This window comes from Eublepharis macularius, chromosome 4 (assembly GCF_028583425.1).
Source record: "Eublepharis macularius isolate TG4126 chromosome 4, MPM_Emac_v1.0, whole genome shotgun sequence".
In the NCBI taxonomy this organism is placed as follows: domain Eukaryota; kingdom Metazoa; phylum Chordata; class Lepidosauria; order Squamata; family Eublepharidae; genus Eublepharis; species Eublepharis macularius.
The window spans coordinates 111544292-111832649 of record NC_072793.1 but is presented as its reverse complement, the minus strand read 5'-3'; the positions used below and the strand labels follow the sequence as shown (position 1 = coordinate 111832649).

Below are 288358 nucleotides of genomic sequence, written 5' to 3'. Positions count from 1 at the left end.
GTAATAAAATAGGGCCGCTTTATTAAATAAACAACAAGCAAACTTCAACTACGGCAAGGGCCTAACTAGCGGTACAGGTCAGGCCCTGGGGTCACTCCGTACCCCGCCCTGACCTGTCTGGGCGAGACACCCGCTGCCCCAGGTGCGAGCCATCATAAAGTGGCTGGGACCCGGCCTGGCCAGGCGAAGTGGTTCACCCCTGCAAAGCTCCCCCACCCGGCCGTACGGCAGCGGGGGGAGACTGGCTTGTACATGGGTTCCCCACCCAGGGCGTCAAACCACGCAACTGGGCCGTACGGCAGCCAGCCACTTCTGGCAGACCCCAATTCCCCACCAATGGGGAGGTGCCAAGGGTGCTCACCGGCCTGCTACAGATTGTTCCCTAACTAACATCCTGCCACCGCAGAGGCCAAGCCTCTGCTTAGGCCTCCACGCCCCACAAATGGCTTAAGGCCAAACGCAGCCCTTGCCGCAGGTCATTCAAGAAAATATTATTACCTCTGCTAGAGAGGTGAACACCATCCCCTCTGTAGAGGTCTGCAGACTCGGCCCGGATCTGCGGATGGGGCAAATAGATCCCCAACCCTCCTGACATAATTTTAAAGAGGGCTCTATTGGCCATCCGCCTAGCCCTTTCGATAGCACTGTGGTCCAATGCTTCCCGCCACACCCGGTGTGGAAGCATCGCCGACCAAAATATCAGGACACCGGGCCATCTCTTCTGAATCTCCAAGAAGTCGTCCCGTGCCTGCCAAGAAAGGGCGACACCCTTCATAAGACCCAAATCGTTGCCACCTAAATGGACAACCAGGATGTGAGGGGAAGGGGAGCTCCTTCCCTCGAACAACAGAGGCAGTAAACCAGCCCAACGCAGGCCTCTTCTGCCCTGCCACTCCACCGTGGCCCAACGGCTGTGTCCAAGCTGGGACCCCATCTGCGTCCTCTTCGCTTGGTGTGCCGCCCAAAAGACCATGCTATGGCCACATATCAGGATGCGCACCCTCTCACGCCACGCCACGGCACCTGAAAGAAAGACAGTATCAGCATGATTGGCCTCCAATCAGAGGCCTCACATAAGACTTATAAGCGGCAGAACGCCAACGCCCCACCCTTTGGATCTCAGCTCCAGAGTAACCCATAGCAGCGGCCGTAGAAGCCGCACCTATGCGAAAAGAGTGGGTTCCAAATTTGACCCCGTCCAGCCCCAACTTTGAGAGGGCCCTACCCATGATGGTCCAAAACTGATACTTCGTCAGCGGAGAACTGTTGTCATGGCAAAACAATGTCCCGGGCGCAGTTCCCCGCACCCCGAGATACTTCCTCAAGGCCGTGACCGGGCACAAATCGTTAACTACACATTGACCAATCGTCAAATCTACCCCTTTTTGACGCTGATCGGTTTTAGAACACCTGATGTGAATCACCACATGATCCCCCTGCAGCTTAACATCAGCCGCCGAAATAGCACGACCGGAATCGTCCTTAAGGGACTGGGGGATGAGCTCACTAATTCTGAGAGCTCCGAAAAACGTGATCAAGGAGGCAGCGTGGAATAAAAGCTCCTCGAAAGGTGAACTACAAACCAAGGGCCACATGGCCCTCAAGCCCTGGAGGATATTGGGGGAAATAGGCTGCCTGAGGTCCTTCGCGACGGCAGCCTCCCTGGACCAACCCTCCAACATCTTCCTTATGCGGAAGTCCCCAGTGGGGTCGACCAGGCCGCGTGCCTTTGAAGCAAAACCCAAGGCTGCCAGCTGGCTATGAATATATTTAACCCTGTGCCCCTTACCTTTCTGAGCGACGCAAAAACGAGCAACATGCTCGACTGGGATTGGCCAAAACTGAGGTAGACCCACCTCTTGCCTGAAACCCCCAAAATGGAGCTAACTGGATAGCTCTGAAGGCCTCGGATTCCCAATCCTCCATAGCTCCAGAGGAACCTGGGTGGGCAGCAAATCCGCCTCTGGGGCAAGCTGACGAAACCGGTCCATCTGCAGACGAGACAAAGCGTCTGCCACCTCATTATTTCCTCCAGGTACATGTCTGGCTAAAAACAAAATATTAAGGTGAAGACACCTCAACGTGAAGGCTCGAACCAGATTCATTACCTTGGGAGATCTGGAAGAAAGGGAATTCACGACCTGCACCACCGCCATATTATCGCACCAAAAGTGCACCAAGTGGTTGGCCATTTCATCTCCCCATAGATAAACAGCCACTAATATTGGGAAGAATTCAAGAAATGTTAAGTCCCTACACAGGCCCACTTCCATCCAGTCAGCGGGCCACCGCACGGCACACCAGTGCCCCCTAAAATAAATCCCTAAACCAATAGAGCCAGCTGTGTCGGAGGAGACCTGTAGGTCACCTTCCAACAACAGCTCCTGCCTCCAAAAAGAAACCCCATTGAAGCAGCTCAAGAACTGGCTCCAGACTTCCAGGTCCTGTCTCATCCCTAAAGAAATCCGTATCCTGTGATGAGGGAGCCTGAGCGTCCCCATCGCCCCGCAGAGGAGCCTCAAAAAGGCTCTACCGGGCGCCACCACTTTGCAAGCAAAGTTAAGGTGGCCGACAACCTGCTGGAGCTCCAAAAGCGAAACCTTCCTCTTACTTAAGATGGTCAGTAATCGCTCCCTCAAATCTTGGAGCTTTGTGAGGGGCAACCTAGAAGTTTGTTGCTCTGTATCCAGCTCAATACCAAGGAAGGTCAGTACAGTAGTAGGACCCTCCGTCTTTTCATGTGCTAGGGGGACGCCTAACTCTTCAGCTAAAGCTATAAACCCACTTAACAGCCGGGCACAGTGACCAGAGCCCGGGGGCCCAACCAGAATAAAATCATCCAAATAGTGGGTGGAGTCACGGCAGCACAGCCTCTGACGAAGGGCCCACTCCAAGAACGTACTAAAACGTTCAAACACAGCACAGGAGACGGAGCAACCCATCGGGAGTGCTATGTCCATGTAATAGTTGCCCTCAAAGGCAAACCCCAGGAGTTCAAAGTCCTCCTGGTGGACAGGGAGGAGGCGAAAGGCCGACTTAATGTCGCATTTTGCCATCTCCGCGCCACGCCCACAACGGCGCCCAACTTTGACCGCTTGGTCAAAGGACGTATAGCGTACCGAGCATAAATGCTCAGGTATTGCATCATTGACTGAACCGCCCCTGGGGTAGGATAGATGGTGAATCAAGCGGAATTCACCAGCTGCCTTTTTAGGTACTACTCCAAGAGGAGAGACCCTCAAACAAGGAACGGGAGGGGAGGGGAAAGGGCCTAAAACCCTGCCCTCTGCACATTCCTTCTGAATTTTTGCCCTCACAACATCCTCCATACCAACCACAGATCGCAAATTCGGAGACCTGACAGGTGTCCTGGGACCCTGAAAAGGTATCCTAAAGCCAAACAAAAAACCTTGTAACAAAAACTGGGCATCAGCCCTGTTAGGGTAATTGGCCAGCATGGCCTCAAGTACCCTCACTTTTATTGGGCTGGGGCCCTTTACCAGGCCCCTGTTGCCCAGGGGGGGCACCCCCTTTTTTCCCGAATGGCCGCTGTCTTTTACAGGCATTAAGGGCATGTGGACCCCTACAGGTTGGGCATTCATGGCCGAAGCGGCAGTTTTTACGGCTGCAAACCCCTTTTGAGGTGAACTCAAAACAAAGCAGTCGGGGCTGAACCAACTGCCCCGCAGAGGCGCGGGAGCCGTAAGTACCCTGCGGGGACACCCAGGAAGCCGGCGACGAACGCTGTACGATGTGACCGCTATCCGATCTGTCACCAACTGAGGACTTTGCCGGGGTCATCAGCTGCAGCCATAAATGCTGATGAACCTGATCCCAGGGTAAAGAAGGATTAAGTGCAGCCCGCATGTGGAACTCTTCATCATATTGCATCCAGGCCGCTCCGGCAAATTCAGTATGTGCCCTATAAATAATGTCGATGTATTGGAAGAGCGGGGCCGCCCTCCAGGGCTGAGCGCATGCTATGACCCCTGCATATATGAGAAAGCCCGGCAGCCAATTAGCCCAGGTTCTGTCAATCTTACGGCGCTTAAGGCGCTCCTTGTCTCTGTCTTCCAGGTCCTCCTTATCCTTCTTCTCCAGATCCCTGAAGAGAAGGGTAAAGATATTGACATAATCCCCGCGCAAAATCTTTTCCCTCGTAGCCGGGGTAAGGTGGTCACCTAATGGCATAGCCGTGTCGCCTACTGGAAGAGCCCTATAAGGCACAGAACCATAATTGGACCAGGGAACTCCATAATAAGACCCCCACGGTGAAACAAGGCCCATGCCATGTACCTGTGCCGGGGGGGGGGGGTCGCCCAACCAGCGGTACCGGGCAGCTGCCCCGGGATAGACGGCTGGCTCCAACTGCCCCAATCAGGAAACGAACCGGTACCAGGTGGACCGCCCGAGGAACTAGAATGTGTACCTGTAGTAAGTGGTGCGTTTGGATGTGCCTGACCCCAGGGCCAAGTGTACGGCTGGTGGGGCCAAGAACACTTACCCTCTGCCTCGGGCGGTTGCACCACCAGCGCCACTTGCCCAGCATCCTGGGTCCAATTCCCCTCTATCTCTGTTGCTGCCGACTCCACCACCTCGTCCTCGACGACCTGACTGGCAGCAGAAGTAGATGGAACCGAGGTACCTCCAGAAGATGTCCCTTCTAAAGCCGCTAAACGAGAGAGAATTTTGTTAAGTGATGCAGTCTTAGAAGCAATCCTCACGGGTCTCTTACTTGCTGGTTCCGCTGGCTGAGAGGCAGATGCCCGTGCCTGCTCTAAAGCAGCAATCCTAGCTAAAATATCACGTCGTGCGGGAACATCATCCTCATCATCAGATGATAAAGCAGCAGCAGCGCACTTAGGTGGGCGCTTGGCAGGCTGTTTGCCCTTTGAAGTACCCATACCCTTCTTGGGCCCCATCCTGAATAAATCTCCAAGTAAAGGAGTGGTGGGCAATGCCGGGGGGGGGAGATCCCCCAACAACGCAAGAGGGCAACCACAGCCACCGACCCAGGCAAGGGATTACTGCCCCACTGTACAGCCAGAGAGCGGGAGCTGAGAGGGGAGGCTGAGCAAGCCACCACTAGGCTACAGGGCAGTAGTGGGATTTGAACCAGAAAAGTACTGATTCGCCACCAAACCACTTAACCACTATGCCAAAGCAGGTCTAGCAATACCCAAACCCTGCAAATTCCGCCCCCTTAAAGATACCACTCCCGGACCACCTAGCACCTGCGGAGCGGAAGATGACTGACCAAATGACTACCCCCAAAATGGCCGTCCAAAAAGTCAGTATCAAAATGGCCGCTGCAACAGCCAGGGGAAATTCAGAGCCAGTTAGGCTAGGCAAGGGGCAGGCAGCCTACAGCCCAAATGAACGCCCGCCTCGCGCTAGGGTCGATGCGGGGGGGGGGCGCCAGACCGCATGCAGGCTCGACCGCCGGACAAGGAGCTGCAGCAGGCGGGAGGAATAAGTCCACCCGCCGCACCCAACCCCCGCGCCGCACGAAGCCAACGAAGGCGGCGGCGGGGAATGAAGCAGCCGTCCCCCCAGGGGCAACCCAGGCAGCGAGCCGAGCGCCTTAAAGCAACACCCGGCCTGAGTGCAGCCGCAGCGGCAACGAAAGGCGGACGAAGCCGCCCTTCCCAGGCTCCCCCACCCCACTTAGCCGCAGTGGAGGAAAAAGCGGCACGCAGGCTCGCCCGCCGCCCGAGAGCAACAGCAGCGGCGGGAAGAAATACACCCGCTGCGCCCGCCCCCGCACCGCCCGAGACAAAGGCAGCGGCAGGGAGCAAAAAATGGCCAACGCTCCCCCGCCCTGCTCGGCAGCAGCCGGAGCAACGGTGGGAAAAAAGTGGCCGGACTCCAAGGAGAGGAGCAAGCAGTCGGCAGATCAAGCTGAGCTGGATCCAACGACGATCCTGCGCCCAGAAGGCCTCGTGCCGGGGAGCAATGCGAAGGTGTTGCCTCCTCCGAGCACAAGGCGCAACTGCGGCCAACAGGGGCGGAGGAGCCAGCAAACGCTGTAAGACTCCTCCCCTGAGGCTAAAACCCCATATAAGGGAAGGACTCTGCCTCCCTCCCTTTAGTGGGGCAAAGAGCTGCCACCTGCCTTAAGGGGGGAGAGCCCCGGGCACGGTTGGCAGTATTCTTTTCTTATTCATTCTAATATACTACTAAAATAGATATTATATGTTAAACTATAAAAAACCTAATATCAAATTAACATTTACAACATGTTTCTAACTTATCTCTTCTCCTCTTATAATGATTGCCCTTTCTTCCCTTCTGCCAAATTAATAGTTATCTAGCACCCACATTTCTCCCTTTACGTCCCACTTCTTTTCCAAATACAGTTTTAGTTTCCCCCAATCATTAAAGAATTCCTCTGGACTCTGTTCTCTCAGCTTTCTTGTCATTTTGTCCATTTCTGCCATGTACAGCAATTTTTGTATCCAATTTTCAATAGATGGTACTTCTCTTGTGTCTTCCACTTCTGGGCATATAACATTCTCGCCGCCGTTGTCATGTTAAATAGTAATGTTCTATATTGCCTGGGAATCCCCTCCATATTCAAATTCAGCAACAGCAGTTCTGGGTTCTTATTTATTTGAATTTTTAAAATTGCAGTCATAGCTTCTATAATATCTCCCCAGAACTGCTTTGCTACTTCACAGGTCCACCAAATATGATATAGTGAACCTTCATGGTTTTTACATTTCCAGCACTTATCTGACATTTTGTTATTCCTATATGCTATTTTCTTCGGCGTTAAGTACCATCTATATATCATCTTGGAAACATTTTCTTTAATATTAGTACAAGTCGATATCTTCAATGTACGCCTTGGTCATTCAAGGGCCCCACTGCCTCCCTAGCTGGTTTCCTACTTCTAATATATTTAAAGAATTGTTTATTGTTTTTCTTTATGTTCTTTGCAATATGCTCCTCATATTCCCTTTTTGCCTGTCTGATCACAGACTTGCACTTTTTTTGCCACAGCTTATGCTCCTTTTTATCAACCTCACTCCGACTAGTTTTCCACTGCCTAAAAGACTTGGAATTGGGATTAAGCAGTGAAGTGGCTAAATTTGCAGATGACACGAAATTGTTCAGGGTGGTGAAAGCCAGAGAGGATTGTGAGGCACTCCAAAGGGATCTGTTGAGGCTAGAAGAGTGGGCATCCATGTGGCAAATGAGGTTCAATGTAGCCAAGTGCAAAGTAATGCACATTGGAACCAAAAATCCAAAATATAAATACAAGTTGATGGGGTCTGAACTGGCGGAGACTGACCAAGAGAGAGATCTTGGAGTCATGATAGATAACTCACTAAAAACGTCAGCACAGTGTGCGACTGCCATAAAAAAAGCTAATGCTATGCTAGGGGTTATTAGGAAAGGGATTGAAAACAAATCAGCCGGTATCATAATGCCTCTGTATAAATCGATGGTGAGGCCTCATTTGGAGTACTGTGTACAGTTCTGGTCGCCACACCTTAAAAAAGATATCATAGCACTGGAAAAAGTACAGAGAAGGGCAACTAAAATGATTAAAGGGTTGGAACACTTTCCCTATGAGGAAAGATTGAGGCGCTTGGGGCTCTTTAGCCTGGAGAAAAGACGACTGAGGGGAGACATGATAGAGGTTTACAAGATAATGCACGGGTTAGAGAAGGTAGAGAAAGATGTGTTTTTCTCCCTTTCTCACAATACAAGAACTCGTGGGCACTCTATGAAATTATTGAGCAGTCGGGTTAGAACAGATAGAAGAAAATACTACTTTACACAAAGGGTGATAAACACATGGAATTCGTTGCCACAGGAGGTGGTGGCAGCTACCAGCATTGCCAGCTTCAAGAGGGGACTGGACAAATATATGGAGCAGAGGTCCATCAGTGGCTATTAGCCACAGGAGATAGATGGTATTCTCTTTGTGGGGAGGTGGTGCTCTGTTGTCTTGGTGCTGGAAGGAAGGCAGTGGGAGGGCATCTGGTGTCCTGGCCTCACTGACAGTCCTTTAGATGGCACTGGATTTCTAGCCACTGTGTGTGACAGAATGTTGGACTGGATGGGCCACTGGCCTGATCCAACATGGCTTTGCTTATGTTCTTATGTTCTTATTTTTCCATAAGTATTCCCATGCCTCCATTGTTATATCTCTATTGCAGTTTATAGTCCACTTCACCATCTGGACTTTAACAGTTTCGTCTTCTGTATACCATTTTAACAAGATCTTATAAACTTTAGAAATCTTTCTTGCCTTCTTGTAGTATACAGTCTTCCAATTCTGAGTTTTTCCATTTAAATCCCGATTGTATACGATCCGAATCATATAAGTCTTTAATCTGCCTATATTGGAACCATCCGTAATGTGTTACCTCACAGTTGGTAATTTCTGTTAATTCTTGTTGTCTTTGTTTCACCATATTCTTACATAATATCTTAGATTTTCTTTTGTTAACATAAAATCCAGCCAAAACACCAAATTCTTTTATCTTATCCAACAATCTTGGCATATTTTGGATTGGATCCTCTACAATAACCATCACATCATCCGCAAAAGCTCTGACTTTGTATGTAAATCCCTTAATCTTCAAACCTCTTATGGAGTCATCTTCTTGTATCTGAATCAGTAAAATTTCCAATACCAAGACAAACAACAGTGGAGACAATGGGCAACCTTGCCTTGTACCCTTCCGTATTTCCAGTCTCTTAGTTAATTCGTCATTTACTACGATTGCTGCACACTGGTCTTTATATATAGTTCTTACCGCTTGGATGAACTCTTTTCCCATCTGTAACTTCTCCATTGTGGTGAACATAAAATTCCAATTTAAATTGTCAAAAGCCTTCTCTGCACCCACAAAAAAGAAACCAACTTCCTTTTCACAGTGTCTGTCATAGTATTCTATTGCATTTATTACAGTCCTTAGATTGTCTTTAATCTGTCTGTTTGGTAAAAATCCTGCTTGCTCTTCTGCAATAAATTCAGCCAGCCATTCCTTCAGCCTTTCCGCCAATATTTTCGCAAAAATCTTGTAATCATTATTTAACAGTGATATAGGTCGATAATTTTTTACATTACACAGGTCCTGTTCTTCTTTTGGAATCAGTGATATATTAGCCTCATTCCAGGTTTCCGGAATCTTTTGTCCCTTCCCATTCATCACTTTTTTCAGGAAAGGCACCACCTCTTTTGCCATTACTTTATAAAATTTAGCCGTTATTCCATCAGGTCCTGGTGCCTTCCCCAATTTAGTCGACTGTATTGTATCCATAATTTCTGTTTCTGTTCTTTCAGCATTTAATTTTCGCTTCCACTTCTCAGATAGCTTTGGCAAGTCAATTTTGCTCAAATATTGATCAATACTATCCTCCTTTACCACTTGATTCTGATATAATTTGGCATAAAATTTATAAAATGCTCTACTTATTGCTGATTGATCCATTAACGTCTTATCTTCTTCTACAATCTTAGTTATCACTCTTTTCCCCCTCCTCTTCTTTAATTGCCAAGCTAAATATTTCCCCGGCTTGTTGGCACCTTCAAATGTTTTTTGTTTTAGTTTCTTCAATTCCCATTCCAATTCTTTGTTGTCCATTGCTTTTAATTGTTCTTGCAGAATCTTTATCTCCAGGTGTAGTTTCTTTTTCCCCGGTCTTTTCTTTAATTGAGTCTCTTTGATTTTTATCTTTTCCTGAATTTCTTTCCTTTTTTCGTCTTTTCTTTTTTTGTCTCTCGCATTTAAGTCCATTAAGACACCTCTCATTACAGCTTTGTACATATCCCATACTTTATATGTTGGTACAGATTTATCCAAATTATATTGTATAAAAAATCTGGTTTCTTTCTGTAACAAATCTAGATTGCCCTCCTGTTGCAGTAAATCTTCGTTAATTCTCCATCTAAATTTTTTAATACATTTCCCAAATCTCCACATAACTGGATTGTGATCTGAGCTTACTTTGGGCATAATTTCAACCTCTTTAGTCCATATTGCCAATTCCTTAGAGGCCCAGATCATATCAATTCTCGATAGCGACGACTGCCTTGCCGAATAATAGGTAAATTGCTTGGCTTTGGAGTTATTTCTTCTCCACACATCCTCCAAATTTTCTTGTTTTTGTATTTCAAAAAAAGATTTTGGCAATAATCCCCGTTTCTTTTGAGTCCCCTTTGTTTTCTTGTCTTCCTGTAAGTTTACCACTCCATTAAAATCCCCTGCCAGGATTATTTGTGAATAAGTCACTCCGTCTAGTTGCTTTTGTAATTCTTTAAAAAAATTGTCTTTAGCTCCATTTGGTGCATAAATCCCTACTATTAGTGTCTTTTGGGAGTTCCAAATAATTTCCACCGCAAGATATCTGGCTTCAGAGTCACTAAATATCATTTTAGGTTGCAGCTCCTCCTTGATATATAACACAACTCCCCTTTTTTTCTGTTTTGCTGCGGCGACAAATTCTTTTCCTAATTTGTAATTTTTTAAGTACTTTTGATCTTGTTTTTTAACATGGGTCTCTTGTAAACAAATTATATTACATCTTTGTTTGGCCAGCCAATGAAAAATAGTTTTACGCTTGGAAGGTGAGTTAAGTCCGTTTACATTCCATGATATTACTTTACACTCCATAATCAAATTTTGGGTCTTTTAGGTAAGTCTTTATCATTGTCCAACAAGAACATCTCCATCTCATGCCGAATGAGGTTCCAGAATCTGTTGCCGTGTGTATGTTGTTGCTCCCCTTGGCTATTGGCCTATTAGGCATCTGATAGTTCTCCTAATTGCTTGAAATTCAAAACTCAGACCCTCTGGAATCTCCCATCTATATCTTATATTCAACTCTTTCAAAATCTGAGTCAGATCTCTATATTTTTTCCTCTCTATTAGGATTTTTTTAGGTAACTCCTTCATTATTCTCACCTTTTTTCCTTCCATTACCAGTGGGTTTTGAAATTGCTTGCTCACAATGTCTTCTTTCATTTTTTTGGTAGTAAACTGCACAAACATATCTCTAGGCAGATTTTTTTGAGCTGCATATCTTGAATTAATTCTGTACGCCACGTCCACATGTCTTACGATCTCTTCCATGGTTTTATTCAAGAATTCTGCTAATATTTCCGATATCTGTTCTTGGGCTACCTTCCCCTCCTTCTCCGGAATGCCATGAAATCTAAGTTGTCTCTCCATATATTTACATTCCATCACCGCCACTCTTTCATTCAAGCCTGTGGTTTCTGCTTTAAATGTAGTGGTTAGCTTCTCCGTCTTTTCTTCCACCTCGTTAACTTTTTGCTGCGTTGTCTGTAGTTCCTTCTTGACCTCGTCGATACTCTTTGTTAACTCAGCCACTTCAGATTTCATTGTCTCCTTGAGATCCTTCATCATCTCTTGTATTACATCTTTTAGTTCTTTGTTGCCTTCAGCCACTTCCTTATCCAAATTATCAAATGCCTACTGCCAGTCCTTTTTCGACATCATGGGGCTCGATTTGCTCCGCTCCCACGAGTCTGCTCTCTTTCGCAATTCTGTGGCTTAAATATTTAAGTTCCCAAATTAAATTTCTTATTTTACTAGTATTTTGTCCAAAAGTTAGTGCTTTAACTGTCCAAAATGGCGGGCGTCTTTTCTCTATGGTTTTAAATCGAAGCTTTGCCCTTAGCCTTCTCCAAGATGGCCCACTTCTGGTTGCAATGAGGGCTTGCCCTTGCCCTATTTCAAAACGATGCACTTCTGCTTCCGCATTTCCTTCACAGCCGCTCTAGCCTTGCATCTCAATGTTTATGACGCACTTCCTGTTCCTTCCCCGTCGTCGCACCGCTACTTTCTCTCATGATGTTTCTCCATTCCCACAATTCACTATCTCTTTAAACCACAGGTATGTAAATAATAATCCTTTCTTCGCCTCTAATTCTTTTCTAAAAGCTTCTTTTCATATAATTCTTTTACCGGGGTGAACTTAATTAGTCCTTTTAAACTTTCTACTTCAGCTTTCTTCTTGAATTTAAATCCTCTAGTCCAATTTCAAACTCATAGAAGAGATAGCAATCTTTACCTTGCCGGGTCTTTTCTGGGTTGTAATCACTGTTTCAGATGTTCAGATTAGTCCAAATTAGTTACTGAAGCTTCGGTACGGCAATCCTATGCCAACTCAATGACTCCAAAGCTGCTGCAGAGATTTCTGCCATCCTTCTTAGAGTGGGACCTCAAGGCTGGGAGGGAATCCTTTGTGCAGAACCCCCCCTCAGCTGAGATCTACACGCCCTTGGGGTCTCAAGCGTTCTTGCCTGCTCTCCGCCTGAGAGCAGGGGGCCATGGGTGATCTAGTACCCCACCAGCCCTGACAAACAGCAACTTGGACAGCTCAGCTCCCCGAACTGCGTCAGACCACCATGATTCCCAAGCCGGAAGTTCTTCCCAGTCTTCTTTTCTATAGATTAATCTTTAGAACACTGTCATATTCCAGAACAAAGGTTCCCTCTTTCCCACAATCAAAATAAAGTTTGTCAATTACACTGGAGTTTAAAAATAACTGTACAATATCAATCCTTTGAGAGCTGATGAAATTTAAAATAATATACAGGGAACTGATCAAGTCGAGGAAATGGATAGCCCTTAGTGAGGAATAGGGATTTCTGATCTCAGCTATTAACAGCAATGATAAGGCCTTTTGGTCTATTGTCAATACCACCATAAATCCAGTTTCTAAAATCCCATGCTGTATAGCCCCTCTGACATGGCAAAGTTATTTTAAGGGAATATTATCTGATGCTAATGTGCCCATTATATCTTCTATTATTCCTCTTGATGCAACAACACCCTGGCCTGAGGTATCAACCAAGGATGTCACTTATCTTATCAAAGGATTAAAACTAGGAAAAGCACCAGGCTCTGATCTAATTCCTAGCAAGCTATTTAAGACTGATTGTAATGATTTTAAGTAAATGAGTGTATGTGTCTTTAAATGCTTGGTGTGGTATAGATGAAGAGTGGTGGTGAAAGAGAGGGTTGAGTGAGTGATATGATTGGTTGATGATTGAGAATGTGGGCAGAGTGAATGCAGTTTTAGACTGAGAGTGGAGAGAAAAAGATTCAGTCAGGGAAAGAGAGACAAGCTGTGTGCAGCCTGAGCTTGTTTATGTTGTCTGAGAGAAATATAACCTGGGTGGCCTGAACCGTGTGTTTGTGAAAGAACATTCAGTCAGGAGAAAGCAGACAAACTGTGTGTGCGTCTGAGAAAAGGTTTTACTTGTAATTGAGAGAGAAATTAATATCAAAAGCATGCAAACTGTGTGTGAAGCCTGAGAGAAGATCTGTGTGACTGGGTTTAAATAAAGTAACTTTAAGAATTGAGAACTACTCTTTTGAAACCATCACGTTTTAGAAATAATATGAAACCGATATGCTTCTTATAAAAACAAAGTTTTTTTTTTTTTTTAATCCCAGAGTCATTCCTATATCCCATTCCTATCCTCAGGCCCACATAGTACAATGAGAAAGCCTGACCCTTGGGGACATTACTAAAAGGAGAAAAGTTATTCTGAAATTTAATTCCTAGTGGCAGCAATCTACCAAGAGGGGGCAAGAGTAAAAGGCTTAAAGACCAAATTTACCCAAGAGAACGAAAGGGGTCATAACACTGATCCACAATAGTGGGCCACAGTTTTTACTTAAATTAACATCAGTGGAAAAATACCTGATTAATGGAAGCATTTCATTATCCCTATATTTAAAAAGAGTTCTAGACATGAACATTATCCATGTTGTTATCGACCAATCAGCCTTCTTTAATAACATTCAATTTATATACCACCCTTCAGGACAACTTAACGCCCACTCAGAGTGGTTTACAAAGTGTGTTATAGTTATCCTCATAATTACTCTGTGAGGTAGGTGGGGCTGAAAGAGCTCCAAGGAGCTGTGACTAACTCAGGGTCACCCAGCTGGCTTAAAGCGGAGGAGTGGGGAATCAAACCTGGTTCTCTAGATTAAAGTCCTCCCGCTCTTAACCACTACACAAAACTGGCACTCAAAGTTATATTCTGCTTACCTATTGAATAAGCTTTTGGATTGGATGGAATCAGAAAACTTATTGGGGACAAACAGATAGTATTTACATGGGGTTCTTCAACATATGACCATTGCCTACTCCTTTATCACTTGGCTGAGAAATATTCATCTTTTAAGAGAGGGTGATTATATGCAGCTTTTAGTGACCTTAAGAGGTTCTTTGATTCTATAAATCATCCCAGATTATGGAACAAACTCAATCAAACTAATATGGATAAAAGACTTCTAAGACTTATTCAACAATTATATTGTAAGGATCTGCCAAGTAACTCTCAAAGACTTTACTGCATGAGTCCAGGAACTGCATGAGTTAAAGCACTTTATTGATAAGCAACTAGAACCATAACTAGAAGTGGGTCCGATCCAAAAAAAGTTACCAATCAAGCTGATCGTGGATCCGCACCGGTGATGACCCCAAATCACCGATCCACACCGATCATCTCCCATTTCCGATCTGTGGATCAGATCGGGGAGTGGGAAGGTGGGTGGTGGCAGCGACTGCCGGGCCCGGTGGGCACGGGGAGGCGACATTCACACACACACACACACACTTAGAGCAGAGGGGGGGACGTTTTTAACCCGGTGACGAGCCACCTCCCCTTAGGGAGGGGACGTTCACACACACACACACACTTAGAGCAGGGGGGAGTTTTTAACCCAGCAATAAGCCGCCTCCCCTCAGGGAGGGGATGTTCACACACACACACACACACACACACACACACACACACACACACACACACACACACACACACACACACACACACACTTAGAGCAGAGGGGGGAAGTTTTTAACCCATCCCTGCCTCTCCAAATAGAGAGAGAGAGAGAGCCCGTCAACATGTTTCAGCCAGCTTTTTAAAAAAAGCAGGGACAGAATCCTCCATTCCTCCCCACCCAATTTTAAAAGCAAGCAGCCAGTCTTCCAAAAGCATATTTTAAACATACACACAGAGCTGTGAATGAGGTTTTCCCACAAAATACAGTGTTTTAAAAGCAGGTTAAAAACAGAGAGTGACAGACAGAAAAACAGCCATTCCTCCTACAAAGCCCCATTTTTTTAAAAAGCAAAAAACGTTTGGAACACCCCCTTCCCCCTCCCTCCCCTAGGTCTCTTCTCCCAACTGGTGGTGAGTGTGTTGCTGCTCCGTGGTTGCTGCTGATCAAGGAAAGCTGGGCTTCCATTCGGGTTTCCAGGGCGACAGAAGGAGGGCAAACACAGCTCAGGCATCCCCCTGGCTCTGTTGCCCCGGGAATAGATTACTGGCGCCTGATTGTCTGCATCCCCGATCAGATCCTGATGGCCTGAATCAAGCCCCCCCCCCCGAACGCTGGATCGCCGATCTGCTGGGTCCCGATCGCGTGAACACCATTATTGTGGGTATTTTTCTATCGTAATGCTGATCGTGCCCATCTCTAACCATAACCCTACTGCATTCCTTGCCGGGAATGGCGTTTCTCTACCACCACATAACATATATAGGATTCTAAGCACAGCCTAATCCCCAGAGTTCCCCCTTCAGGAAACAGCTAAGTTCAAGAGATGAGCAGCAGGACAAAGCAGAGATAAGGCGTTGGAAACTTCAAGGCCGTGAGGCACTTCTTCCCAGGCTAAAGAGAAAACACACAGATAACCGCAGAATAGCCCCCTCCATTGCAGACTTTCACATTCCTGTCAGGGAACAGCTTCAGCCCCTATCATCAGAGTCAAACAGTACACAGGGCTTTGCAGAATACAAGCAGTACACATGACTTTGCAGAGTATGACAGGTGAGGTGACATCCTGACATATATTTCAGTTTGACTGCCCAAGTGCGATGTACAACGGGTATTTAACAAAGCCATTTAATTTGGAAAAGGAGGAATGTCAGGATGTTTGCTGGCACTTTTTTTGTTCAACTTATAGTTAAATGATGTAGCATCAATTTTGATGACTGCTGCCAATAACCAAAATTAGCCAAGATTGTTGTACCTATTCTGCTTTATGTGGATGATGCCATGATCCTGTCTCGAATTAGAGTTGGGCTGCAAAGTTCCTCGCAGTCTTTCTCCAACTATTGTCTTTGAGAAAGCTTGGTGATCAACTACTTGAAATCTAAGATCTTAGTTTTCACCAAGGCCATTTTCATACGTCTTACTAGCGCCAATACGTCACACAAAGCCCCTGCAAGGACAGCGTCTTCCTGGAGTGATTTTGCGCGAGAACTGGGAAATCATGCCAGGAAGACGCTGTCATTGCGGGAGCTTTGTGCGACGTACTGGAGCTGATAAGATGTATGAAAATGGCCCAAGACTAAGAAATGGAACCCATCTCATTGGTCAGTCAATGGGTCCAATATTAAGCAAGTCAAGACCTTCTCTTATTCGGGGATTCTGTTTTCAACAGATCTCTTCTGGACTCTCCAATTTCAAAATAGAGCTTAATGAAGCAAAACCATGTACAAATGCTATAAATAGGTTTTTCTACAATAGGGGATGGAAGGTACAAACTTTTAATCTGAAAGTGCCCCCCATTATTTTTTATGGCTCAGCTATTTGGATTAAAGCTATTTCTATTAATATCATCCAACCCTTAGCACAATTTCTTCGGAAAATTTTGAATATCCTCTGTTGTGTGTCTAACGTTGTCCTGCTGCAGAATTTGGACAGCTATCCTTGGAAGCAAGAACATGGCTACATGCCTTTAAACTGAGATTAAAATTGCTCTGTGTTGAAGATGGTTTGTTAGAAACTCTAAATCAGGATACGCACAAATTGACTTGGATGAAAGCCCTGGGTGAGAAACTGATTATAATTGGAATGTCGATTGGTGATATTTTTAAGATGGGTGAATCCAAAACACTTTCTCAGATTAAAAAATGTGTCCTAGAAATTGACCATAGCAGTTTGATTTCAAAAGACTGCAGAGTTTGTTTTCCCCTATCTTTTGGTCTTTCTTTTCCAAAATCAATACCATCCTATATGTACTATCTTACCATCCCGTAATAATGCAGAGCTTTCTTGTTTGCAAGATTGAATATTATACCCACAGTGGTTTTACACGGGAGATTTTTGCCCTTGTGGCCTTAATAGGATTGATAAATCTTATCATGCCCTGCTCGAATGAAGGTTCTTTGAGAATATAAAAGATTATTATATTAAGCCTTTAATTAATCAACCAACCCCTTATACTCCAGAAATGCTGGCTCTTTTGCTTAGTGTTAAGGATACTAAATTTACACTAGCAATTGCAAAATATGTCTGTCTTTTTAGCCCTTGCAATGAAAAAATAAGGAAAAAGTATTTTACACTGCTCAAGATTTATGAATCAATGAGCTTTTAAGGGAATAAAAGGAAAGGAAAGGAAAAAGGTGACAGTGCCATAATAATACAGATTATTTTCTACAAAAAACCCATGGAAATCATGATAATGCAGCTATCGCAAGGCTATTTCACATTGGCCAGACTTGCATGCAGATTCAGCAAAAGCATAATGGCTTTTGGAATGCCTTCTTCAAGATTATGATGAAGGAGTGGTGGTGGAAAGTGCCATCATGGCGACCCCTGCTGAATTTTCCAAGGCAAGAGACTAACAGGTGGTTTGCCATTGCTTGCCTTTGCATAGTGACCCTGGTCTTCCTTGGAGGTCTCCCATACAATCACTAACCAAGACTAACCCTTTCTTAGCTTCCAAGAGCTTACGAGATCAAGCTAGCCTGGGCTACCAAAGTCAGGACAATTCAGGAGAGACAAAATTCTAGATTTTCTTAAATTAGTAGCAAGAAGTTCCAGGCATCCACACTGATAAACTGAAAAACCTATAATCAAAATTCATATAATACCATTTATTTATTAAGACCAACCAAAATAAAAACAGTGCAAGCCTTGAACTTCTCTAGAACACTTCTTGGAGCTATATAGCATGTCCTGATATAGGTAGCTATCAGCAGCAATGTTATCATGTTTGTACTGACATCTTTCTGCTTGGTGTGTTTTACAAGAGGGGAGACTGTAAATGCAAAAGACCCTTTCCCTTCTGACCTCAGAAGAGTTAATTGCCCTTTTATAACAGTATATTACCAGATTCTGAAGAACTGTGATTTCTTTAAATCAAGGCATAACCACTTTATTTATGGAGTTTGGCATGGAGACCATGCAATCCAAAACAAAGTTACTCCAATTTAAGCCCATCAATTTCAATGGGCTTAGACTGGAGTAATTCTGTTTAGAATTGCACAGCAAGTCTCATAAAAATAATGATGCTAGCTTTCAATTTCTAAAAGATTAATTTTCACGCCCTGATACAGACAGATGGCTGTTGATGACAAGGGTGGGAGTTGACTGAGTGAACGACCACATTATCCGTGAAGTCTTCATTTGTACATGTGTGTTGAGGAGGGTGATTCCTCCACTCCCAGCTGCTAGTGCACTCAATTCCTTCACAGATTTGATAAGTCCATTCTCAGTGGTTGCAGGTGGGTGGGTGAGTGGGCAATCATTTCCAAGTACACCCTATCTTCCCTGTACCCTTTTGCTTGCTTTGCAGACTGGGCTATCCACTTGGGGGTATTGGCTCCTCTATGGCATTTTCATATATGTTTGAAACATCTCAGCATTTATATAAGATGGACACTGTGACATCTCAGTGCTTTGCAGCAGAGGTGAATGCAGTAAGGATTGCTGGCTGGGAGATAATCATTTCCAAGTAGTAGCCATGTTGCAGGAAAACCAAACAGTGTCTTGATTGTGACACCTTGTAGAAAAAAGCTTATACTGGAACAGAACACTGTCCCAAGAACCCTGTTTATTCTTGCAGGGAGAAGATCAGAATGTTCCAGTCTGACTTTGTGATCCTTCCCACCAGCAGCTTATTGAAGCCAATCAAGCTCCAGGGGAAGTAAGTACTAAAAATTACAATTTAGGAAGCTAGCTGATTAAAAGTGTTTGTAGCACCTTCTGCAATTCATGATTTTGCATTATTTAGCGATTATTATTTTTTATATTTAATTCAAAGGCTCATTTCAAAGTTGAAAAATCAGTATTCATAGTGCCAGAGGAAGAACCAAGAATCAGCATTTTCATTATGAACTCCTGATTCAGGAGGCTTGCTTATATTATTTATTTTTTTCTGAATAAAAAAGAAAACCACGCTGCTAGGAACTTGACATCTGGCCATCAGCCCAGAAACACTTTAAAAATGTTTAAAAACAAAAATCCATTTAGAGCTCCTTAAATTATAAGAATGTGCAAACACAGAGGTTCACAAATAAAAAGGAAAACTTTGAAAGCACTTACAATGTGTACTGGGATTTTCAAGTGTTTGTTTTAAAATAATGGCCCAGTAAATAGTCAATGTTATGCACAGTATGCTATTAATCCTACAATGTGCAGATTCATCCCATCGTTCTAGCAGTGCCAATCCATGTTAGGCATTCACAGTATTGGCGTAATCTAACTTTTTTGGCATGTGAGTCAAATGCTGCAACTGTGTTTTTGACACAGGGATGGGATTTTGTGGTTTCCCTGCTGCTGGTGCAGCTGCAGATTAAGCCCACCAGCAACAGGGCTCCCACATGGCCCCAGTCCCCCAGCAATAGCTATCCTACCTCACCTGTGGACCAACAGGGCCTTTGCAATGTTTAAAAAATCAGCACTAGAATATCTTTCCACTGATATCCTGTTGTAATGATAGGTGCAGCAGCTTTTCTAAATGGCCATCTTTCCTTTTAAAAAGTCTCTATCTTCTTCCCTTGCAAAAATATGCCCTTTCCCTTGTATATGTGAAATGGAATAGATGCTAACAAATGGGGCTCTTGTGGGGGCATTTCATTTTGCCCTGTATCCTGCTCCCCCACTATTTCCTCTCAGCAGCCCCCACAGTCTCTCCCATTTTCCTGCTTCCTCTCTTTCCCACCCACCCATCAGCCTACCTTTATCTGCCCCCTTTCGCATCTTCAGCTTTCCATCCTTCCCTGTTTCATGCACAGCTATCTATAATATTTATTTCATGATATTTAGAATCCCTTTATGATGCAGTACATTCTAGCAGTTCTGGCATGTAGTAGCTAGACAGACATTTCTATATGAGTTATAAAGAAGTGGGCTCTAGGCTTTCTTCTCGTTATAATGCCCCTGTACGGATCTATCGTACAGCCTCATTTGGAATACTGTGTGCAGTTCTGGCCACTGTGTCTCAAAAAAGGACATTGCAATGCTGGAAAAAGTACAGAAGAGGGCAACCGAGATTGTTAGGGGTTTGGAGCACCTTTCCTATGAGGAAAGGCTGAAGAGTCTGGGACTTTTCAGTTTAAGGAAGAGAAGATAAAGGGGATCATGATAGAGGTTTATAAAATTATGCATAAAGTAGAGGAAGTGAACATACAGTACTTGTTCTCCCGCTGCCAAAATACTAGAACTTGAGGGCATCCATTGGACTTCATGGCCAGTAAATTCAGGATGGACAAATATTTCTTTTTACAATGAGTGATTAAAATGTGAAATTCTCTGCCAGAGAGGATGTAGTAATAATGGCCACAGGCACAGTCAGCTTTAAAAGGAAATTAGACAGATTCAGGGAGGATAGGATTATCACTGGCTACTAGCCATGGTGACTACAGGGAACCTCCACATTCAGAGGCAGTCAACCTCTGAATACCAGGGCCAGGAGGCAAGACCAAGGGAAGGCCTTGGCCTCTATGCCCTGCTGTTGGCTCTCCACAATAACTGCTTGGTCATGGTGTGATACTGGATGCTGGACTAGATGGATCACGGCCGGGTCTGATCTAGCAGGGCTTTTCTTATGTTCTTAGTCCATTAAAACATATAAATTAGAATAAAAGTTGGACAGAATGAAAGCAGATTTATATTTATTTTCCGTGCAACAAACTAACCTAGCTATTTCTCTGGAATAAAAAAATAAAACTATAATGGCCACAAGGTGGCACCCTTGAATGATCTAAAAGGATTTCTGCTCAGCTTGGCAAAGGATATATTTTTTAAAATATTTTTCTTAAACAAGCAAACTGACAGTCTAGGCTTGTTCTTAGCAGCCTATCCAAATCTACAACACAATGGATACTCAGTAATAGATTAAGTGCTAAACCTTTGTAGTCTTTCCATGTCTTTTATCAGATCTCTTCTATATCTTTGATAGAAGCAACTTTATAGTTGCCTGAGAAGCCACAAGGGATGCTGTCATTTCTTGAACAGAACAATCTCCAACTCTGAAACATGAAGAATTTAGGAGAGGATTTATATAGCCAGTCATTAATCGACACGGTTCACCTACGTTTTGAGAAATGCTATACAGAGTAGGCACCGCATAGGATTTTTTTCAGCTCTCTATCCTGCTGCTGTGTCTGAACATAAGAACATAAGAACATAAGCAAAGCCATGTTGGATCAGGCCAGTGGCCCATCCAGTCCAACATTCTGTCACACACAGTGGCTAGAAATCCAGTGCCATCTAAAGGACTGTCAGTGAGGCCAGGACACCAGAAGCCCTCCCACTGCCTTCCTTCCAGCATCAAGACAACAGAGCACCACCTCCCCACAAAGAGAATACCATCTATATCCTGTGGCTAATAGCCACTGATGGACCTCTGCTCCATATATTTGTCCAGTCCCCTCTTGAAGCTGGCAATGCTGGTAGCTGCCACCACCTCCTGTGGCAACGAATTCCATGTGTTTATCACCCTTTGTGTAAAGTAGTATTTTCTTCTATCTGTTCTAACCCGACTGCTCAATAATTTCATAGAGTGCCCACGAGTTCTTGTATTGTGAGAAAGGGAGAAAAACACATCTTTCTCTACCTTCTCTAACCCGTGCATTATCTTGTAAACCTCTATCATGTCTCCCCTCAGTCGTCTTTTCTCCAGGCTAAAGAGCCCCAAGCGCCTCAATCTTTCCTCATAGGGCAAGTGTTCCAACCCTTTAATCATTTTAGTTGCCCTTCTCTGTACTTTTTCCAGTGCTATGATATCTTTTTTAAGGTGTGGTGACCAGAACTGTACACAGTACTCCAAATGAGGCCTCACCATCGATTTATACAGAGGCATTATGATACCGGCTGATTTGTTTTCAATCCCTTTCCTAATAACCCCTAGCATAGCATTAGCTTTTTTTATGGCAGTCGCACACTGTGCTGACGTTTTTAGTGAGTTATCTATCATGACTCCAAGATCTCTCTCTTGGTCAGTCTCCGCCAGTTCAGACCCCATCAACTTGTATTTATATTTTGGATTTTTGGTTCCAATGTGCATTACTTTGCACTTGGCTACATTGAACCTCATTTGCCACATGGATGCCCACTCTTCTAGCCTCGACAGATCCCTTTGGAGTGCCTCACAATCCTCTCTGGCTTTCACCACCCTGAACAATTTCGTGTCATCTGCAAATTTAGCCACTTCACTGCTTAATCCCAATTCCAAATCATTAATAAACAAGTTAAAAAGCATTGGACCCAATACCGACCCCTGTGGCACCCCACTGCTCACCACCCTCCACTGTGAGAAGTGCCCGTTTATACTCACTCTCTGTTTCCTACTAATTAGCCAGTTTTCGATCCACAAGAGGACTTGGCCCTTTATCCCATAGCTACTGAGCTTACTTAGGAGCCTTTGATGAGGAACTTTGTCAAAAGCTTTCTGGAAGTCAAGATAAACAATATCTATCGGGTCTCCCTTGTCCACTTGTTTGTTCACTCCCTCAAAGAACTCTAACAGATTGGTGAGACAAGATCTCCCGTTACAGAACCCATGCTGAGTTTTCCTCATCAGCTTTTGGTCATCAATGTGCCCACTAATTTTATTTTTGATAATAGTTTCCACCAACTTACCCGGTATTGACGTCAGGCTGACTGGCCTGTAATTTCCCGGATCTCCCCTGGAACCTTTTTTAAAGATGGGGACAACATTAGCTACCTTCCAGTCCTCAGGAACAGATGCAGAGTTTAATGACAGATTACATATTTTTGTGAGGAGATCTACAAGTTCACACTTGAGTTCTTTCAGAACTCTTGGATGTATGCCATCTGGGCCCGGTGATTTATCAGTTTTTAAATTATCTAGCAGTCGCATAACCTCCTCTCTCGTCACCTCAATGTGACTCAGGTCTTTCAAAACCCCTCCCAAAGTCAGTGCTTCCAGAGTGGGCATGCACTTCTTATCTTCCACAGTGAAGACCGAAGCAAAGAACGCATTCAGCTTCTCGGCCATTTCCCTATCACCCTTTAGTAATCCTTTTACGCCTTGGTCATCCAAGGGCCCCACTGCCTCCCTAGCTGGTTTCCTACTTCTAATATATTTAAAGAATTGTTTATTGTTTTTCTTTATGTTCTTTGCAATATGCTCCTCATATTCCCTTTTTGCCTGTCTGATCACAGACTTGCACTTTTTTTTTTTTGGTCACATGGCTGTGATACTGGATGCTGGACTAGATGGATCACGGCCGGGTCTGATCTAGCAGACAGTCTGGAGCATGTTTGTGTTTCACAACTAAATAAGATACAATTGGCAGGGTCATTGTGCGTGTGAACAATTAAGGAAGTAACTGAGTAAGTACCCCAAGTCAATATGAAGGTTCTTGAACCCAACCAAATGCTCTGGGCTCTGGGGGTCCAACTGAAATGGGAATAGGTACACCCAGAGGCCAGCTGTCCTCACCAAACAAAGGCTTGTTTTTGTTTTTTAAGAAAATGTATCTTTACCTTTCAACAGTTGAAGCAGGACTTTTTTTCAGGGGGAACACGAGGGAATGGTGTTCCAGAACCTCCTGAAAATGGTCACATGGCTGGTGGCCCCGCCCCCTGATCTCCAGACAGAGGGGAGTTGAGATTGCTCTCCGTGCCACCAAGTGGCACGGAGGGCAATCTAAACTCCCCTCTGTCTGGAGATCAGGGGGCGGGGCCACCAGCCATGTGACCATTTTCTCTGAGGGCAACCCACTAGTTCCACCACCTCTTTTCCCAGAAAAAAAGCCCTGGGTTGAAGTGAACATTGATTCAGAAAAGCTTATACCCTTGAAAATGTTGTCAGTCTGTAAGGTGCTACTGGGCTCAAATGTTGTTTTGCTACTCCAAACTAACATGGCTACTTACCCACCCCAAATTACCTTTCTACTTTGGATGTGGTTAGATGGCTGACAAAAGTTGAAATCTGACAATAAAATGAAACAACTAAATAGGAATGTGCTAAACTTGGGACGATTTTTGAAATGAAAAGGGGAATTGGCAGCTGTAACGTCTGTTGATCCACAACCAACTTAACATTTTCATTGTGATCTCTTAGTGTTCTCAGCTCATCTTTGGCTTTAAAATGTTGTTATGGAAACAAATGTTATTGGATACATGATTGCATCACATCTTCCAAGAAGAATAGACTGCTTTTTTTAAAAAATGGTGGCAATGTAGAAGCCAACTGGGGAAACAAAGAGGGGCTGTATCCTGTGACCACCACTGCCAGAAGGCAATGACTCAGTGATGGGAGAATGGAGCCAACACTTAATGTGTTTGGATTAACACAAGACATGGACTGATTAAGAAGTACTTCATACCTTCTTGAGACTCTAATGGTTCTCAGTGTAAAAACAGTGAGATGTAGAATAGTGCTCTCTACTTTAAAATACTAAAAGACTTGGTAGATTACTAAGTAAGTCAGAAAAGCATTTTTTTTCTTTTCAGTATTGAAAATTGGACAATAGACTTGTGTGTTTCTTTCATTATTAATTATAATAATTACATCACCCCCCTAAACAGGGATCTTACCCAGTCCCTCTGTTATTTGATGCAGATGACACCACTATTCTGTCCTGCACTAGAATTGATCTCTTATGATATTTACATGCTTTTTATAAGTATTGCCAAGACAATCAAGGCTAGAGGCCCTGTTGAGAGAGATTTCCGCTACATCAATGGGCTCCAAAATGCTGAGACACCTGGGTGTTTGGCTTAGCTAACCCAAAAGACTTATTTAATAATAAACATCAGAAATAAAGTTGGATCTGGCTCAATGGCTTCTGTTAAATGTTACTAGGTCTGGTGGGGTTGCTACTGTAAAGATGTTTGTAGTCCTGAAGCTTCTGTTCCTAGTCGAACACATTCCTCTTGTTTTATCTAAAACAACATTACAAGTTTGGCAAAGGGAAATTATGAAATTGGTAGAGTAGCATTAATGCTAGTAATGCTAGAGTAGCATTAGAAGTTCTACAAAGAAAAAAGAGGAAAAGGAGGTTTGGCATTTCCTAACTCACTGAAATTACAAGTGGTGATACTAAAAATAATTAGTAAATGTGTTAATGCTCCAAGGTATGCTCCCTGGCTCCTTAATGAACAAGCTGGATATAAAATTCCCTTGGCCCAATTACCATGGTATGCTGCTAAAATAAAGGAAGTTTTTTTTTAAAAAAAAGAATTCCTTAAGTATGATGACCTATTAATAAATAGTGTTTTAGATGTCTGGAGTCTCACCACAAAAAAAAACCCTGAGCCAATCATGTCATGTTGATTACAATCATTTATATATAACTAAGGGTTTAAGATAATGCTTTCTCGGACAAGTTGGATTGCCGATAACTGTGTAAGGTTTATAGATATGATAAAAAACAGTGAATGTTTACCTTATACAGAAATACTGCAGAAAAACAACAGGGTTAAATGGATTCAGCTTCTCCTCAGCAGGGCCTCCAGCCTCAGTGGCTGCATCAGAGAGAGCTGTTTTGGTCTGTTGGCATATCTGGGAGGGTAGCAGGAGCAACAAAGTGAGGAGCACCAGATTCCCTCAGTTCAACTGTCCAAAAGCCACATGGCTCTCATACCACAGTTGGGCCACCCCTGCAGTGCTGACACCGATGGACTGACTAGATATAAGGTAGCATCATTATATGAGTCAGAACAGATAATTTCTTTTCTTTGGTTGGGTGTTTTTGCATTATTATAGTGGAAATGTGGGAAGTAGAACAAAGCAACTTGCTAAAAAACCAAAAATGTAAATACCTTTTCTTACAGGGTCTGGCTATTGCTTGTGCTACACTTAGAATCACAGAAGCATAGAGTTGGAAGGGGCCATACAGACCATCTAGTCCAACCCCCTGCCCAGTGCAGGATCAGCCTAAAGCATCTCTGACAAATATTCATCCAGCCTCTTCTTGAAAACTGCCAGTGAGGGGGAGCTCACCACCTCCCTAGGCAGCTGATTCCACTTTTGAACTACTCTGACTGTGAAAAAGTTCTTCCTAATATTCAGCCGGTACCTTTCTGCATGTAATTTAAGCCCATTGTTTTGGGTCCTACCCTTTGCTGCCAACTGGAACAGCTCCCTGCCCTCCTCCAAATGACAGCCTTTCAAATACTTAAAGAGAGCAATCATGTCCCCCCTCAATCTCCTCTTCTCCAAACTAAACATTCCCAAGGCCCTCAGCCTTTCCTCGTAGGGATCAGTCTCCAGACTAGACATGGGCACAAACCAAAAAAATTTAACGAACCAGCAGTTCGTGGTTTGGTGCCGACAACGATCCCGAAGTCGTGAACTACGATGAACATTTTCCATTGCCGAACTGGTTCGCGGTTCGCAGTTCGTGGGGTGCGGAACAGCCCCCGTGGCACTTAGAGAGCCCATATTCCCAGTGAGTCTTTTGCAGGCTCTCCTACAGCCATCACCCAAGTTTGGACAAGATTGCAAAAGGGATCTTGGAGTTATTCCCTCTCCAATCCAAGGCCCCCAGGAAACTCCCACAAAAATCCAAGCTCAATTATACTCTCAGTCTCTCTCCCCAAAGGCTAGCAAGTGGCAAGCAAGAGCTCTGTCCCACTCCACTGCTCGCTGAAAGTGAAACGCAGCCTGGGAGCCCATGGCTGTTTATAAGCACAGGTCCCATTGAGCAACTCAGGAGGTCTGTGTTTGGCCATCAGAGCTGCCTATCAGGGTTTGCAGGGATGAGATTGGAGTGCCCATGGCTACAGAACACCCCCTTCCCCCTCCCTCCCCTGGGTGTCTTCTCCCAACTTGTAACTGCTTTGCAGCTCTGTGGTTGGAAGGAAGACCTGCCGATCAAGGTAAGCTGGGCTTTCATTTGGGTTTCCAGGGCAACAGAAGGAGTGCAGACAGAGTTCAGGCATTCCCCCGGCTCCATTGCCAGGGGAATTGATTGCTGGTGCCTGACTGTTTGACTTATCAAACTGCAGCTGAATGCACCGAACCAGGCCTCTCCCGAACGCTGGTTCATTGGCCGTGGACAGTCATGAACCGCCAGATCACGATCGAGCGATCGCCAATTTCGTGGGTTTTTGAAGTTCGTAATGCAGCCCATCTCTACTCCAGACCCCTGATCATCCTCGTCACTCTCTTCTGCACCTTCTCGATTTTGTCTACATCCTTTTTGAAGTGAGGCCTCCAGAACTGCACACAATACTACATGTGCGGCCTGACCAAGGCAGTATAGAAGGGACTATGACCTCCTGCTATTTTGACCCTATGGCCCCTTTGATACAACCCAGGATTGAATTAGCCTTTTTTGCCACCGCATCACACTGACTGCTCATACTTAGTTTACAGTCCACTCTTACCCCAAGATCTCTTTCACATATACTACTGCCCAGAAGTGTATCCCCCATCCAGTATTTGTGCTTCCCATTTTTGTGACCCAGATGTAATACTGTGCACTTTTCTTTGTTGAATTGCATCCTGTTCACACAACCACCCACTTCTCCAGAGTATTCAGGTCTTGTTGAATTTTAATTCTATCTTCATGGGTGTTTGCTACTCCTCCCAATTTGGTATCATCAACAAATTTAATGAGCAGCCCTTCCACTCCTTCATCCAGATCACTGATAAAAATATTGAAAAGTACCGGGCCCAAAACTGAGCCCTGCGGCACCCCACTGGACACCTTCCTCTGATCTGATAAAACGCCGTTGACCACCACTCTTTGAGTGCAATCCTCTAACCAGTTCCCTATCCACCGAACTGTCCTACAGTCCAGTCCATAGTCTTCCAGTTTGCCCATCAGAATGTCATGGGGGACCTTATCAAAAGCTTTACTGAAATCCAGATAAATCACGTCAACAGAGTTCCCATGATCCAGTAAGCTGGTTACTCGATCAAAGAACGAAACCAGGTTGGTCTGACAAGATCTGTTGGGGACAAAACCATGCTGACTTCCCCGGATCACTGAGCGGTCCTTCAGATGCTTACAGATTGTGCTAGCCTGTGTTTTGATTATGAACACAAAGTTGACATAGCTGCATAAATTGTTGTGAGGACAAAACAAGTGAGAGAAAACCATTTCCTTATAGGAAAAGTGAGACAAAATGTATAAATAATAGTTATTTTCTGTTCCCACTGTTATTCACAGTCTCTTATCACAGACTTTGACAAGAACAATCAACATAATAACCACATGAGGGCAGACAGATATCAGGCTAAAGGGAGAATTGCTAAAAGACAAAGGAAGCAAGCCTAATCAGGTCTACTCAGAAGCAAGTCCCATTTTATTCAATGGGACTTACTCCCTAAAAAATGTTCTTAGGATTTCAGCCAAAAAAGGATAAGCCCCAGTGTGCATTGCAACCAAGATAGGCACAAACAGGGCAGATTTAAAAAGCTGATCTACAGAGTGCCAAGACCACTCAAGAGATAGGACAGCTTAAGACAACTGGCGAAGCTGTGATTGAAAACACATCTATTATTTATTTAGGCTTTGTCAGAGAGCAAAAAAAAAATTCAACTGGTTGAGGATTGAACTGTGTTCAAAACATTTAGAGAATCTGGATGGTGTTACCATTGCAAAGAGGCTTGCCATTTTTTTAATACTCTGTTACATCTTGCTTCAATTTCAGGCCACTTAAATGGGTTTTCTTTTTAAAAAATTAAAAGGAAAAATAAATCAGATGATCACTTCCCAAAAGTATGATGAAGGCCTAATTACCAGACTTCTTTGCAAAGAAGTTTTTTTTTAACTATTCTTATTCTTATACTCAGTGGATACAGGCATTCAATCTATGGCTGAACATTTTGTGGATAGGTATCATATGCCAACGTATTTGGAAACATGGTTAGCTCTGATTCATTTCATCATTGCAAGGAAAATGCCTCCAGAAGAATGTTGTAAGCAATTACCGGCTCAAGAATTTGGGAGCTGAAAGTGCATGAAATTTCAAAAGATGCTTTTTTGAAGGGAGAGGGGTAATTTGGTCCTGGAATTCCCCTGTGCTTTGCTTGTCTGGGAAAGCCTATTGAAGAAGTCTCAAAATGCCAACAAATGTCAGTGACATCATAATCAGATCATATATACTGGTGTTTACAATTTAAAGAAATGTTGTCCAAGGCTTTTGGAGCTAAGATTCATGCTCTGTCTTGGAGTGTCAGAATTGTCTGAAGCTGGCATGTGCCATGAATGGAGATGTTTATGTCTGTTTCCATTGCTCTGTGTTAGAGAGAAATGCTAAGTATCCACATGGCCTGTGTGTGACAGAGAGATGCCCATGCTATGTGTTCCATGTACAGCTGTATTTGTGGGTGGCGAGGTTGTGCAGGGCCGTATTAACCCATGGTCAGGTCCCTAGGCTTTCAGGTATTCAGCCTAGTCAGCCTAATGAATAATACAGCCCTGAGGTTGTGGATGGCTATGTAATATGCTTTTATGTGCAGCTGCATTTGTGTACTGTGTGTTTCTGAGCATGCATGACAGTGGATATCTGCATATTTCTTCTCTCTTTCTGACTGCGTACTTATCGTCTGAGGCTTGGTTCACTTTCTTGAGCAATCTGTTCTGCATGTACTTTGGATTGTCCTTGTCATTAGTTTGAGCCTTTACATTGCCCATTTGTAAAACAAGAAAATGTATTAATATTTTACAGATTTGACATCAAGCGTGAGGTGTGGGATGGACTTATCCCCCAACCTGCCCCCCACAGTTTATGTTACGAGCGTCCTATGCACAGGGCTTTTTGCCCTGTGCATAGGTCACTGGCTTTTTGCCCTAAAGAGAAGAATTTGAATTATAGCTATTGTTTTTGTCCTACCATGAAGATATTTATTTAAAGAACATGTACTCTAACTTTCTATTCTTTGAAGTGGTTTTCAACATTCAAATAGAGCAATAAAGCCCAAGAATCTTTAAAAACAAATATGACAAAAGTTATAACAGAAGGTAAAACAATAAAATAAGTACTAAAGGTTTTTGGATTGAATTACATTTTACAATCCAGGAACCACTTAACATATTTTAAGATAAATTAATAAATGAATTTAATTATTTTTAAAAGCAAAATCAGATTTAAGAACATATTGGAGGAAATGGCTATTTTTAAATTGTCAGTATTTCTGCTAGGAAACTTCTTCATGCTAGATAGATGACCATTGTGAAGCTGAATATGAAAGCTGAGATCTGGCTTCTTTTGTAATATTACAGCAGGAGATAAACAGAAAGAGGAAACACAAAAGCAGACCCCAGAAATCCAGGTCTGTGACTCATGTGCAACAATTCTTTCCATAAAAGACAGCAAAGTCATTTCCTTTCTGTCCTACCACAAAGTACTCTGTGCCCTTTAGCTATCAGGAGAGGCTATTTTGGTAAGAGGCACAGCTGAGTCCATCTTCTTTGTGTACGTAGCCTAAACAAGTGCTGAGCTTTACAGTAAAGCACATTGAGATCCTAATAAAGCCATTGATTCCCTTACTGTCAAGGGAGTGAAAGGTTACACTTATCTTCTCACTCTGGCAATGGCAGTTAATAGGAAGCTCTGAAGAAAGCCTACCTCGGCACAAATGCAGAGGAAATAAATGAGGCAAGGAGAATGATTATTTCCATGCATATTCTTAACCCAAATGCAACCCTCCTCGCCTTTCAGAAATAAAGGCTGGTTTTAAAAAATGGTCTCAGAACAAGATTTTTAGCTGATACTTTTTTTGTTTATTATACAAGAAAAAGACAATAACAATATATAAAAGAAAAAAAACATTAACAAATATATAATAGCACATTTAAGCTAGAAAATATTACTCCTCTCCATCGTCTTACTTACTTTATACTCAGCATTTTATATTCAACATTATACTCAATATTTTATATTCAACATTTTAAAATATTAATTTTCTAATTAGTCTGCTTCCACAAAAACATTTCTTAGTTTTTCTTAATTACCAGCTACATAATCAAAAAGGACTTTCCATTTTCCCTGAAATTCTAAGATTGGTCTGTTATGCCTATAGGAAGTTAATTTAGCCATAGACATGTAGTCACACCATTTGTTCATCCACTCAAACACACTCAGAGTTCCATTTTGTTGTAAATATTACCCTGTTGCCACCATCACCATATATTTAAAAAGTTAATTATATATTTTTGCAATATTGCTAAGTAGAATATTTAATAACACATTTTTAGGATTCAGCACAAAGTGAGACTTTAATATCTGTTGCATCTTCAAAAGAAATGAGTAGCCCTATGAACAATTTAGACACCAAGAACACTGCAAAGAATGGATGTATTTATATGGATAACGAGGGACATCTGAGTGTGATCACCTCTGAATGACTATCAAAATCAACTTATGGGAGTCATAAGGATAAACCACAAGTTATTTCCTTGTTGTCATGGAATGTTATGGGATGGGGCTGTTGCATGTCTTCATGAATTTTTATCCAATATCTTCTTGCCCTCTTACATGTCCACCATGCATCCATACACTGGCATTTCCAACACCTTCCCCTATAATCCTTATTGGCTCTTGAAAGATCCTTAGGAGTAATATACCATCTAAAAACATTTTATACCTATTCTCTTTTAACATTTGATAGTCCTTTAGCTGATACTTTTGCTCAGTTTCTTAAAATATATTTCACATCATGTGTATGTCAAATCTGGCAATAAAAAAACTGCTTTAAAAGACAGAAGACCAATTTGAAAACTTTTGAACCTAGTCTGCTTCATCAGCATTTGAACTTTAAAAATCTAGTTTTAATCTAGTTTCATTAAAATGTTGAGACAAATCTTAATCTAAGGGCAGGTGAACAATATAATTTTTCCTCTGCTCAGGCAGGCCTGGTCTTTGTCAGATATGAATTTACACTGCACAATCCTAAACAGGTTTACCCTGAAGTAATTCCCATTTTTCTCCCAGGAAAGTGTCCTTCAGATTACAGCCACAATGTGAGAATTTTAGAGTCAAGCTCACAATCTAGTCAGGATTAGAGATGGGCACGAACAGCAATACGAACAAAAAAACCCCACGAACATCCCAATCCACTGTTCGCAAGCAAGTTGTTTGTGAGGCCTTGTTCACAGCGAACATGTGTTCGTTCCAAGCCCTCTTTGTGGCGTTCATCAGCCGTTCGTAAAGCCAGACAGTCTGGCGCCTTTCAATCAATTCCCCTAGCAACATAAGCATGTACTGTCTGAACTCTGTCTGAACTCCTTCTGGCTTTCCTTCTGGCTTGTAAGTTGTAACCCCTCAAAGTAGCTTCCAGCAGACAGTCCACTGTGAAAAGAAAATGACAGGAAAGGGAGGGACCCATGGAACATGGCTTTCCCAGGGTCCAATCTCTCTGAGATTTGGAGAGGGGGTCTTCAGAGGACAGTGAAAACTATTTCCCCTGCAACTTTGGCGGGTACTGGACATTGGGAAGGTAAGTTTGTAACCCCTCAAAGTAGCTTCCAGCAGACAGTCCAGTTTTTGCCACTGTGAAGAGAAAATGACATGAACGGGGGAGACCCATGGATCATGCCTTTCCCGGGGTGCAATCTCTCTGAAACTTGGGGGGGGTCCTTCAGAGGACAGTAAGGACTATGTCCCCTGCAAATTTGGTGGGTATTGGACATTGGGAAGGTCAGTTTGTAACCCCTCAAAGTAGCTTCCAGCAGACAGTCCAGTTTTTGCCACTGTGAAGAGAAAATGACATGAACGGGGGAGACCCATGGATCATGCCTTTCCCGGGGTGCAATCTCTCTGAAACTTGGGGGGGGGGTCCTTCAGAGGACAGTAAGGACTATGTCCCCTGCAAATTTGGTGGGTATTGGACATTGGGAAGGTCAGTTTGTAACCCCTCAAAATAGCTTCCAGCAGACAGTCCAGTTTTTGCCACTGTGAAGAGAAAATGACATGAAAGGGGGAGACCCATGGACTCTCCTTTCCCTGGCTCAAGTTCAGCTAAGTCCCCAACTATGAACATGTTCATGAATATGTCATGTCCGTCGATGTTCGTAAATCCCTGTTTGTGGATGGCAATGAACAATGAACATCGTGTTCATTTTTTTTTCCTGTTCATGCCCATCTCTAGTCAGTATCATAGCATCTAGGAATAATACTCTCTTGATCACCACATTTGCCACTAACTGTAGCCCTGATCTCCTTGGTCATACAGAATGCTTCTTCCTGGGAAGGTTTGTTGAATAAGGATATTTCTCACATGGGAAAAAGGTGTATGTCTCAGGCGAATTGTTGCTTGTGAAAAGGAACATAAGCTGTATATTTGCTGGAACTGATCTTTACTTAAGTAAAGTTAAATTATTTAAAATAATCTTTACATGCCAGAACACTATAAAAAAGCAGGGTTTGTTGTGTTTTTGCAACATCCTTTAATCTCTGAAATTTTTCTTCTTTGCCATATACTCCAGCAGTGCCCATTAGAGGAACTATGTAGCTGAATGACAAGATTCTATCCCATGCTAACAGCTTCTTCTCTTTGGGAGCACTGGTGAATGCAGCTTAATACAAGTCACAGGCTAATGCAGGCTAATAAGGTCCAGAAACTGCTCCAGCTGCACTTTGCATTTAATGTGAGTGAATGGCGTTTTACTTCAGCAATTTCTTGAGATGCAAACTAATGAATTCCTTCATTTGGCTTTTCAGTGTCACGAAGCATTGCCATTTCAAAAAACAGCTTCCATCACCTAAGCCACTCAGTTGATCTGAGAAATCAAATGTATTTGTCAGTGTCAAAATGAGGCAGTGAAATTTAATGGGAGAAGTCAGTTCTGTTGCAGCTTTTCATTTCATTGTGTAGCATATATAATGACAGTTGTGCATGGATACTCCTAATAAACTAATGAAAGTAAGAGAATGGAGCCTTGTGCATAAATGTTTCACCATTCAGGCTTGGAAATAGATGCAGCCAGCTTTGCTGCATAGCTGTTGCAGTGTCCAGTCAAAAACAGAAGGGAGGCATCTATAACAGATACCTCCTAGACAGATGTTGCTGAACTAGTCATTGTCATACTTTTCATGAAGAGAGGCAGCCAAGAAATATAAGCAGCCAAATTTCCACCACTATGAAGTTCTGAGGCGCAAAAAAATTCCTAAAAAGTAGAAGCATGCATAGCCTCACAGGTTCATATTCATACATGCGACTACTCTCCATTACCACCAGTCAGCATTATGTGCCAAAATGGAGAATGTACTTTAATTTTGCCCACTGTCCAGAGGATGTAATACCTCCCTGACTTTACCATTGGGCCACTATGTACATGGGTCAACTCTCCCAGTGAAATCCATGGGATTGTAAAGGAGCTTCTTTCTGGTCATATTCTTGTGTGGGATGGTGCCACAGCTCAACAATCCTTTGTCTCCACATGGCCATTTACTTTCTCATTTGTAGTATTTCCTTCCTATTTCAATTGATATTTATGATAGAACTGCATGCAATTTGCATGCCTTTCTGACCATTCTGGCATTAATTTGAATATAGTTATAAGAAGAGAGAATCATGGTAAAAAGCAAACAGCTAAGGAATAAATCACCATAACAGCTGACTAGAACAATAGTAACAACAATGTAACAAAATTTAATGCTATATATTATAAATAGTTACAAAAATCTCCTCATTATGCATATTCATTAACTATATATCACAAAGTATGCTCATAGTATGCTCATATTTTTCCTACATAAACATGAACACAAAATGAGGAATACACATGCCCAATCTAAGGCTACCCCCTCAATTGACAACTGGCAAAAAAAAAATTGGGACCATTATAGATCGGAAAAGTTGTATGATAAAATCTATCAAGTAGAACACTTCCCAAGAACAACTAATTTTATGGAGAAATGGTTTCCATTTTTTGAATATCTGGAATATAACAGCTCTGTGCCCAGCCTAAAAAAATTTCATACATATGTAAATATATAAAATATCTCTTAGTTTCATAGAATATCTGGTGTACTTTGGAAGAATTCTCGCTCTTTATTAGATCAACTGTGGGCCAAGCTACACATGACGAATGACACTTGAATGGCAAGTGTATTTCTCCCTGTTCACTTGCCCTCCACTCAATCCACTTGCCGTTCAAGTGTCATTCGTCATGTGTAGCTTGGCCCTATAATTCCTTATAATGTAATAAGCATTACTTAGTATAATTACTACTCATTATTAACATAGACTTCTTGTGAGTTAGAAACTTTTGTATATTTAATTGTTACTTATTACTTGCTTTGACTTTATGCATGTTTTTAAATTTTGTGTGCTTATTGTTTAACAGTTTATAGTTGTGTTTTACAGTTTTAATAAAATTTTATTTTTTTTAAAAAAAGGAATACACATACCCAAGTTATGGATGAAAAAATTCCAAAAACATTCTTAGGGAAAATACAAGGAATTCTTAGTGCACAAATCCTTGAGTTGAATTTTTTAGGCACAAAACCAAGAGTCACTGCCAAGGTATTATAGGCTGTAATATAAGCAAACCACAAACTGCAGACAGCTGTACTGGATTTGTACATGACGGGTAACCAGCTTGGAACACCCCGTTTCCACCAAGGTCTTTATCAAGTGTTGTAGCCATATAGCAAATAGTAGTTCTTCATCAAAACATCCTTGTCAACAATTCACAAAACAGACCACCTGGGTAACAGAAATGAAAAGCACGCATACTAGATGAGGGATACACTTCTGGGTAGCAGTGTGTGAACAAGATCTTGGGGTATGGGTGGCTGGGAAGCTGAATACGAGTAGTCAGTGTGAAGCAGCAGCAGCAGCAGCAGCAAAAAAAAAAAAAGCCAATGCAGTCTCAGGGTGTATCAACAAAGGCATATCATCCAAATCACAGGATGTCATTGTCCCACTATATACTGCGTTGGTCAGGCCCCACTTGGAATATTGTGTGCAGTTCTGGAGGCCTCATTTCAAAAAGGATGTAGACAAACTGCAGAGAAAAGCAACCAAGATGATCAGGGGTCTAGAGACTAAGCCCTATGAGGAAAGACTGAGGGACCTGGGAATGTTCAGTTTGGAGAACTGAAGGTTGAGGGTGTTGGAAATACAATGTCTAGTGTACAGAGACGGCAGAAGACACAGAGTACATGCAGGAGGCAGCAAATCTGACAGATAAATAGCAAAATATGATCAGTATTTCTTCCTCTCTTCTGTCCTTCTTGCATGTCTCCAGATTGGCATTCTTAGGCTACTTCCTGCTTCTTCCCAGAAGTCACTCCCAGTTTAGTAAGTTAGTTAGCATCTATTCTTTTTCTCTGCTTTCTATCAAAGCTGTAGTTTCTCAATTAACTCTCTTCATTCACTCCTTAATCAGATTCAAGATCATTCCTAAAATATATCAGAGCCCACAGAGGGTAGACATGATTGCTCTCTTTAAGTATTTAAAGTGGGGGAGGGAGCTGTTTCTGTTGGCAATAAAGGAAAAGACTTGAAACAGTGGGTTTTAAACTACAGGATGGAAGGTACCAGCTGGCTATTGGGAAAAACTTCTTCACTTTAAGAGTAATTCAGCAGTGGAATCAGCTGCCTAAGGAGTTTCCTGCTCATTGGCAGTCTTCAAGGAGCAGCTTGAAGACTGCTGGATGAATACTTGTCAGGAATGCTTTAGGCTGTTCCTGCATTGGGCAGGGTTGGACTAGATGGTCTGTAAGGCCACTTCCAGCTCTACGATTCTATGATCTCCTGTAAATCTAGTTGGTGGTGCTACTGGACCTGAATCTTACTTATTTAGACAAAGATATCATGAAGACAACAAAGTTACAGATTTGCCACTAAACAGATTTATATTGCTGAATTCTGAGAATTTAGGAGACATGTCTAAGATATATATCAGTAGCTCTTCTGTCTTAAAAGTAAAACACCTTGAACTTTTTCTGTCAAGGGATAAGCAAGTAATATAGAAGGTCTTGTCTTCCCTGACTATTTTGTTTCAGAGATGCTTATATCTAACTGGCTGATATTTCCCTACCTTAAATGACAGCCCTGGAGCAGCATTTCCTGCACAAAAACAGAATCTTTGGACAGGAACAGGTTTAGCAATACCAGGTTATAAAAAACAGGGACATGAAAGCAGAGAACAACAAGGGGAGTGTTATGGCCAGGGGGATAGCGTATGTGTTTTTTGCATCTGAGTGGGCAAACCCCCATACTTCCCTCTCCCCTTGGCTATAATCCCTTCATTTCTGCCACCACCAAACTGATTTTCAGACATTCCTTACACCTGCATTTACACCTGGTAAGCCTCTGAGTGCATGCAGAGTGCCAACATGAATGAGCATCTGGGAATGTGGGAAGGAACTTTGACATGCTGGTTCCTAACCAAAGATTTTTATTGTACTAAATGAGAGAATATAATAAACAGCATAGAAAATGCAAGAAAGGAAATATGAGAACAGAAAGGCTCAGAAGCTAACAAAGGGGGAAAGGGGGGAAAATGCTAACTAAATTAACTTGAGAGTCACTAAGGTTACCTGACAGCCCAAACCATCTCTGGAATTAGTGTGCATCTCACCAGCATGTCGGGAAATACAGGCAAGCCACCCCTATCTTCACTTTACTTCTGATGCCAGGTGAACATACATAAAGGGCTTGAAGATCTTTTAAACGCCTCTGCTTAGAAGGGTGGTCCACACACAACGCAGTCCTGAGCTGAGGAAACCTCCCTCCATGCCACCATGCCCCTGTCTAGCAAGGCATATTTTACCTTTGGCTCTGGCATTATTGGGCATCAAAGGTTAGGAAAATACTCTAGCCTAGGTCATTCCTCTAGCCTAGGATGAAAGTTTGAGCTGTTTATTGCCAGGCTCTTCCTGGGGAAAGATAGGCTTGGTTGTTGTGGGTTTTCCGGGCTGTATTGCCATGGTCTTGACATTGTAGTTCCTGACGTTTTGCCAGCACCTGTGGCTGGCATCTTCAGAGGTGTAGCACCAAAAGACAGAGATCTCTCAGTGTCACAGTGTGGAAAAGATGTTGGCAGGTCATTTGTATCTACTCAGGAGGGGTGGCGTTGATCTGAGTCATCCTGTAAGAGTTTTCCAGGGTGTGGAATGCTAATGGCGGGAGGCTTCACTGTATCCTGAGGAGGTTCTTTTGCATATGGATTGGTGCTTGATGTGCTAATCTTCTCTGCAGGGCTATTGTTGAGTATAGAGTGTTTTGTTAGCCTGGTGTTTTTCAGAACTGGAAACCATGCTCTGTTCATTCTTAAGGTTTCTTTTTTCCTGTTGAAGTTTTGCTTATGCTTGTGAATTTCAATGGCTTCCCTGTGCAGTCTGACAAAGTAGTTGGAAGTGTTATCCAGTATTTTGGTGTCCTGGAATAAGATACTGTGCCCTGTTTGAGTTAGGCTATGTTCAGCCACTGCTGATTTTTCAGGTTGTCCAAGTCTGCAGTGTCTTTCATGTTCTTTTATTCTTGTCTGGATGCTACGCTTTGTGGTCCCGATGTAAACTTGTCCACAGCTGCAGGGTATACGGTATACTCCTGCAGAGGTGAGGGGGTCTCTACTGTCTTTTGCTGATCGTAGCATCTGTTCTATTTTTCGGGTGGGTCTGAATACTGCTTGAAGGTTATGCTTTTTCATAAGCTTTCCCATCTGATCAGTAATTCCTTTGATATATGGCAAAAACACTTTTCCTGTAGGAGACTGTTTTTCCTTGGTTGTTTGATTCATCCTGGGTTTGATTGCTCTTCGGATTTCATTTCTGGAGTAGCCATTTGCCTAAAGTGCGTGGTTTAGATGATTAATTTCCTCATTGAGAAAGTGCGGCTCACATATCCGTCTTGCACGATCCACTAATGTTTTCATTATGCCTCTTTTCTGTCAGGGGTGGTGATTGGAATTTTTGTGTAAGTACCGATCAGTGTGAGTTGGTTTCCTGTAGACCTTGTGACCTAACTGAAAGTTTGCTTTGCGGATGACCAAGGTATCCAGAAATGGGAGTTTTCCCTCGATTTCTTTCTCCATTGTGAATTGTATGTTCCGGTGGATGTTGTTGAGATGATTCAAAAACCCCATCAATTCTTCCTCCCCATGGCTCCAAATGATAAATGTATCATCCACAAACCGGAACCATACACTGGGTTTGTGGGGTGCTGATTCTAGAGCTGTTTTTTCAAAATGTTCCATGTAGAAGTTTGCTATAACTGGGCTGAGAGGGCTCCCCATGGCCACCCCATCCATCTGTTCATAGAATTCGTTATCCCATTGGAAGTAACTGGTTGTCAGACAATGATGGAATAAGGCTGTTACATCCTCTGGGAAAATCTGATTAATAAGTGCAATAGTGTCTTTTACTGGAACCTTGGTAAACAGGGATACAACATCAAAACTGACAAGTATGTCTTGTGGATTTAGTTTCAGAGAACTGATTTTGTTGATGAAATCTGCTGAATCTTTGATGTAAGACGAGGTTTTCCCGATGTGGTCCTGCAGGAGATTGGCCAGATGTCTAGCTAATTCATATGTTGGTGAACCAATGGCACTCACAATGGGTCGGAGTGGGACTGAATCCTTATGTATTTTAGGGAGTCCATATAGTCTGGGTGGCTGTGCTTCTGTCTTGCATAGTTTTCTGTGCGTGTCGGGATGTAGTGAGGAATTCTTGATCAGCGCATTTGTTAGCCTGGTGATTTTGCAGGTGGGATCTCATTTTAGTTTTTTGTAGGTGGAGGGGTCCAGGAGTTCCTTAATCTTCTTTTTGTATTCCTCTGTTTTCATGATCACTGTAGCATTGCCTTTATCAGCTGGTAGAATGATGATGTCTGGATCTGCATTGAGGGTCTTGATAGCATTTCTCTCCTTGCATGTTATATTGCTGGTGGGAAGCTTTGCCTTTCGTAGAATCCTGGCTGTCTCTCCTCTTATTTCCTCAGCTTCCTGTTCAGGTAGATGCCGGATGGCAGCTTCTACATTTGCAATGATGTCTTCCACAGGAATTCTGGTGGGGGTGACTGCAAAGTTTCCTCCCTTTGCCAGGATGGAGGTTTCTTCTGGTGAGAGTTGACAAGAGTTCACAAGCATAAGCAAAACTTCAACAGGAAAGAAGAAACCTTAAGAATGAACAGAGCATGGTTTCCAGTTCTGAAAAACACCAGGCTAACAAAACACTCTATACTCGACAATAGCCCTGCAGAGAAGATTAGCACATCAAGCACCAATCCATATGCAAAAGAACCTCCTCAGGATATCTGAGAATTGCCTTCGACAATACAAAGATAGGCTTCCCAGAGATTTACTCCTATAGGATTAATTAAAGGCCAGCTTTATCTCTCTGTCTGAAGAAGGGACACCCACAAGGAGTTGCGGGAGGAATCACATTTTCTCCCCCCTCCCACAACATTTCTCTTTGCCTTTCCTTAAAGCCCGCGTAACCTTTCCTGTTTCCTGCTTCTTCTTTCCTTTCCGCCCACCATCCAACCTACCATTATCTGCTCCCTGTCTCCAGCTTTCCCTCTGCTGAGGAAAACTATGACACAATTGCAAAGTGCTGGTCACTGGGGTGGGGTCAGTTGCACAAAGGAGAACCTGCAAGGACTTGAAGGGGGCATCTCACTTTCTCTGACAAATTGGAGGACAATTAAATTTGGAGTCTGAAGTCATGAAGAGACTGATCTTTCTACAAACCTGAGAAACACCCCAGGTATGCAGAAGAATATGAAATTTAAATACTACTACTACTACTACTACTACTACTACTACTACTAACAACAACAACAACAACAACAACAACAACAACAACAACAACAACAACAACTATACATGGGGGTTAAAAAGCCACAAAATGAAAAGGAGACCCTGTATCTTTAAAAAAACTGATGACCTCAGTGGTCATTGTGAGGCAACCACAACTGTCTTGCCAGCCTTTCCAAGCTCGAATTATGTCAGTAAAAGATGGGGGAGGGCAGGGTGCTTTCTGTGGCTGTTTTAGCCTTTGAGGGAGACTTCACAGGGGCGAGGCCTGACAACAACCACCAGGCAATTTGCTACAACACAATCTGAAAGACTCACTTAGGCCTGGCTGCTTGCTACCTTTCCACAGCAGCCACCCTACAAATGTCAGTGTGGTGTAGTGGTTAGAATTTCAGACTTGGACCTCCAAACCGCATTCTACCATGTAAAATCACTGGATGACGTTGAGTCAGTTCACATTAGCAGAGGAGGTGTCATAGTATGTCTTGGTCTGAGGTGAGGCCACCTGATTCTGCCTCCACAAGCTCTGGTACCTGGTTCAGCTTGCTCAAGGTTAACTCCTGTCCCTCACAAGTCCTGCGCAAAACTAGGGAAGCAGTGCCCAGCCCTCTGAGGTGCAGGAAGTTGCACCTGGCCCACCTGAGCCATGTGCAATGCAAAGAAAGCAATTGGTTAGGCAAGTTCCCTCTTCTCTTTTGGGAAAGCAGGGCCAGGGTGTGCTGTGGAAAGGGCCTTTTCCAGGATTTTCTACTTCCTGTCCAGCCCTGATCATAGGATTGTTCTGAGGGTAAAATGAAGGAGATGAGAATGATGTAAGCTGCTTTGGGTCCTCATTGTGGAGAAAGATGGAGGCATAAATGAAATAAATAAATAAATAAATAAATAAATAAATAATAAATGCAGCTGAAGATGAAGGAAGATAACAGGTTGGTGGATGGGTGGGAAGGAGAGAAGGAAGTAAAGAAGGATGAAGATATGGGAGTTGTCAGGAGGAGGGAAAGAGGGAACAGTATGGGGAAGGTGATATGGGGAAATGAGGTGCCCCTAGCACCTCACTGTGCAACTGAGCTTGTCCTGTCAACTGACACAGCTCTCCACTGTTACTGCTCAGGATTGCAAATATGAGCTAGATGACCCGTCAATCTGACTTGGGGCAAAGTAAATATCTTGGGTGTTTTCCACAAGCTTGCATGGTTTCTCTGTTGTTGCTGGAGTTATTGATACAGCAAAGCAGCAATAGTACTTCCACATGGCAGTTTTCTACAGTTTTCTCCCAGCAGTGGCCATCCCACAACCTGCACCACCATGGCTTTTCATTTTTTAAAAGGCAATTGAATTTAAATTTGGCCAATTCAAAACTATGTGAGACCTTTAAATAGTGTGCAGCAGTAAATAGCTTTACAGGACATGACCATTGGTGAATGAGATGTATTTGCGTAACTATACAAGGATTAAATAAGTACATCTTGGAATATCTGCACATGATTGTCATTTTTAATGTTTTCTAATTTATATATGTATGTGGGCATTTTGAAGCACTGTGAATTTAGGTTTAAATATTTAAAAAGACAAAAAATATTTATTATATTTATTGTTGTTCCTTCATCAATTATTTCAGTTATATAATTAATATTGTAAAGCTAAGTTTATCGCCTGGTGGGGTTTGTCCCCTTTGGTTGTGTTGGAATTTTTGCAAGTGTCCTACGTTCAGTCATGAAAGAGTTAAATTGTTATTCTGTTTGTTTAGTCAGATAGCTAGTTAGCTTAGGACCATTTAGGCATCGAGAAAAGTTCCCGCCAGAGAAAGTGGGAGTCTTTAGTCTTAATGAGGGAATCCAGGAATGTCCATTGGACGAGCCGGTTTGTTGGGGGGCAATTAGATAGCAACATATACTAATGTATACTAAGGTTTTATTGCTCTTTGTTCAGAGTCTCTTCTCATGCAGTCCAGTCCAGTATGTCTCTTCTCATGCAGTCTAAGTTTAGTCTAAGTCTCTAAGTTCTTCTCTCTCTTAGAGCCAAGCTACAAGTGACACCGTACACAGGTTGGACACTTGTCAGCTTACCTTAAGTTTTGATGGGAAATGTAGGCATCCTGGTTTTACAGCTTGGCTCTCCGTTACAGCTGCAAGACCAGGATGTGCCTACATTTCCCATCAAAACTTGAGGGAAGCTGACAAGTGTCCAACCTGTGTCAGGCATCACTTCTAGCTAAGCTCTAAGTACCTAGCCTAGTCTTCAAGATGTAGTCAATCAGTTGTATGTTGTTTTCTATCAAATGTACTCTTTTTATCTTGTTATGTAGTAAAGTATTTTTTATAGAGCAGAACCACAGAAGTCTGTCTACTTATTTCCACTGTGCTATTATCAAACTCTGCTACTCTGCTATCTTTTTTATCTTATTAAATCTGAACACACACACACCCAACAGGTTGTTATCCATGTAACGACTGATATTTATTTGAGAAACCTTGTAAGACTGATTTCCATGTTTTTAAATGATACCCATCACAAACAAAAAAATATGCTCCCGATGCCAGTTCATCATTTTAAAAGCATAAATAAATTTCCAGCAGTCAAACTAATGAGAAGAGTAAACAAACCTGTGCGTTTCCAGATTTTTACAAGAAGAAGAAACATGGATTTGCTTATGTTACCAAAAGAAAGGCAGCTCCTATATATACTATTCTCAGATCTGACACGGCTCTGGATGGAGATTTTTCCAGCCATGCAGGGAAGCACCTGATCCCAACCAGCCACCATGTCTAAGCTTCACTGGAGACCAGTTGTTGATGTTCTTTGGAAAGTGGTCACCACCTATTGTCCTTTTGGATTGCCAGAGTTTAGTCTGGCCATAATCCTTTGCCCATCAAAGCAGCCTGAAGTAATAATTTAGCTAGCAGCACTTTCACTAATCAGTTTACTTCCATGTTAGGAAAAGCCACACTGGGCAAGATGACAATCCTACACAACAGTTAGTCCACCCTTCAGTATGCTATTTTTTTATCTAGGCTGGGACCTCAGACCTGTAGGGCAACAAAATATAGCCACACTCAACTGTTAACACTGTGATATGAGAGAAGAATGTGGAATGTATGCCTTGAATAGGGCTTAAAGATCAGAAGATTAGTTTCCTCATAGACATCATGGTGACATCTCCCAGATGAAAAACGCTAGAATCCCAGTTAATGTCAGCAAGGCTCATGTTTTTGGAGATCATGAACAAGGAAGAAATTTCATATTAAACCAGGAAATATTTTGAAGCACTCAAAACATGGATTTGGATATTAAGTAAGTTTGCCACCTTTTTCCTGACGGGCACTCTGCTGTGTGACAGTCTGCAATTCATCAAGTATAGCTTTTTCTGGCTTTGACTAGATGAGGGAAATCTCCTTTAACTGAATTTTTGGGTGCTGTGATATTCATGGCACTGAATGTCATTCAAGACAAAAGATATCCCCTCTGAGCATGAAGGAGCCCAAATCTCACAAAAAGAAATAGTTTTTTGATGATGCATTTATCAAATAAGCTAGTAGTTAAAATTAGTTAATATCAAACTTTCTGACTTGAGAACCATTTCCATACAGAGTCTCCCAAGAAACCCTGTCACATGACATCCTTGGACCATCTCTGCAGGTGCATTCAATTCAGATGGATAGAACACAAGCCATATCTCTCGGGCTTAAACTATCATAGCTCATGTGAACAAACAGTGAGCCTGGAACACACATTCAGTAGCAGGAAAGCTGTCTTTCAGGAAAGCTTGTCTGACATTATTGATCTTCTGGCTGATGAACCTGTGAAAAGCTTTTGTGCATCTCCCAAAATGCAAGTTTGAAAACCACTGGACTGTACAAAAGACTTTCACAGAAAAGAGAAAGTTCATGGATTAGATGATAGAAACACTCTTCTAAGGAAATACACTGTACTTTACTGGTTAGTGGTTTTCATTTCCATAAGTTTCACGTGCTTGGTAAAGAAAGCAAAAGGGATATTTTTCTTACAGCAGAGATTATGAAAATGCTTTTCCTGGATAAATTTGACCATGGAAAATGGGGGTTGGAGAAGGACTGGATATTTAAAATCTATACAATTAAGTCTACATTTCTTTGCACACTATTTAATAAGACGTACGTGCCAATAGGACCTATATCCAAATAAATATGTTTAGGAGGAAGCTATAAGGCTTATTTGATTATGCCTGATAAGATATTGCTATCTGAAAACATAATAGGAAGAAATTCCTATCACCACCATTGCCAAGCAAATTCATATTTTAAATGATAACATATTCTATTTAAAAAGTGCTTCACTGGAAAATTCTCTATTTGTCTTTTTGCCTTACAGAACTTTTTTTTTACTTAGCTGCTAAAGGAGACTGTCAAGGTTAAAAGCATTTATTTCTGTTTGCAACTTAGACTCTGCCTGAAGTAAATCATCCCTTTGATTGTAAGACCATTCTCCAGCCAAACTTAAGCACATTTCAGTCCCATTGAAATGGGAGAGATTAAATCACATGCTTTAACTCTGTCTTGCTTAGCATTGCTGGATCATGCTGTAAATGTTTTGGAATTATATCGAGAGACAGTATCATGTAGCAGCTAAAGTGTCAGACTAGGATCTGGGAAACCTGGGTTTGAATCCCCACTTTGCCATGGAAGCTCAGTCACTGGGTGACTTTAGGCAAGGCACAGGCTCTCAGCCTAACCTACCTCACAGAATTGTTGTGAGAATAAAATGGAGGAGAGAAAAAACAATATAAACCTTCTTGGGCTCCTAATGTAAGCCGTTTTACTCAGGCAGATAGGAGATGACTTTGATTCCATTTTATGCACTTTCACATCAAAGGCTTCATAACATCACCAAGAAGAACCCTACTGGACTAGAATGAGAGTCCATCAAAAATTAGCATCCTGTTTCTGACAACAGGAATCCCCATATTTCCAGCAAGCCTACAAGTAGGGCATGGGGGCAATTGTCTTCTTCCTCATTCCAGCCAGCCTATGGGAATGTTATACACCAGAATCCTTAATCATAAATAGGACAATACTATGCATATTTACTGTTATGTAAGTTAAACTTACTAGGAGTTTATTCCCAGGTAAGTGTGCATAGGACTGCAAGCTAAGATAGTTGACTGATACAACTTGTGATCCTATGCACACTTAACCAAAGTAGGGGGAGAGGAGGAGGATTTCATGGGCAGCAAGCTCATAGCAGCTCCATCTTGACTGTTTTTTGTCTGTCTCTCTTTCCAAGCACTTCCAGCCTGGAAGGAGCCAAAAGGGTCACCTGAAGGACTTGTGTCAGCTGAAGGATTTGTGTGGTGGCCTTTTTGATTTGGACCTGACTGGGATGTGTTTGTTACACTGTAGTATTTTTGTATGTGCTTGTTTGGTTGAAAAAACAGCACAGACATGTCAAAAATAAATAATATCAACTCACACTGGATTTGAAGGGCTTCACTCCCTAGTATGCATAGTACGTTCAGCACTGGTTCATATACTCAGCTGGGGAAATGTGACCAGCAATTACAATGATGGAAGAGCAACTCTACTCCACATTTAAGATAGTTTTCCCTATCTATCTATCTATCTATCTATCTATCTATCTATCTATCTATCTATCTATCTATCTATCTATCTATCTATCTATCTATCTATCTATCTATCTATCTATCTATCTATCTATGGTTGCCAACTGGCCAGGAGAAAAATGTCTTGTCCAGAAATTCCTAGAGAATTGGGGGTGGAACCAGGGGAGTCAGGGTTTGAGGAGGGAAGGGACCTCAGCAGGTATAATACCATTGAATCCACCCTCCAAAGCAACCGTTTTCTCCAGGGGAACAAATCTATGGCATCTGGAGATCAGTTGTAATTCTGGAGAACTCCACGCCCCACCTGGAGGTTTCCAACCCTATCCTGTCCCTTTAATTGGGGCTTAAATGGACTGTTGAAGTTATTCATCACATGCAAGTAAATAACATCACCTGGTATTTGCTGCAGACCCTACTGCCAGTAGGACCAATTTAAAAGCTACCTATTCTACTTCTCTGTGAACAGAAATTTCACAAGATAGTCCCATGCTTTGATTATATGAATTAGAAATCTGCTAACAGTTTGGCAGAAACAAAGAGCAGTGTTTTGGTTCCCATAGAGCATAGCTATCTTGTTCAAAGTGGTGCCACTCTAGAAGAACAATACCTGGAAGCCAGGAAAAGGTGTGCGTGGGGGAAGGGATGATGTCTGTGCTATATTACTACCATCCTTCCCCTATCCCCCATTTTTCTCATACTCTAGGAAAATGCTTTATGTGGATAACTAGCTTTATACCAAAGGTTCATTTCTGTGGTTAAAATTCATACAAAGCTATGCAAGGTCTGCAAGATGTTAAATTAGTGTTTATTCTGCAAGTGTAGAAGGGCTTACAAAGATTTGCTTTCTCTGTGGCCTAGTGTCTATTTCTTACTGTGATGGTGGTTTAAACTATTAACCTTTTATGGAATATGATTCCCTGGAAGTTTTTATGTTTAAGCGTGAGATTCAAACTTTTTGGTAAATGTGCTATAAAACTTTGATTTGTTAAGTGAAAACTGTAGTCCGTTGGATGAAGTCTGAGAATGGGCAGGAGGGCTGACCCCTCTCCCCTTTTAACTGTTGCCCTATAGCATACTTAGTGCAGGCAACAGAAAATGGAGGAGGTCTTCATTCTGTCTGCTACTGCTCTTTCTATCAGCTCCCAGCCCCTTGACATGGCTGGTGGCAGGTTCTTTTGTTGAGGACAAGGAGAAAGTGTTTTCCAGCAGCACCTCTAGTAGTCGTTCTTCCAGCTTAACCAAGCTGGAACCAAAGATGAACTTACAGACACAATTTATATAATGAGGCTTAACTAAAAGCCACCCCTACCCCTGAAGACATTTTTAATTTTTTTTTATTTTTTTTTTCAAAAGAAAGTGGGGTACAGAGAAAAGAAGGGGGGATAACGGGGTCCAAGGAACAGTAGGATTTTGCACTACAAGAGTTGTTAAAATACGGAGTACACAAAACATATCTTAATCAGAGTTCATCAGTATTAAAATGAGGATTACATCTACTATTCCAGCTTCTGTGTACCTTACTAACGAAATACGTTCTTTTTTTCTACACAGTGTTCAATTTTAGATCAACTAAAGGTCAAAATGAGCAGTCTCCATGTACATTCTTACTGTTATATCTTAATATGGTCTAATGCTTCTATACAGATCATTTCTATTTATCTTAACTATTATGCCAAAGTTTCCGCATCTTGCATTCTACCTCATCATTAATACTTAACCATTTTCCATCTTATCAGATCCTAACCTTATATTCAATCTATAATAATATATCAGTATACTATCTTATTCAGATTTTTAAAACTAAAACATTTTATGCATTTTATCCTTTGTGAGTAAAATAATTCCCCCATTTCTCTTCGAATTCTCTCATTGGTCTTCTGTTTAAATAGCTTGTCAGTTTTGCCATCACTGCGTATTCTGCCATCTTATCATTCCAGTTTTCCCTAGTTGGGCATTCTTCTTCCTTCCATCTGGTTGCAAATACCACCCTTGCCACCATCAGTAAATATCTAAATAGTTTGTGTAATTTTCTGTCTACATTTTCTGGTAGTATTCCCAACAGCATAGTATGTGGTTTCATGGCAAAATCAAATTTTAAAATCTTTTGCATCTCAGCATGCATTTCTTTCCAGAAACTTTTGCTTTTGTGGCAAGTCCACCACATGTGATAAAAGGAACCATCTGCTTCTTTACATTTCCAACATAACACCACATATTTCTTGTCCATTTTCTCAATGTCTTTTGGTGTAATGTACCATCTGAAGAAGATCTTGTACCAGTTCTCCCTTAATGTTTGACTTGCCGTAAATTTTATGCCCTTTGTCCAAAGATTCTCCCACTGTTGAGATGTCACTTCTTCTCCAAAATTTTGCATCCACTTTATCATGCACACTTTAACTTGTTCTGTTTCGGTATCATATTGGAGTAAAAGTTTATATATTAGACCCAAGATGTGTTCTTTTTTCTGCGTGATTATTTTCTCAAAATCAGTAAGATTCCTTAACTGTCCTCTGAGTTCCTTCAGGGCTTCTTGCATTCTGGAAACTGCCTGAAAATATATCAGCCATTATATTTTTTCCCCTTCGTCTTGAATTTCTTGCCATGATTTTCTCTTTCCTTGAAGGTTTGTCATGTCTTGGTAGGTTATAAAATCATTATCTTTTCTCTGATTCTTATCACAAAAGGCATCAATTGGTGAAAATAGTGGCGATATCAACGGGCTTATTCTTCTAACTGAATCCCAGATTTGAATGAGGCTGTGAAAGACAACATTTTGAACTGTAATTACCGTGCTGGAAATCTCCTGAGATGAAGAGATTGAGAATAATACCCCACAACTTGTAAACTGAGAAAAAATAATGGCAGATGGGGGAGGGAGCAGAGAGTACTCATTGTTCCACACACATAGCCAGAGAGCACCCCTAGTACTGTTGTACATGTAAATATTTATTCATAGTCAGAAAATAATGTACATAAAGATGCAAATACAGAAGTACAAACTTGCCACAGTGTGTTCTGTCTGTGTGCGAGTGTGTGGGTGTACAGTGTGGGTGTACTGCCTAGTTGGTGACCTTTGTTTGTTGTAAACACAGACACAGACACATTTCCACAGTAGTTTCTCAATACATATCATTTTTCTGGTTATGATCATGTCAACATTTTGAGAATTCTTTTGCCTTAATGCTCACCACTTTTAGCTATAAATCTATATATTCAAATTTGTTTGTTTGTTTATATTCGATTTATATTCCTTCCTCCCCACACCAGCAGGCTCATGGCGGATTACAACTAACATACAATTTAAAATTACATTAAGCAGTCTGTACAATTTAAAACCATAAAACATTCAAAATTTCATAGCTAAAATACATAATACATATACACAGTGGCACAATAATCCAATTGACCACCTTTTAACCATCTCCAGAGCACTGTGGCAGGGAAATGTAATAGATGGAGGGTGTCACTAGTAGGGAGGGCACGTTTTATACTCAACCAGCCAGGGGGCACTGCCTAGCATTGACCATACGCCTGGTGGAACAGCTCTGTCTTACAGGCCCAGTGGAATGATAACAAATCCCATGGGCCCTGGTCTCATTGGACAGAGCATTCCACCAGGCTGGGCCAAGACCGAAAAGGTCCTGGACCTGGTCGACACCAGGCAGGCCTCCCTGGGGCCAGGGATCTTTAACAGATGTTTATCACTAGAATGAAGAGTCCTCTGGGGTTCATATGGGGAGAAGCGATCCCACAGATACACTGGTCCCAGTCCACATAGGGCTTTATAGGTTAGTACCAAAACCTTGAACCTGATTCGGTACTCCACCGGTATCCATTGCAGCTGATGCAATACCAGTGTTATATACGCACACATTGGCATTCCGGTGATGACACGCGCCACTGCATTCTGCACCAGCTGTAACCACTGGATCAGGTTCAGGGGAAGCCCAGCACAGAGTGTGTTACAGTAGTCTAACTTAGAGGTGACTATTGCCTGGACCACTGTAGTCAAGTCATGGGACGAAAGATAAGGGGTGAGCTGCTTGGTCTGTAGAAGGTAGAAAAAAGACCTGGCAACTGCAGTGACCTGGGCCTCCATTGTCAGGGAGGCATCCAGGATCACCCCCAGGCTCCTAACTCTCAGAGCCAGTGTAAGCACTACCCCATTGAGTGCAGGGAGCCAGGGTTCCAAATCCACATTTCTGCGACTCAAGTACAGGATCTCCATCTTTGCAGGGTTTCGTTTCAGCTGCAGTAAATAATGCATCCTGGGCTGTTTTCTTTCTTTAGCATGTATAGTGACTGCCAGTAAAAGTAAATAGAAGAGACATACCAAACGACAGACCATCCTATCTTAAAGAGGCTTTCAGAGGACCCACATGGGACTTGAACAATGTGTTCCTGAGCATTGCCGCATATCTGAACTGTGTGATTAGCACAGCAGTGCCAATGAACACACTTTACCTGTTCTAGGTCCTTTTGCTTGAGAGTAAAATTAGGAAGGAAAATGGCAAGTTTTTAAAGAGTTGGTTCTGGGTTCCCCAGACACAACTTAATTTCCCTGTAACCACACAGCAGCTTTGGGGAATAGCTGTTAAAAATAGAGGCAAGCCGAAACAGCCTCAGAATGCCTCCACAGGGGGAGGATGGGTTCTTCCTCAAGCCATTTTCCCATGTCAAAATAGCAGGGGAGATAGTTTTGCCCCCTGTTTTTTTCTCCTCCCCATGGAGTATTCTGTGCATATGGTGCAATAAAAATGGTCTAAAAACTCCCCCCATGCTATTGTGACATAGGGAAACAGCTTGAGGGAGGAGCCCCTCCTTCCCCTGCAGAGGCATTCTGAGGCCGTTTGGGCTCTCCTTTATTTTTTAACAGCCATTTACTTTTTAACTTCTGTATGGCTACAGAAACCAGACCCAACTCTTTAAAAACCTGCATGTCTAGAGAGACCCTCAGTGCAGAAGTATTGTTCAGATAATGAACATGCCATTCAAGGAAATAAAAGCACTTTAGCTGGCAAATGAGCTCAAGAGCCAGAGCTTATTTTAGTCTGAAAATAATCCTTTGTCTCAGAGTCAAAATGAAAAGTGAGAGTTCTGAAAGAAGGGAATGTTTGTGGAATGCAGTGAAATGGCAGGGGAAACATTCAGGCAGCTTATGGGCAGGCACATGGGCTTGTGGCACTGTGAGATTCTGTCCTTTTGATGTAGTTCTATCAGGCGTAACTTTCCCTGGGAACTGCAACTCTTCAAGCGATTATGGTAAAGTCCTGGGTCTTTGCCAGTCAGTTCAGGTTATTCTTGGCAAAGGCAAAAAAAGACACATTTTTCCCCCAAGGAGAAGGAATCCAATAATTGGGTTCCCTTTGTCCGAACCACAGGAACATGCCAAAACCCATGTTACCAAAAATAATTTTTTTAAAAAGGTCTGGTGGTTCAGGAAATTTAAAATGATCTAATTCAATATAAGCTTGTTTTTCTTTGTGATTAAAAACAATAATATTGCATTGGTATAAAGAGATGCATGGCCCACATTTATGCCATATCCGTAAAAATTTAAGCTTGTGAACCTATGTAAGCCCATATGAACTTGGAAGTAACTGTATGTTCAAAGAGGTGTGTTGTCAGGTAAGTATATATGGCATAGATCCTTTATTTGAATGAGTCTCCCCAGGCTGTACCCACCACCTCCCAAACAGGAATATAGGCTTTGAATACATACCATAGCGCAGAGCCAGCATGAGGGATAGAGAGGCAGAGATTTGGCTTCTAGGTTTGCCCTTAGCTGGTGACAGGAAGATTGCCTGCAGCAAGGGTAGGGAGGCAAGAGATTTGTTATTAAGTGCTGGAATAGATTAGGGAGGACAGACCCAGAGTTTTCCTTCCCCATAATGAGCCTGCTTGAGCTACAGAGTGTGAACGGCTTGATCTGAGAGATCAGTGACAATGAAGGGCCTTATCTGTCCATGCAAGAGTGAGCCACTCATTCAGAACTAGAGGTGGGTAAGAATCCAATTACGACCCCAAAAAATGCACGAACCAAGCCAGTTCATGGTTCGCAAACCACTGATCATGGAAGCTCCTTTCTATGAACTTCCACGAACTGGTTACTGGTTCGGGTTCGTTTGGGTCATATTGGGAAAGGAACAGTTTAAATGGCCATTTCCCCGAGGAAATGGCCATTTAAACTTTTCCTGCTGCTTGCAAGTGGCAGGTCCCTTTAAACTACCAGCTAGCGGGTGGCAGGAGGGTTCCCCCCCTTGCCACCTGCCAGCTGATAGTTTAAAGGGACCTGCCACTTGCAAGCAGCAGGACCCTTTAAATGACCCGCACACATCTCCAGAGCCTGCCAGCTGATAGTTTAAAGGGACCTGCTGCTTGCAAGGTAGGAAAGGGCCCTTTGAACTGTTAAATGCCCCTTTCCCTGCTGCTGCTAAGCAGCAGGAAAGGGGTACTTAAGCCCCATGAACTGGTTTGTAACTGGCCCCAGTTCCATGCCAGTTCGTGGTTTTTGGTTCATCAAAATCCATGAACCACAAACCTCATTGTTCAGGTTTTTTTTGGTTCGCGCCCATGTCTATTCAGAACTGGAGATCTCTTACCCATCTGTATTGTATTTAAATGCACTGCAGCCTGGGGCTGCATATATCCATACATCAATTCTCATATAACACAGGGTTGTGTATTTTTAAATCACACTCGAGCATGCAAATGATGGGAGCTAACCTCCTCCAAGACCCCTTATCTTGCTTAGCTCTGCTAATTGAAGCTTATTTTGAGATGAGCTATGATACAGAAAGTCAAGTGGGTGGGGAGGAAAATGCTAAAGAAAAATGCTAAAAGAAATGCAGTTCGATGAAATTAGATCCAGGAAAGTGGAGACTACCACTTCCTGTACCTGTACATACTATTTTTGTCAGAGGTGGGAAAGGTCCTTCTTGAAATCTCCTTGAAGATCTCAAAAAGGAAGGAAAAATAACATGTCTTTTCATGCCAGGCTTTGATTCCTAAAAAAGACTAGCTTTGATAGGAATAGTAAAGAAAAAGTAAAGAAAAACTAAAGATTTTCAAATGATTAAAGAATTAAATCTAACTCTTTTTTGAGTACCCATTAAATGGGAGGATGAATTTTTAGCTTCAAGTGTGAATGTTAATGGGGGTGGGGGTTAACAGGGAAGAAATATTATTTCCTTTGTGTGGATTGATTTTTTTTTAAAATCATTTGTTCATGTTTTTTTCTTGGAAGCCAGACTTTCTTATACATCAAAATTAAAACTCTGAAGAACAATGCCATTATGTTAAGACCGTTTTATGAACCTTTAGATTCTTTTTTGTTTCTAGAGAATGGCTTGACTAATTTAACTTCATTTGTCTAACTTGATTTTCTGGCAGATTGGAATGTGACATCAGATGCTGATCAAAACATAAATCTACATTTGTATTTACAAACGTCAACTTTCATTTTGTTCTGCTCAGGCAAATGTGAATATTGCTTGTGAGATCAGAAAGAACTTGGCCTCTGGTCTGGTTCCATTGAAATCATCTTTGTTATAAAATGCAATTAAACATTTGCTATAATCACAATTTTATTGAAGAAGGACAGACATTGAATTGGGAGAAATTATGTTAATACATATTTGCAATTATATGAATACATATTTTTTAAAAGATACCATTCTTCATCTTTGCTTGGCTAATATTTTGTGATCTTAGACAGCATAACATCATAGACATCAATAAATCACCCTGCGATTTTTGAAACTTGCTGCAAAGGAAATTACCACTGAAGTTACTAACAGATTATACTTTTATGACATATTACACATTTTTCATTGTAACTATTAATATTACAATTAAACTGAATTGTATGGCTGCACATGTGATCTTTCATGATCTAGACACACACTCTTACAGTTGTCACTGAAAACCAGGGAATGAATGTTTTTGCATATGTAAGAAAACCTGCTTCACCTTGCCATTCATGACCCATTACTAACTAGGATCCCCCATGTCTGGGAAGCATTAGCCCTTACTTTAAAACTCCTTCATTGGATGTTAACAATGACAACACTTAGCCAATGCTAGTGTCACAATGACATGTGATCCCTGATTGGATAAAATCAGCCTAAGAGCACTTTCACACTGCTAACTTACTCCAGTTTTTGTCCATCAATTTTCTCTGAAGCTAGATGGGATGGAAATAAAGATCTTTGATAGCATTTAGAAGAATGAGGAAGGAATGGGGCAGCCAGCCTCCCAAAGGAATGCACTGCAAGAGTCCCAGCTTAGCCTGAAGAGGTAAAACAGCCTCTTCCCATAGCTAATTAGTTGCTAGGAGATTATGACTGCAAAGGATTGCAGAGGCAATGCTATATTAGGGAACTCAGCCAACAGATGTATCTCATGGAAGAGCAACATTGCAGGGAAGATGGTTTGGAAAACCATGGCGGGGCATGGAGGGGTGGGACAGAGAACACACAGAAGGAAAATATACTAGACAACTTGTTCAAGAAGGGTACAATAATATGCTGCACTTCAGTGGAGCAATTGAGGCAAAAGCCTGTTTGAAAGTGGTCAAAGAAGGAGAAAGAATCTCCAAGCCAAAAGAAAAATGGCAATGAAACACTGCTAGCTGCTACAAGGTTTTATAAATGTTGAGTGAACAGTAGTTTTTGTTCCTCTCTTTACCATGACCCATGAAAAAGAGTTTGTGTAACTCTCCAATGGAGAGGTGACTGTACTTCCAATACAAAGAAAACATACACTTAAATGCGCTCTATTTTTAACTGCAAGTGATGGGCAGAAACCAGAACACAAGCTCCTCATTTCAATGTTTTTAGATAGTTTCAGGTGGATAGCTATGTTGTTCTATAGTAGAAAAAAAAAAGACTCGGGCCCAGTAGCATCGTAAAGTCCAACTAGATTTCCAGGGTATGAGCTTTTGAGAGTGGGAGCTTTAACTTTCAAAAGTTCATACCCTGGAAATCTAGTTTGTGTTTAAGGTGCTACTGGACCCAAATCTTGCTCTTCTATTACAGAACAATACAGTACCCACCTGAAACTATCTTCATGAAAGGCACCACATTCAGCTGTCTGGAGTGGAAATCCATCAATCTTACATGTTTTAGAGTTGCTGAAAGCATTCATACACCCCAGTCCTAGGCATTTTATCCAGATTTAGCTTAATGGAATTTACCAAGTAAGCCTGTTGAAGATTCCATCTTTAATCTATCTTCCAGATAATTACAATGTGTAGAAACTCTAAAGCACATCATCACCATCACCATCACCATCACCATCACCATCACCATCATCATCATCATCATCATCATTATTATTATTATTATTATTATTATTATTATTTACATTTCTAACTCGCCCTTCCCACAAGCGGGCTCAGGGCGAGGTACAACAGATTATAAAAATATAATACAAATATTAAAATCATAAAACCAACAAACCATCAAATAAAACCAACAAAACCAACAAATATAATACAAATATTAAAATCATAAAACCATCAATTGTTCATCATAAAATCAACAGATAATAACTGTCCCAAGATGGGGTCAATTCCAGATTCCTGTCCATCAACATACAGGAGGAGGGAAGCGGACAGATAATGTACTGCAACCCATACGTGAGTCAGCAAGGAATGGGTTTTACATAGCCCCGTGTTTTACCCATGTTGGGCAGCCGGCCAGTGGACACTGTATTGTACCCCACACTTAATGGGAGGCTGGTGGAAGTCTCAGTGAGGATCTCATGCTGGCCTCAACCATACGCCTGGTGGAACATCTCCGTCTACAGGCCCACCGAAATGATAGAAGATCCTGATGGGCCCGGGTGTCCTCTGACAGAGAGTTCCACCAGGTTGAGGCTAGGACCGAAAAGGCTCTGGCCCTGGTTGAGGCCAACCGAGCCTCCCTGGGGTCAGGGACCACCAGCAGATGTTTTCCAGCTGATCGGAGCATTATCCAGGGCACTTATGGGGACAGGTGGTCCCTTAGGTATGCTAGTCCCAGTCCGTTTAGGGCTTTATAGGTCAAAACCAGCACCTTGAACCAAATCCAGAATTCCACAGGGAGCCAGTGGAGCTGCTGCAGAATTGGTGTAATATGTGTCCTATAAGGAACACCCATCAAAACATGTGGAGCAGCATTCTGGACCTGCTGTAGTAGCTGAATCAAACCCAAGGGCAGCCCTGCATAGAGTGAGTTACAGTAATCCAACCTGGAGGTCACCGTTGTGTGGATCACTGTCGTTAGGTCCTGGGCTGAAAGATAGGGGGCTAGCCACCTGGCCTGCCAAAAACGGATGCAGCCTGGGCAACCATCGCAATCTGGGCATCCATAGATAAGGAGGAATCCAGGATCACACCCAAACTCCTGACCGATGGTCAGGTGCCTCCCCCAAAAACTGAGAGATGGATCCCCTCCTCTGACAGCCCACGGCCCAAGTACAGGACCTCCGTCTTTGCAGGATTCAACTTCAGCCTGCTCTGTGCCACCCATCCAGACATGGCCTCCAAAGCTCTCAACAGGGCATCAGGGGCAGAGTCAGGTTGATCATCCATCAGCAGATACAACTGGGTGTCATCCGCATATTGATGACAACCCAGTCCAAACCTCCACACCAGCTGGGTGAGGGGGCGCATATAAAGATTGAACAACAGGGGAGAATTGCCCCCTGAGGGACACCACACACCAAAGGCTGGCGTGTGGACAATCTCTCCCCCAGCACCACCCTCTGTCCCCGATCGCGGAGAAAAGAAACAAGCCACTGCAAGGCTGTCCCTCGAATCCTCATGTCAGCGAGGCCAACAACTCATGGTCAACAGTGTCAAACACCGCTGAAAGGTCTAACAAAATCAGCAGCGCTGACCCACCATGATCCAGGTGCCTACGGAGGTCATCCATGAGGGCGACCAACACTGTCTCCGTCCCATGGCCCGGATGGAAACCAGACTGGTATGGGTCCAGGACAGAGGTCTCTTCCAGGAAAACCTGCAGCTGTTCCAACACTGCCCGCTCAATCACCTTTCCCAGAAACTGGAGGTTCAATACTGGGTGGTAACTGGATGGGTCAGTGTCCTGAAGGAGAAAGACTCTCGAATAAGTATTGCCACTCCCCCCCCCAGCCATCTGTCCAGGTCTAGTGAAGGACTGAGAAACCTGGGGGGGGCAGTTCTTTCAAGGCGACGGTTTCGCCTTCCCTCACCCAGGACTCAGTCACACATGCCAGGTCCACTCCCTCTGCTACAATAAAATCCTGCAACATTTTGGTCTTATTATTGATGGACCTGGCATTGCACAATTAATCAATCTTCTGAGCAAACAAACCTGGTCGTATTTGTAGTTTGTGTGGATGCAGAAAGGACATTCATAAGTGTGTTGGACATCCTTTCCTTCCTGGCCTTAGACTCCCATCTATCCACTTCTTAGGTCATTCTGTGTGAAGCACAGAGGACCACTTGTGGGCATTTTGAATATGAAAAAAGGACAATGCAGAGAAAATGGAGCAGAACAAAAAACCTGGCAGCTATTTCTGGCTCAGACTCAATGATGAAAATTCACTTCAAACAGTGAGAAGCACCCGATATGGAGTGAGGTTAGACAGTTACTGCAGCCATATCAAAAGGAGATGGTCTAAAGTGCCTGAACTAAATCTCAGCAGATCACAGCAAAATACAGTGCCCTGGATAGCTGATGCATCTATCAAAAAGTGTGTGGTGTGCTTATGTTTGTCTTGATAGTGTGCATCTTCTTTGATATATATTCAATTTATCTTCAAATGACTTTCCTCGTTGAGAAAGTGTGGTGCAAGACGGATATGTGAACCGCACTTTTTCAACGAGGAAATTAATCATCTAAACCACGCACTTCAAGCAAATGGCTACTCCAGAAATGAAATCAGAAGAGCGAGTAAACCAAGGATAAATCAAACAACTAAGGAAAAACAGTCTCCTACAGGAAAAGTATTTTTGCCATATATCAAAGAAATCACTGATCAGATGGGAAAGCTTATGAAAAAGCACAGTTTACAAACAGTATTCAGACCCACCAGACAAATACAACAGATGCTACGTTCAGCAAAAGACAGTAGAGACCCCCTCACCTCTGCAGGAGTATACCGTATACCCTGCAGCTGTGGACAAGTTTACATTGGGACCACAAAGCGTAGCATCCAGACAAGAATAAAAGAACATGAAAGACAATGCAGACTTGGCCATCCAGAAAAATCAGCAGTGGCTGAACATAGCCTAACTCAAACAGGACACAGTATCCTATTCCAGGACACTAAAATACTTGACAACACTTCCAACTACCTTGTCAGACTGCACAGGGAAGCCATTGAAATTCATAAGCATAAACACAATTTCAACAGAAAAGAAGAGACTTTAAGAAAGAATAGAGCATGGTTTCCAGTCCTGAAAAACACCAGGCTAACAAAACACTCTATCCCCGACAATAGCCCTGCAGAGAAGATTAGCACATCAAGCACCAATCCATATGTAAAAGAACCTCCTCAGGATACAGTGAAGCCTCCCGCCATTAGCATTCCACACCCTGGGAAACTCTTACAGGATGACTCAGCTCAGCCCACCCCTCCTAAGTAGATATAAATGACCTGCCAACATCTTTTCCACACTGTGACACTGAGAGATCTCTGTCTTTTGGTGCTAAACCTCTGAAGATGCCAGCCACAGCTGCTGGCGAAACGTCAGGAACTGCAATGCCAAGACCACGGCTATACAGCCTGGAAAATCCGCAACAACCAATGGGACTTTGCTTTTCATCACTAGTTTTAAAACTAACGCTCCTTAAAGCTTTATCTCTGTAATACTTCGAGATATAGTAAGCATAAAAAACTGACATGTAAGTAGAAACCTGCAATAGTAAGATTATATTACGTGCTTATAATATAATGAGGAACTTATTATATTAGACAATTAGATACAATAAACATGCACAAAAATGAAAAATGAAGTTTCTTGTATTCTTTGATAATGACATGCTGGCAATCTATGAAGGTTAATTTGAAGATGTCTGAACTATTTAAGGAAAACTGAAGGAGAATCACAGTTTGAACTGTCTAAAGCAAAGATGTCAGGGGGGGGGGTGGGAAATGGCACTGCCAATACATGGTATTCACTCAAGCTTGTATGCCTTTTTCAGAGAGTTCACTGCACTATGCTGTGAGCTCTGTTTTTATATCAATGGCCTCAGGCTCAGTGCCAGGATTTCTGGTGCCTGAGGTATGGAGGGGGGCAGCTTCAAGACTGCTCCTGCCCCTTCACGCATGTGCACAAAGCACACGCATGCACCTGGACTGTGGGGCAGCGGGCAACTGGACGGGAGGGCTGAGAGGCTGCTGGCCCAGCCAGGTCCAGCGGGTGGCTGGGGAGGTGTACATGTGTCCTCCCAGCCTTCCTGCTCCATTGCTCCATGCACCATACTAGATGCCTGCCGTGCCTGGCCCATGATTGCTGCTTCCTGCTGGGGGCGTGTGTTGGCGGCGGCGGCAGCAGTGTAGGAGAGCTGGGAGGCTGCAGTAGCTGAAGGACAGGTGTGGCAGGTGGCCGGGGTGGCACGCAGGCAGCTTCCCATCCCTCCCGGTCAGCTGCCCTCATGCTGCTGCTGCCAGCTCTGTGGCACGTGCCCTGCCCCTGGCCCTGGCGCCCCCTCCGGTGCCTCAGCGCTGCAGCCAATTGGCAGGGTTGCCTCAATGGAGGTGCCAGCCCTGAATGGCCTGCATCCCACAACTCCCTTTGTCAAAGAATGGTTAAATGACTGTTCCTTTGGTGGAAGATTCATTGAAGTTGGAGGGAAGCTCTTTAGAATGGAGAAAGACTTCAAACTTTGCTGAGGAGTGGTAAGATACAGGCCAGTGTGTCAGAGTGTCTGTTTGCTGTTCAGTTCTCAAGCCATAGCTACGCCATGTTCTCATGTTATAATCTGTAGCTGTTTAGTTCTCTCCCCCCCAGGCCCAGGTGCTGTCCAGGCCGCCTATATCCATGGGAGCGAAGACTTCTCTTATCACCCAGTGCTGGCCGACCTTTACCTCCTCGCCTTCCCAGGCTCTCCAGACAGGACTAAGGGGGGAGGCTGGGAATGGGTGTTTGAAGTGTTGTTACTTTCGTTTTATGTGTCATTCTCAACAAAGCTTTGGTTCAGCCAAGGGCCTCAAGTCCTTGGATCATGGACCCCTGTATCCTGAGCGTAATCTTCCAATAAACCTTTTGAAATCAAGAGACCTTGTGCTTCTTGCAGAAGGGGGGAGACGAACTCTAGATAACTGGGATTCCACAGTCTGACATTTTGCTGAGAATCCCTTTTAACTCCCCGACCCCTCAACTGGAGAGATGGATACCGGAGCATATCCGACAGACCCGTCTGACCCAGGCATGGAGGGTGAGGGGCAGCCTACATGGCCTGACGGTGGTACTGATCAGGAGCGAGCGACCAGAGAAGGCACCAGGCCCTGGACCAGTGTGGGACGAGGATTTACCCCCCAGACGTCCGGGCCTATGCCCCAACAAGGGGCCCAATGGTCGCGGGGTGTCAGCGTGGGAAGAGGTGTTCCCCCGCAAGTATTGTTGCCTACACCCTGGCAGTGGGACCCAAGCCCCCGCGATGCTCGAGAGCGACTCGTCGGCAGCACGTTCTCCTGCCACATGCTGAAAGGCCCAGGGGGTAGGAAAACCCTCCGAACTGTCGCCCAGCCCCAGGACTACTGGGATGAGGAGAGTCTCCCAGATTGGGAGGCACTGCGCTTAGAGCTAGCTAGGGGCAGCGGAGCGGCAATCCCTGGCAGAGAGGAGCAGTGGAGTGATGTTAGCCAGCGAGCCCAAGTTACGCAGGGAGCCACAGTGAATTCGTGGCCCCTGAACTGGCAACCGGGGTTGCCTGAGGAGGCCGTGGTCACGGTGGATCACCATCAATGAGCCTGGGAGGGAACCCTGCTTCAGCAGGGTCGGGCAGAGAACCAGGTGCCGGAGTAGATTGCCCTGGAAGAGGGAGAACCTGACCCGAACCACCAAGTGGGGGACCGCTATCAAGGTTTGGAGGCGTGGGTGGAAGCAATGAGGAAGGACTTGGCTCAGACCACCTATCTTATCGGCTTAATGATACAAGAAGAGACGGAGGCAGAGGCGGATGAGGGCGAGAGGCAACCGTCCCCGTTCGGGTCCATAGCGAGGATGGCGCAATCTAAAGATCAAATCCAGCTGAGACCTCAACACCTTCCTGCCTCGCCAGTCCCCAGAGCTCACCCGCAGGCCCAAGCCCAACAAACTCGGGGACCGCCCGCCCCCTTACCACCACCTCCAGGTCCGGCAGCCCTAGGGGCACAGGAGGGAGGTGTGCCAGTGGGACCAGCTCCAAGAGGCCTTCCTGTGGGCCCGGCACCTGTGGCATCTGCGCTTCGCCCTCAGGGGCCAGCGCCACCCCCGTAGCCGGGACCGGGACAAGGAGGAGCAGGATCGCCAGCTTGCCTCCCAGCACCATTGCCACCTCAGCCATGCCCGGGCACACCTAGACTACCACCGAGACCGAGGCCGCTTTTACTGGTCCAACAGCTTCCTCAAGGTATACCTCCGAGAGGGCCTGCACCCCAATGGCTGCCTCCTCGGCCTCCCCGTGGGGGGGAAGTTGGTGGAGGCGAACTTCCGATGGGATGGATTAAGTTGGAAGCTACTTTTGATGGGGACCCCCGGAAGTTAGGGTTCTTTGTCGTACAAGCCCTGCAGTTCTTCAATCAGTGGGGATATCTATTCCCCAACAAGGAAAACCGTGTGATGCACCTGGCGGCCCGCCTGGAAGGCATAGCAGCAGAGTGGTATGTAACCCTTTACTATACGGAGGCCCCAGAGCTGGGAAGTCTACAAGCCTTTATTGCTGCTCTAAGAGCCCAGAATGAAGACCCTCTGGAAGGGGAATGGGCCCGCACAGAACTACAAACCTTACGGCAAGGATCCCAGTCAGTGAGAGAATATGCAGCCAAGTTCCGTCAGTTGGCAGCCAAGTGCCCCCAGCAAGAGGAAGGAACCAAAATAGTGCTGTTTCAGAATGGGATGAATCCCAAGTTACTGGACAGGGCACTATTGCAGGATGATCCACCAACACTCTTGGAGTGGATACAGCTGGCGTGCGAAGTGGAGAATAGCACTCAAGTTGTCCAAATGGTTGAGCAACAACAAGCCACGGGGACCCGACTATCACCGCTGAGCCAGAGGGGAGGACGGGGTGCTCCCACTGCAAGAGGAGCCCGTGAGGTGAGGTGGAGACAAAGACTTTGCCTTCAGTGTGGCAATAGTGGACATTTTGCAGCTCAATGCCCCCTCTGGGTGCAGGCGCCGGCACCAGCGGCGTGTCCCACTCTGGCCCCCCGATCCGGCAGGGGCCGGGGTGTATCTAAAAAAGGGCGCCCCGAGACAAGCCTGGAGACAGAGGAAGTGTGCATCGAGTTCGAAGCCCAGGTCCTGGAGGCTGATGAGCTCAGCCCTCCATTGGGAAACAAGATGGAACTGTCGTGAAGAAGCCCCAATGGCAGATCAAGGGAGGAACCACCCTGGAGGAGGTGAGAGAAAGAGGGGCCATATTATTCATTCCCGTTATGCTAGTAAACCATAAGAGGGGGACCCACATTCGAGTTCAAGAGTTAATTGATTCAGGATTCTCTCGAGATATTATAGCACCAGCGTTAGTAAACGGGCTGGGGCTAGAAACGCATGAACTCAAAGTCCCAATTGTTTTTGAACAAATGGATGGCTTGAATATGAACCGAGCAGTCCTAGAGACAGAGCAAGTGCCCACAGGCATGGGCAGGCATTGGGAAATGCGTCCGTTTGTGGTAAGCCAAGCTGCCAAATACCCACTCATCCTAGGCACTAGGTGGTTATGGGATCATAACCCCTACATCAACTGGGCCAAAGGGATTATAGTGTTTGATCCAGAATATTGCCAAATAGCCCCCACAAATCCGGAAGTTGCCCTGTTAACCACTGAGGAACTAAGTTTAATCCCTCCAGAGTATCAAGACATGGCTCAAGCCTTTAGCGAGGAGGAGGCGGATAGCCTGCTGCCGCACCGGAACACCGATTGTGCAATTGAATTAATCCCAGGAGAAAAGCTCCCCAAAGGAAAATTATATTCCATGAGTCCAGCGGAGAGGCAAGAACTTAGGAAGTTCATAGACAAAAATCTACAGAGGGGATTCATTCGCCCGGCGAGCTCCCCACATGCTGCCCCAGTGTTGTTTGTGAAGAAAAAGGATGGGGGATTCAGACTTTGTACCAACTTGTGAGGCATCAATGCTGTGTCTATGACCAACACCTATCCGATTCTGTTAATCCGAGACCTACTAACTGTAGTAGCGCAGGGTAAGATTTTTTCAAAATTGGATCTCAAAGTTGCTTATTTTCATGTTAGAATAAGGGAGGGGGGTGAATGGAAAACTGCGTTCAATACCCTCCTCGGCCAATTCGAATACTTGGTCATGCCGTTTGGCTTATCTGGGGGCCCTTCGGTTTACATGTCAATGATAAATGAAGTTCTACATGAATTCTTGTACAAAGGAGTTGTTGTTTACCTTGATGACGTGCTTATTTATTCAGAAAACAAAGAAGCACATGTAAAATTAGTCTGAAAAGTCCTGGCCACCCTCATGTGCCACAAGCTTCCAATTAAGCTATCCAAATGTGAGTTTCACAAAGAAGAGTTGGACTATTTAGGCTACCGCGTTTCAGGGCAAGGACTAAAAATGGATCTGGCCAAAGTTAAAGCAGTGCAAGAGTGGCAGGCGCCCACCACATGTAAACAATTACAATAATTTCTGGGCTTTGCTAACTTTTACAGACAGTTCATTGAGGGCTTTGCCCAGATCACCCTCCCCCTAAAAGAATTACTTAAGACAAAGGGGAAGGGGGAGCAAGCCACCAAACCTACAGCCCTCCACCGGTGGAGTCCCAGCTGTCAACTAGCGTTCAAAACGCTGAAGGATAGGTTTACTACCGAACCGGTCCTACAACATCCCGATGAGAACAAAGCCTTCATAGTACAAGTGGATGCAAGCGATTCAGCCATTGGAGGCGTTCTCATGCAGAAAGGGGAGGATGGGAGGGTGCGACCCTGTGCGTTTCTGTCCAGAAAATTTACCGAAGCAGAACGGAATTGGAGCGTGTGGGAAAAAGCAGTGTTTGCTGTTAAAGTTGCTCTAGATTCCTGGCGCCACTGGTTGGAGGGAGCGCGTCATCCTTTTCAGGTCTGGACTGATCACAAAAACGTAGAAGCGCTCTGAACGCCCCGGCGTCTTAATGCTAAACAACTCCGTTCGGCGGAATTCTTTTCTATGTTTGATTTCACTCTGAATTTTTTACCGGGCAAGTCTAATTTCTTGTCGGATGCCCTTTCACGCATGCCCCAACACCAAAGCAGGAAGGAGGAGACTATTGACACGGTGTTTTCCCCCACCCAATTGAGGGGAGTGGTTACTACTTGTAGCCAGGCAACCAAGCAGCCAGATAACCAAACAGGGTGGAGAGCTAAAGTGAAAAACGAAGTGGAGAAGGAGGGGGAGCAAGCGCCCACAGGAGAAATGACACAAACGGTGACTGGAGAGTGGCTTAAGGGAAATCGGCTGTACATCCCGGCTAGTTTAAGACAAATAGTGCTTCAACAATGCCACGATGCCCGGACCACCGGCCATTTCAGATACCTAAAAACTTTGCATTTAATTCAAAGGCAGTTTTGGTGGCCTAGCATCCGGAGGGATGTGTCTCAATATGTAGCTTCCTGCCCCACATGTATTATGGCGAAACCCAGGAGGGGGAAGCCCCCAGGACTATTACAACCCTTGGAAACTCCCAACAGGCCCTGGGAAGTGGTTTCCATGGACTTCATTACTGATCTTCCCCCATCTAAGGATTGTACCTGCATTCTAGTAGTGGTGGATTTGTTCTCCAAACAAGCCCACTTCATTCCATGCTCTAGTATTCCCTCAGCTAAGAAGTTGGCTAATTTTTCATGAAACATATTGTAAGACTGCACTCTTTTCCTTCCAAGGTCATATCAGATCGGGGAGTTCAATTCGTTGCCAACTTCTGGCGGGAGCTTTTGCAAGTGGCGGGCATTGAACAAGGAATAAGCTCCGCCCACCATCCTCAAAGCGATGGACAGTCCAAAAGAACTAATCAAATACTAGAGCAATTCCTCCGATGCTACATTAATTTCCAACAGGATAATTGGACCCACCTCTTGCATCTTGCCGGGTACGCGTACAACAACGCGGTACACAGTGCTACAGGAGAGAGCCCCTTTAAAATTGTCCATGGCTATGAGGGAGTAGCCTTTCCCTTCAAAGAACAATCTCCCAGCATCCGCTTGGGGGACTTAAACGAATGGTGGACCGCCCTGGCAAAACAATGGGCGGAAATCCAAAAAACTTTAACCAAAGCCAAAGCTGACTACAAGAAGTATGCAGATCACCATCGTGTGGCCCAGTGGAAATTACACCCCGGGGATAAAATGTATGGCTCCACCAAAAACTTCAGAACAGAACCACCTAGTAAAAAGTTGGTCTTGAAATACTTGGGACCCTTCCCAATAAAGAAAGTAATCAATGATGTGACTGTCGAACTGGAATTACCAAAGAATCGACCCAACTTTCCACGTCAGCCTGCTCAAAAAAGCACCTCCCCCAGATGAGTGGCATCCCAGCAAATTAGTGCCACACCCAACCATGATAGAAGACCAAGTTCACTACGAAATTGAAGAAGTCTTAGATTCCAAACGCAGACACAATAAACTCTTTTACCTGGTCAGGTGGAAGGACTTTGAGGAGGGGTTTTGCGAGTGGGTGGAGGCATCTCATGTAAATGCTCCTAGACTGATTGCTAAATTCCATAGAAAGTACCCAGAAAAAGCAGGGTCAGAAGGGTGAGAGGAGGGGTCTTAAGGGAGGCAGAATGTCAGAGTGTCTGTTTGCTGTTCAGTTCTCGAGCCATAGCTACGCCATGTTCTCATGTTATACTCTGTAGCTGTTTAGTTCTCTCCCCCCAGGCCCAGGTGCTGTCCAGGCCGCCTATATCCATGGGAGTGAAGACTTCTCTTATCACCTAGTGCCGGCCGACCTTGACTGCCTCACCTTCCCAGGCTCTCCAGACAGGGGGGAGGCTAGGAATGGGTGTTTGAAGTGTTGTTACTTTCATTTTATGTGTCATTCTCAACAAAGCTTTGGTTCAGCCAAGGGCCTCAAGTCCTTGGATCATGGACCCCTGTATCCTGAGCATAATCTTCCAATAAACCTTTTGAAATCAAGAGATCTTGTGCTTCTTGCAGAAGCGGGGAGACGAACTCTAGATAACTGGGATTCCACAGTCTGACACAGTGTCTATCTGGTGCCTGCCAGTGTGTTTCCTGGCATCCGCTTGTTCCTTCCCCAAAGCAAAGCAAATGTAGGCTTTCATATCCCTTGAGTATGAGGTGCTTTAGAAAAGTCTAGGGGGTGTGGCACCTTTGTCAGCAAGGTTACACCCATTTGGAAGCAGCAGCTTCCATCGTAAGAGGAAGCTGGCCTTGGAACCTTGCAACTTTTGTTGTGGTTGGACTTAGCACTCACAGCACACATTTAATGATAAGCCCCAGCTTCTCATGGTAGCTGTTTTGTTATAGCATCCACGACCTGTTCTTAAAACTACCAAAGAACCCATCACAAGGTCAAAATGCCTTACCAAAACTTTGGGACTCCTGCAGTAAACCAAATATTGATTTGATTGCCTGATAGGTTGCAACTTGCTATTGGTGCTACCGTGTTGTGTTTCAGATTGTATTCTTACTTTCTGAACTGCAAAGAGAAATAACCAGGAAATTTTGTTCCACTTCAAAAGCAAGCTGCCAGCACTGTAATCCTATCTTCCTCTTCCACTTGAGAAATAGTGAAAAATAGATCAATGTGGGAAGGCTGGAATGCTGTCTGGAGAAAGATGCGTGAGGGAAATTATGAACACCACAGATACAGAGGAATAAACCATGGTGCATCCATGAATGGGGAGGTGGGATCTGTGATTATATTTAGCAGGATTGCTAAAGTGTATTTGAAACCTTTAAATGACTTGCATTATACCTAGTATCAGCAGGTATTTCCTATTTCCTCACACTGAATATTTTTGTCAACAAGCACCCTTAGGGCTATATTGTTTTTAGGCTAAATATTGGTAAGTGCATTTCAAAGTTGCTTAAGTTCCCATGTAAACAACTTTTAAAGGGTGGGGGTGGCTTGTCTTCCTCTACATCCACTTACTCTTTTCATTTTACTTGGCCTGGAGCAATGAACAGTTGTTGGCCTATTTCTCTTTCCATCTGTACTCGAATGACTGAAGATTATACACTAGGGCAAATCTGGATGCCAGGTCTACATTTTGTCATCTTTGGCAGGTCAGGCAGCTTGCCCCCTATTTCTCCTCCCATGACCTAGCTATGGTGATCCATGCAATGTTCACCTCCAGACTGAACTACTATAACGCAGTCTACACAGGGCTGCCTGTGGGCCTGACTCAGAAACTGCAACTGGTCCAGAAGGCAGCAGCACGTGTCCTTACCAGACGCTGTTTAGGGCACACATCCATCCAGTTCAATGCCAGCTGCACTGGGTCCCGGTTGAATTCCAGATCCAGTTCAAAATTTTGATTTTGACCTTCAAAGCCATTAACAGACTGGGACCAACATACCTGCGGGACTGCCTCTCCCAATATGTCCCCAGAAGAACTTTATGCTCAGCTGACAAGCATCTGCTGATGATCCTCAGCCCGAGGGACATTCGTCTGGCCTAGACTAGGGCCAGGGCTTTTTCTGCCCTGGCCCCAGCCTGGTGGAATTCCCTCCCAGTGGAGATCTGAGCCCTGTGGGATTTATTACAATTCTGTAGGACCTGCAAGATGGAGAAGTTCCACTGAGCATATGGTTGAGGCCTGATGATGTCCCACTCTGGTTGCTAGTGCCGCCACCAATTTGCCCTGAAACTGTTTCCATTTGTACGATCTGCATTTTATGGTTTTCTGTACAGCCTCTGATATGAATACTGATGTCATATTTATGCATTTATTGATTGTTTTTATCCATTTTAATGCATATTTTAAATTTCGTATTCAAATGTTTGTTGTGAGCTGCCCTGATCCTGTGTGTGGGGAGGGCAGGATAGAAGTCTAATAACTAACTTAACAAGGAGGTCCATGGGACAACTGCCTCAAGATAAATTAATAAACTAGGCCTAGTAGGCCTGTCCTCATGGGTAAGTCAATTAATGTTGATATTCCAATGAGCTCATTCTTGGGGCTATATCGTATGGTAGGGCTATTCATGCACCCATTTAAGAAATAGAAGGGAAGCCATGATAGGTTAGTTGTGCCTGTGGAGATTCTTGTTTGTTTTCCTTAAATAAGACAAAAACAGATTACTGACATTTTCAGAAAAACTGAAATGTTGCTTTCTATAATGGGAAAAGCAGAGCGGAGGTACTTGCCTAGAGGGTACAGAGCTGCTAAAAGACTTTTAAAATCTCTATAAAATCTATCTGGACTTTTTTTGATCAATTACCTCCTCTAGGAAATGAAATGTTGTTGTTGCAAACTGCCACTGACTTAACATAATGATTGACTGTGGTTCTTTTTTGTTAGTGGAGGTCTCTGAGCTACAAATTGCTTGTCCGTTATTTCTCTGACAGGACGGATTACTGGAGCCTGAATAGGATTTTCATTCAATCAAAAGCTTATGTTGATTGAAAACGTTGGGTTTCAGGGATTCTTGGTGTGCCCTGGTGTGAGCATCTAGGGGTTTCAATCTCATGATTGCATTGCCTTCAACACTGAGTTATTCTTAGGGTTGCAGATAGCTGCATTACTGCCTAAGAATAGAATATGGTGTTGAAATTCCATACCCCTGCAAGAATTGGTTTCAGACTAGTTTACTTTTACTTTCACCTTATCGGAATCTGAAATCACACCAAATTCTGGAACGCAACTGGAATTTTCTGATGTGATCCATCCTCAGTTAAAACTGCAAATCTGCCACCTGGGACAGACTTTGATAACCTATCACATGTACTTTCCATCTGTCCTCTTACTGCTCATCTTTAACATTATGAGCTCTGAGGAACATGCAGCTTTTTGCTCTAAAGCTATGTACATGTGAGGCAATTAATCTGTCTTTTCCCTGAGCCATATAAGCTTCTGTAGCTTTGTGTGTGCATGTGCATGCATGCATGTGCATGCATGCATGCGTGCATGTGTGCTTGGAAAGCCTTGACTTTGGAGTAAAGTGATAAATGGGCAGTGTAATCCTGAGGCCCACTGTGCCACCAGCACCCATGCACCCACATAGCTGCAGTGCCACTCGTCTTCTCCCTAAGGACTTTCACAGTAGAGCTACGCCAGCAGCTGAGCCTGGCAAGGTGCAGCGAGGCCACTGTGGAGAACACATATGCTGCTGTTCCCTTGACAATCCTGCCAATATCCCCCAATGGCCATGCTGCCCCCATGACAGGCACACGAGTGGCAAGCAAAGGTACAGCCAATGTGCAGACTATGATCCCCAATGTCTGTTGACACCCCCTTCCCCCTGCCAGAGAGCAGGCAACTGCGGACCACATGCCCCCACAGTCACAGCACCCACTTGGAGGCAGGGGAGCTACTTGGCTGAATGGAAGGTGAGGCACGTTCCCCCCCCCTTGAAGGTGCAGCCTGCAGCAAGGGAGGCATGCAGCAACTGCCCACCCCAGGGGAAGCCCCAGAGCCCACTGTGAGGGGAGCTGGTGGGCACAACTCCTCTGGTGGATGAGGTTGTGCCTTGCCAGGGGGCAAGCTGTGCTCACCAGCAGGGTAGCCTCCCAGCCAGTTCACTAGAGGTGATCCTGTGGTGTGCCCCAGTACACTCTCAGGTGGTGGGATGGGAGAGGGGCTGGCTGGGGACCATGAGCCACAGCCACAAGCTGCCCAAGAAACCCCTCAATGTGTGCCTGACCCTTGTGCATGACAGCCAGCAGATCATCTAAGCAGTCTGCAGCTGCCAATGCAGCCAGGCCAACCCTGGGACACAGCCTCCCTCCATTTGTGGTGCATCTCCAGCTGCTCCTGCTCAATTACTGCCCACATGGCAGAGAAAGCAGAGGGATGATCTGAGTAGGGTGAGGGCTCTGTGCCTGGGCCCCAAGCCTGGGCCCCACATCTCCCATGTCTCCCTCTGGTCCGGAGCCCATGGCACCCACTCCCTGGTCCGCTCATCCCAACAGCCTGCAGTCCTACTACATGCCCCCCCCAATGTAGAGTATGCCTGCAGCATGGAATCCCTGTGGTCACCGGCTCTGTGTACCCACCAATGCTGAGAGTCTGGAGGACAGCTGCTCCAACTTCCCCAGGTCTACCAGAATTGATGTCAACATGTAGGTGGCATGCGACTACCTGGGCATCTTCACAGACCTGGTGGCCAAGTTCCCCAGGAGCATCCACAATGCCCAGATCTTCATGGTGTCTGGCCTGAATCAACTCCTTGCCCCCTGGCTGAAGGGCAAGGGCTGGCTGCTAGGTAGGTGGCTCAGGGGGCTGCCGCCGGTGGGGGGGGAATGATGGCTGACAGTTTTACTACTCATGCAGGTAACTAGGGCTACCCACTCCTCCCATACCTCCCAATCCCATATCCCTCAGATGAGCCGGCAGACTGTGCCACATACAACTAAGCCCACTGGTGGACGTGGATAGTTACTGAGAGGGCAGCCAGCTGAAGATGTGGTTCTGATGTTTGCACTATATGGGGAGGGGGCGCCAGGTGATTCAGCCCATTGAGGTAGCAAAGCTCATGATTGTCTGCGTTATGCTTCTCAATATCACCACCTGGCAGCAGCTTCCACTGCCCCCAAAGGAGGGACTGGGAAAGGAGCACCGGCATGGGGCCCTGGCCACCACTTCACCTGAGCCAGCAGTGGAGTGCAGTGACAGGGCAGCAACATGGGAACTGTCATGGGGCAGCCTGGCTGCACCCTTTTCATGCAGCCATGGACCGTGGAGATGGCCCACACCACAGATCACACCGGTGCCAAGCCCATGGCCCTCCAGGTGCTGCTGAGGATGCCAAGCCACCTAACAGGTCCCAGGTTGCTGAACCCCTGTGGGGACGTGTATGCATAGGGCACGTGGATTAGCCTATCCTCCTCCTGCAGATCATTCCCACTTCCAGGCTGCCATGAACATCTGCCTGGCATCTCAGACCCCAGCAGTGCTTGGGGGGCTGATGGCCCTCCCCCCACACATGGATGAGACCCCGTGTTCCACCCCATTTGCCTCTTTGCCATGTGAAGGGGGACTAGGCAGGACAGGGGTAGCATGCAGCTGCAGCTCCAACGGGATCAACAGCCCCCTCTCCATTTGGGTTCCAGCAGCCCATGTTGAGGTTCCATTCAGGCTCCCTTGGCTGGGCTCCCACCTTGGGCAGAAAGTGGTAGCAGGGTGGAGTGACTGAGTGCTTGCTCTCATATCTCCCCTATGATGGTGGGCGTGCAACTCCAAGACTATCTCCCAACTGCTTCTGTGGCAGGCATGGGCCATGGTAGTTCATGGGCAGGGGTCGCCCCCCGCCCCCCCAGCAAGCCTCAAGCACAGAGGCTAGCACTGGTGGGGGGAGAGGGGAGGCCAGTGTGAATGAGTGAGTTGGGGCAGCTGCCTCCCCAACTTGTTATGACCTGTCAGTGTGCCTTTGCCCCTCCTTGAGCTAGGACTCAGGAGACGGGTAAGCCACGGGGAACTTGAATGGTAGTTGTTAGTCGAACATTCTGGACGTGGATCTCCCCCCATATGTGAGTACGAGTCATGCCCCTAATTTCCCAAAGTTCCCCCTACACACTCTTGCTCCACCACCACGAGTGCTCTCTCCCACCTCGCACTCTAAGTTCCCGTGGCAGGGGGCTCTTGGGTAGAAAGCCACCTCCCTACTTACCTGGGGCCATGGGCACCCTGGCCAGAGATTATGTAGTGTGCCCAAGTGGCTGACTGGGTGCAGGAAAGGGTCTCAGACACTGCAGGTGTACCGGCACATTGGTCCCTGCAGTAGTTAGCATCCTAAGCTCCTCAGGGCAGCTTGGGCAGGGCCAGACGTGGAGGGAGGGCAATTGACTTTTCCTGTACAATGAGCACCTATGGGCTAAACCATCATTTTTTGTGGCATAATTTTCAACTGCTGCTGGAAGCATTCCTGTGCCCAGAACAGCTTAGGGAGCAATCTAACTCATGCCCGCCCCCTCAGCCTGCCAGCACAGGAACTTATGCCCCAGTTATGCCCATGCCCAGCCACCATGGCTGGGCACTGGCAGAGGACCTGGGCAAAGTGGTGCCAGGCTGCTGTGTCATTGTAGGAGGACTGAGCTGATGTAAGTATGGTATACACTGGCATAACTCCCTGCTAGCTCCCAGGGCACTCCCCTCCCCCCAGACTGCATTGTAAATGTGTCATGATGAAATCTAACTAAAGTTGATAGGTACTAACCTGGATATTGTATCCCATTTCATTCCCCCTTCTATTCTACTGCAAGGAGAATTCAACAGAAAATGGGGAAGTGTAAACAAGGAAAAATAGGGTCGGAGATATTACAGCTGCACTTTCACGTAGTACTGTTGCAGTGCAAGCCTAAGCAGTGTTACACCCTCCTATTACAGACTGCAATGGACTTAGAAGGGTACAACTTTTTAGAGTTGCATTGCTAATCTCTTAAAGTAAACTTAAGAACCCCTCTAGGTCAGGGATTCTTGTTGTGTCCCTGCACTGCAAGGAAATCTCTTCCCGAGAGCCTACTTTCAACTCTAAAATTCTTTCTATGCATTAAAATGCAACTTTTGTAGAAGATGGGATAGCAAGACTGCAGCAAATCCCCAAAATACAAGGCCCCCTCCCACCCCATACACAGGATTATAACATCTACTAAAACCATACTGATATTTTACTGTGCACTGATATCTGAACAAAAATGACAGTGTTGGAATGGTTACTCAGGTGAGAACAGTACAGAATTTTCTCATCTCCACTCCCCTTAAACAAAAGAGGAATTTACACATTTAATCCATAACAAATTAGTATTTTACATTGCATAATATTGCAGATCACTGTAAAAAAAAAGATTTGGGATATGACTTCTCCTTTGTTTTATATACAAAATAAGATCCACTGGAGAATAAGGAAAAGATTTAAAAAATCTACTGTAAAACAACAAGAATCCTATATATTGTATTTACGTTTTTCATCAATATTTTTGTAGAGTCAGGATAACTATGTTAATAGATATTCCATAAAATAATACAACTAGAGCACTGTATCTAAAAAACAAACATTTGTTTTGAAATTCTTCTGTTCACTTGTAAGTTTCAACAAATCTTTTGATTAAGCTACCCAATAGCACATGTGCACCATCAGGTCTGGATCTCATTCGGTTTTCTATAAAGTATGAACATTTTTTTAAAAAAAATTTAAACTTGTATACTTCTGTTAGCACACCTATGACTTCTACAAGCTCCCAGATTAACTAGCTTCCCACATTTCCACCATGCCATTCAGGCTGGTAATGCAGAAAAATAAATCTCATTTGTTTTCTTCAAGTTTTATCTTAACATACTAATTGGACATGCATGCAATTCAATGAAGTGTTAAAATGCTTTGGCATTTCTCATCTTTGGTTTGGCATACTTAATCTTTGGCATTTCCTTGAAAAAGTATAATACACCTTGTCTGCACCTCGAATTCATTGAAAATGAGGTGTTGCTTTAGGATTAAGTTTAAATATAAACCAGGCAAGTACCCCAAACTGCAAATGTCAGCAAGAAAACATAGCACTTCCTTCTGTTCCCTAACCTAACTTTGCAAATGCTTTAGCAAATATTAACTTTAAGCACCGGTTGTGCTCCCACCCAGATTAGACCCATTAGAGATGTGTTTGTAGTTGAGGAAAAGGCTACATAAATTATTGTAGGAAATCTTCTCAGTCAAACTCCAGTTGGCCTGAAAAAACTTGTACATGATTTTTGTACCTTCTGTGCCCAAGAGTTGCTGACCATAAATTTTGCCAAAACAAAGATCTTGAGATTCTCTAAGTCAAGACACTTGAAGGAACATCCCTGGCAAATTTTTGGAGAAACCATCAAAGAAGTTACAGTTCAAATATCTCAGTGTGATGTTTAATTTTGATTTGACCTGGAACTCCCAAATAAAATTTGTCATAGGGAAGACCCAAATGACATTAACTATTTTTAAGAAATTTTTTTACACCAAAGGAGGTCAACTTATCCCACTCTTGTTAATGCTATATAAAGATAACATTCTCCCCAAATTGCTCTATGCCGCCCCAATTTGGGTCAATGGACCCACTCGATAAGCTTCAGCAAACCTTCTTTTGTAAGATTCTTTTAATTCCTCCTAGTGTACCTTCAGCTGTGGTGCGGCTCAAACTGGGACTCCCTCAGCTTTCAACATTAGCATGGTACCATGCCATTAAATTCAGATTGTCACTCCATGAATCTAATGCTTTACCGTCTCTACTGCAACTGGTAATAGCCAATTGGTTCAAAACTTGGGTTAACCCAATCGACTCAAAGCTTGCAATATTAAACCCAAGTTTGATTCATAGAGTTTCACTAAAAAAATCCTTGCAAGATGTAAGAAACCAATTATTTTAAAAAGACTGGACTACATTAAAATCCAGAGCTTATCAGAAATGCTCCCCAATTGATTTTCACTTATCCTATCAGAAAATGTTTGAGCCAGCTAAATATTTTTTCTACTTAACACTTCCAAAATATTGGCGTTCTTTTATGTTACTCAGATGCAATGTGTTGCCTTCTGCTGAGACAAAAGGCCATTTTAGTAAAATCCTCCCTGAGAAGTGCTATTGTAACCATTGTACAGATCAAGTTGATTCAACCACCCATATTCTTTTTAACTGCCTCCGTGACAATTTATTTTGCAACCAATATATTACTCCATGGACTGACCATCTACAGAATATTTCTGAACAACAGAAATTAAAGATCTTGCTGTCAGGCAAGATAAGAAAATGCTCATATGATCTAGCCATATTTATCCACGGAGTCACAAATTATTTATAAAATACTTGATGTGTGGCTTGTGGGCTGTTAAGTTACAGGGAAAGGAAAAGAACTTAATACCAAGTATCTGGATTTCTATTTGGCACCACAATCGCAAACACTGGCCTGCATATTGAAGGGCAGCTCTACATTTTGTATAGCAAACATGATGGCTACACAGTGTACAATCACAGTATACACCAACTTTAAGGCTGTTTGCATGTTGTCATCAGGTTTCTGATGAGAAACTGAGGCACACACAGCAACAGATGCACAATAGGTGAAGCTGTGCTGAGTGTGGCAATGCTGAAGTCACAGTCGTGCAGCAGCTCACCACTGGTTTTTTTATAGCTGTTAGAATGCCCCTGACCTAATCACTCGGGATCTGATGGGGTGGTGTTGAAGCAGATTTCAAACCCTGTTATTAGAACACCTTAGTATAAGATCTGTGGAAAAGTAACACTATGAAAAAAAAATTGCCCAGGCTGCCCTTTTCTAGATACAGGATAACACTAAAGAAGATCAGCTTCCTTTCTTTCACAACAACCAGCTATTTAAGGCTGCCGGTTTCTGATGCAAAGATTGATGATAAACAGGGCACTAAAGGTGCTGGAAAAAGATTTGTTTCTCAGTTAATACTTTTCTCTTGCACATTGGCAAATCAGGTGCTGCTATGTCAGCTGTACTTTGCCCTCTTGCTTCTCAGCTTGCTTGCCATCACTGCTCCAGCTAGAAGAGAAGGAATAAGAGCCCCTGCCACAGAAGCCAGCAAGCAAATGGGAGAGGGAAAGATGACACGTCAGCATCTGATTTGCTGGCATGCTACAGACAGATGCTGATATAAGATCACAGCCCACACACGTAAGCTCTCCGTCTACATTAAGTGCATCCTGAGGTTTCTTGTCTGTTGAAAAGATGTACTAAAAAGGGAGCTCAGTAGGCCGAAGGAATTAATTGGTTGAATTTTCTGTCTGCCATGCAATTATTCTTCACTTAGTATCAAGAAGACCAGAAAAAGGCATCCAACCTATGTAAGGGCATGATTCACACGCACTCAAGTACTTTTAATAGCCTAATTGATCTCAATGTCCACATGTTTATTTTTCCCATTGAAATCAGCTGAATGGGTAAATGTTTAAATTTGAAAGAATCTATTTTAAATTCCTCACTGGTGCAATACCACAGAACATTCCAAGAGAACACATTGTAACTATTATACATACATTGCTTTAAAACTCAAAGCCTTCTTTTTCTCTGTTAAAAATACAAAGAGTTACAAGCAAAACAGGTTAATACATTTTTAAGTTAATTTTACAAAAAATATTTTATGTACTAGAAAAATCATATCAAAGGCTAGATACAGCTTTTCTAAAATAATAATAATAATAATACCATGATCTGGAAGAAAAGTTAAAGACCATAGCACCAGTAAACTCCCAGGGCAAGACACATTGCCTCAGTAGACATGAGAAGTGATGAAGATAAAAATTTTGGCCAGAAAAGTGGTGTATGTTCCTTGACGCCAAAGCTTCATCTCGACGTCTAACAAAAAGTCTTTGGGTTCCTTCACTTGCCGTTGAAGGAAGACAACTCCTGTGTAGGAATTAAGCTTTCTAGTGCTGAAGTAGTTCTCTTCATTTCCTTTGTTGATGGTAAGGATTATGTTGTCTCCAGCATAAGCTGGTGAGGGACCAATTCGGAAAATATGAGCTGGGACTGCAATGTTGGTTTGGAAGTTAAGCTGATAGTAAGTGATTCGCAAGGGAGTGTTCTGGCAGTCCATATAGTTGAAGCAGTTGATACGCTCACACCTCCTGAGAGAACAGAAGGAGGGAATATTTAGCACTGCACTGACTGCGATTCAGATGTAGCAATCTGGGTGTTTTGCAAGGTCCCAGAAAACCTCTCATGTGTTAGACAGATACACAGCAGAGCTACAAACTTCTAACTGTGTAATTAACAGCTGCTTGTTCTTCTTTTACAACACCCTTTACACTGATGCAATTGTCAGCGTAAAAGCCAAGTATCAAAAGATCATGGACCCTGAAAACCCCTACTGGAAGCTCCACAATGAGTATATAGAGGACTACAGACAAAGTCATACTGTGTGAGTTTGCCTGGAAAATAAATCTGTGATTCATCAAAGTGCAGTACTCTGATCAAGCTGTCTAAAAACTACAGAAAAGGCAGCCCCAAAGCATGGTCTCTGCGTCAATTTCCAGCAGCATAGCTCTGCAATAAGGAGCTGCCTCATACTACTAACACACCCATCATCCAGTGCCCACATTTCTGACTAGAAGAGGTCTGCAGAGTTTCGACCAGAACCAACAAGGGCAGGCCTTTAGGAAACGTCCTGATCTGCGTTTCCCTATGGGGTGAAATATACATGCAAAATGCATTTTTGGCCTCCTGTGTTGTGATGCAGAGATTGAGGGTCATGGGAAGAGATTTCATCAAAGATCCTGGGTGTTTATGAATGTAAGATGTTAAGGTCTATAATGTGGATCTTGTTAAAATACATAACAGTAGTAGTTATAATACTAGTACTATGCTAGAGCCAGCATGGTGCCGAGTGTGACATTAGGGTCTGGGAGAACAGGTGCGAATCTCCACTCAGCCATGGAAGCGTGCTGGTTGTCACACACATATATAAGCCTCAGCTACCTCATAGGGTTGTGAGGATAAAAAGGAAGAGAGGAAAACAAAGTAAGCTGCTTTGAAACCCCATTGGGAAGAAAGGTATGGTATAAAGTTATTTATTTATTTTATTTATGTCATTTAAGCGTGCACACACAAACTAACAAATATACACACATTAACTACTTGCAAAGTCTGGGGAGTTAGTGCAATCCTGGGAGAATCTTTTTGTGAATTTGTAGTCAGTTGTACTGAAAAAAATTCCCAATATTCAGAAAAACAATTTTTTTGGATTGTATCTAGACTGAATAACATTTCCATAGGTGCAAGGACTTCCACCCATGGAGCCCAATGAACTGGGGCTTTTCCTTTCAGGGAACCGGATGAATAAATATAATCATCCTACATATTTTTTGTTTCAGGTGGGCAGTCATGTTGGTCTGCAGTAGAAAAGCAAGATTCGAGTCCTGTACCACCTTAAAAATTAGACAGGTATATAAGCTTTCGAGACTCAAAGCTCCCTTCATTGGGTATCTGACAAAGGGAGCTTTGGGTCTCACCACATGAGACAAAATACACTCAAATTACACAGGTAATTCAAGTGTATTTTTTAATTCGAGTGTATTTCAGTGTAATTCAAGTGTAATTCAAGTGTATTTTTTTTTTGTGTGGTTTGACCCTTTGACTTTTGAAAACTTATATCCTGGTAACCTTGTTGGCCTTTAAGGTGCTACTAGACTTTTACATATTTTTGGTATCAGGTTCTTTGCATTGCCAAAAAGGCCCCTTTAAAAAGCCTTTCTTTGTTGCTTCTCTTTCCTGTTACCTAGTAGGGCTGTGCAATTTTGTTTAGAAATACCAAATATACACCCAAAAATAACTATTTGGAATTACTTTGGTTTATCCAAATATATCCAGCATATTCAGATATATTCAGATAAACCGGTATTTACATTACTGAATTATCCAGTTATTTTTGGTAATATCCAGGAATCACATTTTAAAGGCTGCAGCAGCTTATTTCCACCCTGCCCCCTTTGCAGGCTTCCTGGGCTTCCCAGACAACAAGAGGAAGGGAAGGGAGGCAGCATTACTGTGGGTGTGTGTCAGTGTTGCTTGCTTGCCATATGCCATTGTCAGATCAGGCTGATGTCTTGGTTTTACTGGCTTGCTAGACTGGATGCTGGCATTCTCTGGCTTGACATTGGTTCTAGTTGGATTCTCTGTTTTGCTGTGTTTCTCATGGGATTCTCTGGTTTGACATTGGGTCTGTTGGACTTGCATTGGCCCTGGGTTCTGCCTTGCATCTTTGAGTCACACTGGTTCTACTGGGCTTGTAACACTGTCCCTTGCTTTAGTTTGGCTCTGTTAGGAGTCTTTGGTTTGACATTGGTTCTGTTGGGATTCTCTGGTTTGACAGTTCTGCTGGGCTTTGTTTGTTTTGTTTGCATTGTGTTGGCTAGGGTTTCCGGTGCCCTGGAAAAAGCCTTAGATCCTCCCCCCCCCCCGGATAGGAAACAAGGGAAAGTAGCTGGGGACAGCTTGTTCAGGAACCTGTACAATTGGACCCTTTGGTTCAATTCACTTAAAACTTGAAGGGTCTTTAGTGGACAGGTAGTACTAGTTGCAATGGCCCCTCCTGCTCCCAGGAAGTATTTCTCCTTAGGAAATAATGGGGAAGATTTCTCCATAGAGAATAATGTAGCTAAATACATTCAGAATTCTGAATACTATACCGGTTTTGGACTCAAATTCCAGGAATACCAAATATATATGGTATTCCTTATACTCAGTTACAAATAATACCATTTTTTTGCCGCACACCCTTACTACCTAGTTTCTGTTTCCATACACCCTTAATATGTACTACACTTCTGCTGATATTTGAATTTATGTACAAGGATGGAATCATGTGCACTGGTCTGGTGGCAACTTCTACACATTTCACAGAATGCCCTTCTATGCCCATGCAAGCTTATGCATGTGGGGTCTTCTCCATAACCAGGCCCTCTACAAAAAGGAGGATTCCAACTCATGTGTGTACCTTTCTATGCACAAAGGGCTCTGCACAGACATACCACAGAACAGGGAATTCAAGAACAGTGTCATAAGGGTGATTCTTTCTCCTTTACATATGTTCAGTGTACATGTGACTGAGCATAACCATAATTAAAAGGTTACAATGAGTGTCAGGCCAAATGTTTGCAGATCAACACTTTGATGCACAAAGTATGCTTAGAATGGCTTAAATTGCTCTCCAAAATCTCAAATATTGATCTTTTTTGCAACTGTCTGTTGCCTCTCTTCACAACTGATTCACTGTAGGTTTTTTTCAAAATCATTTTCTAATAGGGACTAGTGATCACAGTCACTCAGGGATCATGTAAGCAATATGATTACATTATAATACTACATGAATAATGAGCCACAAGGTTAGATAGCCAATCAGTTTTGCATCCTGCACTCATTCTGAATGGGCAAACATCTTCACTCTAGTATGTAGTCATTCTTGAGAAAGTGCCAAAAGGGAAGATACTTGGATTACACCTTCAAATGAAAGCACTTTGGGTTCAACAAACAGCATTTTATCATATAGAACAATTACTAAGGATCACTGTAAATACCTCCCTTCCTCTGTGGTGTGGCCATTTTATATTGGTTTTTTAAAAAGCCATGGCTGCAGTCTCACTTGCAGCCCAGTTTGCAGATTGCAGGGGGAGGACGGGTGCAGGGAAGAGCAGCTGCTCATTGTGCAAGGACGGGCAGCTTGCCTTTCAGTAGGGCAGGCAGCAGTGGCTTCCTTCCAGTTTTCCTGCAGGGTGGGGATGGCTGGGGAGTCAGCTGGACTGCAAACACTTGGCTCCTGAACCAGCTTGGAGTAGGAGCAAGGGACGGAGCAAGGAGGCTGAAGGCTGCATGGCTCAGAGCCACAAGCCAAGGGAGAGAACAAACGGCAGCAGTGGCGGCATGGAGCATGGGCCCTGGAGGTTGGAGTCAGGGGAGAGGCTGAGCCAGACTGTGTGGCATGCAGCAGCGGCCTCCTCCAGGCCTGTAAATATAGTGGCTGCAGCTCCACTGGCTGCAGTGCTACCAGCCCTCTTATATGGCTCCTTGGCCGGCAGCAGTGGAGGAGTGAGTGGGCCAGGGGCTTTCCTTCAGCTGGTGCTGGCTATTGATGGCCAGCCCTTTAGGGTCCACAGCTAGGAAGGAATGTGGGAGCCAAGCTCTGGCTGTGGGCTGCTGGGAGGAGTGCACCTTCATCAGCCCCAGCTCATAGCTTGGCAGCATATTTTTCTGCTGCAGGGCTGCCACATGGGTTCAGGATCAGCCACACTAGCCTGTGCCACCCAGGAGGCATTTTGGCAGCAGGTACTGGGGATACCACAGGAGTTTTTGCACAGTGGTGGCACCAAGTGGGCCAGGACCTACCGGCCCACTGCTGGCCCAGGCACCGGGGGCCTGGGCCCACACCCCTCACCATTGGGAGCACTGGGGCAGCCTTGTGTTTTGGAAGCAGCATTTGGGAGATGCAACTTGTTCCTTGTGGTGGAGCTCTGACTCTTGAGAGCTCCTGCCCTGGAAACTTAGTTGATCTTTAGAAAATATTTCTGGGGGGTGGGTGGGTAGGAGGCAGAGTCTATGATATCTTATCCCTCCTAGCTCCCTCCTCTCCCTGAACACCACTCCTTCTATCTGGCTAAGGGAGCTCTGATTCTCAGGGGCACCTGCCCTAGAAACCTGGTTGATCTTTGAGATGCTACTTGGGGGGAGGGACAGAGTACATGTTATCCCATCCCTGCTGGGCTCCCTGACCAGCCCTGACCCCCATTCCTCCTAGCTGCCAACAGGAGCTGCAACTCTTGAAGGCTCCTGCCCTAAAGTCTGGTTGGTCGTTGGGGTGGTTTTGGATTCAGATCTTGCGCTTCCGCTGCAGAGTGACGTGGCACAGTCCCCAGCCAGTGCTAGAATGATCCAGGATACCTTTAAGGGGTATTGAACGTCTGCCTATCTCACTGATATCCTGTTGATTTATAAGTGGCGGGGAGTGCAGTGCAGCCAGTAATCGAGGCATTCTAAGCTGAATATAACATGATCAGCATTGGGACATTCAGAATACCTTTCCCAGAGGAAGAGGTAGGACTTCATGGCTAGGAATAAGTTAGAACAGAATGGTTTTGGTACATGATATATGGGACAGAGAAGATATGCTCCCCCCTGCCCCGCCACACTACAGGAAACTGGGAACTCGCAATGGAGTTAATGGATGGAAGGGCGTGATGTCTTTACTAATAATGTAAGGGGTAGCTGGTTATCCGCTGGATGGGCCGGAATGCTGCACTTGAGGGACCACTTTTTCAGGAAGGAAATACAGTTTTCACCAGAAAAGCATTCTGGGTTGCAATTCATTTGCTAGAATAGTTTAGGGCACATAGAATGTTTCCACTGAGATTTTGGAATGCAGCTTAGTTGCTTTACTTTGGACTCTCTGCTTTTAGGCAGGGTCCCCTCATACCCCCCTAGGGATTCTCTGCATGATTGCACATTTAAAGATAAAATATACGTGCAGCATTCAGACACTAATGGAGGGTCCCTTCACACCTGGGGACATCATTGATGAATATAGTCTTCACCCAGTGGACAGTCAGGGATATAGCCTAAGCCTATGAAAGGGTATACCAATCTAGGTATATCCTTGTGCCAAAACAACCTCCTGAGTGGACACACATGGGAGACGGCCTCTTTACATGATCCATAAATAGCGTGATCCCATAGCAGAGTTTCACCCTTTGCCTACATGGGGAAGTTCTGTGGCAAAACTACCTTTTAAGATCACCAGGCAGGGTGTATAGGCCCAGACAGCAGGGGTTTGGATCTTGTTGCCAGCTTTGTAGTGCTTGGCACAGGCCTAGTATGGCCTCGGCCTCATGACAGCTGCATGGACATTCCCAACGCTTCAGCTAGAACGTTACCATTATGTAGGGCTACTCAAGTTCAGGAGGGTCTATTTCCACATAAACACTTAGGGCCAACGTTCTGCATTCCAGTGCTTGTTCATACAGGATGTACGCTGGAATTCAGTGGGTTGGCCCCCAGGTTCGTGTGCAAAGTACAGGCTATGATGGGACAAAGGAGTCATGGGTTACACACTCCATTTAGCGTGGATGGCATTGGGGGATGAAAGCCTCTTGGGGGATGACGCCTTGCTTGTCATCTTCGCACATATAGTATGAATGCTGCGATATGTTTCACTAAAGGAGAATGGATGTTGAGCTTCCAGTCCTATTGCATACTTTCATTGCTGGGATCCTCTTATGCCAAGGAAAGGGGGTGGCATGTGTGAGGAAGGCCAGATGAGGGCCAGGGAGGAAATTTTCTAAGACTCATTGGGATCTGCTACTCTCGAGTTCTTTTGTTGTGGTCACCAGTGTTGGTATGAATGATATGTCAGCTAGGGGTTCACTACCATAGCTAGACATTTTGCCATGGGACTTTGTTCTAGAGAACAGGCAGGGAAGCTCAGATGCAGCATCATTGATGGTAGTTAGGTGGAATTTTTGCACTCGGTTAAGAGTGGAGGGATCACGGACCTTCAATATATCATCCATCATAAACATGCAGTCCTCATGCTCCGACCAGGCCCTGAGCCTTGGGCGCATGTTTGTATAGGGAAGTGGTATGTTAATGTGTTGGTTTTTAGCCTGGTAGGAGCAGAAACTGTTAACAGTGCCAAGGACATGGAAGGAGAAGTTTTCAGTTTGGCACAGGATACATGGAGAAGCCCAGACCAGACATGTGTTCATCCAACATTGCAGGGAGATATCACTTTGGTTGCATCCTCCACCATGCAAGCCTTCTGGAGCGGGCATGGGCCAACCATTGGAGCAGGGGGAGCATTTGCCCAGGGTCAATGGCAAAGGCCCCCTGGTGACCAGTTTGGGCCACCATGGCCTGTTCCTTCTGCCTTCAGCATGTGGTTCCTCCTCTCATCCACACTGGCACTCTCCCACCCCCGGGGTTAACTTCTTTCCATTCCCTGGTCGGTAAGGTCATTATGACTTTTGCCAGCTGAGGGATGAGATGGGATGTGCTGGGAGTAGCCCAGCCCCCTCCCTTTTGCATGTACTTAGGACAACACTGATCACCCTAGTGGGCCAGGCAGCTACCTGATGGCAACTATGATTCTATGTCCCCACATGATTGTATGCAGGCTGAGAGAGGGAGGGCCTGTGGGGGTTAGCTGCTGCTAGACTCTGATGGCCCTTTCTTATGTGTTCAGGGTAATGCTGATCGCCACTTTGAGGGCAGGAAGGAATTTTCCTCCAGACAAGATTGGCTGGGGTTCCTGGAAGTTTTTCACCTTCCTCTGAGCACAGAGCAGGGGTCAAGGGAGGAGTGGTACCAGGTAGCTGCAGGTTCATGGTGTCGTGCTGCAGGTTGGTTGGGAAACCCCTACCCAGCTGCCTGTTGCCAGATCTTAACTCATGGGCTGGCTTGCCAGGAGGGGGGCAGTTATTGTTTCCGTGGGCCCAGGCCTCCTGGCTTCCTGCCTCCAAGATATAGGTGGGGTTGGGGGGGCATGAGGGTCTTGTGTTCTCCAGAGCTGAGGCTCCCCCTAATTTTTATCTTTCGTTGTAGTGCAGGTTGATGCAAATCAGGTCTGGCCCACAGGCACAGTAGTGAGCACTGGGCTGGCCTCCAAGCACAGGGTTGGACGGGCTCTTTGGAGAACGTGGAGGTCGCCAAGTGGATCAGCTGCAGAGGAGCACTTTCGGATGTTTTGGTGGACAACCGTGCTGTGCCTGGTCAGCTGATCAGGGCTCTGGGTGTCCAGATTGGTGGGGACAGCTGGGGCAGAGACAATGCAGGACGTGAAACAGTACTTTTGGCTGACTGGGCTTCCCACCATCAGCCTCCAGATGGGGGACAGTGTTTCATTCTAGGACACGTTCCTGGCATGCAGCTTGGGACAGGGCTTGCCAAGGGGCTATCCCCAATGGGAGCCATGTTGAGTGAATTTTAAAGGGAAAGAAATATTGGAGAGTGCTGTGGTGGTGCCTTGTGGAAACATCAGTAGCTATGAGTCCTGAAGGGGTGTGCCTGTCAGGCTGGGACAGGTTGCTTGGTTTCTGCAGCATTCTGTCTGGACTCGTACTTTGGTTGCAGCTTTAGGAGCTTTGGCAGGAGCCATTTGGGGGCTCTTGTGAAGGTTTTGGCATTGGGCATGGATCCTTTGAGGGAAAACAGGGCCACAAGATCTGTTTCCCCATACTTGGGGATCCTCTTAAAGGAACTTGGGGGTGAGACGTTGCAAGGACAAGCCCAGGTGGTGGATGTCAGGGCATGCTCACCCTCAGGTGGCAGGGGGATTCACACAGAGGCATGCACCCATGCAGAATCCCACAGCCTGTCATCCCACAGTGCCCTCCAGCAGGCTGTCTGAAGGGGCGAGAGGGTCATCAGCTGACAAGTGGGTTAGTAGATGATTGGATATGCATCCTATGCAGTGCCAAGGCTTCCTAAGCTTTAACCAATAAATTTGTGTCCTTTTAAATCTCAAAGAGTTGTCTGTGTCTTCTGTTGCCTTGCTCTCACCTCTCCACCCCCCACCCCCACCCCCCTTGGGGCTGGGCCCGTAATATTGTTTGGACTTACATATCGGACACTTTTCTGTAGTTAGCTGGACACTCGAACAAAAGACATCGGAAACTGCCTTGAATATTGTAACATGACTCTGCTGATGAACAATTATGGGTTCCCATTGCACATTCATCAATATCTGGGAGAAAAAACACACACAGAAGAGATTACACATTGCAGTCACAGGTAAGATTCAGCTTAATCCCCAAGCCATGCTAGAAATATTCCCTGCATGAACAGACCTTGATGGCAGGTATCTTTAAGTATTTTCCTACTAACAGAAGAGAGGAATGTGTGCATTTGGCTCCCTCATAATAAAGGATGGTTTAAATCCAACTTTCTTCCATGTGATTTATTTACCCAGTTTACACATTGCAGGATAGTAAAAATTCATTTGACAGGCATTCCACCTGATGCTAAATCTTTAACTTAAATATAAGTCTCGACAAAACTGTATCCTCCATAGTTAAGATAACAAATGCAATGATCTTAAGGAAACAATAAGAGAAAATTCACTACATCTAGTCAGGAGATTTTTCTTCTCTGTTTAGACCTACTTTTCAGTGTGATCTTAATGGGACTCGTGTAGCAAAAAAGAGCAATGGGATTCTTTTACATACATTTTTATATGTGAGTCTATACCACAAAGGTACATAGATACAATACTGCCCATAGTTCAAAAAAGCTTATTTTAACATAAGGTACTTACAATAAAAATGCTTCAGTTTCTGACCACAAGAACTATTCTTAAACAATAAGACAATAAAGTATTAAGCGATTGTTCTGGAAATACGGAATACCAGATGTTATGGATCCAGTTCAAGCAAATGAGGGAAAAAAGCTGTCTGAGCTTTTGTAGCCACACAGAGAACTTGCAAATGTCTAGACAGCATTTAGAGGGTTGCAAATAAAATAAATGTTAACAGGCAAACCATGTGGCAAAGTACTGTGGTGAAATCTGCCAGTTGTCATACAGGACACATAATCCTAAAAAATACCATAGATATCCCTGAGGGACAAGAGCTGCTCTTGCATGCAGTGTGGCTTGGTTTAAAATCACATGAAGAAAAATGTTCAAGCGGAAGTCAAACAGAATTAAATTAAGCCCCTCCTCGCTGATTCTTAAAACAAGGTGAAAAGAAAAATTGTTTCCATATGGTATCTAATGTTGCAAAGAGATTTACTTCTTCACCTTGGCTCTGAAGTTTTACCACATGGTTCTGAAAATAATGATCCATAACATAAAACTCCTGCATGCCAGTTCAAACATATCAGAATGAATTGCTGAACTGTGAAAAAAAATGCCATAAATGAACCTCAAAGAGGAAAAACAATGCATCTCAAAATAAAAAAGGCCCTAAATTTAGGAAGCTAAGCAGGGTCAGCCTTGGTTAGTAATTGGATGGGAGACCTGCAAAGTAGACCAGGGTTGCTTTGCAGAGGTAGGCAATAGTGCACCACCTCTTGCCTTGAAAACCCCAGCAGAGGTTGCTGTAAAGTTAGATATGACTTGAGAGTACTCTCTGCCACCACCAATTAGACAATACTTTCTCCTACTTTGTCCTCAGCTTGAAAGTGAGACTATGCCTTCTGACTCAATCTACCAGGTAAGCCAATTCTAACTCTGAGATCTTCCAGCATCCCTACATGGATATAATGTTTGAATCAGATGTGTGTGTATCTAAAATCAATGCTCCTAAAAAAAATGACTTGAAAATCCCTCACTTCAAATGTGGGAACTGATAACATAATTTTGGCTTGCACACACTGGATTTTGGGCAACAAACTGTTTAAACATTATGCTTATGCATGGATGTCTTTAAGGTAGGTGGAGAGTGTGAATTCACTCCTCTGCAGCACGCAAGGCAGGAAAGAGTGTCATTCAATCTGTGCCATTATTGACTGGATGTTTTATATTTAAAAATAAAAAGATGCATAAATAATAGAAATAAACATATGACAACAACGGTGAGAAGTCTACACATAAGCATCCATAAAAGCTTCCAACTATCTAAAAACAAGTCCATCCATGGTTGTCGTCTATATGCCATACATTCAAATATAAAGATATAAGATCTTCCATCTATTGAATTATGGGAAGTATGCATTTGTCTCTCCAATTTTAAGTCTTTTAGCTGCAGTAAGGACATGGAAAGTCCATGTCCACTGACCATCAGTTAGATCCCAGGATACAGGCAAATAATGTAAAAGTGTGTAAACATCCTCAAAGATCAATGAGTATTCTAATTAAATTAATATGCGTAATAACTTGCTCCCCAAAAGGTTGAATAACTGGACCTAGAGCATATACTTAAGAGATGTGTCCTGTAAACTACACTGCCAGCTATTAGACATTGTACTTAGTCCTTTACTATAAAGGCATCGTGGTGTCCAATATACTCTAAATATAATTTTTGGCTGAATAAGTCGCAGCTTAAGATCCATAGAAGTAACCAGTACAGTATTTAAGGTCTTATCCCATTGCTTTGGCAAAATTAGGTTACCTTATTCCATTCATTCCTAAATTTCTAATATTATATTTATTAACTAACATCAAATATTTGTAAACAAATATTGTAGGTTTTGTTTTTTGCATAGATTCAAAAAGAGTTTCCAAAAGTGGGGGAGACTCTGAAACACTCAGTGCTGCAGGGCCATTCCTAGATGCCAACAAATGTGGCAGTTGTGAATATTGCCATTCAGGAAAAGTTATCAAATAACATCTAGACCTCAGCTGATGACTGGAATAATAATAAACATCCAGTGATGGATCCTGGGCAGATTCCCAGCAGTGGCATTGTCAAAAGTAGAGATGTCATGAATGTCATAGCAAAGATGTTTGGCAAATTCACCCTGTTCAGCTGTGTCAATAACCCATCAGCCAATAACTGGGTCTGTTCAGTTCAGCACTGAATAACTTGAACACCCGCCAAACTGGTTTGCATTGGGGTTTTGCAAAATAGCGCATATGTGAAAATGTTGGCCATCCAAACAAATAAGCAGCTATTAACATTGCTAAGGACTATTTAGACAACCACTGAATTGATAGGATATTTTCTACTCAGTACTTACAACTGATTTATATGATTTTGTGACTGATATAACTTGCCTGCTGAAACAATTGCCTGCTGAGTGGAGCAACTTGGGGTGGGGATAGAACTCCCTCAGGTTGTGGAGAATGGGCATGCATAAAAAGTCAGTTGTCCTGCACTGTGCTGTACAAAAGGGATAGCTGAAGCAAAAAGCCACAAATGGGTTTATGGACAGATGGTTGATGCATATGTGCAAACCACTAAACCATTCAGTGAATGACTAATAGTCATGTGCAAAGTGGCCCTTATTTAAGTGAATCATTTGGTCTCTAGAACTTCAGATGGAATGCTTAAGTTGTCAAGGAATAGGCAAATGGCTCCAAAACTACTACCTTGCCCCCAACTTGTAAAGTGTTACAGCTCAGCAATGTCAGGGGCCACCTCTTAACTTGCCTTCAACAAGCCACACATGAAACCCTAAGAACTCTTTTCTGGGTTTCAGGCTCTGGGATAGGGGCATCAGAGCCTGGGGGAGGCATGCCCTCCAGGTAGGCCCCTTTTCCAACCTGTACCCTAGGATGGACCTCAGACTAGGAGAGAAGAGGGGGTATACAGCACCTATGCTCCCTCTCTCCCCACTTGTGGTGTCAGTTCCTTCCACTCTTGCCCTCCTTTTCTCTCTGCCACCGCTAACCTTCACCACTCACTCCTCATCAGTCCTTCCTGGCCCTCTATGGGGCCGGGAGACACCTGCAAGGTCATTTAGGTGCACCGCTGCTTCCTTTTTGGCCTCTGCTAGCCCAGGTAAGTCCGGACAAAAGGGGAGCAGGGCCTGCATCTCTGGACACTGGGAGTACGCTCCATTAACTAAAATGGGGCTTAGTTCTGAGTCAACCTGTTTAGGATTGGTCCCTGAGTCCCTGCCACTCTGCAAAGCTTACAGTCCCTTTCCTCCCTCACCATCCTTAAACTTGTTGTCAACCACTGCTACCACGATAATTGCATTAACAGTTACCTTTATTAAGAGGAAAGATAACAAATAATAATAGTCCATAATGTGATAGAAGAATTTTAAGGAACTGAGGAACTTTAATTTCATTCTTACCACGACAAGTCCTTCCATTTGCTGCCATGGTATAGCCTACATCAGGGCAAGCGCATTGATAACTTCCAGGCACATTTAGACACCGAAAAGTGCACAAAATACCGGCACTTTGTGCACACTCATCGATATCTGGAATAAAAACAATTATAGACACATCAGGACCATAAAGTTCTCTTCAGAGAAGACTGTGCAAAAATATCACTAAGCCACTGGAAAATTTAGAACATTGTTGTAAAGCTAATGCATTACCTTTGCAAGAATGACCATCTTCTGCTAACTGATAGCCTTGCCTGCAATAACACTGATAGGAACCATAAATATTTGCACATTCTTGACTGCATGGATTGTTGTCACATTCATTGACATCTGTATAAAAAAATGAGAACAGACATTACATTTAATCAGTCTAACCCACCAACATGTTTCTGGCAACGACCCAGAGCTAAATTATTGAAAGAAGGGTAAAAGAGACTCCACAATGGGCAATTGATAAAAACTCTGATGATTGCAAAAAGATCTATGTCTGGAAATGTGAAGATAAACGTCCAGCTTGTACACCCTGGCTCACAGAGGAAATAATGCCTAATTACTTTAGTAGTATAGGTGAATGCAAGTGGACCACAGGTCAGCCCAAAGGCTACACAGGGTATATGTAATGCACATTTATAATATAAGAAACAGAAAAGGAAAGAACCACAGCAACAATTACAGCTTTCTTCAGCTGAAAATACATTCTGAAATCCTACATACATGGACCCATATGGCCAATTCATGTCAAAGAGACTTATGGCTAATGGTATGCAGGACTGCAGCCAAAAGTACATGAAGCTGTGTAAGAAGATGAATAAGTATAAGGGGGGGAAAGGCAGTCCTCAGCCGATGATTTTTTCCTGTCGTTCTCAAATTTCTTTTAAAGGGAGTCCTGGTGTCATAGATGACAACCCATCACATTTAAGGGGATTTTCTTTCTTTCTTTGTAACATGGCTTAAAAATAATGACCATGTGGTGATGACAGATCAAGAACATTCTCACAGAATATCCAGGCAGATTCTTGATGTGCAGAAGTTCTCAAGTTTAATGGCCCCACTGACCCACAAGCAACTCTGAGGTGTTTAGGTACCAGCAAAATAGAAAAGAGTCCAATAGTACCTTTAAGACTAACCAACTTTACTGTAGCATAAGCTTTCGAGAATCACAGTTCTCTTCGTCAGATGCATCAGAGAACTGTGATTCTCGAAAGCTTATGCTACAGTAAAGTTGGTTAGACTTAAAGATGCTACTGGACTCTTTTCTGTTTTGCTGCTATAGACTAACATGGCTGACTCCTCTGGATCTAGGTACCAGCAGCCACTCTAAGTCTCTGCCCAGCAATACACCACTCTCTGAGCTCGCCTCACCCTCAGAGGGGTTTCTCTCTTTTTTAGTAGGCTGCCACTAACCGGTTGTTTTAGGAGTTACCTGCCAAGAGGGCCACTACTCACAGCTTCCCTACTGTGTTGCTGTTCTAACGCTCCACATAATGCCCACATCTTCTGCTAACCAAGGTCTGATTACCATGGGAATCACTTACTTCACAGGTGCCGAGCTCCCTCCTGCAAGTTATCCCCAGATGGAATCAGCCAAAACGCACCCCTCTCCCTCTTTGCCAAGATGATGCTTGGGAGCAATTGACTTCACCCCTCCTGACTATCTTCTGCTAACTGAGAAGTTTGTTTAAAACTAAGTGTGTTGGGAGAATGGTTGCAAAGTCCAAACCTCTAAAGTGCATTTTTCACAACCAGCATCTCCAGGTAAAAGGATCAAGTAGTAGGTGATGTGAAACATCTCTACCTAAGACTGTGGAGAGCTGCTGCCAGTCCAAGTAGACAATACTGACTTCAATGTATCAAGGGTCTACTTCAGTATAAGATCTATTCCTGTGTTCATATATATTCATGTTTGTCTCACCAATCCCACCGTTTACCAGGCATAATAGTGAGTCAATGGAAACCACAATGGAAACCACAACACTTGACGCCCATTGACCAGGCAGCTACATTCTAATAAAGTTGGTTCCAACAACTTGAAGGAGACAGCGCCTAGCTTCTTTTCACCCACAATCTGGTAAAGTACCTAGAGTTGTTTGAGCTACACTGCAGCTCTTTCAATAAAGTTATGGCCATGAAAAACCCAAACTTATGTCTCACGTGTTTCTTCTGTGGCTCCAGGGGTAATTATCATAGGGTAATTTTGCTATTCCTTGGCTCAATCATCAACCAAAAGGAAGACTGCACCCAAGAAATCAGATGGAGATTGAAACTTGGAAGGGAGGCCATGAAGGATATAGAAAAGATCTTTAAGGACAAGGATGTGTTGCTGAGAACCAAGATCAAGATAATCCACATTGTGGTATTCCCCATTACTATGTATGCATGTGAGAGCTGAATAGTGAAGAAAGCTGACAGGAAGAAACTTGATTAATTTGAAATGTGGTGCTGGAGGAAAGTTTTATAGATACATGGATGGCCGAAAAGACAAATAAGTGGGTTCTAGATCAAATCAAACCTGAATTCTCCCTAGAAGTATCATATATATCTGTACCCATTCATCCATGCCAATTTTGATTCTAATTCTGATGCATAGTCCAGTTGTTGTAAACATGATCTTGGTGTAACTCAATTTCCTTTTGCTAGTGTTCTAACTGTTTCTCAGGCATTCACAGGTGGTTATCTGTTGGACTCCAGTATTTATGACCTTGCATTTCCTCTCAGACTATGATATGTCTTTCTTCTTAGCAACACATCATGATATCACAAATATGTAAATGTATTCACACACAAAAAAAGCGGCAAAAGATTGTTTATAATTGGAAGGGGGAGGAAAAAGTGAACTAGAAAAGAGATGTATCTTTCACATGCTGTCATTCCTGTCAATCTCTAGTCGAGCTGCTTAGATGCTTGTCTTACTCCTAAGTAGACCTATGGACCTGAATATGGAAATGATCTGATTTCTGAATAAAATCCATTTGACTAAGTACTTGTGTCTTACTGCAAATGGGACAGAGATCTGTCTGCTATATCCTGTCACCCATAGCCTGACAAGAAGCTAAAATAATGAGACTGAGGCTATCATACTTTGGTCACAACATAAAACAAGAATCACTGGAAAAGATATATATAATACATAATGCTAGGTAAATTGGAAGGCAGTAGGAAAAGAGGAAGACCCAAAATGAGATGGCTGGACTCAATAAAGAAAGTCACATCCACCAGTTTGCAAGATCTGAGCAAGTCTGTTAATGATAGGATGTTGTGGAGGTCTTTCATTCATAAGGTCACCATAAGTTGGAAGCAACTTGACAACACATACACACACAATTTTGCCTATAGACAAATCTAACAAAATCTCACCCTTCATTATCTTCACCATGGTACAACAAAGGAGATCAACACTAGGGAAGACTACAAAATCTGACTAGATCAGATTTCACAATTAAAATAAGGTTCTTACTCCCTTGGACTCATCAGATCAAATCCCAATCCAAGGGACTTCCAATCAGCAATCTGACCAAGTTTGAATTTGTGACTCAGAGATGGCTCTATGAGTATCTGGAATACACTTAGAGAACCTTCTCAGACAAATGATTCAGTGCACCAGTGAACCAGGTACTTACCTAAAAGCACACTTTGAGACTTGATTAGGCTTTGAAGGGCCAAACTAGACGTTACAGCATTCATGGGTTGAACCTATGGATGCCACTGCCATTTTAGAGCTGGATTCAGGCATTTCAAAATGCCGCAGCATGGTGGGACCAAGCAATCTTGTTTAACCCCCCTGCACTTTTCCAGGTTCCTAGACAGCCCCCCACAGCTATTTTGGTGCTTGAAAAAGCACAAGGAGGAGAAACAACACCTGGTTCCATGCACTGTAGGTCCTATCGCAACTGGGCCCTGACCCAAATTCAGTTCTAAAATGGAGACAATGTCCTTGGTTCATACATATGGACACTGTAGTATTTACTTTATCCCTTAGATAACCATATCTTAAGTGATTGTATCAAAATTTCCCCTGTCAATATGTGAAGTCTCTGCAAACTTTGGACTAAAAAGATGAAATAGGAAGGGAGAAGTGGAGGCAAGGGGTAAACTGTTCTTCCTCTACTTGTGGTGTTCTGCTGGGCTGATCACCCTTGTACTGAGTCAGATCTCTGGTTCATTTAGTTCAGTATTGTCTATTGACTGGTAGTGGCTCTCCTATTGCACAGATGGCTGTTCTGTGACCAAGAAAGGTTTAGACAGGGAAAGGTCTTTTTAAAACCTTCTGCTTAAGTGGAGATGCCAGGAACTGATCTTCAGGCCTTCTGCCTGCAGGATATCTCTATCGTTGAGCTTTCCCTTTTTCCAGAGTCCACATATCTTTCTCTGATAGTTTTATCATCAAAGGACATTATTATACATCTCAGTACCTTCACAGTGCTTCCCATCATAAGCCAAACGAAAGCCAGAAGAACAGGAACAATGATAGGACCCAGGAGTATTTTCACATGAGTGTTGACATAATCGGCCAGGATAATTCCAGCATTCATTTAGATCTGCCATAAACAAAGAATACATGAGGGAAAGTGTAGGGTGGAGGGAGGGGAATGATCCATGTAACAGTGATTGCTGCAGATTTCATATTTCCTTACTTTGTATTCTAGCTAAGAGCCAAGCTACAAATGATGAATTGCATAAGGACTGCACGCGAAGGGAGTTGCAATGTTAGCTAGGAACTGAGTTTTAAAAGAGATCAGAAGGCTTTGTCAATTTTCCCTCTCTACAGAGCTGGGAGATTTGTTAATTTCCTATTTGCCTCCCAAAGGCTCTGTCAGTTTCACCTCCCATTCTAGGAGGTGAAGAGGAAATTAACAAACCCTCTGAGGAGTGATCTCCCTGGCTCCATTCTATATTTTCAGGTATCCATGGAAAGGCCCTAGAGAATCATCTTGCTTTACCAGCCAATGTCATACATACAATGCTGGGTTTTTAAAATCCTGAATGTTGGCATGCATGTGAAATATCATTTTTTCTCATGCCATAATTTATATTTTCAGCATTAATTATGCATTATCTAGTCAAGCAGTACTCACTCCACAGCTCACAGACAGCCACATTCACAATTATCATTAACCAAAAAGAGCTTATACATTCCTCCTGTGGTTGTTTCAAGATGGAATCATCTGCCAACCAGAAGCCCCACCAGGCAAGGACCTTTCCCATGTTCCTAAACGTGGGATAGATGCTACATTGGGAATGGTGCTCAGAAATGCCACAGGAGGCATGTCAAAGAGCTCCTTAGCCACCAAGTGAGTATCACTGATCTAGTCTCTGAAAGGCTACAAAAAGCACAGTGAAAGAGACACACTTCCTAACCCCCATCTCTTCAGAGACTCCTGGGAACTACTTTCACAAGGTCACTGTATAAGTAGAAAAGAGCAAGAGTCCAGTAGCACCTACAAGACTAACAAAATTTGTGGTAGGGTATGAGCTTTCATGAGCCACAGCTCACTTCTTCAGATACACCAGTCTGACTGTATAGGTGAAACTGATAAACTCTGTCAATTTCATTCTGCAGAGGTCCCACTTCTTGACCTGCTGCAGAGGGAAAGCTTGTCAGCATCTTTACTGCTTTTGCAAACCTTGTACACAATTCTTCCAATTTACATGAGATGTTGATTACCAAACTATCATTTTTTTAACTAACCACCATGTGAAACAGTATGTGCATCCAGATAACAGAACTGGATAGACTCAAATGTAAGGAAAGTCCATTTTCTTGGAGGATATGCAGACACTGAATGAAGGTTCTTTTTTTCCCGCAGGAAATGTTTAATCTATTTGAAAAACACTGCATTTGGAAGACCTAATCAATAATTTGCAATTGAAGTAAATTGCATACATATTCTCAATAATTTTTCTGATGAATAGATGAGCTGAAGATAACTGGATATCATGAGGGGAAGTTGTTGCTATTATCTTGCTGGAGCGGTAGGGCTATAACAGTGATGGCGAACTTTTTTGAGCCCGAGTGCCCAAACTGCAACACAAAACCAACTTATTTATTTCAAAGTGCCAGCACTGCAATTAAACCTGAATACTGAGGTTTTAGCTAAGAAAAAACAACTCATACAGTTGTCCCAACTAATTAACATCTCTCTCTCTCTCTCTCTCTCTCTCTCTCTCTCTCTCTCTCTCTCAGGAGCCATGAATGAAAGTAAAGCAAGTTAAATCAAAGCAGTTTGCCCTTCTTTAGACCAGCAGCCCTGCTTGCAAGCACACTCACTCACTCACTCACTCACGAGCCACAACTGAAAGTAAAGCAAGTTAAATCAAAGCAGCTTACTCTTCTTTAGAAAGCCAGCCCCAGCAGCCTTGCTGCTGCCTCCGCTTCCTGCTGCTAAAGAGACGGGCAGCAGGGAGGCAGCCTTGAGGAAAAGGAATCACGTGGGCAGGGCCAAAACCCATGTGATCTCTGCTCAGAGCTACTGGAATGCCGTTGCAGGTGTTCCTGCTCCAAATGAGCCCTGGACCTAGCGATCGGCGACTTGGCTCGCGTGCCCACAGAGAGGGCTCTGCATGCCAGCTGTGGCACATGTGTCATAGGTTCGCCATTGCTGGGCTATAAGATCAGAAACTGCACCCTAAACAACAGTATTTAATACTGACCTGCCATCCAGGCTTCATCATTCAGCAATACAGTCTGTTCTTCTGCCATACGTACCAACACAAGTTCTGCTGAAAGCATCATACTGATATCCCATCTTGCAGTCACAGCGGTAAGTTCCAGGTAGATTATGACAAGTCTGTCCCTCTCCACAGCGGTGTACACCAGTCTGACATTCATCAACGTCTAAAGAAGCAAAATGTAGCAATTACTTTAAGCCCACTGAGCCAAGCTGTTGGTCACTCTCTGTATAATTTGTGGGCAGCTGCACTGCATGAAGAAGCTTGCAGTACAGGAGGGAAACATATAACAGAAGCACTGTTAATGTTTCTGTGATATTGCATGAAAAGCAATTAGCTTCCACTAGTCCCTTTCCCAAAGTCAGATTAACAAACTTCTGTATTTCTCATGGTCAGAGTTTTGAAATAAAATGAAAATATAGCATGCAAAGCTCCAGCGCGCATTCTAATCTTAGGTTCCAAGCAGAAGACTCTATCATTTCCAGAAAATGTGTCCTCCATGTTGTCAAAACATTGAGCCAGTATGGTGCAGTAGTTAGAGTGCTGGACTAGGATCAGGGAGATCCAGGTTTGAATCCTGACTCTTCCATGGGAGCTTGCTGGGTGACCTGGGGCAAGACACAGTCTTTCAGCCAAACCTACCTCACAGGGTTGTTGTGAGGATAAAATGGAAGAGGGGAGAAGGATGTGAGCCACTTTTGGTTCCCATTCAGAAGAAAAGGCAAGAGATAAATACTGCTGCCACCCGAGAAATATCCATATGCTACATTAATGCTAGCCTGATAATTGATCTCTCACATAAATTGTCCATGAATGCTCAGGCAGGGATGCCTCAAGACATACTCGTCTCCCTAAATAAACCTTCATTTGTTTCCGACTACTTTTTTGGTCTGGGTTGTTCAAAATTTCTTTTCTGCCAGGGTGCTTTCTCTGCTTGGTCCTATGATACTTAGAATATTCTTGAGAACAGTAAACAATGAGTAGAAAATCCTGTGCATTAAATAAATGGGTGCACAGACTTCACATCAGCCTATATTTTCCTATTTTTGTCTTTCCCAAACACTTCTTCCTTGCTGGACAAAACATGTGGTACAACAGTGGAAGCTATGCTGGTTTTAATTTCAAAGAATTGTTATTCTACAGGTTATAAAGAATCCAGACGTAAAGGCTTGATTTAAGATTTGTAGGCTCAATCAGCATTTTCCCAGATCCAAGACAGTGGGAATGGATGGATAGAGGAAATGGTCATATGGGGTGGATGAATTCCCACCCTGTTGTGGAAGCTCACCGGATCACCTTGGGCCATTCACACCCTCTCAACCTAATCTACCTCACAGGATCACTATGAGGATAAAGTGGAGGAGAGAAAAACAATGTGAGTCAGTTGGAGTCTCCATTGGGGAGAAAGATGCAATATAAACAAACAAACTATATTTTCCTGACAAGTTCCAAATGAACACTTTGATGCGGTTCTTCGATATTTGTTCTTCTACATATCTATCAAATTGCACCAGTCTCACAGAGAAACATAAAGATGTCAGTATTTGTAAATATATTTAATCTAATTTCTGCATAGAAAGATGACTGGAAAATTCGATAAATAAATGGTAGAAATCAGTTGTGTAGCATTGCACAGGTAAATTTAAGTTTGCTTAGCAGTATTTCCTGAGCTATATTTCCTGATTTTATAATCAGCCTTTTAATAAACATTACAATGTATAAATTCATATCTGAAATGAGGAGGATTTTTATTAATGTGATGTCTCTTTACCGCTCTCCTTGTATCTGGGGAAGCATAAAAAGTTAATTTTGATACTGATTTAAATCTGCAAATGAGCAACTTTAGTTGCCATTAGTTCATTTGTTCAGCCCCTTGATTAGTTTCTGTGAAATTGTGTGTTCCAGTGCATTCAGCCTTTAATTAGGCCCAGAAAATTATTCAGTCAGAAGGGCACCATCTTATGAGAGCTGCAGCATTTTTCAATTAAATACAGAAGGAAGGAACTGCTAACCAACCTACTGAATTAAAGAGAATGAACATTATTGGCAAGATGAATTCTCTAAACAAAAGAAACTGACCACCCATGTTCAGTTCTACAGCGGAGACTTGTCCCAATGATATATTTATTTCTATTACCATGGATTAATCTAATCTGAAACCCAATTATCCATAGTTATGCCTTTTATTGGGGGGGGTAGGAATAAGAAACGTGGATCTTTGTTTTTGTTCCTCATCCTCCTCTTTTATTTAAAGAAACTATGATAAACATTTAGACTCTGAACAGTGATTACCCATTCCTGTGCATGGATGGGCAATGCTTTCATGACCCAGATCTTCCCAACATTAAATATTTTTTTTCCCTTAATAAACCACAGTTCCTTATGTCTTCCCTTTTATGATATGCTAGGAGAATTTCCCTGTACCTAATGGCAACTGGTGAGGTGGGGTAGGGGCAGAAAGCAGCAGTTGTCACTAAGCAAGAAATTCAGGGAAGAGGGTCTTCCATGCCCTCCTGATGCCCACTACTAAGGGATGGAAGAGCAGGGGGCAGCTTGGGCAGCACTTTGTAAATGTGGAACTGATGAATGACATTTCACCAACTGCACAGCATTGTCTGAATTGACCCCTGTAAGGAATAAGCTCAGTCAAGCCCTGTACTCCTATCAAAACTAACTGAACTTTGGTTCAGGCTGAAAATTGTTTCAGGCCTGGTTCCAGCCTAGCTAGAAAAAAATGTGCTGGCTTGTTAATTTTGAACATCTGCAGGCCACTGCCAGTTCCCTGGAGATTTGACCTTAGGAGACTGGCTCTCACAGCTCCACTCCCCAATTTCACATGGCTAGCAATGCCAATTAAGCAAATGAGACCTGATTGGTGATAGGGTGATGTCGGCAGGTCTGAAAAAATGGCTGCCTAGCACACACTTGGCCCTTCTCTAACATCATTCCTTTACCATCATGTGAAAGAGAAGACTGTTCCATGCCTCTGGTCATCAATATGCCTCATGCTGCATGGCATAGAAATTGACTCTTTTACTAAACCTAATGGTGAGAACCTACCAGCTAAGAAACTACATCAGAGAAGCATAGGAAGCAAGCTTTAACTGTTTTTAGACAGATAACTGCTAGCTAGCATTTGAAAGGTTTACCTTCACTGTCAAATGGTAAAAGCATGCCCCTCGTCACTGTTCCATTACAGCTATTCTATATATACAAAGCAGCTTACCTCATTCTCCTCATTTGTATTTTATCTTCACAACAAACCTGTGAGGTAGATGAGGCTAAAATTGTGTGTCTGACCCAGGCCTAGCACTAGCTTCCATGGTAGAATGAGGATTTGAACAGATCCTACTTAGAGCAGAACCACAAGTGACAAAAGGCACAGATTGGACACTTGTCTGCTTCCCTCAAGTTTTGATGGGAAATGTAGGCAGCTTGGTGGAATGTTGGACAAGTGACAGTTGAAAAGTCCATTGGACAGCAGTCGGAGAGCCAAGCTGCAAGACTAGGATGCCTACATTTCCCATCAAAACTTGAGGGAAGCTGACAAGTGTCCAATCTGTGCCTTTTGTCACTTGTGGTTCTGCTCTTAGATGTTCTAATCACTATACTGCACTGGCACTCTGTTACTTACTGACCTTCAGCCACCCATCACTGGTCACTGCTTAGATCATAAATACTATGTAATTTATTTTTTTTTAAACGCACGTTAAGATCAGCTATTTGTCATCCCCACCCCCACCCCAAGTCTAAACTGGCTCAAAACAGATAAAGAATAAAAGTTTTTTTCACCTAAAATGGGTGGCAGAAAAGCAAATTTATTAATCATTTTTGGTTTTTGCCATATTTCAACTCTTTGAAAATGGAACATGCATCTCCCCTGGAGAAATATGCACATACTATCCAGATCCCCATGTAACATCCAATAATAGAGAGGCACTTATCTCTTTTTTTAGATATTAAAACATGCAGTGAAAAGACATCACTCACATATCTGTTTCTTTGTTACTTATTTCAAATTTTGAAATACCCTGAAGTTACCACTTAGGTACTGTCTCAAAAAGAAAGTTACTGAAACCATTTTATAGCTATGCCATAGCTTTCTGTGCATTGACGCAGTTATTTTCTGTTGGTTCAACTAGTGTTTCCTATTGATAATAACTGGAATGAGAGTGCTTTCCTTCACAAACAAGACTAGCATTTGCATTCCACAATACTTCCCACAACATGAGTAGCAATGCCCTGTAAGAAACAACATTTTTCAAAACAGAATGGCAGCATTGCTCAAATCCATAGTTGTGGTGTAATGGCTAGAGTGACAGACAAGGATCTGGGTGACCCAGGTTTGATTCCCTGCTCTGCAACAGAAGCTCGCTGGGTGACCTTGAGCCAGTCACACTCTCAGCCTAACCTACATCACAGAGTTTCTTGTAAGGGGGAAAAAATAGAGGAGGGGAGAATGATGTAAACTGCTTTGGGTCCCCATTGGGAAGAAAACAGGGGTATAAATGAAGTAAATAAGAATTTCAAAACTGTTAGAATTTAATTATTAGAATGAAATGTTGCATTAAAATATAGCCATATATTCAGCTGGATCCTTGATCTGAGCCTTACCAACACATCTGGTTCCATCTTCACTTGAATGGTACCCTCTACTACACATTAACAGATTTCTCTGACATGTATATGACCCCACGGTATTGATGCAGTTGAATCCAAGTTTACATGGTCCAGAAAGTGATGTACATTCATTAATGTCTGTAGAAGAGAATGTATATTAATGCCTCAGTATCAGTTATTAAATTAATCAGAGATCTATCTCCCAGCTGTCACTCCTTTCCTCTCCATTTGGTTTTGATTTATTATGCAATAAATTCCAGACTGATGAGAATCTATTATGCCAACATTTAGAAATTTAACATTATGTAAATCTAATCTGGGGGGTGGGGGTGGGGAGGGCTGTGGATTTTAAGAGGAAAAAGTAGTTGAACGTTTTAAAAAAATTATTTAAGAATATATTGCTCAAGTTATACTCACCCACACAGTTTCCCTCTGGATCTTGCAAAAATCCATCCATGCATCGTTGCTTTGATTCACAATAGAATGAGCCTTTCGTATTTTGACATACAAAGTTTATCTTGCAGCTGTGAGTTCCTCTCTCACATTCATCAATGTCTTTCAAAGAAAAATAAAAGACTCGCATTCTTAATGGATATACCCATAGATTTTCTAATTCTGTTAACAGATACTGAGTCTAGAAGTGATATTTTAACAGTAGATGTCTAATAATGCATGTTTAACTTCTTAGAGCACTGAGTTTTTTCGTGTATGTAGGACAGTTCAAAGCATTTGTGTGAGGGCCTTTCAGAAAGCTGGCTGTACAATAAGATGTAAAGATTTTAAAATAACATCAAGCACAATCACAAACTGTAAAGAACATGACAATAGTAATCTTAACTAAGGTATCATCTATGAAAAGTACTTAGAATACAGATTTCCAAAGACGTAGCAAAGTGAACTAAGGTAACAATTTTAAGCATCATCTTCCTAAAATTGGAACCTTCATGGTGGCACTTTGAAGACAAACTGTGCAATCTTGAGGGCCGTTGCGATAGTGGCAGCCGACTGCTAATGCAAAAGTGGCTCTGCTGGTCCATTCCCTATGGATCTTCCACAGAGGAAATCACCCCTTTTCAGAAGCCTGGTACATTTCCCTGGGAATATTTATTTATTTTATTTACCTTCAATTTCTATTCTGCCCTCTGTGAACTGGCAGGCTCAGGCCACTGCATGACATGGAGCATGGCACAATGTAGACCTGGCTCAGGTCGCTCCCCATATACACACCCCACAAGCCTCAGTTGAGGAAACAAGCATTATTGAGGGACGGGAAGCAGGTACACGCTCCAGGCAGCTGGATTCCCTCCCCTGTTCACCTATCCCTGCATGGCCACCTCTTTAAATTAAGCATCCAGAAATGGGGTTCCTTTTAGGGTTCTGAAATGAGACAAAATGGCCACACAGCATGGACATATTAGTGCCAAGTGCTCCCTCAATGGTGCTAAGTACCCTCTCTGTCACTGAAATGCAACTCTGGGTGCTCTAAGTTTCATGTGGTACACCCTAACTACAGAATATGGGGCATCCCACCTGAGGGTTATATAGTGCTGGGAGGTTGTAATTGGGTGTGGACATTTGGCCACAGCTGAGGAGGAGGGATTGGTTGTAGCTGTACTCAGCATCCTGTGCTGTGCCAGAGCTTTTGGGTGCAGTTACACCTGTGGGGGGCACTTGGCCCACCCAGATGTCTGGGCACCTATGGGCTATGCCATAGTTTTCAATGATGTAATTTTTTGTTGGTTGGGGGGGGGCATTCCTTGGCTGGGGAAGCTTAGGGAGCCAACTAATTCCTTCCATGATCCTGAGCCTGCTCCTTTCCCTAACAATTCAGCAGCTTGTGCTTGCATTGCTCTGTAGCATTGCCATGTCTGTGCCCAACTAGGACACACTGCCTTATATGGCACTCTGTCAGCACATCTCAGAGATACACCAGCATATCTTGGAGAAACTCTGGTGGAACACCTCAATGGCTCCCTGTGTGCTTTTGCCACCCCACTCCCCCAGGATTATACTGCACCAGGTTTATTATGTCATAAACATTCCCATTACATTGGATGTATCTGATGAAGGCAGGGGATTATGGTTTACAAATGTTCATGCTATCAACCAGTTGGTAATAAAGGTGCCAGAATGATCTACTCAGTTTTACTATAACAGAATACCAGTGAAATCTATGTAGTCCACTGGTTTAAAAGGAAATAGCTTTGCATAACGTTCATATTATTGCCTCTTTTTTTTAACGTAAGGTCCCCAATCCAGAAGCTGAGAGTCCATAACTGGGAATGCTCAAGTACATTTAGATTAGGATAGTATAAATTTGAATTTCAAAATTATTTCTTCCCATCAATTCCTCATCATGACCATACATAAACAAAACCATACATTCAGAATAATAATAAAAGTTCTGTAATTACTATTCTTTATTTTAAAGGGCTTTAAATGTATTGCTTAAGGAAGAAAAATATATACCTTAGGTGAAAATTCTGATACTTTCATATGCACAGAAATACCTATACATTTTTATACAAATTGAGAGTATGAGGCTGGCCATTAAAAAGCAAATCTCCACTTATGCTAAAAAATGTAAAATCTTGGCCTCACCAACACATTCACCATCCTTAAGTTCATAGCCTGAATGGCAGCTGAGTTGCTGGAGGCATGTAAATGACCCAATTGTGTTAATGCAGCGTTCCCCTCTCTTACAGGTATGAGCATCTGTTATACATTCATTAATATCTGCAAAAGAAAAGAAATGTCAGCATATCATGTACCAAATTATATCTCTCTCCTTGTTAATGTACGTACATTAAAAAAATCTCAATAATCCAATAGATATATTTCATCCAGAAAGATCTGGATGTTGTTTTTTCCAGAGTTTCCTGCCACTGCAGAGTAGCTTAAGACACTGTCATTTCATAGGTAGACAGACTGTAGTAATATTTCCTCTTTTTTACACTGAAGTGTGAAATGATCAAGGTCACAAGATGGAAAGGATTGATTTGATATAGGAGTTAGGAAAGCTTTAATAGCAAGATTTGCATATCACACATGGAATGACCCCTTGCTAAGACAGCAAATGTAATTCTAATTTCATGTTCATTAAAACATTTCAGAGTGTTTCAGTCTCCTGGGCTATGCCACAATACAACACAAAGGACATGATGAAAGAGCAGAAAGCACACTGTGCTGCCTCTTGAATAGGGATTCTACTTAACAGGAATTCAGACAAAGGAAACCCAGATTCAGATTTGAGTCTTGGACACTTTGGGATTTTGTGTACAAGACTCATTCTAACTATTGACATTTTCAGCTGCCATTGCTACCTATCACCATTCTGTACTTAAGAGTGACAGGTTTGAATGTAATGGTGTCAGTGACACTGATAATGGCAGTAGATGGGAGCAGAGGGGCAGAAGCAATAAAAACAGTAGCAGAATGGAATTCCTTCATATGCGCTTTAGTCAGGATCAGGAGTTCATATCATATTCAAGTTTTAAATGACTTTAATCTGTTCTGATTTGGATCTTTGACAAAGCTCTAAGTGCAAACTGGGGAAGAGGATGCTCCTGGGAAAAGAGCAATAAAAATACACTAACATGCTTTCCAGAAAACATTGTACACATCCTCAACCTACATTCTCAAATATAACATACAGGGTTGGAGCCAAACCATTGGGTTCTACTTAAAGGCATCTTAACATTCATGACAAGGTAAGAAGCATAGACACAATCCCACCAGGTGCCACAGAATAAACTGGGAAGCTGGGCACTATAGTGCACAAGAATGCTACAATCCAGCTAGGAAGTGAAAATGGAGCTATCCTATGAGGGGGGAGGGGGGGCAAAAAGGAAAGAAATACACTTTCAAAGAAGTAGAAATATAGCAGACTATACAGGGATTCCTTTCAGAAGCAGGTATCCAAACATATCTGGACCTCACAGATGGGGATTTTCCTACCTCCTGCTAAAACATAATGCCTCCTCATTTTGTCCCTGAAAGTCAGTGCCCCTCAGGAACAGCATGGATATAAAATCGAGGTCTGAAGTGTGTGGTTTCATTATTCCGTAACACAAAACAAATCCAGAACAGCAGAACCCTAAAATCACATGTATCAAAAAAAGCTGCCAGAAAGTATCGACATATGGAAGAATATACTGGGAGTATAAACTGTGTCTTCCCTGCATGATCTTGAACATTAAATTAAAACTAGAATGATATGAAGATATAAAATCAAAATTGAGAAGTCTCCAATTATTTTCCCTCATCTCCAAGATATATAAATAGCTCCCTCCCTGTGATATATACAAATAAGGGCAATTCCACAAATTTTACTTGCATGCAGAATGATTTCAATAGAATAAGGATTATTTTGAAGAGGAAAATTCAGTATTTTTTTGTGTGGGAAAAGTAGAGGAACTGTAGAAACAAGCTGAATCCCATAATGAAACAAAAATTTTCAGCATCTTTATGCTTGTCATATGAAAATGTGAAATCTTATGAATGCCAACAAATATTAAATAAAAACCTGGGACAATACCAAAAATATATCCAAAAAAAATCCCTACACTTGTATTAGAATGTGGGCTAAAAAGTCTTTTGACAGACTGCCACAGTTAATCACCCTGTTTTGCTGATAACAGTATTAGGTAAACCCATGATCAGTTTTAAGGACCAGATTGTCACATATGAAAGGTGTATAGTCATATTAGTGTCCGTAAAACTGATTGGAAATTTGAAGTTAATCTTGAAAAGTTTTGAAGTGGATAAATTGCTTTTCTAATTCCCACTAAATTTTAGGCTTGCATACTGTAAACATATGGATAATTATGAGACAAAGGAATTTTAATTACTTTAGGCGAACACTTTCTGAGCGCTTGCAAGTAGGAGTGTGCATCCCAAAATTCCCAAACTGAAAATATACACAGAAGTCACTGTTTTGACTCATTAGTCATTGCCATGATTTCCAGAACAGTAAACACAAATCCAGGATTCTTAGGCATTATGTAAAACACCTCCTGAAAAAAATCCATGTTGTTTTTCATGTACCACTGTAAGCAGCAGCCACAGGGCTGCTGCTCCTTCTTCTTTGCTGCAGCGGTAGCTCTGAGCCAGATTATATTTTCAGGGGAATGAGAGATTCCACTCACAGGGAACAATTTAAACAGCAGTAGTGATACCCCTAAAGTAGACCCCAAGAGTAAAGATGTGTCTCATAGCAATTGGATGACAGATTCATCCCATGGAATCACACCCACATGTACTCTACATTTTTGTTTTAATTCAAACTATTTTCCAAGGTTGCAGTAATGGGATGGGTGGGGCCATTTTCTGCTAAGGAAATCTTCTTTACTTTGTGAAAAAAGATGGTCCGCAACGAGGAAGGATGGCAAATGCATAGTTTTCAGTGGAAAATTGTCAGTCAGTCACTGTAAGATTACATAAAGAAACTGCAGGCAGACAGGGTTTTTTTTTTAATGTCAGCAACTAGCGTTCTTCTGCCAGGTCAACCCCCCATACATAAGAAACAGAGAATTATACCAAAGGGCATCTGACTCGAGGGGCTGTAAAATCATACTCCTTTGTCTATTCTGCTTGAAACATGGGAGTTTGTTAGATTTGAGAGTGATTATGTTCAGGACAAATTTGGTACCATTATCTTTAAAAACAGCTGTGACAGACCCCTAAAATCCCTCCCCCACACACTGAAACTAATGGTCCTGAAAAAATCCCAAACTGGTACTGTCTGTCCCAAAAATCAGGAATAAATGATAAAGTGTCCTCCCCGAATCCTGGATCTGAAATATAGGCAACATTTTTTTTTCTCAGAGCACAACCCTACTTGCAAGATTCCCATTGTTAATTGTTGCTTTTAAAAACTTTTTTTCTTTAAGTGGTAGATGAGGATGGACTTATTCTGTCCACCACAAAGTGATTTTCTTTAGCCACCTCTTGGCTAGTATCCATGTCATCCCACACATTCAAGCTTGTGACCAGCCTGTGCGCGTCCCTCTCAGTTCAGTTCTCATGTGGACTGGAATGGTGATGGTGCAGGCCACGCAGCACATGCAGGTGGTTTCCTGCTAGGGAGAAAACTCTGGGGGAAATGTGCTCATGGGTACTCGGATCAGCCCCAGTGTTCAAGACTAAATGCCACAATGCCCCTCAAGAAAAACAGCAAGCTGCCATCTCTTCCATACACAGGAAAAGACAACTTGTGAAAGTGGTCAGAAGTTCAGAATAGTCTAAAGGAAGTTCTTTATTACACAATGCATACTTAACCAATGGGATTCATTAGCACAAAATGCGGTGATAGGCACTAGTCAGGAAGGTCATAGTCATATGAAACAGATGTCCCTCTTTATCCATATATAATCAGCAATTATACTGGTTTTACGCAAAACATGTCTAGAGACATTAACTACCTACCAGATTCTAGTGGCAAACAAGAAAATGGCCACCATTATCATGCCCAGCTGGTAAGTTTCAAAAGGCATTTGGCTGACAATTGTTGGAAACCAAGTTTTAGCCTAGATTTACCTTGAGAGCCAACAAGATTGATAAAGTAATAGTACAATTCTTGTGTTCTTATGCAATCAGTTTTCACTTGCAGGCTGTCCCTCAGCTTTAAATAGTATTGCTCATATGAAGTATTTCTCATATGAAACTTATATGAAGTTATGTTATAGACAGCAAGAACTGCTAGTGGGAAGGCATAAGCTGTGGCAATGATCATTAAGGGAAGTTTTCCCCCCATTGAGACAAATCACCAAGGAGAAGTAGTGTTCAAGAGATCTTCACTTTTCTGAAGCTTAGCTGAGTTCAAAGAAATCACTACAGGATATAATAAATTCCAAAGGACTAGCTGCATTAATTTGTTGCAGGAAAAATAACGAATGTTACTTTTTTGTGGCATCTTTAAGACTAACCTTCTTATTAGTAACTGTGCTTATATACTGCTCTTCTAGACAGATTAGTGCCTCACTCAGAGTGGTGAACAAGAGTTATTATTATCCCCACAATACAGCAGGGGAGCTGAGGCTGAGAGGAATGGCTTACCCAAGGCCACCTACTGAGCTCATGTCAGTAGCAGGATTTGAACCAGTAGAGTGCTGATTTGCAGCCGAACCGCTTAACCACTGTGTTACATTGTGGAATAAACTTCCTTATCCAAAGCCTACTTTGTCAGAAGCATGATGGTCACCTAAATGGAAGGTGTGTGTGCGCTTGTGTGTGCACACATGTACTCTTGGTAGAGAATTACAAAACTGATTTTAAAAAAACACACACACAACGTAACATAGGTTGGAATGCCTATAGGACAGCATGTGGTGAGGTGTCCTTAGTCCTGCTTCCTGTGAGTCATATGCAAATTCCACATCTGTGGAACAGTTTTGTGTGACAAAACAATGATATGTCTGATGGCAATGGCCGTTGGAGATTAGTTGCACCAACCCACACTGCAACACTAGCATGACATCTGGGGACAACATCAGATCAATTTTGCAAATTGTACTGACACAGTAGTCAATCAGCCTCATCTAGGGCAAACATTGCTTACGTGACAGCTCATAAAATTCAAAATTCAATGCATATAACACAGCTGTTTATTTCCCGTTGCACTTTATAGACCAGCAAGATTTTCAGAGTTTAAGCTTTTGAGAGTCAAAGCTCTCTTCTTCAGATCCCTTCTTCAAAGCTTTGACTCCCCAAAGTAATACCCTGAAAACTCGTTTTCTTATCTAAGGTGCCACTGGCCTCAAATCCTGCCGTTCTACTGCAGACCAACATGGCTACCTACCTAAAACAGCCATTTATGTTTCCTTTGAGGCATTTCTTGTAATCTTGTAAGCTGTTTTATTGATAAATCCAGAGAGGCAGAAGCATCAGCAAAAGTAGATAATTCTCAAAAAGAAGACAAATATAAACTGTAAAATTCAAGTCCAGCTGCGCCTTAGAAATCAATCAGATTTCCAGAGTGTGAACCTTCAAGAGTCAAAGTTTCCTTCTCAAATACTCATACCCTGGATATTTAGTTGGTCTCTAAGGTGCCATTAGGCTTGAATCTTCCTTTTGTACTACAGATTGGCCCGGCTACCCATCTGAAACTATAAACTGTTAAGTTATTGCTGCTGACTAGTTGCTGATTCAGCCTTAAATTAGCAATCACTCTCTGCATTCTCAGGTCAAGAGAATATGATGTATCTTACCTGATTATTTATTACTTCCCTTCCCCACCTAAAGAAAGCTTCACTTGAAAAAAAATTTGCAAAGCAAATTTTGCTTTGGTATTGCTGGCCAATGAGGCCAGTGAACTGTGCTTTAATGTCATTTGCAAGTATGGGTCCTGCCAATCAGAGTTTGAATATGTTCATTACAGCTTGTTACAGAGGCAATCTCTTATCAGAATTTTTTTCTCCCAGCTGATGGGGGGTGGGGGTGGGTAGTTGAGCTGGAAGCAGAACACTGAAAGAATGGAGGCGGTGAGATAAAGTGAAGGATGGCAGGATTTAGAACCTCCCACCTGCACATTCTGTGTTTGTAAAAAGAAACACAATTTGGGGATCCTTAGAAAGGAAGGAAAAGCTCATTCATACCTGCCTCTTCCCACTCCACAAGTGGGTATTTTTTAAATTTATCTGAACTGTGGATGAAAGGGTCCCTTGACTGAGAGGTACAGTCTCAGAAGACTCGATCCTAATCTTACACCAGGTCATCCATCTTGAGTTTAATTGAGAAAGGCAGGCTATAAATAATGTAAATAAAGTAATCTGTGGTGGCAGAACATCACACCTATATATGTGCTTTGATATTTTATTTTAAAAACTTGAATCAGATTATTTGATATCAAAATCTGGAAATATTAGAAAGTCAATCCAAAATGCCACTTCCACTGATTTCAACGAGCATAATAATGCAAGGACAGCCCTGCTGGATCAGACCAGGGGACCACCAAAGTCAGTAATTGTCCGTTCAGGCTGACAATGGCTTGCCAGGGTCTCAGAAAGAGATCTTTTGCCTCCCCTACTACCGGATCATTTAACTAGAGATGCCGGGGACTGAACCTTTCTGCATGTCAAGCAGAAGCTCTGCTTATGAACCATGGCCCCTCCTCAGGCTGGTGGACTAGGTGGACCAATGGTCTGATCCAGCAGGGGTCTTTTATGTTTCTATGTTCATTGAAATCAATGGAAATGACTATTTTCTAATCTGACCAGATTTTGATACCAAAGAATCTGACTCAAGTTTTTAAAACACCTCACTCCAAATCTGACTTAATTTTTTTAAAAATGCACACTTCTAATCAGCTTGCTCTCGTATCAGTTTTGGAACCAATGTATCCAGGAGGGATCTCTAATATCACACTGCAATGTGACAGCTTTCTTTGATATAATAAAAATGTTGACTAGCACCAGCACAATGCAATAGATCAGCTCCCCATTCCAGATGTTTACTTGATGGCAGAGTGCATCAGAGAATAAGGTCTATCACTCTAACGGAAATCACAGAAGTTTCAAAGAAGTTTTACTGTTTGGCTATGAAACTGAAAAGACAGTGACAGAGCCACCCAAATGCTGATCCGAGCATTATAAATTAGTTACACTTATCTGAAAACACTGGGGTTTTTTGTTTGTTTGTTTCTTGGTGGGGTGCGTTGGCCAAATGCTTGCTGCTGTTGCATGTGTTGCTTCCATGTAATACATGCATAAAGTTGCTGTGTTAAAACCAAATATCTCTAAACCAATAAAAGTCAGATAAAGCCAGGATATGAAATATGTATGGTGACATAGCCTATTTCAACTGTCCTCTCTTCTAGAGTACAGCCATCATAGCTATGAACATTGAGGCTGTGTACATCATGAGACTGTATTGTTAGGACAAAAGCTGAGCAGCGCAGAATAGGTGGCATTAAAAACAGTGCAGCAAACAAGGCTTGTATTTTCATGGACTTCACTATTTTGTCATGCTGTGAGGTTACGGGGGGGTGGGCTTTTTCCTTGCTACAGCCTCTGCCCTCTCAAATGGCAGCACAGCCAGGTTCCTAAATTTTTAGTAACAAATCATTCATAACAATATTATTGGCAGAGGAAGAAAGGAAGTCCTCACTTCTTCCAAAATGATCCAACTCAGTGTAGACATTTTGAGACCTGATAAGATTTTTGTTTTATTTGGGATAAGTTTGAGTGGTCATTGTTAAATATATGTTTTAATCTTATTTTAATCGGATTTTAATATATATTTTTTAAAAATAAATGGATTAATCCTCACTCTTAGTCATTTGGTTGGGCTAGAAATTCAAATATATAAGGATCAGTGCTAAAACAAAACATATTGTTTGCAAATGGTAAAGAAAACTAGCTAGTCAAATTATCATTTGCTGCTGTAATATCTGAGGTTCATAATGTATCATGCTACTGTCAGCAGCTTCTCATAGCTGGAATTCTCTTACACAATTTTTACAAAGAGAGATAAATAATGACAGACGCTGTGAACATTTCAGTTTATTAAATTGAGTGAAAAATCACTTACCTTCACAGGAAACCCCATCCAACATGAGGGCAAACCCAGGTAAACAAGAGCACATAATCTTTCCTTCCATAACATGACATATGTGCTTGCATGGTCCATTATCTGGGAAATATAATGTTTCAAGATACATGAATGTTTTGAACCAAAGCAAAAGTCCTTGAAACATCCAAGGCTTTCTCCCCTAATTATAGTCCGTCTTTGCACCAGAATGTAAAATGTTAAAGCAAACAATCTATTCTGGTAACCTTAATCACTATTACCTCCCTCCTTTTATAAGCAAACACACATGAGAAATTTATTCCCACCTGTGTGTTTGGAATTACCACACAGCTGTGGTGCCTGAACAACTCTAAACAGCTAGCATGCAATAAAATGAATTCAGAAGCTTGCCTCAAACTACCTCAGGATATTACCCTCTGAGATTCCCTCTCTCTCTTTTTTAAAAGGCTAATACTGGAGGGAAGTAATGAGTGGATGTGAACTGAAATAAAAACAGCCAAGGAAGCCTTGGAAATTATTTTGAACTTGTAAACAGACTCATGTTTCCAGTTTGCCTTTCAAATATACCTTTACACTTATCTTCTTCTATGTGTAAAGAATTGTTGGCCACAGATGGGATGTTCAAGGCTGTTGAAGCAACTGTGGCTTTGTCAGCTGAGGCAGTGTTTTGTCCATCTTCTTCAAAATCTATACATAATATAAAAGGAAAAAAGCATCAGCATTAATCAATTCATATTTCTGAACCATTATACTAAACTGCTTCTGAAGTACTTCCACGAGAACAGCCCCTAGTGGACCAGGAGTTCATGGACAAGATCTCTGTCATATGGGCTACCAGATTCAGTACAAGGCAATTACTTTTCTACCAGTATGATTGAGAACTACCTCCCCCAGCTTGTTTGGGTTGTGCTGAACACCTACCAAACAGGTGGCAATTGAGTTTTTGCAAAACTGAGCATGCATAAATATGCTGCTGATTCAAACCAACTGTGGCCATTAGCACCTCTAGAGGCTATTTAGATGAACACCAGTTTTATGACTCATTTATATGATTTGTGACTAATTTAATTGTTTATTTAAACAATTGCCTCCTAAGCATAGCAGTTATGCAGCAAGGATGGGTGTGTGTGTGTAATAGAAATCAATCAGGCTGGGTGACAGTGTATATTCTCAGAAAGCTGACTGTGCTGAACTGCATGGCTAGGAAGGAAGACAGTGAAGCATCCTACTGAACCACCATAGAAGAGTCGAGACAAGACACTTGAACCAATCACTGAAAAAGCAACCAGTGAACAGGAAGTGAGCTGACCTGGCAAGTGTTTGGTTGCCCCTAGTTATTGCTTCACTAATATGTTCCACTGCTCAGGAATTCTGGAATTCGTTTGACAGATTCTCCTAATTGAACTACAATTGGAACATGTATAGTTTGTCACAGTTTCCAGTTCCTTGCTTCTCCTCCCCATCATTACCAATGTGCATGAATGTATTAACAAAAGCCCTTTAAAAAAACCAGTCTTCATGTGATTAGATACATAATTGCATCTACACTCTTTGTGTAGTGATTTTCTGATGCTCCTAAGTATAAGTAAAAACCTCACAAAAGATTTTTACAGATGTATATAAGTGCACACTGTACACCCATTAAACACTGCTCAAACCTAATCATGATGCAGTCATGCCAAAGAGAGCCAGTTTGGTGTCGTGGTTATGAGAGTGGGACTCTAATCTGGAGAGCCGGGTTTGATTCCACACTCCTCTGCTTGAAGCCAGCTGGGTGACCTTGGGCTAGTCACAGCTCTCTAGCTCTCTCAGCCCCACCCACCTCACAGAGTGTTTTGTTGTGGGGATAATGATAACATACTTTGTAAACCGCTCTGAGTGGGCATTACGTTGTCCTGAAGGGCAGTATATAAATTGAATATTGTTGCTGTTGTCATCAATGCATACATATGCATTAGTAATGTAATATGGGGGGCAATCATAATAGTGAGCTGAAGGAACTGAAAGTTGTGGAAACACGATACGTTTGGGCTGTTTAAAGGGCCCTGCCTTGCAAGTGGCAGGTCCCTTTAAACTATCAGCTGGCAGGCGACAGGGGGGGATTCTCCCGCCTGCCAGCTGATACACTAGTGGCCAAAATTGTGGAAACCTTTTGGAAAAAGTGTATTTTTGAGGCTTGATGGCTCATAAGTCATAACACCACTTTTTTTTGGAGTAATACCATAAAATTATATATCAATGGAAAGATAATTTAATCAAGAATGTAATGCAATAACTTTTATGAAGGAATTTTTTTTGAACAGTAGTTATAAAGAAGAAGATTGAAACACATAGAAAAAATGAGTTATACAACAATTCTCACCATGTCAGTTAATGCTTAGTTGGGTAACATTTTGCTTTAATTACGGCCTTACAACACCTTCCCATGGAGTGAACCAAGTGTTTTAGTTCTATGAAACCACGGCTGAGTTATTGCTTCTATTAATTGCTTCTCACCAGGGCTCATTTGGAGCTGGAACGCACAGGAACGGCATTCCAGTAGGTCTAAAAAGAGGTCATGTGGGTTTTGGCCCCACCCATGTGATTCCTTTTCCTACGAGTGCAAGCCGAGTGGTACTGGGCTCCAAAGGAAGGCAAGCTGCTTGGATTCATTCTGCTCTTCTCTTTTACTTTCATTTGTGACTGGGCAGAGAGGGAGGGAGAGAGAGAAAGTGAATGCCGAGTGGTGCTGGGCTCCAAAGGAAGGCAAGTTGCTTGGATTCATTCTGCTCTGCTCCTTTACTTTCATTGGTGACTGGGGGGGAGAGAGTGAGAGAAAATGAGTGAATACCGAGTGGTGCTGAGCTCCAAAGGAAGGCAAGCTGCTTGGATTCATTCTGCTCTTCTCTTTTACTTTCATTTGTGACTGGGCAGGGAGGGAGAGAGAGAGAGAAAGTGAATGCCGAGTGGTGCTGCGCTCCAAAGGAACACAAGCTGCTTGGAATTCATGCTGCTTTATTTTCATTTGTGACTTGAGAGAGTGAGTGAGTGGGTGCAAGCAGGGCTGGCTCTCCAGAGGAAGGTAAGCTGCTTTGAGTTCATTCTGCTTTAAGGAAATACCTGGAGACTTTTGCGGAAAGGGGCCTGAGGGGTGGATGTTGTCTTCTGACACACTTCCGGTGATATCAGGGGGTGTGTCATATGCTAATGAGTTATGTTAATGAGTTCCTGCAGTTCTTTTTCTAGGAAATGACCCCTGCTTCTCACTAACCAGTGTCTTTAGTCGGCTCCATAGATTTTCGATGGGGTTAAGGTCTGGGCTATTCCCAGGCCATTCCAACAGCGGAATATGATTATCTTGAAACCACTTTTTGCACACAGCAGCAACAGGACATGGAGCTGAATCTTGTTGAAATATAAACGCTTTATTATCTTGGAAAAGATCATGTGTGGAAGGCTTCAGTTTGGGATCAAGTATTTCATTTATGTATTTTGGGGCATTTATATTGCCATTTATCGCGCAAATTCTGCCCACACCTTTTGATGTCATACAACCCCATATCATAACACTAACTGGGTGTTTTACGGTAGGTGTAATGTAGTCAGGATGCAAATCTTCTCCGATTCTTCTTCTCACATATTTTATGCCATCACTACCAAACAGGGACATTTTGGTCTCATCACTCCAAATAACACTGTCCCATTGTTCCACTGTCCAGTTAACATGGGTTTTAGCCCAGTTTAATCTTTTCAACCTTTTTAGCCCAGTTTAATCTTTCAGATAATTGAACAAACTTTGTTGCATTACATTCTTGATTAAATTATCTTTCCATTGATATATAATTTGTTTGAGAGATAACAATGGGGTTTTTTCGTGGAATTCTAGCATTAAGACCAAATTCCTCCAGTCTGCGCCGAACAGTCCTTGCACTCAATTTCACATTGAATTGCGCTATTTTGTTCTGTATACACCCCAATGATTTTCTTCTGTCACTTAGGCTCAGTCTCTCAATTCTTCTATCATCCTTTGCTTGTGTGCACCTTTTCCTGCCTTTACCAGTCTGGTTTTGTAGTGACTGAGTTACCTTATGCCTCTTCAAAAATTTAGAAATGCCACCTTTGGTTAAGCTTCCACCAATTTTTCTTCTAATTTCTTCATAACTGTAGCCTTGTTCACTTAATAGTACTATTTTACATCACTTTCTGGGTGACCAGTCAACTCTTTGTTCCATTTCTTTAATTGTATTACGTTGAATGGCTACATTCAAATGAAGGAAAACTACTTCATATCAACCTAAGCAAGTTGTGCTTCCTTTTCCTGGTTATTTGGCTATAACATTTGATAGAATACAGATAATTGAACAAACTTCATTGCATTACATTCTTGATTAAATTATTTTTCCATTGATATATAATTTTATGGTATTACTCCAAAAAAAGTGGTGTTATGAGCCATCAAACCTCAAAAATGCACTTTTTCCAAAATGTTTCCACAATTTTGGCCACTAGTGTAGTTTAAAGTCTCCTTCCCCTTGCAAGTGGCAGGAAAGGGCCCTTTAAATGATTAAATGCCCCTTTCCCTGCTGGAAAGGGGCATTTAAACACCATGAACCATGAACTGGTTCATAACTGGGCCAGTTCCGTGCCAGTTTGTGGTTCATGGTTCATGGAAACTCCACAAACCCCATGGTTCAGTTTTTTCCTAGATAGTGCCCATGTCTAGTTACAATGTGCTTTGAACACATATACCCAAGAAGCTGCCTCATACTGGCTGTGGACAGATAACCGCTTCTTTGAGTGGCCTAGGGAAGCAGCGCTGAGTTAGTGACTGATTTATGATACTCATCAGAGGCTCATTAATTTGGTCCTTACATGATTTTAGCAGTGTTAGCAAGGCTAATATTGTCTACTCTGGCTGACAGCAGCTCTCAAGGAGCTCAGATGGGAGACCTTTCACCTACTGTCTGATCCTTTTTAACTGGGGGTGACAAGAATTGAATCTGGGAACTTCTGTATGCCAAGCAGATGCTGTACCACTGAACCATGGCTCCTTCCATTGGTTAAATTATAATATAAGTGGTGGATACCCAGAATTTCTTTTACTATTATATCAACAATACCTCAATAAACCTAGAGAATAATGATAGTAAATTCATACTGATGGTCTGTACATTGATACTCCATTTTGACTTCAGATATTGCAGATATACATTTCAAACTCCCATGTAGTTCCATGTATTTGAACTGTGTCAATGATGATGAAAATAAGAAGCTTCCATTACTACTCAGAGATTTTCAAATGAAGTTCACAAAGGATTTAATAAGCTTTACAGAGAAAGAAGAAGCATCAGAAACAAGCCCAATAGTTTTATTGGTTTTCTCCAGTTAGATTTTTCCCCAGTCTCATGATGAGGTAGACAGATTTATACCTGATATAGCTGCATTTCCTAATGAAAGCTGCCAGCACAACTAAGATAAATGATAAATTAATTTTATTTTCCATATCTCTTTTTCATACATTTCAGTGAGTGAAGTAAATATAGGCTAAAAACATTTTTAAAATATCACTTCCTTACTGAGGATAGCAGAAGCTTCAAAATGCAGTGACACATGTTTTTTTTTTTTGAAGAATTTTTATTGGATTAGAAACATATAATAACAATTATAATCACATTCTTTAATTTCTTCTAATTCTAACCCCCTCCCTTTCCCCCCCCCTTTTTGTTGACTTCCAACAGTTTTCCAACCCCCTATCCACTTTCCCTCTACTCCCTTCATACTTATTTTATTTATTTATTATAATATACTTTCAGATTCTTCTAAGCACTATTTCCACTTCCTTTCACATATAGATTGTCATATAAGTTGTCATATAAATAAAAACCTCTTAATCTATCTTCTTCATTAAAACTACTAATAGTATTCATTTTGATAACCTGTGTTTTATCTTACTCCTTCTATTCTCTTCGATATGGGACAAACAATTTGCCCCCCTTTATACATCAATTCCAATACTGCTATACACATACTTATTATACACACTTATTGTCATTTGCTTAGGCTTCTATTCTATATATTGTTCTTTATCTATACATATACCGTAAGTCTAACAATTAGACCTATCTTTAAATTTACGTATGTATGTATATATTCACTCTATGTTATATGGTTATCTTTCCAAAAAATATAGATTAGTTAATTTCTATCCCAATAATTCTCATAGTATCAACACTACTTAATATAATACTTAAAAATCATATAAAGTTGCTTAGAATTTTTCCATTAACTCTCCACCCCCTCGGTATAGTCACTTCTCTCCTCCTGTGTACCTCAATAGTTTTCAAACTGCCACAGTTCTCCTCCCACCTCCCATTTTTTCACCAGATATTGTTTCAGCTTTCCCCAGTCCGTGTTAAACTGCCCTGGATCAAGGTCTCTCAGTTTTCTTGTCATTTTGTCCATCTCCGCCATGTACAGCAATTTGTAAATCCAGTCCTCAACAGTTGGCACTTCTTGTACTTTCCACTTCTGCGCATACAAAAGTCTGGCTGCTGCCGTCATATAAAATATCAATGTCCTATGTTGTGCTGGAATGTCTTCCATTCCCAAGTTCAGTAGCAGGAGTTCTGGGTTCTTATTAACTTGAAATTGTAAAGTCTCACTCATTACTCTTATTATTTCCCCCCAGTACTGCCTAGCTACCTCGCAAGTCCACCACATGTGGTACATTGATCCCTCATGTTTTTTACATTTCCAGCATTTATTAGACATATTCGAGTTCCCTAGCGCAATCTTCTTTGGCGTCAGATACCAACGGTAGATCATTTTGTAAATATTCTCTTTAATATTGGTACATGTCGTGATTTTCAATGTATGTTTCCACAAGTATTCCCACGCCTCCATTGTTATTTCTTTGTTAAAGTTTATAGCCCACTTCACCATTTGCACTTTGACTATCTCATCTTCAGTATACCATTTTAACAACACTTTGTAAACCTTGGAAATTTCCTTTTGGTCTTCTTGTAAAATTACTTTCTCTAATTCTGAGTCCTCCATCCTTATCCCTCCCTTCGCACAGTCTGAGTAATAAAGATCTCTAACTTGTCTATATTGAAACCAGTCGTAATTTGGAGACAACTCTTGTTGCGTTCTTATTCTTATTTTAGAAGATTCTATTTGAGTTATCTCCTTGTACATTAAACACTGTTGTTCATTGTCGACCGTTCTTGGATCTATTACTTCATATGGAACCACCCAGGAGGGAATTCCTTCTTGTAGGTATTCTTTATACTTCTTCCAAATTGTAAAGAGGCTTCTCCGAATGTAGTGATGCAGAAACATAGAATCTGCTTTTACTTTGTCATACCATAGGTATGCATGCCATCCAAATAATTTTTTGTATCCCTCTAAGGCCAGCAGTTTGCGATTTTTCAACATGATCCAATCCTTCAACCATACCAGACAGATTGCATCATAATAAAGTCTCAAGTTGGGCAGTTGCATTCCCCCTCTTTCTTTTGCATCCTGTAACACTTTCATTTTCACTCGAGGCTTCCTGCCTGCCCATACAAACTCTGATATTTTCCTCTGCCATTTATCAAATTGCTTGGAGTCCCTAATGATTGGTATCGTCTGTAACAGAAACATAACTCTTGGTAACACGTTCATCTTGATTACTGCAATTCTTCCCAGCCATGACAAGTTCAGTCTATTCCATTTAATCAAATCATGCTCTATTTGAGTCCATAATTTCTCATAATTATTCTTGAATAGATCTATATTTTTTGCAGTCAATTCAATTCCCAAGTACTTCACCTTACTTGTTACCTCACAATCTGTTATTTCTGTTAATAACTGTTGTTTTTGTTTGGTCATATTCTTACATAAAATCTTTGATTTCTTTTTGTTTACATAGAAACCTGCCAAGTCTCCAAACTCTTTAATTTTTTCTATTACCTTAGGCATGTTTTCAATTAGATCTTCCACAATTAACATTATATCATCTGCAAACGCTCTGACCTTATAGGAAAAGTCTTTTATCTTTATACCACGGATTGCATTGTCTTCTCGAATCTGCATCATCAAAATTTCAAGAACCAAAATAAACAACAATGGGGATAGCGGGCAACCTTGTCTTGTACCCTTTCCAATAATCAGTTTTTTAGTCAGCTCGTCATTCACCACAATTGCTGCACTCTGGTCTCTATAAATTTCTCTCACTGCTCTTATGAACCTTTCCCCCATTTGTAGCTGTTCCATGGTGGCAAACATAAAGTCCCAGTTCAAATTGTCAAATGCTTTTTCAGCGTCTACAAAGAAGAAACCAACCTCCTTATCACATCGCCTGTCATAATATTCTATAGCGTTTATAACTGTCCTTAGGTTGTCTCTAATTTGTCTATTTGGTAAAAAGCCTGCTTGTTCTTCTCCAATAACTTCGGCTAGCCATCCCTTTATTCTCTCCGCCAAGATCTTTGCAAAAATCTTGTAGTCATTATTGAGTAAAGAGATAGGTCTGTAGTTTTTGACATTGGTCAAGTCCTGTCCTTCTTTGGGGATCAATGATATATTTGCTTCACTCCAGGTATCTGGGATCCTTTGGTCCCTCAAAACACCATTGATCACCTCTTTTAAAAACGGTACCAGTTCATTGGCCATTGCCTTGTAAAACTTAGCTGTAAGTCCATCAGGCCCTGGCGCTTTTCCTAAGTTTGTTGACTGTATTGCCTTCCTTATCTCTTCTTCTGTTACTTTGCTGTTTAGTTTAACTCTCCACTTCTCAGAAATTACTGGAAGCTTCATTTTCTCCAAATATGCGGCTATCGCATCTTTATTCACTTCTTTCTTATCATACAATTTAGTGTAGAATTTATAAAAGGCTCTGCTAATAGCGACCTGTTCCAAGTGTACTTTATTGTCATCACATATTTTATTTATTATCTTTTTCTCCTTTCTTTTCTTCAATTGCCATGCCAAAAATTTCCCAGGTTTATTCGCCCCTTCAAACAACTTTTGATTCAGTCTTTTAAGATTCCATTCCAGTTCTTTATTGTTCATAGCCGTCAACTGCTCCTGAAGGATTTTAATATCCTGATATATTTTCTTTTTCCCTGGTCTTTTCTTCAGCTGTATTTCTTTGGCTTTTATTTTTTCCATAATCTCCTGTCTCTTCTCCTCTTTTTTCCTTCGAAGTCTTCCATTTAAGTCCATTAATACACCTCTGATTACTGCTTTATACGTGTCCCATACCTTATTGGTTGGTACTTCTTGATTCATGTTGTACTGTATGAAGAATTTAGTCTCCCTTCTCAACATTTCCATATTTTCTCCCTCTTGCAACAAATCCTCATTTATTCTCCATCCTTTTCTCTTAATTCTTTTTCCAAACTTCCACATAATTGGGTTATGATCTGAGCCTACCATGGGCATTATTTCTGCTTCCTTAGTCCAAAGTACTAAGTCCTTTGAGGCCCAGATCATATCAATACGCGATAAGGTAGAATGTCTTGCAGAGAAAAAGGTATATTGTCTGCTTATGGGATTCTGCATTCTCCACACATCTTCCAACGCTTCCTGTTGCATTAATCCAAAAAAAGTCTTTGGTAATAGTCCTCTTTTCTTTTGTGTAGTGGCTGATTTCTTATCCTGTTCCAAATTCGTAACTCCATTGAAGTCTCCTGCAAGTATTATCTGATCATATGAAAGTTCATCTAGTTGCTTCTTTAAATCCTCAAAAAAGCACTCTTTAGCTCCATTAGGTGCATATATTCCAATCACCAACACTTTCTTTAAATTCCAAATACATTCCACTGCTATAAATCTGGCTTCCCCATCTCTAATTATCACCTTTGGCTGCAGCTCTTCTTTTATATATAATACCACTCCCCTTTTTTTCTTTTTTGAGGCCGCTACAAATTCAATGCCCAATTTACTTACTTTAAGGTATTTTACATCCTGATTTCTAATATGAGTCTCTTGTAAGCAAACTATATCACATTTCTGTTTTAATAGCCAGTGGAAAATACTTTTTCGCTTATTAGGTGAGTTGAGTCCATTTACATTCCACGATAAAACTTTGCACTCCATATTCAAAGCCTTGTTGTTGGTAAGTCTTTTTCATTGTCCGTCATGAACCTTTCCATTTCCAATTCAGATCTGATGCGCTTTCTTACTCCTCCAAATTCAAAAGATATCCCTTCCGGTAATTCCCATCTATATCTTACTTTCATGTCTTTCAAAGTCTGGACTAACACTTTGTATTTTTTCCGGTCCAAGAGCACCGATCTGGGTAACTCCTTCATAATGATAATTGTCTTGCCATCAACTATCAGTGGATCTTGAAATTGCTTAGTCACTATCATTTCCCTTACATTCCTTGTCGTAAATTGCACTATCACATCCCTTGGTACCTTTCTCTGGGTCGCAAATCTGGAATTTATTCGGTACACCACATCCAGGAAAGCCACAACCTCCTCCTCCTCCTTTTCCAGGTATTCAGCTAACACTTCAGTCACCTGTTCTTGTGCTGTCTTTCCTTCTACTTCCGGCAAACCTCGAAACCTCAGCTGCTTCTCCATGTATTTACTCTCCACAACTGCCATTCTTCCCCTCATTACTCTCATATCCGTTCGCTGCGTCTCTGTAAGATTGTCCATCGCCTTCTCCACATCGTTAACTTTTTGCTGCGCTGCCTGCAAGTTGGTTTGTATCGTCTCCATTCCCTTTTTTACTTCTGCCAGCTCATTTTTAACTGTCTCTTTGACATCTTTGACTTCTTTCACCAACTCCAATTTTGTTTCTTTAAGCTCCTTTAGCATTTCACAAAATTTTTTGTCCAAGTTCTCTATGGCTGCTTGCCACTCTTTCTTCGACATCGTGGGGCTTGATTTACCTCGCTCCCACGAGTCTGCACATTTTCTTAGCTCCGTGGCGTCCAAATTGATAATCCTTTTAACTAATTTAAAAGTCCCGGTCCTTTAAATAAACAAAAATCGCTCCGAAAATCCAAAATGTCGGGCGTCTTTTCTCTATGGTTTCTCTGTACCCTTTTGCAATCCAAGATGTCCTACTTCCGCCCTTGCTGAAGCCAAAGCCCTTCCCTGTTCAAAAATGGCGATGCCCTTCTTCCTGTCTTCCAGTAGGGGCCGTCTCCTTCTGATGACTCTATCACTATTACGTACTTCCTGTTTCCCGACTCTCCGCTGCAGCTCTCACGATGGTAGAAATTTTCCCACAGCCTGCTATCGATTCTCAACCACAGGTATGATAAACAAATGTCCCTTTTCTTAAATTACTTCTTTTTACTTAGTCCTTTTTCCAATCTATTTCTTGCCGGGTTTCCCCCTCCTTATAGTAAGTCTGTTGCAGTTTAAAAAGTCCTTTAAAAACTTCGTTACTCTTAACAGTCCATCCCAATTCAGGAGATAGTGATCTTTACCTTTTCAAACGTCTTTCTGGGTTGTAATCACTGCTTCAATCTTAAGTTCTCTTTCCGTTTGTTTTCCCCCTGTTGAAGCTTGGGCACAAAGGTCTTATGCCAGCCGCACTGGCCCCGGGTCTGCCGCAGAGATCTATGCCGACCTGTCAAAGGGTGGGACCTCAAGGGTCGAGAGAGAGTCCTTAGCGCAGAACCCCCCCTCGCCCGAGATCAACGCGCCCTGAGGTCTTTGAGCGTTCTTTGCCTGTTCTCCGCCTGAGAGCAGGTGGCCGGGGGCTATTTGTGCCCCTCCGGCCGCTGAAACGGCAGCCCGGTTAGCTCTGCACTTAGAGCTGCGTTAGACCTCCATGGATCCCAAACCGGCAGTGACACGTTTTTATTACTGCTTAACTCAATGAAGCATCACCACTAGTGTGACTGGATCACAATCCTACTGATTATCGTCCTGAAAAACCTAATACATTATGAAAATTATGACCTTTTGGTGGAGCTGTCTCCTGGGAAAATAGCAGAGAGGAAAAATATGTTTGGGGAATGTTTATTGATTTCGGCAGAAAGGAAATAAATGGCTGGAATAACTTATAACAAAGTGAAACTGAGGATGAAAGAAGAAGAGAACATATTCCTCAGGAATAATCAAGCACAGGTCTGAAAAAAATTCTACTGGCCTTCACACCCTTGAAAGCCTTCACCATCCCTGGGAGATCACTGTTCAAGTCAGGGTTACTTATTTTTAGTAACTTACTTTATCAGGGTTACTTATATTTACAGAGAGGCCCTCCTGTCCAATTTGAAATATGCAGATAACACCACATTACTAGCAGAAAATAGCAAATACTTGAAATGACTACTGATGAAGGTTAAAGGAGAAAGTGACAAAGCAGGATTACAGCTGAACATCAAGAAGACAAAAGTAATTACTACCGAGGAATTACACAATTTTAAAGCTGATGATGAGGAAAATGAATTGTTCAAGATTTTCTATACCTTGGCTCAATCATCAACTAAAGGGAGACTGCAATGAAGAAATTAGAAGAAGATTGAGACTTGGAAGAGCAGCTGTGAGGGAGCTAGAGAAGATCCTTAAAGATAAAGATGTCTCTCTGGAAACCAAGATCAAGATAATCCAAACTACAGCATTCCCCATTGCTATGTATGGATGTGAAAGCTGGACAGTGAAGAAAGGTGACGGGAAGAAAATTGATTCATTTGAAATGTGGTGCTGGAGGAGAGTTCTGCAGATACCATGGACAGCCAAAAAGACAAATAAGAGGGTACTAGATCAAATCAAGCCTGAATTACAGGACACCAGCCCAATTAGCCAATATGGTACAGGGGATGAGTGCAGACATTTTGGAAGAAAGTATTGGATAGGATAAAAGATAAGACAGGGGTATCAATACCAATAGATAACAATCTAATGACACTGGGTACCCTAAAGACTGAGAAAATAGAGAGTAAATATGCAGGTTCTCAAAGCTATGGTATTAGCCGGGAAAGCTGTGATAGTATTGGGATGGAAAAATGAGAACAAATGGACTATGGAGAATTGGAACAATTATCTCTTTGAATTTGTACAATCAGATATTGTGGCTTTATTTACTGAAGAGAAGACCTGGGAGGAAAAGAAGAGTTCAATTAATAAGAAGTGGTCACCTTATTTTGACTGGACCATGGAGGAAGAAGCCAAGAAGGATATTAACTGGAAACTTTGGACCTCGTGCCCATGGCTGAAGCAATGACAGAAGAAGATTAGGGGAGGGAAGGGAGGGAGGGGAGGGTAAGGAAAAAGGAAACCCGTATAACAATACCGGTATCACAAAAAAAAAATCAAGCCTGAATTCTCCCTAGAAGCTAAAATGACAAGACTAAGGCTATCGTACTTTGGTCACATCATGAGAATACAAGATTATCTGGAAAAGTCATTAACTCTAGGGAAAGTGGAAGGCAGTAGGAAAAGAGGAAGACCTAAAATGAGATGGTTTGACTCAATGAAAGAAGTTACGTCCTCCAGTTTGCAGGATCTGAGCATGTCTGTTAATGATAGAATGTTTTGGAGGTCTTTCATTCACAAGGTCACCGTAGGTTGGAGGTGACTTGACGACATATAACACACACACAACCTGTCCACCTAGTGGCATCACTTGCAAGGGCAGCAGAAGATGTGCTGTAGAATAAAGTCTCGTAACACTTCAACGATCTCATACTTGTTTGGTCAGAGATTTCACCAGGTACACAGCCTCAAGTCTGTCTTCATTCCAGTTTTCTTTATAAACAAGTCTTCACCTTTTTTCTTTTTAAAATTTCATAGCCAAGAGCCAGTTTCAGGGGAAGACAAGCATGTAAATGATTGATTGTGTGAGCAGTGGTGAGTTTCCACATGGATGGTTCCCGAGCACTTTCCAAAAATGATCTTCATCTTCTCGTTGAGAACCAAGTAGTTTATTAGGCTGCTGCTAAGTGCTTCATCCTATGTTCTCCTCTCTTTTTTTCTGGAAGAGAGGTCTAAGGTTATGGGGTGCTTGAGCTATTGTATACTAGAGGTCTACAAAAAGTTTCAAAGTAGAATGCATGTTCTCTCTTCAGATTCAACCAGTTCATCTGGATCATGATGCATTTAGAGCTTATCCAGATGTTGCAAGAAGACAGAGCTGCTGCTGACTTTAATTCCTCTCCCCCATCCTCGTAAAGTTGATGTGGACACAAGACATCAGGCAACATTATTGTGCTATGGATTTCTATCAGCTAACAACCAGTACTGCAAGATCATATTGTGCATTTTGTTCACCAAGTTATTGTAAGGCAGTAGATGCAAAAATACACAAAATAGCTACAATTCTGTCTCTTGAGTAATATCTAGTTAGGCGTTTATCAATAGGATCTTGATAGTTGAGCTGGGAATTAATGATTTTCAAAGCCGCTAAAAATGTTTGCTATTTTTTTTAGTGTTTTAAATGTCTTAAATATTGATATCACTAATTTAACATTATTACCTTGTTATACAAGCTTACTATATAGCTGTTTTTAAGGCTTACACTCAGGATATTAGGAATATCTATGGTTGAACTGAAATTCAGTGCAATGCCTAGTACCACCCTCCACCCACAATGTACAGCTATATCAGAGAGAGAAACTTTGGTTCAGTGGACCAGTGTGCTGTAAAAGGCCCTTTGAAGTGAGAGAGAAGTCCTATTCATTTGAATGGAACTTATTGAAATATTTCTTAGTAGTTAGGATGAATTCAATATCTGAGAAATTCCAATAAGTATAACAGAAATGCATTAATATTCACCGATTTTTTAAAAAACTAGTCTCTATAAAGTAAATGCCAATAATGCCCTTCCACACTTTACATCAGACAAACTGCTCAGTCTTGACACAGAAGAATAGCTGGACATATATCTGACATTAAAAATCACAACATTTAAAACCAGTGGGAGAACACTTTAATCTTCCAGGACATTCCATTGCTGACCTAAGAATGGCAGTCCTCAAATAGAAAACTTCAAGGGGATAATATAAGACAAGATTGCTGAAATTGAGTTTATTCACAAATTTAGATCAATGGACACCTCATTCCCAGGGCAGAACATAGACATAAGATATTTATCACACTACAGGTGCTAATTTTCTGTATTTCCTACCCCCAAGCATTTCTCCACTGCTCTAATTGAGCTCATTGCATTTTGGATTGTACCTTTGCATCCTACTCCTTTCTTTGCAACATCTTTCCTACCTTCTGGGCTCAGGGATCTGTATTCCTACTTGTAAAAAGGGAGCTTCACTCTTGAAAGTGTATACCCTGGAAAATCTTGTTGGTCTTTAAGGAGCTACTAGACTCAAATCTTCCTTATCAAGCAAAAAGATTCCTGATAAATCAGTTAGACTGAAGGCAGATTATTAAAGATCTTTGAAAATAGATGAAAATAGATACAGGGAAGGAATAATTCTGAATGCTCCAAGTAGCTTTAAGATAACTCTCCCCAGATTTTTATTGACCTTCTTGGCTCTAGATGTAGCAAAATCACCAAGGGGCCATTCACACAAGTATGTTCATCATATAATGGTTGCAGCTTCAGGTGATGACTTACACATGTGGAAGATCACAGATCAAAATATCAGAAAGATTTCATGTCAACTAATACACAAGAATTGGTAATGGAACTATGTCATACATCTGGCAAAGAATCACCAAAATGTTTGCCATCAAGTCATGACCTTGTGAACCATCCCTTAGTAAATGAGGGAAAGCCAATTATGAGATCAATTCTATTAAAGTCGTGTTTGCTACACATTTCCTCAGGTTAGCTCCTTGCTCATTTTCCCACCTGGATTGCAGCCCCGTCCGTCATCCTGCAGAGTGAATCTTGGGAAGCATGAACACTTGTAGGACCCTACTGTGTTGATGCAGAGGTGCTGGCAGAGCTCTCCAGGATAGACGAGGCACTCATCCAGGTCATCTCCAGGTAAGCTGTTTGACAATTCGGCTTCATTACTGATCGACAAGGCTTCATTGTGATCCTCAATTTCTGAAACTGCCAACATGCCTGAGCCATTAATCAAGATAAGAACCCCCAAAAGAGTGCATGCTCTATATGTGTAAATTACATGACTGTGACCATTATTAGATACTAGCAAAGTGCTCACCAGCAGGTGGAACCTTATGTATAGCCTCATGATTATTTTTCCAGACTTTATTTATTTAATTTAAAATACTGCTCTCTACCTATTTGGTGAGCGAGGGAAGCCAGCAATATAATAGCAACATATAAATACAATTACACAAGAACAACTTGCACAATAATTGTATGGATTGCAGCTACAGGGCCTATGATTTAAACGAAGACAACTGGTGCAGGGGGGAGGAAATATTTAAGTCCCTCTCCCTAGAAAGTCAACACCCCACAGCCGTTTTTACTACATTCGAAGAAAATACGAATATCCCTGTCCCAATCCCCAGCATTGGTTTTAAAATCTTAATCCCCATACAGGTAATCGACTTTTCAAAAGTCTCTAAAAATAATTACAGAGCTACATGTAATGTGGAAAAGGCTGGAAAGTGAATCATGGATCTGCATGAACGATGTTGTGATACACAATCTGACAGATTTTTATGCGTGGACACTTTACAGCATTTCAAAATCTGTTCTGCTTCCTATGTTCTCCCTGACTTCTGCACCTGCAAGGGAGTCATAGGAAGCAGATACGGGCTTTGTCTGTGTTTTCTCTGCTTTTTTCCCCCTGCAGACATTCTGCAATTTTTTTTTAAGCCGCTGTTCAGCAGCTGCTATTTCGAGTTCTGTCCGTGCAGATCAAATACTCCTGGTCTGCTTCTCTACTCCCCCTCTTCTTTTCACTGGGAGCTGATTGGTCTATCAGAGGTAACCATACTCACCCTCCACAGCTCCAGAAACCTTTTTTCTGCCATTTTTTTGTTTAGCATAATGATAGTAACGCTGGAATGTCAACACAATCTCCAGATTTCATTAAACTTCTGAAAGTGAATGTGTGCTTTGTTACAACATTCTAGCTACCCAAGTGATCAAACACGTAACGTTATAATTATGTTTTGTGCTGCCAAACAGCAATCACAGGGCTTGTGGTTCTACCTCGCCCACTTTTAAATAAATTTATTATTAATGCAAGTAATGTTGCCACATTACTGTGTTGTGTCTGATTGATCTTGTTAATTAAATTGTGTTCCATAAGTACCGTCCAGCATTTTTTTTGAGGTTCAAAATGTAACTGAAGGTTTATTTACAGAAGGTTAAAATCAAAAGGCAGGTAGGCAGACAAAAACGGTTTTCGTACAGGAACTTAACTGGTGTGAGGCACAAAACACTTGGTAAAACACTAGGTTGCTGGCTTCTTTCAGAGGTTGACACTGCTTCACAGATGTTGCACTTTATATACTCAAACACAAACACAAAACATTCCATCCCCAACTGCCATTTCAGGCTAGCCCCATGGGCGGGGCGGGGGGGGGGGAGGAAACATGTCAATCATACTTTCACTTCTGGAAATCTCAGCATCTGAAGTGGAGTCCTCACACATTCCACCCTTAAAGACCATTGCATTAGGAGTGGTGCTACAAACCTCTCCATTGCAATGTTGCATTTCTAAAGATTATTCTATACATCTTACAGTTCTGTATAATTTATTTCAATTATTTCACACAGTAGAGCTCAGGAAAGGTATAAAATGACCGACGGAGCATTCATTTACTGTCCCTCACTGCCACAACTGCCCCATCCCTGGTCACGTGATGGGGAATGACCAATTGTTTAGAGCAAATTTCTGGGCGCCAAAATCATTTCCTCCTCACTCTTTGGTGGCATTTTCCTCACAGAATGGTTGCACATAAAACATCCCGAATATGCCAATCTTTGGCAAAGAAGATTTGGCGGGTACAGGAATGTCCAATTAAGAGCTGTTGGAAGGGTAGGGGAATGACAGACAGCTGATTAAACATTGTAACATAACTTTGCATGCACAGAATTTTAAAAAAAAAACATTCCCCAGCCAATCCTTGGCAAAGAAGTTTTGGTGGGTACAGGACTGTCCAATTAAGAGCTGTTGGAAGAATAGGGGAATGACAGACAGTTGAAGTAGTAATGTACCAACGTTACTACGTATGCACATTTTTTTTTAAAAAAAAAAGGATGTTCCTTGCAATTCCCCCCCAAAACCCAAAACTACACCGATGCATTCTCTTGCAATGTAAAATGAAAACAAGACACCAAATTGAAACTGCCTCTAATGTTTTATGATGGTGCAGAATGCAGGAGAGCCATGCCAATTTCATTTTGATCAAAGCGAATACACTTTAAAAGTGTCCATGCATAAAATATAAGAGAAAAGAAGGCACTCCTATATTTACAGTGCTTTTTTGTTTAAAAAAGCCAGTACTTGATGCCAGTACTTGATGCCAGTACTCATGATGTTTGCCTATTTGGGTCTAAAACTGGCACAGAAATGTTTTACATAAATAAGTCAGTAATAAATTATGGCTATTGTTGCCATGGGGACATTCTGTTTCAGGTATCAAGCTACCTTATTTATTTAATTATTATTTTTTAACATTTATATACCATCTTTCTCCTGACAGCCATGACCTGATACGAGTGAAAACAATAGCTATATGACAAAAATAATTATCTATTAAATTAATTTAAATATATAATAAAAACAGATAATTAAAGCAAATGATGAAAACAGTTAAGCAAGCATTGGATTGGGAAGCCCCCAGCTCAAGCCATTATAAACTGAAAGATGCCAGATTTGTACTCATTGACAAACCTTTCAAGGATGAAGGGCTGCTGGTTATTACGTGATCTCTAAATGTCTCTGGACCTTGCCAAAAAGAGCTAAGGCAGAATACCAGAAATGAGTTTCACTTCACAGCCAGTAAAGCCCCTTGGGATCTTGGGGGATAGTGAGAACTTCAGGAACACAGTTCTTGCATTATTATCCAGCTTGGAAATGTTTGGGATCCCTGGGGAGTGGGGGAGAAGTGTCGGGTAGGCTGCAGAAGAAAGAAGGGTAAGCAGGCCTATGAAAGAGGAAGCAGGTGGCCCACAGAAGAAAGCAGGACAAGCAGGCTGGTGGTCAGCAACAAAGTAGGCAGGTGGGCTGGCAAAGGAAGGGCTGGCAGGCCAGCAAAGGAGGAGGCAGGCAGGCAGGCTGGAAAAAAGGCAAAAGAGCAGATGGACACTGTCATGCCTGCTAATGTCATCAGAGGGTGCGATTTGGTCTGCAGGCCAAGCCAGGCTGTGCCTTCTCAATTAGTTTGGCCTGGCCTCAGTGAAGACACCTGGCTGGAAAAGGTTCTAGTACACCATACTGGCATATACCAGCATGAAAAAAGCCATGTGTACCTGGCAGAAAGCTCTCAGGTGACAAAAGCAATTACATCCCTTTCCTCCAGACAGGAGGATCTCCAGACTGATCCCTCTAGCTGTCCCTTTAATATCATTTTGATCTACAAGAAATAATTAGGTGATGTTATTTACCTCTATGCCACAAAATGCTCCAATTGACTAGTTCCAGAGATTAAATATCTGTTAAAGGGACAGGACTTTTTTCCTGTCCGGTTGGTAACTGTACTATCAGAGAATTTGTCAGTCCTTGCCTGTGCCTACTTATATGCTATGGTGGCAGTAGTGGCAGCCTTGCTTCTGAGAACAGAACTAAACATGTAATTCCACACATTCCCCCCATTCATTATTTTTAACAGAATGCAGCTATAACATCTGTAACCTATTGTATTTTCACTTGCACTGTGTAATCCACCTTGGATCTCAGTGAGAAAGGCAGAATGATAAAAATAATAATTTTTAAAAAGGCTTGCTGTCCTCCAGGTGGGGTTTGCAGATCTCCTGGAATTAAAACTGATCTCCAGACTACAGAGATTTGTTCTCCTGGAGAAAGTGGTGGCTTTGGAGGGCAGACTGTATGACATCACATCCTTGACATGCTTCCTTTCCTCCCCAACCTTTGCCTTCACCAAGCCCCACCCCCAAATATCCAGGAATTTCCCAACCTGTTGGCAACCCTAAACTTAAAGGGAGAGGATGATTCAGGGGAAAGTACTAGGGACACTGGCATTTTTCATTAGAATGGGTAAAAGCAGCACTGGTGTTTTTCAGTGAGAAACCGGTGGTAGGGGAAATAATTCAATAGCACCTCTATTCCCCCTCCCTGTACACATACTGGACTGCCCCTTTAAACCACAATCCTTGGCCATTTCCACACGTCTTCTCTCCCTCCCAAAAATGGCACAAAACTTACGGAATGATGTGCCTTCATGGCGCAATTTCCTGACATGACTTTGCTTCGTGGTGTGATGGTGTCAGAAAACGTGCCATGAAGTGAATTCATGATGGAAAATCACGCTATGAAGGTGTGCTGTTCCATAAGTTTTGCGCCATTTTTCGGGAGGGGGGGGCATGTGGAAATGCCCCTTATGTCTGCATTCTCTTAAGAACAAGCATCATGAAAAATAATAATAGAAATAACACATAGTGTACCCAGGAACGGAGGGCAGAAATATTTGCATCATCAGTCTCTTGATCACACTGAGATTTCCAGTATGCACACAGAATCATAGAGACCTCTAGGGTCATCTAGTCCAACCCCCTGCACAATACAGGAAATTCACAAATACTTCCCACCCACCACACACACACACACACATCCAGTGACACCATCTGGCCTGGGGAAAATTGCTACCTGACCCCAAGGTGGTGATCAGCCTTACCCTGGGCATGTAAGAAAGGGCCATGAGAATTAAGCATTGCCCTCCCTCTCAAGATCTGCCTAGGCTCACAGAATCCGCATTGCTGTTAGATGACCATCTAGACTCTGCTTTAAAACCTCCAAAGAAGGAAAGCTCACCACCTCCCGAGGAAGCCTGTTCCACATGGTCTGTAGCAAGGGAGGACAATGCAGGAAAGCCAAGTAATGGAAGCCACGGAGCTTGTTTCATGCATATAGCAATGCAGCAAAACACAATATATGTAGAATAACAAACTCTGGTTAATAATCCAATAAAACATGAATGAAGAAGGGATACATTTCCCTTACTGTTCAGAATTTTTTTTTTTTTTTGCACAGGCAAGATCATCTTTGAGATCATAACCATACACCAGTATCAAATGCTAAGGGAGTAAAGACGATATAAAAAAAACAGCAGACAGTATTTGTTTTTAATGGGAAACATTTCTTGTTTTACTTTCCGTCTAGATCCTTGCCTCTGGGCAAGCTTGAAGCATACACAGAAAATCAGGCATTTTGCAAGTTTCAGCCTCCTTTCTTTGCCATGGATAAGAAAAAAAAGTCTAAAGGTCAAATACTAACTGGCAGGAGGAAGGCTCAGGGAGAGGGAGAATTGAACTTTAAAATGGCCATTGATTAATATAATTGCTTTAGTTCTTGCTGAACAGTTCATTTGCCAGCAAAACAAATAAAGGAGAACTGTTTCACCTGAAACAATACTGAAGAGACAATGATATAAACGTCTGTGTTTTTTTCAGACCTTGAGGAGTTAGCCGTGTTAGTCTGTAGTAGCAAAATCAAAAAGAGTCCAGTAGCACCTTTAAGACTAACCAATTTTATTATAGCATAAGCTTTCGAGAATCAAGTTCTCTTCATCAGATGCCTGATCAAAACTGGGCAGATACAGAAGAGGAGGGGGAAAGAGAGAGAAAAGGGAGGGGTCATAAATCACAACGTATCATCAGTGAGCTACAACCCATCCTGGAAAATGATACCTCTCTCTCAGAAGCCCTGGGTGGAAGACCTTTCCTTGCCTACAGACAGCCCCCCAATCTTAAACGACTTCTCACTTACAATCATGAATCGGCCAGCAGAGTCACCAGCACAGGGACCAGGCCCTGCAACAGACCCAGATGCCAGCTCTGCCCCTATATCTACCCAGGGAATACAATTACAGGACCCAATGGCATCAACTACACTGTCTCTGGCTCTTACAGCTGCTCATCCTCCAATCTGATATATGCCCTCATGTGCCAACAATGTCCTTCTGCTCTGTACATTGGACAAACCAGCCAACCTCTACGCAAAAGAATAAATGGACACAAATCTGACATTAGAAATGGAAACGTCCAAAAACCAGTGGGAGAACACTTCAATCTACCAGGACATTCCACCAAAGACTTAAAGATCGCTGTGGTTCAACAGAAACCTTTCAAAAACAAAATCCAACGGGAGGCTGCTGAATTGGAATTCATATGCAAATTTGACTCTGTCAAGCGGGGACTGAATAGAGACTATGAATGGTTATCACATTACCACAGGTAACAGATTCTCTTTACAGAGGCGTGATCTGGGGGAGCCCAGTGGCGCCTGGTGTGGGCTTTCGGGGACCACAGTTCTCTTTGTCAGATGCAACTGGCAGGGAGAGCTGTGGTTACCGAAGGCTTATACTACATAGGAATTGGACACCTTCACTGCTACAAACTGACTGCACACCAAAAGGAGATGTTTACATTTCCAAGCAAAGGAATATTTTGATTGCCTCTATGCTAATTGCATTCTGCCTTCTTGTGATTTATGACCCCTCCCTTTTCTCTCTCTTTCCCCCTCCTCTTCTGTATCTGCCCAGTTTTGATCAGGCATCTGATGAAGAGAACTTGATTCTCGAAAGCTTATGCTATAATAAAATTGGTTAGTCTTAAAGGTGCTACTGGACTCTTTTTGATTTTTCAGACCTGTGTGCTTTTTGTTGGGTCATACCATTTCTCAGTTGGCTTTATAATGTCTGTTTATTTACATAAGAGCAAACTGGCATACGTTTATTGTAGTACTAGTTAAGGGGAGGGAGGGTCTTTTTTCAATTCTGTCTGATTCTCTGGATAAATTTTAGGCATAAAATGTCATCTGAAAATCAGTGACCATAAAAGAAATAGGATTATTCTTCATTCTTCTTAGAAAATCATTATTTTAATTCACATTCTTGAGGAATTATAACGCCACTCTGCATGTTATATGAAATGCACCAATAACTATATTCTGAAGTGATTTTGTACTTCTGAGTGATGTGCAAGCAAGGAAGGAACATGTGCTTCTCTGAGGCAAGATATGCCAGTTCCAAATAAATATGGAATACATGCAATACGCTGTAGGGAAAATCTCAAGACTTCATCTGTTAATCAGAAGCACCATTCAGTACAGTATCTTCTTTCCACCAATTTTCATAATGGTCACAGAAGCCCAAAGCTCTCCTTTCTCTGTTGTCTTCATCATTCCCTCTGTCTAAATTTAGATGGCAGTTCCTCAGGCAGGAACTTGTCTTGTAGCCAGCTACTCTGTATAGTGCCAAGTACCCTAATGGCATTGCATACATAATAAATAAACAATAGATTTCAGCTGTATCTATCTATTAAATGCTAATGAAACACTTTGATATTTCTTCCCTATACAGTTTTGTGAGAAGCCTTTGGTTTTCTAGCTTGTGAAAAAGGGGGATGTGAGTCACTACAATGGTATGAAATTACAATTCGTCAGACAGTTGCTAAGTTTAATTAAGTTTAAACAATTTCATTTTATAAAGAATTAAAAATCAATAAGTTGAACAGAAAGTCATCAGTTCAGGTTTAACACTGGACTTCAAAATCCATAAGATTTTGAAGTTTTTGAGCATGTTTTTTTAAAATGAAACCTTTACAGAAACAAGAAACAGCACAGACTAACACAAGAATCTAAATTCAGTAAAAAGAAGAAAATTATAGTATATCCAACACTTCCCACATCATAATTTTATAAGGCCAGTGTGATAATAGTCCAAATATGTGCACATTTAACTGAAGCAGCTTCATACCAGGTGTTTGTTTCTATTAGGCTCCTGTGGTAAACACTGCTGTCTAATCAATGGCTTTTTTCCAATATACTTTCTCTCAATTACTTTCTTTTTGCACCTTACCAACAGTATTGGTTGAGCACAGAAACAGTGAGAGGAAAGAGGCAGATATCAATTCATATTTAGTTCTGGAGAACTAAAAGATGCATCAGTTATGAATTAAGATTCTTTTTAATTCTATGAATTCTATCAGAGCAAACCATTTCAGTAGACTAAACTGTATATTTTTAAAAGTGTGGTGACTAGAAATGGGCACGAACAGCATTACGAAAGGAAAAAACTCATGAACAGCCCATTCATCTGTTCGTGAATGAGCCGTTCGTGAGGTCCCGTTCTAAAGGAAAAAGTGGTCCTTGCAAGCCTCGTTTGGTGCCTTCGTCAGCCGTTTGTCAAGCCAGACAGTCTAGCACCTGCAATCAATTCCCTTGGCAACCGGAAGCAGGGACTGAATTCTGTCTGAACTCCTTCTGGCTTTTCTTCTGGCTTTAACCCTTCAAAGTACTTCCAGCAGAGAGTCCCGTTTTTGCCACTGTGAAGAGAAAATGACAACAAAGGGGGAGACCCATGGATCATGCCTTTCCCTGGGTACAATCTCTCTGAAACTTGGAGGGTCTTTGGAGGACAGTGAGGACTGTGCCCCCTGCAACTTTGGTGTGTATTGGACATTGGGAAGGTCAGTTTGTAACCCCTCAAAGTAGCTGCCTTCCAACAGGCAGTCCCGTTTTTGCCACTGGGAAGAGAAAATGACAGCAAAGGGGGAGGGGATCCATGGATCATGCCTTTCCTGGGATGCAATCTCTCTGAAACTTGGGTGGTCTTCAGAGGACAGTGAGGACTATGTCCCCTGCAAATTTGGTGGGTATTGGACAAAGTAGATTCCAGCAGAGAGTCCCGTTTTTGCCACTGTGAAGAGAAAATGACAACAAAGGGGGAGACCCATGGATCATGCCTTTCCCTGGGTACAATCTCTCTGAAACTTGGAGGGTCTTTGGAGGACAGTGAGGACTGTGCCCCCTGCAACTTTGGTGTGTATTGGACATTGGGAAGGTCAGTTTGTAACCCCTCAAAGTAGCTGCCTTCCAACAGGCAGTCCCGTTTTTGCCACTGGGAAGAGAAAATGACAGCAAAGGGGGAGGGGATCCATGGATCATGCCTTTCCTGGGATGCAATCTCTCTGAAACTTGGGTGGTCTTCAGAGGACAGTGAGGACTATGTCCCCTGCAAATTTGGTGGGTATTGGACAAAGTAGATTCCAGCAGAGTGTCCCGTTTTTACCACTGTAAAGCGAAAATGACAACAAAGGGGGAGACCCATGGATCATGCCTTTCTCAGGGTGCAAACTTTCTGAAACTTAGGGAGTCTTCAGAGGACAGTGAGGACTATGTCCCCTGCAAATTTGGTGGGTATTGGACATTGGGAAGGTCAGTTTGTGGGGTGTTTAAAGGGCCCTGCCCCTTGCATGTGGCAGGAAAGGGCCCTTTAAACTATCAGGGGAATCCCCCCTGCCTCCTGCCCGCTGATAGTTTAAAGGGATCTTTAAAGGGCCACAAACAACAAACAACCAACATGTTTGTGAACACGGTCATGTTCGTTACTGTTCATTGTTCATTGTTTGTGGATGGCAACGAACAACAAACAGCTTGTTCTGTGTTTCTTAACTCTGTTCGTGCCCATGTCTAGTGGAGATTGGTAAGCATCAGCAAACAAAACCTAAGTGCCAACTTACCAGTTTTTCAGGCATTGTTAAGGGACCAAATACTAGTTATGCAGTCAATTTTACTATGTCACTCATGTAGAATTTGGGAGTAGAGTCTGGGGAGAGTGGGGTTTGAGGAAGGGAGGGACCTCAGTAGGGTATAATGTCATACAGACCACCCTCCAAAGCAGTTGTTTCTTAAAGGGATTGGATCTCAATAGTCTGCAGATCACTTGTAATTCTAGGAGTCCTCCACGCCCCTGCTAGAAGTTGGCAATCTGACATGCTGTAGTGATCTGGAGAAACTGTTTTTTATCTACTTCCCCTTACAGAGGTAGATAAAAGGATTTGGAGAAGAAAAAGAAATGAATGCAGGTTTCATTGATTCCAAGGTGTGTAGGAGTTGTTTGACTAGTGGGTAGGGCTACTATCTTCATAAACCCCAAGCTCCATTCTAGCATAAACCATTCAAACTTTAGAAACAATGTGAGGGCAGTTCCTCCACGTACCAAAAAAAAAGAGAGTAGGCTGTGGCCTCCTAGTATCCCTAGAAAACAGATAACCTACTCATGGAGGATACTGTAGTGCCTTAAGGACTTGCTGGTGGACCATAGCTGCCATTCTGTTTTACATAGATGGCATTCCCAGTGTCCATGCAAACATAAAGCCTCAAGAAGACAGGCCTTGCTTGAATCTACCGAAAATTCATTGGGTGCCCTTCCTTTCCTTTCCTTTCCTTTCCTTTCCTTTCCTTTCCTTTCCTTTCCTTTCCTGGTACAGCTCTTTTGGCTACAACCTTAAGCCTGATCCCACATTAACAAACAAAGACCAAAATACTAAAACTACCATTGCCAATAATAGTGATAAAAGAATCTCAATCCAGTCACAAAAATTTCTTATTTTTAGGCTGGATTACTAAAAGGTAGGATGCCAGTGACCAGGTTATGTATGGGTCCTTATCTTGTAAAAGAAAAGAAAGGCTCTGATTAATATTTGTGAGCTCATTCTTCTCAAGTATCGAAGTAATCCATCTTTGTCTCTCCTCACTGAAATTTGGGCATTCAATTACTAGATGAACCAAGGTGCCTATCTTCCCTGTATTACAGAAACATTTACGTTCTGAAAAGGGAATTTTCAAAAAGCAACCTTTCGATTCTGGATTTAGTACAGTGTTCCATCTAGCAGCCAAGAAAATATCTCGATAATGAGGTATTGTCATGGACTTTAAATATGCTGATAAAGTATCTGGAGGTTCGAGTCCATTATGGGCAAGGGAACAGACCCTTCTTGCTCGCTGATTTGTGCTTCTGAAATCTAGCAGCAAAAACTGTTTTTTGATCCTTTGGAATGCAGTTTTCTCACTTCCTTCAGAAAGTAGTAAAATTGAAGTAAAGCCCAATTGTTCCAGTCTCTGGACAACCAGCCTCTTCCATTTACAGCCAGTTTGGGGTAGTGGTTAAGAGCGCAGGACTCTAATCTGGAGAACTGGGTTTGATTCCTCACTCCTCCACTTTAAACCAGCTGGGTGACCTTCGGTCAATCACAACTTCTAGCTCTCTCAGCCCCACCCACCTCACAGGGTGTTTTGTTGTGGGAATAATAATGACATACTTTGTAAACCGAGTGGGTATTAAGTCATCCTGAAGGGTGGTATATAAATCAAATGTTATTATTATTATTATAATTATATTATTATTATTACTCTAGAAGGGATCTTCTCTAATCTAAAAAGGAGTTTAGATCTGTAGTTATAGAGGATCTTGATTTGAAGTCTAAATGCATCCAGCCAAGCTAGTGATTCTAACAAAGAGATTGCAAATTCTTGACGGATAGCTATACTGGATACACACTTTGGTAACCTGGTTATTTTTCTCAGGAATTTTAATAAAAAGGAATCAATAGTCTCAGATATACCTTCAACCCACATTCCTGCATCATAAAGTATCATTAGATTAATTTTACCCCAAAAGTTCTTTATAGCTGCTGGGTAATATTTCCCTCCTTCTGTGTGAAAGAAACGTGTCAAGGCATTTAAATATGGTGTTATCTTGTAGAAGATGGATTGGAACTGATTTTTCAAAGATAGGTCTTGAGAGAATATAATGCCTAAATATCTAAATGTTGTTACTTGTTCAATGTTGGTTATTTGCCATCCTCCAATCGTTTTTCTTCAGGCGGCATCCTCTTGCAAAGACAACTACTTTGGATTTCTCAGCATTTATTGTTAAGCCTTCATCAGCACAATAGGAGTTAAAGCTAGCCAGCATGCGTTTCAACCCTATCGATGTGCGAGCTAGCAGAGCAGTATCATCAGCATAAATTAGGATTGAGAGATCTTGATAGTTGAGGGTGGGTGCATGGTGGGTAGGTTCTAAAAATGCTTTAACGATATCATTGATGTAAAGATTGAATAAATAGGGGCATAAAAGAGAACCTTGTTGGACACCTTTAGAGGTTGGGATGGGATCTGTAGTCTGGCCTTCAGGGCTACATCTGATTTTCACTTCTGTGTCACGATACAATCTAGTTAATAGCCATCGCAAGTGCCTGCTGATCATAGTTACCCTTCCTTTCATGACAAGAACTAATAGTCTGTCACTGAGTCTATGAGACAGGCTCTTTAGGCAACCAAATTTTTAAAAAACTAAATACCAGATGTCTAGGTAAATAACAATATTTTCATCCAGCACGTAACACTTAAAGATGATTATAGGCAGAAAGCAAAAAAAGGGGTAGATGGAGAGGGGGTGTTCCAAGAATCTCCATCCATTTCTCCTTTCTCTCTTTATGAAGAAAGCTCTAGTCAAATATGGCCAAATTTGTGAGAATCCTCACATTTGTACAAGACTTCAGCATCTCACTACAAGATCATGGGTATTAGACATCCTGTTCTCTCACACCCTTTTATGTGAGAGAGTTCCCCTGCCCGAGGGTTGAGGTCAATTTCTAGTTCCAGAAAAACCCCATCCATGTTACTTTTACTACCTTTTAGCACTACGTATGTATATATCAGTGAACAATGAAACACTCTGAACGAGCACCACATGGATTTATTCTCCAAGGTTAGATATATAAAAACATTACATTTTGATATATTTTGCTTTGTGGTGGTGCCAAAATCATAACTGGTGATCATGTAAGAGGAAACTGGCAAAAAGAGATCCTTTTGAGTATAAATACTGTATAGATTTTTAGAATGTAAACCTGAAGAGCAACACATCATCCCTTGCCCTTTGGTGTTTTTCATTGGGTCAACACAGTGCATTTCCTAAAGATAAATAATCTCAAATTAGCTATTTAAAATGGGAACATTTCACTCTACCCAGACAGTCTGTGACCTAACCTAACGATGTCTATTTAAAAAGAAATTTCAAAGACAATCAGGGTTGGAATTCATTAATATAATTATGCCTCTCAGAGTTTAAAGAATCACAATTGTTTCTTTTATTAGAATATGTCTCCAATTTAGCTACATATTGTAATAATGAATATGTTTATAACACTAATAAACAAGCTTTGCTTAGTTATTTCCTTGCTATTTTTGTTTTCAGTCCACATGAAAAACAATTCCCTGGTAGTTCTTTTTATGCATCCAATGAAGTAGGCTGTTGCCACACCAAAAAAAAAAAAACCCTTCAACATGCCAGTAACTTTAAAGTTGCACAAGCTTTTTGTTGCAGATTTTACAACCTAGCATGGTTTGTTTCTCTTCACTAAAGAATTTCTAGTCATTCATTTAAGCCTTGTTTTTCCTAATAGATGCATGTTTTATAAAACAACACTATACATTTTGAAGGGTTTCATTATGAATCTATAAGAATTTCAATTTTGCCTCCTTCATAAAAAAAGATTTTAATTAAATATATGTCTCTCTTTACTACGTTATTGCCTGCCACGGACTGTGCAATACTATATTGCCATGCTCTGTTTTATGTAAAAGCTAATTAGACATAAAAATAATAGCATGCTGCATTAATTACTTTATGATGTCTAAAAGCATAATTTATGGCATAATAAAGTAAAATAAAACAATTCCACAGTTACAAACAGAAACACCCTGAAGGTAAGAGAACTGGAGAGGGGAAATGTTTGTAATCTACATGGAAATCTGCAAACAACTAGTGCAGAGATAATACCACTTGAAGTGATATCATCTTTCAGCCTTTCTATCACATGTTTTATCCTAGGTTGACCCACCCATAAGATAAAAGTATATTTGCCTAAGGCACTGGCTATTTAAAGGGTACCATGCAGCCATGTACTAATGCTTCAGTCTTCCACTAGCTGTGCTGTTAATTGCTTACAATTACTAGAAATTACAGGAACAGCTATCAACAGAACAAAGGAGAGGAAATGGGAATGCACAATATGAGAGGATTAGCTCGAAAAGGTGGTATCGATGAACTGATTTTTTTAATAACAGCTTTTATGTTTTAACCAATTGGCAAGGTAAATATTACTATACTATCATTTAGACAGATGTGAAGTAGAGGAAAAGAAATATCAGAGACAGCAGAGTCCCCTGTGAGGGGAATTAATTGTGGTGTTCTTAAGTATAACACTTGTTAGTCTGACAGGACAGGAAACAGGAAAGATGAGGGAGATTTTGGCCTGGACCTAGTGATGCTGCAGTTGCTATGTTTGTTTAAGTGATAAACTTTATTTGGAATTTAAATTCTGACTCAGTTGCTTGATACAACAGTAGTTAACTTCTTTGTACACTGCACTTGAAAGCATTATTCACATTCTGCCACAGGGTCTCTGTCAGTGGAGGCAGGGCTATCCCAGGGAGGCGTTCTACTTTCATATTTATCTACACTGAGGAGATAGTAGGTTGGATCCAGATGAAACGGGTAATTTCCATAGATTTCCTCTTTCCGCTGCATGTTATTCTTCAGGATTCCCTTAAGGCTGCCAACTTGGACTTGGGAAATTCCTGGATATTTGGGGGTGGAGCCTAGGGAAGCAGGGTTTGGGAGGAGAGGGACCTCAGCAAAGAATAATGCAGTAGGGTCCATCCTCAAAAGCAGCCATTTTCTCCGGGGAAACTGATCTCAGTATTCTGGAGATAGTTATAATTCCAGATCTCCAGACTTCACCTGGAGGCTGGCTGCCCTAATTCCCTGTCTCCCAGGAGCAATATTTCATGGGGTTCAGCAGCCTGCAGTGGAAACGGAGTCAGGGAATTTCCATTTTCCCACTGGAAAATTTAGTCTAGATCAACCCCAAGAGACAGAAACAACTTCTATATACTTTTACTATGTCAAGTCATTCTAACAGGAGGTCAAAAGATTCCAAAGTTTTTTTGTTCAAGTGGTTCTATTGTGCCATTCATAGAGAACAGGATTCCTTGGATGTCAATTACATTTTCATCTGGAGTTTTTCCATAAGCTATTGTAGACAATCCACACATGATAATAGCTGATTTATGATAGCTTTTTGCACATGACCAAGGTACCCCAAATAATTCTCGAGTGATATATATTGCTCAAACTGATGCAAAAACTTTTGTGAGTAATCATATTGATGGTTGTTGTGGGTTTTCCGGGCTGTATTGCCGTGGTCTTGGCATTGTAGTTCCTGATGTTTCGCCAGCAGCTGTGGCTGGCATCTTCAGAGGTGTAGCACCAAAAGACAGAGATCTCTCAGTGTCACAGTGACACTGAGAGATCTCTGTCTTTTGGTGCTACACCTCTGAAGATGCCAGACACAGCTGCTGGCAAAACGTCAGGAACTACAATGCCAAGACCACGGCAATACAGCCCGGAAAACCCACAACAACCATCGTTCTCCAGCTGTGAAAGCCTTCGACAGTAATCATATTATTGGTATTTTTTTAATAGTTCATTGGCCAACCAAACCTGTGATTGCCTCTTCCTAGAATTTTTTAAAGTCAAATAGCAACTGCGTAGGGCTCCAGTTCAAACTGAGCTGCCATGTCAGGGGAGAAGGGATATAATTTCTCCACTCCTGCAAAATTTCATCAATTGAAAATAGCAGAAGAAACTTAGCTTTTCTACATTCACACAGTTTCACAAATCTAAACCACCAACATTTAGCGTACCTTTATTAGCCTTGGGAAAGATAAAACAGACAGAGATGCTGCCTGACTCCTCTCCTCAATAAAAGCATGGTAAATTTTGGTAGAAACAGTGTGGGTGGGATCCATTCTCAGACTGCTGAGCAGAGATGGTAAGAGAATGAGATGCAAGCATTTTCAGTTATGTTTGCAGGAAATATTTTTGCCTTTGCCAATCATAGTGAAGAAAAATCACGAAATACAAAATATAACTTCATTACAGCAGACATTCCATATCTAATGCCTTTCTATTTGATGCACAGTCTATCTCCCAGAGTACCTATAGATGGAGATGGTTTATTGCCTCTTGGATTCTACAAGCACTTTATTGCTGGCACATTTTGAGTTCCCCAGTCTATGTGGATAGTATTTTACTTTATGCTAATAAATTCATTCATCTCTGTATCTCAAAGAAATAAATATATATACACTGTCTATGTTTAATAGTGTCTTCTAAAATCTTCTTGATCTCGGGATAAAATGTTACACTTTTCACAAATGCTGAAACAAGTAATACACAGAAGACACAGAAGCAGAATCAAAATGTGAGAAGTGAAATAATTGCTATAGCAGTTGTGTGAGACATCTACACTTCTTGGCAAACTAATAGAGAAAGCAACCGGTTCACTTAGTCTGACCCTTCCATATGTCCAGAATCATGTCTTTATGGAGTAAGGAGATGACTCCCATTGCTGTGCTTCCTGTAGCTAACAATGTAGCACTTACGTTTCTCAGGTGTTGCTGTTGGCAGCGGTTCAGGGTGCCTTTTTAGCTCAGGAGGAATAAGATGGTCTTCTCCTTCACAGCAAGAAAGCATCACATGGTTGCAGGGGTAGCCAAGATTTGGGTTGGGCTCACACCTTTGACCTTCATTTTTTACTCTTAGGCCCAATGAGCAGCAATCACAACATTGCTGTAAGGGAAAGAGGCTATAATCAATGCAATGATGATAATATAATTTATCAAATTCTAAAAGGTGCTTGTCAGGCGTGGAGGGTTTGTAACAAGATACTGTAAAAAGCAAACACCTATGTACATATGTGGAACAGCCGTGCCAGGGGTATGTTAAGTACTCAAGTACAGTATTCCCGCCCCCCCCCCATATGTGTCAATGTTTTATAATATAAAATGAAAGGTTGTACTGATAGTGATGGAAGCTTTTGGTTTGAACCTAGTTTATAGAGTTTTATGTTTATTTGCATACATTTTTACAAGGCTATTATGATATAGAAGGTCTATTATCTATTGGCAAGGTTGTCTTACTGGGTTGTCTTACTGTGCTGAGGTGGGTGGATAACAGAACATCTGAAATAAATAGAGCAATATCTTACCACACTATGATTAGCCGGACTTAGGTCATCATTGTATTTTTCTCGATATCTGTTTGTTCACCTTAGTAAAACCTTTGATCTTTCAATACCCATACAAGTGCTTTCATGTAGAAAAGCACTGGAACCAGAAGCAGTTTCTTAGATTCCCCATAAAGTAGATTTCAGCCTACCTCTGGAACCTGGGGAAAGATCCACACAAAAGACTGTGTGCATCCATGTTTTCTGACAGTTTACTAGCATGCATTTAGACTAGGTATGCTCTCTGACAATGTTTTCTTTTATTTTTAATACTTGTCATTTCCATTTCCTTTGGACATGACAGATAAGCCTGAAATCAGTGATGTCATAGATTGCTAATGAGTTATTGCTGTTAGGGATTAAATCTGCTCCAGTGAACGTCAACCATTGAGAATCAATCCTGCTATTCTCTACATGGCCCTCTGCTGCTTTCTGTTTCTCTGTCAGGCCAAAGTTATATAGAAATGCTAAGAACTGGCTTCAACTCTCCCCCAAACAGCAAGAATTAACACCAGAACAAAAAAAATGGCAGCTTTTTCCTCCAAAAGACAAAATAGCACAATGAGATGGGACTATAGGGAGAAAAATCACCCTTGTTTGCAAGGGAAGGCTTTGGGTTGTCAGTTATCCATCCTCATAAATATATTCCCTGATCATAGGTGACAAATTTCAGCTTAATGCATACAACAGTTGATCTGTTTCTAGTAAATATTTCAATCACCCCAGGTATTTTGCAAGATGCTTTAGAAGCTGACAACTCCAAATATAATAGACTGCTCTTTCTTACTGAGAAAGTTAATTTGCCTCTGCGGATAATTACAGTTACCCTCAAGGCATTCAGTTTATGATTCCATTTACAAATTGTTAAACCAAACCACAAACAAGAGAACTGCACATAATTTCCCAACAAACTAAAATGCCTAATGGAATTAAATTTCTTTCCCCCATTATATCTACTTGGATGCATGGCATACAAGGGACAATGGAAGGAGATTTGCAGTTAGTTTTTTCCAAATTTTTCATTATATTTCCTGAACAAACTACAAAGAAGCAAGCACTGTTGGGGCTTATGCATTGTGTTGACCCTCACCTCTGTTCACAGAATCACAGAGTTGGAAGGGGCCATACAGACCTTCTAGTCCAACCCCCTGCCCAATGCAGGATGAGCCTAAAGCATCTCTGACCAATATCCATCTAGCCTCTTCTTGAAAACTGGCAGTGAAGGGGAGCTCACCTCCATAGGCAGCTGATTCCACCTTTGAACTACTGTCCAAGAAAAAGTTTTTCCTAATATCCAGCCGGTACCTTTCTGCATGTAATTTAAGCCCGTTGCTTCAAGTTCTACCCTCTGCTGCCAACTGGAACAGCTCCTTGCCCTCCTCCAAATGACAGCCTTTCAAATATTTAAAGAGAGCAATCATGTCCCCCCTCAATCTCCTCTTCTCCAAACTAAACATTCCCAAGGCCCTCAGCCTTTCCTCATAGGGCTCAGTCTCCAGGCCCCTGATCATTCTCGTCGCTCTCTTCTGCACCCTCTCAATTTTGTCCACATCCTTTTTGAAGTGAGGCCTCCAGAACTGCACACAGTACTCCAGGTGTGGCCTGACCAAGGCAGTATAGGGAGGGACTATGACCTCCTGTGATTTTGATGCAATGGCCCTTTTGGTACAACCCAAGACTGTTTGCCTTTTTTGCCACCGTATCACACTGACTGCTCATATTTAGTTTACAGTCCACTCTTACTCCAAGATCTCTTGTGCTTCACATTTTTGTGGCCCAGATGTAATTCTGCGCACTTATCTATGTTGAATTGCATCCTGTTCACAACTGCCCACTTCTCCAGAGTATTCAGGTCTTGTTGAATTTTAACTCTATCTTCTTGGGTGTTTGCCACTCCTCCCAATTTGGTATCCTCAGCAAATTTAATGAGTAGCCCGTTTACCCCTTCAGATCATTGATAAAAATATTGAAAAGTACCAGGCCTAAAACCAAGCCCTGCGGCACCCCACTGGACACCTGCCTCCAATCTGATGAAACGTTCTTTGGGTGCAGTCCTCTAACCAGTTCCCTATCCACCAAACTGTCCTATAGTCCAGTCCACAGTCTTCCAGTTTACCCATTAGAATGTCATGGGGAACCTTATCAAAAGCTTTACTGAAATCCAGGTAGATCACATTGACAGAGTTCCACGATCCAGTAAGCTTGTCACTCGATCAAAGAAGGAAACCAGGTTGGTCTGACAAGATCTGTTGGGAACAAAACCATGTTGACTTCCCTGGATCACTAAGCGGTCCTTCAGATGCTTACAGACTGATCCCTTTAAAATTTGTTCTAATATCTTCCCAGCAACAGAAGTCAGACTGACTGGCCTGTAGTTTCCCAGGTCATCTTTCTTCCCTTTCTTAAAGATTCCTTCATTTGACCTTGGCAGTCAATCAAGCCTCAAAGAGGACCAAGTTCATTTAGTTCTTATCATTAAATTAATTGACTCCCAGTAGAATCCAAAATGGAGTCAATGGGATTAGAAGAGCATTAACTCAGTTTAGGATTGCATTTCTATTAGAAGATTGTCCTGGCTTGATAAAGAATATCTCCCCTTTCTTCCCGGGTTTGAGCCTGGTGCAGTAAGAATCATCAAACGAAGCAGCCAACTGTCTTGCCTCTGTAAATTGATTTCTGATGGTCAATGTTATCCAATGAATCCTTTCTGAATAGCAAAGAGACTGCATCAAACTAGCGCACAGACTTCTGGATAACTGGAGCCATCAGAAGCTCACACTGACAATTTTGCAGAATTCTTTATAGATAAAAAGCCTTGTATCTATTCCAAGCTGGATGGGGTGAATGGATGTAAAATATTTAAATCAAAGCATCCAGAGCCACCTCTTTTGTTCCTGCATTGGAAGAGTTTCAATTATTGACACCTGAGGATGTGGATAAAGTGTTTTGGGCTCTTCACCACAAAATAGGACCCCTCAGCCCCTATCAATCCATCATGGTAGCTGGTGAAGACTTGCTGAAGATGCTGTTAAATGGGCTGTTGCTAATTATTATTACATCTACGAGGGAAGAAGTGTTTCCAACCACTTTCAAAGAAACAGCTATAATACCTGTGCTGGGTGGGGGTTGTCTTTTATAGGCCACTCTTATGCTAGGAAACCTTTGGAGCTATTCCTAAGTTTCCTTTCTTGCCAAAGTGGAGAAACAGACAGTGTTACATCTGCTCCAGGTGCTTTTGAATTCACTCCGTAACTTCTGATATTAGGATTAGATTTGTTTGTTTTAAATTAATAAGAGTATATACATCTGTATTTTTTCATAAACTACTTTAATGTTCTACAATGATGTTGTTATATTTGGTTTTACTATAAGCTGATTTGTACTCAAAAAACTGAAAATATGTCAAATTTAAATAAATACATGTTTATATCCCCCTTTTGGGATCCTTTCTATTGAAGTCAAAGGATCAAGGCTGAACCCTTCATAAACACAATTAGGCAGATATATCCTTTAGTAATTTTATGGCTTTATATAACTCAGAAAACAGATGTTAACTTTATTTTAGTTTTCCCTAGACATTCCTGTATTTGTATTTTGGATTTTATCTTCTGAGTGCATTGGATGCTTTGTTGTTCATCTGTATACTTTAATTTGTATAAAATATTAAATATTCATTAAAATACACATGCCTTGTATCCATTTGATAAATGCAACTTGTTGTTATTTTTAGTTTATCGTTTATTTAACCAGAAAAAATGAAAGAAGGTAGACAGTTGTTTTCTAGTGCTATGAACTTTAGCAGACACAAGTCATTATGGAAAGGTATAAGACAAACTCAGCTATCCTTTAAAAAAATCAAAATTTCTACGTACTTAAGAAGGTCAATGGTAAGTGACTTGGAATGCAATCTTAAGAACATTTTCTTGGGAGTAAGTCCAACTGGATACAATGAATCTTACTTCAAAGTAGACTTTATTAAAATTGCTCCCTCAGTCACACCATCCATATGCCATTCTAGCAATACATACCTGTCATCTATGTGTGTGAAGTGCCTTCAAGTCATAGCTGACTTATGGCGACCTCTGCCAGGGTTTTCAAAGCAAGAGACTAACAGACTATGCTTTCCTATTTCATCATCTATGTATGTTCATCACTTTGCTTGCACCTGAATGTAAATGTACAGGATTAACTTTTTAACTCTGAAGCTTCCTAGCATCCTTCCAAGTCTACATAGGCACATCAAAACAATAATCAAGCAGAAAAAACTTTTGGGGTGTTTCCGCCTGCGTGATTTACCTCATGTTCAGTGCTGCTGAGAAGTTGTGGGGGTTTTTTCCCCTATTTCCCCACAGCATCATGGCACTTTCATGAACCTCCATGGGTTTTCCCAAATGTTCTCCAATCTTTCTCAAACCCGCTTTACTCTGAAGTTTTGGAAAAGGTCACAGTAAAGCCTGGGCTGCAGCATGTGCGGAAAAGTTCCTGGTCCATCCCACATAGCAGCCATTTTCCCCAGAGTAGCCAACTCCTGTTCCTACTGCAGAAGGGCTTTCCTTTTTCAAAAAAATAGTGATTTAATAGCATTATATCAATATACCATTATAACAAAATATGTAACATGTTCTGTGAACTTCCAGCTTTTATTTTTTTTAAAAAAAAATCTAGCCCCTTTCCTCGCATAAATATATGGGGAAAGGCATATCTTCAGAACAAAATGGACTAGAAACTTTTTTTAAAAATGTGGAAGCCAAGTCACCACTGAGCTTAGCATCCACAGCAACAGGAAAACTGGACAAGTCTATCACCACGTGGAAAACACCTTGGACTTGGGGGGGAAAGCATAACTGAGGAAGATCCTGCTCACACAGAGCATGCCCAGTGGTCTGGTTGCAACATTTTCACTGCTTATCAGGGTCACAATAGGAAGGCTTACATAAGGGAATTGGATGCTTCACAGAAAATAAGATGTCAGCCTGCTGTGTTGATTGACTGAATTCTAGAATGAATTCCAGTATTGCCCAAAGTGGAAACATGGGCGACAAGAGCACAAAGTAAAACAAAGGCTGAGAAAAAAGCATCAAAATCCGCTTTGGGATCCATGGAGGTCTGAAGCAGCTCCAGTTGCGGAGCTGACCGGACTGCCGTTTTAAGCGGCCGGCGGGGTGAAAATAGCCCGCGGCCGACTGCTCTCAGGCGGAGAGCAGGCAAAGAACGCTCAAGACCCTAGGGCGCGTTGATCTCGGACGAGGGGGGGCTCTGCGCAACGGGTCCCCTCCCGATCCTTAAGGTCCCACCCTGCGACGGGTCGGCTACAATCTCTGCGGCAGTTTTGGGGCCAATTCGGCTGGCATAAGACCTACATACCCAAGCTTCGATTGGGGGAAGAAGTGGAGAGGAGAAGCTAAAATCGAAACAGTGATTACAATCCGAGAAAAGTGAAAGAGAAGGTAAAGATCACTATCTTCTGATACGGGACAGATTGATAAAAATAGAGAGGAAAAAAAGTAGATTCTTAAGCTGCAACAGATCAATGAAAAGGAGGGGAAGACTCGGCAAAAGTTGTATTTAAAAAGAGACTAAGTTTAAAGAAGTTATTAAAGTAATTGGACTATTGTTTTGAATACTTGCGGTTATGGAGCTGTGAGAAAAAGACACCATCGCGAGATCTGCTGTGGGAAGACGGGAGACAGGAAGTGCGTAACAACAATAGAGTGGCTGGAGAGAAGCGGCCCTTGCTGGAGGGCAGGAAGAAGGGAATCGCCATTTTTGAAAGGGGAAGGGTCGCGGCTTCAGCGGAAAAGGAAGTAGGCCATTTTGGATTACAAAATCATAGAGAGACCATAGAGAAAAGACGCCCGACATTTTGGACTTTTTAAAAATTAATTTATGCAAGAAGACCGGGACATTTGAAATAAAAAAGGTACTAAACTCAACGCCACGGAGTTAAGGAAGAGAGCGGACTCATGGGAGCGAGCTAAAGCAAGCCCCACGATGTCGAAAAAAGAGTGGCAATCGGCAATAGAAAACCTGGATAAAAAACTTTTAGAGGTGATAAAAGAATTTAAAGACATGAAATTGGAGCTGATCAAGGAGGTTAAACAGACAGTAAAATCGGAGCTGTCAGAAGTAAAATCGGAGCTGTCAGAAGTGAAGAAAGGTATGGAAACAATACAAAATGAATTGCAAGGACGCAGCAGAGAGTTAAAACAGTAGAGGGAGCGATGGAGAACTTAGCAGACACGCAACAAACGGAGATGAGACTGATGAGGGGAAGGATGGCGGTTGCGGAAAGTAAACACATGGAAAAGCAGCTCAGATTTCGCGGTTTGCCGGAGATAGAAGGAAAGACAGCGCAAGAACAGATGACTGAGGTGTTAGCTGAATACCTGGGGAAGGAGGAGGAGGAAGTTGTGGCTATCCTTGATGTGGCATATCGCGTGAATTCGAGAATTGCAACCCAGAGGAAAGTACCAAGAGATGTGATTGTACAATTTACAACAAGAAATATGAAAGAGAAGATTGTGACTAAACAGTTTCAAGATCCATTGGAGATCGATGGCAAGACAATCATTATAATGAAGGAACTACCCAGATCAGTGTTACTAGATCGGAAAAAATATTAAGCGCTAATCCAGATGTTGAAGGGCATGAAAATTAGGTACAGATGGGAGCTCCCAGAGGGTTTGTCCTTTGAATTTGGAGGTGCCAAAAAGCGTATCAGATCTGAGCGGGAGATGGAGCGATTTATAAGGGACAATGAAAAAGACTTACCAACAAGATTATGAATATGGAGTGTAAAGTATTATCTTGGAATGTAAATGGACTAAATTCACCGAATAAGAGGAAAAATATTTTTCACTGGCTACTAAAACAAAAATGCGATATTGTTTGTTTGCAAGAGACTCATATTCGAAAACAGGATGTAAAATATTTAAAACTGGGAAAATTGGGCAAGGACTTTGTAGCGGCCTCAAGTAAGAAAAAAAGAGGAGTGGTGTTGTATGTAAAAGAGGAGCTACAACCAAAATTCATAATGAAAGATGTGGAAGCCAGATTTGTAGCAGTGGAATGTACTTGGAACCTAAAGAGAGTGTTGGTAGTCGGAATTTACGCACCCAATGGTGCAAAAGAGAGCTTCTTTGAGGATTTGAGGAAGCATTTAGACGATCTTTCATATGATCAGATAATTCTTGCTGGAGACTTCAATGGAGTGACAGACTTGGAACTGGATAAAAAGATTACAATGGCACAAAAGAAAAGAGGACTATTACCAAAGCTCTTTTTTGAGTTGATTCAACAAGAGACTCTTGAAGATGTATGGAGGAGAGAATATCCTAAAAGCAGACAGTTTACTTTTTATTCTGCAAGACACTCCACATTATCAAGAATTGACATGATCTGGGCCTCAAAAGATTTGGCGTTATGGACTAAAGATGTAGAAATAATGCCGATGGTAGGCTCAGATCATAATCCAATTATGTGGAAATTAGGGAAAAGGAGAAAAAGGAAAGCATGGAGAATAAATGAGGACTTGCTACAGGAAAAAGAGAATATGGAAATATTGAGAAGAGAGACAAAGTTTTTCATATAATACAACGTGAATAAAGAAGTACCAACTGATAAAGTTTGGGATGCTTACAAGGCGGTTATAAGGGGCATACTAATGGACCTAAATGGTAGAGCAAGAAAGAAGAAAGAGGAGAAGAGACAAGAGATTGAGGAGAAAATAAAAGTTAAGGAAATACAGTTAAAAAAGAGACCAGGGAAAAAGAAAGTATACCAGGAAATTAAAATATTGCAAGAACAGCTAACAGCAATGAGTAATAAAGAATTGGAGTGGAACCTCAAAAGGCTGAATCAAAAAGTGTTTGAGGGTGCCAATAAACCTGGGAAGTACCTGGCATGGCAACTGAAGAAGAGAAGGGAAAAGAAAACAATAAACAAAATTTGTGAAGATGACAAAACGTATTTGGAACAGACTACCATTAGTAGAGCCTTTTATAAATTCTACGCTAAACTGTACAACAAGAAAGAAGTAAATAAAGATTCAATAGCGTCATATCTGGAGAAAATGACGCTACCAGAAATTTCGGACGCTTGGAGAAATAAATTGAATAGTGAAGTAACGGATGAGGAAATAAGTATGGCAATACAATCTGCAAATCTAGGAAAGGCGCCAGGGCCAGATGGACTCACCGCTAAATTTTATAAGACTATGGCCAATGAGCTGGCACCATTCCTAAAGGAGGTGATCAATGGAGTTCTAAGGGATCAAAGGATTCCAGACACTTGGTCTGAAGCGAACATATCATTGATCCCAAAAGAGAACCAAGATTTGACTAATGTGAAAAATTACAGACCTATATCGTTACTTAACAATGACTATAAAATTTTTGCGAAGATACTGGCGGAGAGACTGAAAGGGTGGCTTTCGGAAGTTATAGAGGAGGAGCAAGCAGGCTTTTTGCCAGACAGACAAATAAGAGACAATTTAAGGACAGTGATGGACGCTATTGAATATTATGATAAGCGTTGTGATAAAGAGGTTGGTTTCTTCTTTGTTGACGCTGAAAAGGCATTTGACAATTTAAACTGGGACTTTATGTTTGCCACTATGGAAAAGCTACAATTAGGAGAAAGATTCATCAGAGCAATTAAGGAAATCTACAGAGACCAGACTGCAGCAATTGTGGTGAATGATGAATTGACTAAGAAACTGAGTATAAGTAAAGGAACAAGACAAGGTTGCCCGTTGTCTCCACTGTTGTTCATTTTAGTATTGGAGATCCTGATGATACAAATACGACAAGACGAGGAAATTCGAGGAATAAAAATAAAGGACTACTCATATAAGGTCAGAGCATTTGCGGATGATATAATGTTAATTGTAGAGGACCCATTGGAGAACATGCCAAAAGTGATAGATAAGGTCAAGGAGTTTGGAGATTTGGCAAGTTTCTATATCAACAAAAAGAAGTCAAAGATACTGTGCAAAAATATGACTAAGCAGAAACAACAACTGTTAATGGAAACAACGGACTGTGAAGTAACAAGTAAGGTGAAATATCTGGGAATTGAACTGACTGCAAAGAATATAGATTTATTCAAGAATAATTATGAAAAACTATGGACTCAGATTGAGAGAGACTTGAGTAAATGGAATAGGCTTAATCTGTCATGGTTGGGTAGGATTGCAGCAGTTAAAATGAATGTGTTACCAAGAGTGATGTTTTTGCTACAGACAATACCAATCATCAGAGACTCTAAACAATTTGAAAAATGGCAGAGGAAAATATCAGACTTTGTATGGGCAGGCAAGAAGCCTCGAGTGAAAATGAAAGTTTTACAAGATGCAAAGGAAAGAGGCGGAATGCAACTGCCCAACCTGAGACTTTACCATGATGCAATCTGCCTAGTTTGGCTGAAAGAGTGGATGACATTAAAGAACAAGAAACTATTAGCCCTAGAGGGATACAAAAAAATATTTGGATGGCACGCATACCTATGGCACGACAAAGTAAAGGTCAACTCGATGTTCCTGCACCATTTTGTACGGAGAAGTCTATACACAACCTGGAAGAAGTACAGAATTTATCTACAAGAAGGAACTCCTTGGTGGGTAGTTCCATATGAGGTGATAGACCCGAGAGCTGTTGACAATGAACGACAATGTTTAACATACAAAGAAATAACTAAAGTAGAAGCATCTAAACTTAGAATAAAGACGCAAGAGGAACTATCACCTAATTACGATTGGTTCCAGTATAGACAGATCAGAGATTTGTATAATTCGGACTCTGTAAAAGGAGGTATAAGAATAGAGAACTCGGAACTAGAGCAGACCCTTTTTAAAGAAGACAAGAAAAGAATATCCAAGGTATACCAAGTACTGTTGAAATGGTATACTGAGGATGAGACAGTTAAAACACAAATGGTGAAATGGGCTATAAATTTTAACAAAGAAATAACAATGGAGGCATGGGAATACTTGTGGAAGACTACAATGAAGACAACGACATGTACAAATATCAAAGAGAACATTTACAAAATGATCTATCGTTGGTACATGACACCAAAGAAGATTGCGCTAGGGAATTTGAACATTTCTAATAAATGCTGGAAATGTAGGAAGCATGAGGGCTCCCTCTATCATATGTGGTGGTCGTGTGAGGTAGCTAGGCAGTACTGGGGGGCAATAATAAGAGAAATGAGTGAAATTTTACAATTTCAAATTAATAAGAACCCAGAACTCCTGCTACTGAACTTGGGAATGGAGGGAATTCCAGCCCATCACAGGACGCTGATATTTTATATGACGGCAGCAGCTAGACTATTGTATGCGCAAAAATGGAAAGTACAGGAAGTGCCAACTATTGAAGATTGGATCTACAAATTGCTGTACATGGCGGAAATGGACAAGATGACAAGAAAACTGAGAAATCTGGACTCAGGGCAGTTTAACACAGACTGGGAGAAGCTGAAACATTATTTGGAGAAGAAATGGGAGGTGGGAGGAAAACTGTGGCAGTTTGAGAACTACTGAAGTATAATAAAATGCAGAGGGGGGTGACTTTACCGGGGGGAGAAGAGATAAATGTGAATCTATAAGCAGTTAGATTAACAGATTGATATATATATAGATATATATAGGTTAATAAATAGAATATTGATAGAAAATAATTAATTATAAGGATTAAATATAAGGATTGAGTAAACAACAATATTTTCTTTTTTTGATAAGATTTGTATAATGTACCAAACTGAATGTCTGAAGGTATAGACGAGTCAAATTGATTGACTACGAGAGTTATATAGAATTACCATAAAAAGATAGAATGAGTAATATATAGAGAATTCGTCAAATTGTTTGATTTAAATGTGTAAGACTTTTATGGTTTATGATATATAGGTTTATGATATATAGAAATATTTAAAATTGGAAAATGGGATAAATTGTTTATCCAAGATGGAAACGAAGATTTACAGTTTGGGTATATAATAAGAAAAATAGTTAAGGATGTACTGCTTAGTATAATGGAGAATATATATTTGTTATAGATAGAGGAATTTAATAGAAGTAAAGGAAAAGGGACAAAGGGTTGGAAAACTGTTGGAAGTCAACAAAAGGGGGGGAAAGGGAGGGGGTTAGAAATGAAAAATTTGGGGAAAATTGAATGTAAATGTAAAAATAACGGATTCTAACCCAATAAAAATTTTTTCAAAAAAAAAAAAAATTTGGAGTTAGGTGACCAACTCAGGAGGACCCAAAGTATTCTTTGCATTCCTAAAATATTGTCCATCATCATCATCATCATCATCATCATCACATTTGATTTATATACTGCTCTTCAGGGCAACTTAACATCAGAGTGGTTTAAAAATTATGTTATTATTATCCCCACAACAAACATCCTGTGAGGTGGGTAGGACAGAGAGAGCTCTGGGAAGCCGTGACTGTCCCAAGGTCACCCAGCTAGTTTCAAGTGGAGGAGTGTTATTTACTGTTTGAGAACTTCTTCCTAATAGCAAACACAAGACATTAAACTGGAAAACTAAAGTATATTCCCCTATTGTGAAGAAGAAATCAAAATATTTAGGAATTTGCACTGGCAGGAGTCATCTAAAGCCTTCACAGCTTAGATAAATACCCAGAGGAATCTACAGTGACCAAACGCCGCATCATTAGGAATGCTATGGCAACAGCCCCCGCACCTGGTAGGACCATTTCTGCAGACCACGGTGCCATCCTATGTGGCAAGCAGACAAGCAGGTGAGCTGCCACGGAGCCCTCTGGCAGAGCTGGCTCTTGGCAACTTGAGTCAGGATGAAAGGAGACAACCAAAGATGAGGCAGGCTGACAGTGCTAGCTGTCAGAAGCCCAGCAATAGCATCAAGCTGGCCAGCAGGAGAGGCAAGAGTGAGGCATACACTTACCTGAAGGCACACAAGTATGGTGGCTGAGGAGAGAAATTTGCAGTCTGGATAATGTCATGTCTGTGCCCCATCCATGCCATTATTTGATGCTGACCTATTGTTCTGAACCAATGTTTCATGCTATAACTTGACGTCATATTGCCAGTGCCATAACTGCTTTGCTTTCACAGGCTTATTGAAGCTGCAGGTGTCTTATCTAACGGCTTTGGAAGCTCTCAGTACTTCTGACCTTGTACACTGCTCACTCCCATGAATTACTATGTTTCAACTTTGATCTCCTGCTTTCTCAGTGTCTAGACTTGATAGTAAAAATATGTAAGACGTTCTCAGGATGGGTTTGCGCCAAAAGTCCTGTTTTACTGATGGGAGGGGGGAGGAGTAAATTTGTTCGTTAAGAGGAATGGTTTTCCCACATGTCATTCCTGTCGACCTGTTCTTACTGCTTAGTTGCTTACCTTGCTTATGAGTAATCCTATGGACATATCTGTGGAAAACATCTTATTCCTGAATAAAACCTTTAACCAAGAGCCTGGCTTCTTGCTGTGATGGTACAGGGGTCTATCTGCCATAGGCTGTCATCATAGCCTGACAGATAATGTCAATTAACTGAGCATTCTGGATAATCAAGTGACTAACAAAAAAAGCTTTTATTGTATTTCTTCTTTCTGAGAAATGTATATAGAGGGGAATCCCCCTCCTCTCCTCTGAAAAAAGCAGCCGGCATTTTAAAAGCTTTTTTTCAGCTGATGAGAGGGAAATCCCCCTCCTGTCTGCTGAAAAAAGCAACCAGCATTTAAAGGGCTTTTTTTAGCTGATGAAAGGGGAATCCCCTCCAATCAGCTGTAAAGCGGCTAGCATTTTGAAAGCAACACTTTCCTTGCCGCTTTCAAGCTTTTTGCTCAAAACTTCCCAAGGTGATACAAATTGCTTCAGGAAGATTTGCTTCGGGATTCCAGAATTGGCTTAGCAATGCTGGGGCCAATTCGGGAACCCCAAATCTTTCCAAATTGGCTGATTTAGGTTAAAAAAATGAATCAGAAACCTGAAGCGCACACCCCTACAACTGACCTCTATCACCTGGAGATTAGTTATAATTCCAGATATCTCCAGCTTCCACCTGGAAGTTGGTAATCTTAGTAAGGACCCAGGCAAAATAAAGCAAACTGCTTTATTATAGGGGCAATCACTAAACAAATGGGGAAAGAAGTGCTTCTGAAAAACAATTTAACAGCAGATACTTTTCAACAAGCAGGGCAAAATTAACACATAAAAGAGCTGGAAAGAAAACAATAAAGACTCCTAACACAGCTAACTGACTGGTCCTTACAAAACCTGGCCCTTCCGAAGTGAGAGAAACTTTCCTGTTGGAAGCTGTTGCTCTTCCACTCAGTTCTTGGGAGAAGAATGTCTCCCCTCTTCAGGGCAGCCTTATATTAGTTCTCCCATGGTCCAGCCTCTTTGGTACCTATTGGCCTTCCTTTTCTCTCCAATTTCCCTTAGTTCTGTCCAAGCTGGGAAGGATATTGGGAAATGTGGGCCTGAAGGTGAATTGGCAGCCAGGCCTATTGGAAAATTTACTCTGAGGCCTCAGGCTTCCTTGACACTAAGGTCACCAGCTCCAGGTGGGGAAATACCTGGAGATTTGGAGGGTAGAGCCTGGAGATGATGGAGTTTGAGGAGGTGAGAGTCCTCTGCAGGTTATAATGCCATAGAGTCCAACCTCCAAAACAGCCATTTTCTCCAGAGGAACTAGGTTTGCCAGGTATCCCTCATCTCCCATTGGGAGGGTGGTGTCCCTGGCACTTATCCTGTGTGAGCATGCACACCTCAGAGCCAATGTGATGATGTCACTTCTGGAAGTGATTCACCACAACACCATGCAAGTGCTCCTATGCTCCACACGGGGCTGATTCAGCCCACTTGGGGCCCAAAGGAGCCCCAAACGAAGTGGAGAAATGCTCCCGCGGGTGCCACGATGACATCACTTCCAGAAGTGACATCCCTGCACAAGTTGGAAGCTTGCATGCAGTGCACAGTCCTGAGGTGCCTGCCGATAGTGGGCACACTCTGGGAGCTTGCCCCTCTTTTCAATCAACGAAGGAGCAAATCCCCGGGAGTTTACCCACCACCAGCAGGCACCTGGGAATTCTAAGAGGAACTGATATCTCTGGCCTGGAGATCAGTTGTAATTCCAGGAGATCTCCAGTCACCACCTAAAGGTGGGTGACCCTATTTGAGGCCTATAAGTCTCAGAATCATCACAATGGCAATTATGATCCATTACTAGGCTTCCCAGTTGCCCAGCAGTGGAGGGTAATCTCCTGGAGGTTTGTCCTGTCACCTGATAATGGCTGGCAATTGGCAGGAGATGGCAAACCCCGCAGCGATTGCCTGCCACTGGCAGCCAATCCTGGAAAATGTGTTCTGGGTGCGCTGCTGGTGGGGCACAACAATGCCACTTTCCAAAGTGATGTCATCATGCTGGCCACAGGCATGCTTCCATGCTTTGCTGGGACCAGTTGGCTGTGCACAAAGCACAGACACACACCCTGGCTGATGTGATGATGATCACACCCTGGCTGGCATGCATGAGAAGATGACTCACACATTATTTATTAGGGTTGCTTGCCAGCCCCCAGGTAGTGGCTGGAGATCTCCCGGAATTACAACTGCTCTCCAGGCCACAGAGATCAGTTCACCAGGAGAAAATGGCTACTTTGGGAGATGGACTCTATGGAATTATGCTATGCCAAGGTCCTTTCCATCCCCAAACCCCACTTTCTCCAGGTTTCTCCCTCCAGATCTCCAGGAATTTCCCAACTTGGAGCTGGCAACCCTACCATTTAACCTGATCTCAGTATAGCATTTTTGCTTTTTGTAGAAGCAATGATTTGACAATTAAATTGTTAATTATTAAATTAAATTATGCAGTACAAACAGTAAGCTTCTCCAACCAATTTAACCATATATTGTACCAAGAGTGACCTTACATTTTTCTTGTTGACAAATAAAGTAATTTCCAAGACTTTTTTGATGCTACAAGACCAAGCAGGGTTAATACATTTCCTTCCAAAGCAACAGAAAATTGTATGGGGAAGTATCAAAGAGCTATCTGAATTGTGATCAATTGGATATAATGTGGAAGGAATGGCATAATAAATAAGAAACCAGACCTTGAACTTGCAGAAACTGGCTAACCTCCATTGTGCAGATTATATCAGGAAGCTGAATAAAATGATGTTGATTTTTGCCAGGTAAAGATCCGTTCTTGTTTAGCATCTAGATAATATGTACTTGTGACATACAGTTTCTATAGGCATATAAACATTTGTTGCCCTAAGCCAACTGTTTGTTTAACTCAGGGGTCCCCAACGTGGTGCCTGTGGGCACAACTGTGCCTGCCAACACCTTTTCTGGTACTCACCAAGTGTTTTTAGAAAGTAGGTGGAGCCAAGTAAGGTTTTTGCAAAGCATGATTTTTAATTGGCCATTTGAGTATTGATTGACTGTGTAGATTTTTTAAAACATTGCTTTGGCATAATCTGCTTCCACAGCGTAATGATCTTCACTGTGTAACTGAAGGTAAGCTTCAGCAGCCATTTTGTGGCAGCCATATTGTTGCTGTACCCACCATACTGGGTCAGAATTCCAAATGTGCCAACAGGATCAAAAAGATTAGGAAAACTTCCTGTTTGGGATCCATGGAGGTCTAATGCAGCTCCACTTGCGGAGCTGACCGGACTGCCGTTTTAACCGGCCGGCGGGGTGAAAATAGCCTGCGGCCGACTGCTCTCAGGCGGGGAGCAGGCAAAGAACGCTCAAGACCCTAGGGTGAGCTAGATCTCGGACGAGGGGGGGCTCTACACAGCGAGTCTCCCCCCGATCCTTGAGGTCCCACCTTGCGACGGGTCGGCTATAATCTCTGCGGCAGTTTTGGGGCCAATTCGGCTGGCATAAGACCTACATACCCAAGCATCGATTGGGGGAAGAAGCTGAGAGGAGAACTTAAAATCGAAACAGCGATTACAACCCGAGAAAAGTGAAGAGAAGGTAAAGATCATTATCTTCTGAGACGGGACAGATTGATAAAAACAGAGAGGAAAAAAAGTAGATTTTTAAACTGCAACAGACTAGTGAAAAGGAGGGGAAGACTCGGCAGGAATCGAATTTAAAAAGAGACTAAGTTTAAAGAAGTTATTAAAGAAATGGGACTATTGTTTTGAATACCTGTGGCTTTGGAGCTGTGAGAAAAAGACACCATCGCGAGATCTGCTGTGGGAAGACGGGAGACAGGAAGTGCGTAATAACAATAGAGTGGCTGGAGAGAAGCGGCCCTTGCTGGAGGGCAGGAAGTAGGGAATCGCCATTTTTGAAAGGGGAAGGGTCGCGGCTTCAGCGGAAGAGGAAGTAGGCCATCTTGGATTACAAAATCATAGAGAAACCATAGAGAAAAGACGCCCGACATTTTGGACTCTTTAAAACTTAATTTCTATAAGAAGACCGGGACATTTAAAATAGAAAAACGTTAAATTTTACGCCACGGAGTTAAGGAAGAGAGCGGATTCGTGGGAGCGAGCTAAAGCAAGCCCCACGATGTCAAAAAAAGAGTGGCAATCGGCAATAGAAAACCTGGATAAAAACCTGGACAAAAAACTTTTAGATATGATTAAAGAACTTAAGGACACGAAATTGGAGCTGATAAAAGAGGTTAAAGAGGTTACACAGACAGTAAAATCGGAGCTGTCAGAAGTGAAAAAAGGTATGGAAACAATACGAAGTGAATTACAAGGAACGCAGCAGAAAGTTAAAACAGTAGAAGACGCGATGGAGAATTTAGCAGACACGCAACAAACAGAGATGAGATTGGTGAAGGGGAGAATGTCAGTTGCAGAAACTAAACATATGGAGAAGCAGCTACGTTTTCGTGGCTTGCCAGAAGTGGAAGGAAAGTCAGCGCAAGAACAGATGACTGAGGTGTTGGCTGAGTACCTGGGGAAGGAGGAGGAGGAAGTTGTGGCTATCCTAGATGTGGCATACCGTGTGAATTCGAGAATAGCAACCCAGAGGAAACTACCAAGAGATGTGATTGTGCAGTTTACAACACGAAATATGAAAGAGAGGATTGTGACAAAACAGTTTCAAGATCCATTGGAGATTGATGGCAAGACGATTATTATAATGAAGGAACTGCCCAGATCAGTGTTACTGGACCGGAAAAAATATAAAGTGCTAATTCAGATTTTGAAGGACATGAAAATCAGGTACAGATGGGAGTTACCGGAAGGAGTGTCCTTTGAGTTTGGAGGGGCCTTTGAGTTTGGAGAGTCAGATCTGAGCGAGAGATGGAGCGATTTATTAAGGACAATGAAAAAGACTTACCAACAAGATCATGAGTATGGAGTGTAAAGTATTATCTTGGAATGTAAATGGACTAAACTCACCGAATAAGAGGAAAAATACTTTTCACTGGCTACTAAAACAAAAATGTGACATTGTTTGTTTGCAAGAGACCCATATCAGAAAGCAGGATGTAAAATATTTAAAATCTGGAAAATTGGGCAAAGAATATGTAGCGGCCTCCAACAAGAAAAAAAGAGGAGTGGTGTTGTACATAAAAGAGGAGCTACAGCCAAAATTTGTTATGAGAGATGTGGAAGCTAGATTTGTAGCAGTGGAATGTATTTGGAATTTAAAGAGAGTGTTGGTAGTCGGACTTTATGCACCTAACGGTGCAAAAGAAAGCTTCTTTGAGGATTTAAGGAAGCATTTAGACGATCTTGCATACGACCAGATAATTCTTGCTGGAGACTTCAATGGAGTGACAGACTTGGAACTAGACAAAAAGACTACAACGGCACAAAAGAAAAGAGGACTATTACCAAAGCTTTTTTTTGAGTTGATTCAACAAGAGACTCTTGAAGATGTATGGAGGAGAGAATATCCTAAAAGCAGACAGTTTACTTTTTATTCTGCAAGGCATTCTACATTATCAAGAATTGATATGATCTGGGCCTCAAAAGACTTAGCATTATGGACTAAGGAGGTAGAAATAATGCCTATGGTAGGCTCAGATCACAACCCAATTATGTGGAAATTTGGAAAAAAGAGAAAAAGGAAAGCATGGAGAATAAATGAGGACTTGTTACAGGAAAGAGAGAATATGGAAATACTGAGAAGAGAGACAAAGTTTTTTATACAATACAACGTGAATAAAGAAGTACCAACCAATAAAGTTTGGGATGCTTACAAGGCGGTTGTAAGGGGCATACTAATGGACTTAAATGGTAGAGCAAGAAAGAAGAAAGAGGAGAAAAGACAAGAGATTGAGGAGAAAATAAAAGCCAAAGAAACACAGCTAAAAAAGAGACCAGGGAAAAAGAAGGTATACCAGGAAATTAAAATACTTCAAGAACAGCTAACAGCAATGAGCAATAAAGAATTGGAGTGGAATCTCAAAAGACTGAATCAAAAAGCGTTTGAGGATGCTAATAAACCTGGGAAGTACCTGGCATGGCAATTGAAGAAGAAAAGGGAAAAGAAGATAATAAATAAAATTTGCGAAGATAACAAAACGTATTTGGAGCAGGCTACCATTAGTAGAGCCTTTTATAAATTTTACGCTAAGCTGTATAATAAAAAAGAAGTAAACAAAGAATCAATAGCGTCATATTTGGAGAAAACCAAACTTCCAGAAATCTCGGAAGCTTGGAGAAATAAGTTGAATAGTGAAGTAACTGACGAGGAAATAAGTAAGGCAATACAATCTGCAAATCTAGGAAAGGCGCCAGGGCCAGATGGACTTACGGCTAAATTCTATAAGACAATGGCTAATGAACTGGCACCATTCCTAAAAGAGGTGATGAATGGGGTTTTAAGGGATCAAAGGATTCCAGAAACTTGGAGTGAAGCGAATATATCATTGATCCCAAAAGAGGGCCAAGACCTGACTAATGTGAAAAATTATAGACCTATATCGCTACTCAACAATGACTACAAAATTTTTGCGAAGATATTGGCGGAGAGATTGAAGGGGTGGCTCTCGGAAGTCATAGAGGAGGAACAAGCAGGCTTTTTGCCAGACAGACAAATAAGAGACAACTTAAGGACAGTGATCAATGCTATTGAATATTATGACAAGCGTTGTGACAAAGAGGTTGGTTTCTTCTTTGTTGACGCTGAAAAAGCGTTTGACAATTTAAACTGGGACTTTATGTTTGCCACTATGGAAAAGCTACAATTGGGAGAAAGATTCATCAGAGCAATTAAGGAAATTTATAGAGACCAGACTGCAGCAATTGTGGTGAATGATGAATTGACCAAGAAATTGACGATAAGTAAAGGAACAAGACAAGGTTGCCCGTTATCTCCATTGTTGTTCATTTTAGTATTGGAGATTCTGATGATACAAATACGTCAAGATGATGAAATTCGTGGAATAAAAATAAAGGACTATTCATACAAGGTCAGAGCATTTGCGGATGACATAATGTTAATTGTAGAGGACCCATTGGAGAACATGCCAAGAGTGATAGATAAGATCAAGGAGTTTGGAGACTTGGCAGGTTTCTTCATTAACAAAAAGAAGTCAAAGATATTATGCAAAAATATGACTAAGCAGAAACAACAATTGTTAATGGAAACAACGGATTGTGAAGTAACAAGTAAAGTGAAATATTTGGGAGTCGAATTAACTGCAAAGAACATAGATCTATTCAAAAACAATTATGAAAAACTATGGACTCAGATAGAGAGAGACTTGATTAAATGGAATAGATTGAATTTGTCATGGTTGGGTAGGATTGCAGCAGTTAAGATGAATGTGTTACCAAGAGTAATGTTTTTGCTACAGACAATACCAATCATCAGAGACTCCAAACAATTTGAAAAATGGCAGAGGAAAATATCAGATTTTGTTTGGGCAGGCAAGAAGCCTCGAGTGAAAGTGAAAGTTTTACAAGATGCAAAGGAAAGAGGCGGAATGCAACTGCCCAATCTGAGACTTTATCATGATGCAATCTGCCTAGTTTGGTTGAAAGAATGGATGACATTAAAGAACAAGAAACTATTAGCCCTAGAGGGATATAAAAAAATATTTGGATGGCACGCATATTTATGGCATGACAAAGTAAAGGTCAACTCGATGTTCCTGCATCACTTTGTTCGGAGAAGTCTATACATAATCTGGAAGAAGTACAGAATTTATCTACAAGAAGGAACCCCTTTGTGGGTGGTTCCATATGAGGTGATAGACCCGAGAGCTGTTGATAATGAACAACAATGTTTAACGTATAAAGAAATAACTAAAACTGAAGCATCCAAACTTAGAATAAAGACACAAGAGGAACTATCACCTAACTACGATTGGTTCCAGTATAGACAGATCAGAGACTTATATAATTCGGACTCTGTAAAGGGAGGTATACGAATAGAGAATTCGGAACTAGAGCAGACCCTTCTTAAAGAAGATAAGAAAAGAATATCCAAGGTATACCAAGTACTGTTGAAGTGGTATACCGAGGATGAGATAGTTAAAACACAAATGGTGAAATGGGCTATAAACTTTAATAAAGAAATAACAATGGAGGCATGGGAATACTTGTGGAAAACTACAATGAAGACAACGACATGTATTAATATCAAAGAGAACATTCATAAAATGATCTATCGTTGGTACATGACACCAAAGAAGATTGCGCTAGGGAATTTGAATACTTCTAATAAATGCTGGAAATGTAAGAAGCATGAGGGCTCCCTCTATCATATGTGGTGGTCGTGTGAGGTAGCCAGGCAGTACTGGGGGGAAATAATAAGAGAAATGAGTGAAATTTTACAATCTCAAATTAATAAGAACCCAGAACTCCTGCTACTGAACTTGGGAATGGAGGGAATTCCAGCCCAACACAGGACGTTGATATTTTATATGACAGCAGCAGCTAGACTTTTGTATGCGCAAAAATGGAAAGTACAAGAAGTGCCAACTATTGAAGATTGGACTTACAAATTGCTGTATATGGCTGAAATGGACAAGATGACAAGAAAATTGAGAGATCTGGACTCAGGGCAGTTCAACACAGACTGGGAGAAGCTGAAACAATACCTGGAGAAGAAATGGGAGGTGGGAGGAAAACTGTGGCAGTTTGAGAACTACTGAAGTATTGAAGTAGAGGGGGGAGACTTTACCGGGGGGAGAAGAGATAAATGTGAATTAATAAGCAGTCAGATTAATAGATTGACATATATATAGATATATATAGGTTAACAAACAGAACATAGAGAAAATAATTAATTATAAGGACTAAATATAAGGAGCGATTAACTAACAATATTTTCTTTTTTTTCTGACAAGTTTTGTACCAAACTGAATGTCTGAAGATATAGATGGGTCAAATTGATTGACTACGTGAGGAGAGATATATAGAACTATTATAAAAAGATAGAATGAGTAATATATATAGAGAATAAGTCAAATTGTTTGATATAAACGAATGTATGATCTATATGGTTTATGATATATAGAAATACCTGAAATTGAAAAATTGAGATAAATTGTTTATCTAAGATAGAAACAAAGGCTTACAGTTTGGGCATATAATGTTAAAAATAGTTAAGGATGTACTGCTTAGAATAATGGAGAATATATATTTGTTTTAGATAGAGGAAGCTAATAAAATTAAGGGAAAGGGGACAAAGGGTTGGAAAGCTGTTGGAAGTCAACAAAAAGGGGGGGGAAAGGGAGGGGGTTAGAGATGAAAAAATTGGGGAAAATTGAATGTAAATGTGGAAATAATGGATTCTAACCCAATAAAAATTTTTCAAAAAAAAAAAAAGGATCAAAAAGATTAGGGACTCCTAGTTTAACTGCTAACTTCAGTTCCTATCCACCTATGTATATTACCTGTAAAAAAAAACCCCACACTGTACAGTAGTCAGGTCTCTTGATTGTCTATGATGTGATTACATTTTTCCTTTTTATAAACATCTATTATAATAATGATAAATAATCATAACTGCACTTATATACCACTCTTCTAGACAGATTTGTGCCACACTCAGAAGGGTGAACAAGGTCAGTGTTATTATTATCCCCACAATACAACTGGGGAGCTGGGACTGAGAGGAGTGGCTTACCCAAGGCTACTTGCTGAGCTCATGATGAGAGTAGTGGGATCTGAACCAGCAGAGTGCTGATTCACAGCCCAGCCATTTAACTATGATGCTGTAAAGTGTAGCACTGGAGATAGACTGTTTATGCAGAAGAGGCATTAATGAAATTCTTATCAATGAGATAAGAAATCATTATACCTTTGTTGAAAAGCTCAGAAACATAAGACCATGTATCTATCTGACTCAAGTTAAGAAATACATGTGAAAAGCCTAAATGGTTAGCTATGTTCATTTCATACTCTTGATGTTTTGTAGTGAAATGTAGACCATAGTCAATAATTTTAAAATGCAGAGACTTAAAGTGGATTGGTCTTAGAAAACATCTCAGAATGATTTCAGCAGAGTATCTTGCCTTATAAAATGCTCCTCCACAGGTATCACTTTCATCCGGTCCACACAAATCACCTTCTTTGGCAGCAATCATGCCAGCAATGCAGCTGTTTTCCTTTAAATACGATATACAACACTGCTTCTGAGCAATTCTACAACAAAAAACACACACATTGCTTTCAACAGGTGCCACTGAATGTATGTTCAGATATGTTTTCTATGCTACCCAATTACATGGTTATTTTACAAATTCAAAATACTGAATCAATCACATATCTGTCCTTGCACTCTATTTTATGTTACTTTTCTTTATGGGCTACTTCACAAATATTTATTTTTTCTTGAATTATTTCAAGTGCTGTTGCTTGTATTGTTACCTACTATTTTAGTGAAATTTCATTTCAGTTAATTTTAGCTATAAATACCATTAATAAATACTAGTATGTAGGTATTTACAACATTTATGTTCTGCCTTTTACCCAGTTAGGGTCCCCAAGGCAGAGAACATTAAAACATCTCAACATTAAAATTGCATTTAAAATAAAGTATATGTGTATGTATGCACATACACACACACACATAAAATAAACAATTCATTAAAGAAACATAAACACACAACATGATCAGAGAGGAGGGGCCATAAGAGTTATTGGGGTATACCAAACAAAATAAAGTTTTCACCCAATGGCAGAAGGCAACAATAGATGCAGACAGATGAATCTCCCTAGGGAGGGAGTTCCAAAGTGTTGGCACATGACTGAGAAGCCCCCTTTTCAGGTTGCCACTCATCTAGCCTCAGATGGCAGGAACACCTGAAGCAAGGCCTCCGAAGATGACCAGAGTGGATGGGTAAATTCATATGAGTGAAGGCAGTCCTTAAAGAATGCTGAATCCAAGATTTAAAGGTAAATGCCAGGACATTCAATTAGGCCCAAAAGCAAATTGGGAGCCAGGGTAGATGGGACAAGACTGGAGTGATATGGTTCCTATGACCCATTCCAGTCAGCATTCTGTAACAACTGTAGTTTCTGGACAATCTTCAAGGGCAAGCCAACATAGTGTCAGACTGTCAGTCCCTGGCAGTTAGATCCCTCAAGCTCTCCACAGTTAACGCACATGTGTACCAGTTGAAGCAACTTTATTGAGATCCATACAGTTCAGGATGTTCACACAAAGGTGGCAATTGGCAGAAGTGACAATTCAAACAAAGGTATTACTAATTATAGGGAAACTTCACGCCCTTCAGGTCCATTGACATTCTGGCGCGAAACCCGAAGAAGTTACATGGGAAGTGATTAGTTTAGACTAGACAGAGTACAAAGTGAAATTATCCCAGTCTCTGGGAAAAGATACACCATTCGCTGCTTGCAGCTCTCCTCCAAGGACACTTGCTAGAAAAGTGAAAGTAAATATTTTCAACAGATAATGGAGAGGCCCCACTGGCTCTCCTGTATTTCATGTTAGCAGTTAAGACGCTCTCAGATGACATATACAGTTTACAGAATATAACTTTGGCAAACAGTTATGATCAGCACAAAATACATAACACAAGAATGGCAGGTATGCTGACATACATGACACATAGAGTGCATTGCAGTAATCTAATCTAGATTTCACCAGGGCATGCACCATAGTAACCTGAATATCATTTCTAATTCTGATCAAGTAAGTCATCCTGCATTTCTTCATCCCATTATTTGTATTTAATGGGATGTGTTAGAGATATAAGTCTTAGCATATTAGAACAAGTAACAGGTTCTGAAAACTTGAGCAGGATGCTTACCACATCCAAAAAACAATAGTAAGAGTTTTTAAGGACAGTTCCTTTTCAAATTTATACCTTTGTCATATCAGACATCTATGACTACAAAACTAGTTGGGAAATATCAATATATCTAATATAGTCAACATGGTGCCGTCTGCAGGGACTTAAATTTGTGGATTAGGGCCATGAACATCTTTGGGGACACCTTCCAGGCATGCACAAAAATCTGAAAAGGTACAAACAAAGTGATGTAGGGGGGTTAAATCCCTCCCAAAAGACAAGAATACTGTTTGCACATGCTTAGACAACCTACACTCACCATGAGCAGGAAGGGGAGGAGAGCCACACTAACATGTGCACCCAGGCACATGCCATTAACTGCAGCCCGGCCACCACCGCCTCTCAGGCAAGTGAAAAAGAGAAGCAGGAGTTGCAGGAGCCACTGTCACCCTTTGCTTCAGCCAGATAGCAGTGACACTGTGGGTGTGTGGGCAGGCAGGAAAAGAGGACTAGGAGCCTCTGCCAAGCAAGCAAGGGGAAGATAAAGGGTGATAGCAGAGAAAAAAGGAGCCAGGAAAGTAACCAGGCAGGCAGAGTAGTGGTGAGAAGGGTGGGCAGGCAGAATATTGAGGAGCAGGGCCAGGTTAGCAAACAGATGGGTGAGCACAGTGAGAAGACTGTTGGGGGAAGGGGGTGGGCATAGTGTCAGGGAAAGGGATGGATGGGAAATGGTGATCAGGCAGGCATGGCTGCATGCAAACAGAGTGGGGCAGGGGCAGGCAAGGAGTAAGAATCCCCTTCCCCATAAGTTTGCCTGTAGGGGGGAGGAGCAGGAGCCCAAGCAGATGACAGTTGTTTGTTCCAAGGGAGCTTAGGGTGAGCAAGCAGAGAAATGAGATTCCCCTCCCCATGAATTTCGCAGATCCAAGAGTGTGGAAATGTAATTAGGAAGACAGTGGTTAAATATTAGGCAGTAATATCAGTTCCAGAGTACAGTTCTGAAATCCAGGGATTGAAGGGGAACTTTAAAAAGTATACAGGAGATGAAGAAGCAGATTTAGTGGCCCTAATCCAGAGAACATGAAGCATGTTGAAGTCCCAGAGGGAGCTGTTAGTAGCTACATGCCTCATTGATTTAAATTGGATGTGTGCAACTAACTTTTTCTGGATAAAGGCCATGGGCTACAATAGTGATCCCAGGTCTCCCAGGGATTTCACCTTTTGTCCCCTGCCACAACTCAGTTGGCTAGCAGGGGTGAGGAAGGAAGGCTGCTTTTGAATAACGACATGCAGTTCTCTTCCACTTGGAGGACAGTCTACACACAAAATAACAACTTGTGTATTGAAGACTGTACCAGTTGCATTATTTGTGCTTGATATTTATTGCCTGGAATTTATATGGTCCAACAAGAGTATTCGACGTATTTGTATGGTGTATTTATGATTGCTGTATTTATGATTGTAAATCATGCACTTTGCACTTTGCATCTAAATTAGTAATAATATAGATGAATTTGTTATTGAATAGTGTAGTATTTATTTGTGCTATCTTCCCTTTGGTTGTTGTTACAACTCAATTGGCTGGCAGGGGTGAGGAAGGCAGCCGAACAGGTCTGCAAGACGTGTTCCCAGGTTGGCGCAACAACATCATTTCTGGAAATGATGTCATCCCACCACCCCAGGAGCACTTCAGCACTTCGCAGCAGGCCAATTGGGGCCCCAAACGGGCTGAATTGGGCCTACTGGGAGCTCAAATTGGCCCACTGCAAAGCAAAGGAGTGCTCTTGAGTAGATGTGGGCACGAACAGCATTATGAATAGAAAAAATCCACGAAGAGCCTAATCTGCTGTTCTCGAACAAGCTGTTCGTGAGGCCCCATCCTAAACGAACAGGTGGTTGTTGCAAGCCTCGTTTCTTGCCTTCCGCAGCCATTCGTCAAGCCAGACATTCTGGCACCTGCAATCCATCCCCTTGGCAACTGGAGGCAAGGAGGGACTGAACTCTGTCTGAACTCCTTCTGGCTTTCCTTCTGGCTTTAACCTTTCAAAGTACTTCTAGCAGAGAGTCCCGTTTTTGCCACTGTGAAGAGAAAATGACAGCCAATGGGGAGACCCATGGATCATGCCTTTCCCAGGGTGCAATCTCTCTGAAACTTGGGGGGTCTTCAGAGGACAGTGAGGACTATGTCCCCTGCAAATTTGGTGGGTATTGAACATTGGGAAGGTCACTTTTGTAACCCCTCAAACTAGCTGCCAGCAGACACTTCTGTTTTTGCCAGGACAGGGCCCTTTAAACTATCAGCTGGCAGGCAGCAGGGGGGATTCCCTCCTGCTGCCTGCCAGCTGATAGTTTAAAGGAATCTTTAAAGGGCCAGGTAAGTGGGTTTGAGAGGAGGGGGGCTAAAGGGGGGGTTGGTGTGGGGGGTTCTGGCCCGCACGAACAACAAACATGTCCGGGAACAGCTCATGTTCATCCATATTAGTTGTTCATTATTCGTGGATGGCAATTAATGACGAACTGAGTGTTTGAGGTTTTTTTCCTGTTCATGCCCATGTCTACTCTTGAGCCTGCATGATGACATCACTTCCTGGAAGTGATGTCACTGTGCTGTCCTGGGAGTGTGCGCATATATTGTGCATGCAAATACATCAAAAAGGTGAGTACCAAGTCCTCCCCCTTGCTCTGGGAGGGTAAGGGGACTTGGCAACTCCAGGTTACAATGATATGCACACTTACTTGGAAGTAAATTTTATTAACTTCTCCTGATAGGATCAAACTGATAGTGTCTTATCATAATTACAAGGTGATACACAGTAAACATTTTCTAGGGAATAGATAAAACTTGCTGAAATCTACTTGCATCACACAAGAGAAGAGCACCGCGTAGTAAATTATGAAAGGCAGAAAAGTCCAAACAAACACAAGTCCAAGTGTAATGGAGACCAAGCTCTCTTCTCCTCTATATTCCTTTCCAGGAGCCCAAAGCCGAAAGCAAGCTGATGAAGCAATGAGCCCACAGTGGAAGTGGTGGACATGCGGGGAACGAGTCACAGCTATCAACCGCTCAACAGGGTCCCAAGCTGGATTCCAGGCCCTGGTATCTGGGATCCCATTTGAGTTTAGAGAAGCAAGATTTTTGCCTTTGGAACTCTGTCTATCCATGCTCTTGAGAAAGCTGCGCTGAAACAGGAATCCAGCTTGCGACCCTGCTGAGCAGTTGATAGCTGTGACTCGTCCCCCGCATGTCCACCACCTCCACTGTGGGCTCATCGCTTCATCAGCTTGCTTTCGGCTTTGGGCTCCTGGAAAGGAATATAGCGGAGAAGAAAGCTTGGTCTCCGTTACACTTGGACTTGTGTTTGTTCGGACTTTTCTGCGGGGTTATCCTTTAGTGCAGTTACATTTGTGGCATTTGCCATTTGGAATACGATGCTCTCATCCGTTATTAATTTGTTATATTGATTGTGGATTACTACTGATACATATGCTGATCTAAAACTGAATGTATGAACACCCAGCTGCTGTAGATAAATGTGATATATTTTGTTAACTGTGTGGCATATTTATGCAATTTAACAGCTGTATGGTGTCTCGTTAATATTTTAGTTCGGTTAGATCTGTCCGTGTTAGGTCCATTATTTGTTTGAAATCTACTTGCATGGCATGTTTTTATCCTGCCCTTCCTCCAAGGAACTCAGGACGACACACATAGTTGTCCTTTTTTCCAGTTTTGTCCTGTGTCACATACATTAAAAAAATGTATTACTAGGAGAACTGTGGCAGTTTGAGAACTATTGAAGTACAATAAAATGCAGAGGGGGGTGACTTTACCGGGGGGGAGAAGAGGTAAACGTGAATCTCTAAGCAGTTATGTTATTAGATTGATATATATAGAATAACAAATAGAATATTGATAGAAAATAACTAACCATAAGGGTTAACTATAAGGACTGACTAACTAATAATATTTTCTTTCTGGTAAGATTTGTATAATGTACCAAACTGAATATGTTTATCTGAAGATATATATGAGTCAAATTGATTGATATCATATGATGACAGTTATATAGATTTACTATTGAAGGGGAATAGAAATACTAATGTAATCAAATATAACTAAAACAGAAAGAAGAAGATAGAATGAGTAACACATAGAGTATAAGTCAAATTGCTTGATTTATATGAATGTATGGTTTATATGGTTTATGATCTATAGAAATATTTGAAATTGGAATTATGAAAAATGGGATAAATTGTCTATCCAATATGGAAATAAGGACTCATAGTTAGGGTACAGAGTATTAAAAATAGTTAAAGAAGTATTGCTTAGAATAAAGGGAGAATATACATTTGTTAGATAGAGGAATTTAAAAGGAGTAAGGGAAAAGGGACAAAGGGTTGGAAAACTGTTGGAAGTCAACAAAAAGGGGGGGAAAGGGAGGGGGTTAGAAACTGGAAAATGGGAGAATTGATTGTAATGTGAAAATAATTGATCCTAACCCAATAAAAAATTTTCAAAAAAAAAATGTATTACTGTGCAATCCTAAAAAGAATTGCCCCCCCCATACCCATTGATCTGAATGAACATAAAAGGGTGGCCTCTGCTTAGGATAGCAGTATAAATGACAAAAAATGAATAATGCATTTTTAAAGTATTGTTTACACTTTGGGGTTGGGCTCAGATTGACTATCACATGTGTTTTGTTAGAAAAGAATTAGAACATTAGCAAGTCATTCTGCTGTGTCTTTTCTGGCATTCAGAATGAGTCTCAGTTCAACTCTCTTTCAGGCATACTGATTTTCTGCTTACAGAAAGAAGGGATTACAAGAAGAAAGTAGAAAAGTAAAAAAGAAAAGGAATTCCTGACAATTAAGAATTTATTATTTTTCTCAAACTTGTAATTGACAAGAATGAAATATTTGTTTTTTGCATATACTGTATCTATATATATATATAAAGACAAGTGTCCTGACTGACTCATCAATGCCCAGCCCAAACCCCTGGACCTAGAAACATGAAATTTGGGGAGGACGTTCCTTTTGTGATGTAAGGGCTCACTGAGAAGGGATTTTAAGAAATTCTCCCCCTAAGGGGGTAAAAAAGGGCAAAATGTGTTTTCTCATAGGGATACAGCTTTCCTGTGTGGCTGGGAGGCTGCTCATCCCCCTCCCCCTCCCCCTCTCCCCACCAACTGCCAACTCAGCCACTCTGCCCTGTGGTCATTTGCATATGCAGCCTTGATTGGTGGAACTCTGTTCTGAGGTAAAAAGCAGCTCAAGGAAACTACAGACAGTTGAAGAAAGACAGTACAAGCTTCCTGGAAAGAGATTTTATATAAAAGTCAGTATGGCAACTGAGTTTTTAAACGTTCATGGGGAGATGGTGCATGACCTTACTAGGGGCCATTTCAATGTGAACCTCTCACATAAACCTGCTGAAGCGCCCACCACACCAACCCTCCTTCAGCAACTCCACCTCACACCTCTTGCAGCCATCACCTCTTACTGCCCCAAGAAGCCTCCTGGCAGACATTGTGCAAGATATACCGATGCTAAGAGGAGGAAGCAACTTAGAGATGCGGCAAAGAAATATGCACATCATACTCCTGTGGTGCACTGAACAGCAGTAGCCAAGTACCAGCAAGTCCCAAGTCCAAGGGAAAGGTGACCATCCCTGCAGGCCTGGGCACAGTAGTGACAACCCTAGCAGACCTAACAGCCACGATATACCCTGATATCATCACTATCACGGAGAAGTCTATGAATGGGCTGTGCAAGCATGCCAGTCTAAACCCCAAGAACGACAAAGCTGCCATCATTAATGAAACACAACTTAACTCCCTTGAAGGGGCAGAAATGGAGTACAGATCTGTGGACTCAGTGGTGCAGATGGATGATGCAGTCCACTACCCTGTGGAGTTCCTCAACATGCTCAACCCTCCTGGCTTCCCAGCCCACAAGCTTCTCCTCAAAGTGGGGGCTCCAGTGTTGCTGCTCCAGAACCTCAGCCCACCCAAACTCTGCAATGACACCAGACTACGAGTGAAAGCCCTCCACAGGTACATCATCAAGGCCACATTGTTCACCGGCAGTGCTTGAGGGGAGTCGGTGTTCATACCATGCATACCATTCATACCATCAGATAACCTCTTCAAGTTCAAGAGTCTGCAGTTCCCCCTCAAGACCTGCTTTGCTATGACGATCAACAAGTCCCAGGGGCAGACACTGCAATAATTGACTTGAGGGAGGACTGCTTCTCACATGGGTAGTTCTACATGGCCTGCTCCAGAATGAGCTCACCTAGCAGCCTGGTGATCCTAGCACCTGAGGGGAAAACCACCCATGAGGTCTACAAAGAGGTCCACAGCAGAAGGAAAAGGTGGTACGTATTTTTCACTTTATTTATTGCACTACAATCTTTTCCTTTTAAAATCTCTTCAATAAATGTTACATTTCGAAATTCACTTCATCAGTTTTCGGCATCAACATGCTTCGCTTTATACCTTTGTGATGCTTAGGTACTATGCCATTATACTACGAAACCAACTTTAAAAAAAACCCACAAACTGAAAAATGTTACATACCCATAAGTATTATAACTGCAATTAAAATAGTTAAATACCATAACGAAGCATGGGCATCAAGCTAGTCTATATATATAAAGACAAGTGTCCTACTGACTCATCAACACCCAGCCCAAACCTCTGGACCTAGAAACATGAAATCTGGGGAGAACGTTCCTTTCATGATGTAAACACTCACTAAGGGATTTTAAGAAATTCGCCCCCTAAGGGGGTAAAAAGGGAGAAAATGTGTTTTCCCAAAGGGATACAGCTTCCTTGTGTGGCTGGCAGGCTACTGCCTGCTTGTACCTCTGCCCACTGCCAGCTTCCCTGATTTGGCCAGCCTTTCAAGGTCATTTGCATATGCAGCCTGATTGATCCTCACCCTCCACATTCTCAACAGTCTGCAGTTGCTATTGGGAGCCATTGTATGTGTCCTGAGGTCAAATGCACCTCCCAGTCTTCCCCTCGAAATCCACAAGGATTGCCAGTCTCCCCGTGGGATCTGGTTTTCCTGTGTGGCTGGCAGGCTCCTGCGTCCTTTCACCCCCCTCTTTCTGTTTGGTCAGCTGAAGAAAGATGGTGCAAGATTCCTGAACAGGGATAACACACTTCACTTTATTCAAACACCTTTGTGAAGCTCGGGTACTATGCTATTGTACTACAAAATCAACTTTAAAAACACACACACAAACCAAACAATGTTACATACCCATAAGTATTATAACTGGATTTAAAGTCGTTAAATACCATAGCAAAGCATGGGTATCAAGCTAGTCCTATTATATAAAAGGGTGACCGTGTTCCTGACAACTCACACTTGGAGCAGGAGCAGTCGCGCCTTTGCTAACTGGTCAGCTGGGAAGGGGCAGGACTGTCGAACACACAGCCTACTCTGCCTAGCTGATCAGTTGGCAAGGGGAAGCTGCGGATCCCACCACTCAACTGGGCAGGGAGAATGCGGGTGAACCCACCCTGCCCAGCTGATCTGTGGGCAAGGGGGACAGAGCTTGCCGCTCAATGGGCAGAGAGAAGGCGGGTGAACCCACCTTCTCCCTGCCCGGCTGATCCACAGGCAAGGGGGGCTGCCCAGCTGAACTGCTGGAGCATGGCCAGCTGCTGGGTGGTTGGCCCAGCAGCCCTCTGTGGTGCAGGCCGGCTGGCTGGCACCCTGCTAGAGCCTGTTGTATTATGACACAACGGGCTCTGGCACTAGTACTAAACATAATTGTACATATATAATTACACCTGCAAAGAAAACACAAACTCATGCACATAGTTTCAGGTATATGTATCGGTATGTTATAAGAGAGCAAGATTCAAGCCCAAAGCACCTTAAAGATCAGTGAAATTTTCCGGGTTATAAGCTTTCAAGAATCAAGCTCCCTTTGCAGACAGAAGTAGAAATGGAGATCCCTGAGCTCTCCCTTGCTCTAATCAATTTGATTAATTTTGTGTTGTACCTTTGCATCCTGACTCCCTTCTTTGCAACTTCTTCCCACTTTCTGACTGTGATATAATAGCTCAGGGATATAAGGGCTCCATTCCTGCTTGTATCTGATGATGGAAGCTCAACTCTCAAAAGCTTATATCTTGAAAATCTTGTTCATCTATAAGTTGCCACTGGACCCAAAACTTGCTCTTATACTCTTGCACAGACATTCTGGGCCTTGATCTGTTTAAATATACATGGTATGATCCAGACAAAATTGCACATGATCCTTATCCACTGAAGAAATTTATTCAGTAATTTGCATATACCACTCTGAGAGACATACTTGGTTATTTTATCAGGAGCATGTCTTTCCTGAAAGGCAAAAACCAGAGGTCTACCGGGTGGGGGAACCTACTATTTCAATTTCATGCAAAGAAATAACCTAGTTTTAGTTATGAACCCAGTTTATAAGAAAACAGGCTTTTGCATGTAGAAGATATTCTCTAAATGTATGGATTGTTCTCAAGCAAAGATGAAGCCATTATGCTTCTCTCATGTTCAGTGCAGAAATACTGTTCCGTTGTAGTTGGAAGAAAAAGGTCTCAACATTTTTTTGAGAAAGAGAACAGCATACTTGCTTGGAATTTGAAATACATGCAAATGAAACCATAGTATAATCCAGAATATGCAGATTTCAGATTATGATCTCTTTCTGTAGTGTGGATCACGCATTCGATTATACAATATAAGATGGGGGGGTTGCTTCTTCAATTTTAGTGCACCTACCTGCAAATATCACCATCTGTTCCACTTACAGGGATTTCTGTGCATTCATTGTTGTCAATAGCCCACTGCTGTCCAGCAGCACAGCAAGTTTCAATTAAATCTTTTGTTGAACCTGAAAAACAGTAGACATACATTGTTGCACAATATTTTATGCAGAGCATATTTTATATGATTAGTTAGGTTTTGCATCCCATGACTTCAGAGCCACCCTCCAGCTTTGTAAAGGAGTGTAGGCTCTAGTCTAGGAGTGTCTCTCTGAAATTTCTGTGGTACAGGAATTACACCACTTGCTGGTGGTGCAAGATGCTAAGTCCCATGGTGATGAGGCCAATGGTCATAGCCCTGGGCTATGCAACTTGGCATCTGGCCTGCCCATGCACAAACTGGGGTTTATATTGTCTGCCAGATGCCACCATCGACCATGGCAAGGGGCGGAGTTTCAGTCAGGGACCAATGGGTGATGGGCATGGTGCATGTTGATCTCCTGCTTTTCTCAGGCCACAGGGGCATGATGGCTAAGGTTGCTTTTTCCAGACTCCATGGATGCTTGCTGGCATACCTTTCTGCTGGTTCTGGGTGGAATTCCCAGGCTGGAGTGGCTTAAGGAGCTGACTAATTTGCCATGCTGCCGGGCTTGTCCCCTCCCTTCTAGTAAGGACAGCTGCACTGGTGGCATTCCTGTGAGTGGTTGCAGTGGCATCATGCTGGCACCAGTGCAGTGGCCCTGGGGTGTTGCACCAGCATATTTCCAAGTTACTCCAGCTTATCTCTGAGGTATGCTGGTGCAGCAGCTAGTCAGCTCCCTGAGAACTCTACCTTCCCCCAGGATTGTGCTGTTAAGTTGTGATATTTAAAATTTTCCAAAGGATTTATATTCTTCTGCATGAGTATTTTGCAGAAACTCCAGATTATAATTCATTTCTGCAAATTTCAAAGTGAAAGAACTTCATATAAGTGTTAATACTCTAATAGCTTGTACTAAAATAGTGTGATTGGTCAAATACCGATTGTCTTCAATGAAGATGAGCCACCTCAGGGTTCATAAAGCACCTAAGAGTAAATTTGAAGAAGCTGAACTATGCCTAAAGATCAATAATACTCAGATTCAATGCCCAAGGTCAATGGGATGACTCCAGAATAAGTAGTCGGTATTCATAGCTTTAAGCATGCCAAGTTAATAAGAGTCTATTCGTAAGAGTAACAAGTATTAAAAAGTGCAGTGCTGTTGGCAAACCAAAAATATGATACCTAGGTTGATTTCCTATCACTATGTTCATTGTTAATTTATTTAATATCTCACAGGTAATGTTAAGTTGGTTAAGGTAAGTTAGGTAACAGGTAAGTTAGCAACAATATTTACAGTGGCAGACTTGCTGAGAAAAGTAAAATAGCATTCCGTTTTATCCAAAAGTACACATAAAACTGAGACAAATGAGACATCAAAATAAATTAGTATTCTTTACTAGTTATAATAATGGGCACAGTTGTTTAACATTCATTTAAGGGTCAAATTTCAAACCATATTGATTTTGCTACCAGGGCCAATTAATCATCTTTTTAAGTATTCTATTAATCATTGGCTGGAGTGGCCCAGTTTGGTTTTTAAACATTTTCTGGGAATACTTCCATGAAAACTTTTTAGTCCTTTCACTTGTAAGTCTTCAAAATCTCACAGACTGCAAAATTGAACAACTATTCCTCACCATATAATAACATAAGATGAGCTCAGCTGAATCAGACCAGCATTCTGTTCAATAGGGGATAGGGTAGGGTTCCCAGGTGCCCTCCAGTGGCAGGCAAACTCTCAGGGATTTGTTCCCTTGTCCACCGATTGCCCAGCGATCAGCAGGAGGGTACAAACTCCTGGAGCTTGCCCACCACCAGCAGGCACCTCAGGAGTGCATGCCATGTGAGCGCTCCCACCCGGCATGGTGATGTCACTTCTGTAAGTGATGTGATGTCATCACACTGGCCGTGGGAGTGTCCCTGCACTCCGTTTGGGGCCGATTTAGGCCCCAAACTGGCCAAATTGGAGCCATGCAGAGCACAGGAGTGCTCCTGTGGCTGGCGGACAATGTCACTTATGGAAGTGATGCTGCCACACACATGGCATGGTGACATCACTTCTGTAAGTGACATCATCACGCCACTACCACAGCACGCACATGAACATTTAAAATGGGCCAGAGAGAGGTAAGTGCCAAGTGCCAACCCTTCCCGTGGTAGGCTGGAGGGACCTGGTAAACCTAGGATAGGGGGTGAGGCATCCCCTGCTGTTGCCTCCTGGCACTGAGATTTGCTGCCTATGAATGTGGAGGTGCCCTTTAGTTTCCACAGCTAGTAGCCACTAATAGACTTATGCTTACAGTTTCCAACCTTCAGGTGGTGGCTGGTGGTCTCCCAGAATTACAACTGATCTTCAGACAACAGAGATCAGTTCCCCTGGAGAAAATGTAGGGTGGACAGTATGCATTATGGCATTATACCCCATTAAAGTCCCTCCCCTCCCTAACCCCCCCATCCCCAAATTTCCAGGAATTTACCAAACTCAGCCTTCCCTATGCTCCATGATTCTGTCTACATAGTGGTTTTATGCAATGCTTTAATTTTCACTATTTAGATTTAAGTCTGTTGATACTCATAGTTGGGGTGTGTACTATGTCTTATCCCAGCCCACTAGGGTTTCCAAGTCCCCCTATACTCCTGGAGAGAGGTGGGGGCCCTGGCATGCACGCGCACCCCCAGGCCTGTGCAATAATGTTACTTCTGGGAAGTGACATCATCACACAGGTTGTGACTACTCCATGGGGGGCCCAATTAGGGCTCAAATTGGGCCTCTGCTGAGATGCAGAGGAGCACTCCCTCACCCAGCAGCAGCCTGATTCAGGCCGTTTCGGGCCCAGATTGGGCCTGAATTGGCTTGGAATGGGCCTCTGCCATACAGGGGAGCACTTTCCTGCATCACAGCAGTCTGATCCAGGCTGATTTGGGCCCAATCCAGATTGTTTCAGGCCCACAGGAGCGCGCTGTGCCACCCGGGAGTGCACCCGTGAGGCCTGTTCCTCCCCCACCAGCCAGGTAAGTGGGGGTGGGGGATGGAGGGTGGCAGTGGAGATCCCCCGCCCCATCAGGAGGCTGGCAACCCTACAGCCCACTTATCCTGTCTCCTTTCCTTCCCCTTTTCAATTTGAAATAAGTGTACTATGTTTTTCTTTTGTTTTGAATTCAGATATACTTTATGAAAACTTCTTGGGCAAGCTCCTCTAAATGACATAGGAAGGATTAATCCTTTCTGCCACAGACTCTGTTCTTTTCTCCTAATCCACCTCCTGGGCAGGACACTGTTCTGGAACCAGTCAGCGGGGGGCAATGCAGATACTGGGTTCAATTAACTCTTTTTGTACCTGGTGGCAGCCATTAGGACTTGTTTTTCTTGCTGAAAAGTTCCTTTTACCCTTCTTCTTAGCCTGAATAAAGTGCTATTCTCCCAAGTCAAGATACACCCAAATAAAACAACAACAGAATGCCCCTGGTGGTCACCTACACCTCATGATCACTAGACCTAACAACACCAGTAATACCATCTTAGGTTCATTCACTTGTTCGTCTTCCGGTGTTAAATATGCTATCAGGTGTCAGTAATGCCCTTCTACTCTCTATATTGGACACAGGTCAATCCCTATGCAAAAGAATAAATGGAAATAAGTCTGACATTAAAAATTACAACAGTCAAAAACCAGTAGGAGAGCATTTTAATCTTCCAGGATATTCCATTGCTGACCTAAAAGTGACTGTTCTCAAACAAAGAAATGTCAAGGAGAACTGCAATGTGAGACTGCTGAAATGGAGTTCATTCACAAATTCAGTACAATTGGACACACACCCCGGAGCTGAATAGAAGCATAGGATTCTTCTCTCAATACAGATGCTAATTTCTGCTCTAATCAAGCTACATTGTACCATTGTACATCCTGACATCTTCCTTTGCCACACCCCTCCCATCAAATCAAGCTGCGTTGTACCTTTGCATCCTGATGCCCTTCCTTGCAACACCCCTAACCACCTTCTGGTTCAGATATAAAGGCTCAGGGATCTCCATTCCTACTCATATCTGGAAAATCTTGTTGGTCTCTAAGGTACCACTGGACCCAAATCCTGCTGTTCTACTGCAGACTTTGGCTACAAACCTAAAATTATTCTCTATGGATGTAGACTGCCCCCTCGTCTCCTCCCCCTCCTCCCTCTTTCTTAAAATTCTTGGAAACAGAAAATAGAATGAAAAGGTTTTTGATTTTATATTAGAAGTACCAATGATAGCTGCATTGAAAACGTAGCTTGCAAGTACAAAGACAGTTGAAGTACATTTTTGCTTCTAGGTTGTCTTTGAACATTTTTCTATGGAAGTATCCACAGGAGAGTCACAGATCAGCTATCATAAAGAAAACAACGGGACAGCAAAAATACATGTTGATGTTGGAACAATGAGTCCCAAACATCATACCCTCTCCACTCTGGAGACCAGGTTTACTTCACATGCTTCATAGCAGTATCTCATTAGACCGGAGTTTGATTTGGCTGAACAGTATTTCCAAATGAAGCTGCCAAGTGAATCATGGTTTTACACTAATAGTACTGAAACAGATAATTTGTGGTACAATAAATGTTTGAAATAAAGTTTGAATTTCAAGATAAAGTTTGATATGAAATTGTTATACCCCACCTCAACAGCAGAACCTAGGTAAGATATAATTCTTTATTTTCAAACATATCCAGTAAAAGTATAACTTAGCCTTTCAACAAGTCACAGCAAAGATTTGCTATTACATAACTGTACAGGGGATAGGGAAAGCTTGATAGTCTGGCATTCTATAAAGTACTATATTCCACATTCCAGTCCAGATGCCCTAGACAGTGTGATTCTGGAGTGGAAGAACTTTGCTAGAGGGGATGGGGGGGGGTCATAGAACTCAAGAATTCCATAGATTCTAAGATGGTCTGAAGTCCAGTTTGAAGAAAGGCATTCTATAGGATACCCATTCAGTACCCGACTGAAGTCAGGGCTTCATAGGAAACTGAATCCATAGCTTAATCATAGCTGACTCCATATCATCTCTCTCCTGTGAGTTCTCAGTGAAAAAGAAAGAAGGTGCAGCTGGAGGCCACACAGAAACACAGGAGTGAAGGCCAGGCAATTAAACATAAAAACATAAGAAGAGCCCTACTGGATCAGACCAGTGGTCCATGTAGTCCAGTATCCTGTCTCACACAGTGGCCAACAAGTTATTCTGGAGGGCGAACAACAGGACGTAGAGGCCAAGGCCTTTTCCTGAAGTTGCCTCCTGGCACTGGTATTCAGACGTTTACTGCCTCTGAATGTGGAGGTTCCTGATGGACCTATCCTCCACGATGTCCCTGTGGCCATCAAGACATCCTCTGGCAGTGAATTCCCCATTTTAATCATTTTGTATAAAGAAGTGTTTCCCTTTGGCCATCTTGAATCTACTGTCCATCAGCTTCCTTAGATGCCCCCAAGTTCAGGTATTAGGGAGAGGGAGAACAATTTCTCTGTCCAGTCTTTCTATCCCATGCATAATTTTATAAACCTATATTATACCCCTCCACTTGTTCATTTTCTAAACTTAAACATTCCCAGACTCTTGAGCTTTTCCTCATAGGAGAGGTGCTCTAAACCTCTAACCATCTTGGCTGCCCTGTTCTGTACTTTTTTCAGCTCTGCAATTTCCTTTTTGAGACACGGAGACCAGAGCTGCACATACTACTGCAAATGAAACTGCATGCAGATCTATACAGGGGCATTATAATATTAACTAGGGATCCCAATCCCCCAGTGGGGGTGGGGGATCTCCTGCTCCCACCTTTTGTTCTCCAACACTGCTTACTTGGCTGGTGGGGAGAAAAAAATGGAGAATGGGCCTCCCGGGCATGCTCCTGGGGCTAATGAACGACATCTCTGATGTCATTGTGCTGCCCTGAGAGCACTCCTGCACTTTGTAGCAGGCCACTTTGGGCTCCAAATGGGCCAAATTGGGACATGCGCGAATGCCAACTAGTCTCTTTCTGACCCAGTCTCCCCTCTCTTGCCCAAGGAAATACAGTAAAAGGCTGGGATTGGTTTTGTGAAGCAGCTGCTCTGCCTGCCACTTCATTGCCAATAATACACCCCACACCCTTTAGTCCTATTATGTTCCATGAAATCAAATCTAGTTCCTAAAATGGATTCAAGTAAAATTGACATCACTTTCATATACCTTTTTTTTGATGTCTCAGTTCTTGAAACCTAGAATTTTATATTTAGAACCAGGAAAGTAAAATTGCCAGGTTCTGAACATTTATTAGATAGCAATCATGTCCTGGCAGTGTAACAAATGGAAATGCTGGGAGATTTCTGGAACCAGAGATATACCATCAACAAAACACTGAACTCACTGAGGATATGAAATATTTTTTCAATTGCAGAGAATTACTGACTGGACTGTAAGAGAAACTGTATCAGAAAGATATGTACGTTCAGAGCCTTAAAACTTTAAAGTTAGAAGCAAATTATTTCCTAATTTGCTTGAAAATACTTGTTGTGAAATGTGTTTCATTTTGCTCCATGTTTTGTAACAACAGCTAAATGACTTCCATGCTCAGAGTATATCTCAGATTATGCATGCATAAGAAAGTTTATACATAGCAGAGGCTTATTTCTATTTTTCCCAAACACCTTCTAAAGCTGTTACTGCATCTCCTTCCTGTTTATACATGTAGACGTGACTTCCAATTATAACACTGATTTACCCCTTTGTTCTGCTTCTAATAATGTTCAGTTTGTACACAGATTAATCTTTATTTCATAAATTCTTAGGTTAAAATGTAAGACTAGTCTGACAAAAGACAAATGTAAAAACTTACTAAACTGAACAGCCCCTCTAGTCCATGCATATATGCATCAGAGGTATAACCAACAGTCTGAATTATTTGGCTGACTTTGCTCCTAATGGGAATGAACAGGCATACTAATATTCCCTCTGGCCAGAGCACTGGATAATCATTCTCTTTTGAACTCTTTTGGCCAGAGGTCAACTAATTTAGCATGCTTAGGCTGTAATATTTCCATTTATTAGCTCCAGGTTTAAATGGGGGGGAAAACCAAGGCTGTACCAATCCTCAAACATCTTTAACCTTAAAAAAAAATCACTGAAAAACTGTGAATTATCTACCAGTCTAAAGCCGTTTCTGCATGTCCTTAAAGGATTGGTCCACTCACCAAATGCAGGCAGCTTTTCCACTTCACTCCAGACGTCTACATTTTGAAAATGGCTGCAGTAGGGTTGCCAGGTCCAGGCTGGGAAACTTCTGGAGATTTTAGGAGTGGATCCTGGAAAGGGTGGGGTTTGAGGAGGGAAGGGGCCTCATAATAGTGTCATACCATAAAGTCCACCCTCTAAAGCAGCCATTTTCTCCAGGGGAACTGATCTTTGTCACCTGGAGATCAGTTGTAATTCCAGGAGATCTCCAGCCACTAACTGGAGATTGGCAACACTTGGCTGCAGGCTGTTTTTGGCACCTTTTCAGGACCGCAGGAAAGTGTGGTTCCAGAAAAAGTGCTGAAAAAACAGAAGCCAATCAGCCTGCAACCGTTTTGAAAATGTAGACGTCTGGAGTGAAGTGGAAAAGCCCCCCGCGATCTGTGAGTGGACCATTCCTTTAAGGACGTGCGGAAACAGCCTAATACTGTTGTGCTATTGCTCTTTAGCTTGTGGGTAGGGGTTCTGTTTTCCTTGAAAACAACTGAATAGTCATGAACAGAGGATGTATAGTTGCACATTTGCTTACATCAATAGATTCTAGAATCCATATATAATTCATATAGGGTTTTCAACTTCCAGGTGAAACCTGGAGATATCCTGGAACTACAATTGCTCTCCAGACAACAGAGATCAGTTCTCATGGAGAAAATGTCCGCTTTGAGGAGTGAACCCTATGAATTATAACCCACCGATGTCCCTCCCCTAAACTCCTGCCTTCATAAAGCTCCAATCCATCAGAAGTGGAAGACGCAAGAAGTACCATCTATTGAAAATTGGATACAAAAATTGCTGTACATGGCAGAAATGGACAAAATGATGAGAAAGTTGAGAGAACAGAATCCAGAAGAATTTCTTAATGACTGGGGTAAACTAAAACAGTATTTGGAAAAGAAGTGGGACGTAAAGAGACAATTATGGTTGTTAGATAACTATTAATTTTGCAGAAAGGAGGAGATACTGATCTTTACAAGAGAAGAGAGGAGATAAGTTAGAAACATAATGTAACTGATAGTTTGATGTTAGGTTTTGTTTAATCTAATATATATTATCTATTTTAGTAGTGTGTTAAGATAGTTAAGAATAGAAAAGGGGATATAAGTAGTAAATTCGGACAGCGGGTTGGAAAACTGTTGGAAGTCTTAGATTAAGGGGGGAGGGGAAAGGGTGGGAGAACATGGAAGTGAGGGTTTTAATTGAAAATCTGTAATATTAATTTTTACTCACCCAATAAAAATTTCAAAAAAATAAAAAAATAAAAAATAAAGCTCCAATCCAAATCTCCAGGAATTTCCCAACTTGGAGTTGACAACCTTAAATTCACATCTGTTAACTTATTTTGTACAATATAAATTTACTTATGGTTGGTCAACGTGTTCAACAACATCAAGAGATAGAGTACTTTAGGACTCTACCACTCAGCCTGCGTTTCTTACCAAAATAGACATGCAAAAGGCTGTTGTCACTTAACAGGAAGAAGAATAATAGGCTTTGTGCTGATGGGATACTTTTCTACATATTTTCAAAATCTCCTACCTGAACTGGAAACTAATGCAAAAACAGAATTCCCTTATGGCTGGGTGATCCTACAGCTCCAGTCCACTGCACAACTATTACACCAGGGAAATAGTTGACAGCACCACAACTATTGAAATACACTGAAATACAGTGAAAGATACCAAGAGATGATCTCATGGAGACTCTAGCATAAATCCCCAATTATGATATCACATTCCATGATACTCATGTATGGAAGGCACCATATAGCATATGTGATTGGCCAAACAATTCCATAATTTTGCCAAACCCACACACACACCTCTTCCATACACAGTTCACAACTAGGCAACAGGAGACAGTTGTTCCTCCCTATGCAAAAATATCCATGGTCCAGCTCATAGGAGACCAGCATGAAGAACTGAGAAGAAGGGTTTCAGACTCTGGGAACAATGTCTCCCTGCAGACACATTCCATAACACTTTGTATAACACACTGTGATGGAGAGTACCCCTAAGTCATAGCTGACTTATGGAGACCCCCACCCCTTGTGGGGTTTTCATGGCAAGAGACTAACAGAGGGGGTTTGCCATTGCCTGCCCCTGCAACCCTGGTCTTCATTGGAGGTCTTCTATCCAATGACTAACCAAGTCCAACCTGCTTATCTTCTGAGATCTGATGAGTTCAGGCTCACCTGGGCTATCCAGGTCAAGCTATCTAGGGCAAGGCATATAATACACTACCCACCATCATTAGAATGTACTCAGTGGAGCTGCCACATTGAACATATGGAATAAAGTCTAGAAGCATCACAAAGGAATGGAAATTCCATTTTTTTTTTGCATTTCTTTTCCTCTAGGGAAAAAGCTAAATTACAGCAAAGCAACCAGTACAACTTTTCCTGTCAGTGCCACTTCATGACAGTAGGGGATAGAAGGAGCAACTTTTGGGTGGGAAGGGGCTGTGGTAGCAATGTATGGGGGCCAGCAGCCTCAAGCAGTCCCCCTGGTTGCTGAACTGCCACTGGAGGCAGCTATTATCTAATAGGTGTTTCCTGCAGTTACACAGATGACGCCTCCCTGCATCTTCCAAATCTTGGATTTCATTGGGCATGTTTTAACTTGTGCTCTGCCATTGCCAGAAGGGAGGTGAACCCAAGTAAACAGAAGACTCTGGTTATCTTCCCCTAGTCCCAAGTTTCTCCTTCGTACTTCCCAAATCCTGCTAATATGAAAGTTATACTGATAATAAATGGTATAATGCTAATGTGATTTTTTTGTTATGTGGGGGAGGGGGTGTCCCACAGTTTTCTTGAAATACAGTTGTTGTATGAGGATCCAGTTGCTTGTGTTCAAAACCCATCAACATCTTTGTTCCTCTGCCATGAACACTTTCTAAAAAGAACAAATGAATCTAGGGTATCTTCTATGGCTTCACACACAATGCTTCAGTTAAACAATCAAAAGCATGACTCAGCTTGTGCCCTTAATCCTGGCCCCAAGACTAGCTGATATAAACTGGGGAGAAAGAAATGCTTATAATGATGGTTTCAGGTGAGTAGCTGTGTTAGTCTGCAGTTGCAGAACAAAATGCTAGTACCTTAAAGACCAACCATATTTTTCAGTATAGAAGCTCTTGTGAGTCAAAGCTCACTTTTCCAGATACATCTGATGAAGTGTATCTGATGAAATGAATTTGAAGGAACTCCACCTAAGCTTTAGCTAACTTAACTTCCTTCCCTGAGCTTTGTCAGAAAAGCTCAAGGGGTGCACAGCTTCTTTGCTCCCAGGCTTGTGTTGTGCCCTGAGGGCTACTTCACTAACTGGCTCAACTCCACCCAAAGTAACATTTATTTGGTGGGGGAGCAAAGAATATCACATTTCAGAGTCCTATTTAGGTCATAATTCACTGCAATTCTCAGTAGCCCCGGAGTTTAGCTGAAATTCTCTTCTACGTTTTCAGCACATAATATATTTTATTGCTTACAGACCTATACTGCAATTGATCGGTATTATTTTGAATTTTTACCCAGTCATGCAAATTGTGTTCTTGGTATAGTTTCACTGAGCATATTCTTCCCTGCATTTTGAACAGCAGTGGTCCCCAAACTGACCCTTATGGAAAATCTTTTGTTGCCTCTTCACAGTTTTATATTTCATTACTACTCTAATAAAGAGCTGCATTGTATTCAGTAGCAGAATTTAAAAATGATGGGGGTGGCAAATTGGCAATCAGAAGCCACAAGTGAATTCATATTTTCCAGGCTAAATCATTGGTTCTATACTGCAGCCCTGATCCAGAGAACTTTTAGCAAAGACACTTAGTATATTGGCCCATTGAACTGCTCATAAAGTCACTTGCTGTCCTTGAAGCAGAGAAACACTTAAATTCCCTTGGCTAACCACAATAATTAACTTGTCTCAGTAATGTCAATGGGATTTACATGCAGCTATGTTCTCTGGATAGGGAGGGAAAGTGGCATGGTATAGCCCAATCTTGCCAGATCTCAGAAACTAAGCAGAGTTGGTACTGGACTGAAAGAGAACCAAGGATGACTCTGCAAAGGAAAATAATGGCAAACCACTTCTGCTTCTCACTTGCCTTGAAAGACCCTTGTGTTGTCACCATAAATTAGTTGCAACTTAACGGCACATACCTACAAATGTTCTCTAGATCCCAGCTAGCAAGTGACTATTGTTATAACCAGTTAAATGGGTTTAAATTAAATTATTAAATGGTTACATTAAATTCATCATGAGTACAATGAGACCAACCTTCACAATCACAATAGACTAAAAATAATGCAATTTATTTTCCAGTTCTTTTGTACGATGCTTCCTTTAGATAAATCGGTTTTAAATCAAGATGCTCCCCCTCGGGATATGCTATCCATCACTAGTTCATGCAAATATGTAGAGAGGAATCAATTTTATGGGGCAGCCATGTGAATCCTTGCACCATTGTAATAAAAAAGAACAGAATAGAGGTTAAATTACATTCAAAAAGAGTCCAGTAGCACCTTTAAGACTAACCAATTTTATTGTAGCATAAGCTTTCGAGAATCAAGTTCTCTTCGTCAGATGCCTGATACAGAGACTGGTCAAACACAGACCAGTCTCTGTATCAGGCATCTGACGAAGAGAACTTGATTCTCGAAAGCTTATGCTACAATAAAATTGGTTAGTCTTAAAGGTGCTACTGGACTCTTTTTGATTTTGCTACCACAGACTAACACGGCTAACTCCTCTGCATAAATTACATTCAGTAATTTATGTCTAGTCTCAGGGAGGCATAATATTAAACACCCTATTATACCTCCCTGAGACTATTATACCTCCCCGCCTTTGATTATAATTAAGACATTCTTGGTACATTGTGCAAATAGAGTAGCAAAAGCATCAGGGACTGTTGCTTTTGCCAGATTATAATTCAGAATTTTTTTCTTATACAATGTAAAAATTCTGAGGTCATATAAGAGAATGAAGTCAGTGCAGTCCGCATCCTTTACTCATCTCCTATTAGCACTACTTAAAACACGCTGGTTGGGGGAGAACATGAATGGTGGAGACCATGAATGAAGGTGTTGCATGCTTTCATGCTGCCTTAGAACTTTTAAAGTTATGGGAAGGATTTTCAGGCAGGCTTCAATCTGACATGAATTTCACTGAGGAGAACTGGAGCTCAAGGTGAAATAATGTGGTGTCATGCATGAGCATTTGTTTCCAGTTCCCAAGAAACTCAGAAACCCGTTCATTCCAGATCAGTGATATTTTGACAGGATATTTAGCCATAAGTCACTATTAGAAGAAGGAAGCAATTCAGATTCTGAACAGACACGAAGATGTCAAATCCTAAGAGAACACTGTCTAAGCTAGACAGCACCCTCAGATTGGATTTCATCCTGTAGGTCCCAACTGGCCGTCTTCAACTTTATAAATGGTCGTACTTTTGTTTTTTCTGTTACAGACCCCTGTCTTTTGAGGCAGATAAACTTTACAGTGAATCCATATGAGCACAAGCACTGTTGTTTCCTTTGGCTCTTTCTTTTGTCACTTTATTAACTTCTGTAATCAGTGTTTGTGCAAGAATGTGAACAATTATGATTGCGGCCTAAGGTATTTCCTGGATTAATGAAAAAGGTTGATTGCCCAAGGCTCTACCACGATCCATTAAATTTAGACAGCTCTTCAGTCCTCAGGAAATGCCTGAGGCTCAAGCTGTAATTGCTGTTAAAATTCATTGGGGAGGTTAGTTTAACAAGTCCCCCCTCAATTAAATACCCTCATTTGTGCCTCCAGGCACAGTGGGAAGCACCAACTGGAATGGATGTCTGCTTATGTTTTGAGCAAGTCAAGGAAAGGAGAACATTCATAAATGTCAATTTTACAATCAGGCTACCATCAGTCAGTCATAAAGTTCACATAGTTTATAGTGATTTAACAAATAATTTTCTGTGGAATATCTTATGAGCAATGCACATTAAAAAATGAACACACTATTTTCACTGAAGTCAGGATATAGTAAACTGTTGGTGCATCTTGGTATGTGAGAAGCCTGAGAGAGCAACCTTTGTGCCTTTCGGAGTGTGAGCTATATTCTTAAATGTTGTTGTTATGGTACAGAAAGGATCACTCTCAGCATTTATAAGCACACCCCTTTCTTTCCACTTCCCTTTCCTCACAACTCTAGTCTTTCTTTAGATCTGTTAAACTGCTTGATGTTGTCCTGCTAAACCGAATAAGTACAGTGGTGGCCTACATTTATTCAAGTCTTGGTCATTGGGGTGTGCACTGAAAAAAATTCCATTTCAGTTTCAAATGTAGGGTTTCCAAACTATGTACTGTTATTGGTGTTTTCCAGGTGAGATGTTGCCAGTTCAGATCTAATCCATTTGGCTTTTTCATTATCATGAGTTTCAGCCCCACTCTTTGCAATGTGGGTTTCCATGTTCTTTGGGGCAGTTGTTTTTACAATGAACAGCACCAAAATTGCATAGAACACATTGAACAACTGCGTTTTAACTCAGTTACACTATACACATACACAACAACAACAAACCCTGAAGTAGGCGAATGTTGGTGGTGCATGCTATGATGAGAAACTGGATAGCAAAGACATAGCAAGGCAGTGGTGGCCTTAAAAACAATCCTGCTCTCTGTCCACTTTTTTCTTTTCCTATATTGCCAATAAATTATTACCTTTATATCCTGTTGTTCCCTGTTGGTGCCTTGTTTCCTTGTGCATTGCAGTTTTGTCCCCAAAATAAGGGGCAAATCCTTCCTTTTGTCACTCAGAGTTCCACTGCAAAATGGCATGTCCATACATTAATTGCCACCAATCTCCATTGCCCAAGTGCAGGCAGGCAAATGAGCAGGCAGTATGATTGTCTGAAACCCCACCCCACCTTAAACAAACCTATGCTTGTTCCATAACTTTTCCTTTTGCTATGGGCAGGCAAGGTTGTTTTTGAAAGGGCAGAGTAGGCAAATGGCTTGCAGGGGTCGTGATTTTAGCTTGATGTGTAGAATTTGTTTTGAAATAATATTTTGGCAGAGGGGGCAATTCTAAACAGATCTACTCTGATGTAAGTTCAATGTTATTCAATAGTGTTTACTCCCAGAGAAGTGTTTTAGAATTGCAGCCTATGATTGAATTCGGCACATTCCCCCTTCCAAACATTCCCAAAGCCAATAGGCAGGGAGGGGGTCTCCTCTTGTGAGGACCCAATTGGCAGGGAGACAATGCTGTTGCCTAGGTAGTGATGAGGGAAGGAAAAATGTGCTCATGCATTTTATGCACATTTCCTCTTCCTGCCAACAGAGTTAATTAATAATGCAAGGGCTCTGTACCCTTGGGATCTAATTTATGAATGCTGTTAAGGAAAACAAGATGCTGCCATGCAATCCCAGTGCAATCCAGGACCTGGATTTGGGGAAAAGCCAGATTTTTGCTGATCCAGCTAACTCTGGCTTTCCCAAATCAAATAAGATAATCCCATATCAAATCTGAGAACTTGGATCCATACCCCCAGATAAATCCAGGTTAATCCAGGTTTATTTAAGAAACATGGCTTCATTCTCATGCTGGCTCCTTCTTGGGCTTCTCCTGCATTTTCTTCCAAGAGGACAGGGGAGGGGGAATGAGGCAAGAGGGAGGGGGGGATGAGGTAAGGGGAGTGACTGGCCAATCTGTGCAGGACGTCTCCTGTCTTCCTGGCTTCTGTGAGTGTTATTAGTTCTGTAGGGCTAAGTTGCAACAGTGTCCCTTTCTTCAGTGTGGTTTGGCTGGAATTCACTGTTTTGACGTGATTCTCTGATTTGATGTTGGTCCCCTTGCTTTGCTTCAGTTCTGGGGGGATTCCATTCTCTTGCTTCAGTTTGGATATGTTGGGCTTCTTCATGCATTTGAGAATGTGCCTCTGGCCAGTGGCAGTCTTGCCCCTGTGTTTTTCTGCTTGGGAGTCAGCTAGGAATCATTGGAGAGTGGCTGAACAACTTGTTCAGGGGGCACTTGCGTTGAGGAGGGGCATCAGTTTGGTTCCTTTGGGCTTTCTGTGTGTTGGTCTTGCAGCTGGAAATGTGTCTTGGCCATGGCAGCCTTGCCCCAGTGTGTTTTGGACTGAGAACCAGCTTTCACTTTTTTTCTGCCATAAGAAACAATGGAGAGTGGCCGAGGGAAGTTTGTTCAGGGGGCACTTGGGTAACGGTTTAGTTCTGTTGGACTTTCTCTGTGTTGAGTTTGCATTTGGGAGTATGTCTTGGCCATGGAAGCCTTGCTTCAGTGTGTTTCTGCAGTAGGAGTCAGCTTTGACTTTTTCCCCATAGGAAGCAATGGAGAGTGGCTGGGGGCATCTTATTCAGGCGTCCCTAGAAAAGTATCCCAGGGTCAATCTTCCTGAAACTTGGGGGGAGGTCTTTAGAGGACAGTCAGAAGTAGGTTCCCTGAAAATATGGTGGAGTTTTCTTGAAAAATACTTACCCCACCCCACCCCACCAGATAGGATTCTGCAGAGAAAAAAATGGCTGAATAAATCTAGGAATCTCTAATCTTGTTGAAATTAATTAGAGAATCTTGCCCAGATTTTAGAGCACCCCGGTTGTTTGTTTGTTTGTTTCCCTGAAACTCAGATCTGGATTTCCCAGATTTGGGGGGGGGTGTGTGTGTGCACACGTAGCTGCAAGGTAAGAATCAAAATGAAACCCAAAAACTTTGGGGTAGGAGCGTTTTGTTATAATTTGCTTTCCCAAATTTGGTTCACTGTTCTGGAAGCTGCTTTAACAACATGAAACAGCAATTTCTGGGTTTATTTCCAGCTCATTTGTTTCATTTTGGACACCCTTACAGGTCATAGGCTATCCTCTCTTAGAGACTGTCTCCTAAACTAAAACTCACCAGAAAGAATGAGTTACCTAACAGAAACCCAACGACCAGACCCTGTAATTAACACAGATGTCAACTCCGTCTCAAATATACTCAAGCAATGCTGTTCTTACAACGGGAACATAATAACATCAAGCAGACCACTAGAGGTTCCTCCACCTGCTCCCCCACCAATGTGATATTTGTATATCTTTCAACAATGCCATCATCCAGCAAAAATCGTTCCTGTAACATGGCTCAAACTATATCCTATTTTTCTCCATGATCAGTTTAAAAAAAATTCTTTTCTAACCCCCCGCCCCCCACCGCCGATGTTTCTAACCCAATTTGGCAAATACACGTATGCACACACGGACATATACACGCACACACAGAGATATTCTCCAGAAGGGTGTAGAAGTAGCACAGCAGTGGGTTTTTTTTCAGTGGGAAATGACAGGAAATAAAAGAACTTAAAAGCTTCTTCTCACTCCAAATTGTAGCTTCAGTGACTGCTTTGGAAAGAGTATATTCAAATTATCATAGAAGTTGGTGACCATTCCAACAATGCCCTGCATGCACAACCATGTGCTGCCTAGTGAGCTATTTTATCAGGGGGGCTTTGCAACCCACCTGGCTATGAGGAAGCACATGGAATGCACCACCCAGCCACACCATTTGATCATTTGTATTAGCACAGAATAGGCTGTCCCTTTCTCAGATCCAAATCTTTTAGCTGCTATAGATACTATCATGATTCCACAGATGCAAGGGCTTTCCATTATTCCTTTATGAATGTAAGCAGTTGGCATGGCCTCTGCCGTGTTTAATAGCTATTTAATAGCTACCTGTGATATAAGAATCACAAGGCCCCTGGATTAAATGCAGTTTGGTTTGCAAACAAGGGGATTCCAGCTAGCAGTTGCTGAGTCACGCCCAGGAGATCCAGGTATGAATGAAATGCCAAATATAAATGCAGAGTGACCAGCTGTGATTAGTTTACTGTCCTCTCAGCTCCAAGTGGAGCCAGAGCAAGAAAGGTCTCACAGTGTCATCCCACTCCGCACATTCCTTTCCCTCCTTCCATGATGAGATCCCCAGCCCATGATTGAGGAAAATCAATTAGCACTCATAATTTTTTATCATTCATTCCTGGGGACATCAATTTGCAAACCTTTATGATTCAACAGGAGAGCAAAACTTTACTCTTTTCCCCACTCTGGCAGCAGGCAATCAAGGTAATCAAACCTTTGTTACTCCCAGGAACTGACCATTGGGGTCTTTGTTCCAACGGTTGGAACAGTTGATCGTACTGTACATTTATAGGAAGAAATGGAGAGAACTTGGGAGCAAAGTTAATTATTTACTTACTTCATTTATAGCCTGCCTTTCTCACTGAGACTCAAGGTAAATTACAAAACATAGAAAACAGTTCAATCAGACAACACAAGAAATACAGTAACAATGCAATAGGAGTAGGATTACAGAAATTAAGAAACAATGCAAACAGAAAACTGCCATAATGCATGACATAACATAAACAATAGAGAGAGTGGATTACTAAGGTAGAAAACAGGACAGTAAGGGGAAGGTGATACAATAAATAATTACAATCCTCTTCCCTATAAAAGTGCCCTTCTGGACTGTTCCATCATACTGCAAGTCTAATCCTTGTAGAAAAATGTCCTCTTGAACATTTCTGTTGTGCACATATTGTGGAATGACAGAAGTGTCCTGACCTTCCTGACCTCTTCAGGCAGGTTAGTTCACCAGGTGGGAACCACAACTGAAGAAGTCACAGTGTTTGAAGTTGGTTGAAGTTAATGAGTTGAGAAGGGTGTCGCTCTGCATAGGATTTTGTGCTGTCAGCCTAAAGGATTTTTGTATGGATGTTGTATGAAGACTTTCTGTGGGCAAAAAAATTATTGGGAGACAAAGTACTGACTTTTCTTATCTCCAGACATATTATTGAGTGGGACAATGTATTGCTCCATAAAAATCCATAAAATAGTGTTCACCTTTCTTTTTCTTTTCTCGAAAATAGCTCTTGCAGAACACCAGCTTCTAGTGGTGCTTTGTTAATTTCCCATTACAAGGTTTTTACAGCACTTTCAAGTGAATGGGACTTTCTTGCATAAATCTGCAATCAAGCAAGAATAGAACAGATACACTAGGCGTATGATCCAGACAAGAGTTAAGCATATTTAAGAATCCTTGGTTTAAATGAAAGAACCAGTTATAAACTTAACTCTCTTCCTTTCAAGTGAAAGACAACGTGTGTATGTTTGGCTGGATTGTGTGACCCTGACTTGTAGAAATAAGGGCAGAAAATAACAAATCAGGTGGTTACCAAGAGAAATATCAGTGACAACTCCACATTAAAGGATCTCCTCAATAAATACTGCTTTGGTCTCTAAATTGAGTTATGAGTCAAATATTTCAAAATAAATCTTAGTAGATTGTTAGATCCTTGATTTCTTGATTGCAAGTATAATAAATACCAGACATTTGAAGAAATACAATAACCAAATGGAATGACTCACTTTTTTGGCCAAAGTAAGAGGAGAATATTTAAAAACTGTATTTCCCACAAGAGATAGATAACTGTAGATAACCACTACAAATGACAAGTAAGCCCAACGATCATCCACATCCAAGAATCCCAGCCTTCCTCTGCACTAGATCCAGACATGAATGCATTTGCCAGCACAATAACAAAGTGACGAACTGCTCAAAGTCAAAAACCTCCCAAGAGATTGTCAATGTATAAAAATAATCAGATAATTCATAAAAGGGAATAGCTGACCACTTTTACACACCTGACTGTCACGATAACATAGCAACGTTGTAATGAGTGGAAGAACTGATATTTTCTTGGCCATAACAGGAATTCGGCCCCCACCCAGTGGCAGCCAAGGGCTTGAGGCCAGGGGCCGCATTTGCCGCCATGGAGGAGAAGTGGCAGTGTTTCCCCAGCCTCTCAGGGTCACATGGGAAGGGGGAGGGGCTAAGTGCCTTAACAGGACAGCCCTGCCTCTGCATCAGCACTTGCTGCCTCGTGCTCGGCCCACCCGCCTGCCCAGTAACAGTGCAGGTTTTTGACCAGTTGCCTTTTGGGGGGCCAGGTAGGAATTTTTCCTTTCTTTCCCTGATTGGCCTTGGGGAAGGAAGTTTTTTGCCTACCTTGTACTGCTCGCTGGAGCTGTGGCTATTGGACTACGGTGGTGCTGTATAGGCCATCAATGGCAGGATTTAGTTGGGGGGATATTAGCGGGACGGTGATTACCCTTGGCACATCCCCATTGGTGGGGATATTAGGGGCCTGTCAGGATCGGCTGGCATGCTTGGCAGTGGCCAGTTGAGAGGGCAGGCTGCCTGGTGGGATCTCCTGGACAAGTCCTTCCCTTGTGCTCCACAGCGGAGGTGCTTGGAGCTTTAAGGGGGAAACCATCTGCCAGGCCGGCTGGATCCCAGCCATGCATCTGAATGGCTCGCATCCGGGGCAGCGGGTCTTGCCCAGACAGGTCAAGGTGGGGTCCTGGGGAGTGAGCCCAGGGCTTGACCTGTACTGCTGGTTAGGCCCTTGCCAGTGTTTTTTAGTTGTTGCAGTTCATGTTGTTGCCTAAATAAATGTGGCCCTTTATTACCCAAGCCTTGTGTCTGCCTCTTATTCCGACTGGGGAGGGCAATAAGAAAGCACAGTATGGGTTAATAAAATGTCCCTATCTCATTAACTGAGAGGGAGATCCAAGGGTCAACTTCTTCTTCAACAAGGACTCCATTTTTGCCACATAAGAGCTCCTCTCTTATCACCACCCAGCATTCTAAACACAGTCCACCAGTGGTGGTGGAGTTGTTGTTTATCTGGTTTACAGGTGCAGGATGTACCTGTGTCCCAACATGTTCCATCACTGCTCTTATTTTCACTGAATGCTTTCATAATGACTACAAGGCTTTCAATCTGAGGGCAGGCTTATGACAATGAGGAGGACCTTTAGAAGCAAAAGACCGGTGTGAACTTGAAGACAGGTTAGAGTGGTTTCTCGGGGCTTCTTTCACAAACTCCTCTCCTTTCCCAGTACATTTACAGTTTCATGGGAGTTATAAAGTTATAAAGTTCAAAACTCCGTCTGGTCCAATCTTCCCCAACCATGAGCCAGCCCCCACACACGCAAAGCACAATGTGTCACAGGCAAAGAACAAGTGCACAGTAAAAAAGGTCCTGCAAAATAAATACCTCTGGCTGAGTTAAGAAAGCATGAGGAAACAATGGCACCACGTTCCAATTATATCACAAGTAAAGATTCAATGTAAACAAAAGGCATCAGAGATGACTTCAGAGAAGGAATGGATTAAACAATTTGTTTAAAATGCAGGCCAGATACTTCTTTATGCTGTTTCAGAAAGGGATGCAGGGGAGAGATCAGTTACAGCAGAGGCAGAAACATAGTAGTTTTATATATTTTCTCTTCCCCAAAGATCAGTTGGTAATACGTTCTGTTTAATTAATTTACTCAGTTTGGATTTCTGGTTTGCTTTATCCACAAACTTTGGAATGGATTACATTCAAAATGTATTCAGTTCTAATAGCTGAAACACTGTAAGTGTTAACACATACACCCAAAAAAGCAGGTTCGTAGCTTGGGAGTGCTGCTGGATCTGGGCCTCCTGCTGGATAAATGGGTGGCAGAAGAAACCAAGGTGCCTTTCACCAACTTTGCCAGTGAACCAGTCCAGCTCTTCCTCGGCAAAAAAGATCTTGGCCGAATCCACATTCACTTCTCACCCGCATTTTTCCCCGGTGTTTTTGCGTTTGTCTTCAATCCGCAAATTTCTCCCCTCCATTCACATTCCATCCTCAAATGCGTTGTTCTCGCGCGCTCCTACGGTCACAGAGCGACTGGAATATCCGCTTTTGTGGGCGGGAACATTTTTTTTTATTTTTTTGAACTGACTTTCCCGTTATTTCGATCTCGCAAATGGTTCACGTTTTCTGGCGGGGGATTTGAAATAACTATAAAAAGGCAAGCATTTTGTGGAGATTTCTTTGTGGGTGTTAGTGGATGGTGGGTTTGGTTGGTGTTGGAGGTGTGATGGAGGTCCTGCTCTGTGTTTTCTTACATTCGAATGATTGATTCACCGTAATTTCGATATCACAGTAATCCAGAGAAAAATAAAAAACAGTTAAAAAGGATGTTTCACGAGTCCATTCTGAGGAGGGATTCACCCCAAAATGATTTTTCAAACGACCAGATTTGATTTAGAAACAACATGATCAATAAATCCAATGCTATGAAGCCAAAAACAGTCTTTTGCAGACTATGGAGCACTTGAAAGTTGAATCAGCCAATAGGAACTCTCGGAACAGCCAGAGAGACAGGAAGGGGGGTGGTTTTTAAAAAAAAACGTGTAAATTGCGCATTTGCCCGTTCACGTCCACCGTGAAACTCCCGATGAAAACCTGTTACCACATATTCGGGAGAAATGCTAATTAAATGTGTCTGTTTAATGAGGTAATGTGACCGGCACTCAGGATTGCGTGGAAAATGCGGGGAACATGAGACTTAGATTGAGTAAAGTGGATTCGACCCTTGCTACTGTAGTACATGCCCTGATAACATCTAGATTAGATTGTTGCAATGCGCTCTAGGTACGGCCTTGAAGCATGTCCAAAACCTACAGTTGGTACACATTACTGCAGCCAGAACATTGACTGTAGTAGTACATAGGAAACATATCACTCTCATTTAGCTTTGTCCGCACTGGCTCACAGTTTTCTTCTGGGCCAAATTCAAGGTGCTGGCAATGGCCTTTAAAGCCCTGTATAGCTTGGTTCCTTAAGGATCACCTACTCCCATATGAACCTACCTGACCTTTCCAATAATCTTTGGAGGCCCTGCTTTAGGTGCCCCCAACATCTGAGACTAGATAGGTGGCAGTCTGAGAAAGGGCCTTCTCAATCATGGCACTAACACTTTGAAACTATTTCCCTCTATTGTTGTCTCCTGCCAGAGAGGGAAGGCTTTTTTGTTCATTTGGCATACCTGCCCAGTAACTGTTATTGGCCTTCCTCTCTGTTTGTGGGGTTTTGTGTGTGTGTGTGTGTGTGTGTGTTTTAAACACTGTTTTAATGTGTTGATTGTTCACTGCCTTGGGAACCCTAAATTGAATTGAAAAGGCAACATAAAAATATTTTAAATAAGTAAATAAATAAGACATGCATACCAGACACCAAACACCAATCACCTTTATCATCATGAAAAAGAAAGGTTGCTTTGGCATGTCTCAGAGGAAAGGCATAATTTTTTTATCCAATCCAGTTTTTGGAATTAAATGGTACATGCATGTCCCTTTGGTTAGTCTTAAAGGTGCTACTGGACTCTTTTTGATTTTGCTACTACAGACTAACACGGCTAACTCCTCTGGACCTTTTTCTGTAAGATACCCTTTGTTCAGACATATTTTCTGTGACTCTGACAAATGCATTCCAACATCATAACTGGATAATGTGATTTGCATTAGAATTTAGAATTTTGTATTCAAGTTTAGTGACAAGAGTTAACATTGTAGCCTGCTTATTTTGTATACTACATAACAAACTGGTCTCTCACTAAGGAATTATAAATTAAAGAAAGGTTCATTAAACACATTCTATAGCCTGCCAGCTGTTACCAGTCAGGGCTCAAGTTATCCATTTTCTAGTCTAAAGTATGGGTAGAACTGAAGTGGTTTCTGTATTCCACATATCATTAACTACACTTCATCTGTTCCCTTCTTCAAGGCTGAAAATGGCTAGGATGTAGATTGCATGTGTGCACCCTACATTTCCCATTCCTAGCACCCAGAACAAATGATTATGGTTACATAATTGCATGGGCACTGCCATGCTAAAATACATTGCCAGTCTGTAAATGCTGGCAATGGAAATTATCCAGCCCAAAATGACCCAGAACAATAATCCACAACAAGCCTCTGAATTAAATGCAGGAAACTATACTGTGTCAAAAGATTTTTTATGACAATAAATTTAGCAAGATATGCATTCAAAAGCATTATTTGGAACAGCATTCCTTTTTTCTCAGTACTGTAGAAATGATTGCTATCATCTCAGCTATAAAGTCTCCTATGGAGTCTAAAACATATTCAGCCACAAAGTACATTCCAGATACAGTCTGGTTCAGAAATGTAAACAATGTGAGGGCTTTGATTGTCATTTGCAGCCTGCAACTAATTATAAATGCCTATTCTGTACCACCTACCAAGGGGAAAACCTGGAAAGGAAACAAAACACAAAAAGCAGACTATACAATTCAAGAGCCAGTCTTTTGACTTATGTAAATTGGCAAAACGGTGTGCACAACCCAGCAGCAGAGCCCCTGAACTTCAGTGCTGCTGTTTTGAATTATGCCAGCTAAGAAACTGGCCTTAATCTTGTGTGTGTGCTTGTGCATGTGTATATGACTGAAAATATTTGCATCTCTCTTTTCCCTGAAATATATGAAAGGCAACCCACAAAATCAGTTCCAAACAATAACAAGCTTGTTTTCCTCTTGCTATCAAAGAGAAGAGGCCAAAGTGGACTTCTCTGGGGAAGGCATTCCAAAGTCTCACTCCCACTACAGAAGCTTAGAGGGGCCTCACTTCTAAGGGCAAGGTAACATGGTACATATGTCAATAGGTGATCCTTTAGGTGCCAGGCTATTTAGGGGCTTGAAGGAAGCAACAGAGCGCTGAAGCCAGCTGAAGTCAGTAAAGGTGAAGGTATTTAAGCACAATAGTAATAACTGTGGTGAATCTCAATTAACACACTAACTGCTGCTGACTAGTTGTAGTTCCCTAATGCTTTACAAAGCTCATTCTACTTAAAGTCTAGCTTGGAAGTTGTCGAGGCATATATGATGGTGGCATAACAACTGAGGCTATTGAAAACCACACTAGTCATGGGTGCTGCATGAGTGCCCAGGAGATTATTCTCATCAATGAGCACCTTAATCCTTCCATGAAATGCAACCCAATCCAGAATATGTTAAATATGATATGCAAGGTCAATTAATAACAATAACAACAACAACATTTGATTTGTATACCACCCTTCAGAACAACTTAATGCCACACTGAGAGTGGTTTACAAAGTATGTTATTATTATCCTCAGGACAATCACCCTGTAAGGTTGGTGGGGCTGAGAGAGCTCTGAGAGAGCTGTGACTGACCCAAGGTCACCCAACTGGCTTCAAGTGGAGAGTAGAGAATCAAATCCAGCTCTCCAGATTAGAGTCCTGCCGCTCTTAACCACTACACAAAACTGAATCCAATGGACGGCTATCACCTTCAACATCTGGATCGAGGTTTAGCTGGCTATCCCTCACTCAGTCCATTACTGATCATAAACATGCATAGACCTTGATTAGACAAAAGGAACAAGAGAATTAAATGCCCTCAACACAGCATTCATAGCATGCTTCACTCCTGAATAGACATTGGTACAAACAGCATTAGAAACGCAAAAAACCCATGAACAGCCTGTTCGGCTCTTCGCAAACAAGCTGTTTGTGACTCCATCCTAAACGAACAGGGGGTCATTGCAAGCCTCGTTCATTGCTGTTTGTTGCTGTTCGTCAAGCCAGACATTCTGGCATCTGCAATCAATTCCCATGGCACCTCAGGCAGGGATTGTCTGAACTCCTGCTGTTGCCCTGGAAACCCCGAGCCAAAGATTCCTGAAGCTATTTGTATAGCTTCACGAAGCTTCGGAGATTAAATGCCAATTTCCATGCCACTGCTCAGAGGCACGGAAAGGGGCATTTAAACCCCTGAATCAGCTGCTCCTGGGGGGCTTCCCCGATGAGCGGCTGAGTGACAGCTGCCCCTCTCCTGGTGCGAGAGGGATGGGGAGAATCTCCATGCCCCTCTCGTACCAGGCCACAGCAGCCCAGCAGTGCCGGCTCTCCCAGTGCTGAGAGGGATGGGAAGATTCTCCCCCTTCCCACCAGGAGAGCCGGTGCCACCCGGCTTCTTCTGCCCAGTGTCAGAGGAACTAGGAGATTCTCCTCGACCCTCTGACACCAGGCAGAAGCAACTTGGCACACTCGCTCTCCCAGTGGGAGGGGGAAGAATCACTCTGTCCCTCTCAGCAACGGGAGAGCTGGCACCACCAGACTGCTTCTGCCCCGAGTCAGAAGGATGGGGAGAATCTCCCCTCACCGCTCATATGGGGCAAAAGCAGCCCTGGGGCACCAGCTCTGCCGGATGCAACCGGGAAGGAGAGAATCTCCCTGTGCTGCTCGCATGGGGCAGAAGCAGCCCCATGGCACCGATTCTGCCAGGTGCGAGCGGGACAGAGAATCTCCCCCCTTTGTAGAAAGTTCTGTCTTGTTTGTCCATAGCCCCAATCTCTGGATTAAACATCCATAGATGGGGCCATCTTGAGAATTAGGTATGTTAATGTTATGGTTATATATGTCAAATATGTTGCTTTGGAGATATACGTTTTATATTTTTTAAATAAATGAGAGAGCCAGTTTGTTGTAGTGGTTAAGAGTGCGGGACTCTAATCTGGAGAGCCAGGGTTTGATTCCCCACCCCTCCACTTGAAGTCACCTTGGGCTAGTCACAGCTCTCTGGAGCTCTCTTAGCCCCACTACCTCACAGGGTGTTTTGTTGTGGGGATAATAATAACATACTGTGTAAACTGCTCTGAGTGAGCATTAAGTTGTCCTGAAGGGCGGTATATAAATAGAATGTTGTTGTTGTTGTTATATATTCTCTTTGAAACAATTACAGTTAGGAGAAATTATTTGCTTTCTCAAAATGAAGAACTGCCAAAGATTATTGAAAATGTCACCAAACCACAATAACACATTAAAGACTCCAAATCACAACATCCAAATATTTTGTAGCTCCCAAAAGCAGAATTCTTTTGTGGCATCCAAACTTTTGGACAAAGCTCTAACCTCAACATTGTCATGTTTTCTTTGCACATTCTCTCATATTGGATGGAGATGAAGGCAAAGTTGGCATGTTGTCTAATATGACAGACATTGTAAAGGAAATAAATTATTTGAGAAGAATGTCTGTCTTTAGCACTAATAATCTTGAGCCTTTTTGGGAAAGGAACAATTTCAAAATAAAAAGCAGCCTCTTTTGGTATAGAAGAAGAACACCGCAGGGCTTTTGGAGTTTGACAGGCTTCCAGGCGGTAAGAGACAAGAAAGCTGTTGTAGTGAGATTTTTTTTCTTTTCCAGAGACAGTGCCAGTGGGAATTCTTTTGCAGTAGCTGCATAGTGACACCAGCAAGTGTTATCTGCCCTCTCCACAGCATATCTGCCTATGATAAAATGAGCTTCAGCATGACTTCTAACTTACTGAGATCTCTGCAATCTGGCTGACAACACTTTTGAGAGTTCCATTTAGAATCTGCAATATTTTTGAGATTGAGGGCTAAAGGGCTAACAACCTCACTGTCATTTTATTGAGTAAAAGCTTTAGGTGCTGCCTCATATTTCTTCACCTGTCTCAGACCCAGAGCTTCCTAATGGTGGATACATAATCAGAACACGCTATATGCCTGTATACAACTTCAGCAGAAGAAAGTGGACGTGTATAGGTGTGTGTGTACACAAACACACACACACAAACACAGGTGTCTTGTTTGCTCCAGCAAAAACTGATCCCCTGAGAGCACGAAAGCATATGTTAACCAGGCCACTTAATGGACCTGGCTGTTGCTAACAAATGCTATAGCCTCAAGACAAGAGGGGACGGCAGCAGCACATGTGCCTCACATCAAATCAGACCATTAGTCTGTCAAGGTCAGTGTTGTCAACTATCACTGGCAGTAGATCTCTAGGGTCTCAGGCACTCATCCTTCACATCATCTGCTATCTGATTCCTTTAACTGGAGTTGAGTAACAGATTCCTCTTGGCCAAAAGCAAGTGAAACAAGTGGTTTCATGCAACAGTTGCCTTTTTGGACTTTTGGCAGGCCAATGAAACTAAAATAGAGTTCTATTCATGTGAGCTCTCATATAGAGGCTGATATGTGAACCAACCCTCTTCTCTTCTTTTTTAGGATCTGTAGTAAACCAGTTTGATTTAGTTGGACAACTATAATGATTTTTTTTTCTCTCTGAACATGTAACCATTGAGTATAGTGGCTGGCTGCTACTTGAAATCTAATAATAAATTTGAAATATCACTGCCAGATAAGTAAACAAAAAGTGGATGGTAATTAATGGACAATTAATGAATAACTCACTATCTTGCTATAGTTTTCTTGCATTTATTTGGTATGAGGTCTAAGTTGTAAAAGTTAATGGTGAGCCTAAGTTCTGTTTGTGTTTAACTGGTGAAAAACTATAAGCATTAAACACTAAGCTCAAAAATAAGAAATAGTTGTCAGGTACAGTAAATAGAAAAGGCAAACTATTCTACTGCCTGAAAGTTTAGGAAAATTCTGAGGGAGATTGTGGCATGAAGGGTAGGATTTCCAAATTTCTCCCCCCCCCCACCAGATTATGATTCCTTGCAGAAAACTACCTTGTATACCCTGAAGGTACAACTACAGGTTTAAAAAACAAAAACAGGGCTGCAGGCAAATAAAGCACGCCCAGCATTTAATTCTCCTTTTTACTGTATAGTTAGGGATCCCAGACCACCAGTGGTGGCAGGGGATCTCCCGCCCCCGCTCCTCATACCCCGCCCCCACTTACTTGAGCAGCAAGGGGGTGCACCTTCCTTCTGCGCTCCCCCACAGCATAACGCACTCCTGTGCACCGCAGCTGCCAGGATTGGGCCCATTTTGGCCCAGATCAGGGCTGCTGTGGAGTGCAGGAGCACTCCCGCACTCTGCAGCACTCAAAACGGGCCTGATCTACGGCAAACTGGGCCCGTTTTCCGCAGCTGCAGAGCTGCTCCTGCGCTCCGCACTGCCCCAAAACGAGCCCGTTTTGGCACTGATCGGGCCCTTTTTCAGGCACTGCAGAACGCAGGAACACTCCTGCATTCAGCAGTGCCCAAAACGGGCCTGTTCTGCCATGGATCAGGCATGTTTTGAGGCACTATGGAGAACGGGAACGCTCCTGCGCTCCACAGCACCCAAAATGGGCGTTTCAGCATGAATCGGGCCCATTTTGAGGCACTGCAAAGCGCAGGAACGCTCCTGCACTCCACAGCACCTCAAAAACGGGCCTGATCCACAGCAGAATGGCCCATTTACAGGCCTGCCCAGGGGTTGAGTGATGACGTCACTCCTGAAGTGACATCATCGCGCCTGTGCGCACCTCTGCGCGTGCTCACCCCCCTCTCCCCAAAGGTAAGTGCCAGGCCCCTGTCCCCCGCCGGGAGGTTGAGGGGGCCTGGCAACCCTATGTGTAGTAAACATACCCACATATTGCTCCATGCCTGACAGTGGCAGCCAATGATGTGAAATATGGGTAGGGAAAGAAATGCACCTCATGGTGAAAGTTCTGCTACGATATTAATAAACATGGGAGCTGCCATTTTCAACTATAGCTTCCTATTTATTGTAATGAATAGTGTCATTATCATTGGCATCTAAATTAGTTGCAGCCATACAGGTACAAAATCTTGGGGCCATAATGGAAAGTTCACTCAAAACATCAGCTCAGTGTCTGGCTGCAATAAAAAAGATCAGTTCAAGGTTTGCTCTTGGCCAAGAAAGGGCTTAGTAATAAAAGAAAATATTGTTTGGTAAATAAGTGGTTTGCTCACATTTAGAATGCTCTGTATAGGTCTGCTTGACTCATTTCAGAAAAGATATAGTGATGTAGAAGTTACAAAAAAGAACAACTCAAATCAGGTTTCTGAATGTTGTAATTGGGACAGGTTGTGGAAGGGCTTGTAGTAGTTTACAGAGTGTCTCATACTTAACACCAAGACATCAATGAATGCATATTTCCCCACCCCTAGCCCCAACTTCCCCACCACAGCCAGTCACAGAGAGAGGAAAGCAGATGCCACACTCCCAGCCCTTTGCAAGTGAACAAAATTATTTGTCAGTTGTTGGCAGTGAGAAAGCCCCTCACTTTTCCACTCAGCTTTCCTGGAGAACTGTCTAGCAGCACTAAAAAAAACCAATAATGCATGTAGCAGTATTCCAAGGGTGTTTCTCATTTCTACACATGTTTCTATGAGAATGTATAAAAGTGCATAAAACATGGACACACTCAATATACAATATGAAGACAAAGCTGTGTCACATGATGACAGAAGATCGGTATGGTTTTGTCTCTCAGTAAGAAAGCAGAGCTCATTAAATTCAGCTCATGTAATGCACTCCAAAGGAATACCATGGAATTAATTTCTTGTACACTTGGTTGTCATTGCTATTTGCTTCTTCTTGTAAATTATTTCTATCCACCAGACAGACATTTCCCTTATGGAAATTGCAAGGCCAAGATAAATAGCTACAATAACATTCATGCATAATTATTATATTTTTCTGCAAGGTGTGTTATAAATAAATGAAGCATAAGGGTTTGAAAGACCTAATTTCATTGTGTTTGGTTTCAGTTGCTGGATAACTGAGCTCTATGGGGCAGTAAATATGGCAGCAACAAAACCATGGAATGCTTGCTGAAGAGCAGCAGTCAGGGCTCTTCAGGCTGGGTCTCAAACAGGCAAAAGGAAAGGACAAACAGGATCAACAAAGAAAAGGCAAGACAAATGAGAAGCAAAGACACTGTTCCAGAAATAGCTAGAAGTAGACCATCAAGGGGTTGGAACATCTCCCTTACTAGGAAAGCTAAAGAATTTTTCTATTTACAATATATGAAAGAGATTTGCAACATTATGAACAGTGTAGAGAAAGTGGATACAGAGGTCCACTTTCCTTCTTTCCTATAAAGAAATAAATGGGCAACAGATGCAAGACAGAATACTTTTTTGCACAACACATCTTTAAGTTGTGGAACTCACTGCCACAAGGCGTAGAGGTGACTACTAGCTGATACAACTTTAAAAGGAATTACACAAATTCATAGAGGCTAGGATCAATGGCTATTTTGCACTGTCCTTCTGGGAAGCTCTAAATTCTTACTTGTAAGCTTTCCAGGACATCTGATTGGCTGTTGTGGGAAGCAGGATGCTGAATTAGATGGATCACTGGTTTGAGCCAGTAGGCCTTTTGATAGACTGGACACACACAGCTGCAGGACTATTAAAGGTTAATGCTTCACAGACACAGAGAGTTTTGAGTGACAGTCTACTCCAAGAGATCTGATTGGGTGGCACGAGTTCGAAAGAGCAGGCTCTGTTTTTCAGTCTTAGCAGAGAGAAAGAGATGGAATGTGAAGAGTTAAGAGATGGAGTCCTAAATAGTTTTAACACCGGCAAGAGAAGTTGGCAAGGAGTTTTGGGAAGTAGGTACAGACTCCCAAATGGGCAAAGAAAGGGGATAAATCTTCTAAGGAGAGATTTTCTCTACCCAGTCAAACAGGGAGTGAAGAGATCCCTGTACTGGTCTGGTAGGAAACTGTCTGTGAAGACCTACAGATTCAGTTAACAACTGAAGGAAAACACTGGTGTGTGAAGAGAAGGGGACTGGGGTACTAGAAAGTGGGTACCAGCATTCCTAACTCTAGAAGAGAAAGAAAATACTAAAAGAAAGTATACTACAGTGGTTAGGGGAAAACAAGGGAACCAAAGCCTCAAAATGTAAGTCTTTAAGTATCTGTGAAGAGTAGAACTGAATGTGTGTGTGTATGTGTGTACACATATAATATATAATACATATATACACAGACTCATATAATACATATTATATGTATTATATGTATTATATATGTGTGTGTATATGTATTATACACACACACACACAGGCTGCTTCCACACACATTGGATAATGCACTTTCAATGCTCTTTAGTGATCATTTGGAACTGGATTTTTGTGAGTGAAACAAAAGATCCACTTCCAAAGGATCACTAAAGTACATTGAAAGTGCATTATCCAACGTGTGTGGAAATGGCCACACACACACATATATATAAAAGTAAAGGTAGTCCCCTGTGCAAGCACCGAGTCATTACTGACCCATGGGGGATGTCGCATCATAACGTTTTCTTGGCAGACTTTTTATGGGGTGGTTTGCCATTGCCTTCCCCAGTCATCTACACTTTACCCCCAGGAAACTGGGTACTCATTTCACCGACCTTGGAAGGATGGAAGGCTGAGTCAACCTTGAGACGGCTACCTGAACCCAGCTTCCACCAGAAGCAAACTCAGGTTGTGAGCAGAGCTTGGCCTGCAGTAATATATATATACACACACACACACACACACACACACACATATATATATATATATATATATATATACACACACACATATATATATATATATACATATGCATATACATATATATATATATATACACACACACACACACACACACATATATATATATATACATATATATATACATATATATATATGGTCTCATACTATGTTCACCAAATATGTCTAGTGTCAATTAATCAATTCTATAATTTGTGCACAATTCTTACAGTCATTTTCCCCTATTCATAACCATACTCCTCCCAGTCATAAGTGCACTGGCAGTTGCATGTGAAAATGCTTTTCTCCAACTTAACTATCTCCTTTTCCATTTGGAGAAGAGCCACAAGTTGAAGCAAGGCTGGAGAAAGACCTTTTGGAGGACTGTTGGCTCTACTCCACTATCACTAAAATGGTAACTTACCCACTGCCATTTCCTAACGTGTTCAAGGTTCCACAACAGATTTTTACAGATTGGAACCTGCTTGTGTGGATTGCCATGCTGATTTATTCATAGTTTGTGTTTTGAAGGTGGTTTCCTCAACAGAATATGGGGATAAAAAATGTCCCTTGTTCTCTTTTTATTCTTCTGGGTTTTATTTGGCTTGACATATATTATCAGCATTTCTCAAAGTATACCTTACATAAGAAGTTTAATAAAACAATAGAATTATTAAACAGTCTACAGCCGTATCTGTGCTTACAAAAGAAAGCCACCCCCCTCCGGATTACCCTCAATGATAAATGACTTTATTATTAAGTCTTGATAATGTTGCTTTTAAATGAAAAACGACTTCGTGAAACTGCTGTTATAGACCAAATGGTGACCTGAGATAATCTACATTGATAATAGCACATTCGCTCATTTATGTAGTGCATGACTTTAGAAAAATTGGCAGTATCCCATATTTTTCATGTATCTCTGTTGAATTAAACTGCCATAAATTACATTAAGGCACTGTTTGCATGCTTTGATTCAGAACCAAGGGAAGCACAAACGTCGTTATCAGTAGGATCAGGTGTTACCTGCAATTCAAATGATTTGAATGTAAAACAACTCGATGTATGATTCACAGTCTTCTCATTTTACTAAACTCTCATGTGTGGGGTTCTGTTGCTTTGAATGGTGTAAGAGACAATCTAAAAAGCTTGGAAATGACTGTATTTGAGAAAGCAACCCACTAGGATGAGTTGGGCTGATCATAAGAATCAGACAGGCTCGTTACCCAGACTAAATTCACAGACCTGTACTGTGTGAACTCAGAGTGCAAATGGTAGCAATAAAGTTCCAGGTCCAGTTAGAGATTATTCCAAAACAACTGAGTGGACACCCCACCTATTTAGTCTTTCAAAAATATGCTGGTAGAGAGATGTTTATTTCTTCCCAAGACAGCTAGACAAATAACAGTGTATGAAAGAGCATTATCTAGGACTCTATGGAATTATTATTCAGAGTTATAAGGCACTTCCCTGTGACATTATTATGCTTTGCCATTGGTAGCATTTGCTCATTGTTTTAAATTTTAATTCTGTTGCCCATACTACTTAAAGACTTTGTATACCATATTAATAAATAATTTTTCTTACCCATTTTAAAATTGTAATCATCTTCTGTAAAACTGTAGCCTGAGATCCCAAAAGGACAAGACAAATGCCTTTACTGTAATTTGTTCCTGCATCAGCCAAACACTAGTATTGCATAGCAAGCAAAAAAAAATTCCACGTTTCACAAGTTTGCCTGATTTGTTATGAAGATTGAAGACTGTGGTTGTCATATTTACTCTAGGAACTAACATCAGGCAAGCTGAAGGAAATGGTGATTCTCCAAGCTAATGTGCACTCCTAATCAGCTAAGTTATACTAATCATGAACACCAGCTCTGCCACAGTCATTTACCAGAACACTCCTACCTTCACAAGCAACGTTACTGTTTGTTCAAATCCACTGTTTTCCCTTCCCTTTTCACAATATGACAGAAAGGAAAGTGAATACTATTGTTAGAGAATCTTTGAAGCAATCATCTTCTGCTTAGAACTGATTGTGTGAAAATCTGAAGGGTGCTAGGTTGCAGATGAAACATAAGTTATATCCACTGCGAGAGATTTCTTGACTGAGCCTGGACACGGTTCCAAGGATGCAAAAATGCAGCCACGAAGTCCAGTTCTAGGTTCCAGGGAATCCTTACACACAAATGGAGATATTCAGATGATGGAGATTCCCCGTGTAAGAAACTTACTGCTTCCTGAATGAAAGGAGGCTACTCAAATTGCTGTTGCACCAGAGAGCAGCAGGAAATATGCATTACAGCTATGGATCCAGGCCTGACCTTGGTGGGTCCTGCAGTCATTCCTGGATCCCATCAGATGCCCAAGATAGATGTGTCAGCGAAGTAGACAAGTGCTGAACTGCAAATATGAGGACCACAATCTATTGTGATTCCAATGATCAAGGAAGAAGGAAAATCTTTTCAATCTTCTGTACTTTATTTATCCATGTTGTCTGAATATATCTTAGACTAATTTCCTTGGTATTCATATACTTGCATGATATTCCATTACAATAATGGGCAACAGAGAGCACCTACCTAGATTATTAGTAGCAGGGGACAGAATCATTTTATGCCACCTTTCCACTCAGTTTAGGGTCTCTAATGTAGCAAAAAATCAAAAGAAAAATTTAAAAGGTTAAAACACACACACAACAATTAAAAACAATTAATGGACACACATAAACAGGAAGGAAGGACAGTGCTGGAATGCCAAACAAAACACCAGCTGGCAGAAGGAGGAGACTACTGCGCAAAGAGGAGCATAACAGCAGAAACATGTATTCCACTGATAGCTCAAAGTGCTAATGTATGAATATGTAAAGTTCCTTCTACAGGTCCATATCGCCCAGTATGTTCTGACCAAGGTCTCAGGCAGAAGTCTTCCCAAGCCCTGAAGGTTCTGGACACTGAACCAGATTGCATGGGCTTGTCTATCATATAGGATACCTATCCATATACACATGTTTTTGTGGTATGTTAAATTTCAGCTAGGAAACCAGACCCTATTCAAGCCTGTACAATCTTGAGACGGGCACAGTTGTGTTAATATGGAACCTTCATGAATCCCTGATTATTCTTTGTGCAAATAGCAACAGTCATTTGAATGTACTGACCTCAGTATGTTTCTTGTTTCAGAAGCTATCATGTTTGAGATTTTAGAGAAAGAATTCAAATTATCGCTATCTCAGGGCCAAGCTACAAGTGACAAATGACACTTGAACGGCAAGTGGATTGAGTGGAGGGCAAGTGAACAGGGAGAAATACACTTGCCGTTCAAGTGTCATTCGTCACTTGTAGCTTGGCCCATAGTAACTTACTGCACAAACTAAAAACCTTTACCAAATGAAGATAAAATGTCCCTAAGCATTATAATTAGATGTAAAGATTTTCCAAAGATATATTTTAAAATTGTGCTCAGGGGAATAAGGTTTCCCTCCAACCAATTGTGTTTCTATTCTCTGTTCAAAAAGTAGGGAAATCTTGAAGTAGGGAAATTCTTTGTCATTCCTGTTTATGGTTTCTGCTATCACAATGCAAAATACACTGCCAAGTTTAAGATTTCGAGTCCTTGCCATTTCATACGTAATGTAATTCAATATTAAAAGCCTTAAAGTATGTCATTCACTAACAGGGATCAAAAATGCCCTTAAACAATGGCTCCCTAGTACTTGGAGACAAAAGCAGGAAGGGGTCAATATGCAATGGAGGTTTGCTGGTTTTAATGATAACATAATTACTTTTTATCCCACTAAAGGGTACTGGCTAAATGCCATACATGACACCAAAGACTTTGGAACTGTAAGCAGTCTTTCTTGCCTCTGAGAAAGCATAGACAATAAAATATGAAACCTTTAACCATCTGAGTGCCCAGATACTTAGATCCACTATGAATCCCCCAAGAGATAGAGGATAATGCCATGTGTGAGCAGAGTGTATTTTGTTCATGAATAAACTTCTGTTTAAAAGATCCTGTCCACGTGTACATGCAGTCAGATCTTGTATATTCAGTGGGACAAAATCATTCCTAATTGGAGAGGCGTGCTTTCAGCCATTAAAGGGATATCTTTTCAAGGCATTTCAAGGACTCAGGGGGTGAGTTAAAAGGTTCAGTTAGTTGGTGATGTGAAAGACCTCCATCTGAGACCCTGGAGAGCCACTGCCAGACTGAGCAGACAATACTGACCTTGATGGACCAATGGTCTGATTCAGTATAAGGTAACTTCATGTGTTCATGTATAAAGGAGAAACACATTATATAGAAATTTACCCACATGTACATGCACACAAATTTTCCCCTCCAGATTATTATGAAGTCCTAAGTGGTAACCAGGCCAATTATCCCTTCCCAACTCTGTTTCCCATTCTAACCAAGTCTAATCTCTTTCCAGCTTTCTATGTCTCCTAGAGTATATGAAGTACTCAGGCCTTATTGTGGTGGAACACTTTATTTTAGTTAATTGACAAAGTAATATCATTCTATATACCTGAGTTAGTGTCTCGAGTATGTATGTAGGTGACTTAGTTTTGCTGTTGTAATGGTTGGCGATAAGACCACCCAACCATTTTACCCTTCGATATACAGATCTTCACTTCCTCTGAATCCATCATTTGTAGAATGTGCCAGCTTACATTTAATTAGTGATCCTTATCAGAAAATCCTCCATAACATGGTTAAAATACAAGTTTTCTTAGGGGAAATCATGACAATGCTATAAGTTTTTGTGACTAACTAACTTTATTGTAGCATAAGCTTTCGAGAACCACAGTTCTCTTTGTCAGATGCATGGAGAGTATGAAGAAACTGGCCAGAGATATAGAGGTGGTAAGGGGAGGGGGAGTAGATGCAAATCAGTTGCAAAAGTCATGAAAGAGGTGGAGTGCACAATTCAGGCTGAGCGTGACCCCTTCCCTTCATAGCTGAATCTGAATGGAATACTCGAAAGGCATTTACTTCTGATAATGAGATAACCATCCAGAGTCTCTATTCAATCCAAGTCTGATTGAGTCAAATTTACATATGAATTCCAATTCAGCAGCTTCCCGTTGGATTGTGCTTTTGAAATGTTTCTGTTAAACTACGGTGACCTTTAAGTCCTTGATGGAATGTCCTGGTAGATTGAAGTGTCCTCCTACTGGTTTCTGGATATTGCCATTTTTGATGTCAGATTTGTATCCATTTATTCTTTTGTGCAGAGGTTGGCTGGTTTTTCCTATGTACAGAGCAGAAGGGCTTTGTTGGCACATAACGGCATATATCTCATTGAAAGATGAGCAGCTGCAAGAGCCAGATATTGTGTAGTTGACACCATTGGTCCTGTAATAGGTGTCAACTACGCAATTTCTGACTCTTACAACTACATCATTGGTATAGTTGCTGTAGTTGTGACCTATTACACCTATTGGGAGAAATGTCATATAGGGGGCAGTGACCACCGCCTCTTTGGCCAGCAATGAGGAAGATAGAGAATGGCAAGATAATAACATAATAATAATAATATTTGAATTATATACTGCCCTTCAGGACAACTTAACACCATTCAGAGCTGTTTACAAAGTATGCTATTATTATCCCCACAGCAATCATCCTGTGAGATGGGTGGGGCTGAGAGAGCTCAAGAGAGCAGTGACTGACCCAAGGTCATCCAGCTGGCTTCTAGTGGAGGAGTGGGGAATCAAACCTGGTTCTCCAGATTAGAGTCCCGCCTCTCTTAACCACTGCAAGAAGCAGCAGAGCAAGGCCCAAGACGAAGAAACGTAAGTAAACCTCCCCAACAATATCCAGCTCCTCACTTGCATCTGCAGGCGGGTGCTGTAGCAAGTGGCAGCCACACTGGCCTCTTGAGGTCACAAGGGCAACCACTGGGAACTATGTGTCAGATCGCCAGCCTCCCATTGAACGCAGGAGCCTATGATAAGGAAAGGTGCTGGTACATGTAGGGACTCTGCCCAATTTGCCTATTCAGGGTACACTCACTCCACGTTGGTGTAACCTCCACAGCAACCTGGCTAGGGCAATTGCTGGAGGATGGTCCCCCAGCTTCAGAACGTAAGTCAGACCTTTGCAGTCACAGCTATGGTTGCGGTGATGGGGGCTCCACTTGGACACTAACAGTCTATCTTTACAGAGTTTGAAGCAATGTGGAAGTGCGTCATCATCTATGACAACAGTATTGTCTTAGGGGCCAATTGTAGGGCAGGTGCTAGCGGAGGTTTGGGGTCAAAGCTGGGCACAAGCACTTCTGTCCTTATCACGTGGGTGGAAAGAAAGGGCATGCTATGGAACCGGCTCCTGCCAGTCCTCCTGCAACATCTCAGGGTCTCTACTACACCCCACATAATAGTAACCTGCCTTGAGAATGATAAAAAATGATATGGTAAATGATTTTAAAAAACCCAGGGAAATCCATAGTTCTGCAAGCCCTGGCTGATATGGAATACCTAAAGGCCATAGTGCTGTAGGTATTATATGGCTTAAGATGCTCCAGTCAAGAGTGTGGAAAGGCTATGTAGACCCTGGTCAACCAGGGAGGGCCTGGGCCAAGGTAAAAAGTGAAGTGAAGTGAAGCATGGGGTCATATGCACAGGAGGGGAGCATATCACAAATCCAAACATCAAGCATTGTTATCCGTATGTATACAATGGCAATGGCGTTCATCCTTCTAACAAAGTCTACAATATTTTTCTTGGGGATCTTTAACTAATCCTCATGGAATTAGGGTTGCCAAGGGTACCAGGGACCAAAGCAGGGGTGCAGGGACTGGGAGGGTGGGGAGCAGAGGGGGTATCTTAAAAATGAGCATGGCAGAGGAGCCTGTTTGGAGGTGGTTTTTACTGAACTGGGCTTCCTGTTGCTCCTCATCCTGTCACTCCTCATCACTGGCACAACAGAATCCATTCAAGGCAGGTGGGGCAGTGGTGGACCAAGCAGCAAATTCCCCCCTTGTGGTGGGAGTTATTTGAGTGGTATGCAGCACATTTTAGGTGACCACCATGAGGCATCATTTGTGAGGTGAAGGGGTACTCCTCAGATCAAGCCAGGGGCCTTGGTGCCTTCATGATCCTGGGACAGGAACCCCTTGAGGAGTGCCATTATACACACCTAGGGGGACAGGAAATCACATATCATGAAGGCTTGGCAAGGAGGAGCCTGAAACATCTGAATGTGAGGGCTCCAGGCTCGGAACCAGGGTGGCCTCGTCAGTAAAATCAGGAGGCCTGACAATTGCCCACAATGCAACATGGTTTGACTTTTGTGTGCTTGAGATTGCTCTTTGACTGATGTAAAAAAAAATTAATTTGGACCTTTATTATCCCATATATAGCGTCAGCCATGGTTGCCAGGCCACAGCCAACAATACTTAGGAAGAACTGAAGAGTGGGACCTGGCACTCCAGTGTTATGCTAGTACCCTGACGTCACTTCCAATAAAAACCAAAAGTGACAACTTTAGATGCTCTAGGACTTTACAAAAACTTTATAATTTTACCACACAGCACAGGGTTTGATCCCTCTTGTGGTATCTTTGCATTCTTATCCAGTCAAGGAGCCAGCACAACAGATTACATAGCAGTATCATCCTCACTCTTGCTCCAGACCCTTCGTTTTGAGGTTGTCAACAGAACTGAGAGTGATCACTGCCCGTTAAGCCTTTTGCTTCAGTTCAGCGGTAACATCTTGCTTAATCCTGCCCTAGAGGGATCACAGTCTTGCATAAGGAGAATCAAGTGGTCCACACAGCTACACTCCAGTTTAGCTCAATCTTTGGTGAAGGACACCCTCTGGTCTCTGCGCCAAGAATGAATTCAGGGTGGTTTTGATTAGAGATGGGCACAATCCGCATTACGATCCAAAACCCCCCACGATAATGGCAATCACGCGATCGTGACTCAGCGGATCGTGATCGGCCACGGCCAACGATCCAGCGATTGGGAGGGGGGGCTGGATCGTGCTCGGATCAGGAAGTCAGACACTCAGGCACCAGTAATCTATTCCCGGGGCAATGGAGCCAGGGGAATGCCTGAGCTGTGTTTCCCCTCCTTCTGTCACCCTGGAAACCCGAATGGAAGCCCAGCTTTCCTTGATCAGCAGGGCTTCCTTCCAACCACGGAGCAGCAAAGCAGTCACCAGTTGGGAGAAGACACCCAGGGGGGGAGGGGGAAGGGGGTGTTCTGTAGCCATGGGCACTCCAATCTCATCCCTGCAAACCCTGATAGGCAGCTCTGACGGCCAAACACAGAAGGCCAAACACAAACACAGATGCCGCCGGCATCACCCACCGTTCTTTTCTCACCAGCGCGCTCCCTTTTGGCCTGGCGGGCAGGCACATGGGGGGTGCTGCCGGCAAGCAGCCAGACCCCCTGCCCCCTGAGGGGAGGCGGCTCGTCGCCATCTCCCCGTGCCCGGTGGCCACTGCCAACACTCACCTTCCCACATAGCTGGGAATAGCAGCACGCCCCATTTTGGCCTCCACGATCCACAATCCACAGATCGGGAACAGGAGATGATCGGTGTGGATCATTTAGTCGGGATCGTCACCGGCACCGATCCACAATCAGCTGGATCGGCAATTTTTTTTTTTTGGATCGTTCCCATCTCTAGTTTTGATGCCATCAAGAGTTTTGAAGGCATAACTCAGCTCCTCAAACCTCTGCTTCCTATTAACAGACCCCATAAAATCTCAATTCATCTTGGCAGAGGGTGGTTTGATTAGGAATGTAGAACTGCCAGGAAAGAGCTAGTATACTATACTCAATGAATTCATCATCAGACAAAAGGAACATCTATCAGTCAACTCATCTCCTTAAGGTCACTGATAAGAAGTTCCTTAGGCAGAAGCAATTTGACTTTATTAAATTGCAATAGCAGGAACGAGGTCTGGCAGCCCAAGAAGAGAGCCCCAGTTTTGGGAACTGGTTTCCTTTGAGTTAGGCAGATCTCCTCCTTTACTGAAGGCGCAGATCTCAGCAAAAGACTGGCATGGCCACTACAGGTATTCAGCCCCTCCCCCCAATTTGGAAGAATAAGGCAGTGAGGCAGGCATCACTTTTACAACTGTCTATCTCACCACCAGGGCCTCCTGTCACAGCATCTGAAATAAGAGGCCTCATCTCCTCTCTCAACTCTGGTAAGTCCCCTGCCCGGGACCTGATCTCTCCTGAGTTTTTTAAATCTTTTCCTGAGTGGTGGGTGCTCATCTTTGTAAAGTTGTTTACCCAGATCAATCTAACATGTTTTTTCCTCAGGGTGGAAACAAGGCACAAGTATCTCAGCATTTTAAAGGACTGCAAATTGGTCCCCCAAAATTATTGACCAATTAGCCTGTTGGACATAGCCTCCAAGTTGTATAGCAAATTTCTGCTGCGCAAACTAGAGGACTGAGAGACGTCCAGTAACATTATCTATCCAGAACAAGAGGGGTTCAGGAACTGATCACTACCAGATTCTTTATCAGCTGGCTCAACAGAGTATTAAGGGCTCCACCAAGGTCATGTTCATAACATCTGTAGATCTGACTGATACATTTGACTCAGTAGATTGGAACCCACTGTGGGCAAAACTAGCAGGCACCAATATCAATAAATGCCTATTGTTCCTGATTCAGGAATTTCATTCCAATATATCTGCAAAAGTTAAGTTAGGCTCCACAGGCTCCTTAAGGAGGAGATCCTGAATTACTTGGGGAGTCAAACAAGGATGTGTTTTGGCCCCTTTGCGCTTCAATCTGTATCTAAGGGCCAAACTACAAGTAACACCTGACACTAGTTGGACACTTGTCAGCTTCCCTAAAGTTTTGATGGGAAATGTAGGCATCCTGGTCTTGCAGCTTGGCTCTCCAACTGCTGTCCAATGGACTTTTCAACTTCACTTGTCCAACATTCCACCAAGCTGCCTACATTTCCCATCAAAACTAGAGGGAAGCTGACAAGTGTCCAACTAGTGTCAGGCGTCACTTGTTAGTTTGGCCCTAAATGACATAGTTCCAAGTTGGAACTATAAGGGATTGAAAAGTATCAGTTCTCCCTTATGCAGATGACATGGTGTTGGTGTCCTTAACCTGCATCAGTTTAAGGTGGTATTGAACAAACTGGGCAATTTCTGTAAGGGCAAGGCTTTAAACATCAATTTTGCCAAGACCAAAGTTATGGTCTCTGGGAAGGGACCTCAAAGATTTAAATGGTCAGTATATGGCAATCCCGTTGAACAATGCAGAACCTTTAAGTATCTTGGGGTAACGTTTAATGATACGTTCTCATGGAAAGCCCACCTGGCCATAATAAAAGCCTCAGTTTTGAAAACCACTGGGGCCATCTTTAAATTTTACACCTTGAAAGGAGGATTTTTAATTGAGCCAGCCTCAAAATTGTTCCAGTGCAAGGCCATCCCACAGCTTCTCTATGGTGCAGAGATATGGGGTTGGAATGACCATCTGATCTCAACCCTGCAACCAATCCAGAATCTCTTTATAAAGAGAATTTTAGCTTTGACTCACAACATTCCAGTGGTTTTTAATGTGGGCTGAATTTGGGTTACTTTCTATCAGAGCCCATTTGTACCTGGCCACATTTAGATTCTGGAAAAGGCAAAGGAATAGTTCCACTCGTCTCCTCTTAAGGAAAAGCAATGCACAGCTGTATTCAGATGGCATTTATACAGCTGGCTTAACAACAATAACATTCAATGTATATATTGCCCTTCAGGACAACTTAACACCCACTCAGAGCAGTTTACGAAGTGTGTTATTATTCTCACAACAATCACCTTGTGAGCTGAGTGGGGCTGAGAGACCTCTGAAAGAGCTATCACCTGGCTGGCTTCAAGTGGAGGAGTGGGGAATCAAACCTGGTTCTCCAGATTAGAGTCCTGTCATTCTTAACCAATACACCAAACTGGCTCTCTTTAGCAACATCCTTCATAGTTATTCTCTGGTGGATGACTTTTGGGGTTTCTCCTTGCCTGGTCTCAATATATGAGACTGAATCTTTAAGACGGATGCTGCACTGGACAGAAGTACAACTCTCCCTGGTTCAAGTACAAATTTTCTCCCTGGTTCAGGTTGTTCAAGAGAGACCATGGAAGAGCCTTTTATTTGACCAAAATCACCTTTCCTAGCCTTAGAATGGCTTTAACTTCTCTGAGGTTTTATAACATGCCCTCAGCCAATTTAGACGGTTGTTACACAAATACCAATTGATGCCCATTTCTATACGTGTGGAGCTTCAGCCTCTGAAGACCTTCCCCATTACCTTTTGTTCTGCCCTTTGTATACAGAGTCCAGAAATAAATTTCTTGGTGAAATCTTAAAAGACATTGATTTTTCCCCTGTAGTGGAAAAACTAATCTTCCCTCTTTCTAATTTGGATCCATAAGTCTCTTATAGAGCAGCACAGTTTGCCTTGGCAGCTAAGAAAATTGGGGATTGAGCTGTGCTTAACAGTTGAGACCCCTTCATCTGTGTATAACAAAGGTGCTGATGTGTTTTAACGTACTTTTATGTGATTTTAACATTATAGTTTTATTGTTTATTGATCATGTTTTACTTATAAGTTTTATTCGCTTAATTGTGGTAGTCTCTGGATGTATGCAATAAATATTGTTCAGTTCTATTCTAAAGTTTCACCATAGAGTTTTTGTAAAATATGTCCCTGCATCACCTGGTTTTCTGTAAGCATGGCAGCATAATGCTGGTGCATGCTTCTCCCCCCACCCATTTCCTCCTGCCTGCACCTGGTCTGCTGATGGGCAATGCGCCTGGATGCCTGGCACCCAAAGTATTAGCTCTCCTTATTCCACGTATGCATGCAAAGATTTGATCTCTGTAATGGATGTTTGGCAGCTCTTGCAAACATCTATGTGGTCAAAAGTTTTTCTCCTTGATAAAGTGGGAGATTAGTGAGTAACATGTGAATGATTCCCACTCATTATTGGGAGTATCACTTGGATCTGCAGAGTAATCATCTACGTTTTAATTAACCATTTGACTACGTCTGTCTTAAACTGCCTTAGTTTGAGACTAAAAGAGAAATTAGATGTTAAAAACAACCAAATAGCAAAGCTGATTTTAATTTTTTTAAAAGAATTATCTTCTATTCTTAGTATCACAGTCAACACATTTAAGTATAGCTGGTTGATTGCCTTAAATTTTATACATTTTAATTTGAACCAATTGTATTTCAACTCAGTACAATTCTAATATAAAGGCTGGAGAAGTGTGCACACACCACATCAGGAGGAGCAAGCCAGCAGGATGATGACACTCAAGTTCTTTTGATTGAAAAAAGAGATTCTTGCAGGGGAAAGTATAGGGAATTATGGGAAAACTGTAATAAAACTTGACAGCAATGTCTCTAAGAGATTTTATTTTTTCCAGCTTTGTTCATACATGTTTATAGCATGAAGAACAGATTGTATGGCAGTAACTATCCTTTTTCGTTACTCTTGTGAGACTTATGGGATTGGAACAATATTAAGGAATTCTTCAGGCAACTGTGCAAAGAGTCAGTCTGTCCTCCCTCCCTTTTGGTCATAAAAGTGTTGGAATAATTAATTTATGTCTTCTCAGTTGAGTAGCTACTTGTACTTCACCCTCAGCATTCCCAACAAACTCTTACAAAATGTGCTAATAAGCATTTTTCCTGAGAATTCTAAAAGCACTAATGTACTTGGTTTAAAAAAAAGGATGAGGGAAAAGCAGAAGAATTCTAAACTTTCCATGAGTGATCTAGCAACACAACAAGGTTCTGCGTCTCTTTGAAGGCAGAGAAGTATTTTGTGATACCCAAATAAAACATTGTAATCCCCGGTCTAAAGTAGACTCTTCTGCAGATTAACCTATTTTGCAAATAATGTATGAACAGAACAATTTTAGGTCCTGATTAAATGGAATGCTGGTAGGGGTTAAAATCCCAAGAAATTTTGATGCCCTGGGAAAAACAACTTTAGAAGGGTTTCTTTTCTTTTCTTGCCATTATTGTGTGTCTAGCCACTTTGTTTACTGATGAAGAAGGCAGAGACAATGCTTATTTTAAAATTCCAAATGGACAGCTGTGTTAAGCAAAATAGACAGAAGTCTTTTGGCATCTTAAATGCTAACAAGCTTTTATCCCAGCATCAGCTTCATGGATTAGAGCCCACATTATCAGATGCATGTTTTGGGTTCTCACTAAGCAGTCACATATATATAAAACCAGGGCTTTTTTCTGGGAAAAGAGGTGGTGGAACTCAGTGGGTTGCTAGCACAGGGGGTAACTCTTGGCGAGAGGTAGTGCCCCTGGTACCACATGCGCGTGCGCAAAGTGCACGCACGCTCCCAGGACCGCACAATGATGTCACTTTGGGTCAGCTGGAACAAAGGGGGAGTTTTTTAAAGTTTAAATCGCCCTTGGTGAAAATGGTCACATGGCTGGTGGCCCCACCCCCTGATCTCTAGGCAGAGGGGAGTTTAGATTGCCCTCCATGCCGCCAGTGCAGAGGGCAATCTAAACTCCCCTCTGTCTGGAGATCAGGGGGTGGGGCCACCAGCCATGTGACCATTTTCAAGAGGTGCTGAAAAAAAAGCCCTGTATAAAACTAGCAAAATCATGTTATCATCAGTTACTGCTTTCGTGATTGGTCTTTTTACTATTCTTGATTGCCCTGGATATTTATCTAAGTACATCTCGCCCTGCATGTCCTGCATTTCATGGCCCTTTGACTCTGCTTTTTGCAACTTAAAGACCAATTAGATTTCCAAGGCATGAGCTTTCAAGAGTCAAAGCTCCCTTCATCCATTAAAGATTTCATTGGTCTTTAAGGTGCTACTGAATCTTGTTCTTCTACCACAGGCCAACATGGCTACCCACCTGAAACTATTTTTTTTGCAACTGTTTTTCTTCATAAACATATATATGTGTGTACGCCTACAGAGGATATTACATGCATTTAACAACATGGGCTCTCGTCCACAAACATCTACAGTAAAAAAATGGTTAGTCTTTTACAACTTTAAAAGCCACACAAGTCTTTCTATTCAAGTACTTAAGCCATGTCATAGACCCCTGCGGTCTTTGTTCCTCCTCTGCCTTGTCTTTCTCTTAGAGTAAGAGGGAGTTGAATTAGGTGTGGATCAGCATGGTGATGTAGTAGTAGGAGAGGGGGATATAATCTGGGATATCCAGGCTCCAGTTGTCATTCTGCCTCAGCAGCTTGCTGGAAGACCTTGGATCAATCATACACTCTCAGCCTACTACCTCAGAGAGCTGATATAGGGATACAATGGAAGGGGGTGATGTAAGCCACTTTGGGTCCCCATTGGGAGGGGAAAGCAGGGTGTAAATGTCTAAATAAATAAATGAAAAGCATTTTTCTTGATAGAAGGTTTGGAATAACAACCTTTGAGAATACTTCTATTCTAGACTTTGCTTTGCCTATGGATCAAAATCCTAAATACCATGAATCTCAGAATTATAGTTTATAAAGAAAATTCAAAATTGTCCACTTCTATTGATGGTCTAAATGCAGATGAATCAGAAACTCAAATTCATTTACTGATATTCAAGGCAGATTACAATTTTTTTTAAAAAAACAGTTCAAGCAGACAGCATGGATCTCCAATGAACAGTAATATTACATAACTGGAAAACAGTGCAAACAACAATGAAAAGAAAAACCAATGTGCAGGAATGGCCTGCCATAATGCAGTGACATGGTACATAAACAAACATCACGATAGACTATGATTTTCTCCCTTATAAAGTATTTTCATTGTTCATTGTTTTCATTGTTACCTTAACTTACTCCATGCCTGTCAATGATAATTTCAGATACAGCGGCTGTTTCCCCATGTCTTAAAAATAAAGCCCCACCCACTGAATGCTGGGGGATTTTCCACACGATTTCTGACCTCGCCATTTCCAAAATGGATGCAGGCAGTTATGATTCGATTTTTGTTGTGCCACAAAAATGGAATCATAGCTGCCTGCCTCTGTTTTGGAAACGATGACGTCAGAAATCATGTGGAAAAGCCACCCGCATTCAGTGAGTGGGGCGCTATTTCTAAGACATGGGCAGATGGCCTGTGTACTGTGCACTAAAACATCAAATTAATAATATTAGTCTATTAGAACTAAATGTGAGAGGGAAGGTAGCATGGCATAGTCTCATCAGATCTCCGAAGCTAAGCAGGATCAGTACTTGAATGGGAGATCACCAAAGAAGACTGTGCAGAGGAAGGCACTGGCAAACCACCTCTGCTTCTCCCTTGCCTTGAAAGCCCCCTTGCTGGGGTTACCATAAGTCAGGAGTGACTTGAGGGCAGTTTATACAGAGAGAGAAAACAAAATTTAATGCCTTTTATTGAAACTAACAGCAGCATATGATTATGTGACATTTCATGGATTAAAAGTCTACATAATTCACAGGATGAAAACTGAGCACCAAATAAAGGCTTTTTTCGAATGAACACACACACACACATACAGAGAGAAAGAGAGAGAGAGAGAGAGAGTAAAGCCAGATGTTTAACCAAAGGAATGAGTGAACTAACCACATCTGAAACTATTTGCCAGGAAACTGTTAATAGGAAGATGAGAAATATCAGCATTGCTTCCCACTTCAGAGAAATACAAACAGAAGTTGGAGCCTGTGAAAGAACATTTCTGTGAACTGTGAACATGCTGATTTATACAGATTATTTCATGTGAGTATACGTGGATCAATTTGCTTGTAAAATATCAGTACAGGTATAAACATTCAGAAATTTGTCTAAGTATGTAAGCAGGCATCCAGCCCATCAAATGTGTCTTCACTTGATAGATATACATCTATATGGGAGGGGGAGGGAATGTTGAAGTTGTGTGTGTGTACTGTGTGTGTTAAGATTGCCAGGTGCATGTGTGGAATCCCCAGGTAACTTGTGGGCGGGGGAGGACATTGTCAATGTCATTTCTGGCTAAAACTTGGAACTGACATCACCAACAGTCTAGGATTTTGCTGATATCTATGGTAAGACCTAGGCTTTCATTCCTCCTATCCGGAGTGAGAGACCCCCTGCCCCCACCTGCCATCCCCAGCCATGCTTACCTGGCCAGCGGGGGGAAGCACAGGTGTGGGGAGAAGCATGTGCATGCACGCCCCCTGTGCAGAGGAATCCTGGTGTATGCTGACTGAAAACTGGCCCTTTGAAATCAGTTTTCACTCTGAGTGTGCATGTACACACTGCAGCTCCTTCCTTCATCCCATTGGAAAATGAGCAGGATGAGACAGAGGAAGGAGCCACGGCTCATGCACATTCAAAGTGAAAACTGCCTCCAAAGTGGTGGTTTTCAGTCAGCACACATTGGGATTCCTCAGTGGAGGGGGCGTGTGGGAGTGTGTGCATGCATAGTGCATACAGGCAGTAAGTGCCATGCTGTCCCCCAACCCCAACCTCCTGACCCCCACTTGGACCTCTGAGACCCCTGGCAACCCTAGTAAGACCATAGAGACTGGCAAATCCCTAAGGCATCCAAGTCATTACTTCTTGGTTTTAAGTAGATATGATGCTGACATGCTGACGATACTACTCCCCCCATCACCACTCCATTTTCTTCTGCTGCTCATTTGAGCACCAGCGAGGATTAGGGCTAGTGAGGAGTTTCCTATGAAAAGCAGCCAAATCCCAACCCAGCCCCTTCTGTGTGCATATACAGAAAGCTTACTGAGGTTTCCCTACAGGAATCTGATGAAGTGAACTGTATCCTAAGAAAGTAGGTATATGCTCTGAGAAAAATTGTTAGTCTTTTAAGGCTAGACTTTCAATTGTGAAACCAGGATTTGGGGGAGAAATTTCTACCGTGATTGCTGATTTTGAAGATTTAAATCTGTGTGCTTTTTCATGTTCCAGAGTTTTGGGACCTTTATCATCCATGAAGAATGCATTTAAGGGCTTGAGGCAGCTGTTTATAAACATAATGTCACCAAATTTGCACTGAATATAGTCCTTCCTCTAATCTAAAGACCCCCTAAGGTTCAACAAAGAGGATCAATTTTACAGACTGCTAAAGTAGATGCCTCTTGGCACAGGCACACTTTTCTGTACTGATTCCTATGGAGGGAAATGGTAGTCAAGCAGCAGCCTAGCAAGAGAATGCTGGCCAGCCACTGTCATTTAAAAAAAAATCCTGTCTGCAGTCATTTAATTTTCATAGTATTACAATGACTGACTGACAATTAAAAAATTGACCTGTCTGTTGAAACTCTGCATTGCCCATCCTCCCTTGTTGTAGGCCGTTGTTCATTTTCTTTTATAACGTGCAGAAGGCTGCCTTTGCAGAAAATCTCCCCATCCCATCCTGCAGTTCTTCCATATCACCTATGGAGGAATGTGGGGAGGGGGATGGAATGGCTGTTTTTCAACCAAATTGCATCAAAATTGGAGTGGAACAAGTGCTGCCTCTTCACTAAAGACCCACCTTAAGGTCATGGGGCCCAGTTCTACAGGCCTCTGAACAAGTTGCCCCCAGCCATCCTACTTTTTTAAAAAGGGCACCACCATACAAAACAGAGAGGGAAGGAGAACTGTTGCTATTCCATTATTTATTCCCTATGGGGGACATTTTTCAAGGGGGAATAGAATGCCTATTTTTCAATCAAATGACACCAAACTTATAGAGAAGCTTGTGTTGCCTGTCTACTACCCGCCTCAAGTTTCAAGCAAATTGGACCAAGGCATCCAATTTATGGGCCTCTTACCAAGGTGCCCCAGTAGGGTTGCCAGCTTCAAATTGAGAAATTCCTGGAGATCTGTGGGGTGAAACCTGGAGAAACCTGGAGAAAGCGGGGTTTGGGGAGGGAAAGGATCTTGGCATGGCATGATTCCATAGAGTCCACCCCAAAAGTAGCCATTTTCTCCAGGTGAACTGATGTTTGTGGCCTGGAGACCATTTGTAATTCTGGGAGATCTCCAGCTACTACCTGGAGGCTGGTAACTCTATGCCCCAGCCATCCTACTTGCAGAGGAAAAAAGAGAACTGCTCCCACAAAGGAGGAAGGGAAGGAGAAGGAGCAAGAATGATGCCCCCCCCCTATTTTTATTTAACTTAAATGGCACTACAGCTATTTTTAAATTTAAAAATAACAAAATATTTTATTTAACATAGAGGAGGAAAGTCAGGCGAATTTAGGAATTGAAAAATTCTGAGGTAACTCAATATAGATAACTCTGAAGTAAAATCAGTACATGCACAGACTTTAGTTCTTAGGTTTTAAACTTAATAAGAGTATTTTAAGCTCTTCACAGTTACTTTAATGTTTATGTTGAGAGGCTTTTGTTCCAGTGTTTTCCCAATCACTCTAGTTCACTTTCTTTGAGTATTCTTGAGTACTCTTTTTGGTTTCCAGAAGGCTAGTACCCTCTTTCCAGTACCCAAACCCCTTCTCTTTTGTTTGAATTTTCTTTATTTCAACTGTAAACTATACACCATAACATAATAAACAATAAACACAGAAAATTAAAAAAAATAGAAAAAAGAGGGGGTTTGTGACTAACTTAGAATAAGTGGGACTCTAGAAATGATATATACTTGTCGCAGAGAAAATTGGAACACAACTTGTAGTGTAATTTAGGAAGGGGGTTGTTTTCTTTTTTCTTTTCCTCTTAATTTTATAGATATATGTATTGTTAGTGTGCCAAACCCCTTCTCTTGAAACACCAGTACTCATCTTGAGTTTTGAACTTACCCTTAACGTCTTCAAAGGCAGTTTTTAACCACACTAGACCAGGGATCTCTGTACTCTTCAGAGCTAATTCCCCATTTGACTGAGTAAGGAAATTCACTAGAAGATCTATCCCATTTCTTTGGCCTGAATGGAGTCTGTAACTAACTTCCCAAATTTCCTTGCCAACTTTCCCCCAGTTCTCCCTTCTGCTCTCAGTCGGGGCTGAATTTCCAAACTGTCAGTGTTCAACTCCTCTCAGCTAGGGCTGAAATCAGACTCTCCCCGGCATCCAGTTCCAAAGCCTTTGTTCAGCTCATGCTACTCAATCAGATTCCCTGGAGTAGCCTGTCACTCAAAGCTCTCTGTTTCTGTGAAGAATTAACCCATAACAGTCCTTCAGCTCTATGTACAGTATTTCTAAGCTTTTAAAAAGTGCAGTCCATCAGAGTGAACCAGAACCACAGCTCTGCTGATCCCTGAACCTGGCTTGTGCCAACCCAGAGTCATCTTCCCCGGACCACTACATGGGAAAAATCAGAGAATAAAAAAAAAAATCAGGATGCCTGTTGCATGCAACTGATGGTAAGCATCCCAAACTGGAAAACTACATGAATTTTTCAGACAGCAGTAATACCCAAGATTCCAAATTTGTGTTTTCCAGAAAATCATGGTAACCACCCCAAACAGTGATTTTGTGGATATTTTTGGTTTGGGAATTTATTAAGTGCACACTCCTATGAGGAAACTTGCTACAATGAATTTGTTAGTATTAAAGTGCACTAGACACTTTGTTTTTGCTGCAACAGTCCAACCAGGCTACCCCACTTCAACTTTCAAAACCATCCTCATAGAGCTTATGTTATGTTACATTACGTTACGTTACGTTACATTACGTTCAGGGAGAATCTATGAGAGTAAGTTTATTCTATCCAGTATATTGTTTCCTTCAGTCACTCAGGAGGCAGTTAATTTGGTAATGGCTAACACATCCCACCTTATTTGAAACATTACAGAACAGAAGAAATGACCCTTTAAAAAAGCTTATTCCTTGCTTTTGTTGATTATCATAATTACCATGGAGTTTCTTGAAGACAGGCAGGCACTACAAAGCAACTTTAGCATCTGCACTAACTTACATTTTTGATGTGGTCTAGCAAACCTATTTTCCATGGCAATTGCTGCTCCAGTTCATTTTCTTCCAATCTCTGGCTGCAGTCACCACACATAATATCTCAAGGAATTACTCCCCCCCCCCAAGAAAGAAATAAGGAAGGAAGGAAGGAAGGAAGGAAGGAAGGAAGAAAGAAAGAAAGAAAGAAAGAAAGAAAGAAAGAAAGAAAGAAAGAAAGAAAGAAAGAAAGAAAGAAAGAAAGAAAGAAAGAAAGAAAGAAAGAAAGCTCATCAGCATGTGTGTTTAATCATGACACATACATGGATACACTCATATGAGTCACCCTCTAGACCTCAATTAAAATAACTACCATTACCAGGCAGTAATTTGGTCCCACTCCCAGCAATGACAGAGGGCATTCCTAGTTAGGATATGCTTTTATAGTTTCTTTGTAATCTTTCTGTATTAAAAAAAAATCTGCTAACATCACCTATTTTCATAGGAAAATATAAAACAAATATCTCTCTTCCTGTATTTTGTGCCACCCTCATAATATGTAAATCAGTGTTGCTGCTGCATTCTCTCATTTCTCATGGTGTTTAACCCATTTACATCACAATAAGGAGGGAAGGTGGCATAGAATAGCCTGATCTTTTCAGATCTCAGAAGCTAAGCAGGTTCAGTACGTTGATTTGAGACCGCCAAGGAAGACTCTGCTGAGGAAGGCAATGGCAAACCACCTTTGCTTCTCACTTGCAAGTAAAATACACACTTTTATAATTCAGTACAAAAGTTAAAACTACAATTTAAAATGCAGCACGTGATGGTTCACCAATCACCATAATACATCCCACATGCCAGTATCATGGAGGTAGGGCAGGCAGGTCAGCAGAATGTAAAACAAGCAGACCAGAAGCCACAGCAGAGAGGCCAACTGGGCAATTCGCCCACATCTCAACCACCATCGTAAGCCTGGTGGAACATTTCTGTCTTACAGGCCTGGCGGAACTGTAACAAGTCCTACAGGGCCCTAGCCTTGACACAGAGAGAGTTCCATCAGGCTGGGGCTAGGGCCCTGGCCCTGGTGGAGACTAGGCGAACATCCTTGGGGTCAGGGATCACCAGAAGATGTTTATCATGAGAACGAAGTGCCCTCTGGGGAACATATGGCAAGAGGCGGTCCCACATGTATGTTGGTCCCAGTCTGTTAAGAGCTTAAATGTCATCGTCAGTATCTTAAATTTGACCTGGAATTTGACTGGGAGCCAGTGCAGCTGACACAAAACAGGTTGAATATGCTTCCTAACTGGGGTCCCAGTAAGGATACGTGCCACTGTATTCTGGACCAGCTTTAACTTCTGGATCGGTCACAAGGGTAGACCTGCATATAGCAAGTTACAGTAATCTAATCTGGAGATGACCATTGCTGGGATCATTGTGGCGACCTTGGTGTTTGGGGTTCAGTGTCCACCTCTGCCTAGAATACTGTTCATGGCCCTGGTCAATTTGTCTGTATCTATTCTAGCACTTTGTTTCCAAGCCAAATATTCCTGGAAAGTCTACAAACAAAACATGTAGGCAATCCTTGTTTTCCGTTCCTAAGGTGTGGTATTAGGGGATATACCGTTTCAGAATGTAGAGGTCCATTTTGTTATTATGTCTGATAGAGAAATTCCATGGGTAGAGCTGTGATGGAAGTTGAACAGGTAAGAGGAGTTATAGGGGGTGGGGGTGAGCTGAGAGCTGATATGATGGGTGTTGCCTGAGAGGGTGGATTGGACTTACAGTATTCTGCCCCATCCCTGCGCACTAACAAACCATGTCTACTTTATCAAAGATGGTTTTGGTTTAGGACAGAGAATTCATAGCTCAGTTCTTTGGTTTTGGAAAAAAAAACTATTTAACCCATGTCAACAAAATAAACCCACATAAAACATCACCAGGTCCCAGTGGCTGCCAACTTTAAAAAAAAATACTTTAAAATTGATCTCCATCATAGTGGTTACCTCTAGAACTATTGCCACAATGTAATGGGGAAAACAGAAGGAGTTGAAAGGGTGACTGTTTATTCCTGTGCCTGAAAGTGATCGCAAAACTGTCAAAATGCGCCCAAAACCAGAAAATATAGGTATTCTTCTTCCATTTTTTCCTCACAGAGCCATTCACACTCTTCCTGCTTACCTCAAATACATTTTGATTTGCTAACATTTTACATCAACTATATTTTGTTTCAGGGATGTGGAATGGTATAGTATAGCCCAATCACATCAGATCTTGGAAGTTTGCAGGGTCAATACTTGGATGGGGTCCATTATGGAAGACTCTGCAGCAGGAAGCAATGGCAAACCACCTCTCCTTCTCACTTGCCTAGAAAGCCCCTTTCTAGAATTGCCAGTTGCAACTTGACAGCACATACATATGTACATATATTCAATTACCTCCAGCATAAATTACCTTCTAGAGAAAAAGAAAATATCTTTGCCTTAGTTCAGGCATTCACTCCATGATGGAACATTACAGTAAAAAAACAGTGCCTATCCCTTCTCGCAGTGCTACAGAGAATCCCCAGTGTGAGTCTCCATATAAACATCCAGTCATGCCGAGATTTCATTTAAACTGAAAAGCTAATTAAGGTCTGGAACTACCTGCATGGTGGAGGGGAAAAGCCCCTTCATCTGACTATTGTGTTCCTCTGAATTTAATATGCTTTTGTGGGCTTGGCCACAGTGGCTCAGTGTATGCTATATAACAAAGGGAATGTGTCTTAACAATGTAGATGTCTCCTCAATGGGTCCTGAGAGTCAGGAAATGGTTTTAAGTGCTCATTAGAGGTGACTTTCCCAGCTAGCTTGAGGGAAGGCGAAGATGGGTGTCTGTGTAAAAAGGAAGCACAGTTTTTGATGATAAAAGGGATAAGAAAGAAGTTGGCTGAAGGGGGTTCAGAATCTTTCCCTCTTTCTGGGGATCTGATGTAGGGTAGCGAATCAGCTGTCTTGTACAAGTTCCTATGCTCTATCTGCAATTTCCTCCAAAGGAAACACTGTCTCCTGGAATGTCTCACCACTCACAGCCTAACTCAATGATAAACTGGGAGTTTCATATATAAATCACTCTTAGCTTTAAAAAAAAACTCACTTAGCAAAAACAAGGCAAGGGGTGGGATTCAGACTGAGACCATTGCACAAGGAGAGGAAGCTTTCAAGCCCTGGCTGCTGCACCATTCCCCCAATCAAAACTGCTCCAAGGGGGGTGCTGTTTGCTCTGTTGTTAAATTGCAGGTGCATCAAATACCCATACAGTTTCACAATGTCTCCCCATGGCTGTTTTTAAACCATGAAAACAGCATTGACAGGGAAAGTTTGAAAGCTCTTTCCCCTCACACTGTGATCCACTCCCAATCCAAACTGAGCCCATGCCCACACCTGTTCAGTGAATTTTTAAAAAACAAGGTGCTCTGTACACAGAACTCTCAGCATACCATGTAGTTCAGCCTTCAGAGAAGAGGGGCACATGCAGTGATATAAACAGGGCCTTGCCAATTTTGAAGTATACAAGAGGCTGACTCTCTTTGTTCATATGTGTGTTTGGATGTGCATACATTTGTAGGAGTGCAAACATATATTTAGTACATTTATTTCTTGTGTTTCTGTGCACCTGGAGGAGCATGAGACAAATGTTGCTGCTGTCTACAGCTCCTCTTATATTTTCCTTGATAACATTTTAATGCCAAAACCATGCTCTTCTCCTGCCCCCTGCTCACTTCACCCCATGCCACTTACAAAAGCAGGGAATACATTCAGTGCAATAATGTGACGTCATTTGTGTAATTACCAGGGGAAAGAGGATGAAAGGCCAGGCTACTGCCAGTAGCATAATTCTAGTTCCAGGCTTGGAGCAGAGTCCATTGACAGTCTTGCAAGGAGGTCTAAGTGCAGAGCCTTGGGTCACAGAAGATGCACTCAAAGGTCCAGTTATTACACTGCAGAGTGGCTTGCTGAAAGCAGCATGGCCCCGAACCAATCATGTTGGACCTCTTTCCATTCTACAGTATTGGTTTCTAAATTTACTTTGAGAGAGGTTGATGTCAAGGTTGAAAAAGGCTTTTTAAGCATACATTTTTACCTTCTGTTCAAATTGGTCATGAAATGGCAGCAACCCAACTTTAACACTCACCAGCCAGGAATGCAGCCCATTTTGTAGCTTTTATTTACTATACTAATGAATACATTTTATCTTTTGGCACAAGGAAATTTGACATAGTTCAGGATATTATTTTACCATACTTGGAAAGCATAAGGTCCTTGTCTGATTAGGACAGCGATCATTAATTATTTGAGTCAGTGCTGGCAATAAAACAAATGAGAAAGACAAGTGCACAGGCTCCCAGATTGGCAGGAAAGGAAGGCTGCCATCCCCATCATTAGATCATGTGCAGAGTTTATATTGGATAATAGCCATTGTGATCTGAGCTCAGTTTCACCTTATCGCAATGAGAACAGGCCTGGATCAGTTTACGGCCTATTGCTAACCGGGAATAAATTTTAAAAGTGAAACACACAATTCACTGGTGATATTTCCTTCATGTCGTACAGATATCATAAGCAGACAAAAATAAACATGCTTGTTGATATATTAAAAAACAAGTAGTGACCTGAAAGAAAATATTGTGGATTGAGCTGTCATAATTGAGATGGGGGACACTGGGCCCTGTGCTGGGTCTGGCAATAGAGAGAGCTGGGCAAATTCCAGGAGGCAGTGGTGGTGAAGGTGGGGAGGGGGGCAGGGAAGTTGCAGGGAGATGGAATCCCAATCCTCCTGCCTTTACTTCCCCCCATTTCCAAACCCTTCCCTGTTCTTCTTTTTCCCCTCCCAAATATCCTTCCCTGTTTCCTTTTCCCCCAAGACCCTTTCCTCTCCCCTTTCCCCACTCCCAAACATCCTTTTCTGTTCTTTCCTTCTCCAAAACATCTAGGGCTGCCAGCTCCCTGTTGGGGGCGGGGGATGCCCTGCTCCCATCCACCCCACACCTGGCCGGCGGAGGTGGGGGAAGGCAGGGGAACAGGCCTCCTGGGCACACTCCCAATGAGACAGGACAAAATCACTCCCAGGAGTGACATTGTCGCACAGGGCCCAGGAGTGCTCCTGAGTTTTGCACCAGGCTGATTTGGGCCCTAAATGGCCAATTTGGGCCGTGTTTTGCACCAATCTGATTTGGGACCCATTTGCCTGTTCCTCTCTCCTTTCCCAAAATGCTTACCTGTTCCTTTCCCCCTTCCCAAATGCCCCTGGCTGATCCTTTCTCCTCCTTAATACTCTGACCTGTTTCTTGTTTCTAACTCACTTTTCCTGCAGCCTAAGGTTACCAGGTCCCCTTAACCTCCTGGCAGGAGGAGGGGGACCGGGCACTCACCTCCAGGGGCCTCATTCAGATTATGGCCACAGTATAAGAGTAGGAGGGACTTCTGTCCCCCCTCACCCATGTTGTTTTCCTGAGATGAAATGGTCCTAGGGCATTATTTGGAGGCTGCACTTAACATTTACCTATGTGGACTCACAGAGGGGAGATAAACAACTGGAAAATGTCCCCAGTTGCACAATAGTGCAAAATGAGCTCCAGAGTGAAAGTCATGCTCACTTAATCTTGAATCTCAGCAATCTAATAGTGTAGCACAATCTAATTTCACATTCATAATCCACCTGTCCTCAGCAGAGCTTAATGAGGTTAACAGAGATATGATTTTAAAATACTCTCTCTAAAATCAACAAAGCATAATCTAAAACAACACTCCAAATATAAAAAATTCATCTAATCATCATGTCAACTACTTCTGGAATTTTTTAAAAAGTCTCTATTCCTCCTAAAACTGAAAGTAGGAATATCTTACAAATATCCAGGAGAGTTCCTTCCACAACTATTAGGAAGCGACTAGGATGGCCAGAGCTCCCACTTTAACAGAAGACTTCCTTGCATTGATTTCCCATTCCCTTCCACAGCTTCATAGGCCAGCAGGGAAAAATGAAGAGGATTCACCAACATTGTGCTGATGAGCAGTGTAACTTCCTGTGCAAAACCAGAAGTGATGTCATCGCATCAGGGTGACTCTCTAGAATTCATCCACAGCTCTATGATTTAAGTTTTGGATGAATTCCAGAGCATTACTTCAATGCAATGATGTCACTTCCAATTTACATTGGATGTGACATTGCTCATCAGCGTAATGCTGGCAAGCCTGTCTCCACCCCCAAATTTCTCTCAACAGGTTGCCAGCCACAACTGGCAACCTTAGCAGTAACAGAGGCCCCAGGGTTGAGTTGTGGTCATCCATATCATTCCAACACAGGACACTTTCAACATAGGTCTATGGAGCCCTGTAGCACTGACTGAATTTTGGGGATAGGCAAGCAGGAAGTTGATCATTTGTCCTCAAACCTGAGCAACAGAGTGCAGGTAGGAAATAGTTGGGGGAAAATATATTTGTTGATACTCTAAGATATTATGGAGCAGAACAGGAAAAAAATTCCTTCTCCCCTTACTTTATTTTTTAAAAACTTCAACCAATGCTCAACAGCCCCCAGTGTTCAGCTTTGTTCCCATTTGGTCATTTAAGGTGGCATTTTTTCTGCATACCCAGCAAGGCCCACAAGTATGCAAAAACCTTTTCCTTATTTGTGGATAGCCCATTTTGCTGTCCTACTTAGAGACACTGGATCATTGTTGTTATCAGAGGTAGTGGTAGTGAATGTTAGAAACAACAGACTTCTGTGTACACTGTGATAAACTACAGTATGGTACTATCCACCCAGCTTTTCCACCACTTACTGCAGAGGTCTAATCACAAAACACTGTAACTGTTTCAATATATAACATGGCCAATGAGCCAATGTGACTTAATCAATAATTAAGTAACAGTTCAACTAGCATCTCTATATATCTGTCTTCTTTAAACACCAAACAACTATCCTTTCAAAACAGCTCATCATGAGACAGGTATGCTGCATATTTAGATTGTCTAAAATGCAGACAATATACCATAGTTCTTAATATACTGTTAGATGCCAATTATTCAATACCAATAGTTCAGAAATGGGAAGGGTGTCTGAGTTTGGTTCAGTAAGATGATACCTGTTCCCTAATCAAGCCTTTTGAGAGTTTACTAAGTGAAACAGAAATATGTGTCATGGTCCATCAAGGTCTGTACAAAACTCAGAGAGTGGCTCTGTGCAAACCACATGTGCGCACATGCAGCTCATCTGTGTTGATGGTTTTATGCTGACACCAAATATAAAATATGAAGGTGCTTTGTACTGAATGAGACCATTGATTGTACCTGGTTTTGTCTACTTTGATTGGTGGCAGTACTAAGGAAGAAGTCTTTCCCAGGCCAGCTCCTTGAAGTTCTTGAGCCCTTCAACAAGGAAAGCGTGTGCTCTACCCACTGAGACGGGGCCCCTGCCATGGAAAACGTGAGGCACTTGGTGTTCCTTATCCTTCCTTTTTCATTCCCTTGTTTGACACTACGTCAAACCACAAGGACTTTAAAAAAATCCTGTACTAGGAATGGTTATCACAAGATGTGTTTTCCTACACAGAAATTCATAAATGTATCACTGCAGTTCAGAATTACTATGAGAAATGCATATTTCCTGGGAAGCAATGGAAAGCATCCAAAATTGTGAAAGTCAGCTGTCAAGGAGACTATAATGATAAACTGTTACATGCAGAACAAAGGTTATCAGATAGTATCTTGCTGTAACTGAAGAAGTAGTCATTTTAACATTAATGATTCATTTACAGGAGAATAATAGTTTCATAATTCACACAAGTATCAGATAACAAATTAAAGGCTGATTTATACCACAGTAATAGTAAGTGTCAAAATGGTTCAAACACATTCTGGTAATGTTTAACTTCTTATTTATCCAGGAATAAGAAACAATTTTAATATTTCTAAATTGGAAAATGCTTTCTGTAAGTGTGACAAAAGTTATATAAAGGGAAGGAAACAGAGACTATCACTCAGCAGCAGAGTAGACACCCCTCACACAGAAGGACCTTGGCACTGGACTGTGGGCACCCAGACTGAGAAGGCATAAATGTTAGAAGGCTACACTTTTCTCTGATGCAGAACAAGTCTGTGACAAACATCAGGAAAAAACTGTATTCTGCTCTCTTTTTACAGAATGCTTCAATGCTAGGGTAATGAATAGACAGTCTTACCTTCTGGTAATCTGGAGGAAGTATGGACTGAATTGGGATCTACCTCTTCTTCAGGCTGGTAATGATAAAGTGTCTGAGATTGTTTGGGAGATAGTTGATTTTGCTCTTCTTTTAACGCAATAGGAGATGGTGGTGTTGGATTAAACTTGACCTTGGGGAAATGATCACCTTCCCGTTTTTCATGCAAAGAGTTTAGCCCTTGTGACTGAGTCAGGTTGGATTCCTTAAAGACCATTAATTTTTCTTTCTGCTTGTTGTCTTTTTTCATGTTAAGTTTGATTTTAAAACGGGCATTTTCTTCTTGCTCGTGTCTTGCTCTGTTCCCCTGAGTCTTCCTCTCTACTTCTGCCACATTTCTGGGAACACGAGTTGTTGCCACAACAGGTTCTTTTTCAATGCTGCTTGCTGTAGTCATTTTATGATTTGACTGCTGCCCTTTAGTTGTTGAGATGGTGCTTGTAGAAGTCCTTTCTTCACTATTTTCAGTGGCATGATGTGTTTCAGGGTGGTGTGTAGGAGCACTTGTGAAGGTCAGTGGCAGAGCTTCTTCAGTGCGTGAAACTGAAGGGGGTAGTGAAGAAGGAGTAACACTGCTTGCAAGATAGTCATAGTCCTCGCTTTGCTCCTGACCCGTGCTCTCTGGCTCTGTATGTGCTGAATAGCTGTAGTACTTTTTAGGTGGTTCCACTTGAGTAGTGTCTCCATCTGGTGCTTCTTGGTCATAACTGTAGGGATCGTCATAGTGCCTCTCTGGTTCAACATCATCCGATTCAGATAGGTTATGAGGATTTAATGTAGACTCATTACAGTCAGGGAGCTGATAGCACATGAGGTCCCCTCCAGAATTGGGACAATGGCAAACCTTGCATGGAGGCACATGGAATGTGTGACCTGCTGCATACTTCTGATCATCATGTACACAGCCTATTCTTCCACATTGAGGGCACCCGTCGGATGGTAGCACAGCATCAATGCAGTTTGGGGGAAGGTCTGGACAAAGCATAAACTGGCAGCTGATCTTGCCTCCCCCTTTGGGACATGAACATTCTGTGCTTCCAAAATCAACGAAATAGGATTGCCCTTCAGGGACTTTGCCATTTATAAACCCTACATTCACACAGTCATAGTACTGGTAGCCTTCACAGGTGCAGCCATGTTGTAGACAAGCAGCGCAGCATTCACCAGGCTCAAGCACTTCTTCAATGCAATTTTCCAGGTGCTTACACTCCACACCTGTGCAATCCTTCTGAGCCTTTGAGATGCCAATCCAAATAAGCACCAAAAAGGCAATGTTCATACAGCATAAATGTGACAGTTGGTGCTTGTCTGTAGTCTTCCTAAACAAGTGCTGCAAAAATCCAGCCTTCCTCATCTTTTATCGGGCTCTTTTTTCCCCTGGAATTTCTGAACACTCGGCTCCTGGTCAGAAATATTTCCCTGGATTCTCTTTTGCAGCTAGAGTCTAGGTTTATGAAAGAGAACTTTGTTAGAGGTTATACTCAGCACATATCCTGTTAAACATTAGAGATACTTTAAAACTGGGATAAAATTCCAACATCTGGAAACCTATATATAAAATTAATCATAATGTTGTCCAAGCACTATAAGCCCTGGACTCCAAGATGCATGTTTTTCATTTCTTTCTGCCTTTTCCTCCCCCTTTTACCCACTTTTAAAAGAGAAACAAGAAAGTTGCCTTTTTATCTATTCATAAAATATACACATAGTAAAATAAAAAAGCAGTACTTTGTGCTTCAGAGAATCTTTTTTATGCATCCAGTATAATATTTTTAGCATTTGATTTTTAAAAGAACAATTTTTGGCAGACAAGCCAATGCATAGCATTTTCTTTCTTCAGATATACATTTCAAGTATTTGATCATATTAGTGATGACAATGAACTTGAAGTGAGGGGTTCAAAACATGAATTTTAATATTTTGGCTCCTCCAAGTCCATTTTGAACAGTTCCAGATCCCTTCAGAATTCAACTATGATTTGAAATGGGCTTATTTTGGCACCCAAGCACATGTAGTGAAAGCAAAGGGTCAGTGTCTATTATGTCCTAAAAGCTTATGGCCAGATGAAGCAGGCTTTATAATCACTAAGATCCACATGAAATGTATGAACACCAAGAACCATGGTATATTTTCCATGATTCCTGGTGACCATACACCCTGCTTGGCAGTGTGTATCTCCTAATGAAGGCCTCACCACTGTCGTTCCTTGCCACCACCTTGCAGATAAATTTGGAAAATTTGGAGAGCCAGTTTGGTGTAGAGGTTAAGAGTAGCAGGACTCTAAACTGGAGAACCAGGTTTGATTCCCCACTCCTCCGTTTGAAGCCAGCTGGGTGACCTTTGGTCAGTCACAGCTTCTAGGAGCTCTCTCAGCCCCACCCACCTCACAGGGTGATTGCTGTGGGGATAATAACAACATACTTTGTAAACCGCTCTGAGTGGGTGTTAAGTTGTCCTGAAGGGCAGTATATAAATTGAATGTTGTTGTTGTTGTTAAAAAAGAAGGGATGGCAGTTGCATCTTGGCCCCAATATGCTTTCAGTGAGATCATAGGGCATGACAGAGCCCAGACTTCAGAATGGCCTCAGTCTGAAAACGATTTATTTTGAATTTATTATTTAAATTAATCATTTTGCTCAATGTCACCCCAAATTAGGATTAGGGAAATTTTTCTGGCCCAAGTGACTAGCAGTTTCAGGTCCAGGCTGGAGTGAAAATGCTGAAAACAATCAACTGAGAAGCCCATGAGGCAAGGCGGTGGCACCTGGCCTTTGGAACTTCCTCTTCCTTGAGGTTCACCTAGTGCCTACTTTATTTGTTTACTTGTTTACATCATTTATACCCCACCTTTTCCCCCAATAGGGGCCCAAAGTAGCTTACATCATTCTTCTCTCCTCCATTTTATTCTCACAACAATCCTCTGATGTTAGGCTGAAAGAATATGACTGGCCCAAGGTCAACCAGCAAGTTTCCATGGCAGAGTGGGGTTTGAACTTGGATCTCCCAGATCCTAGTCCAACACTCTAACCCCGACACTATACTGGCTCTTTACTTTATTTAATAAAATTTTTATTGGAATTAGAATCATTTGATTTCACATTACAATCAATTCCCGTTTCCCAATTTCTAACCCCCTCCCTTTCCCCCCTTTTTTGTAGACTTCCATCAGTTTTCCAACCCTTTGTCCCTTTTCCCTTACTCATTTTGAATTCATCTATCTAACAAATATATACTTTCCCTTTAATCTAAGCAATAATTCTTTAACTATTTTTAATACTCTGTACCCTATCTTTAAGTCCCTTCTTCCGTATTAGACAAACAATTTGTCCCTTCTTTCATAATTTCATAATTTCCTGGTTTCAAATATTTCTATAAACCATATACCATATAAACCATATAATCCATGCATTCATATAAGTCAACCAATTTAACTTATATTCTGTATATTACTTTTTTTTTACCTATCTTGTCTTCATTCTACTTTAGTTATATTTAATTATATTATTAATTTCCTCTTTCTTTAATTATACATCTATATAACTATCATCAAAAGTTATCAATCAATTTGATCCATATATTTCTTCAGGTAGACTTATTCAGTTTAACATGTTACACGTTTATACCAGAAACAATATTAACTAGTCGGTCCTTATAGTTAGTTATTTTCTATCCATATTCTATATATTTTTCTATATATAACAATCTAACAAGATAACTGCTTAGACATTTTCATTTCTCTCTCTACCCTCCGGTAAAGTCACCCCCCCTCTACATTTTGTCATGTTTCAATAATTCTCAAACTGCCACAGTTCTCCTCCCACCTCCCATTTCTTCAACACATATTGCTTCAGCTTCTCCCAGTCTGTGTTGAACTGTCCTGGGTCCAGATTTCTCAATTTTCTTGTCATTTTATCCATTTCGGCCATATACAGCAATTTGTAAGTCCAGTCCTCAATAGTTGGCACTTCTTGTACTTTCCATTTTTGCGCATACAAAAGTCTGGCCGCTGCTATCATGTAAAATAACAGTGTTCTATATTGGGCTGGAATGTTCTCCATTCCCAAGTTCAGTAGCAGGAGTTCTGGGTTCTTATTGATTTGAAATTGTAGAATCTCACTTATTACTTTTATTATTTCTCCCCAGTACTGCCTAGCTACCTCACACGTCCACCACATGTGGTACAGAGAGCCCTCATGTTTTTTACATTTCCAGCATTTATTAGAAGTGTTCAAATTCCCTAGCGCAATCTTCTTTGGTGTCATGTACCAACGATAGATCATTTTGTAAATGTTCTCTTTAATATTAGTACACGTTGTAGTCTTCATTGTGTTTTTCCACAAGTGTTCCCATGCCTCCATTGTTATTTCTTTGTTAAAATTTATGGCCCACTTCACCATTTGTACTTTAACTATTTCATCTTCAGTATACCATTTCAACAGTACTTGGTATACCTTGGAAATTTCCTTCTTATCCTCTTTTAAAAGTGTCTGCTCTAGTTCCGAATTCTCTGTTCTTATGCCTCCCTTTGCACAATCCGAGTTGTAGAGATCTCTGATCTGCCTATACTGAAACCAATCATAGTTGGGTGATAACTCGTCCTGTGTCTTTATTTTAAGTTTGGAAGATTCTATTCGGGTTATCTCCTTATATGTTAAACACTGTTGCTCAGTATCGACAGCTCTCGGATCTATTACTTCATATGGAACCACCCACATGGGGGTTCCTTCTTGTAGAAAGTCTCTGTACTTCTTCCAAGTTGCATATAGGCTTTTCCGTATGTAATGATGTAGGAACATGGAGTTCACTTTTACTTTATCGTACCATAGGTATGCATGCCATCCGAATATTTTTTTATATCCCTCTAGGGCCAATAATTTCTTATTCTTCAGCGTCATCCAGTCTTTCAGCCACACTAGGCAGATTGCATCATAGTAAAGTCTTAGATTGGGCGGTTGCATTCCGCCTCTTTCCTTTGCATCTTGTAAAACTTTCATTTTCACTCGAGGCTTCTTGCCTGCCCAAACAAAGTCTGATATTTTCCTCTGCCATTTTTCAAACTGCTTAGAGTCTCGGATAATTGGTATTGTCTGTAACAAAAACATTACTCTTGGTAACACGTTCATCTTAACTGCTGCAATCCTTCCCAACCATGACAAATTCAATCTATTCCATTTGATCAAATCTTGCTCAATCTGAGTCCATAATTTTTCATAGTTATTTTTGAATAGATCTATATTCTTTGCAGTCAGTTCAACTCCCAAATATTTCACCTTAGTTGTTACTTCACAGTCCGTTATTTCCATTAACAGTTGTTGTTTTTGCTTAGTCATATTTTTGCATAGTATCTTTGACTTCTTTTTGTTAATATAAAACCCTGCCAAATCTCCGAACTCCTTGATCTTCTCTATCACTTTTGGCATATTCTCCATTGGGTCTTCCACAATTAACATTATATCGTCCGCAAATGCTCTGACCTTATAAGAAAAGTCTTTTATTTTTATTCCGCGGATTTCTTCATCTTGTCGTATTTGTATCATCAGTATCTCCAATACCAAAATGAATAACAGCGGAGACAGCGGGCAACCTTGTTTTGTTCCTTTACTTATAGTCAATTTCTTAGTAGTCTCATCATTCACCACAATTGCTGCATTCTGGTCTCTGTAGATTTCTTTAACTGCTCTTATGAATCTTTCTCCCATTTGTAGCTTTTCCATAGTGGCAAACATAAAGTCCCAGTTCAAATTGTCAAACGCTTTTTCAGCATCAACAAAGAAGAAACCAACCTCTTTGTCACAACGCTTATCATAATACTCAATAGCATTGATCACTGTCCTTAAATTGTCTCTGATTTGTCTACCAGGTAAAAAACCTGCTTGTTCCTCCTCAATAACTTCCGAAAGCCATCCCTTCACTCTCTCTGCCAGTATCTTCGCAAAAATTTTATAGTCATTATTAAGTAAGGATATGGGTCTGTAATTTTTCACATTAGTCAGATCTTGGCCCTCTTTGGGGATCAATGAAATGTTAGCTTCCTTCCAGGTATCTGGAATCCGTTGATCCTTTAATACTCCATTGATCACTTCTTTTAGGAATGGTACCAGTTCGTTGGCCATTGTCTTATAAAATTTAGCTGTAAGTCCGTCTGGCCCTGGCGCCTTTCCCAAATTTGTTGATTGTATTGCCGTTTTTATTTCCTCATCCGTTACTTTGTTGTTCAGTCTGTCTCTCCACGCTTCCGAGATTACTGGGAGCTTCATTTTCTCCAAATATGTCGCTATTGATTCTTTATTCACCTCTTTCTTATTATACAATTTAGCATAAAATTTATAGAAGGCTCTACTAATGGATGTCTGTTCCAAATACGTTTTATTATCTTCACATATTTTATTTATTGTTTTCTTTTCCTTTCTCTTTTTCAATTGCCATGCCAAATATTTCCCAGGTTTGTTTGCACCTTCAAACCCTTTTTGATTCAGTCTTTTAAGATTCCACTCCAATTCTTTATTATTCATTGCTGTCAGCTGTTCTTGTAATATTTTAATGTCCTGATAAATTTTCTTTTTCCCTGGTCTCTTCTTTAACTGTATTTCTTTGGCTTTTATTTTCTCCATAATCTCCTGTCTCTTCTCCTCTTTCTTTTTTCTGGCTCTTCCATTTAAGTCCATTAGTATGCCCCTAATTACCGCCTTGTAAGTGTCCCAAACCTTGTTGGTTGGTACTTCTTTATTCATGTTGTATTGTATGAAGAACTTTGTCTCTCTTCTCAACATCTCCATATTCTCTCCCTCTTGAAGTAAGTCCTCATTTATTCTCCATCCTTTCCTTTTGCTCCTTCTCCCCAATTTCCACATAATTGGATTATGATCCGAGCCTACCATCGGCATTATTTCCACTTCCTTAGTCCATAACGCTAAGTCTTTTGAGGCCCAGATCATATCAATTCTCGATAGTGTAAAGTGTCTTGCGGAGTAGAACGTAAATTGTCTGCTTTTCGGGTTTTGTCTTCTCCATACATCTTCTAAGGTTTCCTGTTGTATCAATTCAAAAAACAACTTTGGTAGCAGTCCTCTCTTCTTTTGTGCAGTTGATGATTTTTTGTCTAAATCCAAATTTGTCACTCCATTGAAGTCTCCAGCAAGTATTATCTGGTCATATGAAAGTTCATCTAGTTGCTTCCTTAAGTCCTCAAAGAAGCTTTCTTTTGCTCCATTAGGTGCATAAATTCCAACTACCAGCACTCTCTTTGAATTCCATACGCATTCCACTGCTATAAATCTGGCTTCCGCATCTTTCATTACAAACTTTGGCTGCAGCTCCTCTTTAATATAAAGCACTACTCCTCTTTTTTTCTTATTAGAGGCCGCTGCAAAATCATTGCCCAATTTTTTTGATTTTAAATACTTTACATCTTGTTTTCGAATATGGGTCTCTTGCAAACAAACAATATCACATTTTTGTTTTAATAGCCAGTGAAAAATGCTTTTTCTCTTATTCGGTGAATTAAGTCCATTTACATTCCAAGATAAAACTTTACACTCCATAATCATAATCTTGTTGCTGGTAAGTCCTTTTCATTGTCTCTTATGAATCGCTCCATCTCTCGTTCAGATCTGATGCGTTTTTTGGCCCCTCCAAATTCAAAGGACACTCCTTCTGGTAATTCCCATCTGTACCTGATTTTCATGTCCTTCAAAATCTGAATTAGCGCCTTATATTTTTTCCGGTCCAATAACACCGATCTGGGTATTTCCTTCATAATGATAATCGTCTTGCCGTCAATCTCCAATGGATCTTGAAACTGTTTAGTCACAATCTTCTCTTTCATATTTCGGGTCGTGAATTGCACAATCACATCTCTAGGTAATTTCCTCTGGGTCGCAATTCTTGAATTTACATGATATACCACGTCCAGGATAGCCACAACTTCCTCCTCCTCCTTCCCCAGGTATTCAGCTAACACCTCAGTCATCTGTTCTTGCGCTGTCTTTCCTTCCACTTCCGGCAAACCGCGAAATCTTAGCTGCTTCTCCATGTGTTTACTTTCCGCAACCGCCATTCTCCCCCTCATCAGCCTCATCTCTGTTTGTTGCGTGTCAGCTAAATTCTCCACCGCGCCTTCTACTACTTTAACTCTCTGCTGTGTTCCTTGCAGTTCATTTTGCATTATTTCCATACCTTTCTTTACTTCTGACAGCTCACTTTTCACTGTCTGTTTAACCTCTTTGATCAGCTCCGGTTTCATGTCCTTAAGTTCTTTAATCACTTCTAAGAGTTTTTTGTCTAGGTTCTCTATTGCCGATTGCCACTCTTTTTTCGACATCGTGGGGCTTGCCTTAGCTCGCTCCCACGAGTCCGCCCTCTTCCTTAACTCCGTGGCGTAAAATTAAGCGTCTTTTTAATTTTTAATTTAAATGTCCCAGTCTTTTTGCAAAGAAAAAACTTTTAGAAAATCCAAAATGTCGGGCGTCTTTTCTCTATGGTTCTTCTATGGTTTTTGTAATCCAAAATGGCTTACTTCCTCTTCCGCTGAAGCCGCGGCTTTTCCCCTTTCAAAGATGGCGATTCCCTTCTTCCTGCCCTCCGGCAGGGGCCGCTTCTCTCCAGCAACTCTATTGTTATTATGTACTTCCTGTCTCCCGACTTCCCGCAGTAGCTCTCGCGATGGCAGAATTTTCTTACAGCTCCATAACCGCAAGTATTCAAAACAATAGTCCAAATTCTTTAATAACTTCTTTAAACTTAGTCTTTTTTCTATTTCGACTCTTGCCGAGTCTTCTCCTCCTTATAATTAGCCTGTTGCAGTTTTAAAATCTACTTTTAATCTTCTTTACTTTTAACAATCTGTCCCGTATCAGAAGATAGTGATCTTTACCTTCCCATTCACTTTCCGTGGGTTGTAATCACTGTTTCAATCTTCGTTTCTCCTCCACTCCTCTTTCCCCTATTGAAGCTTGGGTACGTAGGTCTTATGCCAACCGCATTGGCCCCGAAACTGCCGCAGAGATCTTTGCCGACCTGTCACAGGGTGGGACCTCAAGGGTCGTGAGGGGGCCCGTCGCGTAGAGCCCCCCCTCGCCCGAGATCAACGCGCCCTGAGGTCTTGAGCATTCTTTGCCTGCTCTCCGCCTGAGAGCAGTCGGCCGCGGGCTATTTTGCCCCCGCCGGCCGCTTAAAACGGCAGTCCGGTCAGCTCCGCAGTTGGAGCTGCGTCAGACCTCCATGAATCCCAAACCGGAAGTCTATACTGGCTCTTTACTGACCTACTTTACTGTCTTTTAGGCACCAGACCAAAATGTATCTTTTTACCCTGGCTTTTAATTACAGGGTTTATCAATCCATCTTTGGTCTGCATCTTGTTTGAAGTTTGTTTTATGGAAAGTTTTGTGCTCTTTGTGCTTCTGGGCTTGTTTATATGGCTTGTTGGTTTTACATTGTTACCTTATTATTTTAAGACCTTAGGCAGGAGTCAAAGACAGAAATCTCTTAAATAAAAAGTAAGAAGCAGTGGAGTTTAGCTTCCCTCACTCGCTGACCCACACAGTTTCAGTTTAAAAAGAAACCAACCCATTCCTCACTTTCTTTACAAGAAATAATTGGTCTAGTTAATTAAAAACATGAGGGTCATACAGTCCCTGAACCTTAAAATGTTGCCTATCTTATTCTATATGATGACCCCATTCCAAATTGTCCTTACCTAACTGCTTTCAAATAAAAATAAACATGTTGAGGATCTCATAAATTTGTTCCTTATCACTGATCTCTCAGGTAAATAGACCTCTGATCGTTCCACATAATGGGTCTCTAAAATCTTGTCAGATGTATCTTCCTCTGCTTGCTTCTATCACCCTCCACCATTATGCAGCCAAAATGCCTGCCTGTCTTCCAGAGAGTACAATTAAAATGTTTTCCTTTCCCTGTAGGTGTGCTATCTCTTATGTATGAGGAAGGGGGGGATAAAAAGTCTCTGCCTATACTCCAACTCTGCAGCTCCCTGCCTTCCAGATAGTACAAGAAAAACATTTGTAGTACTAGAGAATATTTATTTATTTATTTTATTCAACTTGTACCCCACCCTACCCGCAAGCGGGCTCAGGGCGGCTTCCAACAAACATACTGTTATAATACAATAAAAACATATTAACATATTAACACATTAAAATTCAGGTGCCATCAGACAGATCGGCTACTATAAGATCATCATAAGCCCTGGCACCACCATGATATCACTCAAGAATAGAACAGCAAGCAGGAGGTCCTACTGCTGGTTATATAGAAGCAATAAAACTATCCTGAAGCCTTTGGAAGAATTCAGTCCAGGTGGAAGCATCATCAGTTTCCTGTTAGGATAAGGCTTTTTAGGAGAAACATGTAATATCTCTTTCTGTTCAAAACACATCCCTGCATTATTTAAAGAATCACTTTTATCTTTCACAGCTCCTCCTTGCTGCTCTTATCAACTTATACAGCTGTGTAAGACAGATGATAAAGTACCAGAATAAGAGTTAAGATATCTGGAAATTATCAGCTGCCATAGTTTGGTTTTATATATTAAAAATACAGCTAAAAACTGAACATCCCCAGCTTATATCCTACTCTGAATTCTTGTTTATTTACTTTATTTATCCCACTTTTCTTCCCAATGGGGGTTCAGAATGGCTTACAACTGTTGGCAATCAGATCCCTTCATTATATTGGTAAGAGAACCTTATATATATGGAATATCATAAGCCCCTTTTTCAACACCAAATGGCCTGGCTAGGCAGAACACAGTTGTCAACTCCAGCTGAAGTATGGAAAACTACTAGAAGGTGTGTCAGCCTGACTAGCCACCTCCACGCCCCAAAGATGTGCAAAAATTCAGACAAAGAGTACTCAAGAAGTTCCCAAGTTAATCTCAACAGACCCTTCCAATCTTCCCTATTCAAGGCTAATCAGAGATCTGATAGCCACTCCCATCCAGCTATTGTGATTTATCAATGATTTATCCATGATAAATTATCATTGATAAATTCAGTTTCACTAAGAAAAGCTTAATCAAAGCTTTCCCAGTTCTTTGTCTCACCCCGGAGACAGCCATTAAGTTATTGTTTTGGGGAAGAAGATGCAATCCTGCCCCAGGGTATGTCCCATAGTAACTGGACTACCTGTTGCCCAATTCAGAGTGTGTTCTGAACGTATCCAATCACCCTCAGCCTACACGTCTGAGCCCCTCTCTCTTTTTGCTACAAAGTGCTAGACACTGAAGCTGTTCCTTTTCTGGACTGGTAACTATAACCCCCAAACCCTGAAACTCTATCCAACCTCCTCTCTGCTTTTCTTAGGAAACTCTGTATGTGTCTGGTGTATGTTCTTGTATGGTTGCTTTTGACACCCTTTTAACAAAAATCATTCTGTGAACACCTGCTTGGCTATTTTGAGAGTCCTCTAAGGGAAGGGATCTGGTATACATTAGTGGAGAAGACCCCAGTTACCCTTCCTCTCACAGCCTCTCCTTGCATGCTAATTCCCCTAAATTGCAAGGAGACCCCCCCAATTTGGGTAACACAACATTCTCTCTTTCTCCATTTTATCCTCACAAAACTCCTGTGAGGTAGGTTAGACTGAAAGTGTGTGACTGACCCAAGGCTACCCAGCAAGCTTCCATATAAATAATAATCCAATTTCATTCACTGTTTTACAATGTCAATTTACCTTCTTGTCATAAAGGCCTGTTATCTTTTTCAGCAACTTTTTCAGGTAATTTGATATTATGAAAGACTGGAACTATGTTTTTAACTCCAAAACAAAACTGAGAACAAAATTAAAATGGCAATATTGATCTTGGCCTTGAGTAAGATTTTCCACTTTTGTAGTAGGAATTATACCAGATCCAGCAGTAGAAAAGCAAGTTATGGCAGCTAGAAAAATGCCTTCTATGACCTCATTCAAGCCTGGAAGATACCTCCTTACTTCAACACAGCCAAGCTGGCAACCTAGATCCATGCCATGGTAATACTAAAACTTGTCTACTATGATGCACCATACATAGTCCTCCCATCTAAGTTAACTTGGAGACTCCAGTTGGCACAGAACAGTGCAGTTCAATTCTTATTGGGAGCTAGGAGGAGCATAAATATCACTGCCATTCTGCAGTCACTCCACTGGCTACCTATCAGTCACTGGGATCAATTTAAGGTATTGGCTATCACATACAAAACTCTTCATGATCTTAGTCTAGCACATCTGTGGGTAGGGTTACCAACCATGTATCGGGTTTTCATCCAGATAGTCCAGTATTTTCTTGGACTGGCCAGGAGAAATGTCCTGAAAATACAGGACACCTGGATGCAGGAAAGAAGGGAGGAGAAGAGGAGGGAGGGAAGGGAAAGGTGAGGAAAGGGAAAGAGCCGTACAGTATGAGGAAGCTGGCCAACAGGCATGATTTGGCCCAGGGGCTGGTGCTACTTGCAGGCCATGCCTACAACAGTGCCCTGGCCTCTCTGCTCCCCATTGAGGGCTGGGCTAGCCAGGAAGGGAAGGGAGTGCCAGGTGCTCAGGATCATCTCATATTCAATACCCCCCTGCAGCTGAAGCTGATGCTGTTGGGGTAATTCTGTTATTTGAACCTGGGGTAGGAAACTGAGAATGGGACGTGTTTGCTCCTGTTGTAATCTCTCCTGAGTCTGGGAGCCTGCTTGACCTTGAGTCCGTGAATCACACAGCCTGTTTTCCTGTCTGCAAATTTAGAGGACTGTTAGGAGAAAGGAGGGGGAATTAGGAGTAGCCTTGGGGATACTTGCTAGATACTTGTCTGTAGCTGCTAGTCCTAGCGAGGATAGTATAAATGTATGATACTGGCATCTTATCAATAAAGAACTTTTACTCATGAAGTGAAATCTCTTGAGAGTTGCCTGGCATCCTTACAGGGAGTGGCACAGTGCACAGAAAGCCAGCCCACTCACTGCAGTGGAACAGGCTGGACTTGTTCCAGGGACTAGCACCACTTACAGGCCAGGCCCACAGCACTCCTGTCTCTCTACTCCCTGCCATGCTCACCTGGGAGAGCTGGCCTGATTGGGCCAGCTTCCACCACCTGCCCCTGGCTAAATGGTCCTGACAGCAAGAGACTCAGGTGCTGAGGCCAGTGCAGCCTGGTGTGATGACATCATCTTGCCAGACCAGGAGCATGGATGCAAACATCATTCTTAAGGTGAATACTGGGGACTCCTTCTCCCCAGGGTCCGGTATGTTTCTGGAGCATATCTGGCAACCCTATATGTGGGATCACCTCTCCCCTGATGTTCCACCATGGCAGCTTCACTCATCTGAACAAGGCCTTCTGCAGGTGCTACCTTGCATATGTGCAAAATCAACAGTTGCCTGTACGTGTGTATTCTCTGTGGTGGACCTTACCTTATGGAACAGCCTATCTGAAGAGGTCAGGAAAGCTCCCACTCTCTTGGCTTTCCACAAATGATGCAAAACTGAATTATTCAGGCCCTTTTACTCAGATAGGCCTATATTGTGAGGAAGTGCTCTCAAAAGGGATGCATAAGTAAAGGTATAGGGACTATAGATTTTACTACTATGTAATGTATATTGCTGTATGTATGATCCTATGCAGTTTAATAAGTCAGAATTGCTTATGCTCGGTTTTAGTATTTCTTCAATTCTGTATTGGATTCTTGTTAGTTTTAAATCTCTGCAAATTTGCATTTATATATCATACTATATTGTTTATTGAAATATATTTAAAATTGATTTACTAGCTCACAGTGTGTAGTTCATTAAGGAAGGCAGAATATTAAATAAATAAATAAATAAAATTTTAAAATCCTGGTTATGCTATTGCAATGACAGTAGAAATGGGCAATTTAAAAGTAAGATTACTGTAACAGCATTAACAGTAACCCTGTTACTGTTACACACAACTAAATATAAAGAGCCTTCACCCTGACCTCCATGTCTTGATTGTTCTTCTGTACAGAACTTATGTATATACAACGTAAATACAAGTAGGCTCTTTCCATGCAAAACCTAACCTGTGTTTTTGCAGTGTTCACATCGTATTTACAGCTTATTTGCATACAGTTGATCTTGTCTTCACAGATCCTACACCACAACCATGTGTATTATGTGCTGTCACATTGCTTCTGACCCATGGTGACCCTATGACCTCCAAAATGTCCTATTGTTTAACAGACTTGCTTGCTCAGATCATGCAAACTGAAAGATGTGGCTTCCTTTATTGAGTCAAGCCATCTTGTTTTAGGTCTTCCCAGGGCTTTTTTTCTGGGAAAAGAGGTGGTGGATCTCAGTGGGTTGCCAGCACAGGGGGTAACTCTTGGCAGGAGGTAGTGACCCGGTAACACATGCGCATGTGCAAAGTGCATGCACGCTCCCAGGACTGCACAATGACATCACTTTGCGTCAGCTGGAACAAGGGGGGAGTTTTCTAAAGTTTAAATTGCCCTTGGTGAAAATGGTCACATGGCTGACAGCGCAGAGGGCAATCTAAACTCCCCTCTGTCTGGAGATCAGAGGGTGGGGCCACCAGCCATGTGAACATTTTCAAGAGGTGCCGGAACTCCGTTCCATTGAGTTCCAACTGAAAAAAAGCCCTGGGTCTTCCTCTTTTCCTACTGCCTTCTACTTTTCCTAGCATTATTGACTTTCCCAGAGAGTCTTGTCTTCTATGAGGTGACCAAAGTATGATAGCTTCAGTTTTGTCATTTTAGCTTCTAGGGAGAATTTGGGCTTGATTTGATCTAGTACCCACTTATTGGTCTTTTGGGCTGTCCATGGTATCCACAGAACTCTCCTCCAGCTCCACATTTCAAATCAATCAATTTTCTTCCTGACAGCTTTCTTCCCTGTCCAACTTTCTCATCCATACATAGTAATAGGGAATAGAATAGTTTGGATTATCTAGATCTTGGTCCCCAAAGAGACAGCCTTCTTTAAGGATCTTTACTAGTTCCCCCATGGCTGCTCTTCCAAGTCTTAATCTTCTGATTTCTTCATTGCAGTCTCCCTTTTGGTTGATGATTGAGACAAGGAATAAAAAATATTGAACAACTTCCATTTCCACATTGTCAGCTTTAAAATTGTGTAATTCATCAGTAGTCATTATTTTTGTCTTCTTGATGTTCAGGTGTAATCCTGCTTTGGCGCTTTCTCCTTTAACCTTCATCAGTAGTCATTCTGAGTCTTCACTATTTTCTGCCAGGAACATGGTATTGTCTGCATATCTCAAATTGTTAATGTTCCTTTAACCAATTTTCACTACATCTTTTTTCTGAATCTAATTCAGCTTTCCTTATGATACGCTCTGCATAGAGGTTGAACAGGTAGGGAGATAATATACATCTTCATTTGACACCCTTGCCAATTGGAAACATTCTGTTTCCTCATATTCTGCCCAAACAGTAGCCTCTTGTCAAGAGTACAGGTTACATATCAAAACAATCAGCTGTTGTGGCACCCCTTTTCTTTTAAAATTATCCAAAGCTTTTCATAACCCACATAGTCAAAAGTTTTGCTGTAATCTATAAAACATAGGCTGGTTTTCCTCTGAAATTCTTTGGTATGTTCCATTAGCCATCATAAATTTGCAATGTGATCTCTAATGCCTCTTCCTTTCCTGAATCCAGCTGGAACATCAGGCATTTCTCGTTCCATATATGGTAAGATCCTTTGCTGTAGAATTTTGATTTCTAAGATTTCTGGTTCTTTGTCAAAATATTCTTCTTCAAAGGTATCTGTCATCCTTCCATCTCTTCTGTATAATTATTCAGTGTATTCTTTCCATCTTTCCTTTATTTTGTCCTGATCAGATACTGTATTTCTGTGTTGATCTTTCAGCATCTTAAGTTGTGGCTTGAATTTCCCTTTTATTTCTCGAGCCTTTTGGAACAGATCTCTTGTTCTTTCTTTTTTGTTGTTCTCCTCTATTTCTTTGCACTGGTTATTATAATAGATTTCTTTGTCTCTGCATGCAAGTCACCGAAAAGCTGCGTTTAGAATTCTGTTTCTGTCACATTTTGCTTTCGCTTCTTGTCTGTCTTTTGCAATTTTAAGAGTTTCCTCAGTCATCCATTTAGGCTTCTCCCTTCTTTTGGCTCCAGGAATAGTCTTTGCACATTCTTCCTTGATAATATTTCTGGTTTTAACCCACAGTTCTTCTGGTTCATGAGCAATTAAACTTAGCATTGCAAGTCTGTTCTTTACATGGTCTTTTAAGTTCTTCAGGAATATTATTTAGATTGTACTTTGGCACTATGATTCTTTTAGTATTTCTCTTCAGCTTTATTCTGATTTTTGATATTAGCAATCCATGATCTTGATCACAATCAGCTCCTGGTCTTGTTTAGAGATGGGCATGAACAGAAACAAAAGACGAACATTATGTTCATTGTTCTTTGCCACCCATGAACAGGGACTCACGAACAACCACGAACATGGCCCTGTTCACAAATATGTTCGTGGTTGGCTGTTCGTGGGGGCCAGCTGGCTCTCTTCCAGCCATCATCGAAGTCAAGATCCCTACTGCACCACTCCCAGAAACCTGACCTGAGCAGGCACCAGGAAAAGTACCAATAATAAATAATAGCTTGGCCCAGAGCCTGGCAGCAGCCCTGGAATGTGAAGGGGTAGATCCCTACCATACCACTCCCAGAAACCTTACCTGAGCAGGCAGCAGGAAAGGTACCAATAATAAATAATAGCTTGGCCCAGAGCCTGGCAGCAGCCCTGGAACTTGAAGGGGCAGATCCCTATCCCACCACACACAAAGAAATTTCAAGCTCCAATGCACTCTATCAAAATGCCAACAGCAACTGTCTCTCCACTGTCTGCAAAGTCAGAGCTGGGAGCCCCCCTTCCCCCCTGGTCTTTGCTCCCTTGTTGTAACAAATTTGGAGCTCCACACTTGAAAGGAAGACCTGCCTATCAAGCTAAATTGGGCTTAGACTGGGGTTTCCAGGACAAGAGCAGGAGTTCGGACAGAGTTCAGACAATTCCTGCCTAAGTTGCCAAGGGAATTGATTGCAGGTGCCAGACTGTCTGGCTTGACAAACAGCAATGAACAGCAATGAATGAGGCTTGCAACGACCACCTGTTTGTTTAGAATGGGGCCTCACAAACAGCTTGTTCGTGAACAGCAGATTGGGCTGTTCGTGGCTTTTTTTTTGTTCATATTGCTATTCGTGCCCATCTCTAATCTTGTTTTAGCAAAGAGAATAGAGCTTCTCCATCTTCTGCTTCCAATTATTTGGTTTCTGTATTGGTATCCTGGTGATTTCTACATACACAACCGTCTTTTGGGTTGCCTGAAGAATGTGTTAGCAGTAAACAAGTTGTTGATGTCACAAAATTCTATAAGTCGCTCTCCTGCTTCATTTATGTCTTAGTCCAAATTTTCCAACTATGTTTGATTCTGTTTTATCTCCTAGTTTTGCGTTCCAGTCACCTATGTTTATCAGCATATCTTGTTTAGGTGTATGATCAGTTTCTTCTTCGAAGCTTGTATAAAAATGTTTGATTTCTTCCTCCTCAGCCTCTATAATTGGGGCATAAACTTGAATGATGATTATGTTAACAGGCCTTCCACGAAGTTTGATCGATATTAATCAGTCAGACTTTGTGTTGTAGGTCTTGACTGCTTGTGCTATGACTTGCTTCACTATTAAAGCAACAGCATTTTGTCATTTCTGCAGTAAAACAACTTCGTGGTTTTATGACTGAAAATGTCCCTAGTCAGTCTACATTAGTTCACTTACACCAAGGATTGCAATGTTTAAATGTTTCATTTCTTGTTTTTACAATTTCTAGCTTACCTGGCTACATGCTTCTCATGTTCCATGTTCCTATTGTGTGTATCAAACAGCTTTGGATATTCCTTTTGTATCTATTTACATCTGCAACTGGATGTCCTTTCAACTTTAATCCAGTCCCATAATTAAGAATACCCTTATTTGTACTTTCCTTCCGCTCTTCTCTAGTAGCCAATTGAGTGCCAACTGACTTGAGGGTCCTGTCTTCCAGCACTATATGTTCACAGAATCACAGAGCTGGAAGGGGCCATACCGACCTTCTAGTCCAACCCCCTGCCCAATGCAGGATGAGCCTAAAGCATCTCTGACCAATATTCATCCAGCATCTTCCTGAAAACTGCCAGTGAAGGGGAGCTCACCACCTCCTTAGGCAGCTGATTCCACCTTTGAACTACTCTGACCGTGAAAAAGTTTTTCCTAATATTCAGCCAGTACCTTTCTGCATGTAATTTAAGCCTGTTGCTTCGAGTCCTATCCTCTGCTGCCTACTGGAACAGCTCCTTGCCCTCCTCCAAATGACAGCCTTTCAAATATTTAAAGAGAGCAATCATGTCCCCCCTCAATCTCCTCTTCTCCAAACTAAACATTCCCAAGGCCCTCAGCCTTTCCTTGTAGGGCTGTCTCCAGGTCCCTGATCATTCTTATCACTCTCTTCTGCACCCTCTCAATTTTGGCCACATTCTTTTTGAAGTGAGGCCTCCAGAACTGCACACAGTTGTCCAGGTGTGGCCTGACCAAGGCAGTATACAGAGGGACTATTACCGTCTGCAATTTTGATGCAATGGCCCTTTTGATGCAACCCAAGATTGAGTTTGCCTTTTTTGCCACCATATCATACTGACTGCTCATATTTAGTGTATAGTCCACTCTTACTCCAAGATCTCTTTCGCATACACTACTACCTAGAAGTATATTCCCCATCCTGTATTTGTGCTTCACATTTTTGTGGCCCAGATGTAATTCTGCGCACTTATCTATGTTGAATTGCATCCTGTTCACAACTGCCCACTTCTCCAGAGTATTCAGGTCTTGTTGAATTTTAACTCTATCTTCTTGGGTATTTGCCACTCCTCTCAATTTGGTATCCTCAGCAAATTTAATGAGTAGCCCATTTACCCCTTCATCGAGATCATTGATAAAAATATTGAAAAGTACCGGGCCCAAAACCGAGGCCTGTGGCACCCCAATGGACACATCCCTCCAATCTGATGAAACGCCATTGACCACCACTTTTGGGGTGCAGTCCTCTAACCAGTTCCCTATCCACCAAACTGTCCTATTGTCCAATCTGCAGTCTTCCAGTTTACCCATTAGAATGACATGGGGAACCTTATCAAAAGCTTTACTGAAATCCAGGTAAATCATGTCGACAGAGTTCCCACGATCCAGTAAGCTCATCACTCGATCAAAGAAGGAAACCAGGTTGGTCTGGCAAGATCAGTTCAGGACAAAACCATGTTGACTTCCCCGGATCACTAAGCAGTCCTTCAAATGCTTACAGATCAATCCCTTTAAAATCTGCTCTAATATCTTCCCAGCAACAGAAGTCAGACTGACCAGCCTTTAATTTCCCAGATCATCCCTTTCTTAAAGATTGGGATAACATTCGTTCTTCTCCAATCTTGTGGCACATCCACAATACTCCAGGAGGCCTTGAAGATGAAGGACAGAGGCTCTGCAAGTTCTCTGTAAAGTTCTTTGAGCACTCTTGGGTGCACACCATCCGGCCCAGGGGATTTGTATTCGTCCAGTGCAGCCAGGTGCCTCTCCACAACCTCTCTGTCAATATCAACTAGCCACCCAGGTCTCCTGTCATGTTTACTACCATCTCTAGATGGGCTTGAGTTCTTCAGGGAAAAAAACAGAGGCAAAAAAGTCACTAAGCCTGTCTGCTTTTTCTTTGTCCTCTAACAGAATTTCTCCTTCCACTCCCAACAGTGGTCCAATTGCCTGTTTTACCTTGTGTTTGCTTCTCACATATCTGTAGAAGTTTTTCTTGTTGTAGCAAGCCCCCCTGGCCAGACTGACCTCATATTGAGCTTTGGCTTCTCTGATGGCTGAACTGCAGTACCTAGTAACCCTCATATATTCCTCTTTAGAGGTCTGTCCTTCTCTCTATTTCCTGAACATTTCATTTTTCTCCCTTAGCTTATTCTGGAGCTCTCTGTTCATCCACATCCATTTCTTGGAGCCCTTACCATGTTTCCATCTTGCTGGAATAGTGAGGGCTTGAGCTTGCAAAAGCTCATGTTTGAGAAGAGCCCACCCTTCACTTGCTCCTTTCCCTTTCAATACACTCCCCCACGGAATGACTCTCATCAAGCCTCTGAGTTCATTGAAGTCAGCCCTATGAAAATCTAACCTACGAGTCTGGCTATGAACTTCCTTGCCCCCCCACAGCAACTGGAATTCAAGGAGGACATGGTCACTTCCCCCTAAGTTCCCCACAACCTTCACCCCATGCACCAATTCTTCCCTGTTAGTTAATATTAAGTCTAGTATGGCCAAGCCCCATGTAGCTTCCTCCACCATTTGCAAAAGGAAGTTACAGGCAGGTCAGGAAGTCATGTGATTCTTGTCGCTTTGCTGAGCTTGTCTCCCAGCACACATCGGGGAAGTTGAAGTCACCCATAATTATAAGGTTCTGATGTCTGGATACTCTACCATTCTGTTCAAGGAGGGCAGCATCTATTTCCTCTCCCTAGTCAGACGGTCTGTAGCAGACTCCAACAACAATACTCTTTGTCCTTCCTCCCCTTATTTCCACCCAAATACTTTCCACTGGGCTGTCAACCACATTCTCCAGAACTTGCTGACAATCAAGCCCTCTCCTCACATACAATGCCACTCCACCTCCTCTTCTACCCTTCCATTTTTTCTTGAAGAACTCGTACTCATCCACTAGCACATTCCAGTTATGGGAATCATCTCACCAAGTCTCAGTAATTCCTACTATATCATAGCCTTCTGTTTGCAAGAGAAGCTCAAGCTCTTCCTTCTTATTACCTATACTTTGGGCATTGGTATATAGGCGCTTGTAGCCTTGTACCTTTGTTTGATCTGTCTTACCCAGGTGGGCCCCTGCTGTTATCACTTCTTCATTGAAATCCCCATGTTGATCATCCCCTTCCCCTTGTGGCATCATGTTCTTTCATTTTGGATAGTCTCAACATAAGTGTTTTCATGGTAAAAGATTAGCAGCAGTGGTTTACCATTGTCTTCTTCTGCACAATACTAACCAAGGCTAACTGAAGTAACACTTTTGTTGTCTGTGAAGGATCCTCCACCAGTGTCCCCTGCTACTACCATAGCTAACCTTCAAGAATTCCTCTGCTCCCATCACCATTGGTACAGTCAATCTCTTCTTCTGATGTGACCGTTGATTCTGGAAGGTGGTGGATACATCTCAGTCTGGTGTCTCAGCTTTGACCATTCTGCCTTTAGTGATTCTTCCAGGAGCTTAGACTGATGACCGTGCCTGCACACCTGACAGTGTTGCTCTCAGCTTCACTACCACACCACAGCACCACAGCTTAGCCTTCATCCTACTGACCATACAAAATAGACATACAAAATAGTTTCCAGGGCATTGGCGCCATCTAATCAAGTAAGTTCATTGGTAGCAGCTCTCACACAGGAGTCTTTTCCCCCAAAAGTTCCTTTAACTAGAGATTCTGGGGACTGAAAGTGGAACCTTTTGCACCCAAGGCATGTGCTTCCCCAGTAAGTTTCACCTCTTCTCATCTTCACATCTCTCTACATTACCCAGCATCACAAGCTGTTGTTTCATTATTTGGTACTTCTTACCTTAGTCTTGATGATTTACACCTCCATGCAGTTTTAGTGAATTCAGTGAGAACATACCAGGTAAAATCCTAACAGAACAGTGCTAATGATAACAGTATGTCCATATGAATGCAAGGGGCCCAGTAAAAATACAAACTTGATTTTCTATTGCTAAAAATATGTGTTTAATTAGAGTAGTGTAAAGGAGAGGAAAATGAATGGTCTCGTGAGAATAGACCAGGTGTATGATCTTTCCAGTTACATATTCCCCCAGCAAACCCTATGAAAACAAGTGGCTATTCATAGATTTAGAGTGACATTCAAATATATTACCAAGTTAAGCAATAAAAAAGACATTTAAAAATCAGCTCTAAAGATAATATTTCTAGTGGCAGAAGAATGCTATTCATTTTACTTTTTTATTTTCCATCTTCAGAAAGCCTCAGCACAAAAAGAATGCAGGCATACCATGAACCAAAAACAGTGTATAAATAGTGTATAAATGTGAAATGAATGCGAAATAGGATCACTGGCTCTTAGAGGAGGAAATAATGAAGCTAATTCTTCAGTTAATATTCTGTATAAAGGTCAAAATCATCAGATGGATCAATTTTTCCCCATATTCTGGTTCTGCATATATGTCTGAAATGCTAGGAAATGTATATATCTCTTTCAATCATCCTAAGAATCACTCCAAGAGGGGGAAAGATGATTGGGAGGCTAGTAAGATGGATGGCTCATTTGCATAGCCACTTCAGATCTTTGTTCACAGTCATTTGCATATCTATCAACATTCTCATATTGTATCTACATTTCCAATGTTTCAATTATAAAATTAAGCTGGGCATATGTACAAATTACAGAACCACAGCATAGGACTAAAAATCAATACTTTTTGTTTCAAAAAGAGCTATCGGAACAGCTTTCTCAGTCTTGTCTATGACAACAAGTCTAAACTCCAATTTCTTCTGTCATTTTTTGCTTTCTCTGCATCTGCTTTGTTCCCCTTTCCACATCTTTTGCTACTAGCCTGCTAGGGTTGCCAATCGACCAAAAGAAAAATGTCCTTTCTTTTTAAAAGAGGTTTAATGGGATGTTATTTACCAGATATTATTGATCTCCATGCCATGAAAAGCTTCAACTGCCTATCTCCACACATTAAACCCCTATTAAAGGGACAGGACTTTTTTCCCAAGCCAGTTGGCTATCCTATTTGCTGCTTTACACATTTTTCAATTTTCTATGTTTCACTAGTCTGAGTGTCCCCCCCCTCCCCAGATGGTTATTTTTGTCTTTCCGGATTTCCCTGTATTCATCCCATTTTACCCCTTCAAGGGGCTTGAGATGGTGTCCATTTTTTTCATGTTCCACCTCATAACAACTCTGGTTTATCCTTTTTGAGGCATGTCTTTCTGGATGAAAATGACTTGATCAAAGTCACAGTTACTCCAGTCTAAGCTCATTGGTTTCAATGAACTTAGACTTGATTAACTCTATATAGGATTTAAATACACAACCTGAATTTTCAAACCATATATTGATAGTATTCAAACTGTCTTTTGTGTGCTCTTTGGAGAACATCAAGATGTGTAGGAGTGATGTGGGAATTCCTGGAGTATCACTGATACCACCCCCCATTTTCTCCCACAGCTCGTTGCCCTACAGTGGATAAGGTTGGGCAGTGTGGGAAGTTGCCCACTGTGAGCTGGCAACTGGCAGTCCTAAGTCTCATTGGCATTACAACTGGAAGTACGTATGAAGCAGATCTTAAATTTAGCCTGTTTTGCAGCAATTAAGTTGGTTGGTCCTTGTTCTGTTTGAGTCCCTCCCAACACTGGTGAACTGATCTGATCTGACTCTGATCTTATTCTTATCCCAGTGTTTGGAGCCAGAATAGGATTGCCAGAGGCCCTAGAGCCAAAGCAAGGGTGAAGGGGGCTGGGAGCGAGGAGCAGCATGGTATCCCCGATAGTGTCAGAAAAGGACATTATTTTCCATTGCAACAGAGGACTGAGATGGTGCAATGAAGTCCAGTTGAATAAAAATCACCTCCAAACAAGCAATTTTTACTGAACTGTGCTTCAGCATGACCTGTGGTTCCCATGCTGGAAAATAAGCATGACAGAACAGCTTCAGGGTGCACTGGAGTCCAGTTCAGTATAAATCACTCACTTGGAGGTGATTTTTACTGAACTGAGCTTCAATGCACCCCATGGCTCCTCCAACACAGGCGCAGCAAGGGAGCATGGGATCATGTGCATCTTCCCCTGTGCCTTTCTTCCCTGCCAACCAGGTGAACAGGGATGGAGAACAGCAGGTGGGGCAGGGATTATCCTACCCAGGTGGGAGTACAGCAAGCCTAGGCCAGAGGGAGGACTAGAAAATTGCTGAATCGGATTTTTCATTAACCTGTGTAACCACCCTAGAGTTAAATAAAGCTTGTACCTCAATGACAGGAAGACTTGGAGAAATGGTTTGTTAGCTTCTAAAAACCTGGCCTGGAAAAAGAAGTGTTTTTCTATTAAGAAATAGGGTTGATAATTCTTACTGAAGCTTTTCGTCTAGATTTTAATGATTTTATAGATACTTTGAATGAGTGTGGAAATGGAGCTCCCTAGGGATTGCTGACACAGTCTATCACCTACTCAGATTGATGAGGTAATAATGAGTAGATCTTTCAGAACATTAATACTCTTCTATAAGGCATTATACAACATAATCTTTATTCCGTCCCATTGACTGCAGTAGGGCTTAATCCCAGTTAAGTGTACATAAAACTCCAGTTTTAATTTTAAAATGCAAAATGTATGGTACATATATTATTACAAGTGGAAACCCACAAGGACTTGCAAGGGCTATCTCATTTTCCCCTCCCCCATCATGTCTTCTTTCCCTTCACCCCATAGCCTTTTCCTGTTTCTTTCTCTCCTTCCCACTCATCTCCATAGTATCCTCACAACAATCCCGAGAGGTAGGTTAGGTTGAGTGTGACTAAATCAAAGTCACCCAGTGACTTTGATTTCAATGAGCAGAGTGGCTTATCGAACCTGGGTCTCCCACCTCCTATTCTGAAACTCTAACCACTATACTATACTGGCTTGCGGAAGAGGGCTGCTGTTAAACATCGCTGGGTAAGTCATGTGATATCAAATTGCCCAGTGGTTGCTTCAATGAGTTCTCTCTCAGAAACAACCCTGGAAGGGCCACTGCCCCTCCCCCTGCCTTTCCCTGTCTGGCTTGCTGCTGCTGCTGCTGCTGCTGCTGCTCCCAGTGTCTCCCAGCCTTGGGGCATGTTGCTGCCACTGTGTTCTGCCTCAGCACAGCTTGCTGCCACCAAAGCCAACCTCAGCATAGCATGTAGATAAGTTGCCAGGGCCAGGGAAAGGCAAGGGTCAGCTCCTGGGATGGTAACCTTCAGGTAAGTTCTGCAGTGGTGGCCTGCATCCTCCCTCCTACACTGCCAATATCAGTTCACTGCACTTGTGCCGTGAAAATTCTAGGTTGGGGGGGGGGGGGGCAATTTTTCCACTTTCAGATTTTTTTTGCAACCTGAGGTGGGGGCCAAATTTGGACCAAATCTCCCTTGTGTCAAGGTGGCCCTGATCCGCAGATTTAAGTATCTGTAGTTTGGGGCCACTTGGCTATTAGGATATAAGATTCTGCATTTCTTACCACCAGAAAATTACCAGCTCTTGCTAGCTTCACATGACTATGGTACAAGGACTATGTCATGGCCCAGTCTGAGAGTGAGGTCTCCTCTGGAGGAGAGGAGCTTCATGTAGCCAGCCAGGACTCCTCAGGAGAAGAGGAGCCCTGTGTAGCCAGCCCTAGCCCTGATTCAGCAGAAGCCAGCAATCAGGAGCAACAGCTGCTGGCTGATCAGAGCTTACAGCCAGCAGCTGAGGCACCAGCACCCTCTAGCTCCAATACTACAGAGGAAGCTCAGCCAGGGACTTCTACAGGTGCAGCGCAGCCAAGAGTCTCCACCCCCCCCCCCAGGTTCACCCACGCCCAAGGAACGCCGCAGGCAGCGCCAGAGACTGGAACTGCAGGAGAGACGGCGCAGCACTCGCCTCTTGAGCCAACGCCAGCTGCTGGAGAGTGACGATGAGTAGTGGCAGGATAGAGCCCCAGCAGCTGGCTGAAAACCACACCTGGCTATAAAAGCCAGTCTGGAGGAACTGCTGGGCGTGGAAGCAATGTGTCTACTGCCTGCAACCACTCCATGTTCTGTGAACCTTGCCTGTGCCTGCTTTTGACCTGACCTTGGACTGTGCCTGACCTTGCTCTTGGACTCTGGACTCACTCCTGGCTTTATCTCGTGCTCTGACCACCAGTTTGACTTGGCTTTTGCTCTTGGAACTCCTCTTTGACATTGGCCTTAAGGTTTAGACTTGAACCACCCTGCTTGGGCTGGCCCAGCCCATGACAGACTAGTTTTCAAGACTGCAAGTAGCAAAAGGAAATGGAGGTCAGCAAAGTAGAACAAATACAAATATTTTAAAGAATAAGGAGGTAGGAGGGAAAGACACTGAAAGTGTTTATTTCCTTCTCTTCAAAGTATATAAAACCTAATTTTGGAAAGCATGTGCCAGACATTGGATTAGAGTTTCCTTTCACACCCTTACAATCCAGAAATATGTGATCACACCAAAAGTAATGAGAGAGAATTTTTGGCAATTTCACCCAACCACATAGACAGAGGTAACTGAAGTGCTTTTCAAACCATGAACAAACAAATGGCAACAGAAATGTTTGTGCAGTAATCATCCTATAAAATCTACAGCATCAACTGCTGCCGTGACATTTGACACTTAAGATGGATCTAAATTACGCCCTGAAGCCAAAGAGCAATTAAATCTATAGACAGTTCTAAGCAGAAATGACACGTGGTTTTGGGAAAGCATGTATAATCAAGTGACATGTTTCAAATCCTGCAGGCATCTTTCAGATAATTACCCTACATTCCAACAACCCAGAACAAAATAAAGATAAAGCAGACTAAGATTTAGGAATAGGGAAAATCCACCTGTTCTTAGACTCCATGAGCTACTCCTCCAACCGCCAGTATTTTTGAGCTTTGTCCGGAAGATGTATCTATGGACATGAACTCATGGAGGAAGAAACAGGAGTATGTCCAGTTGTGAGTTCTTTACATTTGCCTGAAACTGTTAACAAAACCCTAGCACATCCAGTTTGTATAGGCATTATCCACGCAAGCAGGAACTATGAATTTTCCAGGAGTTTGATTACACATACAGGACCTAGTCGTACATAGCCAGTACATGCTCAGACTTTGTTCACAATTTTAGATAAATGCATGAAAGCTGGAAAAGAGACTGCAAGTATTAACCCATTTCCCTCTTGCAGGCAGTCATATCCACAGATGTTTCATGCGAACAGAATTTTAGAAGAATTTAGTGGAGTACTGAATAGTTGCATAGGACATGGAGACATGAAATGCCACATTAATGTGCATGCAATAAGAGTTAGGCTTAGCCCTCCTATTACAGACTGTTGGAAAGGAGAACAGTTAACATTGCTGAAGAAGTTTTTAATGGAAGAGGGACATTCCAGCTCAAACACTGGAGAACCCCCAAATCTTTGTCATCCAATGGCCCAGCTGCCTCTCTGGCCGGTTTTCTTTATTTAAAGAAAGGTTTATTGGTTATCTTGATGTTTTTAGCAATCCACTGTTCAAATTCTCTTTTCATTTGTCTAATTATTATTTACCAGACCCTATGCTCTCTTCTATTCATCTCATTTTGGTAAACTTTTCACTTTTTAAATTAAGCCTTTTTGCCTTTTATGGTTTCCTTAACTTGGGTTGTTAAATCTTGCAGGCGTCCTTTTAGACTTGGCAGTAGTTTTTCTCATGTGAGATATGCATTCTATCTGAGTCTCGGTTAGTGTGATTTTAAATAGCTTCTGAGACTCCTCCAGGGATTCAACTCTTGGCTTGGAGACTTCAGCAGAATGGCACATTTCCCTCTCCAACAATCTGCCCCTTGCTCAGCCCTTTGGTCTTTGGCCCAGTCTTCCTTTGTCAGCCAACTCTCTCTCCCAAGTTTTATCACATGGCTACCAGTATCACCCCGAGTGTTTCCCCCATCATCCTTATTGGACGAGTCATCCTGAACCAGACACTCTCCAGTTCCTGTCAGCTTTTCTCTGGGTGTTAATAACAAAATGTGGCTGAGCAGATTTTAAACTAAGTGCCAGGACCCTTTCTGTTCAAGTGAAGCCCATCTCTTCTGAACAGGTTGGGCTTGTCCTGGATAACTCCCAGGTGCCTAACAAATCTAAAAACTTCCTCCTTGCACCACTTTCTCATCTACTTATTGGGACCCCTAATCTGTGCCGGTCTAGCTGATCCTGCATGTGAAACAAGTAGCAATTCTAAGAATGTTACCTTTGCGGTCCATGATCGCTGACTCTTCCTGAGCACTATCAACTTGCCTAGACAGCTTGTGATGGCCACAACCTTTGCACCAGGCAAGCAAGTCAATATGCAGTCAAAACACCTACCACAGATGCCACTCTCTATATTCCTACTGATCAAATCAGCCACTAGCAAAAGTCCACAACCTCCCAACTCTAGAGGAGTATCCTTAATATGAAAGGATATTGGTCCATTATCCAAGGAAGGCATCCCAGCTAAGGAATCATATCTCCCCTCCTCAGCCTGATGCCTTCTAATCTTCCATCTCCAGTCCACAGCAGTGCCGAAGCTGTCGGCCCAGGAGTGGGACAGTTCTAGCAGGTCATTGAAGGTCTCATCCACAACTGCCCCCCCTTCAGCTTCTCCTGGTTGGCAACCCTAGCCTCAAGGGAATAAACCTGTTTCCTGGGAGCCAACAACTCCATGCATCAATCTTCCATCCAATGGGGACACAGTCACACTTTGGTACTTATTGCAAAACACAGGATGGCCCCTCTCTCATATTGGCTTTCTACTTTCATAACGGGTTTGGTTGTTTTAGGACTTTAGGGTTAAAATAAGGTATGTATCTGAATCTTGCTATCTGTAGCAAGAAGGGTAATGTGGATCTTTGCCTTCTAAACCTTGTATCCCTTTTTCAAGGAACTTCAGCTCTGAGGGCTGCCTCCTACTCCCTCCCTTGCTGATCTCCCCTGTTAGAATTCTCTGTTTAAAATCACTGGTTGCAACTAGCACTGAACAGCCTAGCTGTACTTTTGTTGTGATCATTTGATCTGTCTCAACCACTTCTGCTACCAGAATTTCCCAGACTACCATAGACATGAGTGAATTTTCCACCAGTATTATCAAAACACACAGCAAATTTTTATGGGTATAAACAAAGAACATTTTTATCATTTTGTACTAAGGCTTTTGTAGATTATAAACTAAGATTCTCTCTGTATCTGAATGGAGCAGGAAAAAAATCAGGACACAATCCGAAAAGTTTATTTACTTGGTTTTTTAGGTGTCTTCCATGTAAGTTATCCGATCAGAGTTCCAAGCTTTTAGGAAGCAGGGTTTTTTCCTGCTTCTCTACAGCATCGTGGTGCATTCATGCACCTCTGGGGATAGAGTCTCCTGGCTTTTCTCTGTTCTTTCTCAAACCTACTTTGCTCCAAAGTTCTGGGAAAGGCTGCAGAAAAGCTGGGATGGCTGCTATGTGTGGAAGAAAATGTGGATTTTCCGGCTCATAGGGCTGCTACTTTCTCTGACCATTCCTGCAGCAACCACTCCCTCCTTCTGCCACAGGGAGTGTGTGATAAACAGATATTTGGATGATCCAAAAACTATGCATTAGGAATTCTCAGGTGTATGCCATCAGGACCTAGAGACTAAATGGTTTTTAATTCAAAACTTCATCTCTTATCAGCCTAATTTGATTCAGTTCTTCAGACACCTTTCCTGAAAAATTGCAGCTGTTGTGTGGTACCCACACATGCCCCACACTTCCCACAGTGAACGTAAAAAATTCATTGAGTTTCTCTGCCCTCTCCCCATCTTCCTTTTAGCAGTCCTTTTACCTCGGTCATCCAAACGCCCAAATGTTTATCTAGTTCGTCTCCTGCTCTGGATATATTTAAAGAAATGTTTATTATTTCTCTTGATGCTTTTAGTAATCTGTTTCTCAATTTCTGAGGCATCCTAGCTCATGAACTGACCACAACCCCCTGAGAAGAACAAAAGATCACTCAAAAATGTTCTTATTGTTGGAAGTTTCTCTCTTAAACTGCCATCTCTTAAAATCAGCATCCTAAGGACTACTTTTTGGATCATCAGAATATGTTTTTATCACACACTATATATTCACACTATAATTCCTATCTTCCTGTATCACCATGTAGCTGCAGACATTCTCCACTGAAAATTTGGACCAACACGTTAAAATTTTCCACTTTTATACTAACTTATATCCAGTTAACTCAGTCACTGCATCAATGAGCCCTTAGTATCTATCATAAATCAATCACTAACTCAGGGCACCTTCCCTTGGCCACTTAAAGAGAAGGTTATCTGTTCATTGCTAAGAATAAATTATCTTACAGAAAAATGATGTGGCCAATTATTGCCCATCCTTTAATCTATCCTTTCTGGGTAAAGTGGTAGAGAGGGTGGTAGAAGACCAACTCCAGGTCTTCTTGGATAACGTATGTGTTCTGCACCCTTTTTAGTCTGGTTTCAAGCTGGGCTGTGGGACAGCGATTGCCCTCCTTGTTCTAGTCAATGACCTCTGTCTGAGCATAGACAAAGGCCATGTCTCTTTGTTGCTCCTACTGCACCTATCTACAGCCTTTGATCATCCATCTTGTTCAGGTGCTTGGAAGCAGAAGTAGGTATCAGAGGATGTGCATTAAACTGGGCTGAATCATTCTTTATAGATCAGACTCAAAGGGACCAGTTAGTTTGGGCAGCTATCCTATGGGGTTCCACAGGGTACAGGCCTATTCACTATGCTTTTCAATCTCTATGAAAAGACCTTAGGATAAATCATCCATAGTTTGAGGGTTGGTTGTCATCATTATGCTGACAATATCCAACTGTAGATATTGTTATCCAAATCTCCTTGTGATATAGTAGAGGTTCTAAATCACTGCCTGGCTGCTGTGCTTAACTGGCTAAGAGTGAACAAATTGAAACAAAACTCTGAAAAGACAGGTGTAATGTTGATTGGGAAGACAGATCTTGAAGGACATTGTGCTCCCCACTTTTGATGGAGTTCAGTTAAGACTGAGCTTTTACACTGGATACAACATTACTTCTAGAGAAGCAAGTTAATGCAGGTGCAAAAATGCTTTTGTTCAAGTCAGTCTAGTCAGGAAGATGGCACCCTGCCTTGGTATGGCCAATTTGGCAACCTGGATCCATGCTATGGCAACATCAAGACTAGACTACAGTAGAGTTTTCCAGCTACGGCGCAGCAAGGTCAGCAGTTCCGATGAGTTTGTCTCTGAAGGAGACCTGAAACCCAGTGGTCTGGGGGCTTGGGATTCCTGAGTTCTGGGGAGACCCCACGGAGAGGGGTCTCTTAAGTGAGAGGCTCAGCCGGGGATTCACTCCAGGCACTGGAGGTGGAATTCTGTGTATTTGCCTCATAGCACAGACCGCTGTGTATGCCATTTATAGGCAACAAGCTGCAAGCACCGGGATGGACAGATTACAAAGAGCGACATTATTATAACAAGAGAGGTCAGTGAGAAACAGACTGTAAGTTTACGAAACAAAGGAAAGCTGTGCATGACAACAGAAAGGAAACAAAGACTTGCCCCTGCAGAAAGGATTCAGGAAAGGGACGGTGTGGTGGTTTCCCCCCCGCCCCCCATTGAAGAAACAGTTTTCGAAGGGACTCTCAAGTATGGGAGAGGATTGCAAAGAGGAAGAGTAATGACCTGCTTGGAATTACAAAGCTACAGAGGCGAAAGAAAATTTCTGCCAAGTGAGTAAAGAAAATAAACTTTACAAGGATACAAAGTTCATCAAAGATACAAAGGAAGAGAAAGGGAGCGGAGGGTAGTACGTACAGCGTGAAGCGACAAGGGAGACTTGGCTGAGAACTGAAAATGAAAGTGGCTGAGAATGGACTGAGTATACAAGACAGACGGGAGGAAGTTTGGTGGGGGTTTCTCCCCCCCCCCCCGGAGTTAAGTAAAGACAGAATTTGCCAACTGGAGTAAAAAGGGGGAAAGTGGCTGGATGTTTCTTTCACCCTTGAAAGAAACAAAGGTGAAAGAAAGGGGGGTCTGGGGGATTTGAGTAATTAAATCTGCTTACTTGTGTTAAACTGTGTTTAAAAAAAAGCAAAGAAAAGAGTTTGGCTTCTAACTTCTATGTTGTATAAGCGTTTAGTCTAAGTTTGTACTTGTTTTCATGAGTTTACTCCAAATTGTGTGATACTGTGGTGTTATGAATGTTAATAGGGTATAAATTATCTCTTAGGTGTGATAGATGGTTTGATAAGGTAATGCAATAAGAACATATAAAAAGAAGGAGGATACATTACCTGTACAGACAAAACGTAAAGGGTTAATAACAATAATATATATCACTGGAAGTTTTAAAATAAGTAAAACTACAAAACTAAAACCTTTTCCAGGGCAAGCAAAAGCTACAGGGATGATGCTGATACAAGAAGCCTTAAAAGATCTTCAACAAAACTTACAACAGATGTTTGCAGTAAACATAGCACAGGTGCAGAGTAGTATTGCACAAATATCAGAACAAATTAAAGAGTTAAAGGGAAAAGGAGATGAATTCCAGGAACAACTGAAAGAAAGAAAGCATGATAACCCTCATTTGGCATGCCTAATCCCCAAAATAGATGAAAGAATGGACATAATAAATCAAAAGGGGGGAAAGGTGGAGCTTGAACAGAGAACTTTAGAAGAAGTCATAATGAAACAAAATACAATGGAAAATAAAGGGGACGTACTGAAGGATATACCATTTGAGGAGACTGCACCAATATTGAAGAGGGGAAATGGAGAACTTCTAAAAGAAAGAGACACTCCCTATAGAGCGAACTCAAAATTTAAAAGTAAGAGTAAACTGTCAAGAGGGGTATATGTGAGATTTATAAAGAGAAGAATAAGAGAAATAACATCGAGGCAGATTAGAGATAAAATTGCAAATATAAAAGGAAATGAGGGGAAGATATTCGAGGAGACATCCTGGAGTATAAGGCAGAAAAGGAGAGAATATTACTTCCTCTCCTCATTATTGAATGATGATGCAATTACTTAAAAAGGAAAAATAGATACAATTGGAAAGGAAGGTGGACTTCACCCCACCTAACAGATGAATTTAATGGAAATATAAAACAAGAATTCAAATATACTTAAGTAAGATAGGAACTGAATTACAAGAAAAGGAAAGAAGTACTAGAACAAAATAAATGTAGGCTTATAGTAACAATGGGTTGATAGTAACAAAAGGGGATTGAATGGTAAAGATGGACTGAAATATACGGCATAAATATATACTAACTATGTAAGAAAAGGGAAAAATAAAATAGATATAACTGGAAAGGAGGATGGACTCTGCTCCATAGATAGATGGAACGAAAATATAAAATAATGAACTTAAATATGATTTAGCAGGACATAAACTGTTACAATGAGAAAAGAAAATGAGTATTGGAATTAAACAAAGTAGACCTACAGCAATAATAGGAAGATATATAACTATGATTGTATAGAAGAGAGAGACTGAAATGTATGGTATTTACATGTACTAAATGTGTAAAGCTTGAGTAACCTGTTATTAGTTTAAGTTGTAATGAAAACGAATAAAAAATATATTTAAAAAAAAAAGGAAATGGAAAAAAAGACTAGACTACAGTAATGCTCTTTACATTATTCTCCCCTCAAAATCAACTGGAAGACTGAAGTTGGTACAGAATAGAGGTGAGCACGATCCCCCTAAAAATACCGATCAAGCTGATCGTGGATTGACGCCAGCGCCGATCCCGAATTAACGATCCACACCGGTCATCTCCTGTTTCCGATCCGTGGATCGTGGATCGTGGAGGCAAAAGCGGAGGGGTGCCCCGCTGTTCCCAGCGATACAGGAATGGTGGCTGATGCCAGCGACATCTGTGTTTGTGTTTGGCTGTCTGTGTTTGGCCATCAGAGCTGCCTATCAGGGTTTGCAGGGATGAGATTGGAGTGCCCATGGCTACAGAACACCCCCTTCCCCCTCCCTCCCTTGGGTGTCTTCTCCCAGCTGGTGACTGCTTTGCTAATCCGTGGTTGGAAGGAAGCCCTGCTGATCAAGGAAAGCTGGGCTTCCATTTGGGTTTCCAGGGCGACAGAAGGAGGGCAAACACAGCTCAGGCATTCCCCTGGCTCCGTTGCCAGGGGAATAGATTGCTGGCACCTGAGTGTCTGGCTTCCCGATCGGAGCACGATTGCCCCGATCCAGCCCCCCTCCCGACCGCTGGATCGTTGGCCATGCCCGAGCACGATCTGCCGGGTCCCAATCGCGCGATCGCCATTATCGTGGGGTTTTTTCGATCATAATGCAGATCGTGCCCATCTCTAGTACAGAATGCCACAGCTCAGCTATTATTGGGAGCCAGACAAACCATGCGTATTACTCCCATTCTGCAGTCATGCCATTGATTGACCGTCGGTTACCAGGCTCAATTTAAGGTACTGGCTATCACATAAAGCCCATCATGACCTTGGTCCCTCATATCTGTGGGACCGCCTCTCCCCCCATGCTTCTCTATGACTGCTTATCTGAGCAGGGCCTTCTACAGGTGGTAACCTACAAGTGGCCAAAATCAACAGCTGCCCATACACATTCTCTCTATTGTGGCCCACATTTTATGGAATGGCCTGCCTGATGAGTTCAGGAAGGCTCCCACTCTCCTGGCTTTCTTCAAACTACACAAAACTGAATTATTCAGGAGGAGTTTTCTACACACAGTGATAGTGTATAGAATGGCTCAGAAGACTACTTGAGTAAAAGTTTAGGGACTGTGGTCTGTGCTATTGTATATAGCTCATGCTGCATGTCGCTGTAAATAGGATCATACTATGTAATTTTTGCATCATTTAACACGTTATGTTAACACCTATTCAATTCTTCAATTCTTTTTTCAGATTTCTGGAAGGTTCCAGTTTTCCACAGTACTAATCCTATTGCACTGTGTATTGGAAGTCTCATCATGTTGATTGTATTGACTTACTTGACAAAACCATATTGATCTTCCTTAACTAGTTTTGGTAAATGTTTTTCCAGTCTATTAGCTAGAACTTTTGCGAATATTTTGTAATCTTGATTCAATAAACTAATTGGCCTATAAGAATTTGTATCTAAAGGGTCTCTCTGGGGTTTTAGAATTGGAAGGATCTCAGCTTTCTTCCATGAATCTGGCATTTTACCTTCTTTTAATATATAGTTAAATAATCTTTGCATTTCTGGTATCAGTAACTCCGCCATTTCTTTATAATATTCTGCAGTAAATCCGTCTAAACCAGGGGATTTTCTATTTTTTAGACCCTTTAATACTTCTGCTATTTCCTGTCGTGTGATATCTTTATTCAGGCTCTCCCTCTGTTCTGTCGTTAAATTGTTTTCTAACCGTTCATCAAATTTTTGATTTTCTTCAGATTTAAATAACTGTTGATAAAATCTAGCAAATTCCTCTCTTATCTGAGTATTCTTAAAAAGCTGTTTATCCCCATCCCCCTTGATGCATCCAATTTTTTGCTTTTCCTTCCTTGTCTTTAAGTAATTGGCCATTCTTTTCATTGTATTTATATTGATTCTGTGATATTCATTTTTCACTAATATTTCTTTCTTCCACATAGATAAAGAGTCTAAATTCTCTAGTTCTTTTTTAAGTTTTTTTAGGAGTTCTTGAGTCTGTCTACTGTAATTTTCCTGCAATTCTTTTTGTTTTTGTATAATTTCACTTACTTTCCTGCTTCTTTCCTTATTGTTTTCCCTTCTAATTCTAATTTCTTTAGCAATATAAACTCCTCTTATGACTGCTTTAGCAGCATCCCAGAGCACTTCCTCTGTAACTGAGTTCCTATTTTCTCTAAAATAGAGCTCTATATCTCTTCTTAAATCCATCCGATCCTTCTCTGTTAACGGCATATTAGCCTTATATTTCCACATATTTTCTTTCTGGTCTTCGCTTAATTTGAATTGTGCTATCAAAGGGGCATGATCCGAAATCCATATAGGTTCAGTTTTTGTTTTTAGCACCTCCGTCTCATTTGTTTCCTTTATCAAAATATAGTCTATATATGAAAAGGTCTTAGATTTATTAGAAAAATATGTAGGTTGTGGTGTTTTCCCTCCATAAGTAAATGCGTCCTTCAATTTCCATTTCTTAAGTTTCAAAGTTTTACTTTTCTTAAAGTCATAATTAACATCTCCTGCTACAACCAATTCCCCTTCGTAGAAATTCTGTAATTTCTGAAATACCTTGTTTAAAAACCTTACTTGACCTGTATTTGGTGCGTATATAGAAGCTATTGTGAACTTCCTGTTGTTCAGCTTGAATTTCAAAAAAACATATCTCCCTTCTGAATCAAATATTTGATCTAATACTTGTATCTTTAAACCTGAGTGTACGAGGATAGCTACCCCTCTTGCCTTTTTAGTTCCTCTTGCCTCCACCTTTGTTTCCCATAATGGGGAATTCAGTAAAGGTTTCTTATCTTTTTTGCCTTTATGGGTTTCCTGTAGGCATACTATATTTATTCCCTGTTTTTTGATCAAATTTTTTAATCTGTACCTCTTTAGATCTGAAGCCAATCCATTTATATTCAAAGAAAGTAATTTAATTATCTCAACCATTCTCTTTTGTAAATTTAATATATGTGTGCTCATTTCTGTCCTTTCTTACTTTGATGGTCACCCCCATTCCCCTTCCCCCTTCCCGAAGAGCATCCCCTAAGGGGTATACAAGTGACATACGCCTCCTGACCTCTTCGTTGCTTAATTGAGGGTCGCGTTCCCATCCCCTCCTCCCTTATTATTTAGTTTAAGCATGTTTCAATAGAAGCCACCTTACTTATTTCATATTTTATCCATTCACAATGAGAAAAATCAAAAATAAATTAACATCAGTGCTATATCTTCAAACAAAACCTTATTATGAAGTACCAGATGTAACCTAAGAGCGACTAGTGTCTTTTCTCAAGCGCTTTGGCTTGCTTTGTAATGACTGGCTTGACCCCCCTTCTTCTTCTTCGGTGCTAGTTGTAGTAATATCAAAAGCTTCCTGTTGCTCAGCTTCTTGATCCTCCGTGTTTTCTGGTTCTAATGACGCCGTACTAATTCCCAGTCTCTCCATCATTCTCCTTGCCTCTTCTGGGTTTTTTGCACGTAAGAGTTTACTTTCTCTAAATACCAAAATTACCGCTGGGTATCCCCATGTAAACAATATTCCACTGTCAAAGAGTCTTTGAGTATAAGGTTTTAGCAATGCTCTTTGCTGCAGTGTCTCTGGAGAAAGGTCCTGTCTTATTATCACTTTAGAGCCATTAAACTGTAGGTCCTTCTGGCTTTTTAGCATTTTATAAACAATGTCTCTTGTTTTCTCTCTTGCAAATGCCATAACAATGTCTCTTGGCTTTGCTCCCAGACCAGGTTTGGGACGGAGAGATCTGTGTGCTCTTTCTATTTCCTCCGGGCCAATTTTTATTCCATGTTGTCCAAACCATTCAGTTAGCTTTGCTTCCAAATCAGTCTTTAAGATATCTTCAGGAATGCCAGACAAACAAATGTTTCTCCTCCTTTGACGGTCATTTACAGAAGCTAATCTGCTGGTCAATTCCTTAATTTTGGCCTCATTAGCTTCAGCTTTCTTGGCTGCCTTGTCAGCAGTATTTTTTATGCTCTTAATTTCTAAGGCCATCTGTTTCAAGTCTTTCTTGAGTGCCTTAATATCACCCCTAACATTCTGTTCTGAGGTGGTGATAAGCTGCGTTAAATCTTTCAGCTCTTTTTTAGTCGCCATTTTACACTTCTTTCCTTCTCCCCCAGCCCACGTCTAGGGAGTATAGAAGCAAAAGATATCTCTCACCTCCAAAGGCTCACAGAGAATACAACCTCTCTGGTTCTCTGGCACTTTTCCACAGATGTTTCAGACTGTTTTCCAAAGTTTATCTCTCTTCTTGGCAGCTTAATAACAAATTTCTCCGGGAGGCAGTTTTGGGAGCGTCTTAGCCGGATCGACGCATGCGCAGTCCACTCTCTCTGAAACTTGGGGGGTCTTCAGAGGACTGTGAGGACTATGTCCCCTGAAACTTTGGGGGGTATTGGACATTGGGAAGGTCGATGGTTGTTGTGGGTTTTCCGGGCTGTATTGCCGTGGTCTTGGCATTGTAGTTCCTGACGTTTCGCCAGCAGCTGTGGCTGGCATCTTCAGAGGTGTAGCACCAAAAGACAGAGATCTCTCAGTGTCACAGTGTGGAAAAGATGTAGGTCATTTGTATCTACTCAGGAGGGGTGGGGTTGAGCTGAGTCATCCTGTAAGAGTTTCCCAGGGTGTGGAATGCTAATGGCGGGAGGCTTCACTGTATCCTAAGGAGGTTCTTTTGCATATGGATTGGTACTTGATGTGCTAATCTTCTCTACAGGGCTATTGTCGGGGATAGAATGTTTTGTTAGCCTGGTGTTTTTCAGAACTGGAAACTATGCTCTGTTCATTCTTAAGGTTTCTTCTTTCCTGTTGAAGTTTTGCTTATGCTTGTGAATTTCAATGGCTTCCCTGTGCAGTCTGACAAAGTAGTTGGAAGTGTTGTCCAGTATTTTGGTGTCCTGGAATAAGATACTGTGCCCTGTTTGCGTTAGGCTATGTTCAGCCACTGCTGATTTTTCAGGTTGTCCAAGTCTGCAGTGTCTTTCATGTTCTTTTATTCTTGTCTGGATGCTACGCTTTGTGGTCCCGATGTAAACTTGTCCACAGCTGCAGGGTATACGTTATACTCCTGCAGAGGTGAGGGGGTCTCTACTGTCATTTGCTGATCGTAGCATCTGTTCTATTTTTCGGGTGGGTCTGAATACTGCTTGAAGGTTATGCTTTTTCATAAGCTTTCCCATCTGATCAGTAATTCCTTTGATATATGGCAAAAACACTTTTCCTGTAGGAGACTGTTTTTCCTTGGTTGTTTGATTCATCCTGGGTTTGATTGCTCTTCGGATTTCATTTCTGGAGTAGCCATTTGCCTGAAGTGCGTGGTTTAGATGATTAATTTCCTCATTGAGAACGTGCGGCTCACATATCCATCTTGCATGATCCACTAATGTTTTCATTATGCCTCTTTTCTGTCGGGGGTGGTGATTGGAGTTTTTGTGTAAGTACCGATCAGTGTGAGTTGGTTTCCTGTAGACCTTGTGACCTAACTGAAAGTTTGCTTTGCGGATGACCAAGGTATCCAGGAATGGGAGTTTTCCCTCGATTTCTTTCTCCATTGTGAATTGTATGTTCAGGTGGATGTTGTTGAGATGATTCAAAAACCCCATCAATTCTTCCTCCCCATGGCTCCAAATGATAAAAGTATCATCTACAAACCGGAACCATACACTAGGTTTGTGGGGTGCTGATTCTAGAGCTGTTTTTTCAAAATGTTCCATGTAGAAGTTTGCTATAACTGGGCCGAGTGGGCTCCCCATGGCCACCCCATCCATCTGTTCATAGAATTCGTTGTCCCATTGGAAGTAACTGGTTGTCAGACAATGGTGGAATAAGGCTGTTACATCCTCTGGGAAAATCTGATTAATAAGTGGGAAAACCTCGTCTTACATCAAAGATTCAGCAGATTTCATCAACAAAATCAGTTCTCTGAAACTCAATCCACAAGACATACTTGTCAGTTTTGATGTTGTATCCCTGTTTACCAAGGTTCCAGTAAAAGACACTATTGCACTTATTAATCAGGTATACCGTATACCCTGCAGCTGTGGACAAGTTTACATCGGGACCACAAAGCGTAGCATCCAGACAAGAATAAAAGAACATGAAAGACAATGCAGACTTGGACAACCTGAAAAATCAGCAGTGGCTGAACATAGCCTAACGCAAACAGGGCACAGTATCTTATTCCAGGACACCAAAATACTGGACAACACTTCCAACTACTTTGTCAGACTGCACAGGGAAGCCATTGAAATTCACAAGCATAAGCAAAACTTCAACAGGAAAGAAGAAACCTTAAGAATGAACAGAGCATGGTTTCCAGTTCTGAAAAACACCAGGCTAACAAAACATTCTATCCCCGACAATAGCCCTGTAGAGAAGATTAGCACATCAAGTACCAATCCATATGCAAAAGAACCTCCTTAGGATACAGTGAAGCCTCCCGCCATTAGCATTCCACACCCTGGGAAACTCTTACAGGATGACTCAGCTCAACCCCACCCCTCCTGAGTAGATACAAATGACCTACATCTTTTCCACACTGTGACACTGAGAGATCTCTGTCTTTTGGTGCTACACCTCTGAAGATGCCAGCCACAGCTGCTGGCGAAACGTCAGGAACTACAATGCCAAGACCACGGCAATACAGCCCGGAAAACCCACAACAACCATCGACCTTCCCAATGTCCAATACCCCCCAAAGTTTCAGGGGACATAGTCCTCACAGTCCTCTGAAGACCCCCCAAGTTTCAGAGAGAGTGGACCCTGGGAAAGCCATGATTCATGGGTACTTCCCTTTCCTGTCATGTTCTCTTTAGAGTGGCAAAAAGTGGACTGTCTGCTGGAAGTTACTTCGAGGGGTTACAAGCCATAAGGAGTTCAGAGTTCAGACAGTCCATGCCTATGTTGCCAGGGGAATTGATTGAAAGGCGCCAGACTGTCTGGCTTTACGAACGGCTGACGAACGCCATGAAGAGGGCTTAGAATGAACACATGTTCACTGGGAACGGGGCCTCATGAATAGCTTGCTCGCGAACTTGCTCGCGAATCAACTCTAAAAATAGTTGATTACATTTTGTATTGTGCCTCTACATCCTTCTTGGTAACACCTCTCCCCCTTTTGCCATGGATATAATGGCTGTTACATCTTAGTACATATTTGTATTTATCAAAGTGAACTTAGACACATGAAAGGTTATACTCTGGAAAATTTTGTTGGCCTTTAAGGTGCTACTGGACTCAAATTTTGTTCTACAGACTACCCACCTAAAACTATCGAACAATCCAGTGCTTTGGAAGGTGACCCCTGATCATGTGTGTGACCACAAGTTAGGTCAGGGGTCCATGATCCAAATCATATCACATGCATGAAGTTTGGCTTGGAGAGCCATTTCTTGTTAGAGTAGACAATACTAAGCACAGTAAACCAACGGTCTGGCTTGGTAAAAATCACATTTATATGCATTGAAATAGCCCTCCTTTCTTCTACTGTCCAACCCCACATTTTGAAAACCCTTTCTCTTATCTACACCAGTTTGGTGTAATGGTTAAGAGCAGCGGGACTCTAATCTGAAGAACTGGGTTTGATTCCCCACTCCTCCACTTGAAGCCAGCTGGGTGACCTTGGGTCAGTCACAGCTTCTAGGAGCTCTCTCAGTCCCACCCACCTAATGGGATGTTTGTTGTAGGGATAATAATAACATACTTTGTAAACTACTCTGAGTGTTAAGTTGTCCGGAAGGGTGGTATATAAATCAAATGTTGTTGTTGTTGTTAAATAGAAATTAGGTTTTCAGGGTTTCATCTTTTTTAAACATGGTATTACATAAGCAGAAAAGATAATTAGCTACTAAGCACCTACTGACATCTAAGAGAGAATATGGCAAAAACATTGCAGAGAAAATAAACCAGTTTGGTAATATATTTCATTTACTAACAGCATTACCTGATGAGCAGCAAGGTATATTATTTGAATCATAAAAGGGAATTAAATTTAAAAGGTCTGATGTGTATTTGCCTATATTACAACACCAACCAGTTTAGAAGAAAGGGTTTGATTGGCAGCTTATCCTCAGGAGAACAAAAGTTCATAGACAGTCAGGGAGTGTTTTGAAGATCAAAGCATAAACAAATTAACAGAATTCCAACCTTGGCCGATTCCAGATGGCCAGAAATTGCGGTTTTTCTGCGGAAATAATCGCTTACCGGCCACGCGTTCACTTTCGTCTCCATCCGCTTTGTCTTGCAGCGTGCTGTGCCGTCCCGCTTCCGGATGTTCGCACGGCCAACTGAGGTACCCGGGAATGGTTGTTTCCTCCCCGTCACAGTTGACGTTGGGGGCCTTCATTGGTTCGCATTTCAGTTTTTTTTTAAAAAAAATTTTTACGTGTTTTGCGCAAATGTGCAAATGCGCAAATGCGCAGGTATGCGAATACGCAGCGTCAACTTTTGTGCGCTTTTGTGCATTGGTGCATTTGTGCGCATTTGCGCAGTTCGATGTGCGCAAACGTGCGACTGTGCAAATGGCGCCCGGTTTAAAAAAAAAAAATTAAGGGAATATTGTTGCCGGCCGGCCAGCAAAGGAAGGAGGGAAAGGGGAGGGCCTCTCCGCGGCGACGAAGCGTCCAGAAGTGTGTAAACCCGCAATACGGCATTCACACCGTCCGTTTCTGGAGCGCAATACAGTGCCATGAACCGGAGGTAAGCAGGGACGGGACATTACAGGTTTTTACAAGTGAGGTCGCTGGAAAAGCGAAAGCACTCGCTTTATTTGTGCCCGTCTGGAATCGGCCCTTATCTGCAGCAATCAGACTCTTGCCATCAGAAATATGGAAAATCATAGGAACAGCCACAATATAGAAGATTGATGGGGAAACAGCAAAATATAGTACAATTAACATGTTACAGTATATTGTGATAGACTTTTGCTATTTACCATGGAAAAGGCATTGTCTAGATGAGTCTGATCATTCATTTTCCACAATAAATATCAGATAGACTCTTACAGTAAGATATACTGTGACGCTGTGGCCCATAATTCTTTCAAAGTTCATTTTCAGACTTGAGTGCAATCCTATGTGCTATTTTAGAGATCTTACTAGCAGTATGCAAAACCACTAGCTATCACTGGAATTTCAGGAGGGAGTATTACAGAGAGACACCTGCTTCGGTAGCCTTGTGGAACAGGATGACTCAGCTCAACCCCACCCCTCCTGAGTAGATACAAATGACCTACATCTTTTCCACACTGTGACACTGAGAGATCTCTGTCTTTTGGTGCTACACCTCTGAAGATGCCAGCCACAGCTGCTGGTGAAACGTCAGGAACTACAATGCCAAGGCCACGGCAATACAGCCCGGAAAACCCACAACAACCATCGTTCTCCGGCCGTGAAAGCCTTCGACAACACATTGGGAAGGTCAGTTGTAACCCCTCAAAGTAGCTTCCAGCAGACAGTCCAGTTTTTGCCACTGTGAAGAGAAAGTGACATTAAAGGGGGGACCCATGGATCATGCCTTTCCTGGGGTGCAATCTCTCTGAAACTTGGGGGGTCTTCAGAGGACAGTGAGGACTTTGTCCCCTGCAACTTTGGTGGGTATTGGACATTGAGAAGGTCAGTTTGTAACCCCTCAAATACTGCTCAGTTGGCCAACAGGCCTTGAGCAATGATCCGTTACATCACTGGCTACCTGATCCTTTCAATTTGAGGTTCAAGGGATTGAAAAGCAGAAGCTGTATCACAGAGCCCCACTTACTCAAAGGGTTTTTAAAAACTAGACTACTGAATTTTTGTTGCCAGGTTTCAGGGTACAATGAGAGAATGAGTAATCAACTGACCTTTTGCCTAAGACTCTTCAGACTGAGGCCTACTCTCACAAAGATCAAAGGAGCAAAGGAGGAGGTATCTAGAATGTACCAACTGAGAGCCAAACTACAAGTGACGCCTTACACAGGTTGGACACTTGTCAGCTTCCCTCAAGTTTTGATGGGAAATGTAGGCGTCCTGGTTTTACAGCTTGGCTTTCCATTACAGCTACAAGACCAGAACACCTACATTTCCTATTAAAACTTGAAGGAAGCTGACAAGTGTCCAACCTGTGTCAGGCATCACTTGTAGCTTGGCTCTGAGACTGCATGTGGGTACTCTCATGACAAAATTTCTCCATTTACCTCCCAGCTCTCCCAGTTACCCAGAATTTTCATAAGTAGCTACTGATATATTCACAGTGTGCAAACTGCCCAATGTTTTTTCTTAGGGCTAATAACGAAGGGGGGAAATGGATGTTGAGACAAGCAGGCCTGGTAATGTGGTACAAAGGTGAAGTCAAAGCCATTGTCATGCATGCAGGCAGGTGCCAAGTATAAAATCACTGTCCAAACCCCATGCCTTCAGCACTCTGTTTCTTGAACAGCAGTCCCATCTCAGTCAGCATAGCTGGGCTTGCAGAAGTTGCAGCCAGGCAACCTGAACTGGACACTAATTGAACATTCTACTGGGCAACAGAAGTAGCAAAAAAAGGCTACAAGAATGTTTGGTTAATGTTGCTACCTGATGTTGTTGCAGCCTGCGGGAGCTGATGATATACAGTTGGTACGGAGGCAGCTGGCTGGCTGGCTGCTGAAAAGGTGCTGTACAGGGACCAAGATTTTATTGTCCACAAGAATCCTCGATAGTTGCATACATTCTATATGGGGAAATGTCACATTATTTCTTAATTATCATTACTATTGTTTATATAACACCCTTGCCGTGCATAGCTCTTCTCTGAGTAACATAACTATCTGTTAGGTCCCCATTGGGGTGTCATATTGAAACAAACACAATTCCACAGCTGTTACAGGGTTGTGGAAGAACATTACAGGCTTATTAACATGTACCATTTTAAAGCATATTTTTTCCCATTTGTTCAGGAAATTCAGGAAACGCATGAGCAGAGAAAAGGATTTGTCTAAACTGGATCTTGTAAGCAGGTGATTCTTCTGTATGAGTGCCTGCAAGAGCACTCATATGCAAATTGCAAGAGCAATTTGGATTTTAAATGGATTGGTCACGTTTGTCTCCAACATACGTAGGATTGCCAACTCCATGAGGGGAAATTTCTGGAAATTTGGGACTGGAGCTTGGGTAGGGTAGTATTTGAGGAGGGAGCTCAGCCAGGTTCAATGCCATAGAGTCCATCCTCCAAAGCAGCCGTGTTGTAGCCAGTAGCCCCAATGCCTCAGGCACAGAACAGAGGCATAAATGTTAGCAGTCAAACCCTCACTCACATTAAAGAGCAGTTTATGAATATGGCAATATCATAAACCCCTTCTCCTCTTGTGGCCTGAACACAAGACAAGCTAATTTCCCCAATCTCAAGGAGACACACACACACCCCATTTAGGGTAACAGAAGCACAGAGAAGCGCTGCTAGATCAGACAAATGGTCCAGCCTGCTGTTTCACATTGTGGCCAGCCAGTTGTTGTGGAAGACCAAAAATAGAACCTGAAGCCAAGGCCTCTTAGCTCTAGTATTGCAGGAGAAGGATAAAAGGTTTTCTGTATTCACTTTTTCCACCCATGCATCATTTTATAAATCTTTATCATGTCCAGCCTTAACCAACTTTTTTTCTAAACTGAAAAGCCCTAAACTTTCTGGCCTTTTCTCATAGGAAAAGTACCATTCTGACTCCTTAATCATCTTTATTGCCCTCTTCTGCATTGTTTCCAATTCCTCACTGCCTTATACTTAACTACATTAAAATTCCAATCATATGCCTGGTTTACCACTGCCCAGCTACAGAGTATGAACCAGTGCCTCAGGATGAGTTATATTGACCTAAGCACTCTGATTCCAAAGATAGTAGTGGCAATTTTTCTTTAGCATTCATGTGCTCCCAAGCAAGTTGGGGTAAATACTTATAGGTAGGTAAAGGTAAAGGTAGTCCCCTGTGCAAGCACCGAGTCATTACTGACCCATGGGGGGGGGACATCGCATCACGATGTTTTCTTGGCAGACTTTTTGTTACGGGGTGGTTTGCCATTGCCTTCCGCAGTCATCTACACATGATATACATATAGACCTCCCACATAAAGCTACCATTTCACACAAATGCAGCAACACATGTGTTTCCAAGACATTCATGTGGAAGCCACTGCCCATCTGCCTTGGCACTATCCTGGCTAAAACTGTAAGTCACTCTAGTTGCATATTTGGGCTGTTTAAGAATAAAATTAACTTCTTTTTATTTTATAGTTTTTCCAGCTATCTTAATGTATTTCCTAAAATGTTCTCAATCTGGATTGAACAGGGAATTCTATCATTCCTTTGAACACCCCCTCAACCCAGGGACTCTTGAACTTGATCTGGACACCTTACTATCTGTGCCACTGTAGTAACTTGCCAGAAAACAAAGCTGCTGGTCTGCTTTCTTTGAGCCACAGTGGATGACTGTGCATGGGCCATTTCCACAAGAAAGACCCTTCAGCAGGGGACCTGGCATGCCATGTAACATCAAATTAGCTTCTCCTATTTTAGAATACCTTCCCAGGTGTCACAGTTGGCTAGTCCTTTTGCATCCACTTTTCTGTCTTAGATCCATTTGCCCCTGCCTTCATTCAGCTTTCCAATTCAAGGGAATAAATGCAAGTTTTAAATTCCTTTCCTCTCCTTGGCATTCCCTCTGCCTGGTTCTGCCATGTGTTCTCCTGGCCCTTGGTTCTGCCCCCTCCCCTGCTCTCCCTCCTTCCTTTTCCTCACTTTACCCTGCTGCTCTCTTTACCTCCCTTGGGTCCTAGCACTGCAGCTACAGGTAAGTGTGATGTACTGTGCCTTCCTAAAATTTCTCCCATGCCATGACTGTCCTTCCTGGCCACTGCCTCAGGAGGCTGAGGCTTCAGCAACCAATAAGCTACACAGCAACCTTCTCAGATCAGCTGATACAGGGATTAATGGGGTTCCACCTCAGCCTATAGAGTTTCTCGTCTAGCCTGGCTCTGCAGTCTGAACAACTTGTCCTGTGGGTACCAATTGAGTTAATTTCAGCTTGCATATCTTGGCTCACCTGTATGCCTTCTTACCTCTACTTGCATCTCTGACACTTTATGCAGATGTATCCCAAAGCTGAAAATAAAGGTAGCATGGCATTTACACTTGACAAACCAGAATTAAGTTACTGGAAATTAAGATGTGGGAGTAATGTGTCTGCCCCTCTCACCCACGGCAGCAACTCACTTAGAGCAGAACCACAAGTGACAAAAGGCACAGATTGGACACTTGTCTGCTTCCCTCAAGTTTTGATGGGAAATGTAGGCATCCTGGTCTCGCAGCTTCGCTCTCTGACTGCTGTCCAATGGACTTTTCAACTGTCACTTGTCCAACATTCCGCCAAGTTGCCTACATTTCCCATCAAAACTTGAGGGAAGCAGACAAGTGTCCAATCTGTGCCTTTTGTCACTTGTGGTTCTGCTCTTAGTTTATTTTGAGACTATTGACTAAACAAACTTTACTAACAAGAATGTAAAACTACCAATTAGCATCTTAGCTGAAAGCTAAAAAATATTGTTTTAGTGGAAGACAAACTGAAGCACTTGTCTAAAATACTCTAGCTAAATGTTGATCACTATCACAGATTTGAAACAAACTGAATTCAAACAAACGTTTTCAGGAAAAGTGTTTTTTTTAAAAAAATGATAGATAACCTAAATATGCTGAGAGAGAAAATCTACAATTTCTATGTTTCTCCAGGAATGAAAGCAAAATCCATGAAACAGAAGTTCACATCCATCATTCTGTTAATGAGTCTGCAACTGCAGATGTAACTCATCAATCAAAACAGCTCACACACATAATCTTGCCATAAAAGATAATGGCATTAATTTGATTCGTTAGATACAGAGATGTATAGTTTGTTTCATGCAAAATGCTGCAACTAAAAATAACAATATTACCAGCTGTAGCTAGTAGAAGTTTCTACAATAAATTATCCTATATTACTTGTGTTTATTTTTCCAAGGACCATACTTTGAATAATAATACTGGGATCTTGTGTAAGTTTATTACACTCAATATGCCTTACTTAGCAAGTTTTGTTGACATTTAATATGATGTTTATTGTATTGTTGTTTTAATTTTTGTAATCTGCCTTGAATCTCTGAAAGAAAGGCAGAGTAAAAATGAAGTCAATAAATAAATATTTTTTAAAGGAAAAGAATGACCAAAGATTGTACCTGCATTTACTTAACATGGCCTTATACTCAATCAAGTTCTAGCTGTATCTGAAGAAGTGAGCTGTGACTCATGAAAGCTTATACCCCTCCACAAATTTTGTTATTCTTATAGGTACTACTGAACTCCTGCTCTTTTCTACTGCTACGGACAGACTAACACAGCTACCAATCTTGATATTAAAGGCATCGGTCTGCAAGCATCTGATGGACAACATGGTGATACAGGGAAGTCAGCATGGATTTGTCCCCAACAGATCATGCCAGACTAACCTCATCTCCTTCTATGATCGAGTGAGAGGCTTACTGGGTGGTGGGAATGCTGTCAGTGTTGTTTATCTATATTTCAATAAAACTTTTGACAAGGTTCCTCATGATGTTCTGATGGGTAAATTGGTGGACTGTGGACTGGACTCTAGAGTGGTTAGATGGATAGGGGGCTGACTGAATAACCACACCCAAAGCGTAGTTGTCAATAGCAGCATGTCTGATTGGAGGGAGGTGTCCAGTGGAGTGCCACAGGGCTTGGTGCTAGGCCCAGTATTTTTCAATATTTTTATAAATGATCTGGATGAGGGTGTGAAGGGATTCCTCATTTAAATTTGCAGATGACACTAATCTGAGAGGAGTAGCAAACACCCTTGAAGATAGGGGTAGAATTCAACAATATCTGAACACACAGGAAAAGTGGGCAGATTTGAATATGTGATTTAACATGGATAAGTGCTAGGTTCTCTACCTGTGTAACAAAAAAACAAAGCATTACTTCTCGGTAATAGATCCAGAGGAGTTAGCCATGTTAGTCTGCAGTAGCAAAATAGCAGAGTCCAGCAGCACCTTTAAGACTAACCAACTTTATTGTAGCATAAGCATTCAAGAGCTACAACTCTCTTCATCAGATGCATGGAGGATTCCTCCTCTTTCATGAACTTATTTACATTTACATGACCGTTACTCCCTGCCCCCTCTCCCGCCTCCCCTCACCACCTATATATCTCTGGCCAGTTTCTTCATACCCTCCATGCATCTGACAAAGAGAGTTGTGGCTCTTGAAAGCTTATGCTATAGTAAAGTTGGTTAGTCTTAAAGGTGCTACTGGACTCTTTGCTATTTTACTTCTGGGTAACAGTGTGTGTGAATAAGATCTTGGGACATGGGTGGATAGGAAAGGACAATTCTGAAACTACAGGCCAATCAACTGACCTCTGTCCCCGGGAAGACACTGGAAATGACATTAAAGCAGTAGAAAAGAGCAACAGTCCAGTAGCACCTATGAGATTAGCAAAATTTGTGGTAGGGTATGAGCTTTTGTGAGTCACAGTTCACTTCTTCAGATACAGCTAATCTTGCAACATTCCCCCTCTTTGAAATCAAAAAGAGTCCAGTAGCACCTTTAAGACTAACCAATTTTATTGTAGCATAAGCTTTCGAGAATCAAGTTCTCTTCATCAGATGCATGGTACAGAAACTGGTCAAATATAGAAGAGGAGGGGGAGGGAGGAGAGAGAAGATGCACTTGGGGGGGGGGAGAGGGAGGATGCAACCAAAACATTCCTTTGCTAGTAAATGTAAACATCTCCTTTTGGTATGGAGATTAATTGGCTTGTGTGAGGCTTCAAAGGAGTTTGCCGTGTTGGTTTGTAGCAGCAAAACAGCTAGACCATTCAATTCCTATGCAGTATAAGCCTTCGATAACCACAGCTCTCCCTGTCAGATGCATCTGACAAAGAGAACTGTGGTCCCCAAAAGCCCATGCCAGGTGCCACTGGGCTCCCCCTGACCCCGCCTCTGTAAAGGAGATCTGTTACCTGTGATAATGTGATAACCATTCATAGTCCCTATTCAGTCCCAGCTTGACAGAGTCAAATTTGCATATGAATTCCAATTCAGCAGCCTCCCGTTGGATTTTGTTTTTAAAAGATTTCTGTTGAACTACAGCGACCCTTAAGTCTTTGATGGAATGTCCTGGTAGATTGAAGTGTTCTCCCACTGGTTTCTGGACGTTTCCATTTCTAATGTCAGATTTGTGTCCATTTATTCTTTTGTGTAGAGGTTGGCTGGTTTGTCCAATGTACAGAGCAGAAGGACATTGTTCGCACATGAGGGCATATATCACATTGGAGGATGAGCAGCTGTAAGAGCCAGAGACAGTGTAGTTGATGCCATTGGGTCCTGTAATTGTATTCCCTGGGTAGATACAGGGGCAGAGCTGGCATCTGGGTCTGTTGCAGGGCCTGGTACCTGTGCTGGTGACTCTGCTGGCCGATTCATGATTGTGAGTGAGAAGTCGTTTAAGGTTAGGGGGCTGGTTGCATCCTCCCTGTCCCCCCCAATTGCATCTTCTCTCTCCTCCCCTCCTCCCCCTCCTCTTCTATATTTGACCAGTTTCTGTACCATGCATCTGACGAAGAGAACTTGATTCTCGAAAGCTTATGCTACAATAAAATTGGTTAGTCTTAAAGGTGCTACTGGACTCTTTTTGATTTTGCTACCACAAACTAACACGGCTAACTCCTCTCCCCCTCTTTGACTTTTCATTCCCAGGAAAATTCCCTCTGCAATTTGCTCTCCATCCTTCCTGAAATTCTTATGCCAGTTGTTTCCATTCCCCTGTCAGTTTAAAGCCCTCCCAAGGAATCTCCCCAGGTCCCTTCCAAACATATTCTTCCCTGTCCTTGACAGATGGAGTCCACTGCATACAAGCAGGCCATCTTCTAGAAAACATACAGTAGGCCATGGTCCCCAAATCCAAACCACTCCTGCTGGCACCACGAACACAGCCAGTGGTTTCCCTCCATACTCTTCTGTTCCCCTTGCATTCCTCTTCCTCTGACCAGCAAATCAAAGAGAATGCCACCTGTGCCCCCATTCCTTTCAGTTGCCTCCCAAGGACGTCATAGTCAGTCCTTACATGTTCAGTGGTGTTCACTGCCATGTCATTTGTTCCCACATGACTATCATTTATGGGTAGTGGTCTGTTGGTTTGACTAGCTTGGCCATTCAGTTTGTGATAAAGACTCCGTCTTTACTATTTTGTAACAACAGACTAACATGGCTAACTCCTCTGGATTTATTCCACCATAAGCTTTCATGAGCCAAAGCTAAGGAGACTGTGAATTTTTCATTAACCTATTTGGCAGATGAGCCCCTTAAAATTGCTGTGCCTCAGCAAGTCTGGGGAGCAGCTACATTTCCAGGATGGGAGATCAGAAAAACCCAACTTCCAGTTTTGCTGGTACAGAACAAAAATTCTCCAGCAGGGGAATCCCAGAAGGATGTCAGAAGCTCACTCCCAACTGACCCCTCATCAGCTGGAAGTCGGCTTCTGATGGCTGCAGGAAGCCTGCCCTGTGAA

At 42.1% G+C, this 288358-nt stretch overlaps 1 protein-coding gene across 1 annotated transcript; it reads right to left on the bottom strand.

Annotated features, from left to right (window-relative positions):
- Nucleotides 1-73499: 73499 nt before the first annotated feature.
- FBLN2 (fibulin 2) lies at nucleotides 73500-283877 on the bottom strand. The gene is given in 19 exon segments (XM_054976283.1): nucleotides 73500-77465; nucleotides 85942-86065; nucleotides 90064-90192; nucleotides 90313-90429; nucleotides 94509-94634; nucleotides 96803-96931; nucleotides 101380-101523; nucleotides 101803-101940; nucleotides 103987-104121; nucleotides 111913-112014; nucleotides 112480-112599; nucleotides 127657-127863; nucleotides 144209-144395; nucleotides 167282-167411; nucleotides 177809-177920; nucleotides 237319-238681; nucleotides 238683-238780; nucleotides 281347-281482; nucleotides 283858-283877. Coding segments are annotated over 19 exon segments (3867 nt in total). The 5' UTR covers nucleotides 283870-283877; the 3' UTR covers nucleotides 73500-77107.
- Between the last annotated feature and the right edge of the window lie 4481 nt (nucleotides 283878-288358).